Raw genomic sequence first — 250,179 nt, forward strand, 5'->3', positions numbered from 1 at the left:
ATCTGTCTTCACGTTTTTCAAAACAAGTTCCAATTCAAAGAAACAAACTGGCTAAGTCTTCATTAACAGAAATGATATATTTGGTTCAACAATATATTTGCAAGCTGAATAATTTGATCAACGTCTTAGAATTCCATTCCTTATATATATGTTAACTTATCGCTAAACTTTAAAACCACTTACTTTTATGGAACCTGCTAATTTTTGGGTGGAAATGGGTAAGGCCTACTTACACTTTCCTTTATAATGTTCCCATGTCTCAGCTCTATTTCCATCTTTTGCAGTTAATTTTTTTCCTACAATATTTGCAAATGAATTGAGCTGGTTTGATTCCGGAGTTAAACCACTCAATTAAAAAAACTGATTTATGGGGCATCTGACTGGCTCAGTCAGTGGAACATGCGACTCTTGATCTCCAGGTTGTAAATTCCAGCCCCATGTTGGGTATAGAGATTACGTAAAAGCAAAAACAACAACAACAACAACAAAAACTTAAAAAAAAAAAAGTTGGTTTGTAAGGAAACTTCAAATTCAGATATCTTTCTGTAAGCAGTGCTTGGATTTGTCAAACAGAAATAAGTTAGGGTCTCTACATGAAATGCTTGTAGTAGAGTCCAATCTCCCCAAGCCCTGAAATAGTCCTGCTTTTCTACCATGCCCGCCCTCCCTCCCTCCCTGTAAAACACTCCCCCAGTCCAAACGGGCTTCCACACCTGGGGGAGGCTCACCTCCGCCTCCGCACGCACCGCCTGGAGGAGCTCGAGACTGCGCTCTGGCGGCCGGTCGGGCACGTTCCTGTGCGGGGCTCGGCTCGGCGGCGCGGGCGGGCGCGGGGCGGCGGGGCGGGCGGCGGGGCGGGGCGGCGGGGCGGGCGCCTGGGCCCCGAGCCTTCCGGGGTCCCTAGGCCTGGGCTAAACCGCCCTGAGGAATTTTGTTGGACTTACTGCGATTGCAGATCACACATTTATTTTATTTTATTTTATTTTATTTTATTTTATTTTATTTTATTTTATTTTATTTATTTATGTATGTATGTATGTATTTATTTTTAAAAAGCTTTCATTTATTTTTTATTTTTCAAGTTATGATCATTTTTTATTGGAGTTCATTTGCCAACATAGAGCATAACACCCAGTGCTCATCCCGCCAAGTGCCCCCCTCCGTGCCCCTCACCCAGTCACCCCAACCCCCCGCCCTCCTCCCCGTCCACTACCCCTCGTTCATTTCCCAGAGTTGGGTTTTGTTTTGTTTTATTTTATTTAGACTTTATTTATTCATGAGAGACAGAGAGAGGCAGAGGGAGAAGCAGGCCCCATGCAGGGAGCCCGACGCGGGACTCGATCCCGGGACCCCAGGACCACGCCCTGGGCCGAAAGCGGATGCTCAACCGCTGAGCCACCCGGGGATCCCAAGGTCACACATTCTAAAAAATCACTCGACTATAGACGTCGTGGCCAAGGAAATAGGACAATCTTCTATACTGCCTCTTTCAAAGACCTAAACAAAACAAAACAAAACAACCCCCCCCCCAAAAAAAAAAAAAAAAAAAACATCCTAAAAAACACCGGACGGGGTGTCTCGAGAGCCGGGCCGGTTCCTACGTACTGTAATAGAGGCCGAACGAACTCCAGCTCACAGCCGCAGCCGGCAACGTCCTGTTACCTCCGCATTTTACGGTTTTTGTTTTTGTGGTGTTTTTTTTTTTTTTTTTTTTTTTTTTGCATTTCACGTTTTAAAAAAAAACCGAGGTCTAGTGGTGTTCCCCCCGAGCCTAAAAATGACGAATTTGAATTTTATTTTATTATTTTATTTTTTTACGGATTTGAATCTTTGACTGGAGACCCTCCGTTACTGGGTCTCTTCCCAGCGGGCCGAGAGGATTCCCGCTCCAAATGCTCATCCAGCAGCCGCGCTAACTGGAGTTTGAGGACAAGATGCAGGAGAGACCGTGCAGGAGGGGATACCGCAAAGGGAGCATCTTTATTTCATCCTTTTCTGTCGCGAGTATCACTTTCTTCTCTTTCCTCTGGGTCACCTCGAGCGAGCCCCTGAACTACAGGAACTTCCTAGTTTCAGTTTTCCGGCTGCCCAGCCCTCAAAGTCAAGGGGGCCTCCGACGACGCGGGGCTCGAGGGGTCCGTGCGACCTCACTTTCCCACAGGTGCACGGGCCGCAGGAAAGGCGCCGCCGGAAGAGCCGCTGGAGGTGACAACCCGCCGCGAAAGCTCGTCCCGGGAAGCGACTTCCGGGTGGGGCGGGAGGGGCGGGCGGGGCGGGCGGGGCAGCTGATTTCCGGTCTGAGCCCGGCGACGGCTCTTGCGCAAGCGCCGTTCGCACCTTCCTGGCTCCCCCTCCCCTCCCCCTCCCTCCCCCAGCCGAGGGGTCTTGAGGTGACAGCGACTGCAACTGCGACTCGGGCAGGCGGAGGAGAAGATGGACAAGGGGAAGGCCGGGCGGCGGCGACCTTCATCCGGTGAGAAGGGGTCGGGGGAGGCTGAGCGTATTCTCCTGTACCTTTGGGCAGAGGGGAGGGGGAGGCGCCGGCGGCGGGTCCGCGGCCCAGGGCTGCGAGGGCTCGGCGGGGGCTCGCGCCGGCGGCGGGGGCGCGCACAATGGAAGGCCCCCGGCTGGCCCCCGCCCCGCCCCCCCCGCCCCCCCGCCCCCGCCCCCGCCCCCGCCCCCGCCCCGGGGTCGGGCGCCGCGGCCGAGCTGTCATCGCAGCCTGGGCCCGCTCCCTCACGAGCCCGCGTCCGCTGTCCCTGCCCCGGCGGGCGCCTAGCGGCGGCGCGGGGGCCCGGGACCTCCCCGGCGGTGGCCGCCCGCGCCCTCCTGCCACGCCTTCCTCGCGCGGCGCCGGCCGGCCCCACCTGCTCTCCTTCCCTGCGGTTCTCGGCTTTGCGGGTTTCGGGCCGCCTAATCTCGGGGCAGCGAGCAGCGGCCGCCGAGGGGGAGAGGCGGGGCTTGCTGGGCGGTACCCGGCCGCCCGCTCGGGTCGCGGCTGCGCCCCGGGCTCCGTTCTTCTGCACAGGCCCTCTTCGTGACCTCCGTCTTTTCCGAGCCTCTTGCTGCTGCTGCCACAAGTGATTTAAACCGTCGGGCAAAGGATTTGAAGCCGTGCCTCCGTTGTATTCTTATTTTTCATTTTTCCCCCAGCGTATTTCTATCTTTGAAATTGCTTGACGGCGCAAGTGACTGTGCTGAGTTTGGGGTACTACATCCTGGAAACAAAATGTGGAGTTAGGAGACGAGGTGGAGCTCCTCCCAGGAACAAGTTTTTGTCCAAGACTTTATCCACTAAGAGTACCTCAGCTCCTCGTGGGAAGTCCTGAGGACGAACCAGAGGAGGAGAGGGGGAGGACACAAACTAACACCCAGATGGATAAGTGATTTCGTTTCATTTTCTCCTTTCTTACGGTATCGTTTGCAGAGACAGCCTTCATTCCAAATTCATTAGGGGTCTCGAGGCAGTGCATCTCAAACGTTTTTCTGCCTTATTTGCAAAGGAGAAGTGAACAGGATTTGTGTGCTATTGCTGGAAGAAGTTAAAAACCTGAGTCCCCCTCCCCTTTCCAAAGATTTTATTTATTTAGTATTTATTCATGAGAGTCACAGAAGCAGAGACATAGGCAGAGGGAGAAGCAGGCTCCGTGCAGGGACCCCGATGTGGGACTCGATTCCGTGTCTCCAGGATCAGGATCACGCCCTGGGCCGAAGGCAGATGCTCATCCGCTGAGCAAACCTCTGAGCCACCCAGGTGGCCCCAGAAACCCTTTTCATAAGCAACTATTGTTATCACTTGTGTGTGTATTCTAGGGATATTCTTTGCTTTTGAAAGTAAATGTTTTACATACGTATAAGTATAGGCCTCCAATAGATCAATGTTTGTTTTAATAGACTTTTTTTCTCCTCTAGGACCTTAATGTAAAATTTACGTGTTAGGAAAATGCGCATTGTTTATCTGGTGTCTTTTATGTGCTTTCTAACGACTTTACGGATTATTGTTCCTCAGTTTAAGAGGCACAGCCTTTTTTCAATAAGTGCATTTCATCTTGGCTTAAAACATTTTTTTTTTTTTGAGGTGGGGAGCAATGCAAGATATTAACCTGGTCCTTCAACAAATCCCATCTCCTTTCCCTTATTACATTTAGAGTTATTTACTTATTACAGTTAACTTGATGCAAGTGGTTGTGGGAAGTAAAATTTGAAAACAAAGCTGTTGTTTCTTTAAAACCATGGATGTTTATGTTAATTATCCCCCTGGAGAAGATTTTTTTCCCCTGATGACTTTCCTTTTGGAGCGGTCCTTTCTCAAAAATAATTGTATAAAACCCATTCTCCAATCTAAATATTACCTAGCTGTTCTCCCATATTCATCTGGTTTTAAGAGATAAATATTAATTTTTAAGAATAATTATGAATACTGTATATTTAATTTTCACATAAATTATCAAATAAAACTACCGATCAATTGGTTTGAAGGAATCCTGGGTTCTGTGTGAGATTTAATTTTTTTGTTTTTTTTATGATAGAGCGAGAGACAGAGAGAGGCAGAGACACAGGCAGAGGGAGAAGCAGGCTCCATGCACCGGGAGCCCGATTTGGGATTTGATCCCGGGTCTCCAGGATCGCGCCCTGGACCAAAGGCAGGCGCCAAACCGATGTGCCACCCAGGGATCCCCCTGTGTGATATTTATATGCATGTATTTGCCCTTTCATTAGGAGTGGTTGCTAACTTGAACTGACGTTTATGGTCATCAAGATTTCATAATTCCCAAAGAGAGGAATTTGATTAATAAAACTGGAAGAATTCTAAGTTGGAAGGTGGATAGCAGTAGAAAAAAAAAAAAACATGAAGTTTTGAAGTTTCCTCTGTGAGGCTGCACTAGGTTTCCCTAAATGGTCTTCTAAATAAGGAAGAACTGTGAAGGGTTATAAAGTGTATTGCTTAGAACTCTTAGTTATAGGTAGCAGAAACCCAATTCTGACTGGGTTAAGCTAAACACAAAACAAGAATTTATGGACTCATGTAACTGATAACTGTTTAAGAGTGAGATGGCTTCCAGCCTGGCTGTATCTGCTTTAGGCCTTGGTTTTTAGGGTTGTGGTCTAGGGCCCTCTGGGTTCCCTGAGATTCTTTTGAGTCTCTGAGGCCAAACTGTTTTTGTAATAATTCTAAGATGTTGTTTGACTTTTCCTCTTATTCTCCTGCATATGTACTATATCATAACAAATTAAATGCAGAAGCAAATGGGAGAAAACAGGTATCTTTTATTAAGCTGGACATTAAAGAGATTTGCAAATAGGTTAAATAATGCCATTCTTTTCAGTATTTTTTTAAAAAAATAGTTTTTTCCCCATAAAATACTTTAGCCATGTTAGCATGCAAGGAATTTATTGTTTTTAAATGAATTGGTAAATATTTTAAAATTAAGAGAAAAATTTAATAGGTAAAATAATCACAAAAGCTAATTACCTTACTTTTCTGGAATGTGGCAATGAATCAGGAATTAAGCACAAAACACTTCTGAGCTGTGAGAGGAGAGATTACAAAATCTGTATGCTAAAGTTCACTCGTGAAACTTCTCAAGCTTTTTTTCAGAGTATATTGAATCTACATTTTAAAATTATTTGTAACCCCAATGAGTATGAATACCTTACTTCCAAGTTCACAGCATATCAAAAGCAGTAAAGTAAATGAGACACATATTAAAAAAAATATCTGACACTAGACTGGTCCACTGACAGTTGAATGAAATAATAATTAAATGCATCATTCAAGGGAGAATGACTATTAGAAGCCTTTAACAACACCAAAAGTATAACAGAGTCATAGATAACTGCTTTCAAATGAACCTTTGAATTAAACAGGATAGTTCAAGTGAATTTTTTTTTTCTGAAGATTTTATTTATTTATTCATGAGAGACACAGAGAGAGATTGAGAGAGAGAGAGAGGAGAGAGAGAGAGAGAGGCAGAGACACAGGCAGAGGGAGAAACAGGCTCCATGCAGGAAGCCTGACGAGGGACTTGATCCCCGGTTTCCAGGATCACACCTGGGCTGAAGGGTGGCGCTAAACTGCTGAGCCACCTGGGCTGCCCAGTTCAAGTGAATTTCAGCTTTTCAACTGATTGCTTCAGGCAATATCCTAGGAAATCTGTGTTCACTTTCATTGAAATTAAGGATACATGTTTTTTTGTGTATTTTCAGTACTAAACATGTACTAAGAATTTTTACAAGCTTTAATTTTTTCAAAAGCCCCATGATGTGGTTATTATCTCTGATTTAGAGATGAGGAAACTGAGATTTAGGGAGGGTAAGCAACTGTTAGCATAAGTAAGAAATAGCTGAGATTCAAATCTGGTCTTTCTGATTACAAAATAATGTAATTTTAACTAATTTTACTGTCCCAGGACATTAATGAGTCTTACTTGGAAAAGATAAGTTTCCATGGGAAAATAAATATGAGAATAGTAGTTATAAGAAAATTTTATTTAAGGCAGGAGTTTTAGAGCCTTTTGCTATTGTACATTGTACCTCTTCAGGAGAGTAGCTGAGCATGCAATGTTATTCAAACCTGCTTGAATTTGAAACTTCCCTGGCCCAGTTTCATCTTGAGGGTCTAGTGTCCCGTGATGATACAATTTTTTTTTTTCAGTAAGCTCAGGTGATATTTTCATATTTTACATTGCAACTGTAATGAACCATGACTGAAGTTCAAAATCAGAATCTGCAATTAATCATGATAAAATGACATTATTTGCATAGATGTTAGCTGAAGCCATTAGAACGAATGGAATTACCCACGGAAGATACTGAGTGAGAAAAGTCTTGACTCACATATGTTTAATTTCAAAGTAGGGAGGAAGAGGCATCAGTAAGCAGATAGGCAAATTAGGAAACATAGGTTTGGAAGCAAGGGAGGAGAGTGAAAAACAATGTAGATTAGAGAGTTAAAATAGTGTGAGGGTGCTGAATTTGTCAATTAGGAGGTCACTTGTACCACTGGTTTTTGTAGGGACAAAAGCCAGATTTCAAGAAGCTGAATGAAACAGGGAAAATGAAATGTAAAAAGATTTCTGAAACAGGATGGAGTAGGAAATTAGGTAGAAAGGATTTTTTTTCTTCTTAAGACTCTAGGAGACTTAAATCAGGTTGGTAGGAAGTGGGAAAGAGGTGAGTGGAGAAGGATATTAAGTAGGAGATGATTGATGGGGTGAAGTTTCAGGAGAAATGGGAGATTGGAATCAAAAGATAGTTTCTTGAGATATGCAGAAAGGAGGGAAGATGGATAAAGATATAGATACATTTTGAGAAGTTAAGGGTATTGCATTCATGGCTTCTTAAGTGAAATAAGGAAAGATCATCTTTTGAAAAAGGACTTTAAGGTGGTATTAGTAGCTCAAAATGAACGAGGTGGTCAATTAGGCATGAATAAAGGAGTTGTTAAATAAATTTGAAAGTCATTAAAACAAGTATGAGTTTTGTTGTAGTAGTAGTAGTAGTAGTAGTTGCAGTTACTATTATTTTACTTTCTTTAGCAGTGCTAACAGTCTAGCATCAAAAATTTGGAAAAAAAGAATTTAGTTTTACTTAGGGTTAAAGGGTAGGACAATATAAAGGGGAAAAATGGGTTTTAATGTGAGTGAGGAAATGAAAGGGTCAGATAACTGGGGGTTGTAAAATGAGAAGTTCACTTTTGAGAACTTGGGCAGTACAGTGGTATTCCTTAAATCCATTCACAAATGAATGTTACCGAAATGGGGATGTGTAGAAGTTTGTTGGAGTAAATTGAGGTGAGTCCATTGTTGTGAGTGAATTGATTTATGGAAGCTTTAGGGCTTCAGGATGATGGTAAATTTTAGAGGTAGAGAAGAAAAATGTGAATAAAGTATCAGAATTCTAGGAATGTTGGAGAGGGTATTGGGTCAATACATTGCAATCACAAATATGGGTGAAGTAATATTTCCAACTTAGGGAATTTTAAATGAGGAATTTTGCAATAAAGAAAAAATATTAATTGGGAGTGGTGGTGCTAGGAAGAGATTGTTAATACCTACTCCTGATTTTGTGAGAGAAAAATCTTGAGAGAGCCTTAGAAAAACAGTGTAGTCAATAAAAAGCTAGGATTCAGCTAAACAAGGGTGGAGGAAAAGTTCCAGGAAAAGATTCAGAATTTAAGAACGTTGTATTCACTCTGGAATTTAGTGGGCAAGAGAAGAGATAAAGAAGAATGTGGGTGAATGGGGTACAGTTGAATTACATAATACATGAGAGACTAGCAAGATAATAGGCTGTGGGGATTGGCATCTAGGGTGGTGAATGTGATTCTCGGGTCTGATGATGGAAGACAGAGTATTGGAAGGTAGATTAGAAAGACATGGTGACACAGGGAATGGGTTATGGATAGGACTGAGTAACTTCAAAGATCCAAATTGGAACTTTGTTATAATGTAGCTGCCTCAACACTGCTTTCCAGGTGGATAACTCTAGAAGGAGTCTTTAATAATTTTGAAGGCTGGCTAATACGGGCTGCTTTATCCTTCTGTGTATACACTTATAATGATAATTCACCTCTTGGGTGCATCTGGCACTGTACTGTCCTTTAATCCATTTCTGCCTATCTAAAACGTGCTCATTATCTGAAACTTCAATGCTCAGTTCAATTGTGCCTTTCCAAGAACTATCCTAATTAACTCAAAACTTAAAACAAATCATATCTATTTCTTTCTTTAAAAAAAATTATTTATTCATGAGAGACAGAGAGAGAGGCAGAGACATAGGCAGAGTTCGAAGAAGCAGGCTCCATGTAGGGAGCCCAATGTGGGACTCGATCCCGGAGCTTCGGGATCTTGCCCTGAGCCAAAGGCAGACCCCGCAAACCCCAGGCGTCCCACCCAGGCGTCCCAATCCTATCTATTTCTGAACTTCCATGGGTTTTTAGCACTTCTTACATGATGTTTATATCAGATTCTATCATACATTCTAGCTTCCTAAATTGTTTAACCTCTGCTGTTATACTATTTACTTTGATACAAGGACTCTCTTATTAATCATATCCCTGTAGCCAACATGCCTGGTGTATACTGGGTAAGAAAACCACCTCTGGAATCAGACTAGTGATGAACCAACATGGTGACTTTGGGAAAGTTATTTGGATTCTTCAAACGTAAATTCCTCGTGTGTAAAATGGTGATAATACTGCTACTGATCTCATAAGGCTTTTATAAAGACTAAATAAAAATAATTTCTGTACTTAGCCTAGTGGCTGGCTAGCAGTGCTAGTCATCATTGTCTTAAATAAATGTTTATGGAGTAAATAAGTGAATGAGTGATTTACAAGCTATTTGGGAAAAAGTCATGTTTTTTTAATTGTTTGACTCATGTATTTAGAATGAGAATAATTGAATTTTCCTTTTGTGTTACTACTAATATACTGAGGTCTCTTAAAGAGTAATACTTCACTATAAACTATTAAAAGAATAATAATTACCATTTCTTTTGCACTAACCATTTGCCAGACATAATGCTAAATACTTTAATATAGGCTATCTCTCTCTTTTTTTTTAATATTTTATTTATTTATGCATGAGAGACATATATAGAGAGAGGCAGAGACACAGGCAGAGGGAGAAGCAGGCTCCATGCACCGGAAGCCCGACGTGGGACTCGATCCCGGGTCTCCAGGATCGCGCCCTGGGCCAAAGGCAGGCGCCAAACCGCTGCGCCACCCAGGGATCCCTATCTCTCTCTTTTTTTTAAGATTTTATTTATTCATTAATGAGAGACACACACACAGAGAGAGAGAGAGAGAGAGAGAGAGAATGAGAGAGAGCGCGTCAGAGACACAGGCAGAGGGAGAAGCAGGCTCCCTGCAGGGAGCCCGACGTGGGACTCGATCCAGGGTCTCCAGGATCAGGTCCTGGGCTGATGGCAGCGCTAACCCACTGAGCCACCCGGGTTGCCCAGGCTATCTCATTTTAATCTTAATTCAAAAGCTGATATTCTCATTTTAAGAAGTCACAAGTAAGCCAGGATAGATACTTAGGTTGTCTAGCTTTAAAATCATTAACCTTAAAAAAACATTAATTTTTTTATCATTTATTTATTTATTTATTTATTTATTTATTTATTTATTTATTTATTTATTATTGGAGTTCAGTTTGCCAACATATAGCATAACACCCAGTGCTCATCCCGTCAACTGCCCGCCTGAGTGCCCATCACCCAGTCACCCCTACCCCCCACCCACCTCCCTTTCCACTACCCCTTGTTCGTTTCCCAGAGTTAGGTGTCTCTCATGGTCTGTCCCCCTCACTGATATTTCCCATTCATTTTCTCTCCTTTCCCCTTTATTCCCTTTCACTATTTTTTATATTCCCCAAATAAATGAGACCATATAATGTTTGTCCTTCTCTGATTGACTTCTTTCACTCAACATAATACCCTCCAGGTCCATCCATGTTGAAGCAAATGGTGGGTATTTGTCGTTTCTAATGGCTGAGTAATATTTATTGTATATATGGACCACATCTTTATCCACTCATCTTTTGGTGGACACCTAGGCTCCTTCCACAGTTTGGCTATTGTGGCCATTGCTGCTATAAACATCGGGGTGCAGGTGTCCTGGCGTTTCACTGCATCTGTATCTTTGGGGTAAATCCCCAGCAGTGCAATTGCTGGGTCGTAGGGCAGGTCTATTTTTAACATTTTGAGTAACCACATAGTTTTCCAGAGTGGCTGCACCAGTTCACATTCCCACCACCAGTGCAAGAGGGTTCCCCTTTCTCCACATCCTCTCCAACATTTGTTGTTTCCTGTCTTGTTAATTCTCCCCATTCTCACTGGTGTGAGGTGGGATCTCATTGTGGTTTTGATTTATATTTTCCTGATGGCAAGGGATGCGGAGCATTTTCTCATGTGCTTGTTGGCCATGTCTATGTCTTCCTCTGTGAGATTTCTCTTCATATCTTTTGCCCATTTCATGATTGGATTGTTTGTTTCTTTGGTGTTGAGTTTAATAAGTTCTTTATAGATCTTGGATACTAGCCCTTTATCTGATAGGTCATTTGCAAATATCTTTTCCCATTCTGTAGGTTGTCTTTTTAGTTTTATTGACTGTTTCTTTTGCTGTGCAGAAGCTTTTTATCTTGATTAAGCTGGTTCAACACTTGTAAGGCAATCAGTGTGATAGCTCATATCAACAAGAGAAAATACAAGAACCATATGATCCTCTCAATAGATGCAGAGAAACCATTTGACAAAATATAGCATCCGTTCCTGATCAGAACTCTTCCGAGAGTAGGGACAGAGGAACATTCCTCAGCATCTTAAAGCTATCTGCGAAAAGCCCACAGCAAATATCATTCTCAATGGGGAAACACTGGGAGCCTTTCCCCTAAGATCAGGAACACGATAGGGATGTCCACTCTCACCACTGCTATTCAACACAGTATTGGAAGTCCTAGCCTCAGCAATCAGGCAACAAAAAGAAATTAAAGGCATTCAAATTGGCAAAGAAGAAGTCAAACTCTCCCTCTTTGCAGATGACATGATACTGTACATAGAAGACCCAAGACTCCACCCCAAGATTGCTAGAACTCATACATCAATTCGGTAGTGTGGCAGGATACAAAATCACTGCCCAGAAATCAGTGCCATTTCTATATGCTAACAGTAAGACTGAAGAAAGAGAAATCAAGGAGTCAATCCCATTTACAATTGCACCCAAAAGCATAAGATACCTAGGAATAAACCTAACCAAAGAGGTAAAGGATCTATACTTTAAAAACTACAGAACACTTCTGAAAGAACTGAGGAAGACACAAAGAGATGGAAAAATATTCCATGCTCATGGATTGGAAGAATTAACATTGTGAAAATGTCAGTGCTACCCAGGGCAATGTAAACATTTAATGCAGTCCCTCTCAAAATACCATGGACTTTCTTCAGAGAGTTGTAACAAATCATCTTAAGATTTGTGTGGAATCAGAAAAGACCCCGAATAGCCAGGGGAATATTAAAAAAGAAAACCAGAGCTGGGGGCATCACAATGCCAGATTTCAGGTTGTACTACAAAGCTGTGATCATCAAGACCGTGTGGTACTGGCTTTAACACAGACACATAGATCAATGGAACAGAATAGAGAATCCAGAAATGGGCCCTCAAATCTACGGTCAACTAATATTCGACAAAGCAGGAAAGACTATCCACTGGAAAAGGACAGTCTCTTCAATAAATGGTGCTGGGAAAATTGAACAGCCACATGCAGAAGAATGAAACTAGACCATTCTCTTACACCATACACAAAAATAAACTCAAAATGGATGAAAGATCTAAATGTGAGACAAGAATCCATCAAAATCCTAGAGGAGAACACAGGCAACACCCTTTTTGAACTTGGCCAAGCAACTTCTTGTAAGATACATCTACGAAGGCAAGGGAAACAAAAGTAAAAATGAATTACTGGGACTTAAAATCATTAACTTTTGAGCACCACACTATACCAGATAATCACAGGAAGAGGCACATCATATATTTATTTAAGTGCCCCAGAACCAACCTAGTATAAGATGGAATAGCTTAATTATAAAAACCCCTAAATTTTTGGGAAGTCACAAGAATATTAATTTATTTTTATATATATATTTTTTTATTTTTATATTTTTAAAAAGATTTCATTTATTCATTTGAGAGATACAGATAGAGAGCGAGGGAGAGAAAAAGCAAGCATGAGCATGGGGGAGGGGTAAAGGCAGGGGCAGGGGCAAGGGCAAGGGCAGGGGCAGGGGTAGGGGCAGAGGCAGAGGCAGACTACGCGCTGAGCCAGGAGCAGACTTGGAGCTGGATCCCAGGACTTGCAGATCATGACCTGAGCTAAAGGCAGATGTTAACCGTCTGAGCCACCCAGGCACTCCAAGAATATTAATTTGCTGTAATTAAACATGCTGTAAAACAGGGTAAATGCACTTTTAACTCATGAGTTTGGAAATATTGGTATATAAATTACAATTTAGGCAACTGATACTCCTTTTTAAAACATGCATATTTTATTAAATTTGAAATACACTAGAAGGTGAATATAAGGTAAAGACTAATATTTATTTAAATTTTTTTATTTTTGGTAGTTTAAGGAATGCTATTTTATTGAAAATTGTTTAAAGTTATCAAAAGCTTAGTGTAGAGGTTATATAATTTTTATATCAATGTTTGCTTCAGGAATTGCATATACAGGCATGTCTTGTTTTATTGTGCTTTGCTTTATTATGTTTGCAGGTAATGTGTTTTTTACAAATTGAAACTTTGTGGCACAATTTTCCAACAGCTTTTGCTTGCTTCATGTCACCTTGTCATATTTTGGTCGTTTTTGTAATATTTCAGACTTTTGTTATTATGTTTGTTATGGTGATTTGTGATCAGTGATCTTTGATGTTACCTCTGTAAATTGTTTTAGGATGCCACAAACCACACCCATGTAAGTCACCAAACTTAATAAATATGTGTGTTCTGATTTCTCTACTGACTGGCTGTTCCCTATCTCCTTCTCCAGCATCCCTATTTCCCTGAGACATGCTGAAAGGTCAAATGATGGTTAGCATTTTTTAGCAATTAGGTATTTTTAATTAAGATGTGTGTGTGTGTGTGTGTGTGTATTATATGGGTATAATACCCATATATATATATGGGTATTTTAGACATAGTGCTGTTGCAGACTTAATGGACTGCAGTAGAGTGTAAACCTAACTTTTATAGGCACTAGGAAACCAAAAAATTCACTTGACTCATTTTATTGTGGTAATTACTTTATTGTGGTATCTCCGAGGTATACCTTTAGTGAAATTACTGCTATGTATTATGAACTTAGAGAAATTATTTCAGCTATGTAGATTTTTGAATAAGGTATAGTCCGTTTGTTATAATTGTTATTTTTAAAGCTTTTTTTGTTTTTAAGTTGAAATATTACAGGATTGTACACATATCTTTAGTATAGTTTGATGACTTTTTGTACTTGTATAAAGATACTCTTGTGTAACAATCACCTAAATCAAGATAGAGAACGTTTATAGCATCTCAGAAGGCTTCCTTATATCCTATTCTAGTCAGTATTCTTTCTCTCCTCAGGTACTCCCATTTCAAGGCTTTTTCCCATTTGTTTTTTTTTTTTTAATTTTTATTTATTTATGATAGTCACACAGGGAGAGAGAGAGAGAGGCAGAGACACAGGCAGAGGGAGAAGCAGGCTCCATGCACCGGGAGCCCGACGCGGGATTCGATCCCGGGTCTCCAGGATCGCGCCCTGGGCCAAAGGCAGGCGCCAAACCGCTGCGCCACCCAGGGATCCCAGGCTTTTTCCCATTTGAAGATTGGGTTGTCTTGCCTTTGCTTTGTAGGAGTTCTTTATATATTCTTGTATGAGTCCTTTGACAGATGTATGTACTATATAGTGTTACTAGCTGTCACCATTGCTGTACATAGATAAATGTATAAACAATAATCTTCAAGTCTGTGGCTTGCCTTCTTACTCTCTTAATGATGAAGTTTGATGAATTTTAATGAAGTTGAGTTTATTAATCTTCTCCTTTATGGTTAGAATTAATTGTGTCTTGTTTGAGAGATTTTTGCCTATCCTAAGGTCGTGAAGTTACTCCCCTCCTTTTTATTCTAGAAGCTTTATTTGTTTTATCTTTAACATTTGAATCTGTGACCCATTTAAAATTAACTTTTGTTTATAGCATGAGGTAGAGGTCAAGGTTTATTTATTTTCCTGTTTTGGTTATCAGATTGCTTCACCATTACTTACTGTAAGATCATCTCTTTCTTACCTAATTGTAGTGATATGTTTTTATAAATAAGTGACTACATATGTGTGGGTTTCTGCTATTAATTCTTATTATAAAATCTGTGATATATTCCAGTAAATTGTAAGTTCCTAAAAAGCTTAGACTGTTTAATTTGCTTATTACTACACTATTCCCACTGCCTAACATGCAAGGCACATGAGAGACATTCAGTAAATATTTGTTGAATGAATGAAGGAATCGTAAAGGAAAAATCCACAGGAAGTCTGAAAAATGTTGATGAGGAGACAGTTTTAACTGTTCCTAGTTGTAGAGATGCCTTAATAAATAGTACAACTAGAAGTGTTTTTGTAGAATATTCCAAACATCTTTGTAGAATATTCCTCTCATCTTTTGCTTCACCGCCACCCCCTTCAATCTCCCCAATTATAAAAATTTATCTGGTCATATGGCTCAACCAGCATTTATTGAGCATATATTGGACTTTTTTTTGGATTTATTGGACTTTTACCAGAGAGGATCTTTAGTTGTTAGAGCCAAGTTTTCTTCTTTTTCTATTGTCATCATACATTATTTAATGAAGGCATTTTGTGAGAATTTGCTACTCTTCTGATTATTTTTTTTCTTCTGATTATTTTTTGATGTTTATGTTTAGTCCATTAGATTCTATAAAATGTATCAGTGTAAATTCGAACTCTATCAGGTTAATTTAAAACAAAGGATGGCTGTAAAGGATTTATTTTATTACATTCTTTATTTCATTTAGATGTTAAATGATAATTTTTACTATGTCTTTGTAGAAATTGTCACAGAAGGAAAAAGGAAAAAGTCTTCATCTTCTGAACTGCATAAGGTATGCATTAGTTTTGCTTTTAATTTGTTCATTATCTTTAGAGTTACCAATATTCGAAGTATTTTGCCATTTATCTTTTTGATAAAAATTTAAAGAAAATATTATAAAACCTTAACTAATCAGTTTTTTTGCAGAGAATGGTGTATCCTAATTAATTCAAAGGTTAACCAATAAAGAACACTTTCTGGGACCTGCCTTGTTTAAATCATTGTAAGATGTACCCATGTACTTTCTAGGCCTTATTTTAGATTTTATATAAAACATAATCCAGCATTGCTTCGATTTACTGAGTATATTAGCATATCTCACATTCATTCACTGTGATACTGTAGCTATAGAAAAGTTGTGCTCAAAAAAAAAAAGTTGTGCTCAAGTCATGCTCAAGTCATGTGCTGAAAATTACTATTTGAAATATTTCCTATTAAACTTTTCTTTTCTTTTCTTTTCTTTTCTTTCTTTTCTTTTCTTTTTCTTTTTCTTTTTTTTTCCTTTTCTTTTTTCTTCTGGGTAAGCCAAGAGTAGCAAAAAGCCAAGATAAGTTTCTGCCTATGTAGGAAGTGTTTCAAAATTTTAATTTCTTGTTAGGAGATAATCTTTTTTTCCTTAAGAATTTTGTGATTTAAACACAGTAGTACCCTGATATACATTATAATAATTTGTTAGATGCTTTTTTTGGAGGCATTCCAAATTATGCACAGACGACTTTTCATTTGGCATAGGAAACTTTAGTTTGGTACATTTCATGGAACACAGATCGAGAAGAAATCATAAAGAGGGCTGTGAGAGGGAATCAAGAGCACACAGACAAGACCAAAGAGAAAACATGGCTTTAGGTACTCTTCTTCCTTGGTTTACTTGACATTTGTGGGGATGGTTTCTTTTAAAATTCTGGATTTGGCGCAAGTGGCATAAATGAGGGGAATAAAAATAAAGTCTTACATTCTACCATACCCAGTTTTAACTACCTCTGTATTGACAACTACTTCTTTTGTGTTTAATACTCTCCAGTGAAGTGAAATGCTCTATTTTAGGCTGCTGCTGCTTTTTTTTTTTAAGATTTTATTTATTTATTCATGAGAGACAGAGAAAGAGAGAAAGGCAGAGACACAGGCAGAGGGAGAAGCAGGCTTCATGCAGGGAGCCCGCTGTGGGAGTTGATCCTGCGTCTCCAGAATCACACCCTGGGCCAAAGGCAGGCACTAAACCACTGAGCCACCCAGGGATCCCCATAGGCTGCTGCTTCTTGCAGTTGAATGGCCACTATTAGAGATTCTTAATATTAAGTAAATTTCTTTCTTATTTTTAGATGTATGACAGTTGAATGGCCACTATTAGAGATTCTTAATATTAAGTAAATTTCTCTTTCTTATTTTTAGATGTATGACAGCATTCTTTTAAAACTTTTTATTTTCAAGTAACTTTAGGTTTACAGAAGATTTACAGAAATAGTATAGAGTTCACATCTACTCTTCACTTAGTTCCCCTAGTGCAGTGACCAAAATTTAAGAAATTAACATTGGTACAATACTTCAAACTACAGATATTATTTGGATTCCTTCAGATTTTTTTTTTTTTTAAACTAATGTCATTGGGGATCCCTGGGTGGCTCAGCGGTTTAGCGCCTGCCTTTGGCCCAATCCTGGAATCCCGCGTCGGGCTCCTGGCATGGAGCCTGCTTCTCCCTCTCTGCCTGTGTCTCTGCCTCTCCCTCTCTCTGTCTATCATAAATAAGTAAATAAATCTTAAAAAAAAATAATAATGTCATTTTTAAATCCCAGGATCCCACATTGCATTTAGGTGTCATATCTCCTTAATTTCCTTTATTCTATGACAGTTCTTCAGTCTTTATTCTTTCATGATCATGACATATTTAGAGTACTATGATTTTGTCAGTATTTTGTTGAATATTTCTCAGTTTGGGTTAGTCTCATGTTTCTTTCTTTTTTTTTTTCTTTTTAAAAATATTTTATTTTTAAGTAATCTCTATACCCAACATGGGGCTTAAACTCACAGCCCCAAGATCAAGAGTCGCATGTTGAGCCAGGAGGTGCTTCTGTCTCAGGTATTTTATGATTAAAGTAATCGCTTTTTGGGAAGAATATCACATGATATGCCTTTCTTAGTGTATCCTGTCAGGGATACACAGTAATGATGTGTCTTATTACTGGTGATGTCAGTCTTGACTGCCTACTTAAAATAGTTCATTTTGTAATAAATATCTTGGGAGAAATATTTTTTGAATCTATGCAAATATACTGTTTCTTACAAAATTAGCACACTAAATTGTTGTTAGTAGTATATATTACTGCTTTTTCTTTCAAGGCAGCTAGGGAAATACTGAAAGGATTAGAGTTTGATGGATATAGGGATAAGACACTGCTACATTTTGAGTTTAAAGTATTTCAAAAATATTCCTAAACCAATATCAGTTTGTTGTAGAGAAATTAGAAAATTGAGGAAAAACGAGACCACCCAGACAGAACAAAGATTAATGCTTGGATGTATATTTTTCTACTTTTTCGATCTGTATATCCATGTATAATAAACATATTTAAATATTGAAAAACAGAAAACCACAGAATATTGTTTTATAATTTGCTTTTTCTATTTAACTTTATATTATGACATCATTTTCTGAAATCAAATTTAAAAAAGCATCGCTGAGTAGATATTTGCTGAGTACTCAACATGTATTGGACGCTATACTAGGTATAAGTACCAGGGAAACAGTGGCAAACATTTTTTTTTAATATTTTTTTAATTTTTATTTATTTATGATAGAGAGAGAGAGAGAGAGAGAGAGAGAGAGAGGCAGAGACATAGGCAGAGGGAGAAGCAGGCTCCATGCGCTGGGAGCCCGACGTGGGATTCGATCCCGAGTATCCAGGATCGCGCCCTGGGCCAAAGGCAGGCGCCAAACCCCTGCACCACCCAGGGATCCCAGTGGCAAACATTTTTAATGACTACAATGTATTCAGTTATGTGTGTGTATGACAGTTAATTTAACCAATATCTTTTTTTTTAAGATTTTTTATTTATTTATTCATGAGAGACACAGAGACAGAGAGAGAGAGGCAGAGACACAGGCAGAGGGAGAAGCAGGCCCCATGCAGGGAGCCTGACATTTGACTTGATCCCGGGTCTCCAGGATCACGCCCTGGGCTGAAGGCGTCGCTAAACCGCTGAGCCACCCGGGCTGCCCCAATTTAACCAATATCTTATGATATTTTTGAGTTTTGTTTTTTTTTTCTTAAGTAAACTCTATGTCTAATGTGGGGCTCGAACTCATGACTCTGAGATCAAGAGTCACATGCTCTAGTGACTGAGCCAGCCCGGCACCCCTTGAGTTGTTTTTAATCCTTGTAGCTAAATCTTGGGAATATAATTATCTACTGCATTATTCCTGGCCTTTTGATAGGAGCTGAATAAATGTTAATTCCAAGACTGATCTCTTAATAGAGGTGAATACTTTGAATTCTGCTAATGGGGAGATACATAGTTTTTGAATTTATACATGAAGAAGTTGCTACTCTATTCTGAATATTGAAAAAATACGACTTTTATTCTTTTTTGTAAGTCATGGTCATTCCTTTGGGCAGACTTCTAATTTTCCTTAAATAGTAGCTTTGTATTGATGCAGTATCTAACAAGTAATTAAGAGTCTGAGGTGTTCTATTATCAAGTCATTTCCACCTAAACAATTTAAAGAGCATATGTTAGTAATATCTAACTTGTCTGGATTCCAGCATTCCCCACGCCCCTATCTGCTTTCGATAGCATTCTCTTTTTGAAGGCTATACTATAATGAATTAGGTACAAAGTGAATCTAAAAGTAGCTGCATGACTTGATCGGTTGAAGGGCTTGTTTAGTATTACATTTGAACATTAGGAAATAAATATTCTTGAGCTTGTTGTTTTGGAAGTTATTAGAGTTCTGATGATGTTTTTAAAGTATAACTTGAAGGGGATTTAGAACCAACCCATTTTTGCCTTAAAAGGTTAAACTTGACTCTATTAGAAGACTGTTGAAAATACTTGAGAGTATTAGGAATCCATTCTGATTCTTGTAAATGGAGTTATATAGGCTTTGCAGAATCGTGAATAGCTTAGAAACTTAGTTGATTGTATGCAACTGAGACCATGATTACAATTTGTCTAAGAATAGGTCAGATTGTGGCAAAAAGGCTTACATTATTTTTTTAAATCAGTTAATCATTAAGAAAAAAGTGCAGAAAAAAATTGACAGTAGTTAATTGTACTTGAAGTCTGCTTGTCCTATACTCATATATAATATTACAGTGAGAGATTTAAATCTGTAATTTATTAATCAGGAAGCTACAGGAGAGGTTTTTCTGGACGTTTAATTGTTAATATTTTTCCCCTTGCTTTTAATAATTGCATTATATTTCTATTAAATAAAATAAAACATTTGGAAACTAGGAAAACACAAAAATGAAAATAAAAATCACCTCTTATCTCCCTAGAGGTAATCACTGTTAAATAACATTTTTATGTATAACTTTTCATATGTTATTTTTACTTATGGATTTTTTGTCTTGCAAAAGAAAGATCATTCTGTATGTGTTTTTCTTTTATACTTATGTTCGAAATAATTTCTTTTTTTTTAATTAATTTTTTTAGTAATCTCTATACTCAGTGTGGGGCTCAGACTCATGACCCTGAGATCAAGAATTGCATGCTCTTCTGACTGAGCTAGTCAGCTGCCCCTGAAATAATTTCTTAGTATCATTAATCTTCTGGAACATGTTATTTAATAACAATTTAATAGTATTTCATTTGGTTTAGTTTTGCCATAGTTTTGTTTAATTATTCTTTTATTATTGTTTCTGGTTTTTCTATATTAAAAATAATATGGAGTCTATATCCCTGTTCATAAATATTTATATATACTTTGATTTTCAAAGCTTTTGATGCTAGTGTACAGAATTTTAATAAACATCCAGATTTCATGTGTCTATACTTTGGAGGGAATAGAGAACTGCCCTTTTTGAAAATAAGGTATATTACATTTATATATTAAGGTATTATCTAATACCTTATATACCTTATCTAATACTTAATATTGTATATTAAGGTATATACACTTCCATCCTAATGGAAGTATGCATGAATATTTATTAAGGTAAATAATTCAATGACACTGAGTCTAAACAATTCATAAGTAAAGTGATTGCAAACTGATTACCATGAAAAAGGATTATAAAATCTTCCACAGAAAACAGCAGCAGCATTTTATAAGAAACTAATTTTACAGAATACTTAACAAGCATAACCAACTCTTTTTCTAAATCTTAGGTGCTGGGCAGCCGCCATGGCTCAGCGGTTTAGTGCCGCCTTCAGCCCGGGTTTGATCCTGGAGACCTGGGATCGGTCCCATGTGGGGCTCCCTGCGTGGAGCCAGCTTCTCCCTCTGCCTGTGTCTCTGCCTCTCTCTCTCTGTCTCTCATGAATAAATAAATAAAATCTTAAAATAAAAATAAATCTTAGGTGCTATCCTTCAAGGTTTTTTTTAGATTTTTTAAAGATTTTATTTGTTTGAAAGAGAGCTATGCTTGCACTTGCAGGAGTAGAGGGAGGGGCAGGGCAAGCTGGAGAGAGAAACAGATTCCCTACTGAATGGGGAGCCTCACACTGGACTCCTTCCCAGGACCCTGAGATCATGACCTGTGTTGAAGTTAGATGCTTAACTGACTGAACTATCTAGGCTTGTCTGTTCTTCAAGTTTGAACTGAGTAACTTTAGATTATTACTAGGGCCGTGTAACAAATTACCCCCAAACTTAGTGGTTTGAACTTACTTTGCTCAGGAATCTGCAGTCTAGGCAGGATTCAACTGGAGATAACTTTTCTTTGTTTTACTTGAGAGTTAGATAGATTGGCTTGGAGGCCAGAGCCTGCAATCTCGCTCACTCCCTTACCTTGAAACCTGTGTTGAGAAGAGTCAGTATCTTGGTGTGTATCTATTTCTTTTTAGATCTTTCCAGTATAGTGGTTTAAGGGTATTCAAGATTTTTTACTTCTTGGTTTAGGTCTCCTGAGGAATGTGTACTGAGAGAAAAATATACAAGAAGGAAGAAGGAAGGGAGAATGTACAAGCATGTGAGAGCCAGGCTGAAGCAATATAAATATGGCCTTTAATAATTTAGCCTTGGAAGTCACAGTCCTGCCCAAATTCGAGGGGAAGGAATGTAGATTGCACCTGATGTTGGAGAACTGTCAGTGTCACATTTTAAGAAGAGCATGTGGGATGTGGAATATTGACGTGGCCATTTTTGGAAATACAGTATGCCACAAAATCCAATGTAGGCTATAAATAACCTACTCACAAGGGATCCGTGGGTGTAAACTGCCTAAAGCCCTTAGCTTTACCCTTTGAGGAAGCAATTGTTGTTCCCTAATTAAGAATATAAAGGAAATGATTTAGAGATAATATTGTCTTTTGCGGATGAAGAATTATAAAGAGGTACCTTTAAAAAAATATTTTATTTATTTATTCATGAGAGACACAGAAAGAGAGAGAGACAGAGACACAGGCAGAGGGAGAAGCAGGCTCCATGCAGGGAACCCGATGTGGGACTTGATCCCGAGACTCTAGGATCACGCCCTGGGCCGAAGGCAAGCGCTAAACCACTGAGCGACCCAGGCATCCCAAGAGGTACTTTTTTATACAGATCAGATGTAAATAATTAAGTTATTAGTACCTAGGAGGATCAACTCAGAGGTGCTAGTAAAATAAGAGTTGAGATATCCTTTCTTCCAGTTTATTCTGTCCTGACTTTGCTCTACACTCACTGAAATCATTTTATGGATTGTTACTGATTTAGTTGATAGAGTACTTATCATGTGTTGTATTTTGTAGGCTGAATTTGATGCTTAACTATCATAACTTTTCTCTTAATGTGAAATTTAAGGCATTTAAGTTCTAAACAAATGATTTCAACTTGTGGTTACAATCCATGCATTCCTTTTTTTTTTCAACACATCATAAGCCATATACTTTGGGGATAGGAAGGTGACTAAGTTAGGACACACTCTTTAAAGACCTCCATAGTGTGGAGAATATGGACATATAGACACATATTTATAATACAGTATGATACTATGTAATATAAATAACATAAAAAATGTATCAAGTTTTAATACCTAGAGAAAGGAATGCCTTGGTGCAAGTGTGACAGTTGTGTGGATAGGAGAATATTTTTGAGCAGAATCTGAAGTATTTCATAAGAGAAAAGTAGATAGAGGAAGGCATCCATACAAACAAAGGGGATAGTACAGGGCAGCCCCGGTGGCTCAGCGGTTTAGCGCTGCCTGCAGCCAAGGGCGTGATCCTGGAGACCTGGGATGGAGTCCCACGTTGGGCTCCCTGCATGGAGCCTGCTTCTCCCTCTGCCTGTGTCTCTGTCTCTCACTTTCTCTCTGTCTCTATGAATAAATAAAATCTTTAAAAAAAAAAACAAAGGGGACAGTACATACGAAGTTCTAGAGATATAAAATAATATGATGTGTTTGAAAAAGATTGAGTTAAATGGTGTGGTTGGGGTGTAGAGTTTGTGATGTATGGGTAAAATCCCAGATTGTTATGAATTTTATCTGTAAGTAGTGGGTGCCATTGTTTTATGTTAAATGTGGTAGCCGTAATTAGATTTGTGTAATAAAGAACTCTGGGGATGGAGTTTGAAAGATTAGAAGAGGTAGAGACTGTAAGAGAATAGTTAGGAGTCTATTGTGTTAATATATCTACCTTAATATTGAATGAGAGGTTTTTATTTATTTTATTTTAATTTTTAAAAATATTTTATCTATTTATTTATGAGAGACACGGAGAGAAGGCAAGAGACCTAGACAGAAGGAGAAGCAAGGAGCCTGATGTGGAACTCGATCCTCAGGCCCTGGGATCATGCACTGAGCCGAAGGCAAATGCTCAACCATTGAGCCACCCAGGCTTCCCGAATGAGAGGTTTTTTTTTAAACAGTTTTTAGCTCTTATCTTTTTTTTTTTTAATTTTTTTTTATTTATTTATGATAGTCACACAGAATGAGAGAGAGAGGCAGAGGGAGAAGCAGGCTCCATGCACCGGGAGCCCGACGTGGGATTCGATCCCGGGTCTCCAGGATCGCGCCCTGGGCCAAAGGCAGGTGCCAAACCGCTGCGCCACCCAGGGATCCCCGAATGAGAGGTTTTTAAAATAAGATTATATTTAGCTGCCTGTGAATTAAGCACTCAATTTAAAACTCTTTAAAAATAATTGCAAAATGGGACATGTGGTTGGCCAATCATTAGAGCCTGCGACTCTTGATCTGCAGATCAGGAGTTCAAGCCTCACGTTAGGCGTAGAGCTTATTTAAAAGAAACCAAAAAACCCAAAGCACTAATAGCAAAATATTAATGCAGGTTAATATAATGGTTCTGTTAGTTGATTCATATTTATATTTCAGTTAAACTGATTATTTTCTTTTTCTGATTTCAGATAACAAAGATGCTAAATGCAAAACCAGAAGATGTTCATGTTCAGTCACCACTGTCCAAACTCAGAAGCTCAGAACACTGGGATCTCCCTTTGCAGGGGGTAAATAAAAACTAATTTCTTTTAAGTACATAGTGTTGCTTGGTGTGTTTAAAATATTTTGATAAAAGTAAATTTTCGTTTACTTACATATCCTTGTTTGGATTTTTTGTGTTATTTGCAGGTTTTTAATTAGTTTATTTTTGGTATTTGTTAAAGTGATGCTTTGAGGTTAGGGTCTCCTTTTGTTTTAGTATACCTCATTTTGCATGATTGTTTCCTTGACATTTAAATTTCATTATTGTAAAAGATCTTTTATTTTTTATATTTTTAAAAGATTTATTTATTCATGAGAGACACAGAGAGAGAGAGGGGCAGAGACACAGGCAGAGGGAGAAGCAGGCTCCATGCAGGGAGCCTGACAGGAGACTTGTTCCCGGGTCTCCAGGATCACGCCCCTGGCTGAAGGCGGTGCTAAACCGCTGAGCCACCCGGGCTGCCCTGTAAAAGATGTTTTAAATTTACGAGAATATTAAACTTATTAGAATCATTTACTCTTTTGCTCTCGTTTTTTTTTTTTTTTTTTTTTTGCTCTCTTTTATAAATTTGACAGGGTTTATACTAAAGGGTGACACAACTATACTTTAAAAGATATTCTAATTACAAATCTGGACTTTAATGTTATCACTATTAAATATTATTACAGAGCTTTCATGAATAAGATTTAACATGGCACTTTTTTAAAAGATTTTATTTATTTATATGAGAGAAGGAGAGAGCATGGGCAGGGAGAGTGGCAGGCAGAGGAGAGGGAGAAGTAGGCTCCTTGCAGAACAGGGAGCTTGATGTGGGGCTCGATTCCGGGATCCCAGGATCATGATCTAAGCTGAAGGCAGATACTTCACTGACTGAATCACCCAGACACCCTAAGATGGCATATTCTAAGTATTATTTTTTTCCTTGTGCCTGGTACAACTCAACAGCAATTTTAAAAACAGAAGCTTTCTCAGATTTTCTAGTTTATCCATTTGAGCCTGTATTAGTCTGCAAGGGCTAACATAACAAAATACCACAGGTTGGATTAAACAGAAATTTATTTTCTAACAGTTCTGGAGGCTGAAGTCCCAAGATCGAGGTGCCAGTAGGGTTGGTTTCTTTAAGGCCTTTCTCCTTAGCTTATGGATGGTTATCTTCTTGCTGTGTTTTCCTATGACCTTTTTTTCTGTTTACCCACATCCCTGGTGTGCTTCCCTTGGATTAGGTCCCTACCCTTATGATCTTGTTTAAACTTAAGTACCTTTGTAAAGGCCTGATCTCCAGTCATAATGATGGTGAGGACTTTAACCTGTGAAATTGACAGGCGGAAGTACAATTCAATTCATAAGTGTAGCATTTTAGGATGACAAATTTTAAGTCATGTTGAATATATTTTTAGGTTATAGACAAGAAAAAATTAGCCATTTACTACAACTTGTTCTCAGAGGAAAAGACTTGTTATTAGTTTCTTTAACTTCATTTAAAATTTTAACTATAAAATAATATATTTGTTTTTTTTAAAAGGTACAAAAAAGGGAAATAATGAGACAAAATGACTTCTGCTGACATAAAAAGAAAAATTGCATAAGGTTAGAAAATTTGGGGTGTATAGAAAGGTACAGGTGAAACAATCCTTCTCTGTTCCTTTTTCCTAAAGGCAACCGCTGTTAATAGTTTTTTTTTCATTCCTTTCAAGAACACATATGCTTACATAAATAATATTTTTTGATTGTTACAGAACAGAAATCATATATATACTGTTCTGTGCTTTTTTGTTGTCATTTAATAGAGTCTAAAATTTTTTTCTTTTTTGACACATTTTAATCTACTTCTTTTTTTTGGCTTTGTAATACTCTAAAAATTTAAAATATACCACAATTAAAAATATATGCCATAATTTTTGAGTATAATTGACACATGATATTATATTAGTTTCAAGTATACTACCTAGCGATTCAGCTTCTCTTTATGTTATGCTGTGCTCACAAATATAGCTACCGTCTGTCACTGTACATAATTTACTTAGTGCACTGGTATTAGTCAAGTTGTTTCCAGAGTTTTGCGAATGGAAATGATGCTGCAGTGAACATCATTTTCTTTTTTTTTTTAACATCATTTTTTTTGTATGTGGAGAACCATTTTTGAGCAGAGTTATTAGATTGAAGGGAATTTATGTATTTTTTTTAAAGATTTTATTTATTTATTCATGAGAGACATACACACACACACACAGAGAGAGAGAGAGAGAGAGAGGCAGAGACACAGCCAGAGGGAGAAGCAGGCTTCATGCAAGGAGCCCGAGGTGGGACTCGATCCCGGGTTTCCAGGATCACACCCTGGGCTGCAGGCGGCGCCAAACCGCTGCGCCACCGGGGCTGTCCTGAATTTATGTATTTTAATAAACATGGCAAAATTGTCTCACAGAAAATGTGCACAAATTTATATTGCCACCAGTAAGAGGTCCCATTTTTCTAGAAACTTACTGGCACTGGATATTATTACACAGTAAAATTGTTGCTAGTTTAAGAGGAAGATAAAAACATTTTAAGAAAATTTAATCACATTGTTTATATGTATTCTGTTTTAGGATATTGAATTTATTGTGTTATAAACATTATAACATGTAATTTAAAACACACAAAAACACAGTTTCTTGGAAGTAGACATAGGCTTTTTTTTTTTTTTTTCTTAAGCTGTATCTCACTAAATGTGTTTTTTTTCTTTACCCTTGGATTATACATATCTTCCTTTAGTTTTTGGTCTTCAAGAGGCAAATGTGGATTACCTGACAGCTCGTTAGGTGTTTAAAGTCATTGTGTTATAATCTTTTATCTTCTCTTTTCTTTAACTCTTGATTTCAGTAGTTTCCTTTTCCTGAGAAGCTAGCCACTTATATTCTTCTTCTTTTCTCTCTAACCTGCTGAATAAAACAAGGCCTCTTCAGAGGCATATTTTCTTTTCCCATGACTAGTTTCCCACTCTAGTTGGATGTTTTCTTAAGGTAATGATACTTAAATTTTTGGAAATGTGTGTCCTATTTGAGATTTAAAAGTGGTACATGGGGATCCCTGGTTGGCTCAGTGGTTTAGCACCTGCCTTCAGCCCAGGGCGTGATCCTGGAGTCCCAGGATCAAGTCCCACATTGGGCTCTTTGCGTGGAGCCTACTTCTCCCTATGCCTGTGTCTGCTTCTCTCTCTGGGTCTCTCATGAATAAATAAATAAAATCTTAAAAAAAAAAAAAGTTGGGGCGGGGGGAACATGTATCAGCATTGCTATGCTCTTGTAGCCCTAGACTATACAGTATTTGCTAAGTAAGCTTCATAATTTATAGAGTTTGAGGCTATACCAGTATTTACTTAATTGTTTTGCGCACCCCCCCCTTTTTTTTAAAGATTTTATTTTTTTTAAAGTAATCTCTACACTCAAGGTGGGACTCGAACTTACAACCCTGAGTTCAAGAGTCCCATGCTCTACTGACTGAATCAGCCAGGCACTCCCCATACACCCTTTTTAAAAATTAATTAATTAATATTTATTTATTTATTTATAAAAGGTTTTATTCATTCATTCATGAGAGACACAGAGATAGAGGGAGGCAGAGACAAGGGCAGAGGGAGAAGCAGGCTCCATGCAGGGAGCCTGCCATGGGACTCGATCCAGGGACACCAGGATCACGCCCTGGGCTGAAGGCAGGCACCAAACAGCTGAGCCACCGAGGGATCCCCTGCTATACAGAAGCTTTTAAGTTAGATTTGTTTGCACTTACTTGTTTCTGTCTTTGTTGCCTTTGCTTATGTGTCAAAATCTGTCAGATTTTTTTGACACAAAAAAATTATGTGTCAAAAAAATCATTGCTAAGACCAGTGTCAAGGAACTTACCATCTTCTAGGAGTTTTATGGTTTCAGGTCTTATGTTGAAGTCTTTAATCCATTTGAGTTGATTTTTGTATATGGTGTAAAGAGAGTGGTCCAATTTCATGATTTTGTATATGGCTGTCCACTTTCCGAGCACCATTTACTGAAGAGAGTATTCTTTTTCCATTGTATGTTTTTGGCTTGCTTGCTTTATTTATTTATTTATTTATTTATTTATTTATTTATTTATTTATTTAAAAAGATTTTATTTATTTATTCATAGACACGCAGAGAGAGAGGCAGAGACACAGGGAGAGGGGGAAGCAGGCTCCATGCAGGGAGCCCGATGTGGGACTTGATCCCGAGTCTCCAGGATCACACCCAAGGCTGCAGGCGGCGCCAAACCGCTGCGCCACTAGGGCTGCCCCGCTCCTTTTATTTATTAATTGTACATAAATGCAGGGGTTTATTTCTGGGCTCTGTTCTGTTCCATTTATCTTTATGTCTGTTTTTATTCCTATGTCATACTGTTTTGATTACTATAGCTTTGTAATATAGTTTTTTTTTTTTTTTTAAATATTTCTTGGGGGATCCCTGAGTGGTCCAGCGGTTTGGCACCTGCCTTTGGCCCAGGGCGTGATCCTGGAGTCCCGGAATCAAGTCCTGCGTCAGGCTCCTGGCATGGAGCCTGCTTCTCCCTCTGCCTGTGTCTCTGCCTCTCTCTCTCTCCTCTGTGTCTATCATGAATAAATAAATCTTTAAAGAAAAAAAATTTCTTTATTTGATGCAGAGAGTGAGAGAGAGGGAGATAGTGCACAAGCAGAGGGAGTGGCAGGCAGAGGGAAAGGGAGAAGCACTGAGCTTCCCACTGAGCAGGGACCCTTTTGTGGGGCTCGATCCTAGGACCCTGGGATCAAGACCTGAGCCGAAGGCAGCAGCTTAACTGATTGAGCCGCTCAGGCGCCCATGTAATAATATAGTTTCAAATGAGGAAATATGATGCCTCTGATTTTTTTCCTTCTTAAGATTGCTTTGAGTATTTAGACTCTTTTGCATACAAACTTTAGGATTATTCTATTTCTGTGAAAAATGCTGGGATGTTGATAGGGATTGCATTGAATTTGTGATTACTTTGAGTAGTGTCAACATTTTATCAATATTCCTCTAATCTATGAGCACAGACTGGTTTTTCATTTATTTATGTCTTTTTCAATTTATTTTGTCAGTGTCTTATAGTTTTCAGTGTACCAGACTTTCATCTTCTTGGTTGAATTTATTCCTAGTGTTTTATTTTTGTTGTTGTTGGGGTTGTATATGGGATTGTTTTCTTTTTTTTTAATTTTTATTTATTTTATGATAGTCACACAGAGAGAGAGAGAGAGAGAGAGAGAGAGGCAGAGACACAGGCAGAGGGAGAAGCAGGCTCCATGCACCGGGAGCCCGACGTGGGATTCGATCCGGGGTCTCCAGGATCGCGCCCTGGGCCAAAGGCAGGCGCCAAACCGCTGCGCCACCCAGGGATCCCTGGGATTGTTTTCTTAATATTTCTGATAGTTTGTTGTTAGTATATGGAAATGACATTGATTTTTGTATCCTGCAACTTTACTGAAATTGTTGATTAGCTCTAAGTTTTTGGTGGAGTCATTAAGCTTTTCTTTTTCTTTTTTTTTTTTTTTAAGATTTTATTTATTTATTTATGAGAGACACAGAGTGAAGGCAGAGACATAGGCAGAGGGAGAAGCAGGTTCCTTCTGGGAAGCCTGATGTGGGACTTGATTCTAGACCCCAGGATTATGTCCTGAGCTGAAGGCAGTCGATCAACCACTGAGCCACCCAGGTGCCCTTTCTTCCTGATTTTAGAGGAAAAATTTCCAGCTTTTCACTACTGAGTGTGATAGGCGCTGTGGGCTTGTGATATATGATCTTTATATATTTAGGTACATTCCTCATATATTTTGTTGAGGGTTTTTATTATGAATGGAAGTTGAATTTTGTTAGATGCTTTTTTCTGCATCTGTTGAGATGATATGTTTTACATTTATTTTGTTAATATGGTGTGTCACATTGATTTGTGGATGTTGAACCTTCCTTGAATCCCTGGAATAAATCCTATTTGATCATGGTGTATGATTCTTTTGTATTTTTGAATTGGATTTGCTAATATTTTATTGAGGATTTTTATATCTATTTTCATCAGAGATACTGGTCTGTAATTTTCTTGAATATCCTTGTCAGATTTTGGTATTAGAGTATTGAAGTCCTTGTAAAATAAGTTTATTTGTTCATGATTCATTCTTGGTAGGTTATGTTTCTAGGAATTTACCTATTTCTTATAGGTTGTCCAGAGTGGTGTTGTGTAATTAATTTTTCATAGTAGCCTGTTATGATTTTTTGTAGTTTGGTGATATTAATAATGTCTCTTCTTTCATTTCTGGTTTTATTTATTGAATTCTTTTTTTTTCTTGGTGAGTCTAGTTAAAGATTTCTCAATTTTGTTTATCTTTTCAAAATGCCAGCTCTGAGTTTTCATTAATCCTTTCTGTTGTCTCTTTACTATCAATTTCCACCCTGATCTTTATTTCCTTCATTCCAGTAACTTACAGGCTTAGTTTTTACTTTTTGTAATTCTTGAAGTGCAAAGTGATATTTGAGATCTTTTTGTTTCTTAATGTAGAATGTTTATGCTATGAGTTTTTCTCTTAGTGCTGCTTTTGGTGCATCTCACAAGTTTTTTATATGTTGCCATTTTCATATATCTCGAGATATTTTTTTATTTTTATTTTGATTTCTTCTTTGATTATTCAGGAGCATATTGTTTAATCTCCACATATTTGTGAGTTTTTCAGTGTTCTTTTGGTGGTTGATATGTAGTTTTATACCATTGTTTTTGGAAAAGATGCTTGGTAGGATATCAATCATCTTGATTTTCTGTCTGGATGAGCTATCCATTGGTTCAAGTAGGGTATTGAAGTATCTACTATTAATGTATTGTTGTTTATTTCTCTCTTTAGATTTGTAAATATTTACTTTACATGTTTAGATGTTCCGATATTGGGTTCATAAATATTTGTGAATATTTTATCTTGTTGGATTGACCCCTTTATTATTCTATAATGACCTACTGCGGCAATTATTGCACTTTCTGTTTTAAAGTGTATTTTGTCTCATTAAACATACCTAACCTAGCTTGTTTTTGGTTTCTCTCTCTCTTTTTAAAAGTTTTTTTTTTTAAGACTTTATTTATTTATTCATAGAGACAGAGACAGAGAGACAGAGGGGCAGAGAGAGAAGCAGGCTGCATTCAGGGAGCCTGACATAGGACTCAGTCCCGGGTCTCCAGGATCATGCCCTGGACTGAAGGTGGCGCTAAACCACTGAGCCACCCGGGCTGCTCTCTTTTTAAAAGATTTTATATATTTATTTAAAGATAGAGAGAGAGAGCATGAGCAGAGAGAGGGAGAAGCAGACTTCCTGCTGAGCAAGGAGCTTGATTCCGGGCTTGGTCCCAGGACCCTGAGCTCATGACGGGAGCAGAAAGTAGAAGAAGCTTAACCAATTGAGCTAACCAGGTGCCCCTGGTTTTCCTTTGTAAGGAATATCTGTTCCCACTCCTTTTTAAACTTATGTGTGCTTTTAAAGGTAAACTGAGTCTCTTATAGACAGTATATAGTTGGTTTATTTTTAATCCATTTAGTCACTCTGTGTCTTTTGATTAGAAATTTATTCCATTTACATTTAAAAGTTGATAGATATGGACCTATTGCCATTGTGTTAATTGGTTTTTGACTGTTTTTTAATTATCTTGTTTCTTTCATCTTGCTCTATTCCTCTGGGATTTGTTGATTTTCTGTGGTAATATTGATACCTTTCCCTTTATCTTTTGTGTATCTCCTGCAGATTTTTGCCTTGTGTTTACCATGAGGCTTACATAAAACACATCTTCATAGCAGTACATTTTAAGTTGATAACCACTTAAACTTGAATTCATTCTAAAGCTCTTTTTTTTTTTAAGATTTTATTTATTTATTCATGAGAGACACAGAGAGAGAGAGAGAGAGAGAGAGACCGAGACACAGGCAGAGGGAGAAGCAGGCTCCATGCAGGGAGCCCGATGCGGGACTCGATCCCAGGTCTCCAGGATCATATGGGCTGAAGGTGGCACTAAACCGCTGAGCCCCCCGGGCTGCCCCATTCTAAAGCTCTACATTTTTATCCACCCCCCTATTTTGTTTTCAATGTCACAATTTGCTGTTTTTTGTATCCATTAATGAATTATTGTAGTTACAGTTATGAGTTTTTTTACATTTTTCTTTTAGCCTTTATATTATACTTAGAAGTGATTAATCCACCACAATTAGATTATTCTGAATTTATGTATTTGCCTTTACTAGTGAGGTTCATACTTTCATGTTTTGTTACTAATTAGCACCTTTTTGTTTTGGGTTAAGGAAGTCCATTTGACATTTCTTAGAAAGCTGGTCTAGTAATGAGCTCCTTTACCTTCTGCTTGTCTCAAACTTTTTATTTCTCTTTCAGTTCTGAAAGACATCTTTTATGGTTTTGTTGGTATGGTTTTGCTGGTTTCGTTTTTGGTTGGGTGAACACCTTTTTTTTTTTTTTAAGTTTATTTATTTATTTATTTTTAAGTTTATTTGTTTTTAAGTGATCTCTATCCGCAAGGTGGGGCTCAAACTCACGACCCCCTGAGACAAAGAGTTGCATGTTCTACTGAGCCAGCCAGTAGTTTAGGTCTGCTGTTTCAGCCCTTTTAATATATAGTGCCATGTCTGGCCTGCAAAATTTCTGGTGAAAAATCTGATGATCTTGTAAGAGGGGGTTGCCTTGTATATAACAAGTTGTTTTTCTCTTGTTGCTTTTTAGATTCTCTGTGTGTTTAACTTTTTGCAATTTAATTATAATGTGTCTTGGTGTGAATATTTTTGGAGGTCTAATTTAAAACATCTAATTTGGAACTTTCTGAGTTTCCTGGATTTGAATGTCTCTCCATTATTTCTTTAGATAATTTTCTGCCACTTCTTTTCTTCTCTGCCTTGGACCCCTATAATGTGAATATTGTTCCACTTGATGTTTCATAACTCCCTTAGTATAGCCTCACTCTTTTTAATTTCTTTTTCTTTTTGGTCTTCTAAATGGGTGAATTCTAGTGCCCTGTCTTTGAGTTTGCAGATCCTTTCTTCTCCTTTATCTAGTCTACTGTTGAATCTCTCTGTTGAAGTTTTCATTTCTGTTACTGTATTCTTCAGCTCTGTGATTTCCGTTTGGTACTTAATATATTCTCTGTCTTGAAACTTTCACTTTGTCCATGCACTGTTCTCCAGATGCTGATGAGCATCTTTATAACTGTTATTTTGAAGTATTTATCAGGTAATTCACACTTATCTCCATTTCACTAAGGTCTTTTACTGAGATTTTTATCTTGTTCTTCTGTTTAGAACGTACTCTTTTGCTTTATTTTCCTCCACTCTAGTTGGTTTCTGTGCATTATATGAAACAGCCACTTCCTAGTCTTGAAGGTGTGATCTTGTGTAGGAGTTGAACTCTGTCTTAGCTCTTGGTTGTCTCTCAAACCTTTGGGACTGCCCAAGCTGACTTCTGTGTTATTAGTGGCTCCCAATAGTTGAGGGTGTGCCGAGACCTGTCAGTGTCTCTAAGGCGGGTGGATCTCAGTCACTTGAAGGCTGATTGGAAGCTGGATCTACTCTGTCTCTAAGAGTATGCAAAGATACCTCTTTCAGGGAAAGATTGATAGATGAGTGTTTCTGTGTGCTCCCTCTGTGCTGTGCCCTGGTGGACAACTGGTGTTAAGAACTATTTATTTGCTCTGGTCCTGTGGAATCCATGAGCATATGTCCCACTGGCCACCACAGCCACATGATCAAGGGGTATCCCTTAGACAGCTGCAGAAGCTGGGATGTCAGACTTGTGTGTAAGCTCCTTTTCAGGTGGTAGTGGCAATCTGAAGTGAAGTAGAAGGAGATGGGAAGATGGCATCTGTTTGCCTCTGTGATCTCTGGAGAGAATTGTAGTTGGCCTCTAAATGCATGTTAAATTAGAAAGTTGTCCTCAGGCTGCAGCTTTTAAGACAAATAGACCTCTTTCTGGGTGTATTTTAGTTTCAGTAGACCCTCTATGCTGGATCCTGGATTATTAGCTGTGGTGAGTCCATGTGAACCTTTTAAGAACTGTCTCTTGGTTTGCGATAGCCTTGTGAGTTTCATGGATGCAAGCAAGCCCCATTTGGATTTTAAAGTTAGATGTTTTAGTAGCCTGTTTCTTTGGTGATAATCTTAAAGGTTAGGGTTCCAGATGTGGGGTCAAAATCCTTTGCACCTTATGCAGAAGCTGGAAGTTGTCATTTCTCTCATAGTTGTGTTCCAATTTGCTGGGGGTGGTGTTTATGGCAAGATTATTTTATCTTCTTTTACATGTTTCAATGTTTTTTCTCATTCCTATGATAGAGGAGTTTCCGTTAGTTTCTGGATTTTTTCAGAGGGAATTGTTCTGTATGTAACTGTAGATTTGATATGTCTGTGGGAGGAAGTGATTTTAGGAGCCTCCCACAGTCATCCTGCACTGGAACCATCCCTGGTAGATTACTGGTAGTTGAAGTCCATAGTTTACAGTAGGGTTCACATTTTGTCTAGTGTCTAGTGTATTCTGTGTTTTGACAAGTGTATAATGGCATGTATCTACCATTACAATGTGATACAGAATGATCTGTTAAAAAAGTCTTTTGTGCTCTGCTGATCTTTTTAATATCTCCACAGTTTTGCTTTTTCCATAGTGTCACATGGTATCATACAGCCTTTTCAGATTATTTCTTTCACTTAGCAATATGGTTTTACATTCATTCATGTCTTTTTTGTGGCTTAATAGCTCATGTCTTTAAAAAATTTTTTGAGGGGTGCATGTTTTGGCTCAGGTCATGATCTCAGGGTCCTGAGATCAAGCCCTGCATTGGGCTCCTCCCTCAGCAGGGAGTCTGCTTCTTCTCTCCCTGTCCCTTTCTTCCCACTCACATGGGCGCGCATGCATTCTCTCTTTCTCTCTATCTAAAATAAATGAATAAATCTTTAAAACCATTAAAGAAGGTTTTTTTTTTTACAAAGGACTGTTTTTTAGAGTAGTCTTAGGTTTTCAGCAAAAGTGAACAGAAAGTACAGTTTCCACATGCATAGCTTCCCCCACTATTATTTGTTTTTATTGTTGGATAATATTCTGTTAAGTGGATGTAGCACAGTTTGTTTATCTCTCACCTGTTGAAAGATATCTTGGTTGCTTCCAAGTTTTGGCAGTTTTGAATAAAGCCATAGGAAACATTCATGTGCAAGTTTTTGTGTGAACATGTTTCTGACTTATATCATTAAATACCAAGGATTGCCATTGTCAGATTGTATGTTAGGGCTACATTTAGTTTTGTCAGGAAGTGCTAAACTGTCTTCCAAAATGATTGTACCATATTCCCACCAGGAACTAATGGCATTTCTTGATGTTCCACATCCTAATTGACATTTGGTGTTGTCAGTGTTTTGTGTTTTAGCCATTCTAATAGGTATCTAGTGACATCTTGTTGTTTTAACTTACAGTTCTCTGATGACATTTTCTTGAGCTTCTTTTCGTATGTATATTTACCAGCTGTATATCTTCTTTGGTGAGATGTGCCTTCAGATCTTTGGCCCTTTTTTAAAATTGGGTTGTTTTCTTATTTTTGAATTTTAGGAGCCCATTGTACATTTTGAATACCAATCTTTTTATCAGATAGGTGTTTTGCAAAGATTTTTTTTCTAGTCATTGTGTTGTCTTTTCATTCTTTTATTTTTTTATCTTTATTTTTTTTTAAGATTTTATTTTTTCATGAGAGACACACACACACAGAAAGAGAGGCAGAGAGACAGGTAGAGGAAGAAACAGGCTCCATGCAGGGAGCCTGCGGTGGGACCTGATCCCCGGTCTCCAGGATCAGGCCTTGGGCTGAAGGTGGCGCTAGACCACTGAGCCACCCGGGCTGCCCATCTTTTCATTCTTTTGATGTAATAGTCTTTCACAAAGCAGAAGTTTTAATTTTAGTGAAGCCCAAATTATCAATTTTTTTCTTCATGCATAGTGCTTTAGGTGTTATATCTAAGAAGTAGTTGCTTAACCTAAGATTACAGGTTTTCTCTGATGTTATCTTTTAGGAGTTTTATAGTTTTGCATTTCATATTTAGATCTGTGGCCCATTTTGCATTAATTTTTGTGAAAGATATAAGACTTAAGTCTCTCTTTCTTTATATATGGATATCAGCATCATTTGATGAAAATACTAACCTTTCTGTATTGAATTGCCATTGTTCCCTTGTCATAGATCAGTTGATCACATTGTGTGAATCTGTTTCTCAGCTATTACTCTGTTCCATTGATTTTTTTTCTTTTTTTTTTTTTGTTAATGCCATGCTATTTTGCTTAATGTAGCTTTATAGTAAGTCTTGAGTTGGGAGTATGAGTTTTCCAAATTTGTTTTTCTTCAGTATTGTGTTGGCTATTCTGGGTCTTTGGATTTCTATTTAAAATTCAGAATCACTTTGTCAATATCCACAAACTACCTTGCTAGGATATTGATTTGTGTTGACTTTATAGATCAAGTTGGGAAGACATCATTGGAATATTGAGTCTTCCTGTCCGTGTACATGAAATATCTGCTTAGATCTTTGATACCTTTTAACACAGTTTTGTGCTTTTTGTCATAAAGATTTTATATATATTTTATTTGATTTCCACATAAATATTTATCTTTTGTGCTAATATATATAGTATTTTTTAAAATTTCTGGTTCTAATATTAATTATTTTTAAAGAAGAAATTAATTGACTTTTGTATAAGTATCTTATTTCCTGCACTATTGCTAAAATGACTTATTTGTTGAAGGAGTTTTTTTTTTCTTTTATTGGTTCTTTGGGGTTTTCTACATAGACAACCATGTCACCTTAAATAAAAGTTTTATTTTTTCCTCTTAATCTGTATACTTTTTATTTCATTTTCTTACCTTACAACATTATCTAGGACTTCCAGTATGAGGCTGAATACTTAATACTTGATTGATGGTATTGTTCAATTTAGCTCTGTCCTTACTGATTTTCTGCCTGCTGGATCTGTTACTGATGGAAGGGTATTGAAGTCACCGTAATTGTTGATTCTTCTGTTTGTCTTTATATTTCAATCAGCTTTTGTCTTATGCATTTTGGTGCTCTGTTGTTGAGCACATAGATATTAAAGACTGTTATGTCTTCTTGGAGAATCGACCTCTTTTATCATTATGTAGCATTTCTCTTTATCCCTGTATCCCGCAAATTGATAATTTTTCTTTTTCCGAAGTTTGTTGAGTCTGAAATCAGTATTCTACACTAGCTTTCTTGGAATGGTATATCTTTATCCCTTGACTTTTTATCTTGTCTTTATATTTAAAATGAGTTTATTGTGTACAATGTATAGGTGGGTCTTTTCTTTTTTTATCTTTTTGGATTGATTTTTGAATATTGAACACCTTTCTGCCATAGAATAAATGCTAACTGGCTGTATTGTATTATTCTTTTTATGTATTACTTGTTCTGATATTTTTTTGTTGAGTGTTTTTGTCTATGCTTATCAGAGATGTTGGTCTTGAGTTTTTTCTTCTTGTGCTACCGTTATATGGAGTCACTAGCAATGCAGTGCTTACATTATAGAATGAATTAGGAATTGTTCATTTCTTCTGTAGTTAATGGAACAGTGTATAGAATTCCTCCTTACTTAAACGTTTGTTTGAATTGTTAGGAAAACTCTTAGGGCTTATACTGCTAGGAGTTAGTGGAAAGGAGGGTGGCAGCTGTGTTTATAAAAGGGTAGCGGAACGGGTATGTGTATGACGCAACTGTTCTATATCTTGACTTTGGTTGTCAGAGAGATGTGCATTGATAAAAGTGCACTGAACTTAAAATGCACTGGTACACAAATGTTTGCATACAGAACAGGTGAAATCTTAATAGGGTCATGGATTGTCTCATTGTTAATTTCCTGGTTATATATTTTTCTGTAGTTTTGTAGGGTATTGGGGGAAAACAGTGGGGAAAAGTGGTCGAAGAGTATACAGGGTTCCCTAGACCTCCCCCTCCATAATTAGTCCAGTGGTTCAATAGATAATGGTTAGCAAATAATTTCAGTTTATGTTTTTTGATAAGTGTTTTCAGTTTTGGCATTACATGTTGCTTGCTTTGGAAACTGGATAAAGAACCAATAGAGTTGAAATTCTGATATAAAGTTAAATCCAGACCAATAATCTCATTTAATTGGAAAGTCATGCATTTTTATTACAGCAAGCTGTGACAGGGGTAAGTAGTTGTGAACAAAGTCAGTATTTACATCAAGATACAACTTTGGTTCCTTTTAGTATGTAAGGAAATACTCAGTTAAGATTATGAACCCCACACAACTTAGAGTGCATGTAGAGATTTTGTCCAAGAAAATTTTTAGTCAAATTACTATGGACCATTTTATTTCAATTGACATAGTGTTTTATTTTGGTGTTCTTGCCAGAATTATGCCAATTTGGCATACTTATGCCAAAATGGGATGCCTGGGTGGCTCAGTGGTTGAGCATCTGTGTTTGGCTCAGGGCGTGATCCCAGAGTTCCGGGATCGAGTCCCACATCAGGCTTCCTCCATGAAGCCTGCTTCTCCCTCTGCCTGTGTCTCTGCCTGTCTCTCTGTGTCTCTCATGAATAAATAAATAAAATCTTTTAAAAAAATTATGTAACTGGATGCTTTGATCCTGTCTATAAACAAAAGTCTTTTATTCTTCTAAAAGCCTTTTTCATTTAAAATAAAATTATTCACACTATCTTAACTTTCCTATTTGTGGTCATGTAGCTTTCAGATTATGTAATGTGAAGAAATTCTCATTAATAATCAGTTTGTAGGATAATTCTTTGTTTTCTAATTTTTTAAAGTTTTTATTTATTTATGATAGTCACAGAGAGAGAGAGAGAGAGAGAGAGAGAGAGGCAGAGACATGGCAGAGGGAGAAGCAGGCTCCATGCACCGGGAGCCCAACGTGGGATTCGATCCCGGGTCTCCAGGATTGCGCCCTGGGCCAAAGGCAGGTGCTAAACCGCTGTGCCACCCAGGGATCCCTGTTTTCTAATTTTTACCTTTCAAAGATAGCATATAATAGGTTCATAGACTAAAAGAAAAACAAATCATACCTGAATAATACAAATTATTAACCTAGCCTATAATTCTATCTAATTTTTAAAAAGAGAATATGTAAATATTTTAATGTGATATTAACTATAAGAAACAAGTGATTAAAGTCTAAGTGAATTGTATTTTCATTTGATAACATCTCTGGATATACTACTTCCTGTTACCCTTGGGTATGGTAGGATTTAAGAATTTAGAGTTAATGACATTTTAGCCAATTTCCCTCCAGTTTGTCTCCATGAGTTCATGTTTTTTGTTTGTTTGTTTGTTTGTTTGTTTGTAGTAGTTTTTTTTTAAATTTTTTAGAATTTTTTTTAATTTTTTTAAAAAATTTATTTATGATAGTCACAGAGAGAGAGAGAGAGAGGCAGAGACATAGGCAGAGGGAGAAGCAGACTCCATGCACCGGGAGCCCGACGTGGGATTCGATCCCGGGTCTCCAGGATTGCGCCCTGGACCAAAGGCAGGCGCTAAACCGCTGTGCCACCCAGGGATCCCCTTTTTGTAGTAGTTTAAAACTCTCATTATTTTTTGCCCTCTCTTTGGTGGGAATGTTGTTGTTTTCTCTGTATAGAATATGAGGCTCTCAAAGACTAGTACTTTGATAATTTTGCACATACACGCAAACTTTATTACATTATGATTAGTGGAATACAAAAAGTCAATAACATAAAACGGGAAGGTTGCATTTATTGTGAGATTAGTGGAACAATTATAGGGAACTAGTTGGCCAGTAGTTCTGAGAGTTCAATCCTTAAGCCAGATCATACCCAGTCCTGGTTGCAGTAGATGTAAACAGGTAATATAATTCACTGTGAGAAGTGTTGTCAGTAATGGAGCTTTTGCAAAATGTAGAATGGTATTGTAGAAAAGATTGATTTATTCTGCTAGAAGGTGAAGAAGGTTTCTTGGTGGCTTACTGGACAAAGAGAACTAGGGAGGGTAAAGCATATTCTAGTAAGGAAACATGTTGAAGGATGAAACTGCATTGCACTTTCAGGGAATTACAAATAGTTTAGTATGATCAGAATACAAGATGCATGGGAAGTAGAAATGAGAAAAGAAGACACATTGTTTTTTTCCCTTCCTTTAGGTAGTCTGGAACACTTAGGAATTTAAGCAGGAGAATACCATCAGATTTGCATTTCTGAAAGATTTAACTTTTATGATGGAGTAGATGCTAGATGAGGGGTGAAAGAGACCATTGGCAGGGAATCTCATTAGGATAACATTATAAGAGCACAGGTCAGAAATAAGAAGGGGCAGAACTAAGTGGTAGTGAAATGGTGAGAAGATGTAGTTTTATTCTTGTTATATTGATAGGTTTACATTTTCACAAAGGTATTTAAATTGATATCTTGATGGGAGGGATTTCTGAGAATTTGTATAATTTAGAATCAAAGCATTGGAAACAACATAGGCTTTTATGAGAGACAAGCTTGGGTTCATTGGTCTAGCTTCACTTTCCTCTGATAAAGTGATGTGTTTTATATCATGCAGTGCTCTGGTGATAATGAGATAACTAATGCCTAGAGAATTAAAGAGGATGTTTATTGAGAGCTGTCATATTCAAGACAGTGTTTTGGTTTTCATTACTTAAAATATTTTTTTTATTTTTTTATTTTTATTTTTATTTTTTAACATTTATTTTTAAAATTTTTTTAAAGATTTATTTGTTCATTCAGAGAGAGCGAGAGAGAGGCACAAACACAGGCAGAGGGAGAAGCGGGCTCCACGCAGGACGCCCAATGTGGGACTCGATCCCGGGTCTCCAGGATCACACCCTGGGCCGCAGGCGGCACTAAACCACTGCGCCACCAGGGCTGCCCTAAAACATTTTTTTTTAATCTTTTAAAAATTTGTTTTAAGTTGTAGTAAAATACACATAACATAAAATTTATCATTGTAACCATTTTTAAGAGTACAGTTCACTGGCATGTAGTACATTCACAGTTTTGTGCAACCATTACCACCATCCATTTTCAGAACTCTTTGTATCTTGCAAACCTGAAATACCCTACCCTTTGAACAGTTTTTCTCCATTCCCCCCCCACTGCCTCCCAGCCCCAGGAAACTACCATTCTACTTTAGATTTTTATGAATATGACTACTTTAGATACTTCATATAGCTTGAATCATACAGCATTTGTCTTTTTGTTACTCACTTATTTCACTGACAATGACTTAACGTCATTGTCTTGGGAAAAACCGAGTCTTCCCCTTGTGTTTTTCATTTACTCTCACACTACTATCATATTTGCAATACTTTTGACACTACATGTGTGTGGGTTTTCCCATACCAAGCAATGCTCTGTGACACCAGCTGGGTATTCTACAATTTAATTCAATTCTGACACTACTTGGAAATAGTGTCAGACCTACAAGTTAAGAGCTTGATCCCACAAGAGTGCTCCCATCCCACCTCAGATACCAGTCACAAGTCCCAACTGTCACCTGTGCTTGTGATCAACTGGCTATAAATCTGAGGTTCCCACAGCTATCCCGTCAGGTTCGATTGCTTCATGCTAGAGCTGCTAAGAGAATTCTTATATTATTTATCAGTTTATTAAAGGATATGATAAAGAACACCATTGAACAGTTAGGTGAGGAGAAACATAGGATGAGGTCTGGGAGGGTCTCCAGAGCAGGAGCCTCTGTCCTTGTGGAGTTTCTGTGTGTAGTATGTAGATGTGTTCAGCAACCTGAAAGTGCTCTGAACCTGTTGGAATTTTTTGGAAGCTTCCTCATGTAGGTATAACTTACTAAGTCTGTTTTTAGCTCTTTTCCTCTCTCTAGAGAATAGAGGGTGGGGTGGAAAATTGCAAGCTTCTAATTATGGCTTAGTCTTTCTGGTGACCAGCTCCTCCAGGAGCCCACCCAGAGTTGCCTCATTAGTACAAAAGACACTCCTATCAATCCAGGAAATTACAAGGGTTTCAGGAGCTCTGTGCCAGGAACTGGGGGCAGAGACCAATATGTATAGTTTTTGTTTTCCCACAGTCATCTAGGGTCATTCATGTTGTGGCATGTGTCAAAATTTCTTTTTTAAGCCTGAATAATATTTCATTGTATGTATATATCACATGTTGTTTATCTGTTCTTTTATTGGTGTGACACTTCAATTACTTCTGTCTACCTTTTAGATTTTGTGAACAATGCTCCTGTAAACACAGGTGTACAAATCTCTTTAACGAAAACAGTGTTTTAAACTTATTACATATATAGTTCTTTTACATCCTTGTGAGATAGCTTCTGTTACATCCATTTTCAGATAAGGAAACTAATGCAGAGAACATAAATAATTTACTTGTCTAGATTTATGCTGTTTTATATTAAATAATTTTAACTTTTGTGTCTAGTCAGATTAAATCTAAACCCTGTTAGTAAGATGTCTGACTCTCCTAAAATTTTCCATGTAGCAGTTCATAGGGAACCAGTTTTAAACCCTTTTAATTGTTATAAATGCAGTTACTTCAAAATCACAGACCCTATTTAACGTAGTATATAATAATTTTTATTTCCTTTAGCCTTTCAAAAATTGTATGATTATGTAAGCTTTGGAGTCTCAAAATATCAATTTCCTAACTAAACTTCTCGACATTTTAAAATATCTTCTATTTTTTGGTAGACTTATATTTCTGAACTAACAAAAGACCTGGTGGTTTTTTTAGATTGCACTTTTTCCCTCTGTGACCTATGAATTTGGCTGTTTATCTTGATTTTCTAAATCAAAACAAATTTATTTATTTATTTATTTATTTATTTATTTATTTATTTATTTTTTATTTTTTATTTTTTATTTATTTATGATAGTCACACACAGAGAGAGAGAGAGAGGCAGAGACATATGCAGAGAGAGAAGCAGGCTCCATGCACCAGGAGCCCGACGTGGGATTCGATCCCGGGTCTCCAGGATGGCGCCCTGGGCTAAAGGCAGGCGCCAAACCGCTGCACCACCCAGGGATCCCAATTAAAACAAATTTAAATGTCTTAATTGTCATATTGTTATATTTAGTGTTAAATTCCATTTTTTTTTTCCCTAGTGGAAAAGAAGCCTAAGAAATAAGGTCCTCTCTCTAGACCATAAAAGTAGAAAAGGTGTCCGTGGGCATCCTGTCACTTCTAAGACATCACCAGAAAGGTAAGATATATGTGTGTATGACATAGGATGGACTTACACTGTGTATAAATAATGTGAGTATGGGTGATTCACCTAGCCTCTTTGGGTCTCAGTTACTGTACTTCTGAAATACAAAGACTGAATTCAAGATTCAATTCTAAGGTTTTTTTCCAAGCTTGAACTTTCTGTGATTCTAAGTCATCTTAACTCCTTGTTCTTGTGCATTTGGAATGTCTTGATAAACTTTGATAAAACAAGAGTGTTTATATATATATATATCTATATTTATGTATATATACTTATATATATGCTTATAAATATAGATATATATATGCTGGTTATAATGCTTGATTCATCATTTGTGTCTGCTATACAAAAGGTACTAAATTTAGCAACTGTGGAACTGTAGTCATAGTATTAGTAAATTATGGTTATAGTGGGATTAAATGTCTGGGGGATTGAAATTACAATTATTGGAAGGAATTTAGAGCATTCCAGGATTAGACATCTGTAAATGATTAAAAAGTTGTTATTGTACAAAAGGGTATTGAATTTTCTTTTTGGTGAACAGTAAATGAATGAAAAAATGAGGTTAGCAAAGTGGAACTGATTTATGTATGTTGACATTATATGCTGTGACCTTGTTTAAGTCTTATTAGTTCTAGAAATTCTTAATAGATTGGAGTTTTATTCATAAAGTCAGTTTTACTTTCTTCTTTCCAGCTAGATGCCTGTAATTTTCGTTTTTTGCTTAATTGTCCTGGCTAGAACATCTAGTACGATATGGAATAGAAGTGGTGAGAACGGACATCTTTTTTTCCCCCACTTTCACAGGGAAAGCAGTTAATATTTTACCATTAAGTATCATGTTAGGTAGGTTTTTCATAGATGCTTTTCTGTGGTTTAAATGTTTGTGTCCCCTCAAAATATTTATGTTGAAATTCTCATGCTCAGCGTGATGGCATTTGAAAGTGGGGTCCTAAGGAGATTGTTTAAGTCATGAATGGGATTACTGCCTAAATAAGACACCTCACAGTTTTTCTAGTTTCTTCCACCATATGAGGACACAAGGAGAAGTTAGCAATCTGCAGTCTAGAATTGGGCCTTCACCACAACCTGACAATGCTGCCTGGCACCCTAATCTTGGACTTAGGAGCCTCTTGAACCATGAGAAATGAATGTTTGTTGTTTATAAGCCACTTACTTTATGGTATTTTGGATAATAACCCAAATAGACTAAGACATGTCCCTTTTCACGATGAGGAAGTTCCTTTCTATTCCTAATTTGTTGGAGGCTTTTTATTGTGAATGGGTGTTGGATTTTGCCCAATGCCTTTTCTACATTCGTATCATGTAATTTGTGTACTTTACTAATAACATAGTGTGTTATGTAATTTGATTTTTTAATGTAATTTGATTTTTTAAAAGATTTTATTTATTCATGAGAGACAGAGAGAGAGAGAGAGAGAGAGAGGCAGAGACACAGGCAGAGGGAGAAGCAGGCTCCATGCAGGGAACCTGATGTGGGACTTGATCTGGCACTCCAGGATCATACCCTGGGCTGAAGGTGGTGCTAAACTGCTGAGCTACCCGGGCTGCCCCGTAATTTGATTTTTAAATCTTAAACCAACTTTGCATTCCTGGGATAAATCCCCCTTGATTGGGCAGCCTGGGTGGCTCGGTGGTTTGGCGCCTGCCTTCGGCCCAGGGCGTGATCCTGGAGACCCGGGATTGAGTACCACGCCGGGCTCCCTGCATGGAGCCTGCTTCTCTCTTTGCCTGTATCTTTGCCTCTCTCTCCCTGTGTATCTCATGAATAAATAAAATCTTTAAAAAAATAAATAAATCCCCCTTGATTTATGATCCCATTCATATGTTGCTAGGATTTGTTGAGGATGTTTACATTTGTATTAAGAAGAAAAATTTGGGGATCCCTGGGTGGCGCGGCGGTTTGGCGCCTGCCTTTGGCCCGGGGTGCGGTCCTGGAGGCCTGGGATCAGGTCCCGCGTCGGGCTCCCGGTGCATGGAGCCTGCTTCTCCCTCTGCCTGTGTCTCTGCCTCTCTCTCTCTCTCTGTGTGTGACTATCATAAATAAATAAAAATTAAAAAAAAAAAAGAAGAAAAATTTGGGGATCCCTGGGTGGCGCGGCGGTTTGGCGCCTGCCTTTGGCCCAGGGCACGATCCTGGAGACCCGGCATCGAATCCCACATTGGGCTCCCAGTGCATGGAGCCTGCTTCTCCCTCCGCCTATGTCTCTGCCTCTCTCTCTCTCTCTCTCTCTCTCTCTCTCTCTCTCTGTGACTATCATAAAATAAATAAATAAAAATTAAAAAAAAATTTGTCTTGTTTTCTTATGTTGTCTTTGTCTGGCTTTGGAATCAGGTTGGTACTGGCCTTGAAGAATGAATTGGAAAATATTCTTTCTTCCTTTGTTTTTCTGGAAGAATTTTGGAGGTTCAATATTAATTTTTCTTTAAATGTTTTGTTTTGTTTTTAAAATTGTATTTTCAATTAATCTGTATGCTCAGTGTGGGGCTTAAACAGCCCTGAGATCCAGAGTCACGTGTTCTACCATCTGATCCAGGCAGGCGCCCAGTGTTTCTTTGAATGTTTGATGAAATGCACCAGTGAATCATCTGGTTATTGACATTTTGCGTATGCGGACGCGCGCGCGCGCGTGTGTGTGTGTGTCTGGAGTTTTCACATTACAAATGTAAATTTTTATTTGTTATAGTTCAATTTAGATTTTCTATTTTTTTATGAGCCAGTTTTGGTAGCTTGTTTCTAGGAATTTGTGCATTTTATAAGTTACCTAATTTGTTTGCACACATTTGTTCAAAGTATTCTCTTAGAATCTTTTTAATTTCTGTAATAATGTTAGTGATCTCCTTTTCATTCCTGATTTACTAATTTGCATCTTCTCTTTTTCTGTTCAGTTTCCCTAAAGATTTGTTAATTTTGTTGTTCTTTTCGAAGAACCAACTTTTGATTTCATCAGTTCTCTCTGTTCGTTTCCTGTATTCTATTTCATTTATTGCCACTATAATCTTTTTTCCTTTTCTTGTTTTGGAAATAGTTTGTGCTGCTTTTTCTAAATCTTAAGATATATAATGGGGTTACTGATCCGAAGTCTGCCTTCTTTTCTAACATAGACATTTATAGTTTTAAATTTCCCGAGCACTGCTTTAGTTATATCTCATAAATTTTGGTATGTTGTGATGTTCTTTTCATTAATCTCAAAAGTATTTTCTAATTGGTAAGATTTTTTTGACCCAGTTGTTATGAAAGTGTGTATAATTTAATTTCTGCATATTTTAAAATTTCAAATATTTCCTTCTGCTAATTTCTTATTGAGATATAATTGACATTGTATTAGTTTCAGGTGTATAATGTAAATGATTTAGTATTTGTATATATTGAGAAATGATCACCACAGTAAATCTAGTTAGTCCATCATCATGCGTAGATATACATTTTTTTTCTTGTGAGAACTTTTAAGATTTACTCTCTCAGCCATTTTGAAATCTACAGTATAGTGTTATTAATATCGTCACCGTGTGCTGTATAGTACATTCCCATGACTTATTTATCTGTTAATTTTTTTTATCTGTTTTTAATTGAATTTCATTGTGGTCTGAGAACATTTTGTATTATTTCTTTTCTTGTAAAATTTTTAAGAAAGATCTTATTTATTTGAGAAAGAGGAAGCATGAGCAGGGGGAGGGGCAGAGGGAGAAGCAGACTCCCTACTGAGCAGGGACCTGACATGGAACCTGATCCCAGGACCCCAGGACCATGACCTGAGCCAAAGGCAGATGCTTAACTGTCTGAGCCACCCAGCCACCCTCTCTTTCTTGTAAATTTGTTGAGGTTTATTTTATGGTCTCACATATGATCTTTCTTGCAGAATGTTTTGTGCATTTGAGAAGAAATGAGTATTCTGTTCCTGTTTGGTGGAGTGTTCTATAGAGGGCTGTTGGATTGAATTGGTTGATACTGTTATTCAAGGCTCCTGTTATCTTTGCTGATGTTCATTCTAGTATTTCTATCCATTATCAAGACAGTGTTTTGAAGTATCAAACTATTAGTGTTGAATATCTCCCTTCTGTTTTGTCAGTTTTTGCTTAATGTATTTTGTTGTCCTGTTACTAAGTATATGGATATTTGTAACTGGTATATCTTTCTGATGAATTAACCCTTTTATCAATGAAATGCCCCTCATTGTCTTTTTGTTTGTTTTAATATTTATTGTGTCTGATATTGATATAGCTACTCCATTTGTCTTAAGGTTCCTGTTTGCATGGTATACCTTTTTTTAAATCTTTTTACTTTGAACTTATTTATTTCTTTCATTCCAAATTGTCTCTTGTTGAGAGCATTTAGTTGCATCTTGTCCTAGCAGTTTGAAATGTTATAATGAAATGTCATAGACTGGGTGGCTTATAAACAACAAATATTTATTTTTCATAATTCTAGTGGCTGGGAAGTCCAGTATCATGGCACCAGAAGGTTCATGGTCTGTGAGGGCTTCTTGGTTCGTACAGCTGGCCATGTTTTCATTGTGTTCTCAAAGGGCAGAAGGAGTCTCTCTTAAGCCTCCTTTATAAGAGTACTAATCCTATTTATGAGTGTTTCCCTCTCATGATCTAATAATCGCTTCCCAAAGGCCTCTCTCCTAATATCATCACTTTGGGGGGTTAGGATTTCAACATATGAATATTTAAGGGAAACAAACATTCAGAACATAGATCTTGATTTATCATGTATTCTGGAATATCTGCCTTTTACTAGATTGCTTAATCCATTCATATTTCATGTGAAAATGTCAGTAGGGCCATGCCTCCTCTGAAGGCATCAGAGAAGGATCTGGTCCATGTCTCTCTCTTCCCTTCAGGCATTCCTTGGTTTTGGATGTATCACTGCAATCTTACATGTTTATATGTTCTCTCTCTATGTCTTCATGTTGTCTTTCTTCTGTGTGTTTCTGTTTCTGTGTTCAATTTGCAGTTTTTATTTTTATTTATTTATTTTTCAGTTTGCAGTTTTTATTTTTATTTTTTATTTTTTTATTTTTTTATTTTTTAGTTTTTTTTTTAGTTTGCAGTTTTTATTTTTTTTTTTTAAAAACAGAAGAACTTTTTTTTTTTAATTTTTATTTATTTATGATAGTCACAGAGAGACAGAGAGGCAGAGACATAGGCAGATGGAGAAGCAGGCTCCATGCACCGGGAGCCCAACATGGGATTCGATCCTGGGTCTCCAGGATCACGCCCTGGGCCAAAGGCAGGCGCTAAACCGCTGCGCCACCCAGGGATCCCTAGTTTGCAGTTTTTATAAGGACTCCAATCACAATGTATTATGGCCTAACCTATTGACCTCATTTAAACTTGATTATCTCTGTAAAGACAGTATTTCCAAATAAAGTAACATTCTGAGATACTGGGGTTAGGAGTTTAGAATATCTTTTTCTAGGGCACAATTCAACCCCCAAAAAATAAGTTGAGCATGGGAGAGGAATTGAGCTGCTTTTGGGAACAGTAATTTCGTTTCTTAAGGAAATGAATTACCAATCTGTCAATTTCCCTTTCCTCTTTATTGCTTCTTAAAAATTCAGTCCTTCCTCAGTTATATGTAAATAAAACAAATAACTATTTTATATTGCCTTTTTTGTGTGTGTGTGTGTGCTGCTTCTGATTATAGGACTATACAGGTTTTCTATTTCTTCTTTTTTTTTTAAATTTTATTTATTTATTCATAGAGACACAGAGAGAGAATGAGAGGCAAAGACACAGGCAGGGGGAGAAGCAGGCTCCATGCAGAGAGCCTGACGTGGGACTCGATCCAGGGTCTACAGGATCACGCCCTGGGCTGCAGGCGGCACTAAACCGCTGCACCACTGGGGCTGCCCTCTATTTCTTCTTTTTAAAAAATCAACTTTATTGGTATATCATTTACTAGAAGAATATGTGTCAATTTTAAGTATAAACTTTTATAATTTTTAAAGATGTATTGCTTTTTTATTGTAAAATTCACAAAACACAAAATTTACCATCTTAACCATTGAAAAATGTTTTTAAATTTATTTGAGAAAAGAGAAAAGAAAAAGAAAGAGAGCGCTTGGTGGGGAGGGGCATAGGGAGAGAGGGAGAGAGTCTTAAGCAGGTCTGTGCTCAAAATGCAACCTCACATGGAACTCATCTTATGCCTCTGAGATAGACCTGAACCGAAACCCAGAGAATCGGCTTCTTAACAAGCTATGTCCCCTAAAGCCCCCTATCTTAACCCTTGCTGGAGAGGGAGGGCCAGAGGGGAGGAATTCACGGGCACAAGTGGCTCAGTCCCACCTCTGCTAGCTGCAGAGTATAAAGACCATGGTTTCAAATCTTTTAAAAAAGGGGTGGAGTGGGGGAGAGGGATGAATTTGGCAGCTCTTGTACCCTTGCCCTTGCTGCCATGTTTCCATGGAAATGAGGGAGGGGCAGGATGTAGCTCACTTTGACTATCTGGGAGGATGGCAGGGCAGCATTTAGTAAACACATCGCCTTCCACTCCTACCCAACACATACAACTATCCCCAGTCGACCCCAAGCATTTTTAAATGTATGGTTTAGTGGTTTTAAATACATTTATTTATTCATTTATTTATTTTGATTTTACTTAGAGTAAGAGAGCACAAGCAAAAGGAACAGCACAGGGAGAGGGAGAAGCAGGCTCCTCACTGAGCAGAAAGCCCAGTGCAGGGCTCAATCCTAGGACCTTGGGATCATGACCTGAGCTGAAGACGGATGCTTAATCGATTAGGGCACCCAGGCACCCTTTAAATACATTTATAATGTTGTACTAACATCATCACCATGTATGTCTACAACTCTTGTCATCTTGTACTACTTAAATGGTATACCCATTAAACAATGAGTACCAGTTTCTCCCTTATCCCAGCACCTAGCAACCACCTTTCTACTTTCCATGAATTTGACTACTTTACCTCATGTAAGTGGAATCATTCATTATTTTTTTGTGGTTGGCTTATTTTACTTGGCATAATGTTCCTAAGTTCATTCATGTTGCAACCTATCAGAATTATTTCCCTTTTAGGCTGAGTAATATTCCATGTACACACACACACACACACACACACACACACACTGTTTTGCTTAGGCATTCCTGGTTATTTTTGTCATGAAAAGATACTGAATTTTGCCAAATTTTTTTGCATCAGTTGGGATGATCATATTTTGTTTCCTATTCATTCTGTTACTGTAGTCTTTATATTGACCAATTTTTGTATATTGAACCATTCTTGAATTACAGGAATAAATCTTGCTTAGTCATGGTGTGTAATAGTTTTAATTTGCACCAAAATTTGGTATGTTCATATTTTGCTGAGTTTCAAATCAACATAAGAGATAATGGTCTTTAGTTTTCTTTTCTTGTAGTGTCTTTAGCTGGCTTCAGTATCAGGGTAATGCTGGCCTGATAGAATAAGTTAGAAATTGTTCTTTTTGCTTCCATTTTTGGGAAAAGTTTGAGAATGATTGCTGTTATTTCTTCATAAAATTTTGGAATTCACAAGTAAAACCATCTGACCAGGGCTTTCTTTTTGGGAGGCTTTTTGATTATTGATTCAATCTTTTTTACTAATTTTAAGTAAAGTCAGATTTTGTTTCTTTGTGATTCAATCAAAATTTTTTGTTTTTGAAAATTTATCCATTTCATTTAGATTATCCTGTTGGTTGACATACAGTTCATAGTATCAATTATAATCCTTTTTTATTTTTGTGGAATCATTAGTAATGTCCCTACTTTCATTTCTGATTTTAGTAATTTGTATCTTCTCTTTTTTCTTCACTCATCTAGCTAAAGTTTGCATGTTTGTTGATTTTTTTTTTAAAGAACAAATTTCTGGTTTCACTAATCTCTTATTTTTCTATTCTGTATGTCATTTGCTCTGCTCTTTATTATTTCTTTTTTCTGTTAGTTTGAATTTAGTTTTTTCTTCTTCTAGTTCCTTAAATTGTAAAGGCAGGTTGTTGATTTGGCCTTAATTTTTTATAAGGTAAGCATTTATAGTAAAAAAAAATACCTCTTATTGGGGATCCCTGGGTGGCTCAATGGTTTAGTGCCTGCTTTTGGCCCAGGGTGTGATCCTGGAGACTCGGGATCGAGTCCCATGTTGGGCTCCCTGCATAGAGCCTCTTCTCCCTCTGCCTGTGTCTCTGCCTCTTACTCTGTCTGTATCATGAATAAATAAATAAAATCTTTTAAAAAAATACCTCTTATTAATAGAGCTTTGGTTGTGTTTTGCAAATTTTTTTTAAGATTTTATTTTATTTATTTATTCATGAGAGATGCACACAGAGAGAGAGGCTGAGACACAGGCAGAGAGAGAAGCAGGCTCCGTGCAGGGAGCCCGACGTGGAGCTTGATCCCGGGTCTCCAGGATCACACCCTGGGCCAAAGGCAGTGCTAAACTGCTGAGCCACCTGGGCTACCCATGTTTTGCAAATTTTTGTATGTTGTTTTTGTTTTCATTCATCTTAAATATTTTCTAATTTCTCATGTGATTTCTTCTTTGAACCATTGGTTATTTAAGAGTGAGGAATTTAATTTCTACAAATTTTTGTGTTTTCCAGTTTTCCTTCTGTTTGTGATTTCTATTTTCATTCCATTGTGGTCAGAGAAGATACTTTGTGTGATATTGATCTTTCTGAATCTGTTGAGATTTAATTTGTCCCCCACAATGTGGTCTGTCTTGAACAATGTCCTATGTGCACTTCAGAAGAATGTGTACTCTTTTGTTGTTAGGTGGCTTGTTTTGTGTATGTCCATTACATCTAGTAGGTTTATTGTGTCTTTTAAGTCCTAATTTTTTGTCTTCTGTCATATTTTTCTATCCATTATTGAGAAAGGGACATCAAAGCCTTCCAACTCTTATTGTGGAACTGTCTATTTTTGTCTTTTGTGGAACTATTTTTGTCTTCTGTTAATTTATGCTTTATATATTTTGATGCTCTGTTATTAGATGTGTAAATGTTTTAATGGTTATATCTCTAGCTGTATTATACTTTGTATTAATAAATAATTATTTTCTTGTTTCTTACAATCTTTTTTGATTTAAAGTATATTTTGTCTGGTATTAAAATAGCCTTGCTCTTTTGGTAGTATTTGCATGGAATATCTTTTTCTTTCTTTTCATTTTTAATCTCTTTATGTCTTTGGATCTAATGTGAGTCTGGTGTAGACAGTATATAGTTAAATCATGCTTTTTAAAATTCATTCTTCCACTTTTTGTCTTTGGATTGCGGTATTTAATTCATTTACATTAATATTAACGAGGATCAATTTATGTCATTGTGCTATTTGTTTTCCATGTCTTACAGCTTTTTTTTGGTCCCAACTTTTCTTCATTTTTCTTTTTTTTGTTTTATTAATTTTTTGTAATAGTGAAATGCTTAAATTCTCTTCTCAATTCCTCTTGTATAGCTACTTTGTGGTTATAGCTACCATGAGGGTTATGTTTAACAATATAAAGTTATAGTGCTCTAATTTGAATCTCTCCCTGTTTAACTTGAATAATATGTAGAAACTGCTTCTTTACAGTTTTATCTCCCATCTCTTTCAATTCTTGATTTAAAAAAATGATATCTTTATATAGCTTATGTTCAAAAACTAAATATAACTAAAATAAATAGTTATTTTAAATGCACTTTCCTTATATTATGTAGAAAACAAAATTTGTGGTTATAAACCAAAGTTGGAGAATTAGTATCTTTTAGACTTTTTTTTTTAAAGCATATTGGTCTGTTAAATCATGTGGAAAACAGAAAGAATTTCAAACCAAAGTTAGGCAGTTGTTCATGTATTTACTGTTACTGATGAGATCTTTATTTCCTCATATGGTACTGAGTTACTGTTTCTCCTTATAGGATTCCCTGGAGCATTTCTTGCAGGGTAGGCCTTATGCTAGCAAACTAGCAGCTTTCATTTGTCTGGATGTGTCTTAATTTCTTTCTGCTCTTGAAGCTTGGTTTTGCTGCATATAGGATTTTTGGTTGATCAGTTTTTATTTTTTTTTGTATGTGATAAATCACTTTTCTCTGGCTGCTTTTTTTTTTAAGATTTTATTTATTAAAAAAAAAAGATTTTATTTTTCATGAGAGACACAGAGAGAGAGGCAGAGACACAGGCAAAGGAAGAAGCAGGCTCCATGCAGTGAGCCTGACGCGAGACCCGATCCCGGGTCTCCAGGATCACACCTTGAACCAAAGGCAGACACTCAACCACTGAGCCACTCAGGCATCCCTCTCTGGCCGCTTTTAAGAGTGTCTTTTAAGAATTTGATTATAGTGTATCTCAGAGTAATAAACAATAAAACAATAGACAATAAAAGTAAATTAAAAATAAAATAAATAACCAAAAATATATTTATTTGTAAATAAAATTTTCATTGAATTATTTTAATTTGAATATGCTCTTTGACTTTTTTGTATGTCCCTGACTAATACAGTGCCAGGCACAGATAATATTCTCAGCCATCCCACAGTATAGATACTGTTTTTCAAGGCATTTGATAGAACCTCTAAGTCTTAGTTGTTTCTCTGTGAAATTAGAGAAGTCATTAAAACATCCTTCCAAGTTTGCTGATTTTTCAGCCTGCTCAAATCTGTTTTTGAATCTCTCTAGTGAATATTTTTCTTTTCTTTTTTTTTTTTTTAATTTTATTTACTTATTCATGAGAGACCAGAGCGAGAGAGGGGGGCAGAGACACAGGCAGGAGAAGCAGGCTCCATGCAGGAAGCCTGACAGGAGACTCGATCCTGCGTCTCCAGGATCACACCCTGGGCTGAAGGTGGCGCTAAACTGCTGAGCCACCCGGGACTGCCCTCTAGTGAATATTTCATTTAATTATTGTACCTTTGGTTCCAGAATTTTTTATAGGCTATCAAATAAATAAATAGGTCAGAGAAAATAGAGGGAAAAATTTATGAAGAAAATATTAAAAGACCTCTCCAACAATTGAAAAATAAGTTTCCAGTTTGAAAAGGCTTAATGAATGTTAGCACTGTTTTGGGGAAAAAAGGAAAAAGAGAAACTTTAAGGCACATAATGAGATTTGAGAACATCAGGTGAGATTTCAGAACATCAGAGGTAAAGAAGAAATCCTAACAGCTTTTCAGAGACCAAAAAAAAAAAAAAAAGCACCTACAAGGATCAGGAATTATAATGGCATTGGTATTCTTAGCTGCTCTGGATGGTAAAAAATTATGAAGCAATGTCTTCAAAATTCAAAGAGAAAATTATTTCCCTTCTATTGTTCTGTACTCATCAAGTATAAGAATAGTTTCAGTACATTTTTAGACATAAAAGTTCTCAAAAAAAAAGCACCTGCTTTTTATAATAATAAACTTTCTTGGGAAGCCCTTTATGATATGCTTAACTAAAATCAGCATGTAAAAGGGAAGACTTTTTTTTTTTTCTTTTTTTGCAGAGGGCCAGGTAGTAAATAACTCAGGCTTTGTGGGCCACAGTCTCTGTCCCATATTCTCCTCTTAGAGATGATAGGTTACCTGATATTTTGGTTTTATTGAGAGGATTTCTGTGTATTTTGTTAATGATTATCAGTGAACCATAAGTGGAGAAGAAAGTAAAATGACTTATAAAAATTTAGGTAATTAACTCCTAGAAAAACAAAACATTGTTAAGAAAGGAAATGTAGCTGTAGTGGATATGTGGTTCAGCTTTGAAGAATATTTATGTAAGGACTAACCTTGTAGATTGAAACATAATTTCTGATGTAAGTATATTGGGAATTTATTGGATAGAAGGGGGCTTACTGAAAAAAAGATTGTAAAATGCTCATTCTATCAGTGGATTTTGTTTGAAAGAAAAAGAAATCTGTGTCAGTAATTAATGGGAAAAATAGAAAGTTCAAAAAATGTTTTCATTGGGGAGTAGAGAAGCATGGGGAAGTGGATTGTTTGAACAAGAATTCTGTAATAAGAATTTGTCATTCATATAAAGGAAATCAAATCAGTTATGTTAGGGGACTTAATGAAGGCCTTTTAGGCTAATTAAAATCTGAGATTTATTTCCTCAGTGATATATCTGGGATAACCTAGTACTTTCCTATATTGAAATTACGTAACATATTATCTATGTAGCACTTTTTGGGGAGAAAGAAAATAATAGTTACTGGTATAACTAAAGCAGCACCTGGATTACAAGGCAGTAAAAGCCAGACTTGAATGATCTTCTTTTACTTGTAATATTCAGGGAAGGCATGTAATTTTATAATTAAGAGGTGTAAATATTGGGCAGCCCGGGTGGCTCATTGGTTTCGCGCCGTCTTCAGTCCAGGCCGTGATCCTGGAGACCTGGGATCGAGTCCCACATCGGGCTCCCTGCATGGAGCCTGCTTCTCCCTCTGCCTGTCTCTCTCTCTCTGTCTCTCATGAGACAAGAAAAGTAAGAATGATAAGAGTGTCTTTTTTCTTTATAAAAAAAAAAAGACGTGTAAATACATTTTATTCCTACACAGATACTGCTGTGGTATCCTATGAAAGATAAGAGAACTTCCCCTGAGAGACAAAATGACCCACAGTTGAAAAATAAAGGAATAATTGCAAGAGTAGGAAAGGGACTATTGTAATAGGGAGAACACACTGACCATAATAAGATCTTCAAGTATCTCAATAGTCAGAAAAGGGCTTTTTTTATTAGGGAGAAGTAAACAAGTCTTGAAATACCTGGGTTTTGGGAAGTAGAATGAGCAACTATTGAGATAGCACAGTAGATAAAAAATGTTTTAGCTTGAGGTCACTCTCTTCTAGGCAGGGATTGTATGCTGGCTCAGGCTGAGAGGAGGTCAAAGTTCACATGCCTGGGCAGAGTTGACAAATGTAACCAGAGTTTGGTTAACAAGAATTATGTTCCTATAGATAGAGGGTGGAGACAGACAATTCAGTTATTGTGTATGAAGTTTAGGGGAGGAAAAAATTCCTGTAGCAACTTAGTTTTAGTGACTGAGTCTGCAAAGAAACTGAGAAAGGACAGATTAACCGGAGGGAAACATGTATATCACTTCCACATGTGGAAGAACTCAACGATTAAATCATAGAGGTGGTCAGGATTTGAGGTTTCTATAGTGTCTTAACAAAGATCAGTAGGACAAAGTAAAAGGGATTTAGGCTTTTAGGGGCTGCAAGCCCCTACATAAAATAAAATGGGAAGATAAAGGTTATTTGATAAGGTTTGTTATGTAGGTTGTTCTTGGTATCTATCTCCGGGCTGGTAAGAATCTAGAGTTGTCTCTTGGTGTTTAAGAGGTATGCTAGGCACCTTAATAAATTATGTCCTGTTTTTAGGCAAGTAGGGGGGATGGCAGAGAACTTTTCTTTATTATTTTTTTTTTCCAGTGCTCACCACAGTAAGTGTAGTGACCACACAATGTTATTACAATACTATTGACTGTGCTCTCTAGGCTGTTTTCTTCTCTGTGACTTACTTTATAACTGGAAGTGTGTACCTCTTAACCCCTTTTTATATATTTTACTTATCTTCCCACCCTCACCTCCCCTTTGGCAACTACCAATTCTTTGTATTTAAGAGTCTGTTTGGTGGTTTTGTTTTTTAGATTCAACATGTAAGTGAAATCATGCAGTAGTAGTCTTTGACTTATTTTATGTAGTATAGTACACTCTAGGTTCATTCATACTGTTGCAAATAGCAAGATCTCATTCTTTTCTATGGCTGAGTACTATTCCACTGCACATATATACCACATTTTCCTTATCCATTCATCTATCATTGGACACTTGGGTTGCTTTCATATCTTGGCTTTTGTGACTATTGCTGCAATAAACATAAGGGTGCATCTATCTTTTCAAATTAGTGTCTTTATTTTTTTGGGGGAAAATACCTAGCAGATAGAATTACTGGATCATATGGTAATTCTATTTATAATTTTTTGGAAGACTCTCCCTTCTGGTTTCCACAGTGGTTGTAGTAATATCCATTCTTTTTTTTTTTTTTTTTTTTAGTAATATCCATTCTTACCAACAATGCATGGGATTTCCCTCTTTACATCCTCACCAATGCTGTTATTTCTTGTCTTTTTGTTAATAGCCATTCTGACTGGTGTGAGGTCATTGTAGTTTCGATTTGCTTTTCTCTGAGTATTAGTGATGTTTATCTCTGCATGTGTCTGCCATCTGTATGACTTTTTAGGAAGAAATGTCTTTTTAGGTCCTCGGCTCATTTTTTTAAAAAAGTTATTTATTTGAGAGAGAAAGAAAGGGAACATGAGCAGGGGGGGTGGGCAGAGGGAGCAAGCAGAGGTCCCACCGAGTGGGAAATGGGATGGGGCTCAGTCCCAGATCCCTGAGATCATGACCTTAGCTGAAGTCAGGTGTCTGACTGAACCAACCAACTAAATGCCCTCTCTACTTTTTAATTGGATTATTTTTTGGTGTTGAGTTGTATAATATCCTTATGTATGTTGGATGTTAGACCCTTATCAGATATATCATTTGTAATTATCTTCCATTCAGTAAAAGGTTTTCTTTTTGCCTTTTATTTTGGTGTAGTCCCAATTGTTTATTTTTGCTTTTGTTTTCCTTACCTGAGGAGACATATCCTTAAATATGTTACTAAGGCCGATGTCCAAATTACTGCCTATGTTTTCTTGCAGTGGTTTTATGGTTTCAGGTCTCACATTAGATCTTTAATCCATTTTGAGTTTATTTTTGTGTGTGGTATAAGAAAGTGGTCCAATTTGCCCAGCACCATTAAGTGCAAAGTCTTTTTTCCCCATTGTGTATTCTTGTCTCCTTTGTCATAGATTTATTGACCATATGGGTAAGGGTTTGTTTCTGGGCTCTCTCTGATATTTCATTGATTTATGTGTCTGTTTTTGTGCTAAAACCATATTGTTTTGATTATTGTAGCATTGTAGTATATCATGAAATCTGAGATTAATGCTTCACCTGTGTTCTTTGTCTATTAGAGTTTTTTTTTTTTTTGTAGTTCTATACAAATTTTAGGACTATTTGTTCCAAATCTGTGAAAAATATTATTGGTTTTTTATAGGGTTGCAACGTATTTGTAGATTGTTTTAGGTAGTACGGACATTTTAACAATATTATTTCTTCTAATCTATGAGCATGATATATCTATTTGTGTCTTCAATTTCTTTCATCAATATTTTATAATTTTCAAAGTACAGGTCTTTCACCTCCTTGGTTAAGTTTATTTCTAGATATTTAATTCTTTTTGACATAATAAGCAATGGGATTGTTTTCTTAATTTCTCTTTTTGCTACTTTATTATTAGTGAATAGAAACACAATAGATTTCTGTGTGTTGATTTGTATCCTGCAACTTGACTGAATTTATCAGTTCTAATAGTTTTTTGTTGGAGTCTGTAGGGTTCTCTATATACAGTATCATGTCAGCTTCAAATAATGACAGTTTAACTTCTTCCTTATCAGTTTAGATGCCTTTTATTTCTTGTCTGATTGTTGTAGTGAGGACTTGGAGTTCTATGTTGAATAAAAGCACTGAAAGTGGGTATTCTTATTCCTAATTTTAGAGGAAAATCTTTTAGTTTTTCATCATTGAATATGATATCAGCTGTAGGTTTTTATATATGGTCTTTGATATATTGAGGTATGTTTTTCTATACCAGTTTTGTGAGAGTTTTTTATTACGAATGGATGTTATATTTGTCAAATGCTTTTTCTGCATCTCTTGAGGTGATCATATGGTTTTTATTTTATTTTAATTAATTTATTTTAAAAAAGATTTTATTTATTTATTCATGAGAGACAGAGAGAGAGAGAGAGGCAGAAACATAGGCAGAGGAAGAAGCAGGCTCCATGCAGGGAGCCGCTCAATGTGGGACTTGATCCCGGGTCTCCAGGATCAGGCCCTAGGCTGAAGGCAGTGCTAAACTGCTGGGCTACTGGGGCTGCCCAATCATATGGTTTTTAATTTCCTCTTATAATAATTGTAGAGGCCACTTTTAGATAACAGGCTTGAGCAATGGAGATTGACCCAGGCAAAAGGGCCCATAGTGACCCCAGGCCCCTGGCCCCTGGCCAAGTACAGACAGGCCCATCACTTGATCTATCTTAAAATATCTGTAAGCCCTAACTAGCTAATGGGTTATTTACAACCAGGCACAGATAACAAAAAAAGGGAAAATTCCATACATCCTCATACTTCCTCATTTTCTGGCTTTAAATATAGCCCTCTCCCACTGCAGACAGTCTCTGATTTGCTGTCCTGACCATTGCTCTCTTGCAGGGTATTTAGTAAACTTCTATCTCCTTTGCTCTGCCTCATGTGAATCCCTTCATTGCCTGTGCCACCAGTTTCCATGCAATGGGGTCACCCCACATCTGGGGGCTCCCATCCAGTTGGGAGAGACACCACAATAATGTGGTGTATCACATTGGTTTGCAATTATTGAACCTTCCTTGCATCCAGGGAATAAGTCCCCCTTGATTATAGTGAATGATCAAATATATTTTCAATACATAAATGTATTCATGTATTGAAATGTATTTTTTTTAAAAGATTTTATTTATTTACTCATGAGAGAGAGAGAGGGAGAGGCAGAGACACAGGCAGAGGGAGAAGCAGGCTCCATGCAGGGAGCCTGACATGGGACTCTATCCCAGGTCTCCAGGATCAGACCCCAGACCAAAGGTGGTGCTAAACTGCTGAGCTACCGGGGCTGCCCTGAAATGTATTTTAATGTATTGTCAAATGCAATTTGTTAATATTTTTGTTCATCAGAGATACTAGTCTGTATTTTTCTTTTTTCTTTTTTTTGTAATGTCTTTGTCTAGTTTTATCAGGGTAATACAGAAAGCTTTTCTTTTATCTGCTTCATCTTAGTTGTTGGTTAAAATAATCCTTATGCCAAAGGTTTACTCTATTTTTCAACATTGTTTGTTTTTAACAATTAAAGTAGGTGTAGCAGCAAAACAATAAATGAGACAGTTTAAGTCAGATCTCTAATAACTCCTAATAAAATAGATCATATTTATATTAGAATTATTATTTTAGAACTATCTCTATGGGTATCTTGATTTTGATGTCTTCTGAAAAGGTGTGTGGCCTGGAGTGATGGTCTGTCTGGGTTCTTTTCATCTGTCAGCATTGTTATGCAAGCAAGGTGAGCTACCGTTTTTAGCACCTTGGACAAAATGAAAGTGCAGGGTCCCTTGTTTAAAAAAATGAGAAAGTGCTATTGAATAAAGGTACTTATGAACTATTTTTACTCACAACACTTCTCACACCAAAATGCATGTGTCTTTTCCAGTACTATTTTCCAATTCTCTAGGCACTAACTGGGTGTAGTGCAATTCAGTACTGACACTCTACCTGGAGTTAGCATCAGATTCCACAATTTAAGGGCTTGGTCCTTATAAGACTGCATTCGTTTCATATGCCAACTGAAAGTCTCAGATTGTCAGTGGTATTTCTGACTGGCTGGCTATAAATTGGGCATTTCCATGACTCCCTTTTCAGGTTTGAGAATTTGTTAGAATCACTTACAAAACTCAAGATGGCGTTTTACTTATATTTATAGGTTTGTTATAAAGGATACAATGCAAGAACAGCCAAATAGAAGAGATCTATAAGGCAGCCTGATAGAAGAGATCTATAGGGAGGTATGTCACCCTCTCTATACTTTAATGTATTTACCAGAGAAAATGACCAAATGTACATTTCCCATTATATTACACTGCTAAACTATAAAACATTTTCCTTTCTTTTCTTTCTTTCTCAACTTACTATGATGTTTTTTATTTATATCTATATGTTGTTCTACATAAAGAAAAAGAAACATTTTAAATCGTTAGTATGAATTTTACTGTTCACTTTTATACTGTTCAGTTCTTTTCTTTTTTATTTTTTGGGAGTTCAATTCTTTTAAATGCAGATATGAGCATTGAACCAGTATGAATAATTACTGAAATCCTACAATTTATATTTCACAGTGTATATATGTACATATTTTGTTCTTACCAGAAGAGTGGAAATGCTGCCCAAAACTAAACTTAGCAGTTTTTATATCACTTTTTGATACATCTACATTCTACCAACACTTTCTATCTTTGGCCTAATGGTGTATCAAGAATGAATGAGAGTAGAAGGAACAGAAAGGATACAATAGGGTGCCTTAGTCATTTGTATTTCTTAGATGCCATTCTTTTTTTCTTTTTCTTTTTCTTCTTGAAGCCATTTACTAGTTTGAATGAAAAGATGCGGCCTTTCAGGACTTTCAGTGCCCCTATTTGCCCTTTTCTCACTTTGAATCTCATGGAATGCCCATATATGGTAAATCCACCAGAATTTTTTGCTCATGGACATCTCAAATATTATATGTGAATGGAGCAGTCAGGAATGGTTGGACATGCATATGATGAATATTTGCTCTTGTGCGTGCACTGTTGTTTCATGACTTTTGCGTACAAAATACAGGTTCAAAGAAAATTATTAAGAATTTCAAGAGAGCAATGGTAGAGCTTTGAAATAAACATGAGGTTGGTATATCCTTTGGGTTGCACGTCTGTGAAGCTGGTGCTGGATTCAAGTGAAATAAGATGGAAATGTTTACTAAGAGCAGCCTCAGGGCAAAAAAACCTTATCGATGACAAAGAAAAAGTATAGCTGAAATTAAGTACATGTTATGGATCAAATGTTTGTGTCCCCCCAAAATCTCTATGTTGAAATCTTAATCTCTTATGTTTAGGAGGCCTTTGGGAGGTGATTTGGTGATGAGGGTGGAACCCTCATGAATAGGAATAGTGCTCTTTTAAAAGAGACCCCAAGGAGCTCTCTCATCCCTTCTACTGTGTTGGGAGATACAGTGAGAAGATGGCCACCTGTGAACCAGGAAGCTTTTACCATAAATTGAATCTGTCTGTGCCTTGATCCTGGACTTTCCAGCCTCCAGAACTATGAGGAATACTAGTTTGTTATTAAGCCACCCAGTCTATGGTATCTTTGTTAAAGGAGTCCGAATGGATTAAGACCGTAAGAAAGGAGAATAGGGCAATGCAGTTGCCAAGAAGCATGCAATTTATTGTGTTAACTATTTGGATTATGGTTTAAAATTATTCAGTCAACTGTGACTTCCTCAAAGTCCAAAGCAGCGTAGTGGTATGTGTGTGTGTTAAGTACCAGTTTTTAACTTCAGAGAATCAGCTTAAGTACATTTCTCATTCAAAAGATGCTTGCTAACACACTTGGCCAATAGCCAGGTAACAAACTCATTTATTGTAAAGTTGGTATCCAAGGCCTACTGTAGTGATGATTCTGTAGAGGCCTTGAGCTTAGTCTAATGAATTTTTCAATCCAAATTTTAGTATAGTTGTATAAATTAATAAAAATGTTACTCATTTAGTTAATTTAATTGGGCATTGATGAGGAAAACTAATAAGGTAAACTCATTTTCCAAAGGCAATATAAATATTTTCGCATATTATTAATGACTCTTAATTACTTTTATTTTTATGTATAATGAAGTACACACATTTTATATGTATATTTTGATGAAATTTTAAAAAATTATTTATTTTGAGAGAGAGAGAATGTACACTGGGGGGTGGTCATTGGAGGAGCAGAGGAAAAGAGAGGAAGTCCCAAGCAGACTCCACGCTGAGCCTGGAGCTCCACTTGGAGCTCTATCTTGCCACCCTAAGATCACGACCTGAGTGGAAACCAAGAGGCAGATGCTTAACTGACTGCGCTACCCAGACTCCCTTGATTTGTATACTGATGTTATCACTACTGCCACAATCTCTGAACAAACCCAGTTCCCCAGAGACTTCCCCACTTACCACTTACTACCAAGCCCATCCACCTCCAACCCTAGTCACTGATCTGCTATCACTATAGATTAGGTTTGTCTTTCTAGAGTGGTAAGTATATGAAAACAACTATGTATATTCTTTTGTATCTGTTTTTTAAAAAAATATTTTATTTTCAAGTAATCTTTACACCCTACATGGGGCTTGAACTGAAAATCCTGAGTGGCATGCTTAACTGACTGAGCCAATCAGACACCCCAATGTCTGTTTTTGTTTTTGTTTTTTTTTCCACTGAGCATAATGTTTTGGAGATTTGTCCATGTTACCCTCTTAGATTCCTTGACTGGTCCTATGAATTAAGCTGATAAGACAGATCAACAGGAAAAAAAAAGCATATAAATCTTACTTGATTTTTAAGAAGTGCGAATGGGAGCTCTGAGGGAAAAATGGAGACCCAAAGACATGGTTAGGACTGACAGCCTAGGAATCTTTTTAACAAAGAGAAATAAATTTGTGAAGTGACAAGACAAAGTTTTATGTTTCTAGGCACAGTAAATTGTGGGAAAGTGATCAGAAATACTTGGGGGAAACTAATGGGAGATAAGGATTATTTTAGTAGACTTGTTTGTACAGATCCATTTTGGTGTCTACTCCCAGTCTGCAGTTATAAGAATGTCTTTCCAGTATAGAAAGGGCACCTTTCTCATGGGAAATTTTAAGACCTACCTTCAGATACAAAAGGGGAGGGAGGTCAGAGAGCCTTTTCTAGACCTGCTGTTTCTCACGTGGCTCAAAATTATATGCCAGCGTGGTATATTTTGAAGTGAATGTTTTTAGCCCTTTCAAATCCATTCAGCTCTTAGTGGACATTTGGGTTGTTTCCAGTTCTTTCCTGCTATGAATAAAGCTACTGTGAATACTATTTTACAAATGCCTGTGTGGATATGTTTTCATTTCTTTGTGGTAAATATCTAGGAGCTAGATTACTGAGTCATTGAAAGAGCATTTTTAATTTTGTAAGAAACTGCCAAACTGTTTTCCAAAAGTGATTGTGCATTTTATATTCCTACCAGCAGTGTAGAAAAGTTTTACTTCCTCCACACTCTGCCTTGTTATAGATGTACAGTGGTATCTTACAGTGGTTTTAATTGCTTTTTCTTGGTGAATAACAATATTGAGCATAGTTTCTTGGCCTTTGTGTCTTCTCCAATGTGTCTGTAGGAATTTTTTGTTCTCTCCCCCCTTTTTAAAAAAGAAACCTTCTTTTAAGATCAGAAAGACAAAATAAATAATATTGAGGATCTTTTCATATGCATGTTGGCCATTCATATGTCTTTTTCTTGTGAAGTATTCAAATATTTTCATGTAGGAAAAAAGCCTTTTTCCTCTACCCTTCTTAGTTCTCTGAGGCCCTGCAAATTAGATTGACAAAATACAGATTTATTAGACAAAAACAGAGTTTACTAATGCATGCAATGTGTACCTATGAGGGAGAAATTTCATGATGAGTAACTCAAAGGGGTAGTTGCAGCTTGGGCTTATGTAGTGTCTAACAATGAATAATTTCTAGAGAAACGAGAAGACAAAGGAAAAAGATTTGAGACTCCCAAGGATGGCCAGCTGTGGGAAAATAAATACATGGAGGAAACTAATGGAAAATAAGGTTTAGGCTCGTTATGTAGATTCTATCTCTGAGCTCATAAGAATTTCTAGTGATGAATAGTCTACGCCTGCAGTTAGCCAAGTGGTGGGTGGACAAAGTTTTTTTTTGGGGGGGCATTTACTCTTTCTCAGTTGCCTTCAGTTCAAAACAATCCTTGTGCCGAAGTGACATATTTTGGGGTGGCACATTCTGATTTCTTACATCCATTGTTTTCTAAGGACAAGAAATGCTCTCAATTAAATTAAATTGTGAAAAAGGAAAACTGCTTTTATTCTGGCTAGTTTCCAGAATGAAAAATAATAGGACTTTTGAGGTTTTGAGGAAAGGGGAGGGAGGAATGATTTGATTATATTTTCTGATTTGCTCAATTTAGTTAGCCAAGTTATATAGTTGACCTAGTATGTGTGTTTTTTGTTCATCAACTATATTAAACTGAATTTTCCTTTAATTAAAGGTTTTCTTTTTCTTTTTTTTTAAAATATTTTATTTATTTATTCATGAGAGACACACACACAGAGAGGCAGAGACACAGGCAGAGGGAGAAGCAGGCTCCATGCAGGGAGCCGGACGTGGGACTCGATCCCAGGTCTCCAGGATCACGCCCTGGGCTGTAGGTGGCGCTAAACCACTGTGCCACCGGGGCTGCCCTAATTAGAGGTTTTCAAGTGTATAAAATAGTACTCTAGAAAAAATATAGTGTATTTTTTATTTCTAGGAGTGATATTTTTAAGGTTCTGAGTACATAGATCAGTGATTATTTCCCTTGTAAATGAAATTGTTGATTTTCTAAAAAAGATTTTATTTATTTATTTATTTATTTATTTATTTATTTATTTATTTATTTATTTATTCATGAGAGACATAGAGAACAAGAGAGTCAGAGACATAGGTAGAGGGAGAAGCAGGCTCCCTGCAAGGAAATGATCTTGCTCTGAGCTCAAGGCAGATGCTCATCTGCTGAGCCACCTAGGCGTCCCTAAGTATGATCCTTGAATGAGGTGGGGTTTAATGGTGCCAACCCCCTTGCTCAGTTGAAAAATCTGCATTTAACTTTAGACTCCCAAAAACTACCAATAGCCAGTTGTTGACCAATAACATAAACAGTTAAAACATATTTTATATATGTATTATATACTGTACTCTTTTCTAATTTTTATTTTATTTTTTTAAAAAGATTTTATTTATTAATGAGAGAGAGAGGCAGAGACACAGGCAGAGGGAGAAGTAGGCTCCATGCAGGGAGCCCGACGCGGGACTCAATCCTGGGACTCCAGGACCATGCCCTGGGCCAAAGGAGGCGCTAAACCGCTGAGCCACCCAGGGATCCCCATTCTTTTCTATTTTAAAGATTTTATTTATTTACTCATGAGATACACACAGAGAGGCAGAGACACAGGCAGAGGGAGAAGTAGGCTCCTTATGGGGAGCCTGATGTGGGACTTCATCCCAGGTCCCGGGATCATGCCCTGAGCTGAAGGCAGATGCTCAACCACTGAGCCACCCAGGCATCCCTATATACTGTATTCTTAAATTAAGCTTGAGAAAAGACAATGTTATTTTAAAATCATAAGGAAAGGAAAAATACTGTACTGTATCCATCCAAAAAATTCTCATATAAGTGGACCTACACAATTCGAATCCATGTTGTTCAAAGGTCAACTGTAAATTAATAATAGTATAATGATTGACAGTTTAGAGAGAGATATTTCATAAATAGATAATCGGATGCTTCTAAAAAGCCTAGGCAAGTACTTTAGCAGGAATGGTATATAATAATTGCTTCTTGGCCTTTTGGCTAAGATCAAGTGTAGGAATGGTATATAAAATGTTGGGTTGGGATCCCTGGGTGGCGCAGCGGTTCGGCGCCTGCCTTTGGCCCAGGGCGCGATCCTGGAGACCCGGGATCGAGTCCTACGTCGGGCTCCTGGTGCATGGAGCCTGCTTCTCCCTCTGCCTATGTCTCTGCCTCTCTCTCTCTCTCTGACTATCATAAATAAATAAATTAAAAAAAAAAGGAAGCTCCATATGAGGAATTTCCTTAAAAAAAATCATTAAAATGTTGGGTTAGTTGGAGTTCTCTGTTTAGCTGTTCTCTGGTCTTTATTTGTACTGCAAAGTGTAATGCATCTATCAAAAAGATAAATAAAAGGGAAACAATAAATCATTTATTATAATAACCTTTTTTAAGGCAAATATACTTTTGTAACCACTACTCAGGTACAGGATAGAAAACTACCCAGAAGTTCTCTTGTGCCTAGTTACACAACTCATTTTCTCTCCTTTAAGATCAACCTGTCTTCTGACTTACCTTTTTTTTTTTGTATAGTATTTCTACCTAAGTGTAGTTTCCAAAATAAAAGTTTAGGTTTTATTTTGAATGGTTTGAATGTTGTTCTTCACTCTTAATTTATATTCTGGTATCCCTAGAAATCTTATGGCATTTAAATGTAGAAATTAAACTTTTTTTATGTTAGTATTTTGGGGAAAAAAGAAAATATTAAGGTAAAAATGTTGAATTAAAAAAAATTGTTCTGGGGATGCCTAGGTGGCTCAGTGGATGAGCATCTGCCTTTGGCTCAGGGCATGATCCCGGTCCTGGGATCAGGTCCCGCATTGGGCTTCCTGCGAGGAGCCTGCCTCTCCCTCTATGTCCCTGCCTTTCTCTCTGAGCCTCTCATGAATAAACAAATAAAATCTTTTTTTTTTAAACAAATAAAATCTTAAAAAAAAATTGTTCCGACTTATGCTTTAGGTTGTTACTAGCCAGCCAAATTACAGTTATAATAAAGCCAAATATATAAACATCAAATAAGTATTTTCCTCAGAGAATCCCAATTGTCTTTTTCATTTAGAGTCACATTATTAGAATAATCAATAAAATCAGGAATGGTTTGCTATTTTCCAATATAAATTCTTTTTTAAAAAAGATTTATCTATTTTAGAGCAGAGACTGTGCGTGCATGTGTATGTGTGCATGTGCAGGAGAGTCAGAGGGAGAGGGGAGAGAGAATCTCTAGCAGACTCCTGTTGAGCTAGAAGCTCATCATGGGGCTTGATCTCTTGACCCATGAGATCCTGACCTGAGCTCAAACCAAGAGTCAGTAGCTCAACTGAAAGTCAGTCACTCAACCTACTGAGCCACCAAGGTGTCCCTCTAATATAAATTCTTAATTGGTCTGGGTGAATAGAAAAATGGCTTTTCCAACATTTGGTATTTTCATTTCATTTCATTTCATTTCATTTCATTTCATTTCATTATTTTATTTTATTTTATTTTATTTTATTTTATTTTATTTTATTTTATTTTATTTTATTTTTTATTTTATTTTATTTTATTTTATTTTATTTTATTTTATTTTATTTTATTTTATTTTATTTTATTTATTATTTTATTTTATATTTTATTGGAGTTCAATTTGTCAACATATAGCATTTCACCCATTGCTCATCCTGTCAAGTGCCCCTCTCAGTGCCTATCACCCAGTCACCCATCCCCCTGTCCACCTCCTCTTCCACTACCCCTTGTTCATTTCCCAGAGTTAGGAGTCTCTCATGGTCTGTCTCCCTCACTGATATTTTCATTCATTTTCTCTCCTTTCCCCTTTATTCCCTTTCACTGTTTTTTATATTCCCCAAATGAATGAGACCATATAATGTTTGTCCTTCTCTGATTGACTTACTTCACTCAGCATAATACCCTCCAGGTCCACCCACGTCGAAGCAAATGGTGGGTATTTGTCGTTTCTAATGGCTGAGGAATATTCCATTGTATACATAGACCACAGTTTCTTTATCCATTCATCTGTCGATGGACACTGGGGCTCCTTCCACCATTGGCTATTGTGGACATTGCTGCTAAAAACTTTGGGGTGAAGGTGTTCCAGCATTTCACTGCATCTGTATCTTTGGGGTAAATCCCCAGCAGTGCAATTGCTGGGTTGTAGGGCAGATCTATTTTTAACTCTTTGAGGAACCTCCACAGTTTTCCAGAGTGGCTACACCAGTTCACATTCCCACCACCAGTGCAAGAGGGTTCCCCTTTCTCCACATCCTCCCCAACATTTGTTGTTTCCTGCCTTGTTAATTTTCCCCATTCTCACTGGTGTGAGGTGGTATCTCATTGTGGTTTTGATTTGTATTTCCCTGATGGCAAGTGCTGCAGAGTATTTTCTCATGTGCGTGTTGGCCATGTCTAGGTCTTCCTCTGTGAGATTTCTCTTCATGTCTTTTGCCCATTTCATGATTGGATTGTTTGTTTCTTTGGTGTTGAGTTTAATAAGTTCTTTATAGATCTTGGATACTAGCCCTTTATCTGATAGGTCATTTGCAAATATCTTCTCCCATTCTGTAGGTTGTCTTTTAGTTTTGTTGACTGTTTCTTTTGCCTTGCAGAAGCTTTTTGTCTCGATGAAATCCCAATAATTCATTTATGCTTTTATTTCCCTTGCCTTTGTAGATGTATCTTGCAAGAAGTTGCTGTGGCCAAGTTCAAAAAGGGTGTTGCCTGTGTTCTTCTCTAGGATTTTGATGGAATCTTGTCTCACATTTAGATCTTTCATCCATTTTGAGTTTATCTTTGCGTATGGTGTAAGAGAATGATCTAGTTTAATTCTTCTGCATGTGACTGTCCAGTTTTCCCAGCACCATTTATTGGTAGTTTGTGGCTTTCCAGAAAGGTGTCCATTTCTTCTAGATGGCCTAATTTATTGGCATACAGCTGCTCATAATATGTTTTTAAAATCATTTATATTTCCTTGGTATTAGTAGTGATCTCTTCTTTTTCATTCATGATTTTATTGAGTCTTTTTTGTTTTTAATAAGGCTTTCTAATGGTTTATCTATCTTATTAATTCTCTCAAATAACCAACTCGTGGTTTTGTTGATCTATTCCACAGTTCTTCTGGTCTCTATTTCTTTGAGTTCTGCTTGAATCTTTATTAACTCTCTTCTGCTGGGTGTAGGTTTTATTTGCTGTTCTTTCTCCAGTTCCTTTAGATGCAAGGTTAACTCTTGTATTTGAGTTTTTCCCAGTTTTTTGAGGGATGCTTGTATTGCGATGTATTTCCCTCTCAGGACTGCTTTTGCTGTATCCCAAAGATTTTGAAGGGTCGTATCTTCATTCTCATTAGTTTCCATGAATCTTTTTAGTTCTTCTCTAATTTCCTGGTTGACCCTTTCATCTTTTAGCAGGATGGTCTTTAACCTCCACGTGTTTGAATTTCTTCCAAATTTCTTCTTGTGATTTAGTTCTAGTTTCAAAGCATTATGGTCTGAAAATATGCAGGGGACAATCCCAATCTTGTGGTATCGGTTAAGACCTGATTTGTGACCCAGTATGTGGTCTCTTCTGGAGAAAGTTCCACGTGCACTTGAGAAGAATGTGTATTCAGATGCGTTTGGGTGTAAAGTTCTGTAAGTATATGTGAAATCCATCTGGTCCAGTGTATCATTTAAAGCTCTTGTTTCTTTGGAGATGTTGTGCTTAGAAGATCTGTCATTTACAGAAAGTGACATGTTGAAGTCTCCCAGTATTAGTGTATTATTATCTAAGTATGTCTTAACTTTGATTATTAATTGATCGATATACTTGGCAGCTCCCACATTAGGGGCATAAATATTCATGATTGTTAGGTCCTCTTGTTGGATACATCCTTTAAGTATGATATAGTGTCCATCTTCATCTCTTACTACAGTTTGTGATAAACTTTATCTGATAAGAGGATGGCTACTCCTGCTTTCTTTTGAGGACCATTTGAATGGTAAATGGTTCTCCAACCTTTTATTTTCAGGCTGTGGATGTTCTTAGGTCTAAAATGAGTCTCTTATAGACAGCAAATAGATGGGTCTTGCTTTTTTTATCCCATCTGAAACCCTGCGCCTTTTGATGGGATCATTAAGCCCATTCACGTTCAGAGTTACTATTGAAAGATATTAATTTAATGTCATCATGATACCTATTCAGTCTCTTTTTTTGTGGATGGTTTCTTTGGACTTCCTCTTTCTTTTACAGAGTCCCCCTCAATATTTTTTGCAGAGCTGGTTTGGTGGTCACATATTCATTTTCTGCCTATCTTGGAAACTCTTTCTCTCTCCTTTTATTGTGAGTGAGAGAGCCTTGCTGGATAGAGTATTCTTGGCTACATGTTCTTCTCATTTAGGACCCTGAATATATCCTGCCAGCCTTTTGTGGCCTGCCAGGTCTCTGTGGAGAGGTCTGCTGTTAACCTAATACTTATCCCCATAAAGGTTAGGGATTTGTCTCTTGCTGCTTTAAGGATCTTCTCTTTATCTTTAGAATTTGCAAGTTTCACTATTAAATGTCAGGGTGTTGAAGGGTTTTTTTTTATTTTAGGAGGGGATCTATCTCCTGGATCTGAATGCCTGTTTCCCTCCCCAAGTTAGGGAAGTTCTCAGCTATGATTTGTTCAAATACACTTTCTGGTCCTGTCCCTTTCGGCACTCTCTGGAACTCCATGTAAACGCAGATTTTTTTCCTTCTGAGGCTGTCATTTATTTCTCTTAACCTTTCCTCATGATCTTTTAATTGTTTTGCTTTGTTTTTCCTCAGCTTCCTTCCTTGCCATCAACTTGTTTTCTGTGTCACTCATTCGTTCTTCTACTTCATTAATCCTCATTGTTAGGACCTCCAGTTTGGATTGCATCTCATTTAATTGATTTTTAATTTCGGCCTGATTAGACTAAATTCTGCAGTCACGAAGTCTCTTGAATCCTTTATGCTTTTCTCCAGTCACCAGTAGCTTTATAATTGTGTTTCTGAATTGGCTGACATCGAATTGTAATCCAAATTCTGTAACTCTGTGGGAGAGAGTACTGTTTCTGATTCTTTTGTGGTGAGTTCTTCTTTCTAGTCATTTTGCTCAGTGCAGGGTGGCTAAAAACAAGTTGTACTGGAAAAAGGAAGGGAAAAAAAGAAAAACAAATGGGAAAACGAACAAAACGAAAACAACAAAAAACAAAGCAAAAAAAAACAAATAAGGAGGGGTATCCTCTGATTCTGTATACTGTAAGTCTTTCGACTTCACCTGGAGCTTTCCAGCACTGCTTTGTTAAGAACTTGCTCTTACCCTGTCCTTCCAGCTGGTCTCTGGGGGAGGGGCCTGGTGTGCTGACTCTGAGGTGTGTGCACCTGGGGGAGCTGCCCTGTCCCCTGCCTGGTGCACAGCTCAGTGGGAGCTATTTATCCTGTGAGGCCTCTGCTCCCTGGCGCCCCGCTCCGTTCCAGGCACAGGGTGACACCAGGAGGAACAAGCACACTGGCGGCAACCGGCTCTCCAGCCCTGGAGTCACCTCCCCCAGTAACCACCACAGCTCCAGTCCGCAGGGGCCTGGATGCTCCAGGGTGGAGGGCGCTGACCACAGTTGGGGGCCCCCGGCGGCAGGAACGTCCTCGCTGTCCTGTGTCCTCCCGGCCTCCGCCTGTCTCGGGGGGCAGGGTGGGGGAGAGCAGGATCCTGGGCTGTGTCCCCGGCGCCTGCACCGCTGGAATTGCGCTCCTGGGGCCTCGCAGGCCCTCCGCCCAAGCCCTCGCCCGAGCGAGTCGCTCCCGGGCCGCGCAGTACCCCCTCCGCGCAGCCCCCCCCCCGCGCAGCGCCCCCCCCCCCCGCGCAGCCCCCCCATCCGCGCCGACCCCCGCCGCGGCGGCCACCCCTCCATGCGGCCCGCTCCGCGCAGCCCCCCCTCCACGCAGCCCTGCTGTGTGCCTTCCAGCCCTTTACCGCGCTCTCCCCCGGGCACCCCTCGTGCTAGTGACCCCGGCGCCCGGGGGCCCCACCGCCCCTCCTGGGGTCCTGCCCGAGCTCCCCGAAGCACCTTTCCGTCCGGTTGGTGAAGTTCCCGCTCCTCCGGGCTGCGCTCTCGGGTCCTGGCGGCTCCTCGCGGCCCCTCCTCCACGGGATGCTTTTTTATGTTCCCGTCCTCCTACCGTGATAGAAGCGCGAACTCTTCTCACTCATTCCCGCTGTTCTCTCTTTAAATCTCAGGCCGAATTCGTAGGTTTTCAGGATGATTTGAAAGTTAGGTAAGTTGGCGGGGACAGGTGACCTGGGGACCCTGCTCTTCTGCCATCTTGCCCTGCCCCTCCAATATTTTCATATTTAAAATTATTTAAAATTACCCTTGGGATAAGTTTCCAAATAATTTTGCAAATTACTAATTTATAATAGCCTTTGTGGTTAGAACAAAAGTATACCATATATATCCTTAAGATTTTATAAGTATTTTTATCATTTAAAATTTTAGGTTTTATTCTTGTAAAAGATTTTATTTTTTTAGAGTGAGAAAGATTGAGCACATGTAAGCAGGGAGCGAGAGGGAGGAGGAGGGAGGGAGGGAGGGAGAGGGAGAGAGAGAGAGAGAGAGAGAGAGAGAGAGAGAGAGAGAGAGAGAAAGAGAATCTTAAGCAGGCTCTACGCCCAGCACAGAGCTGGATGCAGGCTCAGTTTCATAACCCTCAGATCATGGCCTGACCCGAAATCAAGAGTCGGCCACTTAACTCAGCCACTTAGACACCCTTCTTCTTCTTCTTCTTTTCTTCTTCTTCTTCTTCTTCTTCTTCTTCTTCTTCTTCTTCTTCTTCTTCTTCTTCTTTTCTTCTTCTTCATTTTATTTTATTTTATTTTATTCTATTCTATTTATTTTATTTTATTTTATTTTATTTTATTTTTTAATTTATTTTATTTATTTTATTTTATTTTATTTTTTATTTTTATTTTTATTTTTATTTTTATTTTTATTTTTATTTTTATTTATTTTATTTTATTTTATTTTTACTCGAGAGATACAGAGCAAGAGAGAGAGAGGCAGAGACCCAGGCAGAGGGAGAAGCAGGCTCCATGCAGGGAGCCCGACGTGGAACTCGATCCCAGGTCTCCAGGTTCACACCCTGGGCTGAAGGGGGCACTAAACCGCTGCGCCACTGGGGCTGCCCTCAGACACCTTTCTTGCAAAATCTTATAAATTAAGAGTCTAATTTCCCAAATGTGAAAAATACATATCCACTAGTTAACTGATAGTTTTTAGCTAGGTAAGCCTGAATTATTATTATTTTTTAAACATTTTATTTATTTATTCTTGAGAAACACACAGAGAGAGGTAGAGACACAGGCAGAGAGAAGCAGGCTCCTCACAGGGAGCCCCATGTGGGACTCCATCCCGGGACTGGGATCACGCCCTGAGCCAAAGGCAGACGCTCAACTGGTGAGCCACCCAGGCGTCCCAGTAAGCCTGGATTATTGGCACCTAGGTGCCCCTATTTTATTATTTTTAAAAACATATGATAAGTTGAAGTTTATGCATCATATATTTTGGTTACTAAGTCTCATTAGGCTCCTAGTCTTAGACTACTCCTGCCTGTCCGTTTTATTCAAAGTAATGATGTTGACTTTTTGAAGAGTTTAGGCCAATGGTCTTGTACAGTGTCCTATATTCTAGATTTTTATGATTTGTCTGGGTTTGTCCTCATGGATTAGGTCCACCTAAAATTTTTGGCAAGAATACTTCATAACTGATATCGTTTGCTTATTGCATCATATCAGAGGATACATAAAGTCTACATTTGATCATTTGGTTAAGGTGGTAGCTGTTGGATCTATTATCAAGGTGCCTTTCACCTTTGTAGTTAATAATCACTTGTGAACCTAATTATATTTTTTGAATTGGCCTGACATTAAGGTGGCTGAGAAGTGGTAGAAAAGAAAACCAGCAGTATATTTGTGGCATTATAAATTCATGGTTATTAATTCCAATGGATGCCTAAACTGCAAGATATTCCTACTGTGTTTCTCTAGACAGCTTGTGTTCTTCTTCTTCACAGTGATAATTTGAAATATTTCTCTTCTCAAGCCTTTGTTCCTTTACCTTTCCTTTACTTTGACAGGGTGATCTCGGTTCCTTTTACTTCCTGGAAGGAAAGGGGTGCTGCTTCTTCCACCATAAACCAACATTATAGACCAGTTAAGAGTGCTGGCAGTAGAGATGAGAGTGGGTGGCTTTGGATCCACTTGCACTACTCACCCATTTTGCTTTGGGCTTATTTTATCATCATTCTATCTAGCCGGAGAATTACCATTGTACCTCATAGAGCAGTCGTGAGGTTTAAGTGAAGTAATTAATGTAAAATGGTTAGCATAGTACCTAGTATGTAGTGCATGTTAAATAAATATCAGCTCTTATACTATTTCTTTTTTTTTTATAAATTAATTTTTATTGGTGTTCAATTTACCAACATACAGAATAACACCCAGTGCTCATCCCGTCAAGTGTCCCCCTCCGTGCCCGTCACCCATTCACCTCCACCCCCCGCCCTCCTCCCCTTCCACCACCCCTAGTTCATTTCCCAGAGTTAGGAGTCTTTATGTTCTGTGACCCTTTCTGATATCTCCCACACATTTCTTCTCCCTTCCCTTATATTCCCCTTCACTATTATTCATATTCCCCAAATGAATGAGAACATACACTGTTTGTCCTTCTCCGATTGACTTACTTCACTCAGCATAATACCCTCCAGTTCCATCCACGTTGAAGCAAATGGTGGGTATTTGTCGTTTCTAATGGCTGAGTAATATTCCATTGTATACATAAACCACATATTCTTTATCCATTCATCTTTCGATGGGCACCGAGGCTCCTTCCACAGTTTGGCTATTGTGGACATGGCTGCTAGAAACATCGGGGTGCAGGTGCCCCGGCGTTTCATTGCATCTGAATCTTTGGGGTAAATCCCTAACAGTGCAATTGCTGGGTCGTAGGGCAGGTCTATTTTTAACTCTTTGAGGAACCTCCACACAGTTTTCCAGAGTGGCTGCACCAGTTCACATTCCCACCAACAGTGTAAGAGGGTTCCCTTTTCTCCACATCCTCTCCAACATTTGTTGTTTCCTGCCTTATTAATTTTCCCCATTCTCACTGGTGTGAGGTGGTATCTCATTGTGGTTTTGATTTGTATTTCCCTGATGGCAAGCGATGCAGAGCATTTTCTCATGTGCTTGTTGGCCATGTCTATGTCTTCCTCTGTGAGATTTCTCTTCATGTCTTTTGCCCATTTCATGATTGGATTGTTTGTTTCTTTGCTGTTGAGTTTAAGAAGTTCTTTGTAGATTTTGGAAACTAGCCCTTTATCTGATATGTTATTTGCAAATATCTTCTCCCATTCTGTAGGTTGTCTTTGAGTTTTGTTGACTGTATCCTTTGCTGTGCAAAAGCTTCTTATCTTGATGAAGTCCCAATAGTTCATTTTTGCTTTTGTTTCTTTTGCTTTCGTGGATGTATCTTGCAAGAAGTTACTGTGGCCAAGTTCAAAAAGGGTGTTGCCTGTGTTCTCCTCTAGGATTTTGATGGAGTCTTGTCTCACATTTAAATCTTTCATCCATTTTGAGTTTATCTTTGTGTATGGTGCAAGAGAGTGGTCTAGTTTCATTCTTCTGCATGTGGATGACCAATTTTCCCAGCACCATTTATTGAAGAGACTGTCTTTCTTCCAGTGGATCGTCTTTCCTCCTTTGTCGAATATTAGTTGACCATAAAGTTCAGGGTCCATTTCTGGGTTCTCTATTCTGTTCCATTGGTCTATGTGTCTGTTTTTGTGCCAGTACCACACTGTCTTGATGACCACAGCTTTGTAGTACAACCTGAAATCTGGCATTGTGATGCCCCCAGCTATGGTTTTCTTTTTTAAAATTCCCCTGGCTATTCGGGGTCTTTTCTGATTCCACACAAATCTTAAAATAATTTGTTCTAAGTCTCTGAAAAAAGTCCATGGTATTTTGATAGGGATTGCATTGAACGTGTAAATTGCCCTGGGTAGCATTGACATTTTCACAATATTAATTCTGCCAATCCATGAGCATGGAATATTTTTCCATCTCTTTGTGTCTTCCTCAATTTCTTTCAGAAGTGTTCTGTAGTTTTTAGGGTATAGATCCTTTACCTCTTTGGTTACGTTTATTCCTAGGTATCTTATGCTTTTGGGTGCAATTGTAAATGGGATTGACTCCTTAATTTCTCTTTCTTCAGTCTCATTGTTAGTGTATAGGAATGCCATTGATTTCTGGGCATTGATTTTGTATCCTGCCACGCTACCAAATTGCTGTATGAGTTCTAGCAATCTTGGGGTGGAGGCTTTTGGGTTTTCTATGTAGAGTATCATGTCATCGGCGAAGAGGGAGAGTTTGACTTCTTCTTTGCCAATTTGAATGCCTTTAATGTCTTTTTGTTGTCTGATTGCTGAGGCTAGGACTTCCAATACTATGTTGAATAGCAGTGGTGAGAGTGGACATCCCTGTCTGGTTCCTGATCTTAGGGGAAAGGCTCCCAGTGCTTCCCCATTGAGAATGATATTTGCTGTGGGCTTTTCGTAGATGGCTTTTAAGATATCGAGGAAAGTTCCCTCTATCCCTACACTCTGAAGAGTTTTGATCAGGAATGGATGCTGTATTTTGTCAAATGCTTTCTCTGCATCTAATGAGAGGATCATATGGTTCTTGGTTTTTCTCTTGCTGATATGATGAATCACATTGATTGTTTTACGAGTGTTGAACCAGCCTTGCATCCCGGGGATAAATCCTACTTGGTCATGGTGAATAATTTTCTTAATGTGTTGTTGGATCCTATTGGCTAGTATCTTGTTGAGAATTTTTGCATCCATGTTCATCAGGGATATTGGTCTGTAATTCTCCTTTTTGGTGGGGTCTTTGTCTGGTTTTGGAATTAAGGTGATGCTGGCCTCATAGAATGAATTTGGAAGTACTCCATCTCTTTCTATCTTTCCAAACAGCTTTAGTAGAATAGGTATGATTTCTTCTTTAAACGTTTGATAGAATTCCCCTGGGAAGCCATCTGGCCCTGGACTCTTGTGTCTTGGGAGGTTTTTGATGACTGCTTCAATTTCCTCCCTGGTTATTGGCCTGTTCAGGTTTTCTATTTCTTCCTGCTCCAGTTTTGGTAGTTTGTGGCTTTCCAGGAATGCGTCCATTTCTTCTAGATTGCCTAATTTATTGGCGTAGAGCTGTTCATAATATGTTTTTAAAATCGTTTGTATTTCCTTGGTGTTGGTAGTGATCTCTCCTTTCTCATTCATGATTTTATTAATTTGAGTCTTCTCTCTCTTCTTTTTAATAAGGTTGGCTAATGGTTTATCTATCTTATTAATTCTTTCAAAGAACCAACTCCTGGTTCTATTGATCTGTTCCACAGTTCTTCTGGTCTCAATTTCGTTGATTTCTGCTCGAATTTTAATTAACTCTCTTCTTCTGCTGGGCGTCGGGTCGATTTGCTGCTTCTTCTCTAGCTCCTTTATGTGTAAGGTTAGCTTTTGTATTTGAGTTCTTTCCAGTTTTTGAATGGATGCTTGTATTGCGATGTATTTCCCCCTCAGGACTGCTTTTGCTGCATCCCAAAGATTTTGAACAGTTGTATCTTCATTCTCATTAGTTTCCATGAATCTTTTTAATTCTTCCTTAATTTCCTGGTTGACCCTTTTATCTTTTAGCAGGATGGTCCTTAACCTCCACGTGTTTGAGGTCCTTCCAAACTTCTTCTTGTGATTGAGTTCTAATTTCAAGGCGTTATGGTCTGAGAATATGCAGGGGACGATCCCAATCTTTTGGTATCGGTTCAGACCCGATTTGTGATCCAGTATGTGGTCTATTCTGGAAAAAGTTCCATGTGCACTTGAGAAGAATGTGTATTCAGTTGAGTTTGGATGTAAAGTTCTGTAGATATCTGTGAAATCTATCTGGTCCAGTGTATCATTTAAAGCTCTCGTTTCTTTGGAGATGTTGTGTTTAGAAGACCTATCGAGGGTAGAGAGAGCTAGATTGAAGTCACCAAGTATAAAGTGTATTATTATCTAAGTATTTCTTTACTTTGGTTAATAATTAGTTTAAGTATTTGGCAGCTCCCACATTCGGGGCATATATATTGAGGATTGTTAAGTCCTCTTGTTGGATAGATCCTTTAAGTATGATATAGTGTCCCTCTTCGTCTCTCACTACTGTCTTCGGAGTGAATTTTAGTTTATCTGATATAAGGATGGCTACCCCTGCTTTCTTTTGAGAACCATTTGAATGGTAAATGGTTCTCCAACCTTTTATTTTCAGGTTGTAGGTGTCCTTCTGTCTAAAATGAGTCTCTTGTAGACAGCAAATAGATGGGTCCTGCTTTTTTTTTTTTTTTTTTTTTTTTTTTATTTATGATAGTCACAGAGAGAGAGAGAGAGAGGCAGAGACACAGGCAGAGGGAGAAGCAGGCTCCATGCACCGGGAGCCCGACGTGGGATTCGATCCGGGGTCTCCAGGATCGCGCCCTGGGCCAAAGACAGGCGCCAAACCGCTGCGCCACCCAGGGATCCCAGGGTCCTGCTTTTTTATCCAGTCTGAAACCCTGCGCCTTTTGATGGGGTCATTAAGCCCGTTCACGTTCAGAGTTACTATTGACAGATATGAGTTTAGTGTCATCATGATATCTATTTAGTCCTTGTTTTTGTGGATTGTTCCACTGAACTTCTTCTTAAAGGGGAGTTTTAAGAGTCCCCCTTAAAATTTCTTGCAGAGCTGGTTTGGAGGTCACATATTCTTTCAGTTCCTGCCTGTCTTGGAAGCTCTTTATCTCTCCTTCCATTTTGAATGAGAGCCTTGCTGGATAAAGTATTCTTGGTTGCATGTTCTTCTCATTTAGGACCCTGAATATATCCTGCCAGCCCTTTCTGGCCTGCCACGTCTCTGTGGAGAGGTCTGCTGTTACCCTAATATTCCTCCCCATGAAAGTCAGGGACTTCTTGTCTCTTGCTGCTTTAAGGATCTTCTCTTTATCTTTGGAATTTGCAAGCTTCACTATTAGATGTCGAGGTGTTGAACGGTTTTTATTGATTTTAGGGGGGGATCTCTGTATTTCCTGGATCTGAATGCCTGTTTCCCTTCCCAGATTGGGAAAGTTTTCAGCTAGGATTTGTTCAAATACATATTCTGGCCCTCTGTCCCTTTCGGCGCCCTCGGGAACCCCAATTAAACGTAGGTTTTTCTTCCTCAGACTGTCATTTATTTGCCTTAATCTGTCTTCATGGTCCTTTAATTGATTGTCTCTTTTTTCCTCAGTTTCCCTCTTTGCCATTAACTTGTCTTCTATGTCACTCACTCGTTCTTCCACCTCGTTAACCCTCGTCGTTAGGACTTCTAGTTTGGATTGCATCTCATTCAATTGATTTTTAATTTCTGCCTGATTGGATCTAAATTCTGCAGTCATGAAGTCTCGTGAGTCCTTAATGCTTTTTTCTAGAGCCACCAGTAGCTGTAGAATAGTGCTTCTGAATTGGCTTTCTGACATTGAAGTGTAATCCAGATTTTGTAACTCTGTGGGAGAGAGGGCTGTTTCTGATTCTTTCTTTTGAGGTGAGGTTTTCCTTCTAGTCATTTTGCTCAGTGCAGAGTGGCCAAAAACAAGTTGTATTGGAACACGGGGGAGTATCACTGGTCCGTCCAGCTGGTCTTCTGGGGGAGGGGCCTGCTGTGCTGATTTTCAGGTGTTAGCACTTGGGGGAGCTGCTCTGCCCCTGCCTGCTGCAGGGCTCAGCGGGGGTTGTTTACCCCGTGGGGCCCCAGGAGGAACAGCCGCAGTTGCTATGGCAACTCTGGAAGCCTGGATTCAGCCTCCGCAGGAACTACGGGCTCGGGGCTCTCGGTTCTCCGTCCGCAGGGCCTGGAGGCTCCGGGGCGGGGCCGCTGATCTGCTCAGCTCGGGGCAGGAGCGTCCTCGCTGTCCTGGGCCCTCCCGGCCTCTGCCTGTCCCGGGGGAGGCGGGATCCTGGGCTGTGTCCCGGCGCCCTGTGCTCCGGGGCCTGCGCTGTTGGATTCGCGCTCCCGCCCCGCAGCCCCCTCCCTGGAGCCGCTCCCGAGCCCCTCCGAGCTGCTCCGGTCGGTCCCGCCGTGCGCGCTGCAGCCCTTAGGGAGCTCGGCGCACTCTCCCGGGGCGCAGGTGTCTGTGAGTGTCCCCGGGAGCCCGAGGGCATCCCCGCCCTCCTGGGTCCTGCTCCACCTCCCTGCGAGCCCCTTTCCGCCCGGGAAGGTTGGTGCAGCTCCTGCTTCTCCGGGACGGGTCTCTCCTGTCCTGGGGACACTCGCCCCGGCCTCAGCCCGGCTCCTCCGGGGCCCCTCCCCCTCGGAGGCCTTTTGTTCCTTTATTTCTTTTTCCCCGTCTTCCTACCTTGATAGAAGCGCGAACTCCTCTCACTGTAGCATTCCAGCTGGTCTCTCTTTAAATCTCAGGCCGAATTCGTAGATTTTCCGGATGATTTGAAGGTTATCTAGGTAATTTGGTGGGGACAGGTGATTTGGGGACCCTACTCTTCCGCCATCTTCTCTTATACTATTTCTTAAGAAATTTACTGTGTTAATTATTGTCTCTTGTATCTTTAGCTTCTTCTAGTCTTTTGACCTCTTCTCTAGGCACTTAAACTTAAACAATAACCTCTGTTTTAAGCTAACTAAGAACTCAGTTATTAGTGGGCCAGTAACTCAGAAGACTTTTCATGCATTGCACATTGGTCTTCAGCTCTTGTTCTGTCACATGTCACCTGCCTACATTTGCTGTATCCCTTTCCTCCTTTTCCATTGACTTATCCCACTGTCTTCTGGTTTCTGCTTCTACCATTCCTTAACCTGCCCTTGATAAAGTCATCATCACTTCTCTGAATTCATTTTTAAATCTTTATCCCTAGTGATCCCATTTCATTCTTCATAAGAGATCAAAGTGACCTTTTAATAATGCAGCTGTGAGCCCATCATTCTCTTGCTAAAACTAGAGGATTTTCTATTATTCTTGACATAAAATCTCAAAGCATTAATACAGTTCATTGGTCCTGCCTAACTGCATCCTTATCTTTTACAAATTTCCTCTTCAGTCTAAGCACACGAGCCAGGTAAGTCCTTTGATTTTCTTCAAAAAGCTTTATTCATACCAGAACATTTGCATTTGGTCCCCTTTTTTGAACTACTCCTTATTTTCCACCTTTTTCTTTTAGATAGATAGTGTCTAGCTTCAGTTCAAAGGTCATATTCTAGGCAAAACCTTCCCTGACCTAGTCTAGAAGAAGACCGCATCTATATTTTAACTTCATATCACTTATCACAATTTTAATTAAATAGTTAATTGGGTAATTCTTTTCTGGAATGTAAGCTCCATGAAGGTGAGCACTGTAACTATCTTATTTGTTGCTGAATCTCTAGATTCTGCTAATATAGTTGTTTAGCTAGAAGGTATTTGGTAAGTATTTGTTGAATGAAGAATGAAGTGTTATTATTTATTCATAGAATTGTCACTCATCTCATCTCTTTATCATTTAATGATACTTCTAAAACTTGTAGATTAAAAAACAATTTTTTTTAACTTAGAATATTTGTAGTTTCAGTGCATTCCATGGAGGTTCTCCTGCAGACTTGTACTGCCTCTTTCCAGATAGTCTGAAGATAGCCAGCCCCAAGTGGCAGCTGCAAACAAGTGATGTCTTTGAGATCTAGTGTGTGTGTGTATATATATATATATATATACACACACACACACATCTATCATCTGTCTATCTATCTATTTTTTTTTTAAGTAAGCTCTAGGCCTAACGTGGGGCTTGAACTCTGACCCCAAGATTGGGAGTCACATGCTTTACCAACTGAACCAGCCAGGTACTCCCAAGATCTGTTTTCTCTTTAAAGTATATGAGCACTTTGCTGTTTCTTAATATTCTTTTTTTTAAGACTTTATTTTTAATCTCTATACCCAGTGGGGCTCAAATTCATAACCCTAAGGTCAAGAGTCGTCACATGTTCCACCAGTTATCAGCCAGGCTCTCCTGTTTCTTAATATTTTTACATTTGTTGGGATCCCTGGGTGGCACAGCGGTTTGGCGCCTGCCTTTGGCCCAGGGCGCGATCCTGGAGACCCTGGATCGAATCCCACGTCAGGCTCCCGGTGCATGGGGCCTGCTTCTCCCTCTGCCTGTGTCTCTGCCTCTCTCTCTCTCTGTGTGTGTGACTATCATAAATAAATAAAAAATTTTTTTTTTAAAATAAAAAAAAATTTTTACATTTGTTAAAGAAATAGTGCCTAAAACTGGTTCCAGGGAATAGAATAGGCACTCTTCTGATTAAACATTTCCAATTCTTTCAGACATTTCCCATTTGACATTTTTTTGAGTCCATTTGGTAGCTTGTCCACACTACTGTAAGAACTATCCCCTGGTTCCAGAACTGAACACAGTTCTTCAAGTATTATTAGCAAAAGAAATATTGAATGAGTAGTGGCCAAAATGTAATGAGGCAAATAGCTGGAGCTCCTTGCATTTATCAGTTTTACTTTTGAAAAGGGTATAGGTACAGTAAAAGTAAATGTTTTAAATTGACTTATTTGTAGAAACAAGATAAAATTAAGTCTGTATCTTAAGACTATGAAGACATAAGATTATGTAGACTTACTAAGACTGTATATGATGATGTACTGTTTCACCTTTAGTTTTAAAGATTTTATTTATTTATTTTTAAAGAGAGAGTATGAATGAATGTTAGCAGGGTGAGGGGCCAGAGAGAGGGAGAGAATCTTAAGCTGACTTGTGCTGAGTGGGAAGCCCCATGTGGGGCTTGATCCCAGGATCCTGAGATCACAGCCTGAGGCAAAATCAAGAGTCCTATGCTTACTGATTCAGCCACCTAGGCACCCCTCCCCTTTACTTTTCATAATGCTTTCCTAATCAACAAATACTAAAAACACAATTATAGTGCAGAAAGTGGTTGCCTCTTGTGGTGAGGCATATAGATGTACATTGTTGTTTCACTAAAAGTAGGCATAGATAGGTTATCATGAATCCAACAATTATAGATGTGTATGGCCACAGTTGTACACCAGACAGAATTCTGAAGAAAATTCTAGTTTAAGTAAAATAGACTTACTTTTTAATATATATTTGAGAATGGTTAAGCAAATATTTTACTTCTTTATTAGTCTAGTTAATTGCTTGAACTAAAAATAAATCGCTTGAAGAATTGAAATTAAATGAAATTAAGAACTTCTGGAGGTTTTCTTTTGGTATCGTTTGTGATTACTTCATGTATTATATACAATGTTTAGTACTTTATGTATTAATTATTTATGTGTGTAACAGGCAACTCAAAGTTGTGTTGACGAATGTCCTATGGACGGATTTAGGACGAAAATTCAGAAAGACCCTACCTAGAAACGATGCTAATTTATGTGATGCCAACAAGTTGCAATCAGACTCATTGCCTTCGACATCTGTTGACAGCCTAGAGACATGTCAAAAATTAGAACCTCTTCACCAAAGCCTTAATTTATCTAAAAGGTATGTTGTTCAGTATTGATTTTGTTCAACCTACCACATTTGAAATAATAGAAGTCCAATAATCTTAAAATTGTTAAGATTGTTGGAAATGATTTTTAAGAAAATCTGCATAAACAGGTGTGCCCCACTTTAAAGCAAATCTTGAAGCTGACAATCTCAATTTACAAAGTTAATGAGTTTTGCACTTCATTATGTTGACATACAATTATTTTTAAAACCAAGTATCCTTAGTACATTTAATTTACTTTATAATTTGATTCACATATATATATTTAGATTCATTTATGATATAAAATGAAGATACATACATAGATAAGGACCTAGATTAAATAACATGAAATGTATGCTTGAGATGGAGAAAATAAAGGTATATATATTTATTTATATCTTGACAGAGTTTATGGAATCAATAGGTTATTTTTTATTTTTTGCATTTTTAGAATACCTATTACATATTATTTAATCTAAGTCCTTACTACCTTTGACTTTGGGAGCTGTCTTTTATTTTACATGTGTTTTTTTTAAAAAGGAGGTAATACTGAAATACTACCCCCAAATTTTTAATGACAAATATACAGTTTAATTTTGAAAATAAGATCAGTTTTATATTTTTAAAAGGAATTGTGTATAGAGTTTGGGGCTGAAAACTAGGAATTCGTTCTGAGAATTTATGATCTGTAATGTAATATTTTTGATGTATTTCCATTTACAGTTTTAACCCTTAAATGAATATGTTTTGAGGGAAGTACTTTGTTTTCAATTAGAATGACTTGTCATAGCTAAGTAGGGCTTTGATCATATTATCTGTGATCTGAATGGTAGTATATAAATGCTATAAACCAAGTTCAGATAAAAACTGCTAACTTTCTATGCATTTATTTAAAAAATAAAATTAGAACTTTGTCAAGATATCTGAACATAGTATTATATATTAATTTTAAAGGAAGACACTTCTTTAAAAAAAGGCCAAAATGAAAAGCTAAGTAAATGAATTTCCTTATTAGATCATATCTGATGTAAATTTAAGATATCCTATATCTTAAAGTCAGTCAGGTAGGGGCTAGATTTGGATTAAGTGTTCATGAAACTGAAATACAGCATGAAGTTAAAAGTCCTAATAAGATTCTAATTTGTTTTTATCATGTGTGTGTGTGCGCGTGTGTATGTGTGCTTATTTTCCTTTCACTTCATGGGGTGAACTTCCAGCTAGTCCAGACCTTTTCTCTCTGCTCCAGGGGTCCTAAATTGAACCTGTTCCAAAGCACATGCATTATATTTGTTCTCAGGCTTATTCCTATTTCCGTATCCCCTTCCTGTCTGAGTATCTGACTCCTCTTTCTTATCCTCCATGTCCAGTCATACTTCCTGCGTAATTATTTTTGCCTCCTGTTTCTGTCTTGAAATGATCTCTTCTCCATTTTTCTTGCCAGTACATCAGTTCAAGTCCTGATAACTTTGTGCCTTTATTACTATGGTAGTGTTGGGCTTCCTGTGTTTGGTGTTTTCTTTCTTGATTATTTCTCTCTATTGTTGCTAAGTTATTCATTCTGAAAGGCAGGAGTTACTTTTTGCTCTCTAGTTTAACATCTTTCTGTGGTCCCACATAACCTTCAGTTGTTTTAACTCCTTAACTTAGCATATAGGGTCCTTAATGATCTCACCTTCGCCTAACTCTAGCTTTGTATCTGTCTACTCCACATGGATAACTGAATTTTTGTCTCTGGGGCTCTAGTGTAGCTTAGTGAATGCATAGTGCTGTTTTATGCCTCTGAGCTCATGCTGTTTGTTCTTTTATTTTGCAAACAGTTCTACTTTGCTGCCATCTTTTAGTCCTTAATATTGAACTCCTATGCCATCTTTTTGAGACAGTTTCCTTCATTCCACCCCTAATTTGTGTTTAATCCTGTTTTTTTTCTTGTTAAGCAGCCCGGTCATATATCATAGCACTTACCACACTATATTATGATATTTAGTTTCTCTGCCTCCCTGACAGTAAGCTTCAGAAAGGCAGGGACTACATTTTATTATTTTTACTCTGATACTAATACTTGGCACATAGTTGGGTGCATAACTAAATGCCCAATCAGTTTTTGCTGAATTCAAGGAAAAAGTGTTTCCCAGCAGAGAGGAGAGTTACATCTCCTGTCTCTTTGAACTGTGTTTAATCCTTTTTTTTTTTTAAGATTTTATTTATTTATTCACGACAGACACAGAGAGAAAGAGAGAGGCAGAGACACAGGCAGAGGGAGAAGTAGGCTCCATGCAGGGAGACTGACGTGGGACTTGATCCCAGATCTCCAGGATCAACCCTGGGCCAAAGGTGGCGCTAAACCGCTGGGCCACTGGGGCTGCCCTGTTTAATCCTTTAAAACTAGTTATTTGCTCTGTAATTTTGGTGACAACCAGGAAAAGAGATACTGCAAGCTTCAAATAAGAAAATTAGAGAACAGTTTAGGGTGTGGGTTTGGATAATGTTTTTCTGTCCAGAACTTGCTATGTGAAATAGGAGACTTACTCTTTCTTCAGTCTTTACTTAACTTTGACATGATGCTTTTTGTCTTACTTCTCTTTTTATTTAGGTAAGACTTCATTATTTCAGAGAAATGAAAGAGAAGAAGATTTATTTTTGGTTTTTAATTTCATCTTAAAGTTTAACTTCTGGTAAACTAAAATTACTCATTCAATCCCCAAAATGACATTTTTTAGAAATTTTATTTGCATTTTAGGATCTAAAATGGATATGTTGCCTTTTATGTCAGGACTATTTAGCCTTTTATTTTCTGGATAACATTGAGAAGAAAAACAGAAAACATAATCCAGATACATCTTCTTAAATAATGAAGAAAGGGGTCAAGAGTTTTAGAAATCTCAAATTGACAGTATGTGGAATGCCCAAATTTCTTTTTAAATAAGTAAATGTATTTTAGTGTACATTTTATGTCTTTTTTTTTTTAGATTTTATTATTTATGCATGAGAGAGACAGAGAGAGAGGCAGAGACACAGTTAGAGGGAGAAGCAAGCTCCATGCAGGGAGCCCAACATGGGACTCGATCCTGGATCTCCAGGATCACACCCTGGGCCAAAGGCAGCGCTAAACCACTGAGCCACCGGGCTGCCCTGTATATTTAATTTCGATATGTGATTCACATCTATTTTCCTAAGAGATAACTTTCAGACATTTGTAAACCTTGGTCATTAGGCAGGGAAGAGTCTAGTAGGACACATATATAAGGTTTTTGAGAAGATAAATTATCTTTCTGAGGTGCATCAATTGGCACCAGGAGATTTTAGAGAAATATGGAGAGAGTGTACACATATTCCATTAAGAAAAGTTAGGTCCCAGCCATTGGAATATTCCTAATTATATTTATTAATTTTTCTCTTAAATTTACACGTTTGAAGTCTTAAAAAATTACGTAATTTAGATTTTGTGATGCTAAGACTTTTTGGATACTCCAGTATTCCTGTCACCTTAAGATTTCTTTAGGCCGATATAATTTTAGTTGAGTAATAATTTATTCACTTAAAATTTAGCTTAGTAAAAGAAAAGAGCAAATTTAGAAAATCTGTAAATCACTTTTAAGAATTATTCAGCAATTAAAATTGTTTACATAGCTTAAGCTGATTTAGAAAGCACGTTTTGAATTATCTAAGATTGGATTTATGAGAACCCTATTAAAATGTCACAAAATACAGTTTTAGAAAGGCATTCATCTAAATGACAACAAAATGAAAACTAAATTAGTATTGTAATTTTTTTGCTTGCTAGGTTATAGCTTTATTACTGGATATAATTATGTTGTCTTTCAGCAAAGGATTCCATCCCTTTAAAAATTTGCTTTTAACATAAAGTTTATATTAATAGCTCTTGCCACTTTTTCTCATTTATTAAATTACTTGAGTCTTAGGTTTACCATGCTATTTATTCAGGCAAGGAATCCACAATTTACAAGTGAAAAAATTAAGAATCAGAGAAAATAACCATGCAGAGAAACAATCAATAAATGGCTTTAATTCTCAGGCCAGTATACTTTCTGCTTTACTTTACTGCTGTACAAAATTTGTTTCTGTTTTGGTTTACCATACTTTAAAATGTAATTTCATAATATTAGTAAATAAACTTAAATGTCATTTTATTTTACTTACTGTTACTACTTAGGAAGAAAATTAGATAGACTGTGAAATAACAGTTTTTTAGTCCTTTCTTCCGTATTGAGTTAGTATTAAAGATGAAGTATACACATTTATATATTTCTTGTGAAAATTTAGAATCTTTTGAAATTCTAACTAGCCATGAAATTTCCATGGCCGTGCTAACTTATATAGTTGTACACCAAAAGATAGCTTACGTATTATGAACTTAGTTATCATTATATAAATTTGTATTCTGTAAGGTTCACACACACAGTTGTGTTTCTTCAAGATACACAAATTACATGAGTTGCAAATAGTTGATGAAAGATGTTTGGGCTATGGGTGTGTGTTGTGAAGATCTGGGTGTACTATAGGTATTGCTAAGTATTTAATTATGTACTTTTCTAATAAGATAGTTTCATCAAGATTGCAGAGTATGCTAAATTAGGACAACTAAGCACCATTTGAAAGAATAATTTATAACCTTGAGGAAGACTTGAATAATAGGAAAATTAAAGCAAGTTTCGTTTTACCATGTACTTACTATGTGCCAAGACTTGTACTAACTGCTTTACAGCTAATATCTCATTTCATCCTAACAACTTGTAAGGTAGATTTTCTCCTAATTTTAGAGATGAGAAAATTAATGCTAAGAGGAAAAAATTATGGTAAGTAACTTGACTAAGTTATATTATTAGGTGCTGAAATCAGAACCTGACCCTATTTTTGTCTGACTCTAGAGTCCTTGTTCTTAATCCCTTTACCAGAGTGCTTTTCAGTCTTTTGAAATTTAACTTTTTTCATAAGTAAAGCAGGAGTTAGACTTTATTACATATTTTCTATGATATCTAAATTATTGACTTTTAAATACTCTGTTTAATCTTTAATTTTATCTTGTGGCATTTTGTTCTCATTGTAATAGAGTGCTATCTCACTGAAAGGTATACCACTGCTGAGATAGTGCCTTGAACCTTCTGATAGTTTCAAAGACCCCCTGAGAGCTCTTGTGCTTTAGAGATACAGGTTGGTATATAATCTTTTCAAATTACTTTTGGGGTCAATTTTGATATTTTTCTCTTTTAGGAAAGACTTTCAGCTATTTGTTTAACTTAAAAGATCTTATTTATCCTCCAACTTTCTTTTTTTTCATATCTTCTTTGCTTTTGGCTTTCTTTAAATATAGTGGCAAAATAGACCTTACAAGAATAGGATGATCATTTATTACTCAGAAGAGAATTCTGATCTATAAAATTTACTGTTTGATTGCTGATATTTGTACTTTTTGTTGTTTTTTATTATCTTCAACACTTCATACAAAAGTAATCTTTTATGGACTCCATCTCTCCTGTTTGGAGAGACATCTTTTTTTTTTTTTTTTTAAGAGACTCAGCTTTTTTTTTTTTTTTTTAAGATTTTATTTATTTATTCATGAGAGACACAGAGAGAGGCAGAGACATAGGCAAAGGGAGAAAGAAGTAGGCTCCCTACAGGGAGCCTGATGTGGGACTCCATCCTGGAATTCTGGGATCATTCCCTGAGCCAAAGGCAGACACTCAACCGCTAAGCTGCCAAGGCATCCCAAAATCCAGGATTTTAAGGAGGTTTCTGTCAGGCAGCAAATACACAAAGCAGACAATAATAACCAGGATCCTTAGAGATTTACATCATATGAGAAGGTAGAAAAACATTTCTGCCCTCTCTTCCTCACAGTTTGTGGTTTTACTAGATAGCCGACTTCTTGCCCTTCTTTGTTCACTCAAACTCTGAGTTTAGGGAGTTGTATTTATGACTAACCTTTGCTTTTACATCATATAGACTGTTTAATCATTGTAGTACTTTTTGTGTGTGTGTGGAGGTTGTGCTGGAAATGCATATTTTCAAAGATTTCCTGTGGTATCTATAGAAAAGCTCCATTGCTTGGATCCTTTGGCCACTTAGTATTAAGGATATGTGTAATGGAATAAAATAAAGAAACCAAAAGATAATAGACCCAGGTTATTCTACTAGGAAAAGTTATACCTTCAGCCATTTAACTTTTCTGAGCTTTGAGTTCCTCATGTTTAAAATAAAGAGCAAACTAAATGATATGAAAGGTTTCCTATGATCTGAAATTATGTGCTGCCTGGAACATAGTGTGAAAAGAACATAATGCCTCTATGTAGTGAAAATAAGGAGAATCTCTAGGTACTATAGCAAATGTAACAAAGTACCCGGAAGATCAAGTTTCACTTAAACAAAAGTACTCAGGCCCTTTCCAAGTGTTTTCTGTTGTCTCTCACAAAGGATCAGTAAACTGTTGCAAGTGACATATAGATAACAGTCAAGGGGAATATCCGATGAAGAGGAGATAGGAAAACTTAAAAAATACGGTAACAAGAACTGAGAAGATAATTTGGCTTGGGTTGGTCATTTCAGGGCCAAGTAATTGCCTTGAGGTCATCATTGTAGTGTGGCAAAAAAGTATATCGGTTGTTCATAATAAAAATTGGCTAACCAAAAAAAAAATTATATTATCCTCTTCTGTTTAAGAAGATACCAGGCTTTTATATAGTATTTTAATGTGAACTGACCCAGTTTTAAAAAGTTTGGAGCTTAAGAACTATACTTTAATTTTCTAGATATTTATTTATTAGCTCTTTCTTTGGTGCTGTTACATTAAACATATATATTACCACCAGTATGTGTGCTGTTTCACTTATGGAATCTATCATTACCATAGATGCATTCAGAATGATTTCTTTCCTGTTGAATTTAGCATTTGTTGTTAATTATGAGTATGTAATTATTTATCAGGAACCTATCTGTTGAAGGAGAATAAAGATTTCTTGATTTGTAGTAATCTGTGTTTTTAATAACTATGGAAAAGAAAAAAACATTTTTGAGAAGAATTGGTTAAAATTTTAAGCACCCCCAAAGCATTCATTAGTATAGTTAAACCATTTTTGTAGCAGGCTAATCTGTGCCAATTTGTAAGACACAAGTACTTCTAGAAATAAAGATTGTGTTCATATAGAGTATTTATGGGTTAATTTCTAGAGTGGTATAGTTCTAATAGCTTACTGTGCTAAGATGAAAATGTTTGAAAAAATCAACTTCCTAGGATACATTTTTTTACTGCAAACCAGTACAGTACAGTGTTTGTTATTTTGTGTGACAGGATACCCAGAGTTATATTGACGAATGTCCTGGGAACGGAGTTAGGAAGAAAATACATAAAGACCTCATCTGTAACTGAGGCCAGTTTGGGTGATACAGACAACTTGCAATCAGAGCATCTTTCTTCATCATCTGATGGCAGCCTAGAATCTTGTCAAATTCTAAACCCTCACAAGAGCTCCTTTTTATCTGAAAGGTATGTTTAGTGACAACTTTATTCAAAATAAATATTCTCCTTATCTAATAAGCCTCTCTTCCCCCCCCCCCCATAGACATGTTATTGATGAAAGTGAGGCAAATGTGCTCTGATGGCTAGTATGACTTTTGTCCCCTGGTGGCTTGAGATGGCTGTTGGAACCAATAGTCTGTGACTAATAGTTGAAAAAAGTACACTGTACTTGTGTTTTGGGAAAACACATACAGACTTCTAATAAAAATTGAGTTACCTATTTCAGTATTTCTATTTATTTGATATAATTAAAATCTGTTCCTCTGACATTTTTCTGTTCCTCTTCTTCCTCTGTCCTATTTATCTACCTGGCCATCTGTCGGTCTGTCCATTCATTCCTCTATCTCTCTATCTTGTCGTATTTACTATTTTTTATGTCCAGATTCTAGAACTGCATTTGGCACTTAGTACTTAGGAGCTATTTGCTGAATGAATGGCTGATGTATTCCTCACACAAATGGCTTGACATAGCTGAATTCTATTAACTGTAGCTTACTGAGCCAGTATGAGAAAGGGAAATACGAAGTTGCTTTTGTTTTAAGCTCTAGGAGATGCTCCTGTGGGGACTGCAAATACAAAAGAAATTGTGGTAAAAAGCTAAGGGATATAAGTTAGTACTACTAAATCTTTTAATTCATTTGCCATGAACTTCTCTTTTTAATTTTCTGCCTTCAGTGCTCACTTCAGCAGCACATATACTAAAATTTAATTTTTTGCCTTCAGCCAGTACAATAAATAGTTTTGATCTGAGTGAAAAATTACTGATCCATTCTTATTTTTTTTTTTATTTGCCGGGAATCATCCACAGGTAGTTTCTGGTTTGTATTTCTCTTGTAAGCCGAATTATGTTAAAGAATATTTATAGTTGCCTTTTTTAAGAATCTGCAAAAAATTACTTATTTTTCTAACCATACTTTATTTTTATAAACTCTGTTTATTTCATATGAGCTTAAAATTTTATAAAATTTTTCTCCCTTTGGAGAATATTTTGTTTCTCATCAGTTCAGTTGTCATTGACAGTTTTGACTTTATTAGGTCATTTTCTGAATTTGCTAGAAGAACTGAGTTTCAATGACATTATTCAGTTACCAGTGTATTTAATGTATAAGTTAATGTACAATTAGAGATGTTAGAAATGCATTTATGAGTTTGCATTATAGGTGTTTATTTCTCCCTCCTCTACTAGACCATGAACTCCTTAAGGGGAGACATCATGTCTTAATTGCATGTATACCCAGTGCTTAGCTCAATACATATTTTAATTTTGTGCACTTGGGTTAATGTTTGTGTCATTTAATCTTGAGTTTTGGTTTCCTGAGTTGAAGGGAAATGACCTTTGAATGACCTTTTTCCACCACAAAATTATTTATTATCTCTTTTAATTAAATATCACATGTGAGAATTCTTTGTGTACATAAAATATATAAATAAAAATGTTATTGATGATACTTTAAATAGAAAAATCACATATGTACTGTTACTGTGGAATTCAAAAGACATTGGTGCATATTCATACTGTTATTTTTTTTTAAAGATTTATTTATTTATTCATTCATGATAGAGACACACACACACACACACACACACACACACACATACACACAGGCAGAGGGAGAAGCAGGCTCCATGCCGCTGAGCCACCCAGGGATCCCCTATTCATACTGTTATGAAAAATAGCATTATGTGAGGATTCTATGGGACTGTCAAATTGTAATCTGTACTGTACAGGCTTTTTACCAATTTGGTATAAGGAATTTGGGGCCAAGATTTAATAATAGGTCTAAAATTTCTGGGTGTTTCTAAAATCTGTTCAGTGAGAACTCTAGCTTTCCTCAAGTCCTTTAAATGGTTATGAATTTTCCAGGTGGTATTTGATGTGGACTCTGAAAATTCATTCTATTGGTGGTAATTTTCTTTGATTGTTGCATTTAGAATAGGCATAGACTTTGGAGCGAGACATCTGGATTCAGACCTTAGCAGTATTGCAAACATGCTGACTTACCTTGGGCAGGTTACTTATTTTGTCTTTAAAACAGAGATACTGGGCAGCCCAGGTGGCTTGGCGGTTTAGCGCCACCTTCAGCCTGGGGCTTGATCCTGGAGACCCGGGATCGAGTCCCACTTTAGGCTCCCTCCATGGAGCCTGCTTCTCCTTCTGCCTGTGTCTCTGCTTCTCTCTCCCTGTGTGTCTCTCATGACTATATAAGTAAAATCTTAAAAAAAATAAATAAATAAAACAGAGATAGTAACACATCTTGTAAGATTATTGTGCAGATTTAAGGAAATAACTATGTAATGTTCCTAATATAATGCCAGAAACTTACTAGGTGATTAATAAATGGTAGTCATTATTTTTGAGTGTCTCTTTTTGATCAAAAGTGCCATTAAAGGCTGGTGTTGTAGTTGATACTACTAAAGTTTCCTATGGTGAGGATGTCGGTATCTGATCCTGAGATCACTGCTACTCCCGTTACTATTACCAGTGTTGCAAAGGCAATTATTACAGCCATACTAGTATTACCATTTGTTTTACGGAGGAGTACTGCACTCCTTTTTTTATTTTTTTAAAGATTTTATTTATTTATTCATGAGAGACACAAACACACAGAGGCAGAAACACAGGCAGAGGGAGAAGCAGGCTCCATTCAGGGAGCCTGATGTGGGACTCCATCCCAGAACTCTAGGATCATGACCGGAGCTGAAGGCAGACACTCAACCGCTGAGCCACCCAAGTCCGAGTACTGCACTCCTTAAAGTGAGATTTGGTTCTCTTTTCCCTTAAAATGAATTCATTTTGGGGAGAATCCAGAGTGCCTCATAGAAATAAATTGCAAGTATGGCCATACCATCACTTCAGTAGATGTGCCTGATTAAGACAATAGCACATGAATACAGAGTAGGCTCAAGGATGGAATTCTTGTATGTAAACAGCCTCCTCCCAGTCTGCCTATCTTAAACTCAGAAAGAGTAAATAGAAATACATGTCTTCTAAGGAGACAGGATATTTTGGCGTTATTGTTATTGCAAAGAATGTGGCCAACTCTGTTAAAAAAATATGTCAATTAGCAACTGATACTTGGTGGGTAGGAGAATGGGGGCTATGACTGAAAATAAAGAGGAAGTTTTCTCTGAAAGTCTAGCACTTATGCCCTTCATAAAAGCCTATAGGAAAATGTTTTATAAAGGCTAAAAGTCTTATTTTAGCCTTAGCCTATCTTTAGTGTTCAGAACTGTTAATATTGACTGTAATGACAACTTGAATGGAATTATGCAGGAAAAAAAATACTGTGTTTTTACACTGAAAATAAAGCAATAGTAAAACACCAAGCATGAAAAGCAAATTGGAGTTAAAATGGTCTCTTTGAAGTAGCATATTTGTTTTTTCTAGATGGTAATTTATTATTTTAAAATACAGATATTTATTAAGGTATTACTCTTTTAAAAACTTCTAACTAATGTTTATTGTTTTTATTATGATAATACACTGTGAAAAATGCAATACCTGTAATAACTTATTTAGTACGAGGTTGAATTCATTTCAGTGTATTTGCTTAGCTTCTTTTTCTATGCTTCAGTTTACCTCATCTGTAAATTGAAGTAATAATGCCTAGGTATGCAGATTAAATGAGAAAATTTGCTTTTCTCTTGTAACTTAGTAATTTGCCAATCAGTACATAGAAATATACCTACTTTTACAAATATGTGCTTCCTTGTGACTGAACATTTAGGATATTTTAATTTTTTTTAAAGATTTTATTTATTTGGTCATGAGAGACACGGAGAGAGAGAGGCAGAGACATAGAGAGAGAGAAGCAGGCTCCATGCAGGGAGCCCGATGTGGGACTCCATCCTAGGACTCCAGGATCATGCCCTGGGCTGAAGACAGGCAGGTGCTCAACTGCTGAGCCACCTAGGGGTCCCTAGGATTTTTTTAATTTTTTTGTTTGTATAGCATTGCTACAGTAAGTTTGTGTACTTATTTTTATAAATTTTTATAGGCCATTCTTTTTAGCTAGAATTAAGTGTTACCATTGAAAAAATTTTTGATAACCTGTTGACAAAAGTGTTTACATGAAATTGCTTTCATGTGAATCATTTTTTGATTTTTAGTCAAGACAGAGTTTGTATTTCTTATGTGAGTTTTCTTAGTCTTGGTATGTATTGGTTCCATCTGTTTCTTACTTACTTTTAAGAACTCTTATTAAATTTTTTCAAGCTTCTATTTGTTAATTTTACTTTGTTTATAGTATCTTCTGTAGTATATAAATTAAAATTTTTATTTTATAAAGCATGTTAGTGTTTGACCTCTGTGTTTTGGCTTATTCTTGGAAAGACCTCTTTAGTCTCAAGTATAAAAATAGGTTAATCAAGTGATATTTTAATTTGTGGTGATTTATATAAGAAAATCAGATCCAGGACAACTATCTTGAGATTACTTTCTTAATTGAAGTTCTCACTCCTTTTTTGCCTGTATGTAGTGTGGTATACAGATGTCTTTGGGTGGTTAGGTAGCTTTCATCTTCTGGCTGTTGTAACTGTTATGAACATTGTTGTGCAGATGTCTCTATCTCTGCTTTTTTTTTTTAATTTATTTATTTATGATAGTCACAGAGAGAGAGAGAGAGAGGCAGAGACACAGGCAGAGGGAGAAGCAGGCTCCATGCACCGGGAGCCCGATATGGGATTCGATCCCGGGTCTCCAGGATCGCGCCCTGGGCCAAAGGCAGGCGCCAAACCGCTGCGCCACCCAGGGATCCCTCTATCTCTGCTTTTTAGTTGTTTTGCATATCTACCCCAAAGTGGAATTTCTGGATCATATGGTAATTCTATTAGTAATTTTTTGAGGAACCGCCATATTGTTTTCTATAGCACCAGTACCATTTTACATTGCCATTAGCAGTGCATAAGGGTCCCAATTTCTCCACATCTTTGTTAAAGCTTGTTATTTTCTGTTTTTATATAATAGCCAACCTAATGGGTGTGCTGTGATACATCATTGTGGTTTTGATATGGATTTCCCTAACAGTTAGTGGTGCTGAATATCTTTTCATGTGCTTAGTGGCCATTCATGTATCTTCTTTGGAGAAATGTCTGTTTAAGACCTTTGCTCTTTGATGAATCATGTTGTGTTTTACTTTTGAGTTTTAGGAGTTCTCTATATATTCTGAATCTTATCAGAAATATGATTTACAAATATTTTCTCCCATTCTTCTCTGGCCACATGGTATGAAGTTATATAAATCATTAATGGAAGGAAAACTGGAAAACTCAAAAGTTGTTGGAAATTAAACAGCACACTTAAAGCAACCAGTGGGTCTTAGAAGAAATCACAAAGAAATTAAAAAATGTGTAGTGATGAATGAAAACGAAAACATGGGATGCAGCCAAAGCAGTACTAAAGGGGAAATACATAGCTGTAGTTGCTTGCATTAAAAAAGAAGAAATATCTCAAATCATCAACTTAACTTTATAACTTAACTGGAAAAAGAATAGTTTTGCCAGATACAGGATTTCTGGTTGACAGTTTTTTTTCCTTCAATACTTTATACTAACCCAATGTCTTCTGGCCACCATGGCTATTGATGAGAAACCTGATAATCTTATAGAATATCCTTGATATATGATGGGTTGCTTCCTAGTACCTTCAAGATTCTCTCTTTGCCTTGTCTTCTGACAACTTGATTATAGTGTTTCTTGGTAAGGTCTCACTGAGTTTAGTAGTCCCTTGGGTGTCTTGGATGTTTATATTCACGTCTTTCATCAAGTTTGGAAAAATTTTTTAAAAGATTTTATTTATTGAGAGAGAGAGAGTGAGAGAAGGAGCATGAGCAGAGGGAGAGGGAGAAGCAGAGTCCTTGTTGATCAGGGAGCCTGGTGCAGGGCTCTATCCTGGGACCCTGGGATCATGACCTGAGCCAAAGGCAGATGCTTAACTGACAACCACAACAGGTGCCCCCAGATTTGGAAATATTTTAATATTATTTGTTTCAGTAATTTCTCTGCTCCTTTATTTTTTTTCCTTCTGAGGTACTGACATTACATATATTGGTCTACTTTTTGGTGTCCCACAGGTCCCTTAGGCTGTGTTCAGTTTTTATCAGATTTTCTTATCCTTCAGATTTGATAATTTCCATGATCATATCTTCTAAGTTATCCTTTTTTATTTTCCCTTTCCCTACCCCTTCCCCTTCCCTAAATCCAGAACTGATGACAGACATTTTCTTCTTTCCTGTTCATATTTGCTTTTGCATCCCTGTAATGAGTTTTTCAATTTCATTTTATTTTTTTAAGTTTTATTTAAGTAATCTCTATACTCAACATGGGGCTTGAACTCATGACAGGGATTGAGTTACATGCTCTCCCAACTGACCCAGCTAGGTGCCCCATAAATTTTTCATTTTAGTTATTATACTTTAGAGCTCCAGAATTTCCCTTTCATTTATTAATGTATTTCATCTCTTGATATTTTCATTTATCCATAGATCATTTTCTTGACTTTGTCCAATATTTTTTTTTTTTTTAGCATTTTGAGCATCTTTAAGACAGTTCTAATGTCTTTGTCTATTGAATCTGCTTTCTGGATTTTTTTTCAGGGACATGTTCTGTTTTATTTTTTTCCTTTTTGAATCATCCACAGTTTCCTGTTTGTTCGTATGCCTTGTGTTTTTTGTTGTTGAAAACACAACACTTGAATCATGTAATATAGTAAGTCTGGAAATCAGATTCTTCCCCTTCCCAGGGGTTTACTAGTTTTTTTTTTTTCTTTCTTTCCTTCTTTTTTTTAATTGTTGTTTTTATTTGTCTCTTCCACACATCCACTTAATGTGTAAACATAAGGTCTTCCTAGGTCTTTTATAAGCTATGCCTTTCCCTAGTAATTTTTGTGACTTCCTGAATTCCCTCATATATGTGATTATTTTCAAATACTGTAATCCTTAAATGTTTGGTTCCCAAAAGGAGAAAATGGGAGAACTGAAGGGGGAAAAATAAAACAAAATTAGGTGCAAGCCCTTTAAGTCTCCTGGAAGTTGTTTTAGCTGGATGGGAAAAGTGTTACAACAATGGTGGTGGTTGTTGCAACAGTGGCTGCTTTTCTCTATGTCTGCTCATCCATGAACAGAAACCGCCATTGGTGATCAGAATGCAGATTTCTGATATTTGGAAAATAAGGTCCTTCTTGCTCACCTTGGTAATTGTAAGTTGTGCAAACTATTTTAGGAACTTGGGCATTGCTGCTTGCTACATAGGGACAGACTGTTGGGTCACTGCTACCACTTTCAGAGCTCAAATTGCCTGAAATTAACTTCAGTTTACTTCCATAGACTCCAGAATTCCCGAATAGTTGTATCAGACAGATCCTGCCAGCGTGGCTGTTGTCTGGGTGGGGAGATGGTCCGTGCTTCCGTTTCCACAGTCTTCCTATGGTCATTTGTGTAGATGTTTTATAGTTTATTGAACAGGGATCATTAATTGTTCTTGGTATCTGATGTTTTTAATGCTTGTAAGTTGGTGTAAAAATTTCCATGTTAAATAGTTCTGAAAATACGGTAATTACTATATAGTGTGTTCTGTTATGAGAGAATAATACAGGCTATTAATTTTGTATAGTTTTTTATTTCAGTTTTTGCCTACCTTAATACCATAATGAGTTGTTTTATTAATAATTATAATTGTGGGACCCAGGAAATTGAACAAAATCCCCTACCCCTGGACAAGCAGAGCAGGACATTTTGGGCTGCACCTGCCTTGTGCTGACCTGCTTATTACTTAGGGCACTGCCCCGCCCTAATCAAAGACCAGGACACACCCTAATCGGAAATCCAGCCCAGTGATACTGCCCCGCCCTAATCAAAGACCAGGGCACACCCTAACCGGAAATCCGGCTCAGCGGGCCAGCATGACTGTGCAACTTTCTGCGTATCCCATTGGCCACTGGCCCCTATAAAGTTGCTAAGCCTCTTAGTCTCCGGGTCCAAGTCCCTGCTCCACTGCGTTGGGTTATACTTGGACCCAGGCTCGAGCTTGCAAATAAACCCTTGTGTGATTGCATCCGTGTTGGCTCCTTGGCGGTTTCTCGGATTTGCGATCTTGGGCACAACATTTGGGGGCTGGTCCGGGATCCAAGAAACCTCCAGGACCCCATCCGGAGGTTTCACGGGTGGTGAGTGCGCTCAACTTTTTCCACCTTTTGCGTGATTATTTTCTGAGAGCTCTAAACTGTACTGTACCGACAGCAGGTACGCCTTTGCCACCGCTCACATCCACAGAGCCCTTTACAGGGAGAGACTTCTGACAGCAGAGGGAAAGACTGTTAAAAGCAAAACGGAGATTCTTGAACTCCTAAAGGCCCTCTGGCTGCCCAAGGCCCTAGCCATCATCCATTGTCCGAGGCACCAAAAGGCAGACACGCCAGTAGCCAGGGGAAACCAGCTAGCCAATTTAAAAAGCAAAAGAGGCGGCCCTTCTGGTGACCCAGGTCTTAGCTACCACGCTACCTGTTCCGGGGGCACCGACCCTGCCCGACACCCCCAACGATACTGATGCTGACTTCCACTGGATCAAACGCTTGCCTATGACCCAGTGCTTGTGTGGCTGGTGGAGGGCCGCAGACTTTAGCATCATCTTGCCAGAGGAACTAGGATGGCGAGTCCTATCCAAAATGCATCGGAGTACTCACATGGGAACCAGGAAGATGGAAGACCTCATACGACATGCAAAGATCGAACAGATTGTGGCAAGCTGCGCGCATGCCAATTAACAAATGCCTCCGCCCATGGATCTAACCCGGGCACCGGCTCCGAGGGGACCGCCCAGGAGCCTACTGGGAAGTGGACTTCACTGAAGTGAAACCTGGAAAATACGGGTATAGGTATTTACTAGTGTTTGTAGATACTTTTTCAGGATGGACAGAGGCATTTCCCACCAAACATGAAACGGCATAGATCGTGATCAAGAAACTGCTGGAAGACATCGTACCGAGGTATGGTTTTCCCGATAGAATTGGGTCAGACAACGGCCCAGGATTCGTATCTAAGGTAACACAGGGAATGGCACTAGTACTTGGGGCAGATTGGAAATTACATTGTGCATATAGGCCCCAGAGCTCAGGACAGGTAGAAAGGATGAACAGAACATTAAAGGAGACCTTAACTAAATTAGCCCTGGAGAATGGCGGGGACTAGGTGACTCTCCTCCCCTTCGCCCTATATAGGGTGAGGAACTCCCCATATAAGATGGGACTGACTCCCTACGAAATCATGTTCGGTCTTCCTCCACCTGTTATCCCCAATTTAAAACCTGAGGTGCTTGCTGAATTTGATGATCACCAACTTCTTTTCTCCAAATGTTACAACGAACCCATGAGCAGGTGTGGCCTAAGCTGAGGGCCCTCTACGAGACTGGGCCACCCCTGGACCCCATCGATATCGGCCAGGTGACTGGGTATATGTGCGGAGATACCAACACCAGACACTTCAACCTTGCTGGAAGGGATCCTATCTCGTGATCCTGACCACTCCCACCGCTCTCAAGGTCGACAGGTTTACTCCCTGGGTCCACTACACACACATCCTGCCAGCTGACCCACACACCGTTCTCACGGACTTTGTTACAGAATGGAAAAGCCAACCAGACAAGGACAATCCTCTAAAGCTAAGACTGCGCCGTTCTCACTTATTTCCCACCTCCAAGACTCCCTAGGTCGAGGTTGTCCTTCAAAATAGAAGGGGATTAGAATTAGTCTTCTTACAACAAAGGGTTGGGGGGGCGGTTATGTGCTGCCTTAACTGTAAATAAGAGCGAGAACAGCAACAAGGTTGGTGAGAATCCTGGTTTAATCATTCCCCTGGCTCACTCTGAGAGCAACCTGGACCCATGATTGGGTCCTGCATAGGATCCTCTGAAAAAGGGGGACCCAGGAAGTTGAACAAAATCCCCTACCCCTGGACAAGCAGAGCAGGACTGACTGTATTTTAGGCTGTACCCGCCTTGTGCTGACCTGCTTATTACTTAGGGCGCTGCCCCGCCCTAATCAAAGACCAGGACACACCCTAACCGGAAATCCAGCTCAGCGGACCAGCATGACTGTGCAACTGTTTGCTTATCCCATTGGCCACTGGCCCCTATAAAGTTGCTAAGCCTCGGGCAGCCCCAGTGGCGCAGCGGTTTAGTGCTGCCTGCAGCCCAGGGTGTGATCCTGGAGACCTGGGATCAAGTCCCGCGTCGGGCTCCTGCATGGAGCCTGTTTCCCCCTCCTCCTGTGTCTCTTCCTCTCTCTCTCTCTGTCTCTCATAAGTAAATAAATCAATCTTTAAAACAACGAACCAAACAAAATAAAGTTGCTAAGCCTCTTAGTCTCGGGGTCCAAGTCCCTGCTCTGCTGCATCGGGTATACTTGGACCCATGCTCGAGCTTGTAAATAAAATAAATAAAATAAACCCTCGTGTGATTGCATCAGTGTCGGCTCCTTGGCGGTTTCTCGGATTTGCCATCTTGGGCACAACAATAATGAGTAAGAGTATTGTGTAAAGATTTCATTCATTCTTTGGCTATTTTAATTAGTACCAAATTGTTTCCCCAATGATTTCTATCAATTTATTTTTTAAAATTGATTTTATTAAAATAAAATAAAATTGATTTTATTGATACATTATTGACAAAACATTGTACTAGCTTTAAGTATACAACATATCAATTGATATATGTTTATATTGTAAAATTATTAACACAGTAAGTTTAGTTAACACCATCAGCATGCATAGTTAAATTTCTTTTCTTATAATGAGAACTTCTGAGGTCTACTGTTTTAGCAACATTCAAATGTATAATACACTATTGTTAACTGTAGTCACCATACTGTATGTAAATGATACTTGTCTTACAGCTAGAAACTTGTATTCTTTTTTACCACCTTTTCCCATTTTCACTCACTTCTCTCCAACCTCCCCACCCCATGCTACTACCAATCTGCTGACTGTATTTAATTGTTTTTTTAAACTAAAACAGTTGATGATACTCATGTTTTGGGATAAAAATGAAAACTATGTTGTTGTTTTTTTGGTGTGTATGGGGGAGTCCCACTAACTACCTTGCAAAAACTATTCTCTCTTTGATAGGAAGGGGGAACATGCTGTTAGAAAACACCCAAAGTCACAGCACCATGACCTCCTGATGGAAGTAGAACAAGTAATATAAAACGGATATAAAGAGGTTCCCACCTCTTGGTTTCTGTCTGATTAATTCCTGGCCAGGTGGGCACCATCATGGAATGGGTAGGAGGTCTCATCATTGGAGGCCCATGCATCATTGGTATGTGGCTTCCCAGAGGCGGCCTCATTCCTGGTGTAGGTCCCCCTGCATCATTCCACAAGGAGGAAGGCCCATTATTGGCATCGTGGGTCCCCTTTATGGAAAGTTGGCATCATACCAGGGCAAGTAAGACCCAGGAGACTGGGGAGGAGTGGGATCATTGCTCCTGCTGGAGGAGGAGCAGAGAATTGCCTAAGAGGTATCATGAAATGTAGCAGTTAGTTTGTTGATCAGGCTCTGAGCCTGCTCTTCTATCCATTTCTGATAGTAGTTTTTCACATTCTCTTTGTGTTTCCTACCACTGTACTGCCTGTTTTTCTGATGGAGAGTTATGGATGAGGTATGTGTTGGCAATAGTAATAAAGCTTGGGCATGTTGCTCTGCAGGCTTTTGGCCACTACATGGTTTTGTTTTGTTTTTAAAGATTTCACATGTAGGTGAGGTCATACAGTATTTGTCTTTCTCTGACTTATTTCACTTAGCATAATGCCCTCAGGTTCCATCCATGTTCTTGCAGATGGCAGGATTTCCCTCTTATTTTGTAGCTCAATAACTCTTTGTGTCCTGTTTTCTTCATCTACTCATCTGTCAGTGGACACTTAGGTTGTTTCCATGTCTTGGGTATTGTAATAGTATTGATATCTTTTTGAGATCATGATATTTAATGAGCATAAATACCCAGAAGTGGAATAGCTGGATCATATGGCAGTTCTATTTAATTTTTTGAGGAACCTCCATACTGTTTTCCATAGTGGCTGCACCAATTTACATTGCTACCAACAGTGCTCAGGATTCCCTTTTCTCTATATTCTTGCAACATGTATCAGGGTTTTTACCTTTGGTAATAATCACTCTGATGGGTATGAGGTGATATCTCATTGTGGTTTTAATTTACATTTCTGTAACGACTAATGATGTTGGACTCCTTTTCATGTACGAGTTGGCCATGTGTATGTCTTCTTTGGAAAAATGTCTATTTAGTTCCTCTGCCCAATCTTTTTTTTTAAGCTCCATGCTCACTGTAGAGCTCAAAATGGGGATTGAACTCAGCACCCCGAGATCAGGCATTCAATAATTGAATGCTTAACCAACTGAACTATCTAGGCACCCCACTCTGCCCGTTTTTTTAATAGAAACTTTTCTATTGAGTTGTATGAGGTCTTTATATATTTTGGATATTAATCCCTTATTAGATAATATGGTTTGTAAATATTTTCTCCCATTATATGTATTGCCTTTTCATTTGAGTGATGGTTTTAATTGCTGTGCAGAAGCCTTTTACTTTTGTTTCAGGATTCCAGAGTTCTTGTCTCATGGAGCTAGAAATGTATCTTGTGGACACAACAAAAGACTGAAGTGAAGGTTTATTAAGTGAAAGTGAGAACAGAAAGGGGAAAAAAAGCTCTCTAAAATCAGAAGGGTCCCAAATGGGTTGCAACACAGGGCTTTGATGGTTAGTCTTTTATAGAAAACTGACCAGGGAACTTGGTAAATATTTTGTCAATAGTATAGTGGATTTCTAAGTATCATGACAATATCCTGTATATATTTAGAACCAGTATTGTGGATTGGAAAATATGAGAATGTCCTGTTTATATTTAGAAGGATGGAGATGTTCCCTTCTCCTTGGTTAATATCTCATTTATAACATTTCTCCAAATCTGGGATTTCTGTAAGCCTGGTTATGTAGCCCCCTGCCTGTCTCTCCCTACCTACTCTTGGTTGTACCTTACTCAGTTTGATGTAGCCTTATTTGTTTCTCCTTTCCCTATTGCCATAAATTAATTGACCATATATGTATGGATTTATTCCTGGCTCTCGATTCTAAGTGTTCCTTTGACCTATCAGTCTCTTTTTATACCATATCATACTATTTTAGTTACTATAGTTTTGTAATATAGTTTGAAATCAGGAAGTTTTATCTTTTCAAAAAACTAGGTCTTGTGTTGATCTTTTTTAAAAAAACATATTTTTAAAGATTTATTTATTAGAAATAGGGGAGGCAGAGAATCTCAAGCAGAATCCCCATTGAGCACAGAGCCCAATGTGGGGCTCGATGTGGGGCTTGAGCTCACGATCCATGAAATCATGACCTGAGCTGAAACGGAGACTTACATGCTTAACCAGCTGAGCCACTCAAGTGCCCCATGTTGATCTTTTCTATTGCTTTTCTTGTTTTTGTTATTTCTGCTGATTTTTGTTATTTCCTTCTTCTAACTTTGGGCTTAGTTCTTTTTGTAGTTCTATGAGATATAAAGTGAAGTTGTTTATTGGAGTTCTTCTTTCTTAGTGTAGGCATTTATCACTACAAACTTCTTTCTTAGAATTCTTTTTGTAGCATTCAGTAAGATTTGATATGTTGTACTTAGATTTTTATTTGCTTTGAGGTATTTTTTTGAGCTCCTCCTTGATTTTTTTCTTTGACAGCTTGTTCAGGAGCATATTGTTTCATCCATATATTTGTGAATATTCTAACTTTTTCCTATTACTGGTTTTTAGTTTAATATTATTGTGGTCAAAGATAGTTGGTATGATTTTAATTTTTATTAAATTTGCTAAGGCTTATTTATGTGGTCTGTCCTATGACTTATGATTGTCATACAATTATGGACGTTCTGTATGCACTTGAAAAGAATTGCATATTCTGATGGTATTGAATGACATGTTCTATAAATGAATGTTAGGTCTAGTTAGTCTAAAGTATGGCTTTAGTCCAACATTTTCTTGTAGATTTTTTTGTCTGTATGATTTATCCATTGCTCAAAGTACTGAAGTCCTCTGCTAATATTGTATTAAGTTTTCATTAATAGTAATGTGCTCATCATTTCAAAACTTGTTTTCCACACCTTATATTTTTATATATTTAATGAGTACCTTGTAATTTAAGTTATTCCTTCTGTAGGTAAAATTGGTTACCATACTCCAAACTTTATTTTGTACTTAGTTTTTGGTATGTGAACCATGCTTGAAACATAGTAACAATTACCTTTGGATTTTTTTTTTTTTGATTACATATAGATGTGCTTGTCCTATACTTCTGTTCATGGAGTTTTTACTTTTTAAACCTCTTTGGAGTATTTAATATCTGTATTATTCTTTTGCTGTTTTTGCATGTGCCCAATCCTGTGGTATCCATATCTTTTTTCTCCCAAAGAATTAGGAAGAGTTTAATAGTAGAAAAGGGATAAGAACTTTTGTCTCAAATCTTAGTTATTCTTTTTTCTGTTAAGATCATATACACTGCTATATGGGACTGTATTTGTAACCTGTAAAACTGGATTTTTATCTTGAATATATATCAACTGCCTCCTTAATTCATTTGGATATAGAAGTATTGAATGTAATATTATTTTCTTTTGCAGGGGTTCCCAACCAAGTAAGACAGTAGATAATTATGCGAAGAAGGCTTCACACACTAAAGAAAAGGAAAGAGATGACGATGGCATTTATCTTTTAATGTCTGATGCTCAACCTAAAGGTTTGTGAACATTAGAAAATTGTTGTCATTTGAATTTTTGTCTTTTGCATTTCTACAGATGTTTAAGTTATAGTTAACTTTATTTAATCTTATATTTAAAAGATCTCTGAAAGTAAAGGGAAGTTATTTAGCAACACAAAATTGCTAAATTTTTTGTTGTGTACTGTAGAATACATTTCTTCATTTATTAAGTCTAAGTTAAATTTGAATATTATTTCTTTTTTTGTTGTTGGGTTTGGGGATACAGCTATATAGTTTAGCCACTTGTAAGTGTTGTTTCCATGGATATGTCTGCTAACTTGATTATTATTCTTAGCTTCCCACTGTCTATCCTCCTATGATGTACATTCTTTATTCATTAGAATTTCTCTCAACTCTAGGAGGATGCCAGTACAAGGCACTATTAGCAAATTTAAAGGTAAATACATCCCAGACTTCTGAAAATTCTTTTTAGGCCTCTTTGCATGTAGGGTTAATGAATTAACTTCTTTTCTCCTTTTTGTCCTTCTTTTAAGGTTTTGAAGTGCTTTACAAAAATTTGCACCAAAACAATTCACTACATTAGTCAGATGTGGAACTAACATTTTTAGGGATCGCTCTGATTGCTTGAAACTATTTGAGACACTTTGTTTTCTGATTGATTTCATAAATCATTCACTAGAAAAGGTGGTTCTTTAATGACACTATGCAAAAATTCTTTGTACGTCATTTGAAACATAGCTATTTACAAGAAAACTAAAAAGTAACTAGACTAATAACCAGCTTCAACTCTTGTGAGAACAAGCTAGAGAAAGCAGTGTAACTGTAGACATATCTTTCAGTTAGTCACTAAGCACTAGGTACATATAATGAAAGACATTTATTTTCTTATGGATTGTACTTTTCCCAGAAATAATTTTCATTAATTACCAAATAAAAAGTATTTGTTCAAGTGATATCACTTCATACTATCTAGACACTGTTAAACCCTCACATTCTACTGATTTCCTGTATAGAGTAGGAATAGTTGAATAAAAAGCTTCTTATTTGTGCCATTCAGTATTACTTTAAAGTCACAGTGGACTTTTAGACTTAGGGAAAAAAATGCATGATTAAAGAAACACTTTATAGTTTCTTAGTACCCCTGAGGGTCCTCTTCAGAGATAAAGTGTTTTTAAGAAAAGTAGCTACTGAAACTTAATTGAAACTCACCATGTTTCCATCCTATGGATAATTGTATCCAATACCAGTTTTTTGTTTTGCTTTTTAGAGAGAGAAAGGGGGAGAAGAGTGGAGGGAGAGGGAGAGAGAGTCTTTTTTTTTAATTTATTTTTTATTAAAAACATTTTTTTTGAGAGAGTAAGGGAATGGGTTGGGGGAGAGGGAGAGAGAATCTTAAGCATGCTGCACACGCAGTGTGGAGCTGGATGTGGCGTTCAGTCTCATGACCCTGAGATCACAACATGAGCTGAAATCAAGTCAGATTCTTAACTGATTGAGCCACCCAGTCGTCTACTCCATACCAGTTTTTTAACATAAGCCCATATATTAATGGGAATTCTGAATTAAACTCCCAAGTATACCATTCTTTTATAGTACATTGTTTTGTGAAATTTACTTTTATGAAATAGTGTGTGTGTATATATATATATATACACACACACACACACACACACACACACACACATATATAAATAGGAAAGATTTTATTTTTAAGTAATCTCTAAACCTAACTTTGGGCTCAAACTCTGAGATCAGAACTGTACTGACAGAGCCACCCAGCCACCCCAATATATTGGACATATTTAGCATTTTTTGGTTTACAAGAATTTGTCACTTCTGTAATTTTATATGCTGGTAATATTTGTGAGTTAAGTTGTATATATTATGTAGGTAGGGTACTATTTTTATAATGGCAAGCTGTAATAAATTTATTCTGGTTTTCCATGAGATAGCCTTGACTGATGTGTGAATCGTAAATAAAGTGTTTGAGGGAAAACTCCTGTATAATAGGATTTTTTAAAAAGATTTTATTTATTTATTCATACACAGAGAGAGAGAGAGGGGCAGAGACAGGCAGAGGGAGAAGCAGGCTCCATGCAGGGAGCCCGATGTGGGACTCGGTCCGGGGTCTCCAGGATCACACCCCAGGCTGCAGGTGGCGCCAAACCGCTGCACCACCGGGGCTGCCCGGATTTTTTTTTCAAGCCCCTTTCCTTTCCTCAGTCTATTTGCTATAATGTTTTTGTTCAGAAATGGTAATTTGGTAGAGCATTTATATGTATAAATTGTATTTGACTACCTTCCCAGTTTATGAAATTACCAAAAAAAAAAAAAGCTATTGTGCTTTTCAAAATACTATGTTGATTTCAGGGGAGATTTTATTTTCCTTGGGGAGGGAATAAGAAGTGTTTTCTTTGGAAATTGAAAGACTGTTGACCATCTTGGAGTTTTGTCCTCAATCCTGTCCCAATGCCTGCTTTTAAGAAATGACAAAGAGACACTATAAATGTTAGTTATTAGGTGTCTATGAAGTGAGAATAAAAGCAAAGAATAGTTCGAGGAGAAGGTGGGTATTGAAGATCTTTCAATGAATGGATAGGTCAGGCCAGTAAGTGTTACATGAATTATAAGTAGTGAATTGAAGAAAGCTGCTTTGGAACTTTGTTTATATAAACTTTGAGTTGGTACTTATATAGATTCCCAAAGCAATGTAATTCGGGATACCTTTCTTTTCTTTCTTTTTTTTTTTTTAATTTATGATAGTCACAGAGAGAGAGAGAGAGGCAGAGACACAGGCAGAGGGAGAAGCAGGCTCCATGCACCAGGAGCCCGACGTGGGATTCGATCCCAGGTCTCCAGGATCGCGCCCTGGGCCAAAGGCAGGCGCCAAACCGCTGCGCCACCCAGGGATCCCTCGGGATACCTTTCAGTTACTTAGGTAGAACCTTTTGGGAAGGTATTTTTGTATAGTACAAATATTTGATACCTGAAATACTAAGCATTTTTAGTAATAATTGACATAGGTTCCAAATAATGCTTAGTTGATTTACAAAAGGGAACATTTACATAAAGAACATTTCTTTATCTGTAGGGTGGTAGATTTATTGGAGAGTTAAAATGAGCTCTTGATTTTTAAAAAGAAGATAGCTGTGTGAATGACCACATATTATATATGGTCTGCTGAGGAAAAATATTTTGGCTTCTTTTTAAAGAACAGTAATTAATGCTCATATTTATTGTCTCTTCACTTAAAAACACATGTATATAACACTTAAATTTTAAAAATACAACTAATTTCTAAAATCACAATAAATTATCAAAATGTTTAAAATGAGAATTTTCCAAATTTTATTAATACTCCCCCCCTTTTTTGTATTACAGTCAAATGTAATTACAGGAAAAGGAATAAACATAGTTTGATTGTTTTGCTTTGGTTGCTAAAGAATATACACTTTAATATATTTTCCTCACCTCATATTTATTGTACAATGGATATTTACTTTGTGTATGCAACTTCAAATAGGGTATTTCTTTATATTCATCCATGTCAGTATGAGAATTTAGCAGTGAACATCTCTTTAGATTAGTTTTGGAAGTTGTACAACAATTTTGATGTTTATTTGAGCTCTTTTTTTTTTAATTTTTTAAGGATTTTATTTATTTGTTCATGAGAGACACAGAAAGAGGCAGATACAGGCAGAGGGAGAAGCAGGCTCCATGCAGGGAGCCGGATGTGGGACTTCATCCCAGAACTTCAGGATCATATCCTGAGCCAAAGGCAGATGCTCTACCGCTGAGCCACCCAGGTGTCCCAATTTGAGCTCTTCTAAAAGGAATTCTTTTTGTACTTTTTGGCCATATTTATGTTTTTCTTGTTTTTTAAGACCTCAATAGTGGAAGTAGAGGTTGTGATCATCTTGAAGAGGGGAGCAGAAATAAAGATGATACATTTTCTGATTCAAAAATGGAACCCGCTCTGACCTCCAGGAAGAGAAAGAAAAGGCTTAGAAGTAATTTGCCTGATTCTCATAATTCTACTTCTTCCTTGTTTGAATCAGCAGAACAGATAGTAAGTAGAAGTATTTAGATATCATATGAAATAATTTATGGTATGATAAAAATGAGTTGACTGTGGCCAAATAATGTTCTTATAGCTTTCTGCTTTTAATCATTAAATTTCTTTCTTTTCTTTGCCTATTTTTTTATTCTGTTTGATTTTTAAAAAATAGATGTTTTTCAATAGAATAGCTATTGGAACAAATTTCAAAAATTATGAACAAATAAAAAAAGTTAAAAATGCTTCTTCTCTGATAGCACTCTTTAGTTTGGTATATATCCATCAGGCTTGTTCTATTTTGTTTTCCTTTTTTTTTTTAACCAGATATTATTGATACTGTAGTTATAGTGTCCAGCCAATTGCTTTTTCTTTCTTTTTTTTTTTTTTGCTTTTTCATATATTGTGTAATATTATTATCAGATTTCTTTTATCAGTAGTTTACTTACCAACTTCTTTAAGACTCTACCTAGAGTTTAGGGAATTTGTTGAAAGTGAAGAATTACTCTACTTCATACACACACTACCTATTTTCAAAACTTAGTATACAGTTAGTAAATGTACAAGAAGATAACCTTTTTACTCCTTCAATTTACAAGGTCTTTTAGGACTTTTCAGTATCTTTGAGTTATAAACATGGTTTAGGTTTAAACAGTAAGAGAGATGTGAAGGCAGTGATTGATTTGATAATTTTTAAAATTGTTATCCTCTTAAATTTTTAATTTTTTGCTTTTGTTTATAAAGTCACATGATGTCATTTGGCCTCATTACTTTTACAAAATAAAACTGTAAAAAAAATTCTTCTTATTCTAAAGTTGACTTAAGTTCTACAAGTTATACCTGTAAATATGGGAATTTCCACATCTCAGCCTTTTAAAAAAAATGTTTAAGTGTCTGGTAGGATGACCAGATTCTGTCTCTTTACTTGGAAGATCCTAACAGAGTGATACAGTATAATTGCGCAGTTTCCTATCCCTGTAGTTATAGAAATGCTATAATATTTTTACTTTTATATTCTTCTTTAGGAATTTAAACTTTAAAAAATTCTTTAGCCAAATTTGACATGCTAATTTTCTGTATGTATTTATATTCAGAAAAAACAAGAAAATGACTCAACAGTATCTGCTGAATTTAAAAAGTCAAGTGAAAACTATCAAGACTCAAAAGTGCTTGAAGAAATTACACCTGAACCTGTAGAAAGCAATATTGCTAAACTATCTTCACTTAATAGTCAGGAGTTGGCTTTGAGTGCTGCTCCAAAAAGTTCCTTTGTTGACTGTTCAACCACTGAAAATTTTGAGAACTCTATGTCCACTGATACTGTGGGGGAGTCTACCCTGCTTGAGAAGGATAAGAATGAGTTGAATGCAATAGAAAAGCCTGTTTTAAGTGAACACAGTGAGGGGAACCAGTCTTTGATATCAGTAGAACCAAGTAAGTAACAGGATTATAATGTTTTTTTATTTTCTCTGCTTTACTTGTTCTATTTCTTCCCTCAAATTTTTCTGGGGCAATAGCTGTTTATGACATTACTGTGGAATATATTAACTTTAGAAAAAGAAAACTTGGGGTTTAGGACTTTGTGAATTTTGTAATATTAACTTAGGTAAACAGTGGACTTAATATTCTTTTTAAGAAGTTTTAAAAGTTTTTTTTTTAAGGAATTGTGAACTGTGATTCATCTCAGTAGTTTTTAAAAAAATATTTAAATTCAAAGATTTATTTATTTTAGAGAGAGAGATGAGAGCTTGCTTGCATACATGTGTGCACACATTTGGGGGAGGTGCAGAGGGAGTGAATCTTCAAGCACATTCCCCGCTGAGCATGGAGCTCTCTGTGGGGCTCAATATCACAAGCCATGAGATCATGACCTGAACTGAAACTAACAGTTGGGTGCTGAACTGAGTGAGCCAGGTGTTCATCTCAGTAGTTTTTATTATTTATTTATTTATTTATTTATTTTTAATAAATTAATTTTTATTGGTGTTCAATTTACCGACATACAGAACAACACCCAGTGCTCATCCCGTCAAGTGTCCCCCTCAGTGCCCGTCACCCATTCACCCCCATCCCCCGCCCTCCTCCCCTTCCACCACCCCTAGTTCATTTCCCAGAGTTAGAAGTCTTTATGTTCTGTCTCCCTTTCTTATATTTCCCACACATTTCTTCTCCCTTCCCTTATTTTCCCTTTCACTATTACTCATATTCCCCAAATGAATGAGAACATACACTGTTTGTCCTTCTCCGATTGACTTACTTCACTCAGCATAATACCCTCCAGTTCCATCCACGTGGAAGCAAATGGTGGGTATTTGTCGTTTCTAATGACTGCATCTCAGTAGCTTTTAAAAGGATTCTAAAAGGACCATTATTGTTGACATTTTGGTTGATGAAGTCTAAGTACAGAGTTTAAGTGCTACATGGTTATTGTCATTAATTTTGATTTAATTAATTTCAAGTATTTGATACACTCACATGGTTCAAACAAAAGTTTTAAATTTTTATTTTATTTTTTACTTATTTTTGATAGTCACACACACAGAGAGAGAGATAGAGAGAGAGTCAGAGACACAGGCAGAGGGAGAAGCAGGCTCCATGCACTGGGAGCCCGACGTGGGATTCGATCCCGGGTCTCCAGGATCGCGCCCTGGGCCAAAGGCAGGCGCCAAACCGCTGCGCCACCCAGGGATCCCCAAACAAAAGTTTTAAAGAATATATAGTGAATAGTCTCCCACATCTCAGGCATCCATTGCTTCTTTTAGAGACAGCTAATGTAATAGGCATTAAAGTACAATTTATCTTTTTAAATTTTAATCTTAAACTTAATATTTTTTTACATTCAATACATTTTTACTGTTGTAGTCAGAACTTGTTCCTATATACTCCTCATGGCTTTATTCATTTTTAAATGTCTTCATCCTCCAGAAGGTAAGGTTTCAGATAATTGCCTAAGAATAGCACTGATATGGAAATATTGTATATAGCTAGTATAAATTAGATAATGAATGATAATCCAGTTTCTAAATTGGACAGTTAGATTAAATTTTAATGAGATTATTCAAGGTATGGTGCATGAATTAGTAAGTTTTCATTGTGTGATTATTGTAACACATTTAAGAAATAATTTTTCCTTTTTAGTTGTTGTTTCTAGTGATGAAGAAGGACCTGTTGAACATAAAAGTTCAGAAATTCTTAAATTACAACCTAAGCAAGACCATGTCATCACTAATGAAAATGAGAGTACTTCTGAATCAGCGTTGTCAGAACTGCCATTGATTACACGTGAATCTGTACAGGTATTTATTTCTGATTTCTCATAGGTTAACAGTGAAATAGAGTTGACTAATAACTGTTTCTTTCATGAAGCAAAATAATGTAATAAAATTATGAAATTTCTTAGTTTAACTTTTGATATAACTTTTACATTCGTTTGAAGGAAATATGTAATGGTCTTTATTTTGAAGTGGAAGAATTTCTTATTTTGGTCATTTATATTTTTTTAATCTAAAACTGAATACTAAAAATAAATAAATAAAACTGAATACTTTTTCTTTTTTTTAAAAACTGATTCTCATTAAACATTTAACTACTTTATCAGAGCATTTCTTAAAATTAAGCAGTTTCCAGTATTTATCTGTCTGGCCTTCCAGTAGTGTGGCTACTTAGAATTATTCCTTTTCCTCACATGCAATTAAGGCAGAAGATGGAGAGGAAAGAACATGGTGTCTGGAGATTACAGATCTGTGTTCAAATCCTGGCCCTGGTGCTCGCTTCGGCAGCACATATACAAATCCTGGCCCTGTCATGTAACTTCTTTAAGCCTGAGTTTCCTCATAAGTTAAATGAGGATGATAATACCTACCTCGCAAGACTATATTGAATATTAAATGAAGTAACATATGAAAGCATTTAGAATAGTGTCATAAACCAATCAGTTTGGTAAGTCCATTGTCTTTTCCTTCTTACAGAAAATAATAAATGGAAATATCTCGTTTTAATGTCAGCCAGTTGTGTTTTGACACAGTACTTAAAAAATTATAGCTCTAAAGTGAGGTACAAATCATTCTTTGTCAGTGTTCTTATCATCAGCCTCTTATTACTCTATTTTAAAGAAATGATTATCAGCTATCACCAGTGTAGAACTGTGGTAAAACTTCTGTTGGTTTGTTTTTTCATATGGTCAGAGGCTGTTATTCTTTAAGATGTGATGAAGAATTAGGTCAGTTCTATAAAAATGTTTGGAGGTCTGATTATTATTTTTAAAGATTTTATTTGTTTATTCATGAGAGAGAGAGAGAGAGAGGCAGACACACAGGCAGAGGGAGAAACAGGCTCCATGCAGGGAGCCCGATGTGGGATTCGATCCTGGGTCTCCAGGATCATGCCCTGGGCTGAAGGCAGTGCTAAGCTGCTTAGCCACCCGGGCTGCCCTGGTGGTCTGATTATTGTTTCACTGGTGTTCCTTTGCATTTGGTGCTCTATATAGAGATCACCTTAGCATCTTTGTTTGGAAGTTTTGTTAAAATGTAACCATTTTTTGGCCAGTAGTGTACCTGACGGTTTAGTTGTATTTGTTATGAAAACCATGTCATTATTGATAATGAGTTCAAACTTTTTAGTGAATTATAGTTTCCTTGGCAGCATATAATTTGATAAGGCATTATGAAATGATCATATTATAAGAAAATAACATTTTTTGTAGAACTGATGGAATATGATTACAACTAAGCAGAAAATAATGTGAAGACCTACTAAGATCTATAGGTCAGCATACCTTAAAATCTCCATACCTTTCCTTGTTTGCAGTTTTAAATGAAGTGGTGAGAAGCGTGGGTTGGCCATTTTTAGGAGGCAGTTAATCTTTACAAACTGGGAGGCCCCAGTAAGAAATTTTTTTTATCCTGTCTTTTCATTTTATCACTTAAAACACACACGGTTATCTGATTAGAGTCACCTGTAGTTGATTTGGTACTTATTCTTTAAGGGATAAGAAGAATACTAGAGTAAGCAATAAAAGATGAGAATGAAAAAAAAAGATGAGAATGATAAAGATTTTTATTAAGCAGATAAATGGCATTGTGAGCTGGGTTAAGAATAATGAGTCCTACGTATATTTCAGATGAGGATTAATAACATTTTATAGAAGTAGAAGGAGAGTGAGTACATGTGCATAGTTGCCCTAGTGGTAATTTATTTTGTCATTAGTGATGTTAGGGTTAAAGAAGACTAATGTACAAAGAGTGGGCAAATGTGGAGTCGAAAATGTCATTTGGCAGTTTAAAATTCAGAAGAGATTGTAGGAAACAGCTGGTGCTAATACTTCCTAGTAGTATATTGTAATATAAAAGCAGAGTTCTGTAGTTATTTGAGTGGAAGTGATATGATTTTTGAGGTTTTAGATAACTGGTTGGCTATTTTCAGACATAGGACATAGAGTAAAACATAAAGATTTGATATAACAGATGGTTCTTAGGCACATACATGCCTTCAAGTACATGACCTAAGAACATCATCTTGGTTTATGAAACAATTTTATGTGGTAGAAATAACCCTTGATCTAGAGATACAAATCTGGTTTTGACTTAGCTTTTGCTTCACACTAACTTTATGACTTTGGGCAAGTCGCTTAACCAATCCAAACATCTATTAGTTTTACTTATGAAATGAAGAAAAATCCAAACTACCTCACAGGATGATTGTGGTGATTAAGAGAGAGAATACATTTAGAAACTCTTTTTAAACTAACAACTACATAAATCTTAATTTATTTCCGCTGAGCTAAAAATGAATAAAGCCTATTAGGGAATATTAAATTTGAAATCATGACTTTGATGCAGAGTAAGATGTATTTCTGGAGCTTAGGCCTATAGAATTTAAGATTCAATTATTAAGAGTAATTTTCTCAAGGTAAATCATATGCTTTTTAAGAAAAAAAATCTAGATAACTATTTCTTCACAGTAAGAACAGTATAAAGTTCTTTACAAATTTCATTAATAGCAATTTAAAGAAGTATTTGATTTTGAAAATCATTGTCAGCATTTGTGTAATACTTAGGGTTATATGCATTTTATAATTTGTTCCTTGTTAGGCTTCATCTGAATTATGTCCATATAAGCCTGTCATGGAAAACATTTCATGTATTACACCTAGTAATGAGATGGATCTACACCTGGATTTTATATTTACTTCTGTTTATATTGGTAAAATAAAAGGAGCTTCTAAAGGTTGTGTTACAGTAAGTATATTTAATTTGTTTTTGTTTTTATTTTTTTAGTTTTGGATTATGGACAAGGCATTTACAGATCGTCCTTTTTTTGAAATACAAATGAAAATGGAATTGAGATTAATTTTATATGAGACACTTTGAATATGTCATTATCCCTACTTTGAGACATGTCTTTAATTGGGAAATCCTAAAATCATAAGGGAATATCCTAAAATTATAACTTTGACCCAACTATTCTAATGAAGATCATATATGAGAAAAGATCATATGTAGTACTGATATTCAGTGGGCTCTTAAACTTACTTGGTGTTAGAGTCGATTTTTATTCAAGGTATGGTTGAGATCAAGAAGAAGAAATCTTATTATGCTGGTTTAAATTGTAAACTGAGTTCTTCAAATTCCTACATTTCTTTAAAGAGCTCCAGGAGTAGTTCTTAGACAGGATTTTACTCAGTTCTTTTATTTTCTCACTATTTCTGCCTGTTAAAATTCTAACCATCTTTTAAGGCTTTCTGAAAGACATCCTCTTCCAAGAGGCCTTTTTTCATTTCTCCTTTCTAGCTAGAAGTAACCTCTCCCTTTACTGTATACTCAAAGCACTTTGTAATCTCTTTTAAGATTTATTTTGTGTGTTTATAATTGTTTATATTTTTGCTGAAACCTCTCCATTAGTCTTTAAGTATCTTGTGGTGAAGAGCAATGCTTTTATTTGCTTTTACACCTTACATAAATAGTTCAATCCTAAATAAGCACTTAAAAGAAGATAGCATATGATTTAAGACATAAAGTAGCTGTTTATTTGGTGACCATGCAGGAGGATGACCTAATTTCAAGTGTAAATCCAGCAAAATCTGGAATCTACAAATAATGATAACTTGTGATATAGTTAAAATTGTTCTTATTGAAAGCACAAGAACAATTTTGTTTAATATTCTCTGATCAGTAGTTTTTAGATATTAATGATTTTGGCTTGCCTGGAGTGATTTTACAATTTTTTTTTCTTTAAGGAATTTCATTCATTTTTTTAATAATCTTTACTTCCCCACCCCTTCTATTTTACTTTTTTATTTTAAATTCAATTTAGTCATTTTTTTTTCCTGTTGAGTTCTTTGTAGTGGTAAAAAATTGGATAATATAAATATATGATAATAATTGAGTAATTGGGCAAGGAAAATCCAACATAAATATTTAGCAATGGGTTTTTATAAGTTAATATATTAATTGTTTATTAGAGTTAGGTGGACTTGTTATGGGCCAAAAGTAAGACCAAACAAAAAACTACAATTGAGTAAAGAAACTATTTTATTTTATTTATTTTATTTTATTATTTTATTTTATTTTACAAATAATATCTATAATCTTGCTTATCCGGAGACATTTGACGTTAACTCTTCAGTGTATATCATCCCATATTCTTCATATTAGATATATTTATAGGTTTAAATCAAAAGTATATGACATAAATGCTGTTTTGTAACTTACCATTATTAAGTTAGTTCATGAATCTATTTTGGGATATTTGGGTTGTCCTTATTTCCTGTTTGGACATTTTGATTGTTCTGGGGAGTACATATATATATTCAATAAATGTCATAAGGTAGGTTTTCAAGTTTTGTTTCATGTTTGTTGGAACACTTCTTATGATTGAAATAAAAATTTAAATGTCTAATTAAAGGAAAGTGATTTAGTAAATCAAAAGCAAATATATGCAGGTTAAAAAATACATATGTATATGAAGAAAGGCTGAGAGGAATTCTATAATATTAAAACAGTATGTTATTAAGGAGAGAGCATAAGCAATTTTATAACTTAAAAATAATGAATAACATGAAAAGGGGAAAGAGAAAGTTAAAAGTCTTAAAACTTTCAAGGATTCAAAAGACTATCCTTTTTTCAGACACAATTCATAATGCTTTGAAACTTAGAAATTAAAGACCTTTTTTTGTGGGGGAGTAAATACGAGAATTAAATTCAGTCATTTTCCAGATGTTTAATGTGTCTCTACTAATGTGTTGTTGTAGATTAACTGTAGATCTTGTTCTCACTCTCATGATAGTTGTATTTTAGCAGAACTAGAAAAGTATCTATAGCGGAAAACTGTTTACATATATTAGAGCCTATTTTCTTATAGTTGGACAATGACTGCTATTTTTTTTTAACGTGGAGAAGGCTGCAATAGATGTGAACATTTTGTTATTTATTTCTCAACTTTCTTGATAGTAGGACAAAGGTTTATTAAACACATTGTGTTCAGAGAACCGTACTGGCTATTATAAGAAATTATAAATAGATATGATATAATTTCAGAGAATTGGGTTTATCTTAACTCTCACAAAAAACATCTGTCTTACTTTCCCAAATGGAGATTAAATTTCTGCTGGAAATAGGGCTTTGCTTTGGGAGAGGTTATAGGTTGGCTTAGTCATCATACAAAGGTGTAAATGAGTATGAGATCCTTGTCAGACTGAAGATTTGATGATATAGGACAAGAATACTTATTGTGGAAGAATGAGAGAGTAGTAACAAAATAGAGGCCAAGGTATATAGATACACTATTTCTAGTTCATAATTCTGTAATAATGTCTATAAAATCTCAAAAGCAAACATTCCATATATTTATTTTCTATAATTATTTACATTTGCTAAGATACATTTTTATGAGATTAAAGACATTGAATCATGTCAGATTTGGGCAAGGGAAAATATACACCAAATATATTTAGCAGTCGTGTGACAGACTAGTAAGGTGTATTTGACTGAATTGAACTAGATAATATACTTAGTCAGATGCTATTGTCTATTGATAAAAGCTCCTTTTGATTAAGGCTCTTACCTAAAGCTGACAGGGATTCAGTAAGTAACCAAAATTCACCTACTTACTGTTTGTTTGTATAAGTGGTAGAGATAATGGAGACAGAACTTGAACCCCAAGCTCAGCTTTTTTTTTTTTTTAAGATTTTATTTATTTATGAGAGACACGAAGAGAGAGAGGCAGAGACACAGGCAGAGGGAGAAGCAGGCTCCATGTAGGGAGTCCTATGTGGGACTTCATCTCAGGACTCTAGGATCACACCCTGGGCTCCTGGGCTGAAGGCAGGTGCCAAACTGCCGAGCCATCCAGGGATCCCCCCAAGCTCAGGTTTTAATTCATTTGGCTCTTTGCTTGAATTTTATTTTAGTGGCTGACTTAGACTCTGAAATATGAGTTTTATATTTGTGAAGCTACAATATGAAATAATTTTTAAATTGGAAAAGAAATGAGTCACAGTAAACCTGTGGTTTCACTAGGCACTGTTTTCTACATATTTGGAATTCTCTTGATAGTTAATTGAGGTATTCATGTACAAAGACCATTTTTAATTTTGTTTTTGTGCTCACAGACTATACCCCTGATTTGGTAAACAATTTCATAAATGTATTGATCAAAAAAGAAACCTAACTGAAGAATAAATAAGTCACGAATTCATTTGACATTAAATTGAAAAATGAACTTAAGAGCGCAACCTGTTTTAGATGGAACATGTAAGATTGTAGGTGCTCATGACCTTGAGAGTTGATTATAAAAGCAACTCTTAAGGTCAGATTTATACAAAAGATTCCTGGAGAAAATTTATGTCCTGGTGCAGAAGGAGCAGACAGAACAACTTGGCTCAATCTTCCCTCAGAAGGGAATTTATAACATGGAAACAAAGATGAATGCTGGGAATGTCAACAAAGTCTAGAATCAAAGCCTGTTTTGTGGTTATTTACTAAAGTCACTGATACTATGGAGTTCTCTTGGCAGTTTCTTGGGATTTTGTCTTGTTTCTTCCATAAATATTCAGGAATCGTTGAAAAATATATTAAGTAAAGTTTTACTGATTTTTATAGATTAGCATATTTAGAGTTAAATTACATATGCAGGGTTCTTCCATAAAACTTTTTTCCAAAAAAAAAAAAGACAACTAAGTATTTACAGTGAAACATTTTCTTGGTTTTTTGATAAAAAGTTTTGAGCACTTTTATTTTTAAAGATTATACTTTAAAATAAAATCTAAATTTATTTCTGCATCCAACATGGGGCTCGAATTCATACCCTCAAGATCAAGAGTTCTGTGCTCTACAGACTGTGCCAGTCAGTTGTCCCTTGAGCACTTTTAGTATACATGCTGAATACATGCTTCTGGTTTGAGAAAGAAAAAAAAACTAAAAATTTTGAATAGTAATTTATATTGAGTAGTAACTCATTTTTTGCTTTTTTTTCCTTATGTTTCCTTTAGTTCACGACAAAATATGTTAAGATCCCATTTCAAGGTAAGCTGTTATTGTCTTGTGATTTCTTTCACTATAATTTTGAATATAAAATAGCATTCTTTCTGCAGCCAAGTTTCCATAAAGTTAACACTTTTTTTTAACATCTTTAAAAGGAGTTAAAATGTTTGATAACACTGAAAATTGTAATGACCATTAATGTTAAGGGACTCAAGGTAACTTTTTGGAATTAATAGAAATAAAGTTTTGATAGCAAGAAGATTTTGGTATGATGAAATGTATGAAAATAAAAATTATAAGGAAAATATATGAAAAATAAACTAAGAAATTTATAATGTTGCATACAAATATGTAAAATGGTTTTATATAGAGGTTAGAAATTTTTTAATACTATTTCTTATCTGAGTAAGGCAAAGTAGATTGGAAACTGTACTTGTAATATATGGAGACTCAGACCATTTTTTTATTTTCTCCCCAACTAAAATCCTTTCAGAATAATAATGACATTAAGAAAACAAGAAACAATAGAATAGTCTCTAGAGAAAGAATTATGAAAAGAATGAAGAAAAATAGACACAAGTAGTACTTCACAAAATGACTAGGGAGGAGAGGAAGCTTCTTCCTGTAGGGAACCTGATGCGGGACTCGATCCCAGGACCCCGGGATCACAATCTGAGCCAAAGGACAGATGCTCAATCGCAGAGCCACCCAGGTGCCCCTAGCATTAACTATTTAGAAGAAACAAATAAAGACTTGTGATTTAAAAGAAAATAATTTCCTAAAAGAAAGTACAGTAATCTATATTTAAGTATCTATGTAATAGTGCTCCTCTCATATCTTCTTTTTTAAATTGAAGTATAATTGACATGTAACATTATATCGGTTTCAGTATTGGTTCAGGTACAACATAATGATTTGATATTTGTATATATTGCATGATGATTCCTACTATGTGTCTAGTTCACATCTTCCCCATACATAGTTGCAAAAGGTTTTTTTTTTTTTCCTATTGTGGTAATTGATGACTTTCAAGATCGCACTTAGTGATTGTCCCATGAATACTACAGTGTTAGTAACTATAGTCACCATGCTGTGGAATACATCCCCATGACTTATTTATAAGTTTGTACCTTTTGTTCGCTTTACCCATCTTGCCTGCCCGCCCCCTGGCTTTGGCAGCCAGTAATCTGATCTCTGTATCCATGAGCATGTGTGTGTGTGTTTTAAATTTTACACATAAGTGATAACTTGCAGTATTTGTCTTTGACTTATTTCAGAACGTGGGCAAGGGGAGTAGGCAGAGGGAAAGGGATAAACAGACTCCCAGTTGAGTGCAAAGCCCCATGTAGGGCTCCATCTCAGGATCCCTGAGATTATGACCTGAGCCAAAGTCAGACACTTAATGGATTGAGCCACCTAGGCGCCCCATAAAAATCTCTTAAAAACAAGACATGCATATAAAGGGTTTTAATAGATGAGGAACGTAGAAGTCTAAATGTTTATTTTTCTGTAGTACCTGAGGGAAATATTAATTTACTTATTTATATTAGCTACTAATTATGTTTGGCTTTGGCTGTAAGAACATAATTTATCTTTCCTTCATAAGGAAGAAATCCATAGGTAAGCTGAACAGGGCTGATACAGTGTTTCTTTGGTCATCAGAGACCCAGTCTTTTTTGTTTTTTTACAGTGTCATTCCTGACATAACTTTCATCCTTAAATTTGCCTCATGGTCCACATGGCTGCTCATATTTCAGTCATCATGTTTGTGTTGTAGGTGGAAAGCAGGAGGAAGGGAAAATTGTAAAAAATACACATACCACCTATCTCTTGCCTTTCTAAGGAGCCTTCTTAAATGTGCATGCCAACTAACCTCTTCTAATTACATTTTCTTAGCTAGAGTGTAGTCATATCACACATCTATTTGCAAAGGAAGGAGGAAATACATTTTCTAAAAGCTAAGTATCTTGCCTCCTAAATACGATTAGGGTTCTGTTACTAGGACCCCTAATAGTGGGTAGGAAAAATTATAAGCAACTCCCACTTTCAGTTTCTTCCATCCTGTAACCAAATAAACGAAATATTGGGGACAATTTGGTTGTGAGATATATTTTCCTTAATGATGGATGTTAAATTCCCCCTTTTTAAAGGGAAATGTTTTGAAAGTAGTCTTTCTAAAGAAACTTATGCTTTTATACTAAAAGGTTGGTACATTTGGATTAGTAGTAATTTTCTAGATTTCACAGAAATAGTATCACTTATTTGGTTTTGTGAGCTGCCTGAGGAAGAAATGTTGAGAAGTTTCTGAAAATTCTTACTCTTGTAATTTAATGTCTGTCTTTGCTGCCAGTTTCACTGACAGTTTTCAGTGGGGGAGTTACAGTGCCCAGAGATTACAAGAATTAATGTTGTTAAAATGTCACACTATCCAAAGTGATCTGCAGATTCAATGTAATACCTATCAAAATTTCAATGACATTTTTTACAGAAATAGAAAAAATTCTAAAATCTGTCCAGAACAACAAAAGACCCCAAATAGCCAAAACAGTCCTGAGAACATGGCTGGAGTCCTCACACTTCCTGATTTCAGACTACATTACAAAGCTATAGTAATCAAAACAATTTTGTACTGGCATAAAAACAGACACATAGAGCAGTAGAACGGAATTGAGAGCCCAGAAATAAACCCATGCATATATGGTCAATTAATTTTTCATAAAGGAGCCAAGTATATACTAATCGGAATAGAATAATCTCTTCAATTAATGGTACTGGGGAAGCCAGACAGCCACAAGCAAAAGAATGAAACTGGACTTTCATCTTTACTATATACAAAAATCAACTCAAAATGGATTAAAGCTTTAAATTTAAGATTCTGAAACCATAAACTCTTAGAAGAAAAACATTAGGGGGTAAGCTTTTTCACATCAGTCTTGGCCATGATTTTTTTGGATTTGACTTTAAAAGCAGAAGTAGCAGAAGCTAAAATAAACAAGTGGAACTCCATCAAACTAAAAAGCTTCTACATAGCAATGGAAATCATCAGCAAAATGAAAAAGCATCCAATGGAATGGGAGAAAATATTTGCAAACCAGAAATCTAATAAAGAGTTAATATCCAAAATAAATAACAAATTCAGAGAACTCAATAGCAAAAACAAGTCTGACTTAAAAATGGGCAGAGGAAATGAATACACATTTTTTCCAAAGACATACAAATGGCAAATAAGCACATGAAGAGATGCTCAACATCACTAATCACAAAAATGCAAATGAAAACCACAATGAGATATCCCCTTATACTTGTTAGAATGGCTATCATCAGAATGACAAGAAGTCAGCAAGTGTTCGTAAGGAAAAAGGGGAATCTTTGTACACTGTTGATGAGATTGTAAAGTGTGGCAGCTACTGTGGGAAATATTCTGCAGGTTCCTGAAGAAGGTAAAAACAGAACTGCTATATGATCCAGCAAATCCCACTTCTGGGTATATATCCAAAAGAAATGAAAATAGGATCTTGAAGAGATAGATGCACCTTGCATTATCCAAGGTAGCCAAAATATGGAAACCACCTAAATGTCTGATGGATAGATAAAAGTGTGGTTAATATGTACAGTGGAGGGACACCTGGGTGGCTCAGCGGATTAGCGCCTGCCTTTGGCCCAGGGTGTGATCCTGGAGTCCTGGGATCTAGTCCCACATCAGGCTGCCTGTATGGAGCCTGCTTCTCCCTCTGCCTCTCTCTCTCTCTCTCTCTCTCTCTCTCTCTCTGTGTGTGTGTCTCTCATGAATAAATAAATAAAATATTAAAAAAATATGTACAGTGGAATATTAGTCTTGAGAAAGAGTGAAATCTTGCCCTGAAATCCATGAGAACATGAATGAACATTGAGGGCATTATATTAATTGAAAAAAGTCAGATAGAGAAAGACAAATACTGCATGATATTGCTTATATATGGAATCTAAAAAAGCTGGCTCACAGAAACAGAGACTAGCATGGAGGATACAGGGGCTGGGACATGGGGGAAATGGGAAGATTCGGTCAGAGATTATAATCTTCCAGGTTTAAGAATAATGTACAGAATGGTGATTACAGTTACTACTATATTATATATTTGAAAATTGCTAAGGGAGTCGATCTTACATGTTCTCACCATGAAAATGAAATGATAGTTATGGAAGTGTTAGCTAATGCTTCCATGGCAATTGTTTTGCAGTAAATAAGTGTATCAAATTGACATTAGACAGTTTAAACTTATGCAATGTTACATGATAATTGTATCTCAGTAAAGCTGGAAAAAAATGAAAAGTCATAGTTAAGGATAGCTAGGTCAGGGGTAAGGGAGATAGGGAGGGACAGAACAGACTTTAAAAGGCATAAGCCAATATGAAAGACCGTACAAAATAGATGCAAAGAGAAAGAGAACAAAAGAGTGCTGAAAAATGTTTAAAAACACAAGGTAAAAATGGAAGGAGGAAGGAGAGGAAGGAATGAAGGAAAGAGGAAAGGAGAGATAAAGAGATGAAAGGATGGAAAGAAAGGAGGAGGAAAGAAAGGCAGGCAGGAGGATACAGGCAGGTTAAGAATAAAGAAAAGGATAGTGAATGAATTGGACTAAGAAAAGATACAGAAAAAAGCAATCAGAGAAGAAAAAGGAAAGGACCAAGATAGAAAGTAGGAAGAAAGAAAGAAGTTTTAAAGTTATGAGCCTGTAGGAAAGAGTAAAATACAAAAGAAATGAGATAAAGAATGTGGGAGTGAAAGATAGAAGAGTTTGAAAGGAGGAGCTTGTAAGAAAATAAAGTATAATTGTAGACAATAAGAGGAGAAATCTTAAATAGAATTCAGTTAAAATACTAGGGTAAAGGCGTACCTGGATGGCTCAGTGGTTGAGCATCTCCCTTTGGCTCAGGGCATGATCCTGGGGTCCTGGAATTGAGTCCTGCATCAGATTCCCTGCAGGGAGCCTGCTTCTCCCTCTGCATGTGTGTCTGCCTCTCTCTCTGTGTCTCTCATGAATAAAGAAAATCTTAAAAAAAAAAAAAACTACACTAAGATAAGATTGATGAATGGTGACAGCTAGCTAGGAAGGTAAATAGGTGCGAAGGGAGATATATAAAACATAAACAGGTGCAAAAAAAAATAGATCCATAGATAGATGACAGATGGATAGAAACAGATTGATCGATAGAAGTGATTTTAAAAAGGATTATCCAGGAAAATTCCAGTAAATTAAAGGTAGAAACAGAGTTAGAAAGGGAAGGAAGAAATGTAAAATATTTCTAGAAGGAGCAGTGAAATAGAGTAACCAGACGGGCAAGCATGCAAACAGGCACAGAGGAGAACTAGAAATACAGAATAGGAGCAAGAAAAAGACTTGGTGAAATGGAATAAGGGAAGGAAAGAATGAACAAAGGAAGAGGGAATATGAAAGAAATGAAGACAAGATGTTTAAGATGGATCATTTGATTGTAAGAAAAAGTAAAAAAGCATTGCTAGTGTGGGAACTTTAAGATGCCTTGTTAAGTATTTGAATGCTTATTGTAAAATGCTTTTCGAACTTCAGTGTTGAATGATATGAATCACCTGGGGTTTTGTTTTGTTTTTTGATAAGCCAAAAATTCTGATTCAATACATGTAGGGTACAGCCTGATATTCTGTATCTCCATCGGGCTCTGATGTGATCCCGAGGGTCATCATAGGCAGAGAACTAGATTTTGAGTACCAAGGTGGGGTACTAGGAAATAATGCAGGGGAGGACTACTAAGAGATGTGTTTCTTTTTCTTTCTTTCTTTTTTTTTTTAAAAAAGACTTTATTTATTCATGAGAGATGCAGAGAGAGAGAGAAAGAGAAGAAGAGACACAGGCAGAGAGAGAAGCTAGCTCCATGCAGGGAGCCCGATGTGGGATTCGATCCTGAGACCCCAGAATCATGCCCTGGGCCAAAGGCAGATGCTCAACCGCTGAGCCACCCAGGTGTCCCAAGAGATGTGTTTCAAACAAGTATTCGTCTTGAGTTTGTACTTAACTGATCCTTGTATTCCTAGTTCAGATGCTTGTTTTCTTGAAATTGGACCGGATGACCTTCAGGACTTGTTTACACTAGTTTTCTATGTTTATTTGAATTAAAAAAGTCCTCAAAGAAGATTCTTTTAGTTTACTAGGAGAAAAGACCAATAATTTTGGGTGAATACCTACAAGTTTTGAGAAGTAAAACCTGGAAGAATTTTATTTATTTATCTTTTAAGCCTGAAGAATTTTACAAGAAATACTGTCTTAGACCATTTAAAAGCTCATAATATCTTTGAGAGTCTTTTGATAGTGGCTAGTCTGTATAGTGGAATGCAGATCTTTTGGGAGAAGAAACCTAGGAATAATTTGGCTTATGGTAACATTTGGGGTCTTGGTTGATAGTATTGAGCAAGAGAGAAATATATAATTTTCTAAATTATACTATGCTTAGTTTTGTGCATAGATAAAATAGTCATTGTTGTCATCTTTTTTTTTCTTCTTCTTTTGTTTTCTACTTTTTTTTTTCTGGTGATATCAGTGCTCCCAGTAAGAAATCTCTCAGGAAAAAGTTTATATGCTATGAAAGTTTAATTTCATATTTCCTTTTCCTGATTATAACTGAGATTGTTGGATAATTATTTGGGCCTTTCCAGTTGTAATATGTTTCTTATGCTGATAATATTGTTTGAGGTATTTTAGCTAAGTTTAGTGAAGTGCACTGGAAATAATATTTTTGTAAAATTTTGCATATCATTTTTTTTGAAAAACATCATGTATTCAAGGAGTCATATAGTGTGTAAGAATTGTATTGCTAATGTTATCTTTTTTTGTTGTTGTTGTTTCAGTGTCCTTGAATGAGGTTTCATTGCTAGTGGATACCACACACTTAAAGAGGTTTGGGTTATGGAAAAATAAGGATGACGATCACAGTAAAAGGAGTCATGCTATCCTTTTCCTCTGGGTCTCTGCAAATTATCTTCAAGAGATTCAGACCCAACTAGAAAACTCCATGTTAAGTCAGCAGTGTGAGTATGAAATGATATCTAAATTTTGGAATAACCTAAGAAGGTCCTGTAAATAAGGTAGTTTTCTTCTAAAACAATTAAGTAGAATGTAATTATCATTGAATTGAAATTAATTTCATTGGATTAAAAGTAATCTTATCCTTTAATATTATGCAAGATAAATTATTTCTTCTACATAATTTCTCCTGATTTCTTACGTGTTCCATGCCCTTGTTTTATAATGAACTATGACAACTAACCAGTGGCAAAGTTAAATAAAATACAGAAGTCTTTACTTCAGCATTTTCTTGAATTTTTAAAAAAAAACTCAGTTTACTTATATATCATTTCTCTAAGACTGAATTGACTTTTGGGAGAATGCTCCCAAAACTGGTCTATTTATATGTATCTTAAATATCTCCCAACTTTGTTTAGTTTTTAGTTCTTAAGGAGTCTAGTTTAAAATTGGGCAAATCAAATTAGTAAGGTTCTTTCTTACTTCTTTGATCTCTCTACCTTGCCCTTTGTACTCCCTTGCATATAAAATGTGGTAAGTGGTGAACCAAATTTTATACCTTTAATATTACAGTAGTCCCTCCCTTATCCATAGAGGATATGTTCCACAACCCCCCAATGATGCCTCAAACCACAAATGGTATTGAACTCTATATATACTATGTTTTTTCCCTATACATACGTACCTATGATGAAATTTAATATGTAAATTAGGTACAGTAAGAGATTAACAACAATAACTGATAATAATTATAACAATATACTGTAATAAAAGTTACACGAATATGGTCTTCTCAAAATCTTACTATACTGTACTCACCCTTCTTATGACGATGTGAGAAGATAAAATGCTTATGCGATAAGATGAAATTAAGTGAATAATATAGGCATATTGATGTAGTGTTAATCTACTATTGACCTGATGGTGATAGGCCAGAAGGAAGATCATCTGCTTCTGGACTGTGGTGGTTAACCATGGGTGACCATAACGGTAGAAAATGAAACCGTGGATAAGGGAGGACTATTGTAGTTATTTTGCTGTCTCACTCCAAATTAATTGGGAAAATTCATGACTAAATAGAGAAGTTGGGGAAATAAAACTAGCCATTTATAATTATTAGGGGGGAAGTGAATGTCATTTGAGACCATTGTTGAAACGATTGATAAAACAAAATGATTTTGAAGGAAGTGTTTAATTGGATTGCATTTTTAATTGGTAGATTTGATACATAGGGGAGGTTAGAGAAGAATAATTCATTGCTTAGTTATCTTTCATTCATTTATTTGTACATTCATTAACAAATGTTTACTAATACCTACTAAATGCCAGATAGTAGAGATACAGCAAATAGTACCATTGTAGAGTTTCCATTTTATTGCAGGAAGAGTTTAAAATGTGTGAGTTTTGAATCTAGGTTACTGATGGCCTGTTTTGAGATTGAATTTGCCTGGGTTATTAACTAACATACAAATTGCTATTATTAATAATTAAATTATTTTAATTATTATTCCCTTGAAAAATAACACTATTGCTAAAAATTGGTTTCTTTTTTCTCTTGTAGCAAAATCCAGTGAATTCATTTTCCTTGAGTTACACAGTCCTATTTCACAAAGAGAAGAATTGAAATTGAAAGATATTATGACAGAAATAAGTACAGCCAGTGGAGAATTAGAGCTTTCTTATCCATTGTCTTGGGTTCAGGCACTTCCTTTATTTCAGAACCTCTCTTCAAAAGAAAGTTCTTTTATTCATTACTATTGTGCTTCGACTTGTTCTTTTCCTGCTGCTGCTGCTGAAGAAATGAAGATGAAATCAGTATCTCAGGTTAGCATATGATTAATATAATTGGCAAGGTTTAGTAAGAATTTTTTCACTGAAGATAGAATGATTTCAAAATGCTGTTTTGTCAGAGGGGCATAGGAGCCAACCTGAAAGAACGCCTAATACCAAAGCTAGAACAGTTTTATCTTTATTTTATTTTATTTTTTTAAGTAAATTTGACACCCAACATGGGGCTTAGACTCATGACCCTGAGATCAAGAGTTGCATGCTCCACCAACTGAGCCAGCCAGGTATCGCAAAGTTAGAACATTAATGATAATATAAATGAAATGAATAAAATAAAATAAAAATTTACTGAAAAATAAAATAAATGCCCATAAATCTTTATTGATACAAATAAATACCTCAATTAATGAATGAAAAATAAATACTGATGGTGGATAATTGACAGTTCTTTCTTAGAAAAGTATTTCAATTAATAAGGGTAAAAGGAATGAGAAAATAAAAAACCACCATAGTCAATGATTGTTGCAGGCAAGGTCCACCAAGAGATACTAAATTTAATAGGTGAAAACGTAAGGAGAAACAGTATATATGGATAATCTCAAAGTTTCTCAGCCAAATATTTATTAGTTATAAAAAGAAAAGTATAGCTTTACAGTGGAGAAATGTGGCAGACATCACCAGGAATAAGATACTGACGTAATAAACCTGTCACATCACATACTGAGAAGGGGACATGACTTCTCTGGTATTTTTCCCAGTATTGTATGACCTCAATCCTATCATGAAAAAAATCAGACAAATCCAGTTACTAAACAAGTGACCAGTACTCTTGAAAATATCAAGGTCATCAAAGACAAAAAGACAGGAATTATAGGATCCAAATACAGAAAAAAGATATTAGTGGAAACACTAGTGATAGCAGAACAAATCCATAGTGTAGTTTATAATATTATGCCAATGTTATTTTCTTAGTTTTGATAGATTTATTTATTTATTTATTATCATTATTTATTTATTTATTAGACAACATGTACAAGAAGGAGGAGGAGAGGGAGAGAAAGACTCTCAAGCAGACTCCCCACTGAGCATAGAGCTCAACAAGGGGCTCCCTCTCATGACCCTGAGATTATGATCTGAGCTGAAATCAGGAGTCAGATGCTTAACCGACTGAGCTACCCAGGCGTCCCTGTATAGTGTCTTTTGATCAAAAGTATTATTTTGCTTATACAGTATCTTTGGAGAAATTCTAAATGTATAGGTATAACTCATTGATACTGATTTCTTTTAGTCACATTTTCTCTTAAAAGCCTAGGTTTTGACTATCCTTTTGAGGGTTAATGTGTATTTTTATATATCTATAAGGAAACCTTTTTCTTTGACATTTTCTGTCAGCCTTCAAATACAGAAATAGCCAAGCCTACTTACACCTTCCTGCAGAAGCAAAGTAGTGGTTGCTACTCACTTTCTATTACATCTAATCCAGACGAAGAATGGCAAGAAGTCAGGCACACTGGACCTGTTCAAAAGTATGTACTGTGTCATATCCTGTTTGTAATAGGTGGACTCGTTAGTAGTTGTCATTCTTGTTGCTGATTTTAAGTAGTTTACCTTTTTCTTTTTAATTGAGGTGTAATTGACACACAATATTATATTAGTTTCAGATGTATAACATGTTGATTTGACAATAGTTCACCTTCTAAATGTTTTGAGTTTTGCTCTTACACTGATGGTTAGTAATAGAAATAATAATTTTTTGCTTTTGAGAAAGTTAAATTTGTTAAGAAAAGAGCTGGTGCCATTTCATTTAGTATTAGGTCGGTAAGACATAAATGGCAACTAAAATGTCAAATTTAGTAATATTAAAGTATTTGTTGAAAATATTTGTGTAGCAGTGTATGGTTTTTTATTACATATTCCATATCTGAATATATGGTAGGAAAAGTGGGATTACTTAACTAAAGTGTGGCTCAATTTAAGGTACTTTGGAGTTAGAACTTCTTTTTCATAAGTTGCTACTTTATTCATAGTTCATCTTGTATGTCTTATGGTAGTCAGTCAGAATAGGGAGTCTTTGCCTTTGAGGGTGATTTCTATTACTCTGTGTGATTCCTTTTTTCTGTTTTTTAAAAAACAAATGAAAGAACAGGATAGAAAATAGCCAATGAAATATTAACTATCATGTTAGCGTTTAAAATTTCATGTTATTTGATTTAGGTACTAAGATTAAGTCAATTGCCTATGACTTAATCTTCTTGAATCATTCTGGCTTATTACTATTATTATTTTTTTAGAAGTCATTATTATTATACATTTATTATTGGCTACATTCAGGCAATGAGGACCATCCTGTCTATTCTAAGATCATAGCTAAAAACTCAAAACCGCTCTTACTTCTGAGATTTAAGAGAAGGTGCCAGAAAAAAGATGCTTAATTAGTAGTTATCTGTTTCCTACTTCTTTCTTCTTATGATATAATTATTTATTTCCTTTATATTCTCTCAAATTTTACATTGTAAAGACTTTGTTATAGGAGACTTGCCTTCTCTGCTCCATCTTATTTCTTTATTGCTCAGCAGTTGCTGTAGACCAGCCACCAGTAGGAGAATACAGTTTTTGATTGTTGGCCCACCTGAATGCCGTGGAACTAGTCTTGGGGATTCAAACTTAGAGTTGGAAAGTCTTTTATGGTGTATTACATCAGTTTGTTGAAAGTTAAAAATTGTACAGAATAGAGACATCTTTGATATCCACTGATTATGGATATAAGGTATTGATTAGACAGATATGATACTAGCCCACATGGGATTGGAAATGAAAAGAGAATGAGAGTACTGTTAGTACCTTGTGAAAATAAAGAAGGAAAATATAATTGCTTGTATCCTGTCCATTTTTTTTTTACTCTGTACGTCTTAGTTATTGAATACATTGCCCTTTTAGTATTCTATATAACAAATCTCTTTGATAATGGAGTTTTCAGTACCTATATGTTTTAACTTTAGTTTTACTTTTAAGGTTGATTGTGTATCCTCCACCACCTACTAAAGGGGGATTGGGAGTGACTAATGAAGATCTGGAGTGCTTAGAAGAAGGAGAGTTTCTTAATGATGTAATCATTGATTTCTACCTGAAGTAAGTACAGTGATAAATGATTTTCTCATCTGTATGTTTTGGTGTGAATCTTAAACTACATGCCCATCACTGAAGTTTTTTTTTAACTCTAGCTAAAAGCATCCTGCCAAGAATTCAGATTTAAAAGATTTTGCCTACAGGGTTTTCTACAGTTGACTACTTCAGTTTCATTCCTTTACTTCCCATAGATACTATATACTTCAGAAGAGTTACGGTTTTTTGTTTGTTTTAGTTTTTATTTTTGACTTATATTTCTTGGCTCTTATATTACTGTGGTGAAGGATGTACTTAAAAAATTACAGATTACTTTGGGAAAGGAAAAGAAGCAAGTCTGTAGTTATCTCTGAAAGAGATAGATAGGAAAGTTTTATAAACTTTGACGCAAAGTTTCGAGTCCTTGTCTTACCTGAGCCCTATTGTTTAACTAATAATACTAGTCCTATTCCAATCACTCAGGCTCCAAATCTCTCTTTAGCATTTATTCTTCATCTCAGATACTTTACATTTGATCTCTAGAAGCTTGATTTTGGTCTTTTTTAAAATACCCTCTACTCAAGGCCTCATGTATTACGAGATTTTCCCAGTCTGGTAAGAACGGGCACTATTTTTGCGGCTGGCTACCAATTCCTTCCTGTCTTTTCAGGTAGTTCTCTCCCCAGCCTTTTCCTCATATGTGTGTGGTGACCAGTGTTCTTCTGAATACTTAAGGAGGACTCTCTGCAGATGTTTGGAGTTCTCTTTATCTATAGCTCTTCCCTTTTCAGTATTCTGATCTGCAAATTCTAGCTGCGTTGGTCTGTATTGAGTAGCATCTCCTCAACTTGCAGTCTGCTCTCTGGGTTACTCCTTCCTGTGCTGCAGCCTAGAAGCTACCAGCACAGTCAGCAAGGGCACTAGTGGAGCTCATCTTTGTTGATTTCCCATTTTTCAAACATCACTGTTCTTTGTTGCCTGATGTCCATTGTTTTGAAAATTATTGTTTCATATATTTTTTTGTCTGATTTTTTTTTTGCTTCCTTTATCCAGGATGGTAAATATAGGCTCTCTTATTTCATCTTGGCTGGAAGCAGAAGTCTCCATTACCATTGACTCTTTACCCTCCCTTCCCTCTGCATACTTATTTGACAATTTTAGTAGATTCTATCTCAAATTCATCTATTTTTCTTCTGTCATCATGATTTTCTAGTATTTCTTAACTGAATTATTGTTCTTATCTGATTTTCTAGTACTTCTTATCTGAATTATTATTATTATGAGTCTTCTATCCTTTATCTCTGTTTGCCTGTCCATTAGGTATATCACAACCACTGCTATTAAACTACTCTATGAATGTAATTCCTATGAGAAACTTAAAGTAATTTCTTATTATTGGTCAGAATGAGTTCAGACAGTCTGGCATTTGAGAGTCTTGATAATATGACACTACCTTTTTAGCCATCTACGAACAACCCTGTACATATTACATAGTCTAGCAAAATTGAATTATAAACAGTTTACTAAACAAAGCCCATTCCTACTCACTCTTATGCCTTAGTGCCATATTTTTCTTGATTCCAGTAGACTTTCCTCTTTCTCTCAACCTGTTGAAGTTTTATTTCTCTTTCAAGGTTCCTCTCAAGTGGTGCCTTCTTAAAACTTTTCCTGATCTTCTAAACAGATATTATTAACTACCATGACACTTCATTTTCATCTCTTTTATAGTACCTGATTTTACAGTTAGTGGTATTATGACATTCTCCTAAAGTTTAAGCATCTTATTATATCTTACTCATTTTTATATTCCTGTAATAGTGTCAAATTTATATTTAGTGAGATGAACTGGATTATATTATTAGTTTTTATGTTTTCTTAGAGTTAACAAATACAGTTTTATTCCTAGTTTATTTCCAATAGTACTTTTCTATACTTCCTTTTCACTAAATTGCCTGTATCTCTGTCTCACTGACTTCTTTTCAGAGGGGATTTTTAAAAAGATTTTATTTGTTTATTCATGGAGATATATATAGAGAGATAGAGACACAGACAGAAGGAGAAGCAGGGCAGCTTGATGCAGGGGAGCTTGTTATGGAACTCGATCCCAGGACCCCTGATTTATGCCCTGAGCCGAAGGCAGATGCTCAACTGCTGAGCCACCCAGGCATCCCTCAGAGTGTATTCTAACTTTATTGTTTAAACTAATTTCTAGGGCAGCCTGGGTGGCTCAGCGGTTTAGCGCCGCCTTCATCCCAGGGCGTGATCCTGGAAACCCAGGATCGAGTCCCATGTTGGGCTCCCTGCATGGAGCCTGCTTCTCCCTCTGCCTGTGTGTCTGCCTCTCTCTCTCTCTCTCTCTCTCTCTGTGTGTGTCTCTCATGAATGAATAAATAAAATCTTTTTTTTAAGATTTTATTTATTCTTGAGAGAATGTTTATATATCTATATATATATCTATATAATCATTCAGATCAAAATAATATTTCTAGGACATCAGAAACTTCATTTTTATCTCTTTACATTTAGCAAAGCCTTTCCATAGCCACATTAAAAAAAATGTCAAGTTGTGTTTGTCTTTTATGCTTTTTAAAACAGAAATTACAAAGTCATTTTTTGAACCTGCGTAAACTATTAAGAATAGTAGAGTTCTTGAATTACGAAGGGTTTAAGCACTAAATGATTGAATTACAAGCTTATGTTGAAGAATTATTTTCATAGAAATGGACTAAGGATTTGTAGATTAGGCATATCTCATAATAAAGTTTTTCTAGATTTATTTTAGGGTCTCATTGGTTTCAGTATTTGATTAATTTGTCCTTCTATACTCATCGTTCTGGATTATAAAGCTATATGGTGGCAGGTACTTTTTTCCCCCTCTTATTTTATATCTTACTGTAAACATGGTGCTTGCTACATGTTAGGAATTTGATAATACTTGTTATTAAGTAAATGAAAGTATAACGGGCAATTTCTGCTTTAAATAATCTTGATGGAAGGTGACATAAAGAACCAAAAAAAAACTGAAATCAGAGGAAATTTCAAGATTGCTTTGAATTTAATTGGCCATAAAAATGAAGATTTCCAGAACACACAAGATAATTGGGAGAAGACCAAATAAAATAAAAAAATAACTTACTTTCATGGTGTTGCTATTTTACAGGTATCTTATATTGGAGAAGGCATCAGATGAACTTGTTGAACGAAGTCACATTTTTAGTAGCTTTTTCTATAAATGCTTAACAAGAAAGGAAAATAATTTAACAGAAGATAATCCAAATCTTTCGTAAGTTAATCTTTCAGTGTACTTAAGTTTTAAGAGGAAAATATGCTCTTTTGATGCTTCTAAGTGAAAAAACTTCTTATAGTATTTCCTAGAGAGCAGTATTACCACTTGTGCAGGCTTTTTTGCTCTAAGATATACTTCTCACCCTTCCACTATTCTGTTCCCTATCACAGGAGGCTGACTCTTGCAGACTGCATTTCCAAGTACATGTTCTGTGGGGGACACGGAAAGTTGGAGGGCAAGGAAGGAGAGAAAGGTTATTTCCTCCTTACCCTCTTTGCATTAGGCAGTGATTTTGGCAGTGGCTGTATTTTCTCTGCGGGTCCTGTCTTTCATTGGACAGATCTGTAAGAGTGCGAGCTCCTACTAGAGGTACTACTGCTTCTTCCCCATTGCCCTTTAGTGTAGGGGTATAGTAGTTTCCTTCTATGCTAATCTCTGGTTGCCTTGCTGCTCCCTTTTTTGGCTTTGGACTTTCTCTATCATCACTGTAGCCAGTTCTCTGCATTACATTTTATCTGTCTTAAATATATAGGGTGTCTTTTATTTCCTGGTGAGACTCTCACCAAAATACTACTCTTTAGTTAAACTACTGTAAAGTATACAAAATACTATGTTTGCATAATTTACCTTACTATCAGTTAATGAGGAGGGATATATGGAAGGGGAAGATTTATTAAATAAATTTGATAGTTAACTTTTTTTGATGTCTTCCTGTTCTGTTTTATATATATAGAAATTGATAGTACTGTGATTTAATCTTAAATTTTGTTTTAAGATTACTAGTCCATGTTTGGCATAGCCGACTAGAAACTGATGAAATGAAGCAGGTAGATTCTACTGTGGTTTTATATTTTAAAATAATTTTAAAAATTAGTATCAGATATTTGATCTTGTATAAAAGTAATACAAAACAAAGATATATAAGTGGCATATTCCAGGGTAAGATATATATATATGATACTATATTTAGATACTAAGTATCTTATACACACACATACACACATTCAGTTGACCCTGGAACCACATGGGTTTGAACTGTGGGGGGGGGGTCCACTTACATACAGGATTTTTTGTATAAATACAGTATAAATATTATATATCTGATAAATATATTTTCCTTATGATTTTAATATTTTCTCTAGCTTACTGTATTTTTACAATACATTATAGTATATAACACAACACATTAATATATATAACATACAAAATATGTGTTAATTGGCTTCATGTTATTAGTTAAGACTTCTGATCAACAGTATGCCATTATTAGTTAAGGTTTTGGGGAATAGAAGTTACATATATAGGTTTTCAACTCTGTGGTGGTGGGGGGGATTGGTTCCACCAATCCCCTCGTTGTTCAAGGGTCAACTGTGTATGTGTGTGTGTGTGTGTGTCTTTCACACATACACAGATACTCCTACTAATGCTTGGCTTGAAGTATATGTAATTAATATTCACACAAAGAATTTCTACAAATCAGTAAAAAAATAAAAAGCCCAGAATCAAAGTGGTAAGGGATATAAACCTAAATGGTAAATAAATCCCCGATAAGTGGCTCAAACTACTAGTGTTAGGATATTGCAGACTAAATGATGCACAAACTCATTAGTATAGATTATCAGATGCTGACGTACCTGGCTTCTATCCATCTCCCTAAACCCATCTCGTGCATTGTTTCCCCTCACTTATCCTACTTCACTGAGCTCAACCTACCTCTTTTCAGTTTTCAAATATGCAAAGGTCTTTCCTGTTTTCTGACTGAAATTTCTTCTCTTGGCACTTTTTTGTTTCATAACAAGATCTCTAGTCATTTATTTGTTTGTTTGCCTGTCCTAGAGTTAAGCTTTATGAGGTCATGCACTTCATCTGTCTTATTTTCTCCTTTATCTCCAGTACCTTTTGTTCAGTGCTTGGAGCATACTAGGAACTCAAAAGAGAATAATGTGGGATCCCTGGGTGGCGCAGCGGTTTGGCGCCTGCCTTTGGCCCAGGGCGTGATCCTGGAGACCCGGGATCGAATCCCACATCGGGCTCCCAGTGCATGGAGCCTGCTTCTCCCTCTGCCTGTGTCTCTGCCTCTCTCTTTCTCTCTCTCTCTGTGTGACTATCATAAATAAATAAATTAAAAAAAAATTAAAAAAAAAAAAGAGAATAATGTATCTTATTGAATGGGCATAACAAAAAAGAACCAGGTGTCTATCTAAGATTTTCTTTGTTTTTTTCTTTTTAAAGATTTTAGTCATTTATTTGAGAGAAGGGGAGGGGAACAAAAAAGGGGAGGGGCAGAGGGAGAAGCAGACTCCCAGCTGATTGGGGAGGGCAAGACAGGGCTCAATCCCAGGGCCTCGAGATCATGACCTGAGCCGAAGTCGCATGTTTAAACGACTGAGCCTGGTGCCCCAACTTCTGATTATTTTATAAAGTTAATCTACATAGTGTCTAATTCCTACCACTTTTTTTTATAACCATATTCTAGATTCCATCTTCTTCCTAATATTTGTCCCTGTGAGTTTGGTTAGATATTCAAATGAACAGAGATGGGGCAAAGATATTTTTCCTATATTACTTGGTATATAAATATAAAAGAACTTAATGATTTGTATAAAAAAATAATGATTTGTATAAAATAACTTAATGATTTGCAAAGAAAGAGAGGTTCTTGAAGGGATTGAGCCAGAAGTCACATACCATCTCTTTTATGTCACTGTTAAATACCATCCTTCCCTAAACTTTTTTTGATATTCACACTTGGTTTGATACCTTCCTTCCTTAATTTTCCTGATAAGATAGAAAAAAGAGTTATTTCTCTTTTCTTTCCTGTCCCAGTTCTTTCCTGTCTCTTTTAAATGCTGTAAAATAATTTCTTTAAATCCCTTATAACACTTACATTTTAGTTATTTATTGTAGTTGTTTTCTGCCCTCATTATTTTGTAAATTCTTTAAAGGCAGTATGGGTGATTTTTATTAATTGTTTAGAACCTAATAAATATTGAATAAGTAAAATTGAAAGATGGATAAATGGTGAATGTATTTAACTGTCATATAATTTCCTTATATATGAAATGAAAGAAGATGTCATCTTTAAAAAATCTAAGAATATATGCCTCATTCCTCCTCTTCCATTAAATTTTAACACCACCCTCATCACAGATAAAACATTAAGACCATTCTCTTACGGTTTAATGATAATGTTTTTATCATGTCCAGATGGAACTTAACTGAATAAATAAGAGGATAGCTGTTTATATTCAGTTCCTGAGCTACTTTTGGAATCTATAACACATTTTTTAGACTGCTTTTATTGTATGATGTTGTTTATAAATAGTGATTAGATTTAAGAACAATCAGGAGTTAATGAAAAGAGGTGAATATTATATATCTTAATATGTTGTGTTAAATAGTATATATCTTAAAGGTCATATCAAGGAAACCGAACCTACCATTTTTCAGTGTATCAAAATTACTCTTGAAATCTGTATCTAAAATTTTAATTTTTTATGTGTAAAATACATCTATCTTTCATATTCCCAGAATGGCACAAAGAAGACATAAAAGAGTAAGAACATGGACTCGTCATATAAACATCTTTAACAAAGATTACATTTTTGTGCCTGTAAATGAGTCGTGAGTATTTCAGTTTATTTAAAAACAAAATTAGGGAGTATAGAAAAAATATTTTGTCTGTTTTTAGATTAATAATCAATAAAAAGTATGGGTATATAAATTCCTGATATTATTTTTAATTTATTCCAAGGAAGTAGCTAAAACTATGAGTTACTTATCTTAGATTTTGGTTTGACGGTGTAGTTATATTATAAATATAGTGAAAAAAATAAAATGATAAATGCCCACAAGGCTGTAATGATTGAGATATTGAATTTTTCTTTTTTGGATTTAAAAGATTTTCTAAATAAAAGATCAAAAGATTTTTGGATGAATCTGAAAACTTTAAGAGAACAAGCTGTTTAAGTACAAAATAAGTGATGCTGTGTGTTTATTTGTTAAAGTAGTTCCTCAATAGGAAACACAAGATTGTGTGATGAAAGTAAATAAATTTGAAGTAACTCAAATTTTACACTAAGTAGTCTTACTACTTATTTAATTACTTTTGGAATGTGTATTCCATATTGTGTCAGATGTTATAATGGGCTTCTTCAAAATTGGTATGAACTTTGTCATACCCACATTTTCAGCTGTAGTTTTAGAACATGTTCCTCTGCATTGTTTAGATTTTATGTTATTCTGATTGTATTTCTTTTTCAATAGGTCTCACTGGTATCTTGCAGTCATTTGTTTTCCATGGTTAGAAGAAGCTATATATGAAGATTTTCCACAGGGCTCCCAGGTTCAGCAGTCTCAACATGACAACAAAACAATAGGTGATAAACTTAATGTAGTGTTTTTAATAATGATAACAGTAAATGATTATGGTGAACAATATGCAGTTAAAAGATAGTATAGTTTTTTTTTTATCATGAAACTTACTAGAAGGAAGAATAAGAAATCCGAAATTTTCATAATAAATGCCCAACCTCATGTATAGACAAAATGTAATTCTTCAGTTACACTGTTATGTCAAGTTTTATCGTAGCATTTTTTTATAGAGTAATCTTGCTAACATGACTCAGAATTCATATTATGGATCCGCAGGCATAGACCCAATTCAGGTCTTTTGCCTCCTTGGTTAAATATACTATTTAGATATTTTATTCTTTTTGGTGCAATTGTAAATGTAATTGTTTTTGTAATTTCTCTTTCTGCTACCTGTTATTAGTGTAAAGAACCACAACAAATTTCTATTTATTAATTTTGTGTCTTGCAACCTTACTGAATTCATGAGTTTTTTGGTCATGAAATCTTTTTCATTTTTTCTTAATCTAAATGAACACAAGTCTTGTTAACACTGGAAACTGGCTAGATAATATCAGGTCTCTTAAAATTCTTCTATGATTTTTCTTAAGTTCCAATTCAAATCTTAAGTAAGCAAATTAGCCTAATTTTTTTTGAGAAAAAAAATGAAAATTATGTGTTTATAGGTGTAGGCCAAACAGTAAGCAGAGTTATTAATAGCCATTATCATCAATACTGGCCCAAACCACAGCTAAATATTTTGCCTTAGACATAAAATAAATACTCATAAGTGCTTTATTATTTCTAACTAGATAATGATCAACATACTACTTCAGGACTGTCTTTGGGTACAGAGGAGTCCCAAGTAAGTATGTTCTTGATAGATATGAAAAAAGGAAAATACTTGAATATAATAATTTTATCTATAAAATAGGGTGTAGTGAGGTAGACTATGATGGATATTGTTGGACCATAATAAATTGTGTTGTTTTATGGTTTTTTGATGTATTTTATGGGGGTAGGAAGGAGAATAGGAGAAATTATCATTCCTCTTATACTTCTTTAGCTGACTTTAACTTTCTTGATTTGTTTATTCAGTAGTTTTTCTGATCATTTGGTTGGCTACTTCTCAGGTGTACTTTTATTCTTCATTATAGCAGCATTTTTTTTTTAGCTTAGTGTAATTAGTAACCTAAACAAGCATGCATGTGCATGCATTCATGCACACGCACACACACCCAAATATATATATATTTAAAATATATATTTTGTGTGTGTGTATATATATATATTTTTTTAAATTCTTTTTATTTGAGTGTAGTTGACATATAGTGTTACTTTAGTTTCAGGTGTACAACATAGTGATTTGACTAGTTTAAATATTCTGCTATACTTACCACAGGCATAGCCACCATCTGTCACCATACAGTACTATCACAGTATCATTAACTATATTCTTTATGTTATGCCTTTTATTCCTGTGATTTACTTATTTCATAACTTAGAAGCCTTTATCTCCCATTCCTCTTCACCCATTTTGCCCATCCTGTGACCCTTCTCTCCTCTAGCAACCATCAGTTTGTTTCCTGTATTCGCAAGTCTGATTCTACTTTTTGTTTGTTAATTCATTCATTTGCTTTTTAGATTTCACCTATGAATGAAATCTTAGGGTATTTGTCTTTCTCAGTCTTCACTAGGTATTGTATGCTCTATCTCCATCCATGTCATTGCAGGTGACAAGATTTTAGTCTTTCATATGTGAGTAATACTCCTTTGTGTGTGTGGGTATCTGTGTATGTGTTTGTACACACTACATCTTCTTTATCCATTCATCTATCAGTGGGCACTCAGACTGCTTCCATATCTTGGCTATTGTAAATAATGCTGCAGTAAACGTAGTGGTGCATGTATTTTTTCAAATTAGTGTTTTCACTTTCTTTGGGTGAATACGGAGTGGTGAAATTATCAGATTATATGGTATTTCTCTTTTTAATTTTTTGAGGAAACTCCATAGTATTTTACACAGTGGCTGTAGAAAACCAGTTTACATTCTCAGCAATAGTTTATGAGGATTCTTTTTTCTTCACATTCTCACCAACGCTTGTTATTTTTTGTCTTTTTGATTTTAGCTATTCTGGCAGGTGTAAGATGGTATTTCATTATGGTTTTGGTTTGCATTTCCCTGATGATTAGTGATGTTGAACACTTTTTCATGTGTTTGTTGGCTATCTGTATATCTTCTTTTTTTTTCTTTTTTAAAGTATAATCACCATTTATTTTTTTTCTGGAGAACACTTTTTCTTAGTCGTTAAGGACTTAGCTCCTTACATAGGCTTCGGTAGAGGTCGTTGGACAGCACCTGTGGGTCTGAATCGGGGTGAGGGTGTCCAGTCCTTCCGTGCTTCTTCACAAGAGTGATTCCTGACTACCTTGCTGTGAATGGCACAACTCATGCAATAATGTAGTTTCACATAGAGCCTAGGAAGCACATAGGCGTCAAAGACACTCGCTTCAGAAATGTCCCTGATGGCGGCGGCCTCTACTATGTTCTGAATAACGAACTTCTTAATGGCCTTGTCCTTGGGCATACAATGGGCGCAGTTGGTGCAGTGAATAGGCTGCATGTGGCTGTGGCCTTTTTTGGCACGACCATTATTCCTTCTTTTCTTGGTCATCTTGGGTGCAAGACTGAGAGAGGATCCATCTGTATGTCTTATGTCTCTTCAGGTCCTGCCCATCTTTAATTGGATTTTTTTTGTGTGTGTGTGTTGAATTGTATAAGCTCTTTATTTATTTTGGATATTAATCTCTATCTGATATAGCATTGGCAAATATCTTCTCCCATTCACCAGATTGCCTCTTCATTTTGTTGATGGTTTCTTTTTATTTTCATGAAATCCCAATTGTTTATTTTTGTTTTGATTTCCTAGCCTGAGGAAACCTAGAAAAATGTTGCTAGGGCTGATGTCCAAGAGATTACTGCCTGTGTTTTCTTTAGGTAATTTTATGGTTTCAGGTCTTAAACTTAGGTCTTTAATTTTTTTTTTTAGGTCTTTAATTTTGAGTTTAATTTTATGTATAGTTTAAGAAAGTGGTCCAGTTCATTTCTTGGTATGTAGCTGTCTCATTTTCCTGACATCATTTCATTGAAGAAACTGTCTTTTGCCCATTGTATATTTTTGCCTCCTTTGTTGTAGATTAATTGACCGACTAGGTGTGGGTTTTTTCCTGGACTCTTTATCTTGTTCCATTGATCTATGTGTCTCTTTTTCTGGCAGTATCATACTATTTTGATTATTGTAGCATTGTAGTAGCTTGAAATCTGAGATTGAGATCTCTCCAGCTTCATTCTTCTTTCTCAAGATTACTTTGGTTATTTGGGGTCTTTTGCGGTTCCATGTAAATTTTAGGATTATTTTTACTAGTTCTGTGAAAAATGCTATCGCTATTTTGATAGAGATTGCATTGATTCTGTAGATGACTTTGTGTGGCATGGGCATTTTAACAATGTTAATTCTCTAAATCCATGAGCATGGTATATCTTTCCATTTATTTATTTGTCTTCAATTTTTTTCATCAGTATTTTACAGTTTTCAGAATACAGATCTTTCACCTCCTAGGTTAAGTTTATTCCTAGGTTGGTTTCTTCTTTTCTTTTCTTTTCTTTTCTTTTCTTTTCTTTTCTTTTCTTTTTCTTCTTTTCTTTTTTTCTTTTTTTCTTCTTTTCTTTTTTTCTTCTTTTCTTTCTTTCTTTCTTTCTTTCTTTTTGGTGTAATTGTAAATGGGATTGTTTTCTTAATTTCTGCTTTTGCTTTTTGTTATTAGTGTAGGGAAATGCAGCAGATTTCTATATATTCATTTTGTATCTTTCAACTTTACTGATTTCATTTATCAATTCTAATAGTTTTTTGGTGCAGTCTTTAGGGTTTTCTATATATAATATGTCATCTGTGTAGAGTGACAGTTTTATTTCTCCCTTACCAATTTGTTTGCCTTTTATTTCTCTTCTTGTCTGATTGCTAAACTTCCAGTAATATGTTGAATAAAAGTGGTAAAAGTGGACAACTTTGTTCCTGATCTTAGAGGAGAAGCTTTTAGCTTTTCTCCATACAAGTATGTGATTCTTCTAATGTAGTGTCAAATTCAGTTTGTTAATATTTTATTGATGATTTTTACATCTATGTTTATCAGGGATATTGGCTTGTAGTTTTCTTTTATTGTGGTGTCTTTGGTTTCAGTATCAGAGTCATGCTGGCCTTGTGGAATAATTGGAGAAGCTTCTCTTCTATTTTTTGGAATAGTTTGAGGAGAATAGATACTAATTTTTCTTTATGTTTTTTTTTCAAGATTATATATTTATTTGAGAGAGAGACAGAGACAGAGAGCAAGCAGAGAGAGGAGCAGAGGGGGAGGGACAAGCAGACTCCCCACTGACTGCAGAGTCTGACATGGGGTTCGATCTCATGATCCTGAGATCATGACTTGAATTGAAACCCAAGAGTCAGGCGTTTAACTGACTGAGCCACCGGGTACTTCCTAACTTTAAATATTTGTAGAATCATCTATGCATCTATCCGGTCATTGACTTTTTGTTTGTTCTTTGCTTATTGATTCAGTTTCATTTACTAGTAATTACTAGTAAATCATTCAGATTTTCTATTTCTTTATGATTCTGTTTTGGAAGATTGTATGTTTCTAGGACTATTTCATTTTTTTCTAGGTTGTCCAATTTGTTTGGTATGTAAATTTTCATAGTAGTTTTTATAATCCTTTGTATTTCTGGAATGTTGTCATTTCTCATCTTTCATTTCTGATTTTATTTGAGTCCTCTGTCTTTTTTTCTTGATGAGTCTAGGTAAAGGTTTATCATTTTGTTTATATTTTCAAAGACCCAGTTCTTGGTTTCATTAATCTTTTCTTTTAGTTTTTATTTCATTTATTTCCACCCTGATCTTTATTATTTCCTTCCTTCTAGCTTTGGACTTTGTTGGATCTTTCTTTTCTAATATCTTTAGGTATAAGGTTAGATTGTTTGAGATTTTTCTTGTTTGTTAAGGTAGGCCTATATCACTATAAACCAATCCTAATCTTAGAACTGCTTTTGTAGCATCTCAGAGATTTTGGACTGTTGTGTTTTTGTTTTCATTTGTCTCCATGTATTTTTTTTTTCTTCTTTGATTTCTTTGTTGACTCTTTGGTGATTTAGTCTCCACATTTTTGTGTTTTGTTAATTTTTCTTTTATGGACCTCCAAACTGGTATGCATCGTCTACATTTGGTGTCATAATTGATTAAGGTAGTCACCTAGTGATTTTTGTTTTGTTTTGTTTTGTTTTGTTTTGTTTTGTTTGTATGTACAGAGAGCAGCAGCCTTGCAATACTGGCATAGGCTTATGTCTTTACCGTTACTAGTACAGGGTGGGCAGAAAGAAGGAAGTTCCTTTTCTGCTCTAACAATGACATGATAGGGGAGTTTCTTCTTGCTTATAGAAATGGGCTTCCTAGGGGTGCCTGGGTGGCTGAATTGGTTAAATGTCTGCCTTCAGCTCCATCACAATCTAAGGGTCCTGGGATCAAGCCTCACCTCAGACTCCTGCTCAACAGAGAGCCTGCTTCTCTCATTCCCTCTGCCCCTCACCCCCCTCCCTGTGCTCTCTCTCTCTCAAATAAATAAAATCTTTAAAAAAAATAAAAAAGGCGCAGGCTGCCCAAATTAGGTTTCTTGGAACAGTTGTTCTAAGATGAGGATTATGTTAAAAGGATTGTAAGGTCAGTTAAGTTGGATAAAGCCTGTGTCCTATTCCTTTCTTAAAGATTCATTGTTATATTAGAATAATAAAGGTACTGAGAAGTTTTTCATTAAAGAAATCTGCTTAAGATTGATCTGTTGTTTCTCAAATTTGTCTCCACCAACATCATATGTTGGGTTAGAAAATGTATGTAAGTGTAGGTTAAATTAACTTGTTTATCTTTGCTTAAGATGGTAAGTCTGAACAGAAGTGATTGAAGTTTTAGGGTTTTTTAATGCTTTGTTATAGTTCCATAACTTCTTGAGTCCACATATAAGTGTGTAAGACACTGTTTCACAGTATAAGAAAATAAATCAATGAATTTCTGAAAAAATGATGTTGGTTCACTTTAGATGATGAAAAGAACTCTAATTTGAAATTTTAATTTTAAGAGTCTTTCAGACATTTTAAAGAGTAACATATTAATTTATTCAAACTGGTTTTAATTGCAAAGTCATAAAAATTCCTGTTATTTCAGAGTACTGAGACGAATACATCAGTACCAAAGAAAATGTGTAAAAGGTAGGTACATGCTGTAATAATGGTTTTTTTTTTAGATATTTAAATTTACTTCATATACAGATACGTACACCTTGATTTCTTCTTTTGCTTTTCACAGGCCATGCATTCTCATACTAGATTCCTTGAAAGCTGCTTCTATACAAAACACAGTTCAGAATTTACGAGAGTAAGTAATGACAATTTTACTCTCAGTCTGTTATCTAAAAAATCTGAGTAATTTTGAAGCTACTTTAAGAATTACTGAAAACACTATGTATCTGGAATTATAATTTACTATGTATTTAGATGTCTACAAATCTAATCAATAATAAATATCTCCTATTGTATGTTAATATTCAAGTATTAATATTTCTCAAATATCAACTTGTATGTATTAAAAGCAAATTCAGAATTTGCATTCATAATCTAACAATAAGCATATTTTTATAAAGGAGCATTGCAGTTATTAGTGGTTATCAAAATATTTTAGAAAAAATGAGGACTTTTTCACATTTTTATTAGTGTGTATGTGTGTAATTTTGTAATTAACTGTAGGATCTGGAAATAGCAACTAAAGTTTTAAAATAATCTGTTAGTTTACTTCATAATATGAGTTTATGTGTGTGAGTTATGAAAACTGAGTTATTGAAAAAAGTCTAGCTTTAAGTTTGAAACTCAAATGACTTTCTTTTAAGTAGCAACCCTTGAAGCCTCACATACTATAATTTGTACTGTTAAATTTGGAAATTTGTCTTGAGGCAACACCTCAGGCAGCAAATGTTTTTCCTTCTTTGTGTTGAATAATCAGGAATTTCTACTAGAGTCACTGTACTTTTTGATGATTCAAGGTATTTAGAGGTAGAGTGGGAAGTTAAACGAAAAACTCATCGGGAATTCAGCAAAACAAACATGGTGGACTTATGCCCTAAGGTTCCTAAACAAGATAATAGCAGTGATTGTGGAGTATATTTGCTGCAGTATGTGGAGAGCTTCTTTAAGGTATGTAAAGATGTAAATAAATTTTTATTCGCAATTACCAGTATATAATCACAAATTACTGGGCAAGCAAAGCAGCAAGAAAATATTACACTCAAGAAAGAAAAAATAAATAAAGCCACATATAATCCAGATATTAGAGTTATTTCACAGATAAGAACTTTAAAATAGTTTGAATAATATGTCAGAGAAAATAGTCAAAGATGAACAAAATGGATAAAGATGAAATCTAAAAAAAACAAGTGGACATTCTAGAGCTGAAAATGATTAATATATGAAATTAAGAATTTACTGGAACTTGTGATGAGCACTGGATGTTGTATGTATGTGATGAATCACTCAATTCTACGCCTGAAACTAATATTACATTGTATTTTAACTAACTGGAATGTAAATAAAAACGTAGAAGGGAAAAAAAGAACTTACTGGTTGGATTTAATAGCAGACTTGGATGCAGCAGAAGACAGAATTAAACTTAAAAAAAAAAGGGCAATAGATGGAATCCTACTGTATTTCAAAGAGAAAAAAAAACCATAAAGAACAGAATATAAAAGACAAGTGTGATAAAGTCAAAAAGTGTAATTTATATGTAATTAAGAGTTCTAGAAGGATTAGGATAGAAGAGAGAGAAAGGCAGACAAAAATTTGAAGAAAAAAATTTCAAAACTAACAGACCGGTATATTCAAGAAGCTCAGAAAACCATAAGCTAGATTAATAGAGTAACAAGTGTTATTTTCTAGCTCATCAGTGATGCTATAGGTAGCAGTATTTAGGCAGAAATTTTATTTTATTTTATTTTATTTTTTTTCATGGGATAGGAGGTTCCATGCAGCTGTTGGCTACAATGGACAAGCTTTATTTTTGCATGTAGAATTTTTTTTTAATAAATTAATTTTTATTGGTGTTCAATTTACCAACATACAGAATAACACCCAGTGCTCATCCCGTCAAGTGTCCCCCTCCGTGCCCGTCACCCATTCACCCCCACCCCCCGCCCTCCTCCCCTTCCACCACCCCTAGTTCATTTCCCAGAGTTAGAAGTCTTTATGTTCTGTCTCCCTTTCTGATATCTCCCACACATTTCTTCTCCCTTCCCTTATATTCCCCTTCACTATTATTCATATTCCCCAAATGAATGAGAACATACACTGTTTGTCCTTCCCCGATTGACTTACTTCACTCAGCATAATACCCTCCAGTTCCATCCACGTGGAAGCAAATGGTGGGTATTTGTCGTTTCTAATGGCTGAGGAATATTCCACTGTATACATAGACCACATCTTCTTTATCCATTCATCTTTCGATGGTAGGCAGAAATTTTAAAAGCAAGAAATCGCTCTTTGCTTTTTAAACTGTCAGCTTATTACTTTAGTCATTACCAACATAATTTGTGAAGCCCTTCTCCCCTCTCTGAGGGTCAAGGGTTAGGACTGCAAGTTCCAGCCCTATTACTGCATTGGTGGTTGTCCTGGCAACTAGCCCCATTTTTTCGGTGTGGTATTCTGAAAATGGATATAGGAGTATAGGGTATTTTTGACTAGTACTTGAGATACTTTCAGCATGTAAGGGTTATAGTATATGGTTAGAACTTTTGATATAATTGGGGAGGAACAGTAATACATAGTTTTGGGTAAATTATGTAGAATTACATCTCAGTAAAGGTGTAATTTTAAAAAGCTAGCAGTTTCTTATTTCTTGTAAAATGAAATTAAAACAAGTTTGAATTGTACTGCTAAAGTGATTGCATTCTTTTTTTTCTTTCATTAGGATCCTATTGTTAATTTTGAACTTCCAATTCATTTGGAGAAATGGTTTCCTCGTCATGTAATAAAGACCAAACGGGAAGATATTCGAGAGCTCATTTTAAAACTTCATTTACAGCAACAGAAGGGCAGCAGTAGCTAGTTAATCTGTACAAACATGACACAGATGTTCTATAAGATTACTGGAAAGCCGCTTACCAGCATTTGTGTTAGTCAGCTCACAGAAAAGAAAATAACTTGTGGTAGTTTTATAAGTCATTGAACAGTATTTAAAATATATAAGATATAGTATTAGATTGTTGAGATCTCATAGATGCAGTGGAAAATGGGGGGTGATATAGATAAACTTATTAGAAATTAAAATTTCAAAAATATTGGATATTTTTCTGATTAAATATGCTTCTGATTATGCAATAGCATATGTAAATGTGGGAATGTTTTTGTAGATAATAAAACTATGTGATCTGTACTTCCATAAAACTGGGAGTTGAGGGGAGTTAGGTCCTCCCTGGTGCCAGCCCCAGTGCTTGTCAAATTTGTTGACAAGTCACATTATATTGTAATTCTATTCTTTGCAGCTCAAGCATGCAGTATGAATACTGTGTATTTTTTAAAAGAAGAATTTAGTATTAAGGCTTCAGAAAATGCCATTTACGGCATCCCTTTTGTATAGTGTAAAAGAAGACATGTTGTTAGGAAGATGATAAAAATGGACTCTTTCAAAGAGCAGCTTATTTTTCTCAATTGCTAAATGAAACCGTTACTCTACTGTAATTGTTACATGTTTTCTTTTTCTTTTGATGTCATATGTGGGGATCTAAGAATTTAGTTCATTCATTAGAATGGAATGTGGAATGAAAAAATCCTAGCTGTCCAAAACAGGTTTTTAAAAATTACATATGTAGCTCAACTTAGTTTCTTTGAGGTATAGCTTTATCAATATTGTCTTCTGTCCTATTCTGATATCTTAGAATGTATGTACACAGTTTCTGTAAGTATAGAAGATAAAATTGGTGTCCTCTTAACTTTAATTAAAAAATACCCTCAAAATCTTATTTATTGTTAGGACTAAATATATAATTTTATAGCTCTGTTTACCTGGTATTCATCTGCAAAGCCAGACTGCTCGAATTGCTTTTATATTTGAAATTGTAGGTTTTAGAGACCTAAGATCCCTATGGGGCATAAGTTTTATTAAATGTTCAGGTAACAGTTTTGAATTCATGTGATGATGGTGGTATTATATGATTAAACACTTCCCAACCCTTTAATGTTATCAGAAAAATTTTGAGGGGACAATTATATTGTATTTTCTCAGATAAGAAACATGCTTTTTAAGAGTATTATTTTAATCTTCTGTTTTATGCATCTCTTGGATTTATATTGTTAACTGTATAAAAGCAGTGAAGCAAGGGCAATTTAAGATAAAGCTAAAAGTTGGAACATTTTATTTCAAAATCATGTGAATTTGAAGTTTGAAGTTGTCAGTTAAGCCTCATTGTTTTTGAGTTTTTTTAATCTTGTCACCGTCTTTATATTGTTAAAGATATTTGTCTTTTGGGGATTTCTTATAAAGATGGTTATAGTTACATGTCTTCATTCCCAATTTGTGTGTGTATGGGAGGGTGTTTTTTAAAATGACTATTATTTGTATATCTAATTTTGGGAAAGCAAGTATGTAATACATCTTCTTGTGACTTCTTAACTTTTTTGTTTGTATGTTTTTCAAAGGTACCACTGTCCTTTATCATGTTTTGAAGATTGTTTAAAATTCATTTTCCTAAATTCATGTGGAAATAATGCGTTGAATATCAACATTTTATATTAAACCTGTTTCCAATTCATTAAATTATAGTGTAACTTTCTTTTCTTAAGAAACATGAGCCATTCTTGGAAACAAATTTTCAAATTTATGATACCCAGTGCCTATCTTATAACTGATACTTAGGTTAATTTTTCTTTCTACTTTAACAGACACATAGTTAATTTGTCTGCTCAGGAAACATTTTTGGAGCATCTACTAGAGGTAGGCAATTTACTAGGTATAAAAAAATGAATGGCAGCTTTTATTCCTGAGTCATTTATAGTCTAATGGGAGAAATGGGCATATGAATAGCTTTAATATTCCTGGTAAAAACTATCTTAGAGGGATCCCTGGGTGGTGCAGCGGTTTAGCGCCTGCCTTTGGCCCAGGGCGCGATCCTGGAGACCCGAGATCGAATCCCGAGTCGGGTTCCCAGTGCATGGAGCCTGCTTCTCCCTCTGCCTGTGTCTCTGCCTCTCTCTCCCTCTCTGTGTGTCTATCATAAATAAATAAAAATTATAAAAATAAAATTCTTAAAAAAAAAAAACTATCTTAGTGTTTCTTGGTAGCTCAGGAGGGAGTTCATCCTAGCTGCGTGTGTGTTAGTGAGAGGTGATAGAGAGGTAGTGAGAGGGTTGTTACTGTACAGGGACAGTCTTCCTAGAGAAAATAATACTGTTTTTAATTTACAACTCTGGGGTTAAAAAAGGTGATAGCTTTTTTTTTTTTTTTTTTGACTCCCATCCAATCACTTAACTAGGACTTAGAAAAGTTTAATGCCTCTAATAATCAGCGTGTTTCCTTTTTATGTTTACAGGGAAAAATAGGGCTCATACAGAACCCTTTCTAATCTGGTTGCAATCTTTGTGCTGTCATCATCTTTCCAGTGTCACCTGCTTTTTAATCATATAAAATTATTCATTTATGCTGTAATTGCTTTTGGCTTAGCATAAGCTTAAGCCTTTTCTTCTTAGCAAATTATTTTGGGTTTTCTTTCTTTCAGTAGTGTTTCTTTGGAAATGTACTGAACTAAAATAAATGTGAAATGTCATCTGTATTCAGTATTTTTTTTATTGTGAAAATGACCTCTAATTGTTGAACTATGTCTGGTCTGGGAGCACTGTGAGTAGACATACATACGAGAAATATTTAAAACTTTATTGGAAAACAAACTTTACTTCCTTCTGTAGAGTCTCTTATAATTGAGCTTGTCTTTGTGGAAATTTGGAAACTTTGCCTAGAGGCCATTAAAAGCTTTTGTGGGTATGAGGCTTCCTTATGCTGGTATGGTCTACACCCACCCAGCTGGTCTCTTCTCTTATAACTTAGTGTATCCCTTTTGGGGGCTAAAGAAATCAGTCAGGACTATTTTATTTTAGGGTTTTCAAGAGAAATATGTTTTAGATCTTTACAAAACTTTTTTTTTTCCAGAGAACTTACTAGAGGTACATGACATATAAGATATAAATACAGGGACGCCTGGGTGGCTCAGCAGTTGAGCTCCTGCCTTTGGCTCAGGGCGTGATCCTGAAGTCCCAGGATCGAGTCCCCCATCTGGCTCCCTGCATGGAGCCTGCTTCTCCCTCTGCCTGTGTCCCTGCCTCTCTCTCTCTCTGTCTCTCATGAATATAAATCTATATATAAAAAAAAAGATAAATCCAGTGCTATTCAATAGTAAATCCTAGCTTCCCCAGAGACTTGGACTACTTTAATTCTATTCTACTAGGTTTACTTGATAAAAACAACTGTCCTAATACAAAGAATTTTATTGGTTCCATTGTGGTCCCATATCCTTTCTTGGTTAAGAGTTCTTCATGTACATAAACATACCAGGCCTCATGTTTAATAGCTAATGAGGCAAGATTCCAAAGTTATCATGTGGGTGTCATTTTTATTGTACTCTTAGTATGTGCCAGGCACTAGTCTAAGCATTTTCTGTGTATTAACTAATTTAGTCCTCACAACAGCTCTATCATGAGTTATTCTTACTATTCCTATTGCATTTTATGTATAAGGAAGAAGACATTAAGTGGGTTATAAACCAAAGATTTTCAAATTTCTTATCAAGGAGAGAAATTTACAAGACAATAATTATACCAAAAAGAAATAGCTCCAGGAAAACTAGCTAGAACTGGTTTTATACCTAGCTCTGTATTTCTTAAGTAGATGGGTATAGTCGGTCTGGGCTTACAGATCTTATGCTTTAAATCATAGGCCCTGGGGCATATCAGTGGCATAGTCAGTCGAGTGTCTGACTCTTGGTCTTGGCCAGATTGTGATCTCAGGGTCCTGAGATGGAGCTCCAGGTTGGTCTCTGAGCTCATTGTGGAGTCTGTTTGAGACTCTCTCTCCCTCTGCTGTTCCCCCCCAACCCGTGCTCTCTCAAAATAAATAAATTAAAAACAGAAACAAAAACAAATCACAGGCCCTAGAAGAACCCAGTTTCAACTAATAGATTCAGAAAAATTGTAAAACTCAGTGAATTATATGTGAAACGTTTTTAAGCAGGCTGCCAGTAAAAGGCAAAGAACCTGTTCATAAAGAGCTTAGCTGGCTAGATTAGAATAAATTGTCTCTCCCCATCTGTTCTAATTAGCTTATCTCTTCCGCTTTCATAGCTGTGCTGGATTTCAGGAAAGAAGTGAGAGGTATTTTGAAAGGACACCATTTTTATTTAAGCTAATTTATAATGGTTTGGGAATGCTTGTCTGTTCTCAAACATAAACTCTTAAATGTTAGACCTTTCCTATAATAATTTGTTACTGGAAGTTTCAAGCCTTTTGGGGTGTTCAAGTTAAGGATTTTGGCTTCTCCTCATTCCTTTGATTGTGGCCCAAATGATTATGTTTCCTTATTTTGGGAAGATTTCTCTGGGTATTTTGATATTTGTCGTGATAGAAGGAAACCTTACATCATTAACAGGTATTTAAAGATCTATATTGTTTTTATTTATCTGTATACTTATAGTACATTCTCTTTAAGAATAACATTATTTAAAAAAAAGAATAACATTATTTGATATGACTTATAAGAAGTTGAATCAAATGCTACTCTGTTAGTCTTTGGTATTCATTTAAACTTTTAAAATCTCTCCTAATAATTTTAGTTTTCTTCTTTAGTAAGTTCTACTTCAAACTTACTTATTTTTTGTGTTGCAATTGGAAGTACAGTTTTTTCAATAACTAAGAATCTTGAAATAAAGAAGAAGGAGTTATACGGAGAAAAGATTGCTCATTCCTCCTCTCCTTAGGCATGCATGTCTATAATCTGAGCAGTGGCTTCAAAACTGAAATGGGGCTCAAAAATCCATTTATCTTTGTTACCTTTACTACTGTATCTTCATTATCAGAAGACTTGTTTATGCTTTCACTTTGTAGCACAAACCTACATGTCTTTAGAAGATATCCAAGAACCCAACAGTGCAGTTTCTTTTCTCTTGACTGACTCAGAATCCACGGACACTTCTCTTTCTACTGAAAAGAAACTACCTCTGTACCACAGAGAAACTGAGAAACAGTGGCTACTTAGAAGAAGGCGGTCTATTTTGTTTCCTAATGGTGTGAAAACCTGTCCAGGTGAAAGTGTTAAAGAGGCTGTGGCAAACCATGTAAAATATTTCAAAGTACGAGGTTAGTAAACATCTAAATCTTGTGGCTTTGTGATGAAATTTAAACATTAATATGTTTGTTGTATCTTGTTAAAATTCAAAGTTTGTGGGATCCCTGGGTGGCGCAGCGGTTTGGCGCCTGCCTTTGGCCCAGGGCGTGATCCTGGAGACCCAGGATTGAGTCCCACATCGGGCTCCCGGTACATGGAGCCTGCTTCTCCCTCTGCCTGTGTCTCTGCCTCTCTCTCTCTCTCTCTCTCTCTCTGTGTGTGTGTGTGACTATCATGAATAAATAAATTTAAAAAAATAAAAATAAAAAAATAAAATTCAAAGTTTGTGATAATTTAGACACTGAGATAAATATAATCTTTATATTACCTATGGAAAAAGACGTTGCTAAAAGTATAGTATTTATATAGCTTCAGAGGAAAGTTTAAGTGGAAATGGTTTAAATCTTTTAAGCGTGTCAAAAATATCAGTTTATGTTATTGGAAAATTTAATTATGTTTACTTCTTCATTAAGTAGTTTATCTAGGGGATCCCTGGGTGGCGCAGCGGTTTGGCGCCTGCCTTTGGCCCAGGGCGTGATCCTGGAGACCCGGGATCAAATCCCACATCGGGCTCCCGGTGCATGGAGCCTGCTTCTCCCTCTGCCTGTGTCTCTGCCTCTCTCTCTCTCTGTGACTATCATAAATTAAAAAAAAAAAAAAGTAGTTCATCTAAATATACCCACAAAATATATTTTCCATGGTATACTTATTTAGGTAATAAGTTACTTTAGATACATGAAAATACATTTTTTAAATTTTTCTTTCTTTTTTTAAATTTAAACCCAATTAACCAATATACAGGACATCGTTATTCTCAGATGTATTATTTAACAATTTATCAGTTGCGTATAACACCCAGTGCTCATCATACCATATGTTCTACTTAATACCTTTCTATATTTTATAGTTCAGACATCCTGCAGACTCATGCTAGTTACTCTCTGGTTGGTACATATAAACCTTATTATGTCTAAAATGATGGGGGATCCCTGGGTGGCGCAGCGGTGTGGCGCCTGCCTTTGGCCCAGGGCGCGATCCTGGAGACCCGGGATCGAGTCCCACATCGGGCTTCCGGTGCATGGAGCCTGCTTCTCCCTCTGCCTGTGTCTCTGCCTCTCTCTCTCTCTGTGACTATCATAAATAAATAATAATAAAAAAAATAAAAAAATTTAAAATGATGGCACTTCTCACAATGGATCCTAAAGCAACAGAACTAATGATTTTATTTTTTTTAAAGCTTTTATTTATTTATTTTTAGAGAGCAAGCAAGAGAGAGAGAGTGTGTGTGTGCATGGGGGTCAGTGTAGGGATGGGGGAAGGACGAGCAGAGGGAGAGGGGGAGAAAGTCCAAAGCTGACTCCACGTGAGTTGATGCAGGGCTCTATCTCGTGACCCTGAGATCACGACCTGAGGCTTAACCCATTGTGCCACCCAAGTGCCCCTAAGATTTTATTGTTAATTAAACAGTATTATCCTTGATCAAATTCCTTTTTATTGTGTGAATTTATTTTAAGTTTACTAACCAAACTTGCTTAATTGACCATAATGGATTCCAAGGATTCTCAAATTTCACTTTTTGCTGCTGAAGAGACAATAAAAAGCCATAAGATGGATGTATTACTAGTAAACTAAAGTTAAGGTAGATTAGATGGTAGTGAAACAAGGCTTGCTCATTTATGTAGTTATTCCACAAATGTTTATTGGGCACTTATTTGCCGTGCCCTGGACTATATGGATATTTGATCTAAGCTGCTACTTTTATCTTCTCCTTTTTTACTTTCCTTCAACTTGTCCTTCATCTCCCCTTCCCTCACCAAAGAAAGTGTTTTTGTTTTTTGAAAGCAAACTTTTTTTAAGTGCTTATTTAAATTCCAGTTAGTCAACATACAGTACAATATTACTTTCAAGTACAATTTAAGAGATTCAACACTTATATACAGCACCTGATGCTCATCAGAGCAAATGCCCTCCTTAATCCCCATCACCTATTTAACTCATCCCCCAGCATTTCCCCTCTAGCAACCCTCAGTTTGTTCTATTAAGAGTCTGCTGCTTGGTTGGCCTCTCTTTTTTAACCTATCCTCATTTGTTTTGTTTCTTCTTCACATGAGTGAAGTCATATTTGTCCTTGTCTGATTGACTTATTTCGCTTAGCATAATACTCTCTAAGCAAGTGTTTTTAAGAAAATAAACACCAGATATTATATATATTTATATATTTGTTTTGCTTATTAAAGTAGTACTGTATTAGTATCTTTTTAAAAGAGGGTATTTAAATCTCTTGCTTGTATTTTGGGACTATCAAACATTATTAAGCAATAAGCGTTTTTATTTTTTTAATGGAATTCCATTGATTGTTCCTTTTGTGTATGGGGTGTGTACCAGAAGTGGCAAATTCTCAAGAGAGTGGGAAAAGAATAAAGGACTGAAGATAAATGAGAATGACAGTTTATAACTTAACAAAATATGATTTCTATTATCTGGAAGTTAAAGATAAATAGATCAGAGTATCTACATAGGTGCTGGTTAAATGGTGAAGAGGAAATAACCATTTAAGAAATATGGTTATATCAAGTCAAAAAAAACGAATGTTGGCCAGGATGCAGAGAAAGGGGAACCCTCTTACACTGCTGGTGGGAATGCAAGCTGGTACAGTCACTCTGGAAAACAGTATGGAGGTTCCTCAAAAAGTTAAAAATAGGTCTACCCCATGACCCAGCAATTGCGCTTCTAGGTATTTACCCAGAGGATACAATATAGTGATCTAAAGGGGCATCTGCATTCCAATGTTTATAGTAGCAATGTTCATAATAGCCAGACTGTGGAAAGAGCCCTGATGTCTATTGACAGATGAATGGATAAAGAAGATGGTGGTGTATATGTATATATATACACAATGGTTTATTACTCAGCCAACAAAGAAATGAAATCATGACATTTGCAAAGATGTGGATGGACCTGGGAGGAATTATTGTAAGTGAAATAAGTCAATCAGAGAAAGAATTATCGTATGATCTCACTCATGTGGAATTAAAGAAACAAAACACAATCATAGGGAAAAGGAGGGGAAAAATAAAATAAGATGAAATCAGAGAGGAAGACAAACCATAAGAGACTAATAACTATAGGAAATAAACTGAGGGTTGCTGGAGAGAGGAGGTATGGGAGGATGGGGTAACTGGGTGATGTAATGAGCACTGGGTGTTATATGCAGCTGATGATTCACTGTACTCAACCTCTGAAACTAATAATATGCTATACATTAATTAAATTTAAATAAAATAGAGGAACAGATCAGCAAAAAAAATGTGGGTCTTTTAATTTCTTTGCTATTATATTTATAAATTCAAGAGATACTATGGAAAAAGAGACCAACAAAAAGAAAAGCATCCCTAGAATAATTGATTTTAAAATACGATGCTTTGAATGGGATTATTGGAAAGGTACCTCACAGAGCTAATAGTGTTGGCGCAAGCACATCAAGGTGGTAGCACTGTTGATAGATCTATTGCTGTCATTTGTAAAGAATAAATATGTTTTTGAAAATTAAAAATTATTTCAGCATAGGTTTTGAAGAGATACTCTTATTTATTTATTCATGAGAGACATGGAAAGAGGAGCAGAGACATAGACCTAGACAGACTGCCTGTGGGGGGCCCAATGTGGGACTTGATCCTGGGATCATGCCCTGAGCCGAAGGCAAACACTCAACCACTCAGCCACCCAGGTGCCCCTTGAAGAGATTTTGTAGAAATAATTGGATAATTGGCCCTTAGAACCAAATGTTTGAAAATTGGAGGGAGAGATACAATCAGTGTCCAACCAAAGATCTTAGCTCTTCCTACCAAGCTAATTCAAATAATGGTATGCCCAATTTTTCCTATAGGGGATTTGGCTTCAGTTCCTAGTTGGTGTAACAAATTTGAAAAATGTCTTCATTTAAGCAGGAACCAATTGCATTTGAACCTAATGATTTGTAAAATTAAACAGATATTTAGGGTTCTTGGAATTGAACACAGTTAGTAGTATCCTCCCACTTAAAAAATTACATTTGTAGTTGGACTTTTAAAATATCGCTTTATGAAGGTATACTTTGATGGATTATAAGCTGTATACTTAAATTATACTATATGATTAGTTTTGACAAATGTATTTACCCTTGAAATTATCATGCAGTCAATGAATTTATCAGTCACCTCCAAATATTTTCTCATTTACCTTTGTAATCTCTCCCTCCCTCAGAACACTTCTCTTTATCCTAGTACTAAGGCAACCCCTAATCTGATTTTTATCAATCACTATAGATTGTTTGCATTTTCTACACTTTTATATATAAATGTAATCACATACATACACTTTTTTATCTGGCTTCTTTTGCTTAGTGTAATTATTTTGAGACTCATCTATGATTTTTTGTGAATCAGTGGTTTGTTAGCTTTTATTGTTGAGTAGTCTTCTATTTTAGGGTATATCACCTTTGGGGATATTTGGGTTGTTTTCAGTTACTGGTGATTATGAAGAAAGCTGTTATGAACATTTGTGTTTAAGTTTTTGTGTGGACATATGCTTTCTATTGGTTAATAAAAGAGTAGAATGGCTGGGCCTCATGATCAGTATTATGTGTAACTTTTTGCGAAGTTGCTAAACTTCATTGTGTTTCCCACTGTGGCTGTACCATGCGCAGTATATTAAAATTCTAGTTTTTCAGCATTTTTGCAATGCTTGGTATAGTCAGTCTTTTAAAACTAACCATTCTAGTGAATACAAAGTGGTATCTTATTGTGGTTTTAATATGCATTTTCTTAATGGCTAATGATTTTGAACACCTTTTTTATGTGCTCATTCACCATTTGTGTATCTTTTTGGTTAAGAGTTTATTCAAATATTTTGCTCATTAAAAAAATAATTGGATTGTTTGTCTTACAGAGCTGTAAGTTCTAATGTATTCTAAATACAAGTTTTTTGGTCAAATACATGTTTACATACACTTTCACCTCATGTATGGCTTATTTTCTTAATGTCTTTTGAGGAACAAAAATTTTAAATTATGATGAAGTCCAGCTTATCCTTTTTTTTTTTTTTTTGGACCATGCTTGCCTTTGGTGTTATATCTTGCTTAACCCATAGTGACAAGTATTTTCTTCATTCTTTCCTGTAGAAATTGTGTAATTTTTAGGTTTTGCATTTAGGTCTATGATCTATTTTGAGTGAATTTTTGTATATGGTGTATATGGATCAAAGTTAAATTTTTGCATATGCTTAGCCAGTTGTTTTAGCACCACTTATTAAAAAGATTATCTTTGGGGCACCTGGGTGGCTCAGTTGGTTAGGTGTCTGACTCTTGATTTTGGCTGGTTATGATCCCAGGGTGGTGGGATTGAGCCCCTCTCTGGCTCTGTACGGGGCATGGAATTTGGTTGACATTTTCTCTCCCCCTCTCCCTCTGCTCATCCCCCTGCTCTTGTGGTTGCTAAATAAATAAAGAAAAACTTTTTTAAAAAAATTTTTTTTTAAGTTTTATTTATTTATTCATGAGAGACACACACAGAGAGAGACAGAGACAGAGACACAGGCAGAGGGAGAAGCAGGCTCCATGCAGGGAACCTGATGTGGGACTGGATCCCGGGTCTCCAGGATTACGCCCTAGGCCAAAGGCAGGTGCTAAACTGCTGAGCCCCTCTGGGCTGCCCTTAAAAATCTTTTTTTAAAGAAAGATTTTATTTATTTATTCATGAGAGAAACACAGAGAGAGACAGAGAGAGGATGAGGGAGAAGCAGGCTCCCTGGGGGGAGCCTGATGCAGGACCCAATCCTCGGCCCCTGGGATCATGCCCTGAGCTGAACACAGATGCTCAACCGCTGAGCCACTCAGGCATCCCAAATAAATGTTAAAAATAAAGATTATCCTTTCTTGCTTTTGCACCTTTGTCGGAAATCAGTCTTCTGTTTATGGTGGGTCTATTTCTTCACTCTTCATTTTCTTCCACTGATCTATTTGTGTATTTTTATGCCAATACCATACTGTCTTGGTTACAATAAGTCTTTTAATAGGGAAAGTTCTTCAGCTTTGTTCTTTTTTCAGATTTGCTTGGTTATGCTAGGTCCTTTGTTTCTCATATAAATTTTAGTATCATCTTGCCAACTTACAAAAAAAGGGCTGCTGGAATTTTGATTTGAATTGTGTTGAATCTATTGGTTAATTGGGGAAGAATTATCATCTTAATAATATTGAGTCTTCTGATCTATGAACATGATATATCCCTCTATTTAGGTTTCTTCAATTTCTCTTGGCAGAGTTTTTAATTTTTTTTTAAAGATTTTATATATTCATGAGAGACAGAGAGGCAGAGACACAAGCAGAGAGAGAAGCAGGCTCCACGTAGGGAGCCTGATGTGGGACTCTGTCCTTGGACCCCGGATCACGCCCTGAGCCGAAGGCAGATGCTCAACCACTGAGCCACCCAGGTGTCCTGCCATTTTGTGATTTTTGATGTATAGGTCTTACACATCTTTTTTTTATCAGATTTATCTTTTCTATTTTTTTCATGCCATTGTTAATGTTATTTTAATTTCTGATTGTTCCTTGCTAGTATATAGGCATAAAAATGTTTTTTTATATATTGACCTTGTATTCTATAACTTGCTAAATTCACTTATTAGTTCTAGCAGCTTTTTTGTGTATTTCTTAGGGTTTTCTACCTAGATGATTATTTTATTTGCAAATAGAGATAATTTTACTTCTCATCTTCCAATTTATATGCCTTTTATTTCTTGCCTTATTGCACCAAATTGATCTGTATGCTTTGAGCACCACAATTTTGAGAGGAAAATATTACCCTAAAAAAAGACTTTGTTCTGTACTGGATTTCTGTGTACTGACTAATATGCACAGCCTGCCTCCTAGTAACAGGATTAAAGACAGCTTAAATGCAGGCATTTCCTTCTTCAGAATATTGTCATCACCTTTTGCCTTCCTCCAGCAGTTTACAGGGCAGGTTTTTTCTGCCACAAGAGAAACATTCGTAGATCACCGATCTTCTCAAAAATAGAAAGTTATCTTCAACAGTCCCTAAAGGCTATATAAAAATTGTTTGACAAGGATGGGACTTCAGAACGTGTCTACTTCTAGGCCATAGTGAAGCGGGTGGCAATTGTCTCTGGTGTAGTTTTGCCCTTCTTAGTACCTCTTTCCCTGGGACTGTGCTGATTTCACTCTTCTGTACTGTCTGCAATGTCCTATCTAGGTTTCCCCTCTCTGAGCTGCATGAGGGCTCCAGACTACCCCCGCCACCCCCAAATATCCTCCATTATTAAATGTATGTGTGCTGAATTCTATATTCCACATTAGTTAATCAGACGTTATTGTCAGATGCCTCCCAACTGGAAAGCCACTGGATAAATTTAGGATGTATTACCTTTCTGGACAGAATTACATTTTTTACCATTTTATTGAGATATAATTTACATACCATACAATTTTTCTATTTGATGTATAGAATTCAGTGGTTTTCTATTTTATTCTCAGAAATATGCAACCATTATCACAGTGAGTTTAAGAACATTTCATTACCTCCCACCCTTTAGTCATCACTCTTTTATCCCTCTGTTTCCCCTATGCCTCTCCCCAGGCCTAAGCAATCATGAATCTGCTTTTTATTTCTATAGAGTTGTCTATTTAAGGATATATCAAATAAATGCAATAATATAATATGTGATCTTTTGTGACTGGTTTCTTTCACTTTGCATAATCTCTTCAATATTCATTCATGTTGTAACATGCATCAGTAGTTTATTTTTTCATGGCCAAATAATATTTTCTTGTATGGATAAACCACATTTTGTTTATCTGTTTGTCAGTTTTTGGGCATTTGGGATGTTTTCAATTATTTGGGTGTTTTCCCAGGGGTAGAATTTCTGCGTTATATGGTAACTCTATGTTTAACCATATAAGGAACTACCAGATACTACTTTCTAAAGTAGCTGTATCCTCTTACGTTCCCAATAGTGGTGTGTGAGATTCTGATTTCTCTACGTCTTTGCTAGCACTATGATTTTCCTTTTAAAAAAAAAAAAGACACAACCATCCTAGTAGATGTGAAGTGTTATACCCTGTTTTGATTTGCATTTCTTTAATGATTAGTAACATTGAACATCTTTTTATTTGCTTTTTTTGTCATTTGAATGTCTTCTTTTGAAAAATGTCTCTGGATCCTTGCTTATTTTTCAGGTTTCAAAAAATTATTATTGAGTTGTAACAATTCTTTATATATTATAGATACAAGTTTTTTATCAGTTAAATTACTTGAAGGCATTTTTTTCTCATTTTGTGAGTTGTCTTTTCACTCTCTTGATGGTGTCTTCCATGCATTAAAGTTTTTGATTTTGATAAAAGTCCAGTTTATCAATTTGTTCTTTTTGGTTATTCTAGGTTCGCTGTAATTCCATATGAATTTTAGAATTAGCTTGTCAATTTCTGTAAGGAAGTCAACCAGTGTTCAGATTGGCTTATATTGGATCTGTAAGATCAATTTGGAGATATTACCGTCTTAACAAGGTTAATGATTCATGTGTGGATGCTTTAATTTGCATTTCTCTGAAGATGAATAATAGCACTTTTTTCACATACACGTGATCTATTTGTAGCTCTTCCTTTGTAAAGTGTTTGGTCCAGTCTTTTACATGTTTTAAAAATTGGATTGTTTGCCTTTTTATTAGGGAGTTGTAGAAATTCTTTAAATATCCTAAATACCAGTTCTGTGTCAGATATATTTTTTGAATATTTTCTGCCAGACGTATGGCTTGTCTATCCATTTTTTTAAATAGTGTCTTTGATGAATAGTTGTTACTTTTGATAAATTCTAATTTCTGTCTTTTACTTTTATAGTTGTTGTTTTCTGTGTCCTGTTTATGAAATTTTTGCCTGTCCTCAAGTTATATAGATATTCTTCTGTGTTTTCTTTTAGGACCTTCATAATATTAGCTTTAATATTTCAAATTATTTTTGTGTATATTACAAATAAGTTACTGGGATTTATTTTTTCTTTTTAAGATATATAGTTATTCAGTCTTGTATCTTTTATAACTTCTTTGAATCCCCTTTTTCATAACTAGACCTTGTAGACATTCATTTTTTGTTTGTTTTTACCAACTTCAAACTTTCACCTTTGCATTGTCTTTTGGAGGGCACTGAATTTTCATGTGGAAGCTTCAAAAAGAAAGGAAGAATTCTCAGTCTACAGGTGGTTAGCTCTGCCTCAGTCAACCATGGCTGAATTCTTCTGTTTTGCTGTAGTGTCACAAGTTCTGAAGAGCAATTTTAAAGATGCAGTTAGTTCACTGGAAGAGAAAATTGAGTTTGCAGCCAAAGGTTCATTTTGACCCTTAAGTCACTTGGTGGAGAAACTTTAAATATTCATTTATTTTCCTCTCTGTTAAAGCTTAAGACTTGTTTTTTGGCTTAGACTATCTTCTTCCATCAAACAACTGTGAGACAACCAGAATCTATTGATGATAACATTGGTATCCATGTAGCACTAAGCAGTTTATAAAATACTCTCACAGGTAGGTAGATAAGGCTGTAATGATTCATCCAGTTAAACAAGAGAGATGAGTCCGTTGAAACATTGAGTGGCTAGGTAAGTTACCTGTAGTTATGAAGCTAGTCTATGGTAAGGATAGGGCAAGAATTTAGATCTTCTGACTCTATGAGTTCAGAGGATCTACCTCCATATACTACTGGATAAGCAAGCATTCAGTTTTCTTGAGGTGAAAAATAATGGTCTTGATCTCTATGCATTTGCATCTGTCTTTCTCTCTCAGCACTTTGTTCCTCTTCCCTTCCCTCCATCTTAATCTGTTGTCCACAGTGTCTGGTATTTGGCCAATGAAATGGTTGCAGGATAGCAATACACTATATAAAATATGTAGATAGCCTGTTTAGCATCCTTTCAGATTTGATCCTTTGAATAACTTAGCAGATAGATTGAATTAGTTTTTATTTTAATATAGCAGTACATTTCTCCTGAATATCAGAGGGTTTTTTTTTGTTTGTTTAGTTCTCCTATCTTTAGAAAAAAATTCTTTTGAGTGTAAATGACACCCAATGTTACGTTAATACAGGTGTATAATATAGTGATTTGACAAATTTCTACATTATGCTATGCTCATCACAAAAGTAGGTACCATTTGTTACCATGCAAAGCTATTACAGTACCATTGACTGTGTTCCATGTGTTGTTCCTTTTATTCCCATGACTTATTCATCCCATAACTGGAACCCTATATCACTCACTCCCCTTCACCCATTTTGTTCATCCCCCCACTCCTCACCCCTCTAGCAACCACCAGTTATTCTCTTCTCTCTCTCTCTCTCTTTTTAGTTAATAGATTTTAATTTTTAGAGAAGTTTCAGGTTCAGAAAAATTGAGCAGAAAGTCCAGAATTACCTGTACTGTCACTCTTCCATGCACACATTTTCCCCTCTCATTAGCATTTTGTGTTAGTGTATGGCATTTGTTACATTTGATGAGCCAATATTGACACATCATTCTTAACTGAAGCTCATAATTTATATGGAGTTCAGTCATTGTGTTGTTTATTCGATGGGTTTTGAGAAATGTATAATGACATGTATCCACTATTACAGTGTCCTACAGAGTAGCTTCCTTGCCCTAAAAAAGCCGTTGTGCTCCATCTCTTCATCTCTTCCTTCCCCTAATCCCTGGGAACCATTGATCTTTTTATAATTTTCATAGTTTTGCCTTTTCCAGAATGTCATATCATTGGAATCATATGATATGATTTTCAGATTGGCTTCTTTTACTTAGCAATATACATTTAAGTCTTCACTGTGTCTTTTCATAGCTTGAAACCTCATTTCTTTTTATCACTGAATAATATTTCATCATATGAATGTATCACAGTTTGTTTATTCTTTCACCTATTGAGGTATTCTCAACATCTGCTCCATATTTAAATAGCATAGACATGGATTTTTTTTTTTTAAGAGATGGGAAAAATACCCTGCCTATTAGGAAGTCAGTCAGTTCCCTCTGTAAGGGAAAGGAGTGGAGAGGATGAATTCTCTTTATATCTGAAAAGTTTAAACTGGACATAGATCGACAGAAGAGCTTTGACTGAGAATCATTCCCATGTTCCTCCAGAAAGGACACTATGGGCAAGAGTGTCTTGAGAATTTGAATAAACAAGTTCGTGATCATTGTGAGAACCTCAAAGTGCATTAACTTTCCATAAAATACTTCTCTGTTTTCCAGTGTGTCAGGAAGCTGTCTGGGAAGCCTTCAGGACATTTTGGGATCGGCTTCCTGGGCGTGAGGAATATCGTTACTGGATGAATTTGTGTGAAGATGGAATTACAACTATATTTGACATGGGCACAAATTTTAGTCAGTCTGTGGAACATAGAAGTTTAATTATGAAGGTAAGGGTGCTAACAAGGGAAGAATTGCCCGACTATTATAGAGGCACCTATACACAGTTAAAACCTAAAGGTAGAAAGAGCAGATGCAAATCCCTGCATTACTTTTTGTTGTAATTCTGCTTTTTGAGTGAGCTGCCGTAGGGCATAGCAATGTCTTTTTTCTATTTGCCACAATTTAGAAACTTTACAAATATTATCTTAAATACTGTTTTTTTAAAAGTATACCTTAGACTGAAGAATTCTTGACTGAGCTTTTATTATGAGTCTAAAAATTAGATTAGTATATCTGAAAGTAATACAATAAATCATCCAATTCTTTCTACTTTAAAAATTTTATTTCTAGTAAAAGCATGCTATTAATTTCTTCCAATATTTGGTCCTACCCTGGGATGATCTCATTAACTGGAGGCAAACTAGGGAAAGAAATATGATCTGATAAATATGGGTGGACCCCAGACAAATTTTGTAGGGTTATAAATATTTTGAAGATATGCAGGTTTTTGTGTGTTTTAAAAAGCACTCAACTTTTAATCATGGTACTCAAATTTTTGAAAAAATTTTAAAAATATTTTATTTATTTATTCATGAGAGACAGAGAGACAGAAGAGAGAGAGAGAGAGAGAGAGAGAGAGAGAGGAAGAGATACAGACAGAGGGAGAGGCAGGCTCCATGCAGGGAGCCCGATGTGGGACTCGATCCTGGGACTCCAGGATCATGCCCTGGGCCGAAGGCAGGCGCTAAACCATTGAGCCACCCAGGGATCCCCCATGGTACTCAAATTTTTAAGCTGCAGTGTTGCATTGTTTTTCCATCACATTTTAAAAAAGATTTTTATTTTTCTATTTGAGTCTTCTGTCATGTTTTTAACTCTTCAATATTCATAATTATGAGAATAGTTACCAGTTATTTAGTGTATACAATGTACCAGGCCACATATTAAACCCATTAAAAACATTATATTTAATAAACAACAATCCTACAAGGAGGTACTAATATCCCCAACTTATAGATAAGCATCAGAATTATTCCTTATTCTAGATTACAAACCCAGATGGGCTGGAGCTTAAATTCAAACCCACTTCTCATTTTAAAAAAAATTATGTTTTTCTCCCTTTACCATTGGGCCTCCCTTCTCAGTTATTACCACTTTCGCAAAGTGCTAAATTTGGTAATATGGAATATTGCTTAATTTGCTAATATGGAATACCTATTCAGTGAAAAAAAAACCACATACACATATTTACACACACATACACACACTCTCTTTTATTTATATCTGTGTTATCCATCTCAATTGTGTCCATAATATAGAATCAGCTGATACAGCACCAAATACATACGATACAGAGTTAGTATTACCATAACAACAGCTTCTTATAATGTTACATTGGAAGGTATTTTTTACAAGTGGAACTTTTAGAAAGGTAAGATCAGAAGGCATTGGAAATATACTTTTTTTTAAAGATTTTATTTATTTATTTATGAGAGAGAGAGAGAGAGAGGCAGAGGGAGAAGCAGGCTCCATGCAGGGAGCCCGACGTGGGACTCAATCCCAGGTCTCCAGGATCACACCCTGGGCTGAAGGCGCAGCGCTAAACCGCTGAGCCACCAGGGCTGCCCTGGAAATATACTTTCAATGACTATTTAGTACAACATGCAGACAAAGGAAGTGATATGTCACCTGGATTGAGTCTCCAATAACAAGTTTGCTGAACAAGGAGAAGTTTGGGATAAACAGTCCAGGCAGAGGGGACAGCATAAACCAAATGCTTGTAGGAAATGACTTGGGGGGATCCCTGGGTGGCGCAGCGGTTTGGCGCCTGCCTTTGGCCCAGGGCGCGATCCTGGAGACCCGGGATCGAATCCCACGTCGGGCTACCGGTGCATGGAGCCTGCTTCTCCCTCTGCCTGTGCCTCTGCCTCTCTCTCTCTCTCTCTCTCTCTGTGTGTGACTATCATAAATAAATACAAATTAAAAAAAAAAAAAGAAACGACTTGGGCCAGTACACCAGGAGGGTAGACTAGAAGTGATGAGATCAGACTGGAAGACTAGAAGTGACAGGAGATCATCCTATCTCTGAGGATGATAGGAAACCATTGAGGGGTTATAAGTAGGTGAGTCATAGGGGCTGATTGGACACTTTTGAATTTTTTTGAATTTATTTTTATTTTTAATTTTATTTTAATTTTTATTTATTTATTCATGAGAGATACAGAGAAAGAGACCTAGGCAGAGGGAGTAGCAGGCTCCCTGTGGGGAGCCTGATGCAAGACTTGATCTCAGGACCCCAGGATCACAACTTGAGCCAAAGGCAGATGCTCAACCCCTGAGCCACCCTGGTTTTGAATTTTAAAAAGGCCATTATGATTAATATACACCATGGGGTAGATTAGAGAGATTAGGGAGACTAGTTACTACTCCATGCCTGAGGAAACGAGGGTCCTAACTAGACATGAAATAAGGAAGCATGAGGGATACAAATAGGAAAAAAGATTAGCAGGACTCAGTGATAAGTTAGATGGGAGTGGGAGAGGTTGACAGAATGGCCCAGGAAACCTCCCCATTTCTTAGTCATCCACTAAGACAAGAAGGCAGAGAAGCGGTTTTGTAGATGTAGGCGGGAGATTGAGTTCGCTTTTGACTGTGTTGTTTTGAGCCACTTGTGAAATGTGAATTGCCTGGCATTTAGGTATGAAGCCAAGTAAAGTGGTCTGGATTATAAATACAGCTCGTAGGAGTCACCAGGCTTGAGATAGTAATTGAAAGCTTTTAGAGTGGCTGAGATTATTCTAGGAGAGTTTGTAGAGTAAGAACAGTGAGTTATTTATAAATACCATTTGAGTCATTTAGAAAAATAGTCTATTTTACAGATGAGAAGTTGGGGGATTTTGAGTTTTGCCTCCATATCCAAGCAAAAGAAAATAAGACTTGAAACTAGGTCTTTTAAGTTAGTGTTCTTTTTATTATATTGATCTCAAAATAAAACCACTAATTTAGAGGAAACTTAAGGACAATTTGCTTTGGAATGCCCCGATGAATAATCCAATTATCAGTATAATACACCTTTTTGAATTCTGGAGAAATAGATTTAGCATTTATTTTATACACGTTTATATTACTCTAGTAGAAGAATTTCTATAAATATGTTAGATCACAAAAAACTTTGATTCTAAGTCCATGTAAGGTTAGAGTGAAACTCTATCAACCTCCAATTTGTAGATCTTTTTGGAATGATTACCAAGTAATGTCTGTTAATCTGTGCCCATTAAGAAAGGGAACAAGAACTTTTAGAAACATAAACAGAGACAGTGCCAGGACATTCCCACAGTCCCAAAACAGATTTGACATTTTTAGTACCTTGCTTTAACTATTTGTCTAACCATAGAAAATAACAGCATAGATTTATAAAATAACAACATAATGTTAGGGCATTAGTGTTTTATATGCAATAAATTTTATTTACTGCTTAATAACTGTTATTAACTCAGTCATTTTTAACTTGTTTTCCTTAGAAACTGACAGATACAAAGGAAACTGTAAGCAGGTGAGTGTCTTTTTTTTCTCTCTAATTTCATGTTTGGCAACAGAGATGTGTCATACCTATTCCAAGACTCACACCAAGTTTAATGGCCCCTTTCTATCTTCTTGCTGGCTCCTGCAATGACTAGGGCTATAGGTTAGTCCTAAATGCTTTTCCTCATCCTGAGGAAACTTCCCTTTTGAGACTACCATCACAGCCACTGTGCTTGTTACTTTCTGACCTTGCCAGGAGGCAGACTTGTTCCTTTCTCTTGGGTGAGAAAACAGATTTCTGGAAATGGAATATGGAATGATCTACTTTTGTTGAGGCTTACGGGCTTATAGTAAAAATGTCATGAAATGGTACACCTTAGTAGTGGCAGATAGTTTATTAAATCATGGTTGGTGAGGAGGTTCACTTTACTGTGAGAAATGATGATTATGATCTTGAAATACAAGAATAACACAAACCTTGATGCATCCTCTAATACTAGGATTTGTGGCTCTATTGGACTTTAGGTTTAGGATTTAAAATCATTTCTGGCTCCTGAGCAATAGCAGTACAGAACAGATCATGGAAGGTGAAGGAGTTTGAGTGTATAAGGATTAAAGATTTCAATTTTATCCATACTCACAGTATCTAGATTATGCCGGGTCGTGGGTGATTATTCGGAAAAACACCATTAGGGCTTAAAATCAAGGTCTGAGTCCAGAATTTAAAGACAGATTAAAAAACCAGTTAGGTGAGTTGTGCCTACAGATCCAAACTGGGCAATAGAGTCCCGGCAAAAGCATAGTTGGAGTACATATGTGAATGCTAGTGGGGTATGATAGGTTTCAAATAAAACGTGAGTAAACAGATGGGAAGAGAACTTTGTATGGTCTCACTCATTCATATACCTAATGTTACCACTGAGGCCTGGGGTTGAGCACCCACTTAGATGGTTGGGCCATATGGTGTTTTTGGGTGTAGGCTCTTCACCACTGAGAAACAGAGCTTGAGAGTTCCTTGTGAACTCTCACAAGGAGTGAGAGTTGCAACACGCAGTGAACTAAATACTCTGGTGAGTCCTATTAGTCCTAGTGATCTAGGTAGGCTGTACCTAATGAAATGATAGCACATTTTACACATCTTATATGGTTAAGAAGCTTGTAAATACCCTAGTATACATGGCATTTCACCTGGAAGAAGCTCTGAAAAGCTTGGAAGTCCCCTTGGGAAGTCCACTTGGGAAGTAGACTTTAGCAAATTGTAGCTTGCGGGTTATTATAAAGTGGCGGAAGGAGGGTTATCTGAAATAGGATGGACAGTTGTAACACCATGTGAAGTTGGGTGTGGCTCCTAGCACAACAGGTAGCTGGAGGATGTTTAAGGTGTAGTGTGCATATGTATTGTGACTTTTTGTAAGACTCACTTCAACTGGGTGCAGTTTTATGCAGCTATCTAGCATTTCTCACAGTGAGACTATGTACAAGTAAAAGAGAAATTTTGCAAAAAGGTCTGTTGTCTCCTGTGTTAATCACATTGGAACAAATGAACAAATAAGCGTCATTGCAGGACTGACTGGATTCTATGTTTTTATTGACAAGGCACTGTACTGGTATAATAAGGGACTCAATATTTTGGACTGTTCTTAGAAGATAATATGTGTATAAAAATAGCAATACTTTGGAAAATAAAAGTGAATTTTGAGAATGTTAAAGTCTAAAGTATCTTTCCCATGTAACGAGAGCAGGTCAGGTTGGGGTGGGGTGGAAACTGCCAATCATGCTAAGAGGGGTGATCTGGGGTAACACTGGGAGTAAAATCATGCGTATGGCCTAAGAATTCCCAAAGCTCATCTTTCTCCCATGCAGGTATACTACAGTGGTCCATTGAAACCCTTAATTCTCCCATCACTTTTCTATATTAAAATTTATTTTTATGATTTTTTTTGAGATTACTCTTGTATTCTCTGTGTTGAGATTCTTATGTTAGGTTTTATTGCTGCTGTGGCAAATTACCACAAATCTCTTCTACAGTTATATCATTCAGAAGTCTGACATGGGTCTTCAGGTGTTGCCAGGTTTGCATTCTTTTTTTAAGAAGTAGGGGAGAATCTGTTTTCTTGCCTTTCCCAGCTTCTAGAAGCTATCCACATTGCTTGGCTCCTGTCCCTCCTCCATCTTCAAAGCTAATGGCTCCTCAAGTCTTTCTCACATTTCATCATTCATCATCGGACACTCTTCTGCCTCCTCCTTCTGCATTTAAGGATCCTTATGATTATGCTGGGCAAACCTGGTTACACTCCCTATTTTAAGGCTAGCTGATTAGCAACCTTAATTCCATTTGCAACCTTAATCCCCCTTTGTGCATAATTTAGTAACAGCATATTGAGAGGTTCTGGGGAGTAGGATGTAGATGTCTTTGAGAGGCCCCTATTCTACTTATCACACTTATTCTCTGTGATTTAAATTGCTGCTTCTATGCAAACTCTAACTCACCTGCTGATATATGACTTGCACTGGTTACTCTGTTCTGTATCACCTTCAGCTTTCCCTATGGTCATTCTGCCCAGTGTCTTTAAAACAAAACAAACAACTTTTTCCCCCCACCTTACTTAGGACCTGACATTCCCTCTTACCTCTTACACATCTCCCTACCATTGTTTGTCTCTCCTGAGTCTTCAGCTTCTCCCATTAACAACTTATTAGCATTTAAACAGGTTCAAGTCTCTCCCGTGTTGACTGTTTATAAAAGTCCTCCTCTAGCACTTGCGTCCATTATAGCTGGGTATGTTGAAAGCACCTCTACTTAGCTCCAGTTGATGCTTTTAACCCCCTGCCTCTGGACTTACTGTGAAGTCTCAATAACCAGTACAAAACCTCACCTGGAATATGTGTTCACCAAATAGTTATTAAATGAATAAATGAGTTTCTGCTCAATTACTCAAGTTTATTATCAGGTCTTTGGTGATATTCTTGGTGTAAGGATTGTTCTTTGGCATTTTTTTTTGTACCTCAATTAACTTACATCTGTTAATTAATTTACATTTGAGGGTGCCTATCATGGATTACAAAGCCAAAGATACATGTTTGTTTGTTTGTTCTGTTTGGGACACACGTCCCTATTCTATTACCCTCCGTTTTCTCTTATATTTGTTTAGCATTTCATAATTTTATAATGTTTCTGGATATACAATATTTTATTTACTTTTCATCATACCTTTGTAAAATAGGTAGGGTAGGGAGGTATTCCTGTTTTGGAGATTAAGTTCTTGTGGCCCAGAGCAACTGAGTTATTTTTCTAAGGCATAACAAAATTAATGATACTTCTGGGACCAGCACCCAGGATTCCTGGCTCTGTGCCTTGAGTTCTTTTGTTGTCATGTGCTGATCACAGTTAATAGATTCAAGAGGGAAGTGAAATATAGAAAATTGTCCAGAGGAGTAGTAAACTAGATAGGAAATTGGCTTGTTTTTAAACTTAGGCTTCATGTGTCTCTGATATCTTTTGATATAATCTCACCTGAATTCTGACAGGATTAGGCAGAGATGAATAAGAAATTGTGCTGGATGAGCTGAGGAAATGAGAAAGTAGGAGATTGTTTGCTGGTGGTATTAAGCTAAAGGTCTTAGCTGAACAACTTCAAATTTGTGGTTTGGCCTAGAAATGAAGTAGTATTTCTGCCTCCAAATTCAATACAACTCTGTGTTCTAGTTCTGTTGTGACATTTTAGGGGATCCCTGCAGGAGGCAGACCTAATGAGAACATGTTGAAAGGATTCTTGCTGTTAAGTGGGTTTTTACTGTTTTTTTGAAAGGAGAATGGGAAATGAGGGATTAAGCATTGGACTGTTAGACAAGAGATTTGAATTACTGAGCATTGCCTACTTACCATCATTAAAGTTATTTTGAATTCAGTAAGTGAAATCTAGTTCTCCTGAAGTAAACAAACGTTTCCATTGTGAATGCTCTCCTAGAGAATTAGCTTAATTAATTATTTACTTATATTTTAGTTGCAGCATTTCTCTTTTAAATTAAAAAATTTATTTTTATGGAAGTATAGCTGACATACAATATTATACTAGTTTCAGGTGTACAAGATAGTGATTCCACAATTATATGCATTACAAAATGCTCACCACCATAAGTGTAGTTACCATCTGTCACCATGCAAAGTTATTATTATATTATTGACTGTATTTCCTATTCCTCATCTTTGTCCTTTTGACTTATTTATCAAATGTGATCTTGATGTGGAGGACAATTTGACTGGAACCAGGTGAGGTCTGGTTTCTTTGCCATGTCATCCCAACTTCCTGTTCTAGTTACTGTGTTGGGCTTTAGCGCCTCTCTCTCTTATTTTGATCTTTTTTGCTCTTCATGCCTGGTTGCTCTCACTGGCTCTCAGCTTTGATTGAGTTTCCTTTCCTCTTTCTAGGACCTTATACACTTTGACTTTTAGGTCATTAAGCTTACATAGGCCATTATTATTATTACAATGAAGTGAAACCATCTTGGTTGCCCTTCTAGTCAAGATGGCTCACATAAACTCGGTGTTGTGAGGAATTAAGATGAGAGAGAGGCTTCAGAATCAGATGGGCCTGCTTTACATCATTGCTCTTCCACTGTCTAGCTCCATTGACTCTGAGCAAATTCTTAACCTCTTCTAGTATTAGTTTTCTTATATGTGTGAATGAGGATAAGCTGGGATGCCTGGGTGGCTTAGTTGGTTAAGTGCCTGCTTTCAGCTCACGTCATGGTCCCAGGGTCCTGGGATTGAGCCCTGCTTCGGGCTCCCTGCTCAGTGGGCAGCCTGCTTCTCCCTCCCACTTGTGCACTCTCTTTCTGTCTCTCTCAAATAATAAATAAAATCCTAAAAACAAAAAAAGATTATTGCTGGAATTAAGTGAGTTGACCAGTATGAAATAGTTAACACAATGCGTGACACATGAGAAATTTAGTGGTACTCATTCTTGCTGTTGTTGTTATTGAGAAGGGAACTAGGCATGTTTAGGAATTTTAGGTGCAGCCTTGGGCCTTAAGGAGTCATTGTGTCCCCCAGGAAAAGTTCCTTTATTCATTTGGAATTCATTTTTTCATCTACAAAATGAAGGTATTGGCAAGGGATTCTGTCTTCTGGATACCCGAGAGACCCTGTTCAGGCCTGATGTTAATATCTGTCTCAAATGCATTTGAATCTTACTTATTTTAGCTCTACTCCTTGCAATCTAAGAAGCCTCTTGATGCTTTCTCATCACCTAGGCCCTTTCTCCACTCATCACTCACTATAATGACTTATCCAGATGTTCTTCTAGATGGCACACAGCTCACTGAGAAGCTGTGTCCTGTGAATGCTTCTAAATAACCCAAAGTCATAGGTTTGGTGTAATGGTTTACTAGGTTATTCTTTCAAGATAGTATTTTTAAAAAGCAGAAAAACCTTTGAGATTTTTTAAAACTTAGTTTCTCAAATTTTCTTTCTTCTTTTTTTTATAAGATTTTTTTTTTTAAAGTAATCTCTACATCCACTATGGAGCTCGAACTCACAGCCCTGAGATCAAGAGTCGCATGCTCCAGCATCTGAGCCAGCCAGGAGCCCCAGTTTCTCAAATTTTCTAAAGAAGCCTGGGAGTTCAGGGAACATGGCCCTTGTTGACTTCCCCATTCCAGTTCCAGTTATGAAATATCTTTGGATTATCATATTTAATATCTTAGTTTGAACTTTATATTCAACTCCATAATGTATCCATGTTTTTTTATTTTTTATTTTTTTAAAGTATTTATTCATGAGATATATATATATAGAGAGAGAGAGGCAGAGATATAGGCAGAGGGAGAAGCAGGCTCCATGCAGGGAGCCCAGTGTGGGACTCGATCCTGGGACTCCAGGATCATGCCCTGAGCTGAAGGCAGACGCTCAAACACTAAGCCACACAAGTGTCCCTGTTTTTTATTTTTTAAAGACTTTATTTATTTGTTTGAGAGAGAGTATGCACAGGTGGGGGGAGGGGCAGAGGGAGAGGGAGAAGCAGACTCCCCACTGAGCAAAGATCCTGATGCAGGGCTTGATTCCAGGATTCTGGGATCGTGACCTGAGCTGAAGGCAGGCGTTTAACCACTGAGCCACCCAGGCGCCCCTTGGATTATCTTTTGATTTTCTCTTATGGTTGCAAAGTGGCATGGTTAAAGAATAGGTGGGTGACTTGTAGCCTGTTAGCAGTGTGGCCTATAGCAAGTCATTTCTCTAAGCTTGGCTTTCTTGATGTAAAAAAATTTTATGATTTCTGTGATGTCCCCAATGAGATGAGCTCTGTGCTTTATTTTTTCCTTAGCAGTAAGTATTCTAATGTATGTACTACTTGTTACATTTGTAATCGACTTGTTGTTTCTTTTCTATAGCTGTAACTATAATAGATCATGTGTGTTTGGTCTGTAGCTACATGCCAGATGTCTTGCTGCCTGGCTAATGGTATTTGTTTATTCTTTTATTCTAAAAATATCTATTTAGTGCCTACGAAGTGGCAGGTCCTATTTTAGGCTGGAGGTAGAGCAAGAATATGGCAGGCAAGGTTCCTAATCTCCTAGAATTTACATTCTTGTGGCGTTCCGGTTCAATAGAACTTTCTGTGATGATGGAAATGTTTTGTACTGTGCTGTCCAGTAGGGCACCATTAGGCACCTGTCGCTGTGGCGTACTTTAACTGTGGCTAGTGTGAATGAGGGGCAGAATTTTAAACTTTATTTAATTTTAATTTAAATTACCACATATGTCCAGTGACTACCATGACAATGCCATTCTGGAGGAATAAGAGATTGGAGACAGAGAAAAGAAGTAGATAATACATGAGCAAATAATTTCACAAACTGATAATACTTCAGAAGAAATCAAACAGGCTGATGAAATAGTGAGTAGGGGAGTACTTTATGTAGGGTGATTCTACTTGAGCAAAAAAGCAGTAATTTATAATATAAATATAAATCTATACTTATAAGTATATAAGTAAATATAAATTTATATTATAAATATAAATATAAAGCCTTATGAAGGCTATTATTTGTTGAACTTTGTTAAATCAGTACTTGGGTTTGGAAACCCTTTTTGGAGATCTAGTGCATTCCTTTTTGGAAAAAAAAAACCTCAGAATGTATCCATATGTTTCTATCATCTTTATTAACTTTAAACATGTTTTTTACCCTTAGCCCTGGAATGTCATCTCCATTTCCTGTTGGTGATACCTCAACATCGGGAGGTATGCTCTTGTATATTTATTCACTTTTCTTTCTAAGTTATTTATGGCTTAAGGTGATGTTGCAAGCAAGCACACATTTCAGCTCACATTTAAAAAATATCAGGCTTCTCTTTCCTTATATGTGTTCAAAAATCTTAAGAAGAAGTAAGGGGATCCCTGGATGGCTCAGCGGTTGGGCGTCCGCCTTTGGCCCAGGGTGTGGTCCTGGTCCCGGGATCGAGTCCCACTTCAGGCTCCCTGCATAAAGCCTGCTTCTCCCTCTGCCTGTGTCTCTGCCTCTCTCTCTCTCTGTGTCTCTCATGAATAAATAAATAAAATCTTAAAAAAAAGAAGTAATTGTGTTTGCATTTATTTTATGGCATTATATTGTCGGTACTTATAGAGCTTTAATTATTATGTCTAATAAAAAATCAGAAAACTCCTTAAAACAAGTGTATGATCTAAAGAATTGCTTTAAGGTGAACACTTCATAGCTACTACTTATATCAACAGGTAAAACCTTTCTAGCTCCACTGTTTGTCATTTGTCTTGTAAGAGTTTCTCAGAGTAAGGATTTTTCTGATTGCATTGTGTGATGTACTTTAACATGTTCCTTTGATCTTTATATTTCCTATGAATTGATAGTTGCTTTCTTTATTTTTAATTTTTTAATTAAAAAATCTTTTCAAAAAGATTTTATATATTTATTTAGAGAGAGAGAGAAAGAAAGGGAGAGAGAGAGAGAGAATAAGCAGGGGGATGGGCAGAGGGACAGAAAAATATACTCCCTGCCGACCATGGAGCCCAACATGGGACCTGATCCTATAACCCTGAGACCGTGACCCAAGCTGAAGGCAGATGCCCAACTGACTGAGCCATTCAGGTGCCCCTATTTTTAATTTTTTAGAAAAGCTTTTCTTTATTGGAAATTTCAAACATACACAAAAAATTAGAATAGCACAGGAGGCCCAGCTTCAATGATCAATTCATAACCAGTCTCCAACCTTCACCTACTTTTCCTGTCTGATAGTATTACTTTTTTCAGTATCTGTCCCCTTTACCAGATAGGTCCATAAGGATAAAAATGTTATCTGCATCCTTAGCATCTTACATAGTGCCTGACATGGTAGGTGCCCATTAAATGCTTATTGAATGAATGAATGAGTTATAAGTATTTTCTGTTAGAGGAAGACTGTATGCAAATATGTCTTAAGGTTAGAATGTACTGAATTTCCAGGATAAAAAAGCAAATGACTTACAGGAATGGTTCTGAAGTCAGTTTGTTGTTTCCTGATATGATTCTGAGTTAGGGACTGAATTCATATACACGTTTTTGTACTTAGGTGCCGTTCTCAACATTCCATATCCAGGGGTGACCTCCTATGAAGGTACCTCAGAGAGCAGCAAGGAGAGACCTGAGGAGAGTGTGAGTGATGCTGTGTTTTGTTATTTAGTTTCTAACATGGACAATGGGTTAAGAGAGACTTGATATTCCATTGCCAAACTATACAAGACTTCATGAAGTTTCCTTTATGGAAATATTGTGGGTTCTAAAACCAGTGTATTAAAAAGAAGCTAAGATTCCTTGGAGAGCAGAGTCAATCTGCTTTTTTGCAAGAGAGAGAGCTTCAGGATGTAAATGAAATGAATTAGAATTGTCATCAACATAATTTACTGCAGGAGTTTTTGCCTATGTTCTTCTATCCCATAGTAGATCAGGACTTGGTCTTCTCTTCCTCAGAGGGAAAGGATGTAGATTTTATGTAATTGAAGAGTCAAGATATATTGTGGTTTTTCAGAGTGTCATTATTAACAGTGACCTGTCCACCAAACGATATTATGTTTACTTACAATAACGTTCACATTGAAAATAAAGTACACAGACTGCCTAGGAAGATTGAAATATTTTGTTAGAAATTTTGTTAAATATGAATTTTTAAAATTTGGAGAGTTCATAAATCCTAGCTTACTTCATATGGTGCAAACTCTGAACATACTCGCTAGAAAAGTGCCATTTAGTGACTTAGTGCCTTTCCTTCCCAGCTTGGACAATTTTAATTTATTTGATATCAGGTTAAGTCACCCCTCTCTGCTCAACTATCTACCCTGACACTGAACAAGGTTGGTAGTGGTATGGGATCTGTGAGTAGATGCCTGAATCAATACGTTTACTTTCTGTACAACTTTGTCCAGAGTAGATAGTGCTGGGACATATTGTCATTCGATAAGTATTTGTAAATGAATGAATAAAAGGTGATCCTATGGTTCTGAACTTGAAGCAGAATAGTTGTGGTTTAGGTCTGGGAATATTTATAGAATGAGATAGAATTCCCTATAATAGCAGTGACGGACTTATGTATAATCAATTGGAACATTGTTATCCAAAAGAGAGGATTATTTAAAGCCAATCTATAGAATGAGTAAGAAAACAAAGCAGTATAGAGATACCTAACAAGAATTAGATTGCCTGTACCTCCAAAATGAAACCTGAAGATTCACTTTTACAGTTCAGTTTTTTTCTAATAATTTTCCATCTACTGTTATAGAAATTGTATATCTTATTGTTTTGTTAGTAGTTTCCCTATAAGGTATATAATATATAATATTATGTATAATATTTATATCATATATAAAATATATATACCCTGTAAGTTACCCCTAATAAGTTATAGTGTATAATCTAGCAAAATTTAAATTTTTCAAGATTTTGATCCTTAAGCAATGCAAGAATATTGTCATTCAAATATTGAACCTACTGATTTATATTCCATTTTTCGATATTTTTGTTCTTCCTCTCCTTTAGTTCTCTCTTTTCAATCCCACAAATAAGACTCATTAAATTTTTTTAAAAATTTTATTTATTTATTCATGAGAGACACAGATAAAGGCAGAGACATAGGCAGAGGGAGAAGCAGGCTCCTTGTGGGAAGCCTGATGCAGCACTTGTCCCTTGACCCCAGGATCACGCCCCGAGCGAAGGCAGATGCTCAACCGCTGAGCCACCCAGGTGTCCCTAAAAAATTTTTTTTTAAAGATTTTATTTATTTGAGAGAGAGAAGTAGGAGGAGGACAGAGGGAGAGGGACAAGCAGCTCTGCACTGAGCTTGGAGCTCGACATGGGGCCTGACCCTGAGAAATGAATGACCTGAGCTGAAATCAAGAGTTGGGTGCTAAACCAACTATATTTGCTCAATCTTTCTTTCTTTCTTTCTCTTTCTTTCTTTCTTTCTTTCTTTCTTTCTTTCTTTCTTTCTTCCTTTCTTTCTTTCTGGTTGTATTATATTTGTTTTAGATAAAGTTTGTTTTACATTTACCGGGGTGCATTTATTATTTTATTTTCTTAAAATTCTTTTTTGGATTTTATTTTATTTTTTTTAAGATTTTATTTATTTATTCATGAGAGACACAATGAGAGAGAGAGGCAGAGACATAAGCAGTCTCCCTGCAGGGAGCCCCATGTAGGACTCTATCCCGGGACTCCAGGATCACGCCCTGGGCCAAAGGCAGGCGCTTAACCACTGAGCCACCCAGGAGTCCCCCGTTTTTGCATTTTAGACCTCTCTTCTAAGATAATTTTCTTTTTGACATATATGCTTCTGATGTTTCTTTAGTAAGACTCGTTTGTTCATTTTGAGTTTTTGATCATCTGAAAATTTATTATCTCCTTTTTCTAGAAAGAAATTTTAAATCTGTATTAAATTCTAGATTGAGGTGTTTTTTTTTTCATCAAGGTTTTATTTCACTATATTCTAACTTTTGTTGTTACTACTGAGAACTGTCAATTTAATTGGTTTTCACTTGTGTATCAGTTCAGTTGTATTCCCTATGGCTGTTTTCTTTGCCTACTTTTAAGATATATCTCTATTTCCTAGACACATTTAATCATAGACATAACAGCTGAAAATTTCTTAGAATTTATGGTATTCATAAGACTGTACATTAAGGAAGTACAACAAATCCAAAGCAAAATAAATAAATATATTTCTATACCCATTTTTGTGAAACTGCAATATTCCAAATCTATATAGTATACTACCATATACACACACACGCACACACACATACATGCACACACACACACACACACACTACTTATAGTGGGTTCCTGGGAAGCAGGAACCAAGCTGTGTATATTTATATATATGTAAGTATACTATAGTATATACTGTAGTATATATACTATAAATGTATATAGTGGTATACTCTATGGCATTTGGCATTCTGCACTTTCACAAATATGGGTATAGGAAAAATTCTTAACTATTATCTTGTGTGATTGAACCTCTGACCTCCTCATTTTATCCCACATGTTTGTTAACCAGTCTTTAATAATTTTCATTTCTTTGTCTCTCTGTGTTAGATTCAGGTGTGTGTCCCAGTTTACTAATTCTTCCTTTAGCTTAGTTTAATTTGTTGTTCAAATGGTCTGTTGAGTTTTTAGAATCCTTGCTTTATGTGGGAGTCTTTTTTTTTAATTGAAGTTGATACCCAATATCACATTAGTTTCAGGTGTATGACATAGTGATTTGACAAGTTTGACCTTATTCTGTACTCACCACAAGTGTAGCTATCATCTTTACTATTATGTGGGAGTCTTTGATCTGACCTTTCAACAGGTATACATCTTTCCTTTTATCCTATCCTTTTGTGATATTTAAAACTAAAGCCTGGGTTACAAAGTATTAGCAGATATACTATGTATTCACCCAACACTGATTGACCTCTCTGGGTTTTCTAACCTGTTTTTCTTGGCCCCTTGGGATTTTCTTTACTTTCTTGCAAAGCGCCTATGCATTAAAAACTTTAAAAATATTTATTCAGGACTTTAGGCATTCTGTAGAAGCAAGATTATTTATTTTATTTTATTTTTTAGAAGCAAGATTATTAAGGATAGTTCTTTTATAATAATACTGGAAATGGAAGTTTCTGTCCAAATTTAGTGAGATAAAATTTAATATCAAAAATTGCAAAGTTTTATATAAAATTCCATAAGACTAAGAGTTTTTGTTGATGTTAGTCTTTGTATGAGTCAGTAGTATGATAAAGTTACTAGTGGGAAAACTAGTAAACCTAGTGTAATTTTAGGTTGCATTAATAGAAATGTAGAATCTATTATAAGAGAGGTGGTATCCTATCATATTTTAACTGATCAGACCTGAGATATATACCACACTCTAAAGAAGGTATTAAGAGCCTGAGAAATGTGTGGAGGAGAAGACTTGGAGAAGTCAGGGGAAGTCATAATCGCTGCCTGTACTTATTTGAAAGGCTCTCTGGTGACTATAGTTTTTTATATATGTCCTAGATTACAGAACTGAGATCAGTGGTAGAGTTTACAGGGAAATATATGCGGGCTTAATATTAAGACCTTTGTGTGGAAGTGGATGAAATAGGTGAAAGGAGTCAAAAGGTATAATTTCTAGTTATAAAATGAATGTCATGGGAATATAATATACACCATGATGACGATAGTTAATAGTAGTATGTTGCATATTTAAAAGTAAAGAGAGTAGATCTTAAAAGTTCTCATCACGTTAAAAAGAGATTTTTAACTGTGTATGCTGATGGATGTTAACTGGACTTACTGTGATGATCATTTTGCAATACATACAAATATTGAATCCTTATGTTGTACACCTGAAACTAATATATGTTATATATATCAATTATACCCTAATGAAAAATACCAAAAAATATATCAGTGCCTGATATGTGCCAGTTACTATTTCAGGAGGCATACCGATAAGTAAACATACTGTATAATTACTTTGTGGTATGTGCCTTAATAGAGTAAATGCAGAATGAAATAGGAGAGCGATTGGGTCAGTTGTTTTTTTTTTTTTTAAGATTTTATTTATTTATTCATGAGAGACAGAGAGAGAGAGAGAGAGAGAGAGAGAGAGGCAGAGTCACAGGCAGAGGGAGAAGCAGGCTCCATGCATGGAGCCCAACGTGGGACTCAATCCTGGGTCTCCAGGATCATGCCCTGGGCCAAAGGCTGCACTAAACTGCTGAGCCACCCGGGCTGCCCCCAGGTCAGGTTTTTTTTTTTTTTAAGATTTTATTTATTTTATTATTTTTTAAAGATTTTATTTATTTATTCATGAGAGACACAGAGAGGGGCAGAGACACAGGCAGAGGGAGAATCAGGCTCCCTTTGGGGATCCTGATGTGGGACTCGATCCCAGGACCCGAGGATCACGACCTGAGCTAAAGGCGGATGCTCAAACGCTGAGCCGCCCAGGCATCCCATTTGGGTCAGTTTTGAGGGGAGGTCTTGAGAAGTTTTCTGGTGGGGGTGAGGTCTAAATTGGAATTACCAAATTAATTAATTAATTAATTTCTAATTGTTTACCAAATTTTGGTAAACAATTAGAAATTACCAAAAGAAGAGAAAGGGGAAGGGTCTTGGCCTGAGGTCTCAAAGCAAAGGGAATAGCAGTGTTTAGGTCTGAGAAGAGAGAATTAGCACTTTCCTTGGTCTGCAAATAGGAATTTAGCATGGTGGAGTGGATAAAGATGGGGGCAGCCCGGGTGGCTCAGTGGTTTAGCGCCGCCCTCAGCCCAGGGCCTGCCTGAACCTGGAGACCCAGGATCGAGTCCCAAGTCGGGCTCCCTGCATGGAGCCTGCTTCTCTCTCTCTCTTTCATGAATAAATAAATAAAATCTTGAAAAGAAAAAAAAAAGAAGGTGGCATAAGGCCTCAGGTTAGGATTTGGGGCTATATGAAATTTAGGGGCAATAAAGATTAGCAATGGAGTTAAGAAGCAAACGAACAGAATTTGTCACTTAAAAAAAAAAGTTGGGGGAAAGGGAGATGGGGTTGGAAATGGGAAGCAGGAACCAAGCTGTGAAGGGCAAAGAAGAAAGAAAAAAGTTAAAGGACTTTCCAAAACATGAGAACTTTTATTTATTTATTTATTTATTTATTTATTTATTTATTTATTTATTTATTTATTTATTTTTATGCAGTGGTCTGCCTTTGAAATACATGATTCTTTCTCATCAGAGCCATTTAAACTGAGGATGAGCAACCATTTGTCAAGGATATTGTAGAGAGAATTCAGGCATCCAAAGGGATAGCAGGATCTTTAAGTTTCTTTCCTGTTCTGAGATTTCGAAGGTTTCTGATTATATGATCTATTAGGAATGAAAAATGACACACTGAAGGAAAGCCTCAATAGTGTCTTCCTGACTCTGCCATTGGCTTGCTGTGAATCCTTAGGTTGGCCATTCTTCCATTCCAACTCCTTTTCTTGTATATGGCATTGGAGGGACTTAGATTTTCCATGTAGCAGTTCTTACTGTAGCATTCTAGTAGTGATATGTTCTTTCCCTCATTCAACATTTACTAATTGGAATTCTTTTGTAAGACACTATTGTCACTTCTCATTTATTTATTAAATCATTTACTTCTATCAGTATGGATTTATGGATACTTATTCTTTGGATTATAATCCATTATTCAGATTATTGCAGTTTTGGCCACTGGAAGACCTGGATTTTAATGTTACAGAGTACAAAAGAGTTCATTGATAGAGTTTCAGATTCCATGTAGCAACTAATATTTAAGAAACTATGCCTTGTTGAATTTGGTGTAGTTATCTTAGTATATGTGCTGCCGAAGCGAGCACTGGTGTAGTTATCTAAGAAGAACCTCCACTGTTATCTGAAAAGGCTGTTAATAGAAATCCTCCCTTCCCTAATACTTTTTTTCATGTATTTCAATGAAGGCAACATATTGCAACTGATTGAATACGGAAACAGATAGGATAATCCTCTGTTTTCTTATTAAGGCAACCAAATTAAAAAATTTGTAAAAATAGAAACAATGTTACTATTCTCATTTTTTTATTTTACAAAATGTTATTGCTTTTCACAATGTAAGGAGTTTATTATCTTTAAATGAATTAATAAATATTTTTTAAATGTCCCCTTTAATTTTTGTTTGGTAAATATCTATAGATACAACCCACAAAAACCAAACTTCTTTGTGTTTCTTAATGATTTTTAAGAGTTTACATGGGTCCTAAAACTGAAAAGTTTGAGAACAACACTTCAGGGCTATTTTTTTTTTTTTTTAATATTTTTTTTTAATTTTTATTTATTTATGATAGGCACACAGTGAGAGAGAGAGAGAGGCAGAGACACAGGCAGAGGGAGAAGCAGGCTCCATGCACCGGGAGCCCGACGTGGGATTCGATCCTGGGTCTCCAGGATCGCGCCCTGGGCCAAAGGCAGGCGCCAAACCACTGCGCCACCCAGGGATCCCCAGGGCTATTTTTAAATGATAATATTATCATGGTCAACCCTTTTTAAGTTCACAGATGATGTGATAAAAGATGGCCAACTTTGGTGGTTATCTGTGGAAAATTTTGTTTTTCCATGAAGCAGTCATTGTATATTTGAAGGAATATACAAATGCATGGTTTAATTTTAATATTAGCCTAGGCTTTTTTTTTTTAAAGATTTTATTTATTTATTCATGAGAGACACAGAGAGAGGCAGAGACCTAGCCACAGGGAAAAGCAGGCTCCCGGTGGGGAGCCTGATGTGGGACTCGATCCCAGGACCCTGGGGTCATGACCTGAGCCAAAGACGGATGCTCAACCACTGAGCCACCCAGGTGCTCCAGTGTTAGCCTATGTCTTAAAGTCCATCCAATTAGTTCCAAAGTCAAATACCGTATGAAAGGTCACAATTAGAAGCTTGTTTTGACACAGTGTCTGATATGTATCAGTCAATAGATATTTGTGGGTTGCATGAATAAACATTGACATTTGTTATTTTTTCTCTAAAAATCCAGATTAGCAATGAAATTGAGAACTTAATAGAAGAATCCACAAAATCAGCAACTGAGCAGATTGCAGAATTCAGTATCCACCTTTTGGGAGAGCAATTCAGGGAAGAGCTACGGGATCCCTCCAACTTGCACCACCAGCATCTTGTAGAAGAGTTTATTTCAGAGGTGGGTGATTTTTTGGTTTGTTTTTTCTTTGTTTCTCTTCTTTCTTTCTTTTTTTAACTAACAAGACTTTTTACTGGGGTTGTAAATTTCCCATATTCACAAGACTGGTTAAATGTAGGTTAAGGAATCAGGCTCTCCTTCTACATGGTTCGAAGGGTTGTGACATAGCCATTTCTTCAGAAAACTCTGTATAAAAATCACAGAAAGACAGATGAGTTATTTAATTGAGGCAAAACCTGACACACCTTGCCATCTACTAAGAAAGGCATACTGGTTCCAAACTTCTGCTGCACAGCCAAAAAAGAATGTGTTCACTGGCATGGTTTTAACTTGACAATATTTGGAGAAATGAATGTCTTTAAGAAACTACATGCAGTGTACTGTTTTTCTTGAAGGAACATTAAATTTAATTTCTTTTGATTTCCTACTTCATATTATTTTTCTAAATTGAAAATATTTAGGCAGTTAGCACATGAGTAGTACAAAGTACTGGTTCAAAAGGACAAAAGAGTATCCAGTGAAAGGTAAATTTCCCTTCTATCTCTGTTCCTTGGTTGGAGGTATTTTAAAAAAGGTGTTTCTTTAAGGAATCATGCCTTAGACTATCCTGCAACTTTACTTTCTGGAAGAATTCTATATAGGACTTGAACTCAAGATTCTTTCAGTCAGAAATGATCCATACTTGGCCCCCCTCTTGTGTGCCTTTGCTCTTGTGTAGTAAGGCATTGAGTGCTCATCTTCCCTTTCTGTCCAATGATAGGGCACATCATTTCTTTGTTTATTTCTTTTCCATTCCCTTTTGATGGGGTTCTCCTTGCCCAAGTTTTTCAATTCCATTATATTGGACTCATTTCCTTCTCTAGACACTACGTCTAGAGGAGAAAAAGAAATGTGCATCTCTCAGCCAAACAGCATCACTGCAGCCATCCGACATGGGGAGTGTAAGCCAGACGATTAATTTTCCTATGTATGTGGCCAAGTTGCAGGGCTGTATGGTATGTGGAAGAAATGTCAGCCAGGCCAGTGGCCACCTGGCATCAGATAGTGTCTTGGACCAGCTGTCTGTTCTCTCTGCTCTTGGAGTAAGGAAACTTAATAAGCCTGAGTGTTTAGATAAACAACTGCACTGAATGACATATTTAGAGGAAGTCTAATAAACATTCTGAAAAATATCTCTAACAGAGACTTTATGAGGTAGATAGCTCTTTGCTTTAGGTGATTTGGGGATGATGAAGGGTCTGGGCCTACCATGAAATGGTTTCTTCTCTGGCATACTTCTATATCCCCATCCCCCTACCTGTAATGGAACATCTACCAATAGTCACTTCCTTGTGTAAAGCAGCAGAGTTAGAGGCTGTGTTTCTGAAAGGTTCTGTCACGGTGTTTAATGCAAATTGAAGGGATCCCTCTAACTCTCTTTCTTCAGGCACAGTCACAGGGATTGCTCCTTTAATATTATTTCCTAGGTAATAGTATACAAAGACATTCAGGGGGTAAAGAAAGCCAGCTTGGAGAGGATTGAGGTTCAGAAGCAATTACTTTTTTTTTTTTTCATGAGCAGAGTAAGATAAGCTTGGGACAACATCAGTTATGACGTCAGAGAGAGAAAGATAAGCATGATAGGTTTAGGAACATTGATACCTGAAGATAGCCACAGTATTAACACAGTGTCCTTGCATAGTGCCTTATGTTCTCTGCAGGCTGTTTTAAGTCTTTTAGCTCGCAGCAGCCATGTGGGTAAGCATCTCCATTTTATCGATGAGGCCCAGGAGGCCAAGTAAATGGTTTATAGTCCTTTCAACCTCTAGGAGTAGAAGGGAAAATCAAGTCTCCTTTTTCCCTTCAAAGTGTTCCTTCCTTTATAAGAAATAGAATCACCTTAATTTTAGTTCAGGTGAAAAGTTAAAGCAAGCTTCACAGTTTTTCCAGGCCAGTAACATTTTTTTCATGAGGCAAGGGGAAGAACAAGAGGCATGTAATTCATTGGGAAGAATATGGGCTTTGATATTAGAAAGATTTAGGGTTGAATAAATTCTGATTTAGTCACTTACCAAATGCATGACACTGGACAAATTTGTTGACATCTCAATTTTCTCATATATAAAATTGAGAAAATATGTATCTCTTGACATTATTGCAAAGATTAGAAGTATTGTTGTAAAGCACCAGGCACACAGAAGTCATTCAATAAATTATACCTGTTATTAATCTTGATGTTAATAAAGTGGAATGATTCTTTCAAGTGGACACCTGTACAGTAGCTAACTAGATGTGATGAATTAGAATTCTTGTATGTGATTAGATTCAAGACATGTCAAAACCCAAAATGAGATGGGTACAGCAATAATAATAACATACAGTTGCATGACATTTTGCAGTTAATGGAATACTTTTAGGTACATTATTTTAATCTTAGGAAAACCAATATGGTTGATGGGCAGGGCAGTATCAGTTCTATAAAATAAGGCTTGTGTACAGTTACTTCGCCAACAGAAACAGCTGAGACTAACTCATTTTTGGATTCCTATCCTGCAAGATTCCATCTCCACTTTCATTTTACAAGAATTATGGTGTTTCTGTCTTTCCTCTAAGAGAATAAAACAAGGCAAATTATCATAGCTAGAGTTAACATGGGTTGAGATGCTTTATCCTTACGGCATTGAGATCTTCAGTGAACCATGATTTTTTAAAAATCCCACTCTCCCAGGGCACCTGAGTGGCTCAGGTTACGCATCTGCCTTTGGCTCAGGTCATGAAACCAGGGTCCTGGGATCAAACCCTGCATCAGGCTCCGGGCTCAGTGGGGAGTCTGCTTCTCCCTCTTCCTCTGCCTGCTGCTTTGCCTACTTGTGTTCTCTCTCTCTGTTAAATAAATAAATAAAATATTTTAAAAAATAAAAATCTCACTCTCCCAATGATATCAAGACTTGGTTTTAAAAGCAGATTCCCAGAAATGTTTCCAAAGTCCACTAACAGCTTCTTTCCTTGATTCTGGCATTGGCTCAAGAGTGACTCATCTGGTGAGATGTCACCTTCTGAAATGTGGGTTGTGTTCACTATTCACTGTTAAAATATGTATTTATGCATAACCTGACTATTTTTAGATTTTTAGTCCAGGTAGCTTTCTCTCTCCAGTCACTAAGCTCATATTGATTTACATGGCTGGATATTAAAGACTCAGTGATAAAATGGGTCCTGTAGGTGCGATGCTCATAAATTGATTTTTTGACCAGGTACCTGGTCACTCCTTCATAACCTCCTTCATGACACCCAGTCAGCAGTGCGTCTCTCCTGGGGGCTGAGTTCAACTTGGGGATTAGTTTCTAATGTTGACTTTATTCACAGTTCCTTGTGTTGTAGGAACAGGAAACAGATGCCATCAGAGTCTTTACACTTACAGAAAACGAACACTTGACTGTTTGTCTGTGGGTATGCTGCACCCAGATTTCGAATCCAATCACATTTAAAAATGTTATTATAGGACAGGCTTGGTGGCCCAGCGGTTTAGTGCCACCTTCAGCCTAAGGCGTGATCCTGGAGACCTGGGATCGAGTCCCACGTCGGGCTCCCTGAGTGGAGTCTGCTTCTCCCTCTGCCTGTGTCTCTGCCTCTCTCTCTCTCTCTCTGTGCCTTTCATGAATAAATAAATAAAATATTTTTTTAAAAAAGTTATTATAGCTTTTTTTGGAAACAAATGCTATTTTCCTACATTTTATCCCATAAGGAAAAAACAGTGCTTTGTCCATAAGAAGTTGCTTTTCATAATTTGGGGAAAATAAATCAATATTAAAGTACATTGAAACCTTAAAAGACAAAATGTAAAAGAAAAATATGATAGGGATCCCTGGGTGGCGCAGCGGTTTGGCGCCTGCCTTTGGCCCAGGGCACGATCCTGGAGACCCGGGATCGAATCCCATGTCGGGCTCCTGGTGCATGGAGCCTGCTTCTCCCTCTGCCTGTGTCTCTGCCTCTCTCTCTCTCTCTCTCTCTCTCTCTCTCTCTCTCTCTTTGTGACTATCATAAATAAAAGTTAAAAAAAAAAGAAAAATATGATAAAGTTGTATCAAAAACTGTTTTCTAACATTGTTAACAATTAGAATTTTCTTATGTAACCTTCTGATCACTATGTATCTGTATACATGTACAAGCTTCTAGTTATAGGGTGCTTTATATTCACCTCTTTTTTTTTAATTTTTTTATTTATTTATGATAGTCACACAGAGAGAGAGAGAGGCAGAGACATAGGCAGAGGGAGAAGCAGGCTCCATGCACCAGGAGCCCGACATGGGATTCGATCCCGGGTCTCCAGGATCGCACCCTGGGCCAAAGGCAGGCGCCAAACCACTGCGCCACCCGGGGTTCCCTATATTCACCTCTTAAAGGCAGAATTTTCTGTGCATTTTTTCATGTTTCTTCATAGCTATAAATTTTATTTTTATTTTAACAGGTTGAAAATGCATTTACTGGGTTACCAGGCTATAAGGACATTCGTGTACTTGCCTTTAGGTAAATAGACCCTAAAAATGTACATGTTCCATAGCACTCTTCATTTCAATGTAATATGTTTCTGTATTTATTATGCATGCTGTAACAACAAATGATTTGAATGCTTTAATTCAATATTATTTCTGGTAAATGTTTATTCTTAATGACAGTTTTTCAGGAGGGGGAGCTGAGTTAGAAAAAGGCAAAAGAATATATTCAAGGAGACCTACTGTAGTTAGGCAGGATAAGAACTTAGGGATTCATGTTCCCAGCTTGCTGCTGACAAGTTACACTGCTTTTACTTGGCACTGACAGGAGCCTGAAGTCTGATTACATAGGATTTTGGCTTCCTACTGAATCTTGTCAATGTTCTACTGAGGTGACTTTGACATCCTACTGTAAGGCCATTCTGGAGGGGATGCATTTGTCTTCATTTCAAACATCAGTTCTGAGTAAATCAGAGACCTCTTTTTAAGACATTTCTTCTCTGCTTAAAGCAGCATAATATTTGTGAACGTTTACTGAGTGAACACTTTGTATTGGGGGCTTCATATTCCTGAGCGAATTTAATCAGAATAAATATTATTATTCAAACTCATTTTGCATAGAGCAAACAGTTTAAAAGGATGAAGTATTAGCCCAAAGTCATAGAGCTTGTAAATTGGCAGTGGAAAAGAGATTTTGAAACTGGGTAGCTGACTTTACAGCTCTTACTCTTAAGCCCCATGCTAGACTCAGTATTTGAAGGTTTGGAGCATTTGGAGGATAGTTGTGGCCCAGCTGTAGGATGCAGGAAAGCACGAGTAGGGGTGCTGTGTAACTTCACCACTTAAGCAGTAGTGCCAATATCTTAACTTTGGCATATTCTCTTACCACAACTTCTGGGTTTACCAGAAATAACAGCAAGAGCTTGCATAGCGTTTACAGTGTGCCAGGCTGTATCTATATGACTCATTAATTCCCAACAGCTATACTATGAGGTAATTATTATTATCCTCATTTTTTTTTTCTAATAAGGACACCAGAGGACAGGGAATTTCAATAATTTACCCAAAGACACTCAGCTGGTTATCTGCGCAGGGGAGAGGGGAAGCAGGGTAAATTGACTCACCACCTACTCTCACACCATAACCAGTCTCCCCAGTTCAACCTTAGCACTTCTCATAGAATACTGCTTCCACTTGTGACTAAAGTTCATGTGACTAACAACATGACACCTTTGAAGACCTCTCTCATTTGGCAGCACATGAAAGGTAGCGCCTTTTGGAACCAACTTCCCTGGATTCAAATCCTGTTTTTGGTGCTTCTTGCTGGATGATTTTAGATAAATGATCAAGTTTTAATGTCTTATTTGTATAAAAAAGAGAATTTATTATTAATTCTACTATATTAAAAATACTTTTGAAATACTTTGGGTAAATTATGTAGTTTCTTTGTTCCTCAATTTTTTTTTACCTGTAAAATGGGGATTCTAATGGTCCTTAATAATCTTAATGAGGATTGAATGAATTAATTTATGTAAAATACTTAGCACAGTTTTTTGGCACATGAGAAGATCTATTAAGTGTCTGTTACATAAAAGAAATAAATATTAAGGCCATGCAGTATCCTAGAGGTCAGTCCTGACATTCTCAATCCCTTAGCATCTTTCTGTATAACATCTTTTCATTTATTTTAAATTACACAACACATTGTCTACCAAAAAAAGTTTTCCCAAGTTTACTGGCTGCTGGCAACTGGAGTCCTCTGCTGATCTACTGCAAAAAGCTTTTTTATGAAGAGAAAACCTTGTAATAAATGGTTTAAAAAGTATTTTAAATACAGTTTAAAGATAGTAAATATTATCAGTTTTAAAATGGAATCTTTTCTCCTTTGCTTCCTTCAATCTACATGACTTTGTCAACATCTAATACTATGCAAGCATTTTGATTTAAGGAAACCTTTTAGAGGAAATATATTAAGAACTTGCACTTTGATGAATGATATGACAATTATAACTGTTTTAAACTCTACTTAACACTTTCAATTTTTATTTTCAGGTCCCCCAAGGAAAATGGCAGGTAGAGTACTTTTTGGCACTTTTTATAGTCCACTGATTGAAAAGGTAGTTTAGAAAATATGATAGCCCTAGGCCCAAGAGAGCATGGCTCAATTCTTTTATAAGTTCCAATATTAGCACCCATCTCCTTACAGTTTGGGAGTTGGCAAACGTTTTTACTTAAGGGGCAGTTAGTAAATATTTTAAGATTTTCAGGTCGTGCCTTCCTTGTTGAAACTACTTAACTCATCCACCAAATGAATGTAGATATGGGTAGTACACTGAAAATGAATGAGTGTGGCTATATTTCAGTAAAATTTATTTATGGAAACTGAAATATGAATTTCATATAATTTTCACATGTCACAAAATATTGTTCCTGTTTTGATTTTTTCAACTATTTAAAAATATAAAATTTATGACTCCTAGACACTGGGCTAGGTTTAGCTCACAGGTTGTAGTTTATAAGACCCCTGTCGTGGACTGTTGACTGTCAAGTATTTTTAAATGTTGAGTTACACTTAATTTAAAATAGGAATAAAACTTTCCATTAATGTAAATTCTTTCAAGTATATTTTGTCATTGAATAATATAATCAAGTGTCACTTTAAGTGGTAAATGAAGGGGAGATTGCTGATCTCTATAATAGTTCATATGCAAAAACAACTGGTCTCTGTAATTTCTTAGAAGATGCATAGTGTAAAAACATAGCATACCCTTTGTATGGAGGTTGCTTGTCGGTTTTTGCTTTTGGATTCAAATTTATTTAAGATTCATTTTCTCTTAAATTGAGAAATATAATATGGATTTATGAATCAAATTCATGTGTTAATTATATATATATGTTTAGACATACAGTAATCCTACTTCACTGTAGTATTTTATTTGAAAAGAGCTTTGTGACCTCTTCATTTCCATTTATATTATTCAAGCAAGTGTTTACTACATGCCTACTAATTGGACAAACTCTATGCCTACAGAAATTAATAACTCTTGGTTTATTTCCTCTAGGAACAGGCAATCTAATGAAAAGTGCGTTAGAGATATGTCAAATTACTGATTCTTTTTATTTTTTCATTTTTATTTTCTTAATATCCCTGTGAGATAGTGAAAATAAGGATTAATGTTCTTTTTCCTTCTGGAGGTGAGGATATTTTGCCTGAGACAGACAAACTGATTTGCCATAAGTTACATGACTAGAAGGTATGAGATATTTTGACCAAGGTAACCAGAATTTTGGTTTCTGTACCCTTAGTATATATAAACTGTTCTGTGTGTATATATTATGGGTATATGTGTTGATGACTTAGTCCTCAACCAAAAGGCCATTTTAATTGTTCTCCTCATGGCATGATTAGGATGTTAAAACAACCCAAACTCTCATGTTAACCCTATGACCAAAAGCATGATATCTAGTTACTGAGTGCTAAGTCCTCTATAGGAACACAGACAGCAATATGAAGCCACTAGATTTTATGATAGAATTATTAACCTAGGTAGTTTCCTAATTGTTCAGTATTGTCAGGTACTAGTCAGCTGATGTAATTGATTCATAACTTTTTGATATACTCATATTCTGAGCTGTGGATGAATCAATGTGTGGCACCTAAATAGTCCATTTATATAATATATAACCACTCTCTTTCTCTCCATAAGCATTTATATGCATATGAAAATTTCTGTTTGCTTTGTACTTTTCAAGGTGCACACATTAAGTTGGTAGGTTATGCATTTGATATGAGTCATACTGTATCTGCCTGGTATACTTCAAAACTTCAGCTCCAGGCTTTGAAAGTGTGTGCCTTCTTTCTAACAGAAGAAATTTTATAGGGGATCCCTGGGTGGTGCAGCAGTTTGGCGCCTGCCTTTGGCCCAGGGCGTGATCCTGGAGACCCGGGATCGAATCCCACGTCGGGCTCCCGGTGCATGGAGCCTGCTTCTCCCTCTGCCTATGTCTCTGCCTCTCTCTCTCTGTGACTATCATAAATCAATAAAAAAAATTTAAAAAAAGAAATTTTATAGAGAAATATCTGAGTTTCTCTGAAATATCTTTATTTTGGTTGATCTTAATGAGAGGTGATACAGTTATTTTTTATGTTGAAAATCTGCACAAGTCAAACAGCCGATCAAGACATTTGAGGTAAGATAATAAGAAAGGGTAAATTTCACCTCCACCTGATTGATGTTTCTGGAAACAGCTGTCAGTAGGAGAAACTTTCCTTTATATAGCAGCTGTTTTAGTCTTGTTTAGAAGATGGAAGATGATGATACAATGGTAGCTGGTTAACTCAGAGGTGCTAAGTGCGGAGAGCCAGCACAGTTTTCTTCAATCAGATCATGTTTTGTTTTCCAATGTGCATTCTGCTTCTTATGTACTTCCTTGGCCTCTTGGCTTTCTTTTATTCTGTCCCTCATCCCGAGATGCCTCTCTGCTACACTTACTATGCCAGAACTCAGTCTGTTTTGGGTCATAGTGACATTGTCAGCTCCCAGAATAGATGGTTTCTTGATAGCTTAACCACGTCTTTGAGTTCTCTTTCCAGGACAAAAACATGGTAATGAATTGCAGTATATCTCTGAGGCACTTTATCTTCTTTAATGAATTTATCCTTGCTAGACAAGATAGTCTTTAATAGAAGTGTTATTTTTATATGTCCAAGAGAAATGTTGGGAGACAAATTATATTTTGTCAATAAAGAATAAGGCCAGTAATCTAACCCAGACTGCTTGGTTTGCGCAGATTTCTTGATCCAGGAATATTTTTCTTGATCTTTTCCCTATGATATTTAAAAGTCATGCAAGGCACATGGAAGACTCCCAGTGAAGCTTTGATTCTCCTTGTCTGATTTGCTACATAGCATAGGAACGAACTCAAGCACTGCGTGGCACAATCTTTTTCCTCCATTTTTTCCTTATCACTGCTTTCTGTCTTAACATGAAATAGATTGTGCAAAGACCCCAAGAAGCTCACTCTGAAGATGTAGTCATGCTCTATCCCATCGAGTTTGGAAAGAGCATGCACTTCCTCAGGGTTGGGTTGTGGCTGGGAAGTAGGTCTTTAAAATGATTATTCAGGGGGTGCCAGGGTGGTCAGCTGGTTAAGCATCTGCTTATAATCATTGACTCAGGTCATGAGCTCAGGGTCCTGGGATCCCAGCCCACATCAGGCTTCCTTAGAGACTTTTATATTTAGAGACTAAAAATTCTTCAGATTAAGTAGGGAGTATCATACTGTCATTTAGGTGGCACAAATTTAGTTGTCTTATTTGCCTACATTACTGAATAAAAGTGACCTTTTTTTTTTTTTTTCAAAAGTATGTATTGAACTACTATGAGCCAAGCATTGTGCTAGATGCTTGGGACACATACTATGTGGTGAGTTCTGACCAGTAGGTGTCCCTCTTACTGTTTTATTGTACTTCAGGGTCATCATTTGGTTATTTTAGCATATTTTACTGAATTTATTTCTTTACAAAAGAAGATCAGGAATTACCCATGAATCAATATTTTCTGGCATGAAAAATTAAGAGACTTAAACAAGTTCGAGACAATAAGCTGATGTCTTACCACTTTGTAGAACATCTGGATATGAAAATATTCAGTTACTACTTTGTTTTTTTCAATATTATTTATTTATTCCTTACTGAGAGACACAGGCAGAGGGAGAAGCAGGCTCTCCATGAGGAGCCTGACTCGGGATTTGATCCCAGGACCCTGGGATCACCACCTGAGCCAAAGGCAGATGCTCAACCACTGAGCCACCCAGGTGCCCCCAGTTACTACTTTAAAGCACCCTAAACCACCCTATTAGAAGTGGTAGCTTATCAGATCTAGGAGGAAGATCTTCTAGAATTTACTCGAAGGTACTGGGGGACCCTCAGTGCCAGATACCATGCTGAACACTGGGGATAGAAACTTAAGGAGAAACTGAAAGGCAGTCACTTTAAACAAAATTTTTTTTACAAAACCACAAAAGCTGTAATCAAAGAAAATATATATAAGTAAGTTCAGAGGGGAAGTGCTTTAATTATTTGTATGCTTTGATTTGGGAATCATTTTCCTCCTAGAAAATGTCTAAAGGAAACAGATTGTTTCCATTGCCTGTCTATATTGAGTGTTTTATCTTTGGGAAGGTAGTGTTCTTTCCTCTGGAAGGATCTTGGTGTGACTTACTGGGTCCTGTTTCAAATAGCTGTGTCTCATAGATGGCAGGAAGCCACAGTGATGACTAGAGCAAAGCCGTCCTCATAGTGACTTTTTTTGGATAATAGTTTAATTAAAGCTACTGAGAGTATGGCATAGTAGTTCAGAATACAGGTGCTGGAGTCTGGCAGGTCTGTGTTTAAATCTTGACTCTACCACTTACACGTTTCAAAATTTTAGGCAGATCTTCTAACTTCTTTAAATTTCAGTTTCTTCAATAATAATCTGAAGATAATAAAACCTTCACAGGGTTATTTTGAAAATTAAATGAGATAGAGCATGTTACATTGTAAGCACTTTTAGTTGTTAGAGAAATCTGACTTCGAGTCTGGAAGGAGTATTTTTATTGGCTTAAACATTTTATTTATTTATTTATTTATTTATTTATTTATTTATTTATTTATTTTATTTATGATAGTCACAGAGAGAGAGAGAGAGAGAGAGAGAGAGAGAGAGGCAGAGACACAGGCAGAAGGAGAAGCAGGCTCCATGCTTGGTGTGGGACTTGATCCTGGAACTCTAGGATCATTCCCTGGGCGTGAAGGCAGGAGCTAAGCCACTGAGCCACGCAGGGATCCCTGATTAAACATTTTATAATCTGGTGTTATTTCTCCAAAAAGGTTATTTAAGAAAATGTCAAATGACATGTCAACTACTATTTATTTTTACTTTACCCTTTATTCTAAGAAATCTCTTTGTTTTCTCATGGAAACATAAGAGTGAAAAAGCCCAATCTGACAATTACTTGTTAACTCATCAAGGTTTTATTCAACTCATTAATGAAGGAGGCAGAGGAAAAATGAAAGCAAGTTTGTAGAGCATTTGAAAAAAAGAAATTTATATAGTCAATTTGGACAATAGTTTAATGGATTGATTCAAGGATTAGGGTAGTAAAATCAAACTTTGGAGTCATCATTGCTACCGGGCCAAAAAAAAACTGAATCACATCTAGTTTTATTGCAGTTTTAGTATCAAAGTTTATAGGACTGTAAATGATCTGGACTATCAAACAAAATTACGTCTCCTCAGAGACTTAGATAAACTGTCATATTAGAAACTATTCTAGCATGATACTAAAAAAAAATCACAAGTCATCAATTTGCTTTATTTCCAAGTATTTCATATTTTCCTTTCTGATAACTATGTTTTAGTTCATAGCAATTAAGCCTCTTCATTGCTTTACCACCCTCCTCCTGTTGTGGAGTACATAGTCTATCCAACAGCAGGAAGAAAGATCTATGAGAGGATTACCATTGTTGGGTGGAGTTAGATGATTTTGTTTTTGTTTTAAATCAGGGAGGAGAAATGCTAATAGGGAAAGAAGGAAGCAGTTTGATGGTGGAGAGGAGCTATTGGCTCTGAGGGAGGAAAGAAGGGATGAGAATGGTGGGGAAGATTGTGTTCACATATTCTGCAGGGTTGTCTCTATGACCTCCTTAGAACTTTTTCCATGTTCCTAGGGCTGTGAACCTCTGTTGTCTAGGAAGCAGGAGAGGATGGCAAAAGGTCCAGAGTCTGCAGAGAATTGTGGTAGAATCCGTGCTTTTTGAGACCACCCTTCCCCTCCCCATGGGTGCAGTGTTGTACTCCATGGGTTCAAAGCTCCTTTCTTTGTGCTCCTTAGCGGGGTCTAATGTGTTCTCTCTTTTCATCCATAGCGGCATAGATGTTCACTATGCAGTTACCTTCAATGGTGAGGCCATTGGCAATACCACCTGGGACCTAATTAGCCTTCATTCCAACAAGGTGGAAAACCACGGTCTTGTGGAACTGGATGATAAGCCCACTGCCGTTTATGCAATTAGCAACTTCAGAGATTATATTGCTGAGACACTGCATCAGAATTTTTTGCTGGGGAACTCTTCTTTGAATCCAGATCCTGACTCCCTTCAGCTTATCAATGGTGAGTTGATATCCATCATAAAGTCCTTGTACACCATTAGTTTCTTTTCCAATATACTTTGGTGAGAACTAATTTCCTTAAATATATGTGGTTCTGAGCATTGTCCAGACTGCATGAGAAAGGAGCCATCCTGGTATGAATGAGCTGTGGCCATGCAGCTATGTTGGATAGATCAATCAGGAGCACTTAGGATACATGTAGGCAAAAGGCCACAAAGAGTGGAGAAAGTAGAGAACAGCATGACATTTAGAAGTAGTGTAGGGAAATGGGAGCAAAATGTAAGAAAAAGGGAAATAGAATATGCAAGTATGAGTTGGAACAGGTTATAGTGCTGCCAGGCCAATCGACACGTTAATTCTCCAAGGGCAAATCAACTGGTATAAAGACTTAAAAGCCAGAGAATGGAAAACAAAGAGTAGCTCAGGAAAGTTCAGGGAAGATCCTGGTCACAGAAGAACTGATAATGGGTGGTAGGCAAAATCCCAGAGAATCCAGTACCAAGTGTGAATTCAGAGAGCTGGAGAGATCCAGTTATGATACAAAATCAGCAGGTGGATCTGGGATCATCAAGGAGGGGTTGACTATGGATTTAGAGTCTAAAGAGTGGCCTAGTTAATCTCGGACTGAAGTTTACCAAGAATCTGTTTACTAGGGATGCCCGGGTGGCTCAGTGGTTGAGCGTCTACCTCCAGGCCAGGGTGTGATCCTGGAGACTTGGGATCAAGTCCCACGTCGGGCTCCCTGCGTGGAGCCTGCTTCTCTCTCTGCCTGTGTCTCTCATTAATAAATAAATAAAATCTAAAAAAAAAAAAAAGAATCTGTTTATTAGTGTTGCAACCGTTTAACTCATCAGGGACATGGTATCCTGTTAAATTACTTACTACTTCATCTTTACTTCCTTATGATTTCTTCACTCATGGGTAGTTTAGCTTTTAAAATTTTACTGAAATGATTGCATGGGAGTAATACCAGCTGCCAAACAGGAAAATTAATGAATGAGAGGCAATACTAACAATGATGCATTTTTAATAGCCTCTTCATTTCCCACATTTTCTTAAGAGAAGAAAAGAGTTTGTATCTTTTCAGCTATCACCTTGGCCTCTGTGTGTATATGTGTGTGTGTAAATAAATACAAATATGAGAGAGAGAGAGAGAGAAACTTTAACAAAATTTTACTATGTATAAAATACATTTACTTCCTAAAGAAGATATTTTTTGAGGGCTGAACTAAAACTTTAAATCTCTTTTCAGTTATTTTGGCTACTAAACTGATGTTTCCTTAAAATGACAGTGTGCTAAGACAGGACCACAAAGTGGCCTGACTTCAGATGGCTTATATAGTGGAGAAACTATTTTTGTTTTTTAATTAATTTATTTATTTTAGAGAGAGAGCGCGCACATAAGCAGGGGGGAAGGGCAGAGGGCAAGAAGAAAAAGAGAATCTGAAGCAGACCTCCTGCTGAGTGTGGGGCTTCATCTCAGCACCCTGAGATCACAGCCTGATCTGAAGCTTAGAGTTGGAAGCTTAACCAACTGCACCACGCAGGTTCTTCTAAAGTGGAGAAACTCTTTCTTCATGGATGATAGTGCTATTAGGCTATCAGTTCTAAAACACCAGGGAACCTTTGTCTTTTGGAGCAGTGCAGGTATCCTGGGTGTACTTTTTCATCGTTGTATCTTGTTAGAAAACCTGAGCCAGATAAAATAATGAAAAGAGAAGGGGCTTGTTATAATCTGAAGTTGCTGGGGTCCTTTTGGCAAGGCTAGTTTAAACTAGCTGGGAGCTACCTAAGGGGACAGCAAATAGTCAGAAAGTCCCAGGAATCTGGATATTGGGATCAGAGAAAAACATATAAGCTAGGAGGTCATGACCTGAAGGAGCTGGGAACCTAAACTGAGCATAAGGTATAGACACCAAGTAACAAGGGTAGTGGGAGAATGACCTGGAGGCTAGGGTATGCAATAGGCAAAGTGAGATTGTTTAGGAAACTAAATCCACATTTGGCATAGGAAGGTCTTCCTTTTATGTGGAGCCTTGTAGTAGAGCTACCTCTTAGAAGGTGTCCTAAAAAGGAGTTTAACAACTGAGAATTTCTAAGTAAATTTAACAAAAACTTTAGAATATACAGGAGAAACCATTTCAGGTGCTTTATCTTTCATTAGATGTAGGTTTCAATTGCACAGAACTTTTGTCTCTAAAATCTATTTCTATTGTCCTGCCAACTTAGAATGCTGAAAGACTTCAGTTTTCTAGGTAACCTGGTCATCATTTCTTAAAGATGTATCATCCTTTCCAGGTGCTAATTGTCCATAGAAGACAAGATCATGGTATATACAACTGAAAGAGAGTTTTGGGAAATACTTAAATCAAAGAGGGTTTTTGGCTTCTCATTGGCCTCTTTATGTCAGGCCAGTGGTAACAGATGAATAAAAAGAGATTCTGCTTCTATATTAGGTGGATATACCGGACCAAATCCTTTTTTTTTTCTTTAGCTTTTATAGATTCCCTCTCCCCTTCAGGCAAAATCAATTTCTTCTTTGTTTCCCATACATTGTATATATATCCCTCACATCATTTTATAATTTGTATTTATCTCTCTGACATAGGGAATACTTACACAGGAAAAACTTGGCTTTATGTTATAGTCTCAACTTTATCAAAGTCTGTAATAACTAAGCAAGGATTCAGGAAGCCTTTGCTGAATTAAGTTTTATAATCTCCTGTCTTACCTTTTTTGCTCTTCAATGTTGGTAATAGTGATAAACTCTCTGGTGTCCTAGCCCATTTTTCAAGGATACTTTTCTTTCAGAAAGGAAATAATTTTTCATAATCTTCTCCATTCTTAGCAATCAAATAAGTTGAGATTTCAGTTTAACTTCCTTATTAAAATGAAAATAAAATTAAAAACATCTGCTTCACAGGAATCTTGAAAAGAGTAAACAATGCTTGAAAGAAGAAAAAGAAATAACAGGAATATTTGAAGTGTAATAATGAGAATATTTTATGTTGGAATCTTATAAATGAGATAGATAGATGAGATAAATATTGATGCAGGCAGGCCAGGTCTGAGGACCCAGAGAGGGTCTCACAGGACCAGTCAAAGAGGGTCCTTGGCGACACACACAGGACAGAAATCAAGTATAAGCCAGCAGGAAGTGAGAGCAAAGTTTATTGAAGATATATATGGAGAGAGCAGTTACCAGACAGAGTGTTGGGAGACTTGGAAAAGGAGAGTCTTGTCTTTGTTTGGGGCCTGGGGTTTTCAATGAGGATTGTGGTAGGGTGTACATGTTCTCTCAGGCATCTGGGAACCAACTGGAACAAGGACAAGGGTCCAGGTGTCCTCCACAAGCCACTTATTCCTTCGAGCCAGGGCGTCTTGGCATTGAGATGTCTAGTGCCTGTGGTCTGGAATACACATGTGATGGCCTTGTCGAGTCATTCTCCCATAGCCCTTCCTTAGATGTTATCTATTGTGCTGGAAGGCTCTAAAAACATCATAACTTCTTGTCCTTACAAGGAGGACATACACTATTTGTTCTATGAGGCATGTGTAAAGTGAAGATGCAGATCCTAGGGAGAATAGAAGCAGGAAAAAGAGCAAAAAGCAGATTTTTGTGGAGTCCCTTAGTTTCCCTATCTCAATATAGGTAAAATAATGGAAAAGTAATAAACATTTTCTAAGCAAGTCTCCCGTATCTGTTGTGCCAAGATCTAAACCAGAAAAAGGAACAACTTGGTTTTTAGTTGTCCCTGAAACTCAAATACAATAGTGTCTCAACAAAATATGTTCCTTAATATTGTTCTTTCTTCAGTGAGAGGAGTTTTACTTCCTGAAACTGAAGACCAAGTTTGGAACACCCAAAGTTCAAGTCTTCAACCAACCCCACCAACCATTCTGGTAAGTATGTTTCTATGTTATATGCCTAGAATCAGGCCCTCAAACTTCTTTTCTTTATACACTCACCTGCTTACTTTGGCAGCATGAATTTCCTAAGCTGTTCCTGTTTCAAATATTTTCTTACATCATCCTTGGAACATCATTCACAGTTGTCAGCTCCAGAGTCCCAGGTATTGGTTCAGAAAATTTAAGCCTTCTGCAGTGGTTAAATGAAGTCTGCAGCAGTTAATTGCCAAGCTCTACATGTGGTATAAAACTTATTTATGGTTTATACTTGTTTGGTAATAATTAAGCTCTAAGTGCCCAATGAGTTGTCCTCTAAAAGTTACTCAGAAGTAGTTTTTATAACCAAGACTGTAAATTGATATACATAGGTACAGAGTATAGATTTGCATTCCAAGGATTGTATTGAAGAAAATTGTTAGACTCCAAAGTATTTAGAATAGCTTGTGTATGGGAGAGAGAGGGAATAATAAAAGTAGCAGCTATCTGACAAATGACAGAGACTCAAAATCAGGCCTCCTTTTAATCTGTGCTGAAAACATTTCCATTCACACAGAAACATCGTGAAATGAATGTTCCTTTTTGTTCTTACCACTCAACTCCGCTGGGTGTTTCTCTATTCCTTCCAAACCTCCACTTGCCATTTCACCTACTAAGAGGCATCTAGTAGAAAAGAAAGTGGCTACCTTGAGTGTAGTTGAAACAACAGCAGGGACACCTACAATCACAACACACACCTGCAGAGACTACCTGGTTATAAAGCATCCATGAATCTTTTGTTATCTCATAGAATAGTGGGACTCCCTTCTAATTCCCTACTCTTACTCTCTTGAGACTTCTCTGGCTCATAGAAGCTTTTTGAAATACTTGTTTCTTGATTTTAATCCTGCAATGAACATATACAAAGTCTGCCCCCAAATCACTTAGCCATTAATATATGCAGTCATTTCTCGTATTCTGTTGTAGAGCAGCTCAGTTTTGAAATGTGGTGTCACTGGAAGTACTCTTTTCATTGAGTTCCATATTGGAGAAAAAAGATGAGGGAGGATTGATAATAGAGATTACATTATTTGGTGTTTATTTGTTCACTTATTCATTCATTCAAGTATATTTATTTAGTGCTTTTCATGTGCCAAGTGCTGGGGAAGCCGAGATGAATAAAGATGTGGGCTTGCTCTCAAGAAGTTTCCAGTCTGGTAGACAGACTTCTACACAAATAGGACTTCTGTGCTATCATAGAAGTCCATTCAGGATGCAGTGGCAGAGGATGGTGATTCACTGTGAACATGGCACCAGTAGTCATTCCTTCTAATCATATTCATCTCAAGCTTCTCTAACCACAGAACTGTGATGATAAGATTTAGAGTGTTGTTGTAAAGATAGGAATTTCAATATGAGCTGGAGGTTGTAAGCTGGAGACCAGCCAGCTGGATGTGCTTTGGGACCAAATTTTTTAAAGAAGCCAACATTTAACAATCAGGATATTTTTGCAGGAAAATGCAGATTTCTAACTTCTTTTGAAAACCGGGAAGATCTGGTATTTAGGTTGGGTTTGGAAAGCGGCTGCCCCTTTACTGATGACAAGTACTGACTAACTGGGCTCACATGGTGCCTATAATGTGGTTCTATTTGCATTAAAGGCAACCTCTCAATTTTTTGAATGGTGGTAATTGTGGGGCTGTAACAATTTGAGGAGACAGTGGAATGTTAATGGTTAATAATAAGGCATGAAAAAAAGAATGATTATCTAGAAGTGTGTAGTTACTGGTTTTTCTTTTTTGGAGGGAGCAAGCTGTTAACATGATTTTGTTCTTTTATAGAAATGAGATTAATTTTTTAATAGATTGATTTTTAGGAATTATTTTAGAGGTAGGAATTTCAAGATATTGAATTTGACACTTTTTGGCATCCTAACTTGGAAAATCACATGTTGCACAGTATGCTTTCTATAGCACTAGCAAGCTTTTCAGTTGGCATTCACAGAAGTGAAACTTGGCCAGTATAAGTTAATATACTACATTGAACTAAAAGAAGAATTTTTGAGTTGAATTTGTTACTATGGGAACATCTACTCCTATAAAAATAAATGAAGTGCTATTGCTGGCACATATAGGTATACCTTTCACAATGTAAGAATACCATTTTTTAGGGGGCACGTATTTGGAAGAGATGGTCATCCTTATTTAAAAAGTCAAGTTGTAGGGTGCATGGGTGGCTCAGGCAGTTAAGCATCCAACTCTTGATTTCTGCTCAGTTGATGATCTCAGGTTGTGAGATTGAACCTCACCTTGGGCTCACACTCAGCATGGAGTCTGCTTGAGATTCTCTCTCTCTCCCTCTGCCTTCGTTCCTCCCTCTGCTCATGTTGTCTCTCTCTCAAAATAAATAAATAAAATCTTTTTTAAAAAGTCAAGTTGTTTACTTTCACTGTTTATTTGGCTTATTTGTGGCTTGTATTTTATCAGAGATATTATGTATTGTTTCAATTTTTTATGGAATGAAAGGGCATTCGTAGATATACTGAAATTGTGTATATTGTTTGAGGATTTCCTTTTCATTAAGGATTAAGCTGTTTTCCTGATGTGTGTCAGCTCGTAGGTTCTGTGTAGTAAAATTCAGTTTTTTCAGCATGGGTTAAAGAGCTTAGGCCATTTCACTTAGAATTCTGAAAAATTTCACATGTAGAATTTGCAAGGATATAAATATGCCTGACTCAACTGGATGAATATGTGCCTTTAACACATCTCCAGAAGTGATTTTAGATAATTAAGAGGAATAAAAGTAAATTCCCTGGTATAGTATGATTGTCTTCATTCTAACTACTTTTTTGAGGAACAAATAGGGCATTGAGCAAATGGCCTTCTTGCTTCTCCTTGAGTGTACGTGTGGTTTTAAATACTAGAAAAAGAAATGGGAAAGGAAGAAAATTTTCTGACTATACAAACAACCTCCATATTCAACCTAGCATATTAGAAAATAGGGTTTCCTTTCTCCCTTTGCTCTGTTTACCTGGGCCTTACCGACCTGTGGACATAGGTTAATCTGAATGAGAATGGACTGCTGAGGCTGTTGGTTCTAGTTTCTCCTCTGGGAATCCTTTTGCCATCTGGTTGTAGATACTTATACATATCTCTCAATGAACAGCTTAGTATGATGGGCAAAGCATGGGGACTAAGAACTCTAGAAACTCAGGAGTATAGTTCTGATTTTTTTCCTCTATTTTCTTTGTGGGCATTTCACTTCTATGAGATGCAGTTTCTTATCTTTAATCGACAAGGTTAGACGACATGATTCAAGAATCCTATTCTAAAATTTGATACTTGTGTTTTGTTCACACATATGTACATGCTAACCCCCCTAAAATGGTACTGAGACTCAGTTTCCAATATGTGAAGGGGGAGTGAGTGTTCCCACACAGCACCACATAATTCTCCAGACACCAGCTGGGTGTTCAAGGATTCAACTCAATTCTGACACTATCTACCCAGAGAGATAGCATCAGATTCCACAGGTTAAGGGCTCAGTTCTACAAGACTGCCCCCCTACTTCCACTTCAGACATCAGATATTGCAAGCCTCGGTTGCTACCTGTACTTCTGACCTACAAGCTATAAATCACAGGTTCCCATGACCTCTTCCTCAAGTTTGGTTGATTTGCTAGAATGGCTCACAGAACTCAGAGAAACATTTTACTTACTAGATTACTGATTTATTATAAAAGGATACAACCCAGGAATAGCCTGATGGAAGAGATGCATAGGGCAAGGTATGTGGGAAGGGGCACAGAGCCAAGCTCTTGCCAGGTATGCCACTCTCCTCAAATATCCAGGTGCTCACTAACCCAGAAGCTCTCTGGACTCTATCCTTTTCGGGTTTTATGGAGGCTTCATTACATAAGTGTGATGGATTACATCGTCACCTATTAGTAACTGATTCAACCTCTAGCCCCTCCCCCCTCCCTGAAGGCCATGGGATAGGACAGAAAATTCCACCCTTAATCACATGGTTGGCTTCATGGGCAACAAGTCCCAATCCATAGGTGCCCTCTAAAAGTTATCCCATTAACATGACAAAACATACTATAATAACTCTCAACACTTAGGAAATTCCAAGGGTTTTGGGATCTGTGAGCCACAAACTGTGGATCCTAAGACCAGATACATATTTTTAATGAATTACAATATTATATCTTCTCTCCTAACATAAGATTTAGAAACCAAAGAAAGTCTTTTAAGCATCTGAGCTTTTAAGCACCTAAGCTAGTATTTTTATTTAATTTGTTTTCCTTTCACCATCTGGACTTCAATTTGTTGACTTTTCATTTATCTGGAATTGAACTCTTACTCTCTCCATCTGATCATTCCTTTTTTTCTTCCCAGGTTTACTGAGATATGATTGATATATAACATTATGTAAGTTTTAAGTCATACATGATGATTTGATACACTTACATGGTGGGAAATAATTACCATGGTAGGGTTAGGTAACACTTTCATCACCTCACATAAGTACTTTTTTTTTTTTTTTTTTTTTGTGGTGAAAACATTTAAGATCTACTCTCGGGATCCCTGGGTGGCGCAGCGGTTTGGCGCCTGCCTTTGGCCCAGGGCGCGATCCTGGAGACCCCGGATCGAGTCCCACATCGGGCTCCCGGTGCATGGGGCCTGCTTCTCCCTCTGCCTGTGTCTCTGCCTCTCTCTCTCTCTCTGTGACTATCATAAATAAATAAAAAAATTAAAAAAAAAAAAAAAAAAAAAGATCTACTCTCTTAGGAGTTTTCAAGTATGGGGCAGCCCGGGTGGCTCGGCGGTTTAGCACCGCCTTCAGCCCAGGACATGATCCTGGAGACCCAGGATCAAGTCCCATGTCAGACTCCCTGCATGGAGCCTGCTTCTCCCTCTGCCTGTGTCTCTGCCTCTCTCTCTCTCTCTCTCTCTCTCTCTCTCTCTCTCTCTCTCTCTGTGTGTGTGTGTCTCTCATGAATAAATAAATTTTAAAAATGAAAAAAAAAGGTGTTTTCAGTATGTAATACAGCATTGTACATTATAGTTTGACATTATATGTTTGACATTAGATCCCCAGAACTTACTAATCTTATAACTGGAAATTTTTACCCTGTGGCCAACATCTCCTCATTTCCTCCAACCCCCCACCCCTGGAAATAATCATTCTTGTCTCTATTTATAAAAATTCAGCTTTTTTAGACTCCACATATAAGTGGTATCAGGCAGTATTTGTGTTTTTGTCTAGTCCGTATCACTTAGCATAATGTCCTCAAGATCCATCCATGTTGGCATAAACAACAAGATTTCTTTCTCGTGGCTGAAAAGCATTCCGTTTGTGTGTGTGTGTGTGTGTGTGTGTGTGAGATATAGTCCGACTTATTAATTTTTGCTTGTTGCCTTTGCTTTTGATGTCATATCCAAAAATCATTGACAAGACTAATGTCAAGGATATTTTTCTTCTATGAGTTTTACAGCTTAAGGTCTTATTTTTAAGTCTTTAATCCATTATTAATTAATTTTTGTGAGTGGCATCAGGGGGCCACTTTCATTCTTTTGCATATGATTATCCAGTTTTCCCATCTCCATTTATTGAGGAGACTATCCTTTCCCCACTGGGTATTTTCTCAGCTCCCTTGTAATATCAGTTGACTGTGTATCTTTGTATTTATTTCTGAGAAATTCTCTCTCTTTGGTCCATGTGTCTGTTTTTTTTTTTAATTTTTCTTTTATTGGAGTTCAATTTGCCAACATATAGCAGAACACCCAGTGCTCATCCTGTCAAGTGCCCCCCTCAGTGCCCATCACCCAGTCACCCCAACCCCCTCCCCACCTCCCCTTCCACTACCCCTTGTTCATTTCCCAGAGTTAGGTGTCTCTCATGTTTTGTCACCCTCACTGATATTTTCACTCCTTTCCGCTTTATTCCCTTTCACTAATTTTTATATTCCCCAAATGAATGAGACCATATAATATTTGTCCTTCTCCGATTGACTTATTTCCATGTGTCTGTTTTTATGCCAAAATGTTACTGTTTTGATTACTATATTGCTTTGTAATGTAGTTGCTTCATATTGTAGTTTAAAATCAAGAAGTGTAATAGCGTATGGTTTTCTTCTTTTCTCAGGGTTGCTTTATTTTTATTTTTATTTTTTTTAATTTTTTTTTAAAGATTTTATTTATTTTTATTATTTATTCATGAGAGACCCAGAGAGAAAGGCGGAGACACAGACAGAGAGAGGAGAAGCAGACTCCCTGCAGGGAGCCTGATGTGGGACTCGATCCCAGGACTCATGCCCTGGGCCAAAGGCAGATGCTCAACCACTGAGCCACCCAGGCGTCCCTCAGGATTGCTTTAGATATTCAGGGTCTTTTGTAGTTCTTTATGAATTTTAGGATCGTTTCTTCTCTTTCTAAAATGCTACTGGAATTTTAATAGGGATTGCACTGAATCTGAAGATGTCTTTGGCTAGTATGGACTTTTTAACAGTATTAATTTTTCCAATCTGTGAATACAGAATATGCTTCCATTTATGTGTGTCATCTTTAGTCTTTCACCAAAGTCTTATTGTTTTCACTACATGGATCTGTCACCTACTTGGTTATATTGATTTCTAAGGCTGTTAACTGTTTTAGATGCTATTATAAAAGGAATTATTTTTCTTTTTCCAATAGCTTGTTTTTAATGTACAGGAATGTAGTCGATATCTGTATATTGATCCTATTGTATCCTATAACTTTACTTAATTCATTGATTTGTTTTAACAGTTTTTTTAAAAGATTATTTATTTTAGAGGATGTGAGTGGGGGAAAGGGCAGCGGGAGAGGGACAGAATTTCAAGCAGACTCCCCACTGAGGGTAGAGCCTGATGCAGGGCTCAGTCTCATGACCCTGAGATCATGACCTGAGTTGAAATCAAGAGTTAGACCCTTAACCAGCTGAGCCAACCAGGTGCCCCCATTCTAACAGTTTTTTTTTTATTTCTTTAGGATATTATATATGTAGGATCATGCCATCTTAAACAGACCATTTTACCTCTTCCTTTCTGATTTGAATGCCTTTTATTTAGTCTTCTTGCCTAATTGCCTTGACTGGGACTTTTAATATTATACTGAATAAGATGATGGGAGTGAGAACCCTTGTCTTGTTCCTCATCTTAGCAGGAAAGCTTCAGCCTTTCAGAATTGAGTATAATATTTGCTGTGGATTTGTCATATGTGGCCTTTATTATGTTGAGATATGTTCCTTCTGTACCCAATTTATTGAGGGTTTTTATCATGAAAGAGTGCTGAATTTTATCAGATGCTTCCTGTATCTGTGGAGATGATTTTTTATTCTTTATTTTATTAATGTGGTATATCACATTTATTGATTTGTATATGTTGACTCATCCTTGTATCCCAGGGATAAGTCCTCTCCTGACCCTGGCATATGATACTTCTAATTTGCTTTGAATTCAGTTTGCTAATATTTTGTTGGCAATTTTTGCATTACATTAATCAGAGATATTGGTCTGTCATAGGGAGAAGCAGGCTTCTTGCAGGGAGCCCGATGTGGAATTCCTCTGAGTAGAACAGGGTTTTGGTTGCAGTGGGAGGTCCCTTCTTTGGTGTTTCAGTCTTTAGGTTGCCCTTTTTAACCTTTCCACCAGCATCAGCCTTCCTGGTTTCACATTTCTTCTCTCTAGTATCTGGCTTTTCAGCTTTTTCACCTACCAACTTGGAAGATGGGAAAAAAGCAGTCTGTGTCCATTTTTTAAACCAGATTGTCTTTGTTACTGAGTTGTATGAGTATTTAATATGTTTTGGGTATTAACCCATTATTGAATATATGATTTGCAAGCATCTTCTCCCATTCAGTTAATTACCTTTTCATTTGTTGATGGCATCTTTCAGTGTAAAGAAGCTTTTTAGTGGGACATAGTGTCATTTGTTTATTTTTGTTGCTCCTGCCTTTGGAGCGAGATCCAAAAATTATCGCTAAGACCAATGTCAAGGAGCTTACTGACTATGTTTTTTTCTTCTAGGCATTTTATAGTTTCTGGTCTTACAATTCAAGTCATTTTGATTGGATTCTCTCTTCCATTGATCTGTGTGTCTGTTTTTATACTGTTTTGATTACTCTAACTTTTTAGTATAGATTAAACTCAGGGAGCATGATATCTCTGACTTTGTTCTTCTTCAAGATTGCTTTGCCTATTTGGGGTCTTACGTGGTTCCATACAAATTTTAGAATTAGTTTTCCCAGTTTTGTGAAAAAATGCCATTGTAATTTTGATAAGGATTACATTGAATCTGTACAGATTGCTTTAGGTCATGTGGATGTTTTAATAATATTATTTCAATTCAGGAACATGGAATATCTTTCCATTTATTTGTGTCTTTAGTTTCTTTCATCAGTGTCATAATTTTCAGTATGCAGGTCTTTCACCTCCTTGGTTAAACTTATTCCTAGGTATTTTGTTCTTTTCGATACAATTGCATATGATTGTTTTCTTGATTTTTAAGATTTCTTGATTTTTTCTGATAGTTTCTTATTAGTTTAGAAGAATGCAACAGAATATTTTTTGAGTGTTTGGTGGAGTTTGCCAATGAGACCATCTGGTCCTGGTCTTTTCTTTGGAGGCTTTTGATTCAATCTACTAACTAGTAATTGGTCTATTCATATTCTCTGTTTCTTCCTGATTTAATCTTGGAAGATTGTTTGATGTTAAGAATTTATCCATTTCTTCTAGATTATCCAATTTGTTCATAATAGTTTCTTCTGATCCTTTGTAGTTCTGTGATATCAATTGTAACTTTGCTTTTATTTCTGGTTTTATGTATTTGAGCCCTCTCTTTTTTCCTTGGTGAGTCTAGCTAAAGGTTTGTCAATTTTGTTTATCTTTTTGAAGAAAAGCTCTTAGTTTCAATGATCTTTTCTGTTCTTTTAATCTTCATTTCATTTATTTCCATTATTTCCTTCCTTCTACTAATTTTGGGGTTTTGTTGTTGTTTTTGTTATTCTTCTTTTTCTGTTTCCTTTGGGTATAAAGTGGTTAGATTGTTGATTTGAGATTTTTCTTACTTTTTGAGGTAGGCCTCTATTGCTATGAACTTCCCTTTTATAACCACATTTGCTGCACCTCATAAATTTTTATATACTATATTTTTGTTTTCATTTGCCTGTAGGTATTTTTTTATTTCTCCTTTGATTTCTTTGATGACCCATTGGCTCTACAGTAGCATGTTTAATATCCATATTTTTTGTGTTTTACCATTTCCTTCCTGTAATTGATTTCTATTTTCACATCATTGTGGTCAGAAAAGATGCTTTATATGATTTCAGTCTTCTTGAATTTATTAAGAGTTGCTTTGTGGCCTCACATGTGATCTGCCTTGGAAAATGTTCCATGTGCATTTGAGAAGAATGTGTATTCTGGTGCTTTTGGATGGAATGTTCTATATGTTTATATTTTAAGTCTATGTGGTGTAATGTCTCATTTATGGCCAGGGTCTCATTATTGATTTATTGCTGTCAGTTTTTACTTTTAGGCATGTTAATATTTGCTTTATATATTTTGGTCTTCCTGTGTTGAGTACCTATGTATTTATAAACGTTATGTTTTCTTATTAGAGTGACTCCTTCATTATATAATGCCCTTCTTTCTTTTTTATTGTAGTAAAAGAGTGATGAATGTAAAGCTGTATCAGCTTTCTTTTTGTTTTCATTTGCATGGGATATTTTTTTCTGTCCCTATCCCTAACACTTTTAGTCTGTGAGTGTTCTTATTTCCAAAGTGAATCTCTTGTTGGCTGCATATAGATGAGCCCCTTTTTTAAAAATCCATTCAGCCATTCTATGTATTTTGATTAGAAAATTTAGTCCATTTACATTTAATTATTGATAAATATGTACTTACTGCCATTTTGCTCATTGTTTCCTGGCTTTTTTTGTAGTTTGTCTCTTCTTTTTGTCTCTTCACTTCTGGTTTTATAACCTTCCTTAGTATTACATTTAGATTCCTTTCTAATTTTCTTTTGTGTATTTACTATAAATATTTGCTTTGTGATTACCATAAGGTTTACATATATCATCATATATATATATGTGTATGTGTGTGTGTATTTATATATATATAATATATATAAAACAATCTATTTTAAGTTGATAGTAACTTAAATTTGAATACATTTCAACACTCTACATTTTAATATCCCCCATGTTTTATGTTTTTGATGTCACATTTTATATCTTTTTATTTTATGTATCCTTTAATTATTGTAGTTTTAGTCAATTTTTACTACTTTTGTCTTTTATACTAGTTTTATAAGTGATCAGTCCATTATCTTTATGTTTAACTTTTCCTGTGAGATTTTTACTTTTGCATGTTTTCTTGTCATTAGTCAGTATCATTTCTTTTCAGCTAAAAGAAGTCTCTTTAATGTTTCTTGTAAGGCCCATTTAGTGGTAATGAACTCCTGTAGCTTTTGCTTATCTGGAGAACTTTTTTTTCTTAGGTTTTTTTTTTTTATTTTTATTTTTTTTTATTTTTTGCCTCGATTCTAAATGATAATCTCACTGTGGGTGAGTATTCTTTCCTTAAAGTACTTCGAAAATTTCATGCCATTACTTTCTAGCTTGCAAAGTTGCTGCTGAAAAATCTGCTGATAGCCTTATACATTCCTATGAATGTAATAAGTTCTTTTTTCTTATGCTGCATTTAGGAGTCTCCCTTTATCTTTATGTTTTGACCCTTTATAGTATGTCTTGATGTTGATCTTTTTGGATTCATCTTTTTTTATAAATCTCTGTACTTCCTGGACCTGGATGTCCTGGACCCATTTTAAGGAATTTTTCAGTCATTATTTCTTCAGATAAGTTTTCTGCTTTTTATTTCTCTTCTTTTTCTGGGGCCTCTATAATGTGTATATTATTCCACTTGATGTTGTCCCATAGGTTCTTTAAGGTATTGTTATTTGTTAAAATTATTTTTTCTTTTTTCTACTCTTTGTGGGTGAGTTCATTGCTTTGTTTTCTAGCTTGCTGATTTGTTTTTCTGCTTCTTCCAATCTGCTATTGAACCCTTGTAATGTACTTCTCAGTGTAATTATGTATTTTTTAGTTCTGTGAATTATGTTTGGTACTTTCATATATTTTCTCTTTGTTGAAGTTCTTTCTGTGCACTCTTCTCTGGTAAGCATCTTTATAATGTTATTTTGAACTCTTAATCAGGTAGATTGCTTATCTCTATTTCATTAAGGCGTTTTTCTGAGGTTTTGTCTTGTTCTTTCATTTGGAACATATTCCCCTGTCTCTTCATTTTATCTGATTCTTTGCATTTGTTTCTATGCAAACAAATGCAAAGTAGATGAAACAGATGCCTCTCTTGTAGGAGTCTTATAGAAGTGGTCTTATATAGGGGATGACCAATGGGGGCCAGAAGCACAATCCTACCCTGGCCACCAGAACCAGGTGCTCCCTGGGTTTTTCCTGTGTGGGCTGTGTGTACCCTCTGACTGTGGTATGGCTGAGCTGTGGTGTGGCTGGGTGGATGGGGTTCTTCTCCAGCCTGGCTGTGATATATTTTTGTCAGAAGTGTGTGTGTGTGTGAGGGGGTGGAGAAAGTGGCACTTGCCTGGCTGGCTATGGCTTGGCTTTGGTACAGGGTATAGAATGGTGCTTGCTTGGCTGGCTGTGATGTGCCTGTGATGTGGGATGGAAGCCCCATATGTGCTGGCAGGTTGGAGGGAGATTGTCAAAATGGTGCTCACCAGCACCAGTATTCGTAAGGTAGAGTGAGATTACAAAAAATGGTATCTGCCAGTGCTTCTGTTCTAGAGAAAGCCCTAACAGGTTCCTTCCTTTCTGGCAGTTACTCTAGGATTAGTGTGTCTCCCTTACATATGGTCTAGGCCCTTTCCAGACTTCTTTTAATACCATAAGATCCAGTAATTCCACTACTGAATATTTACTCACAGAAAATGAAAACACTAATTCAAAAAGATATATGTACCCCCATATTTATAGCAGCATTATTTCCAATAGCAAAGATATGGAAGCAACCTGAGTGTCTATCGATAGATGAATAGATAAAGAAGATGTGATATATATATATCTCCTGACCCAGGAACGGCGACAGCTCTGGCTGGGGCTCTTGGTTTCGAGAGGGTCTGGACTGGTTTGGGTGCTTTAAAATAGATTTTTTAGTTCCGTGGTGCTTCTGGGGGAGATGGGGTTAGAACTTCGTGTGATACTTGGGTGGATGGGAAAGTTCAATATTGGTCTCTTTTTGATTCTTTGCTTTGCTGTTGTTACCACTTGTCATTGTCTCGATGTTAAAATGCCAAAAATGATCTAGTTGTTGTTGCTTTTTTCCCTGCCCTCCCCACCTCCCCCGTCACGCCTTCCAAGGCACGTGACAGGATCTGTCCTGGCTGGTCCCAAGGCCGCGCGAGGAGGGCGGCCCGCGTCTTCCTAAGGTTTAGTCTGACTCCACACTCGTCTTTGCTGTCCTGAAAAAAATATATATATATTTTATTTTATATATATATATATATATGCCATGAGATATCCATATTTATATATATGCCATGAAATATTATTTAGCTATAAAAAGAATGAAATCTTGCCATTTGCAACAACATGGTTGGACATAGAGGGTATTAGGCTAAGTGAAGTAAGTCAAAGAGAGAAAGACAAATACCATATGATTTCACTTTATGTAGAATCTAAACACACACACACACACACACCCAAATGAACAAATAACAACAACAACAAAAATAGAAACAGACCCATAAGTGGTTATTGGAAGGAGAATAGTAGGTCTATGGGTGGTTGTCAGAGAGAAGGAGAGTGGGAAGTACAGGCTTCCACAGCTATTCGTTCCTACAGCTGTGGAACGAATAAGTCATGGGGATAAAAGGTACAGCATAGAGAAAAAAATGATATTTTAATCACATTGTGTGGTGACAAATGGTAGCTACACTTGTGGTGAACATTGCATAATGTATAAAGTTGTAGAATCACTATGTTTTACACCTAAAACTAATGTAACCTTATGTGTTAAGTTACTTTAATTAAAAAAAAGATTAAAAACTATCTCTGAAACAAACACATATATACTACTTTTGCACTGGGTCCTGGGGCAAGGAAGTCTATAAGTCAGTCCTTTAAGGGCAGGTTTTTCATTCCCTGCAGTTCTGGACATAATCCTTGTTGGTTTTTTGTTTTGGGGGCTGGTCTCTCAGGTGCAGTAGCCAAGGGGTGGAGTGCCTAATGTGGGGCACAAACTCCTTGCTCCTCAGGGAAACATTCCATGTTTTTAAAATTTCATTCTGATTGTGGATTGCAACTTTTTGGTTGGGGTTTTTGGTGAGAGCATATCTCTGCCTCTCCTACCAAACTCAGTGGGGCCCTTTTATCCTTTGTCGTGGAAATGCTGTTCATCTAGTTTTTTAGATTTTTTTTTCAGAGGAAATTATTCCATATGTAGCTGTAGATTTGTGTCCATAGGAGGAGGTGTGTTCAGTATCTTCCTATGCTGACATCTTGAACCCAACCCCAGGAGATTTCTTAAAGAGTCTACCTGATGAGAAATGTAACAATTCAACAACTAAAGTATTTTAGAAACCCAGCCTGTAATACTATAGGTAGAACATGATCAGCCTGTATCTTCTATGGGGGCGGTTTTAAAAGTACTGTATCTAGATCCTATCCACAACCAATTAGTTTAGAATCTCTGGGACATGAGGTTTGGACATTGGTGTTTTTAAAAAGCTTCCATGTGATTTTATGCTATTTAGGATAAAGAATGATTATTCTATTTTCCTTTATCAGTTTTCACCTAGGAAATATTTTATGAATTTCTTCTATACATATGGCACTTCTTATTTTTTATCACTTGTGATTCAGCATAGATTGAAGTATATAAGCTCCCACCAAATGCCATGGCCATTTTACCTATTAACATCACCACTAGACTTTTTTTTGTAGACTTATCTTCATATGGTTAAATAATTTAACATGTTCAAGGATTGTGTTTCTGTCTACTTTTCTATTCCTGAAGTTAAATTTTAAGGTAATATTAGTACTATTAGTAAAAAGTCATTGGAAAAAGAAAATTGTATTTTGTAAGTGTGATGCCATTTCATAGATGTTGCTCTTCTTTTGAGGTAGCCAGACCACATTTTGATATGGTGACATTTCTTATCAAAATGAAAAACCTTAAGTAGTTAAATACCCTTTAGAAAGACTAATAAAATTGCTAATTGTTCTTGCCCACTGTGTTTAGTTATTTGACATCAAATTACAGTTATTAGTAATTTTGTAATTAGAGTATTAAAGCTAATAAGACAGAATAAGGGACCATTTAAGCAAGAGAAATAATACTTTTTCCCACAAAGTCACTTTGGAATATTTTAAATATGTTATCTCATCTCTTCCCAATTTACAGATGTGATTCAACAGGTACATGGCTTTTCTCTCGATTTTTTTAACTAGCAGGTGGTTTGAACAGGGGTTTGATGAGGGCTCTCTTTGGTTCTAGAGCTCATGTCTCCCAACCCCCTCCCTGCCACCAATATTACATTGTCTTTATATCCCTAGAAAATCTGGGATTGTGAATACATAGGTGATATTTGAAATCATTTTTATGTGTTTCTTTTATCTATGATATGATTTAGCCTTTTTTTCCCCCCAGGATAATACCCTTCAAGCTGAATGGCCCTCAGCAGATGAATCTACCACCAGCAGTATTTCACCACTTGATTTCAGCTCTGGTCCTCCCTCAACCAATGGCAGGGAACTCTGGTCAGAAAGCCTTTTGGGTGATTTAGTATCTACACCCAAATTAGCCTTTCCCTCGAAGGTGGGCCTCAGTTCTTCCCCAGAGGTTTTAGACGTTAGCAGCTTGACTCTTCATTCTGTCACCCCAGCAGTGCTTCAGATTGGCTTGCCTGTGGTTTCTAAGGAAAGGACTTCTGGATTTCACATATTAGAAGATGGTAAGGAATTCTAATTACTTTTCATGCTTTTTTACTTTGTTGAATCAGATGACAAGGATTTTGAAGACAGAAAGAGACTAGGTTTAACAGAAAAGCATGGTAGCTAGCGTCTTATTAGGAGTAAATGTCTTGGGGAAGTTGTGTGAGAGAGGGAACAGTCAGATTTAATTGATTGAAATGGAGATTCCAAATAGGTAAATAATAAGAAAAGAACTTGGTGGGCTAGGGTGGGGCTCAATTAATAGATATTTTGAACATCTTATTAAAGAATATATAATTTAAATTACTATTAAAGAACTACTTTATTTGCTTGAATATTATAGTGGTAAACAAACAAAGAAGATTATTCTAGTAGCTCTCAATAGGATTAATTGTGGGGGCCAAGTTTAGAGATTCTAGCTTGCATTAGGCTTGTGAAGGAGAGAAGTGAACTAGGGTAGCTACAACAGAGATTAAGGAATGAAAATCAAATAAATGATTTAGTAGATGTTATGGAGGAAAGGAAAAATCAATGTGATCTATAGATGGACTACATATGTGAAAGAGGAAGTTGAACAAAGATATAATGAGTCCAAGATATTAAATATTGGGTGAATCTGGAGGATGATGTGCAATAAATATAATTAGGAAATGAGAATTCAAAGACAAAATTTCCTAAGGAATTTTCTCCTTTAGTTTCCACTAGATTTAGTCTTTGTTGTTAATGTGGATACCTGCGGTTCTTTATTTTCATGGAATAAAAAAATCCAAGTGTTTGAAGATGAATTAGTTCAATCATTGAGATCTTGTTATCCTCAGGAAAGGATAGTATATTCACAAGTTATTGTACCATATCACAAAAACACGAGATCTTGCCTGTTAAAATGTCAGAGTAAAAATCAGCAACTATACTTCCTAATTTAATGAGAAAATTAAGTAACTGACTTTATTATTAGGAAAACTAGGAATACATTTTGGCAGCTCTGTAGATTAATTAATGGAAAACTTTGTTTTTAGGATTAATCAAAGTTGAAGGGTCAGAAGATTTTCTTTCTGTTCATCCATTGCCTTCAGGTCCATTCACTCACCCAGTGCCAAAGGAAACAATACCATCTGTGGAAGACTCTGGAGTATCTTCGACATCCTCACCATATCTAGCCTCCTCTGTCAGTTTAGATCTTCTTGCTAAAGAAATAACTACACCTTTTGGCTTGGACTCTTTGGCCACCAAAGTCAAAGGCCAATTAGAAGTGAGCACTTTTATGCCAGACACATCCATAGAAAAAGAGTTTATATTTGAGAGTGGTTTAGGTTCAGGGTCTGGGCAAAAGGTAGATCTGATTACTTGGCCATGGAGTGAGACTTCATTAGAGAAGAGTTCTGAACCACTATCTAAGTCATGGCTTGAAGATCAGGGGCCACTTTTGCCAACTGAGGGTATAGATGAGAAATTAATTATAGATGAGAAGATAGATTCTACAGAGCAAAGTATTGGCCATTTAACATACGGGCCTTTTGATAGATCCACAAACTTTGCAGAGGAAGAGCTCACTGGTGGACCTACTGTGCCCATCTTTGCAGAGACCACAACTCAATCTGCATCTCTAATTCTCTCCAAGCAAATATCAGAGGTACCTGACGTTGATTATTACTCAGTTACCAAAGCACCTCTTCTACTGACATCTATAGCAATCTCCGCTTCTACTGATGAGCCCAATCTACCATTTTTAAAGGAGGATATGGAACAAACTACAGAGTCATCCAAACTTGAATGGTTTGACAACGAGGTTTCAGTAATGAAGCCAGATATGCAACATTTGGGGACCACATTGCCAGAATCAGATGTAGTTTGGACGGGAACTTCTTTGCTAGGGAAATTGTCCAGAGACACATTGGCAAGTACACCACAGAGTACTGACAAGCTCTGGTTGAAATCTTCCATGATACAGTCTACGAAATTGTCTCCAACCACAAGCTCCACCCTGCTAGAGGATGAAGTAATTATGGGTGTTCAGGATATTTCATTAGAACTGGACCGGATAGGCACAGATTACTATCAGCCTGAGCTAATCCCAGAGGAAGATGGCAAGGTTGGTAGTTATGTGGAAATGTCTACAAATGTTCACTCCACAGAGAGGGCTTTTGTGGTGCAGCCCACAGAAGGAGGTGACTTGAGTCATACCCAGACTGCAGGAGCTTTGGTGGTTTTCTTCAGCCTCAGAGTGACAAACATGATGTTTTCGGAAGATTTGTTTAATAAAAACTCTTTGGAATATAAAGCACTGGAGCAAAGATTTTTGGAACTGGTAAGCACTAGAAGTGAAACATGGGCATTAGTGAATAATCATGTATGAACTAACCCTCTTTCCCTTAAACATATAAGATCTGAGCCAATGGAAGTGTGGTTTGCCGTGGACATTCATTTACAAATAATGTCATGCCTAGGGTTGGTAGGAAAACAATAAGATATAAGAAATGGATCTATGCAATATGGCATGAGGGTGATGTGGTAACTTTGATACTGAAGATTGTATTCCATGAATTATGAGCCTGAAACAAGTTTTTTTTTTAATTTTTATTTATTTATTTATGATAGTCACAGAGAGAGAGAGAGAGAGAAAGAGAAGCAGAGACACAGGCAGAGGGAGAAGCAGGCTCCATGCACCGGGAGCCCGACGTGGGATTCGATCCCGGGTCTCCAGGATCGTGCCCTGGGCCAAAGGCAGGGGCCAAACCGCTGCGCCACTCAGGGATCCCTGAAACAAGTTTAAATTTTTTTTTCACATGTTGCTATGAGACCAGTATTTTGCAGGTACTTATGATACCTTCACTGTTGTGATTCTTTAGTGAAACAGAGAGAATAACTCTCTGGGCATCTTGTGATTCTTTGGTGAAACAGAGAACTCCTGGGCATCTAAAACTGCGAGTTCCATGGGTTCCTAAATATCACTATGAAAATCCCTTCACTTTTGGGATCCCTGGGTGGTGCAGCAGTTTGGCACTTGCCTTTGGCCCAGGGCGCGATCCTGGAGACCCGGGATCGAATCCCACATCGGGCTCCCTGCATGGAGCCTGCTTCTCCCTCTGCCTGTGTCTCTGCCTCTCTCTCTCTCTGTCTCTCTGTGTGACTATCATAAATAAATAAAAAAAATAAAAGTAAAAAAAATAAATAAATAAATTTCGAAAATCCCTTCACTTTCAAATAATTCACAATTCATACTTTTACTGATGAGCAGTTTAAATAATGTAAAAATATAGTTCGGAAAAGTGGGGAGGGGCTCATCCTTGTTTTTTTTGGTTTGGGTTGGTATATTTTGAACAAAATGCAAAACCTTGTAAATAATCTGACTACTTTTCATGTATTTCAGCTGGTTCCCTATCTCCAGTCAAATCTCTCGGGGTTCCAGAACTTAGAAATTCTGAACTTTAGAAATGGCAGTATTGTGGTAAACAGCCGAATGAAGTTCGCCAAGTCTGTCCCTCCTAATGTCAACAATGCTGTCTACATGATTCTGGAAGACTTCTGCACCACTGCCTACCAGACCATGAACTTGGCTATTGATAAATACTCCCTTGATGTGGAATCAGGTAATGTTACTGAATACCATGGTTGTTTCTTAGGGGAATCCAATGATTATTCTTGTGTATTTCCTTCTATACTGAGTCAAGGTGAATTGAATACTTGAAGGAAAAATGGTACTATGTCAGGCAAAATCTCCACATCATGGTAATTATTAAATGATCTCTTCATAGTGTATCAGTTTCGTTCTCTTTTTAAAAGTGTTGCTCACACACGTTATCTTGTTCACCTCCCATTCCCTTTTCTACCTATACTGTCTCTCTCTTTTTTTAAAGATTTATTTATTCCTTTGAGAGAGAGAGAGAAAGTGCACACAGGAGCAGGAAGGCCAGAGGGAGAGGGAGAAGCAGACTCCCTGCTGAGCAGGGAGCCTGACTCGGGTCTCTATTCCAGGACCCTAAGATCATGACCTGAGTTGCTGGTGGATGTTTACCCAACTGAGCCACCCAGGCGCCCCTCTAGCTCTCTTTTCCTATCCACTAGACCTATTTTTGCTGCATCTCTTAGGTTGCCCAAGCCCAAATGATTTTGGACTCCCTTTCCTTCTGTTATTTTCCTAAGCTGTTTTATCCATTTCTATTACTGTAAGTCTTATATAAATGTTAGTAATTCTCCACATTTTTAATATGTAGATCAGACTTATCTTCTGAGCTTTAGAACCAAAATCTAACCACATACTTGATGATCTCAACTTGGATGTATCTTATGTATATCAAACTTAAGATATCCAAGAATGAGCTCTTGTTTTCTATATCTCCCCAATTTTTAATAAATGTAATCCTTCTGTCAGCTTCACCATCTTGAGAAATGAAAGCCATGTCCACTCAGCTACTTAAGCCAGAAACCTGGGAAGTCATTTTTTTTAAAGATTTTATTTGTTTATTCATGAGACACACACACACACACACAGAGAGAGAGAGAGAGGAGAGAGAGAGAGAGAGAGGCACAGGCAGAGGGAGAAGCAGCTCCATGCAGGGAGCCCGACGTGGGACTCGATCCTGGGTCTCTAGGATCAGGCCCTGGGCTGAAGGCGGCGCTAAACCGCTGAGCCACCGGGGCTGCCCTGGGAATTCATTTTGATACCTGTTTCTTTTGTCCCCAAACTTACATTGATTCTGAATATTCTAAATATATCTCAACTCAGTGTACTTCTCTTTCTCCACTGCTGCTAGTCTAGGCCAAATATTTATCACCCCTCATTTGAACCAGTTTCCCTACTACCTTTCTCATTCCTCTCCCCTACCCATTCTCCAGACAGCACTGTTGTTTCTAAATGAATCATCAGATGGGGATGCCTGGGTGGCTTAGTGGTTGAGCATCTTGCCTTTGACTCAGGTTGTAGTCCCAGGGTCCTGGGATGAGTCCCGCATCGAGTTCCTAACGGGGAGCCTGCTTCTCCCTCTGCCGGTGGCTCTGCCTCTCTCTCTGTGTCTCCCATGAATAAACAAATCATATCTTAAAACAATAAAAATAAAAACATCATCAGATTATTTTATTTTCCTACTTAAAACACTTCAGTGACTGCCTGGTTCAATAGCCTGTTTTCCCCCAATATCATCCAGTGAAATTAACTTCTTTGCTCATCATACTGTAGTCAAAATCACCTGTTTTTACTTCCTCAGATTCAAGAAACTTTTCTTGCGTTAAAGTCTTTGCATATACTTACTGTGCCTATTGCCTGAAACTCTCCTCTTGACTGATTTCTGTTCACTCATAATGCCTCAGTTCAAATGTCTCTTCCTTGAGATTTTCACTGATTCACCCATAATCTGGATTGGGTCTTCCCTTTTAGTCTTTATTGTAATATAATATTCTTTCCTGCTGTAGAGTTTATAACTTTTGTAATAATGCTTATTTATGCACATAGTTGCTTAGTGGCTATTTTCCCCAGTTGAGCTATGCACAAGAACTGAGACTATTTTATTGATCACTTTCTGGTCCAAACCTAGCACAGTGTCTTGCACATAGGGTTTACTAAAAAATACTCTGAATGGCTGAAATAAACCATTGTTTTTATTTGGAACACTTGGATGCAGAGAATTAAGTTGGGTCCTCAATGGAAGAAGCAATTAATTATAATTTGGAAGGCCTGGTTTCTTGCCTCTGCTCAGCCATTTATCATATGTGTGATTCTAGATGAGCTATTTTATTTCTGAGTCTTAATACCTTATATATTAAATGGGGGTAGTATTATTACCTGGCTTATGTATTTCATGGGTCTAGTCTGAGGATTAAACAACATGTAAAACCATTTGACTACCCATACAAATGCAAGCAGTTATGATTTATCAAACTTTTGCAGGGATCCCTGGGTGGCGCAGCGGTTTGGCCCAGGGCGTGATCCTGGAGACCCGGGATCGAATCCCACATCAGGCTCCCGGTGTATGGAGCCTGCTTCTCCCTCTGCCTGTGTCTCTGCCTCTCTCTCTCTCACTGTGTGCCTATCATAAATAAATAAAACAAAAAAAAACACAAACTTTTGCAGAAGTCAACCTACTTCTTTTAAAATGCGCAATAGATAGTGCATTTACTTCATTTTTGTGTGTAACTCACATGTCAGGGCATGGCAAGTCATCAAGGTTTATAGGGTTACTTTTCCTTTAATATTTGAATGAACTGGAATTGGCCTTTCCCATGTGCTTTGTAAAACCCACATCCATGGCTCTCTCACTCTCAATATCTCTAGGAATTATAGGGGACCTTAAATATTTCTTAATCATCTCCAGCTCTGAGTTACTTGAACTGTTTCTAATCTCACATGTGGTGGTTCTTTATGTTAACCCAACATAGATCACAGTCCCATTTTTTACTTTCCCAGGGTACCTTTAACACAAAGTAGTTGATTGTATCAGCTATTTGTTGATGGAAGAGGCTTTATTAAGGCATAGCAGGTAGTTTAAACATAATTGCTATTAGGCATAACCATTCTTGAAAGCAAATCTTTATTTTTAAAAAAAAATATTTATTTATTCATGAGAGACAGAGAGAAAGGCAGAGACACAGGCAGATGGAGAAGCTCCCTGTGGGGAGCCTGATGTGGGACTTGACCCTGGATCCCAGGATCACGCCCTGAGCTGAAGGCAGACGTTCAACTGCTGAGCCACCCAGGCGTCCTGAAAGCAAATCTTTCAAAGGCATTTCTTGCTAGTCAGTTCTTTCTTCAGGACCCAGCCAACTACCCTATTTCTCTGGGTACTCTTGCTGTCTTTGTATTTCCTTCATTCTTATTTTCCTGGACCTATCAATCCTTCTCTTGGCCTTCTATTGGAAAAGGAGAATGTATTAGTTCTATAATTTAGATCCCTGTCTCCTATCCTAAGCTTAGTTCCAGGTCTACCTTTGTTTATTATAAAGTCACTAAGTATTCTTCCAAACAGAGTCATCTATTCTGGGCATTCTCTACCTTTAACCCACACAAAGAACTGGAAAGAGACCTTCAAACTATAATCTTTTATTAATATGATTAAATGTTAGTCTTGGTTTCTCTCAGTCTGGAAGCAAAAGAGAGCAATATTTTTCTTTTTTTCTTATATTCTGTTTTCCTTTTTTTTTAATTGGAGTTCAATTTGCCAACATATAGCATATCACCCAGTGCTCATCCTGTTCAAGTGCCCCCCTCAGTGCCCATCACCCAGTCACCCCAACCCTCCCTTTCACTACTTCTTGTTTGTTTCCCAAAGTTAGGAGTCTCTTGTGTTCTGTCTCCCTCACTGACATTTTCACTCATTTTCTCTCCTTTTCCCTCTAATCCCTTTCACTATTATTTATATTCCCCAAATGAATGAGACCATATAATGTTCCTCCCCTCTGTAAATACACCTATACTCACATAGAATGGCCACAAAGTTTTAAAATTTCTAATATATATTTTTCTACAACATGTATATTTTTAGTTAAAGGCCTTCCAATTAAAATGCTGTTTTATATCAAGATGGGCTAGAGACAAGATTGACTTGTCTTGCCTAACTTGTTTTCACATGTCATGCTTCAGAAACTCTTGAACTTTTACCAACAAAAGGGTGTCATGCAATACCATCCTTCCCACCCCCTGTATACACTCTTCTCCCTCACTCTAGGCCAAGATTAGATTATTTTCTGATTACAAAGTCACAAAATGAATACTAGGATAAAGATGTGGAGACTTAGGAAATACACAGAGGAATCCGGCTTGTAGAAACTGCCCATCTGTCATCACATTTGGTTGCTCTCCTTGTTACAAGAGCATTTTATCAGTGGTCTCCTGTATTAGTTTCCTAGGGCTGCCGTAGCAAAGTACCACAAACTGAGTGGTTTATAGTAACATAGAAATTTATCTTCTCATAGTTCTGGAGGCTAGAAATCCAGAATCAAGGTGTTGGCTTGGCCACATTTCCTCTGGAAGCTCTAGGAAAAATCCCCTCCTTGCCTCTTTCTAAGCTTCTGGTGTTTGTCAGCAGTCCTTGATGTTCTTTGACTTGTAGATGCATCACTCCTATCTGTCTCCATCTTTATATGGCCTCTCTTCTGTGTCTGTGTCCTAATTTCCCTTTTCTTTTAAGGACATCGATTATTGTATTAGGGCCCACCCTAATCAAGTGTGACTTCATCTTAACTTGAGTACATCTGCAAAGACCCTACTTCCAAATAAGGTCATATTCTGAGGTTCTGGGTAGACATGTATTTTGGCGAGACACTGTTCATATCTGCAACCAGTTAATCTCCCCATTCTTTCATGGGATAAAGGAAGATCAGCTTCAGAGATCTTCCAAACTCCAAGGTCACAGGTTTGTGCAAAAATCTTTAATCTCCAGAGCAGCAAGGAAATCACTCATTCTCAAAACCATCTTAGATTCTCTGGAAACAGAGACTATGCCCTTTATTGTTTTTAACTCCCCTTATCTTTTTGGCTAAACATCATGCTTTTTTGTTATTTCCACCTATTTGTCTGTCTTTTGTATCTGTGTCATCATTTGCCATTCACAGACTGTCATTCACCAGTGAACAACATAAAATGGAACCAGAGTAGGATGAAAGACCCATCATGATCAATGTCTTATATCATTTTTGGCTTGTTATTGTTCTACTTATTTAAATTTTTCATTTTTTCTTACCCAGTCAAAAAAAATAATAAAGTTACCCAAGTCAAAATATTACTAGGATTGGCTTGAAGAGGTACATGGCTGATTTGTTTTTCTAACATTAGCTTCCACAAATCTCAAATGTTCTTATCTGCTCTTATTGGGTTATACCCACTCCTGAGGCTCCTGTCAGTTCTCTGAACTCTGTCTCCTATCTCATGTTCTCAGTGTGGCATAGGGCAGTTAGCATCATGTACAGAATAGTACATTAGGGTTGGTGCAAATAAATAGTACATGAAAACTGTATTCAATTTAGATTGACAACACGTGGCATGGATTTTAAAGCATCTACATGATTCCTTTGGTAAAAAATGAAAAAGCTTACCCAGGTCATTGGGTTCTATGCTTTGACTCTGGGTTTCAGAGAAATTTGACAGAAGCTCATCAATCCAGGGATGAGTTGGAATTTTTTTTTTTGTAGTATTGGTGTGATAGTGTATTTTAATGGCTCAAAACGAGGGCTGTCCCTTGGTGCTTGGAGGAGTATTACTGGAGGGACTTCATGTACCCCAATTCCTGTGTTTTGCCTTTTCTTATATCATTCTCTAGTTTGTTTTACATTTTAGGTGATCAAGCCAACCCATGCAAATTTCAGGCATGCAATGAATTTTCTGAGTGTTTAGTCAACCCGTGGAGTGGAGAAGCAGAGTGCAGATGCTACCCTGGGTACCTGAGTGTGGAAGAACTACCCTGTCAGAGTCTCTGTGACCTACAGCCTGGTTTCTGCTTGAATGATGGAAAGTGTGACATTATGCCCGGACATGGGGCCATTTGTAGGTATGTTAGAGTTAGAGATTTTGGCTTCCCAAGGTTACAGATATTTCCTCTGAAGAAGTTTGGTCTACACCTATGACTTTAGGATAATCACAGCAATATTTATTATAGAAGTTATATCTAGGCAGTAGATGAATGCCATCTAGTTCTCGTTTGAAGACCAGGTCAATTAATAGGCCTGAATGATACCCAGTTCAATTGGTTATTTTACTTTACACTTTTAGGATGCTGTAAGAGAAACATTATTTAAATGTATCTTAATTAGAGTACTTAAAATAGAGATCTTTGTGTTGGTTCTTAGGGGTGATGATAAAGCAATTGGTACTCAAATTCAGTTTAGGGTAAGACCAATACTTTATACTGTGAAATTTTGTTGTCTACTTGGATATGTTCTTAATGGCTGTGGGTTTCTCTTAGTTCTACTGAGTATTTGAAAATAAAGAAAAGCAAGTATTTAAAGTCTTCAAAATTGTAACAAATATATTTTAAGTACCTAAGATCCATTTTTTAAAAAGTTAGAACCAAAGAAACTCCAGAAGACAGAGGAGCAGATTCAGGTAGCCTAACCATTCTCCCCTGGTCATTTTCCTTAAACAAAATAGAACAAATCAACCTCTGAACCACATAGTAACTAGTCACGTGGGTGTAAAAGGAGAGAGTACTAAGAATAAGCAGAGAAATATAAATAAGAGGACAGCTTGTGAATGTCAAAATGGGCAAATGTTATAGATGCCAGACACAGAGGAAATAGGTGGGAATGATCCAGAGTCTTCTGTACCAAAAAGTATAAAATTCAGCTAGAAAACTCAGAAGACAAATAGTCTTTTGATTTTCATAGAAATTAATATTATTTTGAAAAGCAGTAATTTTCTTGCTGCTCTGGGAATTGAAGACACTTTTGCACAAGGCTGGAGCCTGGGGGGTTTTGGGGGCATCTCTGCAGCGTGGTGAAAGGACACGAGGAGTCTGGAGACCTGGTTTCTACACCCAGATCTGTTGCTGACTAATTGCATGATCTCAGTCACTTTCCTTCCTGGGTCTGTTTTCTATTAAGTATAAATAAGGAAGTTAAACCGAATACTTTAAGTCTAGTCAGTCTTTTGTTCAGTCATTTACAAATAGTCAGGGAGGACCTGCCCAGGCTGTAGAAGGGACTAATCACAACCTTAAATTATATGATCATTGAACCAGTTCCGTTCACTTCTTTATTGAAGTTTCACATGGGCAGCATTTATTTCCCTACCTTTTCCCCAAGTCCCACTGGATCTGCCATTATTGTTTTCAACACAGTGATTCTGCTTTTGGACTTTGTCACTTCTCATTACAGATGCCGGGTAGGTGAGAACTGGTGGTACCGAGGTAAGCATTGTGAGGAGTTTGTGTCTGAGCCGTTGGTCATAGGCATCACCATTGCCACCGTGGTCGGACTTGTCCTCGTCTTTTCTGCTCTTGTCTTCTTCCTTGTCAGAACTCTTAAGGCTCATTATGTTAGAAGAGAAGCAGAGAGGCCCATCAGGTAAATAAGAAAAATTACTCTCTGATGGAATAAAATGTTCCTTTTATTAATTTATTTTGTACTTATTATATGCCAAATATTGGATAAGGATCTGGGTAGTTGAGCATCTGAAGAACCTGAACCAACCATACTTTTCTTTTTGTGGCTCCATCAGGCAGCCTGACAGCCTCTCATCCATTGAAAATGCTGTGAAGTACAACCCTGTGTATGAAAGCCATGTGGCCAGACCTGAGGAGTATGAGGGACCCTATCCTCAGAACCCCTTCTACAGCTCTGGAGGTGGAGAGATGATTGGTGGTCTGAGCAGGGAAGAAATCAGGCAAATGTATGAGAACAGTGAGCTTTCCAGTGAGGTAGGAAACTTTGCTTTTCTGTTGCTGCCCTGCTGGTGTGTGTGTATGTGTGTCCGTCCGTGTATCTGTGTGTCCGTGTGTGTGTGTCCATGCACATGCATACACATGGGCTTCAAGAAAGGATGAAAAATATTTCATGATCAGTTTTTTACCTTATGATATCTCCCCGGCGATGGGGTGTGCAGGGTTATACAATTCTGAGCGGTACCTCATTTCCCACCCAGTGGTTTCTTTTTCCATTATTAGTAAGCACTTTCTCCTTCTTCTCTCCCTTCCTTAGGAATATATATCTGAGTTACTCAGAGTGGTTCATGCAATATCCAAACCTTCAATTTCTCTGAAAAGGCCATTCTTTCCTATAGCTCTCTCCTGGATAGCTTGGAAAGCCACAATTCCTTACAAAAATGAGAATTCCTTCAAAAAAGTTGAGGTTTTTCTAATGCAATGTATGGTCTCTTTTTCTTTTCTAAGGAAATTCAAGAAAGAATGAGAATTTTGGAACTCTATGCCAGTGATCCTGAGTTTGTAGCTTTTGTGAGAGAACATCAAATGTAAGCATTTGATATAGCCTCCTACTCAGATTCCCAACTGGGTGCCTTAGAGCAGTGGCACAGCGTGAATACATAATTCCTGTCCACATGACATGGGTTCTGATGATAACCAACATTGCTGAGTTCTTTGCGGTTAATATGCTTCCACATAGATTACTTTATTTATTCTGCATAATGGCTTTTTAGGTTGACTATTTCATTTTTAATTTTTTTTTAATTTTTATTTATTTATGATAGTCACACACAGAGAGAGAAAGAGAGGCAGAGACATAGGCAGAGGGAGAAGCAGGCTCCATGCACCAGGAGCCCAACGTGGGATTTGATCTCGGGTCTCCAGGATCACGCCCTGGGCCAAAGGCAGGCGCTAAACCGCTGCGCCACCCAGGGATCCCCATTTTTAATTTTTTAAAAAAGTTTTTATTGATTTATTTGAGAGAGAGAGAGAGAGAGACAGAAACAGAGACAGAGAGTACATGAGAGGGGAAAGGGGCGGAGGGAGAGGGAGAAGCAGACTCCTGCTGAGCAAGGAGCCTGATGTGGGGCTTGATCCCAGGACCCTGAGGTCATGACCTGAGCTGAAGGCCAACACTTACTTAACTGAGCCACGCAGGTGCCCCTGTATTTAAGTTTTATAAATGAGGAGAGGAAGCCTTTGAAAGATGAAGGGATTTAAGATCTCAGTGACAGCAAACGGAAGAGAAGATTTAAAACTAAGACACTGTCTGTTCTGGCCTAGAGGTTCCTGGACTGTGTTATGTATACTTTCTTGCTACCACAGATATGGCCTGTGATTTAATGCTATACAATATTTTTCATAGACACTTTCTATGAAAAGCCCTTGAGCAGTCATAAATCCTCACATATTTTGACATATCCTTTCATTTCCATCTTTGTAGACACTCATCAATATATTTTGAATTACTCAAATCTCATTAAGGTATATCTCTTGCCTTTATCGAGTTCATCTTACAATTTACTCTCTTTCCATTTCCTTTTCTCAGCATGCATTTTGGGCAAGTGTCTGTAACTATTTTTCTTTGTTCCCCAAGATCCATAACCAGAATTAGGTTACAAAAATAAAATATCTTGTAAAGAGATCATTATGGGCATTAATTGAGTATAGTGGATGAAATATAATTTTGCTTTGATATTTGGTCCTGCTGCCCTCATAAAGGTACTTCCTCATGGATGGGATCCCCTGAGGCCAGATATCTTCACCTGGCTTTTAGAAGAGAAAAACCAGAGCAATTCATGAATGCTTGCAGAAGAAATTGGTGAAGTGTCATGATAACACACAAGGCTCTGATGGGAGCCACTGCCTCTTTGCTCTGAATCCCTTTGTTCTAATACACAGCCCCTTCACTCATAGTTCTTCTCTGATAGGAAAGGATTGATTGGAACCTAAAGAAACTGAAGAAGATGCTTTTTAAATTCCAAGTAAAGGGGCACCTGGTTGGCTCAGGCAGTTGAGCGTCTGCCTTTAGCTCAGGTCATGAGGTCCAGGTCCTGGGATGGAGCCCCATGTCGAGCTCCCAACTCAATGTGGATCCTGCTTTTCCTTCTCCCTCTCCCCCTGCTGTGCCCTCTCTTTCCCTCTCAAAAGAGGGAGAGAGAGAATAAAATGAATGAATGAATGAATGAATGAATAATAATAAATAAAAATAATATAAATAAATAGAATAAATTTTAAAAGATCTAAAAAAAATTCCAAATACATGGTGGACAGTCCTTTAAAAATCTCTGAACACCTGACTTAGTCCCTGGAGATGCTGTCAACCTTGCTGAATGCTGTTAGAGCAATATTACTGGGAGTCTGCCTTCAAAGACCAGACTCCCACTCATCCCTGCATCTCCAGCCAGATGGCTCCATTTCAGTGGTATCCAGTAGAGAGAACATGGCTCATGTTTCCTGAGACTCTTTATAAACCCCTTAGAACCACCTGTTTGAATGTGTTCCCTGAATTAAAAATGCATTTTATCTAGGCTAGGGCATCCAAAGAAAGAATGCAAGAGAGCCTCATTAGGAACACACAGGTTAACTACATGCTTTAGTTCCTTCTGGTAACTGCCTGCCATTAAAATATACTCCCCTCCCCCCACCAATCCATGTAACAAATAAGATTTAAACAAGAAGATCCAGTGAAACAAAAGAAAGTCCACACAGACACTGTAACCTTAAGAGGAATAATCATTTGGGGAAGACAGCATTGAAAAACTGTTAGACATGCAGTCCCTACAACATTTTCATCTTTACTTAGTCTCGGCATTTTCACCTAGTAGCCCAAGAAAATGTTAGAGGATTTGATTTAGGATTCGTGAAAAAATGACATGGTGTTGACAGTGGAGTTTCTTTTTGGCTGTTGCTTTTGTTTTTGTTTTTAACTCAGCAAAGCATAGGACAGCTTCCCTGCAAAGAAAGAAAATAGGAAGTGTTGGTGATCTTAGGAACATAGTTTGGTAATGTATTATAACAAAAGTGCATTTCAGGGTACACTTGCTTTTTCCATTAATTGTTCTTTGTTTTTGTTTTTCATGGCAGGGAAGAGCTTTAAGCAAAACTTCTATTTTGAAACTGATCAGAAGCCTAGAGAAGATGGAGATCACTTGCTACCTATGTCATATAATTAACCTGGATTTTGACCTCTGTTGGAAGAAGGATTTTCTACTTAAAAAACTAAATTTGGGGACCAAACTTCTTTCCAGCTTAAAATTTCAGAATGTAGTAAGGGATGTGACAGTTTTCATACCTGCAAAAACCAAACCTGTATTTAAAGAAACTGAAAACTGTTTGAATTCTCAGAAGTATTCTACAAGGGAAAGAAATGGCTTGGGAGTTGGGGCTGCATTCACTGTCTGCTTCTGAACCTCTGAAGATGTGTCTCAGTGACTGTGGGTCAGGTTTCCCCAGAGGAAGATAAGGCTAGAGACTCTTACAGGAGAAGGCGGGCTTAGGAAGTGACTATTTTGTAGGATGTTCTTGTTAAGTGGAATGAGAAGCCTTTCAAATAGTTTTCATATAGCTTGTTGTCAGACATTTAACTAAATACAAAATATTAAGTTTATTTGGCATTTAGACTGTTGAAGAAAAAAAATGACCTTTTTGCTGTGATATATAGAGTTAGGCTTGGACTTAAGTTTCTATCAGAGGTTTGAATTTCCTGAGCATGTGAATCAAGACCATATTATTGTTAAGTATGTCAGTATCCTTTTTTTTTCTTTTTTTAGTTGTTAAGGACAATACATTTGTATAATGCTTAATGGGCTCCTGTTAGACTGCAGATGAATTTAATCATGTGGACAGGGAGGGAATGGGCATTGGGTCAAGGCCATGGCACTGGGAATATACTTTGCCAATTGATGGGTGGACTGAGCTGCACTCATGGGCTCCTGACTCTTCTGTTATCTCATGCTGTCCTAGGCAAGTCCTGGATCTTCTCTAGGTCCTGGTGTATTAATTTGGAAAGCAGCACTTAACTACCTCACATAGTATAGGTTAGTTTGTTTACATTGCTTCTCCTTTACATAATAGCTGGCATCTAAATTCAATTCATTCCTGCTTACACGAAACATGACAGGACTTTTGTTGCAATTTAAAAAATCCTAAAATTATATAGGTAGCAAATGTCCACATCTTATATAAATTTTAATTGAAAATAGAAGTTTTCCTCTTTCTCTTTAGTATGTTCTCTAATGGGTAGCTTTGGAGAGGGCAAGGAGAGGGCCAAATAATCCTCACTGTTAATAGCAAATTGCATACACAGATAGCTTACTACTGATATTTTATGTCAGATGTCTTCATGTTTGCCAAAAACCATCTTGAACATTTTGATTTCTTTCTGACCAGCTATAACCAGGATAGATTCACTATAAGATAAAAAACTTGGTTCACTTACTTATTTTCCTTAACTTGATGATTGCCAATGTCACTCATTATGGGGCACTCAAAACTAAATCTCTGAGTATAAACTGTGGAGAGCCTAGAAGATATCCAGGTAGTTTGCAAAGCATGTAGGGTGGGTGTTTGTTTGAAGGTTCCCATGTCTCAGTGTTCCTTTTCATTTGCTATTCACTTAATGGCTTTTCTACAAGTTCAGCATAGATATAATGCTGCTGCTCTGGGACATTTTCTACTGGGCTCATTTTAAAGGAATTGATAATGATCTTTAAAGCATGATAAATGTTAATGACGTTTGCCACTACTGAATGCTTAATTTTATTTGTAAAGCTTCCAGAGATTTCTGTTTAACTTTTTTCTGTGTTAAACTTTTTTTTTCTAAACTTATATGTGTTAACTGAAAAGAAAATTTGTTTTTATCACACATTAACCCTACAACGCAAACCATTTGAATGTCTGCTTGCTGGGAGAGTTCCAGATGGAGTAAAAGGAGTGTGGGGGCATGAAGCAGTTAGGAGAAGGACAAACGAAAAGAGCTAAAGAGGGATTGTTGTTTCCAGAAGCCAAGCAGTCAAGTGGGAGTTTAAGAATTCGGACACGTCTCTGTCTCTGATTCCCTTTCATATGACCTTTTCATGCAAGAGCATCATTCAGCTCTGCGCGAATGTCTGCTCCACACCTACTAAATGGGACAATAAGGAAACTCCCACACTCCCAGGGCGAGACTTGGAGGCCTCAGCCCAGGAGTAAAGACGTTTGCCCTACCCTTGCTGTAGCTGCACCACAGTGGGAAAGATGAAAGTGCAGTTTCCACGGTGGAGATCCAGAGGGCTAAAGGAGCTATCGCTTTGGCAGGGCAGGGTACACAGGAAGAGCTTCTTTTAAAAAGAGCTTTCCTCGAGACAATTTAATGGTGTAAAGTCATCTAAAAATATAAGAGCTATCCTCTCCTTTAGGTCGTGTGATTGAGGAATGCAAACTTGTGATTATTAGAGCACTCTCTTTAACCTAATACAGTAATTAATAAAAATATCACCTTATTTGGAAACAATAAAATGCAGTTAAGCACTAAAAGTACATGGTGAATAACACACACTTTTTTTTTTTGGATTCATAACGTGCTTTGGAGTCTTGTACATATAGCCTTTATAACTGAGTGTACATTACACAGTTTCTATTTTCATGGGTCTGGATGAAGGGGGGATTTTTTTTTTATTTGTTCATGAGAGACACACAGAGAGAGGCAGAGACATAGGCAGAGGGAGAAGCAGACTCCTGTAGGGAACCCCATGCAGGAAGGACTTGATCCCAGGACCCCAGGATCACGACCTGAGCTGAAGGCAGATGCTCAACCACTGAGCCACCTAGGCGTCCCAATTTATTTGAGTCTTATTTAAGACTCCATTTCTACCATGGCAATGTTTTAAGGGTATTTGTTCACATTTATGTGCCCTAAAGTCCTATTTACTATTTACCTGATTTTATCCCCACTTCGTTTTTTCCTTCTCCAGTATCTAGTTACTATGGGTTCGCTGCTCCTTTTCCTTCCCCTTTGTACCCATGTAGTGAATTATAATGTAGTCAAACAACCTGGCTTAATAGTACTCTGACAAAAAGATGGAAACTGCACAAATGTTTTTTGTAGGCTCTAAAAATATGTTGGCTGGTTTAGTTATCCATTTGTATGCTCGTTTCATAAGTTTGCCTTCCATTTCATGATTTTTAGGCAGCTGGTATCATTGCGTCATTTCCATATTTTCAATAATGGATACTCTGACATCTATCAGTCTGTGAATTGCATTTTTATTTTGAGATGGGAAGAAAAGGCAACATATTTATTCCGTAAGGAAATAGCTGATTTACGAGAATAACTTATCTTTATTAAATTGAGATGTTTTAACCAAGACGAATATGGGTCAATTTTTTTTTTCTTTCTAAAGTGTCTCTAACAATTCCCTGTAGGAATGGGTGGGACCAGCCTTCCTCATTTACAGTCCAGCTGTGATGAGTAATGGAGCCTAGCTCATTCTATTCCCTAGTGTGTAATGAATGGCAGAAAAACAGTGTGAAAGGCGCAATCCTCGAGTCAATTGTGTTGTGTTACACTGAAGATCCTGGTGGCAAGGTGGGAGGGTATCAGAAAGTGAGTGATGATGTAAAGAATCTGCCTGGAGGTTTTTTTTTTTTTTTTTTTTTTGACTAATGCAATTTATTAAATCTTACACTACTATGACTTAATAAGATGCAGGTCAAACCACTCTCCTCAGGGTAGTTAAATATAGATTAAGACACTAATCTCCACGTGGAATTTACAGCCAGAACCTCGATTAAATGATCCTCATTCTGGCTTTTCTTTTTCTCACTTAAATTTAATGATTTCTTTAGATATTAGGGCTATAAATAGGAAAAAAGTAAACATGATATTAGAGAATAAAGACATAACTATTATTGTGTCAGGATTATAATGATTCTGGAGGGATATGCCATAATATAGTTTCAGTATGGAGTATGGATAAGGCAAGATTCTTCTTTTTCGTCTTGTTTATGACATTTTATCTAGTAGATCAGGTAAGTTCATGTTACTGTAATGCTTTCTTGAAATGCCCCAGTCTTAATGTTCACTAATCAGAAATAAAAAATTAAAAATCTTTATATAAAAGTCTTTCTTGTCTCATGTATATAATTGTGCCATTTTTATTATTAATAAACTTCTCTTTTTTATTTTAGGGAGAGAAATGTGAGCAGGGGGAAGGGCAGAGAGAGAGAATCTGAAGCAGACTCCACGCTGAGGGTGGAGCCCTATGTGGTGCTCAGTCCTGGCCTGAGCCAAAACCAAGAGTTGGCACTTAACTAGCTGAGCCATGGGGCACCCCAATAAACTTCTTTCATGCCCTTTTCTATACCACATACATTCTTTCATTCCATTATTCAACAGCACCGTTTTGTAATTTTTTAAATTTGTGGCACTGACTTTCCAGCAAACTGAGTTCTTTGGTGTTAGAGTCATGTCTTGCTAATTTGTTACTCATGAAACTAAAGAATAGTTTGTCTACTCTAGACAAAGTTTGTTTACAATAATAATTCATTTGGTTTGAGATAATGAGTCATAGGTAGGTACCTATTTAATGACTAGCAAGCAAATGATTAATTTGTATTTTGGGAACAAATTAGGTGGAGCTATGAGTGGTTTTTAAACTGTTTTGGAAGAAATGGTTTACAGAGATTTTAAAATAACCATCAGGGTGTCAAGAGATGAGCTTTTCATGCATTTGTATCTTTTTCTCATTGAGTTATTCACAGATCATAAAGTAGTAAGCATTTTATAAAAACTTACCAATGTATGGATTGTTACATCAGATGTAGTAGCACCTCTGAATTTCTCAACCCAACTCAGAGGAAGCTGGGATGAAGAGGAAGAGTGTGAGGAGTGTGCTAGGGTAGTAGATGCAAGCTTCCAGTGTATGGCTGGTGGAGGAGCAAAGATTGGAGAGCTTGTAGTGACAGGTAGGTTTGTAGGGACAAAGGTTTGACTTTACTTTCTGTTGATAGAGTTGGTAGCATAATACATTTAGAAGGCATTGTTTAAACTTAAAATACAGGTTTTTTTAAAAAAAGATTTTATTTCTTGCTTATTTCTTTACTGTGTAGGGCAGAACAAAAGAAAGGCACTAAAGAGGAAGATGTGACTCAATTCTTCTTCCCTTTCAACAAACAACAGAATGCTACCAAAGAGAAGGTTAAGTAGTTGGTTAAACATGTCAGTTTTATTTATGTTCTTGCAATGATATTTTTTGAAAGTTGATGCTGTTTTTTCAAAATTGATCATGTTTATTCTGCATTTAGCAGCAACTGATTTGGTATTTCCTCTCAGATTCTCTGTGTTTACCATGAGGGGGAAATTGGTAACTCAATCCTAGCAGGGTGGCTGGTGTCTCTGTGCTCCCAAAGAAAAAGCCCTGAAGAGAGAAGGCTTCATGTGAGATTCCTTGAGGACATATTTCCCATATATGATACAAGTTCTTGGAAGCATGTTTGGCTTCATGCTCCTCAGAGGGCAGGTATTAGTTTTGCTCAGTGTCAGATAATTGGCACATACTCAACAAGGATGATAGGATGCTCATGTGATAGCATCAAAGGTTTGTGTGATACCAAAGCAACTGTTAAATATTTTATTTACTATAACGAATGAGGGAAACACATTTTTTATTTAGATTTTAAATAAAATCTTTGCTATTACTCTGAAGTCTGAAAAAATAAAACAGTTTTGAATTTCTTTTAAAGTTTGATGAAAAATTAAAATTGTAATTATTTGAAAACAGATATGGGTTTGATTTCTAATTGATTTTTAGTGATTAATAGTTATGATGTCCCTTTCCCTGCCTTTTAAAGAAATTTTACAATGGGCACCATTTTCCACTTAAATTTTTTTTAGACAGAAAGCTTTTGTGAAGTTTCTTTTCCTCAAAAAATCTGTGCTTTCTACTATCTTAGTACCTTATTTACTATAAATGAGAGAAGGTTGATGGTCTAAATTAAAGAAAAAATTGTTTATCTTTTTTTTTATTCTATTTGGATTTGGATGCCGCAGATAAAATAAGCATTTAGGTCACATTCTACCATTTAGTGATACTTTCATTTTAGATGAATAATCAATCAGTAATTCATGTTGTAATCTCTGCTGGGAAAATGGATTTAATGGCCTGTTTCCAGAACAAATAATCTCTTCAAAATATCTACATAAGGAGAATGTTAGGTTGGAATTGCACCTTTAAGATGCTGCCTGCTTCTTTTAAAAATGTAAATGTAAAGGTAACTTATTTCTAGAGAGGTTTGTTTTCCTTATGAAGAAAGCTCTAAAACACATGTTGAGGATTGGAAATACCTTCTCTTCAATACTGTCAGCCAGGGGAAAATTTTCCATTGCTTCACTTTTTCTTATTTTACTTTCAGATTTGCCAGTGATGTTTCAAAATCAGCATTTAGCTTGGAATTGCAAAACTGCAAGCTTAAATGGACTTTCCATTAATGAACAGGTTTAGACATTATTCTATTTTGAGGATAGCCTTAAATTAATTTTGACTTAAAAATATAAAATTGATATTTTGGAAAGATCTATAAAATCAGGTGATTCTTCTCAGTTTTATTAAACCAAAATGGAGAGTATAGGAACCGGGTAATGTTAGTGAACATGTTATAAACACACTGGCTTTGCCAGAATTTCTTCAGGGCCCAGGTGGGAGCCATATTGATTGATGGCATTTAATCATTTCTTCTTATCCCTGGCCTCTGATGTACTGTGCTGCCCTCATCTACGTATTCGCATCAGGACCTCACAGTGACCCTCACTTGAGATGGCTCAGCAGGGAGCCCCCAGGGAGGGCCAGATCCCTGCTGTCTGGTCCAGAACTTACTGGGGACAGATGACAGTTACATGGCAACTTGCAGAGATAAATATATTAACTTATGATTCAGTTACTCCAGAATGTCCACCTGATTGTCTTAAAAGCCTTTTGTCACTAACTATTTAATTTAGAAGAGCTGATTGGTTAAATTATTACCTAAAATGTACATTGTTGAGCCATCTTTATTGCTGAGTTATATGAACTGAAACATAATGTTTTTGTTTTGTTTTGTTTTTTGGGGGGTAAGGGCAGAGGGAGAGAGAGAGAATATTAAGCAGGTTCCATGCCCAGTGTGGAGCCCAACATGGGACTCAATCTCAGAACCCTGAGATCATGACCTGAGCCAAATCAATAGTTGGACTCCTAACCAACTGAGCCATCTAGGTACCCCTGAAACATAATGCTTTTTACCTCTCAACTTTTATGTTGATTTAAGAGGCAATAATATTCACATTTCTAGGTTATTAAACTATTTCTCAGAAGCAGAAACAGGAAGTAAAATACCTTGAGAACTTCCCCATTTGAAGTTTCTTTTTATTATCTAGAAGACTGGAAAATGCCATAATTCTAGCTAGCAGAGGTGGCCATGGGACTTGATTTTCCCCGTATTAATCTATTTGCCAAAATCTTGACCATGTACAGAACTCACGAGCCAGCCAGGTCTAAAAACCTAACTCCTTTTGCAGCCACCAGTGAGAAGGGAGGTACTTTTGTGTTGATGGGCACTGTAATGTCTCTACCCTGCCCCTCCTCTTAAGGTGACTTCCTGTCCCTCTGCATGTTTTGAGTTGCTGATGGCTTCTAGCTCTGGCATCCTCTTTTCCTCTGGCCACAGTGATCTGTGTGTACTTGTGGTTACTATGTGAGCTCAGTGCGCTCCACAGTCATCACCTTCACAGAGAACTTGTGTCTGAGGCTGTGCTACGCAGTGCCAAGTGGATGGGAGAGCATGTTGGGCTGAGTGGCTGAAAACAGAGGCTAAAAGTACAATATGTTGTCAAAGTGGCTAGTAGAGGTATAGCAGATGATTACTAGGGCATCTTTTCCCCTAGCCCCGAAACTAGTCACTCTGGTTAAGACAAACACTAAGTAAAATCAGCTGGTCTATGTGTAAATATTTTCATCAAATTTATATTACTAAAGGAATAAGTTTTTTTTTTAAATAAAACATTGTTGTTCTCATTCTTATGCCCCTCTTTGATCTGCTACTTGTTTGGGTTTCCTATGTGATTCTGTAATTATTGAAAAAGGTGGCCACTCTCATTTAGCCATGGTCACATTTTATGCCTTTCTAACCAATAGGCAGGTTTCCTCCTACTCATATAATCTGGGTTTGAAGCATGCAAAATAACTAAATTTGGGTGAATTTGCTTCCTGAAGAGTCACCTGATTATCTGAGGATTATCCAGTGTCTTATCTATCTTATTCATTGCTGGGGATGCTGTTCTAAGTCTCTAAACACCTTTCCTCCAGAGAGTTTTAGAATGGTGCAGAGTGGAAAATAAACACAGGAATAATTCATAAACATTGGCCAAATAGGGAACAAAAAGAGAAGAAGGGAAAGCCCACTATGATAAACACATAAATAAAAAATCTCTGGCTAGTATTTGACCTTGGCTTCTTCCCCAAAGAAATTAGAATCACAGTTTATTGCTGGGTTCTGATAACCAGGGACTTGGACAAGGAGACTCTGGAAGTGATCAGGGACATGGTTTTCAGTCAATGATGCTAGTCAGAATCTGAGACACATGGTGGTGATGATGATGGGGAGGAGGTAGCCGAGGGCTCAGAAAGGCTAATAACTGAAGCTAGAAAATGGTTTCAAAATCAGGATGGGCTGAGGTTAGCACAAAGACAAGTACGCCAAAGGCAATTATTTCTAAAGTCAAGTCAGTGAGAGCCAGAAGCTGCTGCAAAATGCCGAAGTCTAACACAGGAGCTCTGAGGTTTAAGTCAGGGTCCAGGATGAAGAGTCTGTAGCAGATTTAGAGGAAAAGACATCAGCAAACAAAGGAAGACTCTAGCAAGGGTGTCTGCAATTGGGGGGTCCCTGGGTGGCTCAGCGGTTTAGCGCCTGCCTTCAGCCCAGGGCATGATCCTGGAGTCCTGGGATTGAATCCTACATCGGGCTCCCTGCATGGAGCCTGCTTCCCTCGCTTTCTCTGTCTCTCATAAATAAATAAAATCTTTAAAGAAAAAAAAAAGTGCCTGCAATTGAAGGAATTTCCTGTCCCTGCTTCTGTTTTTTTTTTTTTTAATATCTTATTTATTTATTTATTTATTCATTCATTCATTCATTCATGAGAGACACACAGAGAGAGGCAGAGACATAAGCAGAGGGAGAAGCAGGCTCCATGCAGTGAGCCTGACGTGGGACTCGATCCCAGGACCCCAGGATTATGCATGACCTGAGCCAAAGGCAGATGCTCAACCACTGAGCCACCTAGGTGCCCCTGCTTCTGGGTTTAAATGGCTCCTGAGAGACAAGAATTTCTCCATTGGTGCTGCTTGGGTTCTGCCACAGAAGCAGGCATTGGAAGAGCCTGGCTAAGGCTGGGAGGTGAGGGGGCAAGAAGCAAGGAGTGGGGTAAGTGTGAAAATGATCATGAAAATCAAGGGTACCTGATTTCCAGGGATAGCCGGGTTGTGCTGGCCACTGAGTTACTTGGCTATTCTGAATTGTCAATTCTGAATAAAGAAGGCCGTATTGATTTAGTCTAAGGTTCTTCTTTTTGTAAATTAGCCTAAATGAAAATTCTACTCGATGCAGCCTTTAGAATGCAATGGAAAACATTCCACATATGCACATAATTTTGCCTTATAGTAATAACCTCTGGATATAATGGTGAAAAGTGGACATAAGTCAACGTCTAGTTGATGACATAAAAAGCAAACTGCCAATGCATCTTGTTGCTCTTTTTAAAAAGATTGATCCATTTATGCTAACAGACATTATATTTCTGTTGGTATTTATTTGTTTTACAGACGTATTCCTGGCTTTTTCCTTGTGAATGCCTGCTGTCGGGGCATTGCGGTCTATTGAATATTGGTCTCAAAAAAGCAATGCAGTTGCTTATTTTCAGTTCTCATGTGGTAACAAGACGTCTCTGTCCCTGTTCATTGTGAATACCTTATTTTTCAGTTACCATTTACTGACTGTATTTTGGGGCTAAGTGCTTTATATACAGGATTTCTTTGCATTATTTTTGTCTCTGCCTCCAGCAACGTTTCCAACCTGTTAGTAATATTAAATTAGTCAGTCTTAAAGCTATTCAAAATTGCGGGACTGAACAAATAGACATTTCACACAAAATTTAACGTGACTAATTAAAGAAAAAAAGAGATGCTTGGTTTTCTGAGATGCCCCCTTTAAGGGACATAACCAACCTAATGATGTAACATTAGTGTTGAACCCAAAGAAAGGGCTGGGAAAGTGTATTTTACCTTCTTTAAGATAGTTTTAAAAATATATAAAATAATAAATCTTCATTTGAGATGAATTTTGAAAAATATGGAAAAGTGTAAAGAAAATAAGTTATCCATGGTTTCCTTCCAGATAGAGCTGTTATTATTCTGATGTTTTTCCTGCTCGTCTTTTTTTTCTTACTATATTCCTCTTTCAACCTAATATTATACAAAGAGCATTTCTCATTAAAAATTCTTTGATCACATATCAAGGACATTCTATCACGTAGATCAGAGGTAGCAAGCTGGTGGTGTGTGGGCCAAGTCTGTTTGGCCTTTGCAATATTAACAAATATTTGAATTAGCTGACAAAATATTTAGAATCAGGAGATTTCCCATTACCTAGCCCCGTTTACTTGTTGGGTAATGTATTTGACCACTTTCAGCACATGCTTTGAGAGTTCTGGGATGGCTCTACCAAAACTTATATTAGCCATTCACATAGTGTGATTTATTTTAGATTATTTCTGTTTTTTAAAATCGTCAGGATGACGAATGGAAGGAATACCATTGAATTTTCTGAATTTCTGAATATTTCCTTAAGAAAGATTTGTAGCTTTATTTATTTAATTGAGGTTTTGAGTTTTTTCTTATCATGTCTTTTTGGCAATCAAGTCATAGACCCTTCTTTCCATTTGGCCAGTCTGCTTATAGTATTTGCAAAGCAGGTTCTTGGACTGACTGCATGGGTGTTAACCAGACAGGGCCTCCTGCTGGCCTGGCATGGTGGGGCTGTCAGCAGCCAGCATGAGAGCACGTCCAGGCCTGACTTTCCACTCACTCTTTTGCTAAGACTTTGGCTCAAGTAAATTTGGCCAGGATATCTTTTAATTTATTATTTTAAAAATCAAAGGTAGGTGAGTACAAGTTATTTTTATGATATTTGACCCCCTCCTTTTTTTTTTTTTTTTAAGATTTTACTTATTTATTCATGAGAGACACAGAGAGGCAGAGACACAGGCAGAGGAAGAAGCAGGCTCCTCACAGGGAGCCTGACGTGTGACTCGATCTCTGGACTCCAGGCTCACACCCTGAACTGAAGGCAGACCCTCAACCGCTGAGCCACCCAGGCGTCCTGATATTTGATAATTTTTTTACTTGACTATAAGATCACCATTAAAAAGTGAATTTTTACTATCGTTATTTAGAAACATTCTTGATTTTTTATTCTTAGTTATAAACTTTTGAGTGTTGTTTCAGTTTATCACTACACTGTAATGTTTAGAAAAATACTCTGTGGAAGCTTTTATCACCTTGTTGTGGGAAAGTCAAAGATACATGAAGCACAGTCCTTTCTCTTGTAATCTAGTTGGGAAGACAGAACTCAAACAGAATATATTCAAGTACTAGATTGGATGGAGCAGGTTATTTCTAGTGCTCAGGAGAGTCAGAGGAAGAGAGAATTCATTGTGGGGTCGATAGGCTGGGCCAGGAAGGTTAGCCCTAGGTTCTAGAGGACATTATAGATGAGTAGGGTGAGAGTAGAGGAGACTGGTGGCATGAGGAGAGAGCATTCAAGCTGGGAAGCAGTGGGGGATACATTTAGATGAATAAGAGGGCTGTGGCTGGGTGTGGGGCACCAGACAGAGCATGGTAAGCTTAACTCTGATAGACTATAAGAAGCCCTTAGAGGTAAGAAACATGTTGATGGCAGCCCTTGGGGAACTTTGTTTTCCTTTCCTGGCATTGTGATATACAGGCATATTATTGTGCTTCACTTTATTGGGGTTTGCAGATGATGTATTTTTTGCTAATTGAAGGTTGGTGAGGACCCTGCGGGGAACAAGTCTAGTGGTACCATTTTAAACAGCATTTACTCATTTCATGTCTGTGTGTCACATTTGGTAATTCCTGCAATATTTCAAACTTTTTCATTATGGTTATATTTTTTGTTGTTACATTTGTTGTAGTGATCTGTGATAAGCGATCTTTGATGTTACTATTGTAATTGTTTCAGGGCATTATGAACCATGCCCATATAACATGGGGAACTTAACCGATCAATTTTGTGTCTGTTCTGACTGCTTTACTGACCAGTAGTTTTCCTGTCTCTCTTCTTTTCTAGGCTAATTAATAACCCTGAGATGGTCTCTAAGTGTCAAATGAAAGGAAGAGTCAATTGATATGACAAACTTTATTGTCTTATTTTAAGAAATTGCCACAGCCACCCTAGCCTTCAGCAGCCACCATCCAGGACAGTCAGAACCATCAACATTGAGGCAAGACCTCCACCATCAAAAAAATTATATAGTTCATTGAAAGCTCAGATGGTGGTTAGCATTTTTTTAAGTAGGCTCCACGACCAGTGTGGAGCCCAATGCGGTGCTTGAACTCATAGTTGTGAGATCAAGACCTGACCTAAGATCAAGAGTCTGACACTTAAACAGTTGAGCCACCCAGCCACCCTGATGGTTAGCATTGTTTGACAATAAAGTATTTTTTTAAGATTTTATTTATTTATTCATGAGAGACATACACAGAGGGAGAGAGGCAGAGACACAGGCAGAGAGAGAAGCAGGCTCCATGCAGGGAGCCTGATGGTGGGACTCGATCCCAGAACTCCGGGATCATGCCCTAAACCGAAGGCAGATGCTTACCCACTGAGCCACTCAGTCGTCCCAACAATAAAGTATTTTTAAATTAAGATATGTACATTGGGGATCCCTGGGTGGCGCAGCGGTTTGGCGCCTGCCTTTGGCTCAGGGCGCGATCCTGGAGACCCGGGATCGAATCCCATATCGGGCTCCCGGTGCATGGAGCCTGCTTCTCCCTCTGCCTGTGTCTCTGCCTCTCTCTCTCTCTCTCTCTGTGTGTGACTATCATGAATAAATAAATTTTTTTAAAAAAAAGATATGTACATTGTGTTAAGACATAGTGTTATTATATACTCAGTAGACCATAGTATAGTGTAAACATAAATTTTATATGCCCTGGGAAATTCATTTGACTTGTTTTATTGTAATATTTGCTTTATCATGATGTTTTGGAACCAAAGTACAATATCTCCAAGGTATGCCTAAATAATACCATAATACGAAAGAATGGAGGTAAGGAGCTCAGTTCAATGGCTGTTGTCATAATTCAGGCATGATGTGATGAGAGTAGAAATGTGGGAGATTTTATGGAAATGAATGCATTGAAGAAATTTTATTTGGGAAAAGTTGACAAGATTTAAAGAATAGCTACATATGGAGTAGAGGAAAAGAAAAAAAATCAGATAACTAAAATTTCAAGTTGTAGGCACCATAAGCATTATGGAGTTTTTAAATAGAAACAGGGATGCTTAGGTTGGGTTTTATTTTATGGCAGAAAGGATTATGTATCCAGCTTTAGAAATGATTTCTACTTCTCCCTTGGCCCCCTCTTCTCTTGAGGTTTTGTTTTTTTGGTATTAGAGTGCTAGATGATCAGTTTGAGGTTGAGGAATCCTGGGTTAACAGTTTACTTTTGAAAGATACAAGATTTGCTTCTAAGATTAAGGAGCTATTTATATTGCAACCTAATTAATTAGCATAATATTACCAAGACAAAAATCATGAGTTTTGTTTCCTTTTTTCCCCATAGGACTAGTTAGTTCTGCTCTGCTCTTTGGCTCGTACTTTGCTCTTAATTGTAAATGAACCAATTTACAAATTCATGCTGTTAACATCAGGGAGATTAGGAGTTTGGGTGAATAAATCAATGCAAATCAATTTCCACTTTTAAAACATGTATCTGGATACCTGTGCACCCATGAGGGCACACAAACACACACATCCAGGTCCATGCCTTTCTTGTAGTGGGTTAGTGTATTTTGGGGGCCTCGATCATATATTTCTTTACTGACTTATTAACTCTTTAAAAATAGATGCCAAAGAAGGAATAGAAAATAACTGAAAAAAAAAATAGATTAGTATGTCTTAACGTTTAAAGGGTTGAGTTGGGGGGAAAAAAGGGTTGAGTTGGCTTGTAGAACATGGGATAGAGATGCAAACATTACTCTGGGTAATTTTACCTTAAACATGGTGACATATGACTGCATATGTTAAGAGAAATAAAACTACTAATTTTGAATTCCTTCGTAAGGAAATTAACAAGATTAATTTTAATAAGCATGTTGGAATCCATTTTCAAAATCTTCCTGGGTTTTTAGATGGGCATGGAAGGGGCATCAAGTATCTGTTACCTTCAATGTTATAAAAGGCAGGAAAAAACCGATTTCTTTTTTCAAGTTTGCAGATGAGATGAGCTCTCCGTTGGTCTAGGTGAAAAAGCGTCATCAAATAGCAATAGTAGCCAAGTTTCCCTGGGAGGGAATGACTTCCCAGCCCATAAACATGGCATCACCACACACTAATCTGTCTGCAGCCTTGACCTCATATAACATATTCCTAAATCCCTCTTTGTACAGGTTTGAGTTCCAAAGAAATGGCAAGAAAAAGGGTGAGTTGAGGCACTTAGGGCCAGTGGATTCAAAGAGTGAAGTGATACTTTTAAGAGCAACAAAGAGGGGTGCCTGGGTGGCTTAGTCCATTCAATAAAGATACCATGTTGGTTAAGACAAAGTCAGTCATAGAGTGAAAATAGTAAGAGAAGAGTTGGAAACTGGATCAAACTGAGACAGAATGGAGCAAGAGCAAGATTAGGAATAAAACAAGATGACTCCAGATTAGGACTGCCTAATTGACTTGTCGCATAGGTGTTTGGTTTTTTATTTTATTTTATTTTAAAGATTTTTATTTATTCATGAAAGACAGAACGCAAGAGAGAGAGAGAGGCAGAGGGAGAAGCAGGCTCCATACAAGGAGCCCGACCTGGGACTCAATCCCAGGTCTCCAGGATCAGGCCCTGCAGGGGCTGAAGGTGGCGCTAAACTGCTGAGCCACCCGGGCTGCCCCTGTTTGGTTGGATTTAAAGACTGAGGTGGTAATGCAAGACCTAAGAACTTAATTATAATGAAATAGTTTTGTCTTGATTTGATTTCATAGTTTCTGGTGTCCTGTGTTAAAAATAAGAAAATAGTAGATGTAGCAAAAAATAGAACAATATATTTTGATTTGTGTGAAAGATTCTCAGCCAGATCTGGGAAAAGATATTTAAGACAGGCGTTTAGAAACTGTTTCATTCAAGTCAGTAGAACTAGTTCCTGTTGCTGAACACAGAGAGGCATTTTGGATCACTTAGTTGGCAACAGTGTTCTCACAATTCAGACCAGGATGTCCTTAGTCTTCTGTGCCTTTCATTCATACTGGCTCTTCTCTTGATGATGGAGACGTATAATAGTGACAGTCCAGATGAATTTCCTGTTCACAAATCCCTTCAATTCAAATGGGTGTATATGTATGTTAATAAATATAGATTTCTATTAGAAATGAAAGTATCTGACCAACTCATGTACAATGAATGGCAGGAGCTGTAAGGCAGAGGGAGGCACTATTGTGGGAGTGGGGACAGTTAGGACTTATCTTTCAGTTACAGAGTCACGGATCCATCACAATACAACTGTGGTGTTGGTCAGGTTACTTCTCTGGGTTTGAATTCCTTATTTGAAAAAAGCAAGGAGGTTGAAAGATTAGCAACTCAAATATTATGGCTGGTACTTGCACATTGGGGTTTGTTGTATTTGTTTGCCCATCTTTAAGTAAGCCTGTTTTAAAATGTTCATAATAAAAAGTAAAAAAAAAAAACTTGGGATGTACATAAAAAGCAAAAATATCATCTTGCTTCCTTCCTGTAGTTCTATAAGATGGAGCCACGCTTGTTTCAAGCTGTTTTGGGTAGGAGTCTTGCAATCGGTTTCTTCCCCTGGAATGATTTTTCCAAATCAGTGTTGCATTTTTAAATCACATTTCCTTGCTCAATTTACACGGAAATGTATGTGTATTTCATGGGCTGTCCTGAGTGGCTTGGCATGTCTTACAGGGATTTATAGTCTTTTCATATAAAAATCAATGGCAGGTCTTCATATGTAGTCTGAAGGTGATATATTCGTGTGAACACTTTCAGAATGGGCTGGAAACAACAGCTCTTTGGATAACCATATGGTTTTCCATACAGGACACCCTTTATGAAGAGGTGATTCATGCTCAGTCTCTGTGAAAATTTAAATTTCTCCACTAGTTTTTCTTCAAAATTCCTTTATCCACATCCAGCTTCAGAGAAATGAGATAGTCAACCCATGATCTGATCAGCTTGTAAGGATAAGTTGGGTAGTTTTGGTTGGGTGGGTTTTTTTGTTTTTTGTTTTTTACTTAAAATCTTCCAGTAAAGGACTGCACTTAATACGGCAACATCAGTGGCACCAGCAAGCAACGCTACCATTTCAGGTTTACATGTAAGCAGGCCGTCAGGGGCACTGAGCAAAAGACTCCACAGCAGCCTACATAGTAGCAGAAGCAACAGGAAAGGCCTGTTTTTAGAAAAAAAGACCTGCCAATAGTTTGATGATAGAGCAAGCTGTAAAGGCTTGGTATTAGGATTATTTTGGAAGTTCGTGCTTTCTGGGATGGCCACAAAAGCTTCTTTGTCAATTTGAGTGCCATTCTTTTCAGCATGGGACATTATTTATGAGCAGGACTCCGTGACAGCTGGCATTTTGTGATGAAGCTCAGCTCCAATTTTATTAGATGAAATGTCAGTGGTAAGGAACAGGAGTGTATATTCATGCTCATATACTAACCCAGAATTTAAAGCCAAAAGTCTCTTGACATTTTGGAAATTGTCCTCAGAGACCTGCCAAAAAAGAGCCTTTCCCATTAAGTAATGCAACCTGGCACAGTACCTGCCTTTTGTGAGAGGAAAATATGGTAGAAATAGAGTAGCAACAGGAAACCTAAAAACTAGTTTTATACTAAGGAATGAGTACAGGTTGCCTAGGAATGGTTTTATATATCTTTTGGTTTCATTTATATTTTGAAATATAGATTCTCTGAATTTAGATTTTATAATTTAGATGCTCTAAATTATAGGTTGCTTTAAATTGAACCTTCCTAAATCTTTCAATTTTATCATCACTGGTCAGAGATCATGATGTAGAAAAAGGTCAGAGAATTCATACTCAGATGATAGGAGTGTAAGTCTTGGCTTTTTCATAGGCTGTATGATCTATTTTTTTAAAGATTCACCTATTTTAGAGAGAAAGCATGAGGGAGAGGAGGGGCAGAGGGAGAGGGGGAGAGAATCCCCAAGCAGAGTCCTCACTGAGCAAGGAGCCTGATGTAGGGCTCAACTGCAGGATGCTGAGATCAGAACTTGAGCTGAAATCAAGTCAGCTGCTTAACCGACTTAGCCACCCAGGCACCCCCAGGCTGTATGATTTTGAGGAAGATGATTTACACCTCTGGGCCTCAATGTCCTCGTCTCTTAATTGGTCTCTGTAAGACTAATCTCATAGATATTAAATGAGATAATACTTGTGAAAAGTTATATCACAAACTGCAATACTCTATAATAATTGATAACATCATTAACAGATCTGGAATCGTTGAAAGCAAGGTCTTTATAAAGCAATGGAATATTTAAGGGGCAAAATAATTTCTAAGTAAAGCATTCCTCTACTGGGAATACTCCTTACAGGCTCCGAAATATTTGCGTGTTCACCGTAGTGTCCTGTATTTTTTCACCATAGTGTCCTGTGTTGTTCGACTTGGACGTGGTCAGACTTTGTTAATATCCCAAGAAGAACAACCCAGAATTGATGCAATGGGAATATATATACTACTTTTTGGCCTCATTCCCACAGCTCATTT

The 250,179-nt window shown here is 36.8% G+C and overlaps 3 protein-coding genes across 7 annotated transcripts; 2 read left to right on the top strand and 1 right to left on the bottom strand.

The window, feature by feature from the left end:
- The first annotated feature begins 2,314 nt into the window (after positions 1 to 2,314).
- On the top strand, positions 2,315 to 151,543 carry SENP7 (SUMO specific peptidase 7). 5 transcript variants are annotated; one of them, XM_055316092.1, is made up of 24 exons: positions 2,315 to 2,473; positions 15,597 to 15,649; positions 24,141 to 24,239; positions 43,347 to 43,444; positions 84,069 to 84,266; positions 91,559 to 91,753; positions 106,456 to 106,571; positions 110,438 to 110,622; positions 111,702 to 112,041; positions 113,746 to 113,903; positions 116,697 to 116,843; positions 121,094 to 121,127; positions 127,945 to 128,124; positions 129,681 to 129,943; positions 131,300 to 131,433; positions 132,920 to 133,036; positions 136,170 to 136,292; positions 139,827 to 139,919; positions 140,562 to 140,674; positions 141,458 to 141,510; positions 146,912 to 146,955; positions 147,053 to 147,121; positions 147,783 to 147,933; positions 149,699 to 151,543. In XM_055316092.1, the coding sequence occupies exons 1-24, from the start codon at positions 2,434 to 2,436 to the stop codon at positions 149,834 to 149,836; spliced, it is 3,141 nt and encodes a 1,046-aa protein (XP_055172067.1). In that variant the 5' UTR covers positions 2,315 to 2,433; the 3' UTR covers positions 149,837 to 151,543. The 5 variants fall into 5 exon arrangements, with proteins under 5 accessions (XP_055172067.1, XP_055172068.1, XP_055172069.1 ...); XM_055316096.1 differs by lacking the exon at positions 2,315 to 2,473 and adding an exon at positions 3,392 to 3,414; XM_055316093.1 differs by lacking the exon at positions 91,559 to 91,753.
- Positions 142,970 to 143,320, bottom strand: LOC129503763 (40S ribosomal protein S26-like). The gene has a single exon (XM_055316097.1). The coding sequence runs from the start codon at positions 143,318 to 143,320 to the stop codon at positions 142,970 to 142,972; it is 351 nt and encodes a 116-aa protein (XP_055172072.1).
- A 3,343-nt stretch (positions 151,544 to 154,886) lies between the features above and the next one.
- IMPG2 (interphotoreceptor matrix proteoglycan 2) lies at positions 154,887 to 235,723 on the top strand. The gene is made up of 18 exons (XM_055316038.1): positions 154,887 to 155,127; positions 166,429 to 166,595; positions 170,109 to 170,140; positions 177,301 to 177,350; positions 178,673 to 178,755; positions 186,136 to 186,297; positions 190,745 to 190,803; positions 192,822 to 192,842; positions 198,682 to 198,926; positions 202,743 to 202,828; positions 217,517 to 217,820; positions 218,817 to 220,105; positions 221,168 to 221,387; positions 227,063 to 227,273; positions 228,598 to 228,786; positions 228,941 to 229,139; positions 229,611 to 229,690; positions 232,230 to 235,723. Exons 1-18 carry the CDS (start codon positions 154,887 to 154,889, stop codon positions 232,240 to 232,242), a joined length of 3,651 nt encoding a protein of 1,216 aa, XP_055172013.1. The 3' UTR covers positions 232,243 to 235,723.
- Positions 235,724 to 250,179: the final 14,456 nt, after the last annotated feature.

This window comes from Nyctereutes procyonoides, unplaced genomic scaffold (assembly GCF_905146905.1).
Source record: "Nyctereutes procyonoides isolate TBG_1078 unplaced genomic scaffold, NYPRO_anot_genome, whole genome shotgun sequence".
In the NCBI taxonomy this organism is placed as follows: Eukaryota; Metazoa; Chordata; class Mammalia; order Carnivora; family Canidae; genus Nyctereutes; species Nyctereutes procyonoides.

Bases quoted from the DNA above. Each gene is read 5' to 3' on its own strand.
- IMPG2 (XM_055316038.1), top strand. From the start codon at position 154,887: ATGTCTTTAGAAGATATCCAAGAACCCAACAGTGCAGTTTCTTTTCTC. The intron at 178,756-186,135 runs GTGAGTGATGCT...CTAAAAATCCAG, and splicing joins AGGAGAGACCTGAGGAGAGT to ATTAGCAATGAAATTGAGAA. The intron at 228,787-228,940 runs GTAAATAAGAAA...TGGCTCCATCAG, and splicing joins GAAGCAGAGAGGCCCATCAG to GCAGCCTGACAGCCTCTCAT.
- LOC129503763 (XM_055316097.1), bottom strand. From the start codon at position 143,320: ATGACCAAGAAAAGAAGGAATAATGGTCGTGCCAAAAAAGGCCACAGC.
- SENP7 (XM_055316092.1), top strand. From the start codon at position 2,434: ATGGACAAGGGGAAGGCCGGGCGGCGGCGACCTTCATCCG. The intron at 84,267-91,558 runs GTATGTTGTTCA...TTTGTGTGACAG, and splicing joins AGCCTTAATTTATCTAAAAG to GATACCCAGAGTTATATTGA. The intron at 129,944-131,299 runs GTTAGCATATGA...ATTTTCTGTCAG, and splicing joins AGATGAAATCAGTATCTCAG to CCTTCAAATACAGAAATAGC.